The sequence below is a fragment of the Doryrhamphus excisus genome, chromosome 14 (assembly GCF_030265055.1).
Source record: "Doryrhamphus excisus isolate RoL2022-K1 chromosome 14, RoL_Dexc_1.0, whole genome shotgun sequence".
Taxonomy (NCBI): Eukaryota; Metazoa; Chordata; class Actinopteri; order Syngnathiformes; family Syngnathidae; genus Doryrhamphus; species Doryrhamphus excisus.
In genome coordinates, this window is record NC_080479.1 from 13390607 (window position 1) to 13622154 (window position 231548).

Sequence of the window (231548 nt, forward strand, 5' to 3'; positions counted from 1 at the left end):
ATAATACCAGTAAAAAACTGTTAACAATTAACAACAATACACCAATGAATCCTGTATGTGCAAATATACATGATAACGTGTGTAGGAGAGCCCCGGTGTATAAGATTAATTTCTGTCTAAGGATTAATTTTAAGTGGGAACATGCAGCCAAGAAAGCCAGTCAGCGTCTTGAAGTTTGGTGGTCATGATGGTTTGGCCTAAAGGAGGAAGACCGGTGTGTCAAAGGTGAAAGGTCAGTAGGTGGAATGTGACAACCTATAGTACTTTAATGATACAAAAAGTCCTGAATGTATGTGACTTGTTTGATAGGAAATGCATGCAGAATGGCCCCAAACTTGAAAATGTGCCTTGAAAAAAATGCATGATTCTGACCCACCATTGCTTTTACCTGATAGTACAAAACGGAGAAAAAGTGTAACCATTTGTCAAATGGCCTCAGTCACATCCTTGTGTGTGTTGCCTGTGGTGGCAGGGTGACACAATGCAGATTAGGGGTGACACTGCCTAAATGTTTGCAGATGAGGCACTGCAAAATGTAATCACCACGGTAACAAGGGTCACCAGGGTGGGCCGGTGGGCCAATTTCCCCAAGGCACTTTTAGTCGTTGAGTAGCAAGAGTTTACTTGGGCGTTTTGCTATGAGGTTAAACGTGTGTGTGTGTGTGTCAACTGTCAACTCATTCCACAGTGAGCACTTCCTGGTGCAAAACAAATGTCTCATTCTAATACCTTCTGTCACACATGCACAATGAAAAATATAACATTGCATTGCATTGCATATAACAGCTAACTTTATCAATATGACACTATAATTAGTAATAATCATTGTGGCCAAAACAGATATACCGATATTGTCCAACTCTCAATATCCTATACCGATATCAGCCGATACCGATATGTATCCACATATGGTGGTGGAATGAACACATATGTGTTGAATACAGCATTTTTAAAATATCGTTTTTCATGATCGGGAAGAATTCCGATACCGATATCAACCGATATTGCATTTTTTTTGCTCATATCAGACATCCCTAACTATAAAATATGACTGATTAATTTTGCTCAGCATTAATATTAACAGGACCAGTCCAGGGTGTACCTCGCCTCTTGCCCGAAGACAGCTGGGATAGGCTCCAGCACCCCCTGCAACCCTTGTGAAGATAAGTGGTAGATAATGAATGAATGAAAAAATGAATTAATGAATTAATTAAAATTAACAGTACTGCTATAGTATGCCAAACAAAATAATCTACTAATCTAACTAATTCCAGTACATGATACTTCAACTCAGTGAGCATATACTGGGTGAACCCCATGAATGTGTTTTGGCTGTTTTATGTTTTTGTAGTCCACTCGAAAAGAAGGACAAATATGATGATGACCATAGAATCAGACATTCAAAGTTTTTATATCGGGTAATATGAATGTAAAGGTGACTGTAGGGGTGTTATTTAATGTCTAGAGGGCTCTAATAAACTTTTATTCATTCATTTTCTACCACTTTTTCCTCACGAGGGTAGCGAGGGGTGCTGGAGCCTATCCCAGCTGTCTTCAAGCAAGAGGCGGGGTTCACCCTGAACTGGTCGCCAGCCAATCACAGGGCACATATAGACAAACAACCATTCACACTCACATTCATACCTATGGACAATTTGGAGTCGCCAATTAACCTAGCATGTTTTTGGAATGTGGGAGGAAACCGGAGTACCCGGAGAAAACCCACGCATGCACGGGGAGAACATGCAAACTCCACACAGAGACAGCCGAGGGTGGAATTGAATCCTGGTCTCCTAGCTGTGAGGTCTGCGCGCTAACCACTCAACCGCCGTGCCGCCCACATTCGAAGTTAAGATACATTTATTTTTATATTCTTATTAGTAAATTGTGCTTTTTTTGTCTGTCCTGGCTGCTCAGTACAACATGGCTGTGTCAACAATAAACCTACAACATGGAATGGTATATGTTATGTACTAACCAGCTAACCAGCTAATCGTCCTAAATTTGTGTCATTCACAAAACACTATTTGCTTTTATAAGCCATTTCAGTTGTAGAATTAATCGAAATAACTAGAATTAATTTGCTCTCTAATTGTCTCTAGCTTATATTTGTGGCCATCTTTGAAACCAAACACAGCTCACAGAGAAGCTACACAAAATACCTCATTTTATACCGTTGCGTTTGCACAGTAAAATAATACAGCCGTGCAGCGATAAGGAAGATCAATGTTTCACTTTTCAAAACTGTTCAAATAAACCTGCTTTTCCTTCTCTTTAGAAATTCCACCCTAAAAACATTATGGGGATACTGTGGGCAGGACTATACCGCAGGTCTCTCGGGAATGGTGCAAGAAAATATTTCCTGGAATTTGGGGGCCTACTCCACCTCAGCCGGCCGCAGCTCATTTTTTGACTTTAAATGTTAACTCATTTTGAGATAACACAGGTAACTTTTTTTTTTCTTTCTTGGGATTTGATGACAGTGTCTCTCTGGAGGACCTGAAAGGAAAACAATAAATGGAGAGCGAGATGACAAGGGCTGAGTTGGGAGGGAAGAGAAAATATGGGGAGCAATTTTCAAACGGTGAGTTATTTGTCTGCTTTGACGTGATGATGCGCAGGGCCACTTCCTGTGGGCTCGGGTTTCAGTGGACCAGTTTGCGCTACAGGGGGTGCAGGGGGGCCAAATCCTGATGATGGGGACCCTTGGATTTGTTAGTAGTAAAAAGCATGAAGTATAGGCAAAGGCAGACCCTTTAAATAGGTTTGTTTTTACTCCACAAGACCACTTGATGCGGGTGCTACTCTGTATGCAACGTTGAGAGTAACAACAACATAACAAAGTTGTTACTGACAATGAAATGTGGTGATATTCACCATTGTTCAATTGCTTCATTGGATTCCTTATTTCTAAACTGAATATTTCCATGGTTTAAGTTGATTAGTGCGGCTGCACGGTGGTCTAGTGGTTAGCGCATAGGCCATACAGCTAGAAGACCCGAGTTCAATTCCTCTGTGTGGAGTTTGCATGTTCTCCCCGTGTTCTCCGGGTACTTCGGTTTCCTCCCACATTCCAAAAACATGCTAGGTTAATTGGCGACTCCAAATTGTCCATAGGTATGAATGTGAGTGTGAATGGTTGTTTGTCTATATGTGCCCTGTGATTGGCTGGCTGGCGACCAGTCCAGGGTGTACCCCGCCTCTCGCCCCGAAGACAGGAAGACAGCTGGGATAGGCTCCAGCACCCCCGCGACCCTCGTGACGATAAGCGGTAGAAAATGAATGAATGAAAGTTGATTAGAGCCCTCTAGACATGAAATAACACCCCTACAGTCACCGTTACACTCATATTACCTGATATAATAAGTGTGTTGCTTTAAATGTGTCTGGTGCTAAGGGAGCTGAGTGAAGCATGGCTACAAATTTGAGTTTTTGTGTTTGTTGTGCCAGGAATCAAGTCTGAGGGGATTTTAGTTCATTTTGCACTATTGATGCTTGACAATACTTACTTACAACAAATGTGTAAAATGTGCTTACATATGTTTTAAATAAAGCTGCAAAATTTGAAGCACGAAGTGGCAAGATATTACTGTACTACTACAGAGGAAGCTAAATAGCTAGTTCAGTAGAGAATTGTGAGTCACAAGCTCGGCCCTTAAACTTTATTAGTAATTACAACAGCCATAGTTGTTCATAAGCATGTCCACATTAGAACATTATAATGGAATTTTTACATTTCATTTTTAAAATGACCTTCCCACTTGTAAGTGTTCGCCTTAAAACCTGTATGACACACACACACACCATCACCATCTCAGTGTTTATGTGTCCCTCTGTGCATTTATATGTGGGCGTGGTCTCAGGGGACCTTTTTCTTAGTTTAGATGGTGTTACTTTACACTTTTCCTGTTTTGTTTCCACTTTGTGCATATGTGTGTGTGTGTGTGGATGTTTGGCACTTACTTACTTAAAAAAAAATTAAAAAACTGTCCAGTCTATATCACTGAATCAGCAATACTGTGTGGTTTTCTTTGTTTTTCGAAGCCCTTTCACCCACTAAGTAAACATTGAGACACTTTTTGTATTTGTGTGCAGAAGTAAACATGGAGGAGATTGTAAAAGCGGAGGAAATGAGAGTAGAAAGAATATGACAGATATATGCAGGATAGTAAGTGGAGGGGGGATTTGAAGCTGGGGGAAAAGAAAGATGGCAACACATTAAAGATGGATTAAGGAAGGAGAAGTAAAGAGTGTGGTTAAAGAGAGAAAGAAGAGAGAGAGAGAGAGAGACCACCCTAGAGTGAAGGCTCTCTCAGCATCACTCCCCCTTTGGGCCGACATCGAACCGCTGTGACTGCCAAGTCGTCTCTCCCTCACTCCTCAAATGTGTACTCGCACTCGTAAACTGTTATTGGATTCAACAGAGAAAAGCCCCAAAACTTTACATAACACCGGATGATGCAAGTGGAAACATCCAACCCCCCCCCCCACTATCAGAACAAGAAAAAACATTTTCAGTATCAATGGAGCAGAATAATCGCACGAAAAAAAATCATGATATGGTGTTCCCACATCGACAGGAGCCCGAATACGGTTTCATAAGATAAACACAGAAATAAAACCCCAAAGCGCCGTCACTGGACGCCCTTTGCCCCCCCGCCTGTTTTATAAAGCCCCTTAAGCAATCATGGCTCTTAAGACCCCTCTGAAAACGTTTAATATTAACATTAACTTACAATTGGACAAGTTATATGTAGTATTCTAGTCACTAGACATGTTAACACTGCATGTAGTCAACCTCCCATTCCGTGTGGAAGTGGTATGTTTATGGCTTCTTTCTTTGTCCTTCTTTCCCACCCTGTTTGAAATCCTTTACAATAAATACATTGGTAACTAACTAGTTAGCTCACTAGCATCCTATGCTTAAATGCGTAGGAAATGCGTGCGTGAGTTCCCATTATGGTGTTGTGCTAATTGGGAATGTGTGTTAACTTTTGCTGTGTCACTTCCCTGTTCCCTTTCCCCTTATATGTAGTATTCTAGTCACTACACCTCAGTAATGACACAGACATGTTAAGACTGCATATAGTCAACCTCCCATTCCGTGTGGAAGTGGTATGTTTATGGCTTCTTTGTCCTTTTTTCCCCACCCTGTTTGAAATCCTTTACAAAAAATACATTGGAAACTAACTAGTTAGCTCACTAGCATCCTATGCTTAACGCCATGGCCGTCACTTTTCTAAACCTTCAGAGCCATTTGATTTTAGAGGCTACTACAAATTTCCCCACTGAGGGACGAATAAAGGCATATCTTAATCTTAAAATTCCCCATTTTCAGGCAGAATTAGATATTCAAACAGCATAAATCCAATAAAGAGCCGTTGTTTAGGACACGGTAAATGAAGTTAGGAGAAAGAGTCTATGTGTTTTTTTAAAGAGACATGTCCGCCTTTGATGAAGCTTGTATGTTTATATTCCTAAAGCTGAGCCACTGTGATATTGTCTGGTATGTGGAGGGTTAGACTCGGCTCGTGTTTAACTCAATCTGCAAGACAAACAGCCCCGAGCCCGAGCCCGAGCACGGCAACCGAGACGCTTCACATACTATATACGTTCATTCCACGTTTTACTTCATTCATCTCATTCATTTTCCTTCACTAGTCTCCATTTTTCTTACAGAGGTGTGCCTGTCCACTGAATGGTCATATTGTGGAAGTGGATGGCCGTCACTCCAAGTACGGCTGGGGGTGGTGGGGACAGTGGTGTGGGCGACAGGGTTCGTTTCAGAGGTCACAGGTCAGCAATGATGGACGCAGTTGGCACCGCCCTCAGGAAATGCGTGCGTGAGTTCCCATTATGGTGTTGGGCTAATTGGGAATGTGTGTTAACTTTTGCTGTGTCACTTCCCTGTTCCCTTTGCCCCCCCCCCCTTCCCCTGCCTGTTTTATAAAGCCCCTAAAGCAGGGGTCTCAAACATGCGGCCCGCGGGCCAAATGTGGCCCGCAGGACACTAGTTTGAGGCCCCCGCCTTGATATGAAAGTTTAATGTTAGTGCGGCCCGCGCAAGTTTGATATGGATGCTGTATGGTATCATGTACCCAGAAAAAATTATTACGTTTGATTAATGTTCATGTTAAAGGTTAAATAACTGTTAATAGTTATCCTCCCAATCCGTGTGGAAGTGGTAAGGTTTTGGCTATTTAAGTTTAAAGGAAATAACTTGAAGGCTACCGTTTAGGTCGCTAGCGCTCTAGTTTGCGAGTTAGCATGTGTCTCAAGACCCTGCAGTTGCGCAACATGTTGTAAATAAAAAGAGTATAAATGTGACTATAGTCGTGTTTTGTCATGTCTACAGGGCTCTAATAATGCTTTGTTCATTTTAATCTGAAAAAAATAATTTGTCTACCCACCAACTATATGTGGTTTCTTAAGTTTTTATTATTTGCCGTTTTAATATTATTATTATATTTATTTATTACTGATTGATTGATTTTCTTTATTCTTGAATTTATTTTGTGAAGAAAAATGAAAAGTAAGATATTTGAGAACAGTGGAATGTTTTATCAGAGCTTTTCTTGTAGAAAATTGGAACCAAAGCGAAGTTTTTAAATTTTTTTGTTTTTAATAAATGCGTTTTTTTTTTTGTTTTTTTTTTGGGAAAACCTGATGCGGCCCAGTCTCACCCAGACCCTAGCTCCAGTGGCCCCCAAGTAAATTGAGTTTGAGACCCCTGGCAATCATGGCTCTTAAGACCCCTCTGAAAACATTTAATATTAACATTAACTTACAATTAGACAAGTTATATGTAGTATTCTAGTCACTAGACATCAGGAATGACACAGACATGTTAACACTGCATGTAGTCAACCTCCCATTCCGTGTGGAAGTGGTATGTTTATGGCTTCTTTCTTTGTCCTTCTTTCCCACCCTGTTTGAAATCCTTTACAATAAATACATTGCAAACTAACTAGTTAGCTCACTAGCATCCTATGCCGTCACTTTTCTAAACCTTCAGGTCCATTTGACTTTAGAGGCTGCTACATCCATCCTGATCATATTTAAGCCTCGAAACGTCAATCCACACTCATCTGCATGTTTAGCAAGCTTCAAAGTGTACCCTGAAACAAATCCGGTTGTGTGTTAAAAATAACTAAAATAACTATGGAACCTTCTTTTCCTGTGCACATAATTGCCATATCCATGCTGTTGCTATATCACAGGGTACCCGGAGCCCTGAGGTATGAGCGTGCTGATGTGAGATGGGAAACAAAAGCCACAGAACACAAATTTTTAAAAAAAGACCGCGTGCAAACAAATACACACACATACACATACATACACACACATACACTGCTTCGGGTTGAGATGAAACACAGATAATTATCTGTAATGGAGACCAGTCCTGCATGCAAAATAAGTTTGTGTGTGTCTATGTACATGTGTGTGTGTGTGTATAAGCCCTACCCCCCTTCCCCTGTCTTCTTGTGGTGTTGAGGGTTAATGTAAACCAGGGCTTGTTACCGTGTTATGGGAAACTTCAAAAAAGGAGGTGGAAGTGAGGGAGACCTAAAGCTAAAGGAAGTCAAAGGGAGATAAGACAGGTAAAGCCACAGCCATGAAAGCGTCCGGCAAACAGTAGAGTGAGAAATCCTTAAGATTCACAACTTGTCATTTTAAAAAACAAACTCCAAAGCTGTAACCTTTGACTTTCAGAACAGTTTAAGGACGGCAAATCCAAAGCAGACCAATTGAAATGGTGATTAATGGCCGTCCGGGAGAGAGTGTGTGTTTCAGCCATCAAAGAGCTCGTAAATCATTGCACGGTTGAATCCAGATAGCCAGATGCCCACACGCTGATAACAAGCACTCATCCTTTTACCTTCAAATGCCAAAGAGAAGGCCGGAGCTAAAACGCAGAGCCTTTCGCTCTCTTTTGTAGGTGTGAGAAATCTTCCTCTTTGTGTGCCGAACCTATATAAAGTGTGTAATGCCCTTATGTGTGTGTGTGTGTCTGGAATCCTCAGAGGTGACATTCCTGTATGTCAGAGCAACAGCCTCAAGTTTAAGATAACACAGCCACGCTGATCTAAGGGTGGGAATTGATTCCTCCCAGTGGCTGGCAAAAGGGCTCCAGGTCAGAGCTGATGGCTTTACCTTCTGCACGCAAACCCACAATGCAAAAACACACTAATGCCCCCCCTCCCCCCCCCTTCATCATGCCTAAACTATCCTAGCCGTATATCAAAAACTCAACTTTTACAATGTTAAACATCTTAAAACCCTACTCATTGAACACTGAATATTATCTTTAAAAAGGCATCTTTTCTATGGAACTTTTGCATTGGATTTGTGTCCCATGACTTTGTGTTCCATAGTTTACTTCATTTGTGGAGCACATGGTACATGGATATGAAATACGTCAAAAAACTGAACAAATATCGAAGCCTGCAAGGAAATAAAAGACACAACTTACAAAAATTTGATAAAAGTCAACCACAATGGTCGATACCGACTCCACAATAACATGGATTATGCCAAATTCAACACCAAGACACACATTGAGTTATTTATCAATAAACTAGTGATCATCCAACCAGGGTTCAATTCCACCCTCGGCCATCTCTGTGTGGAGTTTGCATGTTCTCCCCGTGCATGCGTGGGTTTTCTCCGGGTACTCCGGTTTCCTCCCACATTCCAAAAACATGCTAGGTTAATTTGCGACTCCAAATTGTCCATAGGTATGAATGTGAGTGTGAATGGTTGTTTGTCTATATGTGCCCTGTGATTGGCTGGCAACCAGTTCAGGGTGTACCCTGCCTCTTGCCCCAAGACAGCTGGGATAGGCTCCATTAACCCCCGCGAAAAAGCGGTAGAAAATGAATGAATAAAAGTTAATTAGAGCCCTCTAGACATTAAATAACAACCCTACAGTCACCTTTACACTCATATTACCCGATATAAAAACTTCGAATGTCTGATTCTATGGTCATCATCATATTTGTCCTTCTTTTTGAGTGGACTAAAAAAAACATAAAACAGCCAAAACACATTCATGGGGTTCACCCAGTATATGCTCACTGAGTTGAAGTATAATGTACTGGAATTAGTTAGATTAGTAGATTAATTTTTTTTTTGGCATACTATAGCAGGACTGTTAATATTAATTAATTAATTTTGTCATTCATTCATTTTCTACCGCTTATCCTCACGAGGGTTGCAGGGGGTGCTGGAGCCTGTACCCCGCCTCTCGCCCGAAGACAGCTGGGATAGGCTCCAGCACCCCCGTGACCCTCGTGAGGAAAAGCGGTAGAAAATGAATGAATGAATGAACATCTTAAAACCCTACTCATTGAACACTGAATATTATCTTTAAAAAGGCATTTTTTCTATGGAACTCTTGCATTGGATTTGTGTCCCATGACTTTGTGTTCCATAGTTTATTTCATTTCAGCTCAATACACAGAAGGTTTGTATAACCACACCGCATCATAAAGTTCGAGAAAGCACGTGACTTAAGGAAGCAAGGGAAAACTCAAGGTACATGGACATGAAAGACGTCAAAAAACTGAACAAATATTGAAACCTGCAAGGAAATAAAAGACACAAAAAGTCAACCACAATGGTCGATACCGACTACACAATAACATGGATTATGCCAAATTCAACACCAAGACACACATTGAGTTATTTATCAATAAACTAGTGATAATCCATACATTCATCCTCCTCACAAGACTTCCTGTTCCACCGGGAGGACACCAGGGAGGTGTCTGTGAGGCATCTGGACTAGATGCCCCAGTCACCTCAACTGGCTCCTCTCCATGTCAAGGAACAGAGAGTCTACTCTGAGTTCCTCATCATATCTACCCTAAGGTGAGTCCAGCCACACTATGGAGGAAACTAATCACCATTGGTGAGAGTTGGAACAAAGATCGACGGGTAAATTGAGAACTTTGCCTTCTTTGCCTTCTGACACTCCAAACTTCAGCTCACTGGGGAATACTTGAACTTGCAATCCAATTTCTACGAACCATTATGTCATAAAAATAAACCAAACCATATCATCTTAAACCTGTACTTCCACAAAGCTGGAAAGTACACAAGTAAAATCCAAATCCCCACAAGAAGCATTGTTTACGTTCCTAGCTAGCCATCTTCTTCAATCGTAACGACAGGTATGTAATCGCGGTCCAGTTGGCACCCTGACCCGTATCCACCCCCTTTTATCTGTGAAAGCTCTTGAGGAAGAACCGTGGCAGCACCTGCAGGAGTCTCCCCTTCATCGACCTGTGACATCGGGAAGACATCTGGGAATATCGTGCATGCTTCCCACTGTTCCACATTCACACTGTTCAAACGATCCACCGGCTAATTATGGCTTTCCCAGATCCCGGAGTGCAAGAAAACACTGCGGAATAATCCAAAGGTATGAGCTGTTTTCTTTCACCCTCCCTCCACTGTGTTTTAGTTAACTTGGGGAGAAAGGGGGTGGGGGTGGGGGGGGGCTCAGCTACAACAAAAGTAAATAAACTCTCTTGATTAACTGGGAGAGGCTAAAGCTATAGGAAATGACTTTGTTGCACATACTTTGGGTTTATTATTATTGAGGAACAACTGAATGATGAACAATATACCCAGAAAGATACTTTCATTTGTTTATTACCAAATATTTACAACTCTCAGAATGTGCAGACCACAAATCCACTCAGCATTCTGTAATACCCCCCAAAATAAATAACTTTTATTTGACAGGGGGTGCGGGGAGGTGGATTTGGCACCAGTAAAAAAAAAATAAAAAAATAAATACAAATAGTCCATTTGCTGTGAAACATTGTCACGAGGAATGTGGAAGGAATTGTGTTGTTGTTGTTTTTTTTTGTCTCTCTCGTGTTTCAAAACAGAGCAAGTTCATCCAGTCCGAGCTGTTTTTGTTTTTTTTTACAACATTCATATAGTCGCAGTGGTCTTTCTTCATATCCGTCTTGTCATATAAGTGCTCCCTTTGCAAACATAACAGTCCCTGCAACGGGAAATATCGCACATCCTCGCTCTCCTTGGAGGAATGAAGCTCAAGCAGCTGGGGCCTCAGCTGCACTTTGTGGTTCAGTCTTGTCAGAAGAGTTTGGACTGATGCGTTGGTTCTTCAAAGTGGATGATCTGTGGAAGAAATAGAGTTGTTATTAAGATGGAAATGTTAAGTATAGTTTTATATATATATATGTATAGTACATGAACATTTTAGCAGTTATAGTTTTTCTAACTCAGATATGATCAGAAAAAGACTAAAAAACGAATTGGTAATTAATTCCAATGTGAACTTAAGTGGATCACACCAGTGCGTAAAAGGTAAACAAACCAATTTAGCACCATTCCTAGCTACTTGTAAAAGGTATAAGCAACTCGGGGCTTACCGTGTTGTCCCGTCTGGAGCATCCCCACTAGTGAGATGTAGTGGACACGGACCAGGAGCCCCCCATCCGCCACACCGAGAAAGCATAACTGAGGCGTTCGTGCGCCACGTAGCTGCAGCTGGACCCCCGCGCGTCCGACTCGTCGTCGCTCTGCAGAACTTCACACAGGAAGTCGATGTAACGGGCGGCGAGCTTGAGCGTCTGTATTTTGCTGAGTTTGTCCGAAGGCAGCGTGGGGATGATCTTTCGTAGCGACGTGAAGGCCTCGTTGAGCGATTGCGTCCGTTGACGCTCTCGGATGTTGGCCATGACGCGCTGGGTCTGCAAGTCGTCGATGGAGCGGGACGGGCTGCTGCTGGCTTCGCTGCTTCCGGCGCTTCCACCGACACGCTCACAGCTCTTCCTGCATCTCTTCTTCGCCACGCTTTGACTCTCCGCGTCCAAGTCTTCTTCTTCTTCTTCTAGCTCGTCCGTGTTTCTCCGCGCCGCAGCTCGCCGCTTCCTGGCACCCCTCCTCGGTAGCTGACGCTCGGTCTCCTCCTCACTGTTCCCTGCGCTGTCCATTGGGGAGGAGTCGTCTTCCCGCATTCTTCAGAACCTTTCAATAAAGTCCTAATCCGAGCCCCTCCAGTTAGAACATCACCCAAACACCACAGGTGGACAAGAAAAGTGCAGCCTGTGTGTTGATATGAACGTAAAACGTGGTGTACCGTGGAGAGGCAGAGGTGTCTCCCACTCTCTTATAGCGGGGAGCTTGGATGGAGGATTTTGGGGAGCGCTGTGATTGGGCGAGGAGGGACGTAACATAATACCACAGCAGAAGAATAACTTGTGTTCATATCAGACAGAGTAGGAACTGGAAGGCACACAAAAAAAAGATGGGAAAAAAGGGGCTTTGGTGGTTTTTGTGCACAAGATATTTTGGTTGGCGGCGTCTTATATCTGGTATTTCTGCACTTCTACTATACAGAAGCTTTGGCGTGCAAACGTGAAAGTGGGAAAAGGGGGTGTGTTTTTCCACACAAGGCAAATCTCAAAAGGATGAGCCATTTGGAAATTCACTATGCTAAGAATTTATGTACAATATTTGGCTTTGGGGTGAAATTTCAGGATGAAGCTACAATGCTTCAAACTTGATTTGACCTTGTGTGTACTTTGAATGCACTGTGCTGTGTTGCAGTACTTGCTGTTCTCCAACGATGAGCTAAAGGCCATAAATCCAAAACTGCTGTCCTGGTTTAATTAGAGTTGGTATTAAAAGCCGTTTATGTTTTGACTTAACAATTAATCAGCAGTCAGAGTAGAAACGTCACAGAAAGCCATACTGGATGCAGTTGTGTATAAACGTAAACATTGAACTTTTACAGGTACTGTATGTTCCAACACTATTATACCCCTAAATATGCATTTTTGAGTACTTAATTAACATGGAATGAAAAAAGTGACCCCCAGAAATAACCACCATTATATTATACAAGGTCAGGCAAAAATGATCTGACACATTTGTAGGTTAAATAAAAGGCAAATAAAGTAAAGAAACCAAAAAAAATTATATTCAAAAAATACATATAATGCCATTTTGTTTCATTATGTTTTAAAAATTCATTCATTTTCTACCGCTTATCCTCACAAGGGTGGCAGAGGGTGCTGGAGCCTATCCCAGCTGTCTTCGGGCAAGAGGCGGGATACACCCTGGACTGGTCGCCAGCCAATCACAGGGCACATATAGACAAACAACCATTCACACTCACATTCATACCTATGGACAATTTGGAGTCGCTAATTAATTAACCTAGCATGTTTTTGGAATGTGGGAGGAAACCGGAGTACCCGGAGAAAACCCACGCATGCACAGGGAGAACATGCAAACTCCACACAGAGATGGCCGAGGGTGGGATTGAACTCGAGTCTCCTAGCTGTGAGGTCTGCGTGCTAACGACTAGACCGCCTGTTTTAAAAATTAAATCAGTCAAATAGGATCCATTATTGTCCACATACTGATTTTCGTTTCAATGCAGACCCAGTAGCTCTGAAATTGGCAATCAAGAACAAAATGGTGTTTTGAGCTGGTATACGGGATCATGTCTACCAAGATTGAAGAGCAAATGGAACGCTTGTTGTGTTGCAGTTACAGATTCCTTTGTTTTGATAAACGTTTCCACAATGAAGAATAAACAAAAAACAATGAGATTATAAAGAAACAAAGCAAAATGGCATTAGATGTACTTTTCAAAAATAAAAACACTTTGATGTTTTACTTGGCGGCATGGTGGTCGAGTGGTTAGCGCGCAGACCTCACAGCTAGGAGACCAGAGTTCAATTCCACCCGTGGCCATCTCTGTGTGGAGTTTGCATGTTCTCCCTGTGCATGCGTGCGTTTTCTCCGGGTACTCCGGTTTCCTCCCACATTCCAAAAACATGCTAGGTTAATTGCTGACTCCAAATTGTCCATAGGTATGAATGTGAGTGTGAATGGTTGTTTGTCTATATGTGTCCTGTGATTGGCTGGCCACCAGTCCAGGGTGTACCCCGCCTCTCGCCCAAAGACAGCTGGGACAGGCTCCAACACCCCCGCGACCCTCGTGAGAAAAAAGCGGTAGAAAATGAATGAATGATGTTTTACTTTATTTGCCTTTTATTTAACCTAAAAATGTGTCAGATTATTTTGCCTGACCATGTATAGTGAGGATCCAGTTCCATAAAGGATTATGGTACATCATACAGTACAATCATGACTCCAGTAGCCTTTTCAAAGTGTACGAGTCCAAGGGTATAAACCCCAACCAAACCCCTAAAAGGTACAAAGTGTACTAAAATGGTCCAAAATAGGATCCCAGCAGGGATCAGTGCCTCAGCATCCATTCTACCATAATGCATCCACCATACGACTAATGATTAGACTCCAAGGTAACCGTTTAATCCTTTTCCCAGGTGTCAGTTTAGCGAGTGATAATGATATACTTTTGTCTGCCGTAAAGACTTTCAACGTAGCAGCACCACTATCGACTCTTCCAGTCTAGACGCTGCCATGTGGAAGAGTGGTGGCGGCTAAAAAATAAACCCAGTGAAACACAGGAGGTTAGAACAGCAGGAGGCCTCTGCTCCATCGTAACCAGACCGACGTGTTTATTTTCCCGTCAGCGGGCCCCGAGTTGAGGTATGCGCTTAAATGGGTCTGACCCCCGCGGGGGGACCTCGACACCGCGGCTCAGGTTTAAAAGACGGCCCCGTCCCAGGGAGCTCTCAGGGCGGATCCGTGCTCGCAGCGGGGTCGCCGAGGAGGTGTACGGGCCATGGGCGTAAAGCAAACACTGGAGGTGATGAAGAGACTTGTGGAGGGCCAAAAAACAAGTCAGCTTTTTTTTTTTTCTCTCCAGGCCAGAAAATAAAATCCAATGAAGCTGAAGTCGTCTGGAAGTGGCTTTGTGAAATAAAGCCATGGATCACCCACGGAGGCCCTGCGTGATGCATCAACCCATTTACACCTCAGTGTCAAAGATAATATCCAGCGTCACGGTGAGCCTCGGATTTGGGGTTGAAATCCTCATTTGCACTTGGCAGAGATAATAAGGTCTTTCGCTGACAGTGTCAACAAACTTGTTGGTTTTAGCGTTCTTCGCACTTGGTTGGAGGCCAGACAGGTGAGATGTTTTCGCTCTCCGTGGTGCTGAAAAGAAACTCACCTGCCTGATGCCCCATATGCTATGTTTTAATAACATACAGCGAAGGCAAGACGCCATAAATGTATTATTAGAATCAATCCACTAGCAGACACTTCATTAGGTACACATGCACAATTGAATGAAATAAGGGGATTGTGCTTCCATATATGGGGGGGGGGGGGGGGGGGGTAAATATACCTCTCAGTATGATGCAGTTCATAAAATACTACATTTTCCAACTTGTCTACTCTTTAGAACACACACAATAATATTAAAGCATCCATTTATATTATTTATGTATGCTGCCAGGCGGCACGGCGGTCGAGTGGTTTGCACGCAGACCTCACAGCTACGAGACCAGGGTTCAATTCCACCCTCGGCCATCTCTGTGTGGAGTTTGCATGTTCTCCCCGTGCATGTGTGGGTTTTCTCCGGGTACTCCGGTTTCCTCCCACATTCCAAAAACATGCTAGGTTAATTGGCCACTCCAAATTGTCCATAGGTATGAATGTGAGTGTGAATGGTTGTTTGTCTATATGTGCCCTGTGATTGGCTGGCAACCAGTCCAGGGTGTACCCCGCCTCTTGCCTGAAGACAGCTGGGATAGGCTCCAGCAACCCTCGCGACCCTCGTGAGGAAAAAGCGGTAGAAAATGAATGAATGAATGAATGAATGCTGCCATTTTCGGTAGAGTCAAATAACACTGAATACTTTCTACTTGTAATATCCAGAGGTACAAAATATGCAACGTACCACTACAAAATTCTTCCACACACAAAAAATGACCTCTATGTGCATGTGTACCTAATATTGGTCTCAACTGCAGCGTATACAGAGATATGACTTTTTAAATGACTTCCATTTCAATAACAAACACGGCTTACTTTGAAGTATTTGAAGTATTTTGCAACTTCTAAGGATGTTTTCTCAAAGTGTTTCAGCATCTCCAGTTGCTATTGTCATCACGTGACACGTGATGTCGCGGTCAAGTGTTCTCCAGTAGGTCCTTCATGAAGGAGATATAGACGATGGCCAGCCGTAGCGTCTCAATACGGGACAATCTCTTCTCATAGGCGAAGGTTGGCACTTTCTTCCTGAGTGCATCGAACGCCTCATTCAGACTAAACATACGCTTCCTTTCCCGCACGTTGGCCGCCTGCCGCTGGACCATCGTGATGATCCTCCTTCGTCTGGACCTGCCCGGGCCGGTGACGAGATGGGCGGATGTCCTGTGCTCCGGGCTCCAGGAGGAGTCACTCTCATTGTGGCTCGATGGACTGTCGTCCACCTGCTCCGTGGCGCACACCGGAGGGAAATGCATCAGGTTGACGTTATTCACAAAATGGATCAAGGTCGAGTCCAATAGGTGACTTTGCATCTGCATTCTGGGTCCAAAGCCGCCGGTCCTGCAATCCTTTAATATGCTCTCTCTATCACCAGCAGCAGGGGAGCATCTCTTACAAGTGAAACCAGCTTTTGTCCGAATCCGGATGGAACACGACAGGGTGAGATCCTCTTTGGCTGAAGTCCAAAGTCCTTTCCTGCTGTTTCAATAAGTGGCCCGCATGCGGCACACAAAACATGTCCACAAGTGGCTTAAAAAAAGGGGCCGAGAAGAACCTCCAGGACCTCTTCTCCAAGTCATGCGATGTCCTCTTGGAGGCCCTTAATGAGCTTCTGAAGAACAGGAGGCTCTTGACAGGAGGGTCATGCAGTCTTATTTGCACTTTCCCTTCTTCTTCACAGGCTAAATAAGCACACTTCTATCACTTAAACACTCCGGGGGAAGACCAAATAGAACATTCCCTAACAGTCACTACACAGCAAAAATCTTTTCTGTTGCAAATTAGAGCAAATAACTGTCAGTTTCCATGGCAGAGGAGAGTCCACAAGGGGCGCTTAGTGTGGATCTGAATCCCCAGAAGACAATACTTGGCTATAAAGACCTCCTAAATGCACACGGTGACTTTGCAAAATGTTTCTTAAAGGGGTCTTGGAATATGAACATATTGGAAAATTTAATTACATGGACTCTAAATGGAGAGAAATTCAATCTCCCCCCCCAGGTCACTCTTGTAGTTAAGATCAGTTGTAATGAGCCAGGAAGACGTAAAAACACAAAGTGATCTTGCTATTACGGGAACACACACACACACACACACCAGATAAAATCAGTCCCCTTCTGGGTCTCCATGAGTTTCTTGCAGTTGAATAACTCTTAAGAATCAAAAGAATGAACGTGTATGCGCTTAAGTTACTGCAGGCACATTCCAACTGTTACCAATATAGTTTTCTAATTTACAGAATTAAATAGAACCATTTAAGTCATCTGCTATACAGGTGTAAAAAGAATCTAAGCACCGTCTGATATCAATTGTGTACTCACCCTTTGAGAAGCCAGGATGTAGATGTGTTCAGGTTTCCTACATCGCAATAAGCGCCAATGCCGGTTCAAAGGTCATCGTCACATCGTTTTTTCTTCGTAGTTATTGCCGCTTGCCTGTGGTGATCAAAGAGCAAATTCATGTTTACATATTGTTATTTTTTTGTCATAGAATACATTATGATGTAATGGTAATGGTTTTTATTTCATTTGAACATGCATCTGATTACAATTGAATGCATCACATAATCAGTTCACAGTTCCACATGTCCAAAAAGGAGTAGGAAGAAGCAAAGCTTATTAAATCCTACCCCTCCATCTGGTACTTTTACAATCAGTAACTGTTACATTTGTTCACTTCCTGCTTTCCATAATACAGTTGAAGTTTTTTTTTGTTTTTTTTTTTAATAATGTACCTTGTACCGAAGTACGAGGTGATATGACCATCCGATGACATAATGGGTACCATAGTAAGTGTCAATATAGTGATACATATAGCACATCATGACTGGTTCAAGACTCTTCATCCTTGTATTTAGCAAACATCAACTGCTTGTATTGTTTCTTGAATTGGCTCATCGTTGTCATCATAGTTTGATTCCACATACTGAAATGATATGGCTTTTTAACGTAGTCCTAGCATATAAGTGTTTCCTATCTTATATCAAATTGTATATACATTCATGTTATTAATACAAGACAACACAATAAAGATCTAGAAGCGGTGTATATATATATACACCCTGTTAAAAAGGAACAAATATAACAATAAATCCTAAAGATTGTAAGTATTACAGTTAAATAGTGTCATATATTTACGACCTGTCGACACTTTATGGTTATTTGGAGATTTTATCCTGATTATGAATGGCTCGGTTTAAGCAAAGCATAATGCGGGGTCATCAAAAGCGATGATTCTGTATACTAAAGCGCATGTGAGAGTGTTTATCTTGAACACACAACTGGATCTTTGTCATCGCTCTCTCTTTCTGTTTTTCCGTCAGGCAGATAAACATGATGGGACATTCCGTCGGTCGTCCTGGAAACGCTGAGAAAGCGCAGCTGGGCGGGAGAATATGAGGTAATCTCACCCTGAGGCTGCTGGGTAAATATTGGTCTTAAATAAGGAGTAAAGCAGCACCCCCCCACACCCACCCCCCCAAAAAAGAGGCGCACAAACACACCTCACCTATCCCAGTTTTGTCTTAGTGGAAACACACAGGACGGGCCTTCAAACACGCCGTAATGAGCCGTTTCCTGCCTGCTCGCCGCTATTATTTATTGGGTTGCTCAGTGTGAAATTAATGATGACTTCTTGGCGTGACTAAATGTTTGTGGAAGTAAACATTGACGATCCGGCACATACAAACAAAAGTGCGGAATTGCAAAGCTTGTGATGACATCTGGACTGCGTGCAAAAGGACAAACTACACATTTGCACACAGGTTTTGGAGATTGCTCATAAATACAACACACATGCCTTGTAGCTTTACACTACATCCATTACAGGAGAAGTACGTTGTTACATTTATCCAGTTATTGAGGCGGTAACTGAGACTCCATCCATCCATTTTATGTGCCGCTATCCTGGAGCCTATCCCAGCTAACTTAGGGCGAGAAATAGGACAAGAATATAAAGACACTGCTGGAGTCTTACCGCTTTGAATTAACTCAATGTCTTCTGTTTCTTCTTCTCTTATCACATCCCTCCCATGTTAATGGTCATCCCTTTGGAATAAGATGTGGTCCTCTCACGTCCTTCTTAACAACCTTTATGGAGGTTGAGCCTTCATTTGGACGACAAAAAACAATGAAAAGCAAAAAGTACATACTTAAAGTTAAAATGCAATGTCATATATGTCTTGTACATGCTAGGAATGGAATATTTTCCACTCTGTAGTAGACAAGCAAATATGTTGCTGTACTTATCAAAAACAAAGCGACATATACTATATCTAATACAGTGACCAGTCCAGGGTGTCAGCTGGGATAGGCTCCAGCATACACCTGCGACCCTAGTGAGGATAAGCAGCATAGAAAAAGCATGGAAAATATTCCATTCCTAATTAACATTCATTCATTCATTCTCGACCGCGTATCCTCACAAGGGTCGCAGAGGGTGCTGGAGCCTACCCCAGTTGTCTTCGGGCAAGAGGCGTGGTGCACCCTGGACTGGTCGCCAGCCAATCACAGGCCACATATAGACAAACAACCATTCACACTCACATTCATACCTATGGACAATTTGGAGTCGCCAATTAACCTAGCATGTTTTTGGAATGTGGGAGGAAACCGGAGTACCCGGAGAAAACCCACACATGCACGGGGAGAACATGCAAACTCCACACAGAGATGGCGGTGGAATTGAACTCGGGTCTCCTAGCTGTGAGGCCTGTGTGCTAACCACTCACCCACCATGCAGTATCCTAATGTACATTTTTTTTTTTTAAAGGGGGGGCAAGGGGTGGCCTCCAAAGTGTGGTCACGGGGCCATTTCCTGTCATTGGCTTTTATTTTTTTAGCCATTACACATCACCATGCATCATTCCACTGCAGGAAGGCACCCCTGGCACCCAAGCAATGGTGTCATCTTGGTACCGGAGCTTGTTGTTGTATGTTTCAGTTTGTTTGCACACTATTAAACCTCACATAGAGTTGAAAATGAGATCAGGCGAGGGGAGAGTCAAGAATGTGACTAAGTCCTGACCGATTCACGATGTCAGCCTTTCTTCCCTTTGCTCTGCACACCCACATGCTGACTCATTGGCTTGCTGGTCTCACCTTCCAGCAGCATCCCCGCTTGTAATTGGCTTAAGGCGTCAACCAATCGGCAATCACGGGATGTTTACACAGCTGGGTGGCCAAGTTAAAAGGTGGGGCTTGTGCAAAGTGTGTGCGGTTCATGGAAGTCACTGGGTAAAAGCCAACAGCATTATACTGCACTGTATATCTCCACGACTAAAATCCCTCCTTCGGACTTCCTTCCACGCCACAACTCCTCCCTTCTGAAGGAGCCCACCCCTGAACTCACCCTCGTCACACATAAAATCTCACCGCTACCCCACCCTTTATGTGCCATGTCAACACCTTTCTTTCTCTCTCTCTCCCCTTAGTGTTTATTTTCACAAAGGAAGGTCACACACTCTGTACCCATGTTTTCTAAAGGTGCTATGGTTCATTGTATTCTCAATTCTTTTTCAGTAATGCAATTTTTATACCACATGTTCATAATACTGATGATGGATTGTACTAACGGCATAATTGCTTTGTCTTCATGCTGCTTGACGATTTTGAAACCTGTTCAAATTTGAATCTCCATTGTTATTTTAAGTGAGATTCAATATGGCACGTGATTACATTGTCTTCCATTTGTAAGATAACCATGTCAATTGGGTGACGGGTTAAGAAATCACCCATACATACTCAATTATGCTCATTTTTGGCCTTTTGTACTGAGTTGTGTGCTCTTATAGAGCAGTTACACACAATAACCCGAACAGAAAGCTTTCTAGATCTTCCAGAATCTGCACCCATTCCAGCTGGCTTGTCTGTTTTAATTCATTCCACCCACTCCGCTTTGATTGGTCCCACTCAGCTTGTACAACTGATACCCTGGCATGCCCATATAAGGAAGTCTGGATCACTGTGACATCACAGTGAGTCAGTGTTAGAAAAAAGTATTTGAAACCAAGCGTTCAGAGCCATCCCAAACTCTCAGGGCTCCCTTCCAAATGCAGAAACTTCATTATTTCAGACTTTGGCATCATTTAACACAATAATACAACATTCTAAACAACATTTATAGGTCAGAAAAGTGGAAAAAGCATAATAGAGCCCTTTTAAAAAACACAAATTCACACCATCCAATAACTATCGTAATTTCCTTTGCATAGGGTACACTGGTCTTTCAGCCGTATTTACTAAATCTGGAGGAAAAACAGATTTGAAGCTCCACCAGACTACAAGCCACACAAGCCCATGAGGACCAAGCAGCTCTTCATTTGACAGGGGCCAATCATGACCTATGAGAAAACTCACAAGAAAATCCCAGGTTATCAGTACTCAATATTACACAACAGCCTGACTCTGCTGGCCCGGCAGTCATTAAGGAAAGAAGCTAAATCAGTTGTTGAGTGTTAAGTTGCTGTGTGATAACTTTAGCTAGTTGTTGAGTGTTAAGTTGCTGTGTGATAACTTTAGCTAGTTGAGTGTTAAGTTGCTGTGTGATAACTTTAGGGAGTTGTTTAGTGTTAAGTTGCTGTGTGATAACTTTAGCTAGTTGTTGAGTGTTAAGTTGCTGTGTGATAACTTTAGCCTTCTACATAAGATGACACAGTGTGACTGTTATATATTGAGTAATGAATTGAACTGAGATTTCTTCATAAACTTGTGAGTTTTCGTGCATGCCACAAATGTGTTTTTTATGATGAGACATGTGCGGCTTGCATATGTACGAGTCTAAATTCGCCCCGCTTTTACTCATGTTTTAACTGTGTATTAACCAATGAATGTTGTATTTTGGTGTGTCTTCTACTCTATTTACTTGCTTTATTCAACTCCATTCTTCTGTAAAGTGTCTTTGAGTATTTTGAAAAGCGCTATATATGTATTATTATTATTAAATTGAGAGACAAATTATGTCATTCTTTTTATAAATGGATAAATTAATAAATGGATCTCAATGTTCTTAATATGGATTATATAATACAATATGATTGTGGCTTTCTACCATAAGGTTAACATTGAAATAAGGCAATTGTGTGTATACCTTTGTCCTTTCCTGTGTGTTTTGTGCCATTGGAGTTATGAACAGCGTCTAGACAGCCGTGCTTACCTTGTAATTATGTCAGACTTTTATTAATCTCAGTGGGCTGCATAGTTGTGAGGACATTTAAACAACTTCCTGTGTGCCTATGTTCTTTTTTTTTGTGAGAACAAAAATCAAACAATGAAATGAGCTTTAAGATGTGTTGACAAGGTGCTGTTTTCCTTTAATAAAACCCGTCTAAAAGGAATGCAGAAGGGTCTAAAACGACTCAACTTCAATCTGCGTTGATAAGGCATATAATGGATGACACGATGAGCCAAAAAGAGTGTAATCTTGCTTAGATCCGAAGAATGGTAATCACGGCTGCATTAGGGAGGCGCTTGAGAGTTTGGCTATCATTCTTTTAAACAATGTGGGCCTCAAACAGAAAATGTTTGTGGAACTCAGCAGGGAAGCCGCCTGGTCCAGACTCTTTTTAGTTATTGGCCATGCCATTGAGTGCACTGCAATACCTCAGGGGAATAAGGGAGTATTTGCTTTTTCTTGTATAACGTGTGGTAATTTAATGGCACCCAGGAATTTATGGATGACGTCAATATTTGTGTTAAAATCTGAAGCGCATATTTGCTCTCAAAAGTTCAGAACTGCATCATTTATAATTGCTGGCGGGTCATTTAGGAGCTTATTAACGGCTTTTAGCTCTGTTTGGTTTAATTTAAGATGTGCCAGATATTTCCTGAGCATGTTATCATATTCAAGATTGTTATATCTGGCGTCCGCCGTGAGAGGTTACTCTGCTCGATTTTATATTTTCTTAATTCAAATATCTTTTCGAGATATGGGTTCAAGTAATATTTGTCTTGTGAAATGAAACTTTTCCTTCCTTAGACTGGTCTAGTTGCAAAAACGTGGAGAGTCACTGGACTTCAGAGGTCAAAATGAGCTGTTCACCTTCACCCCCTTGGAACGTGAATGTGGGAACATCTAAGACAGGTACAATTAGTCCTCGTAGGATATTGAAATCAATCAGTTACCATCATAATCTTTACTAACTGTATAATAATCTCTCATTTTTCACGAGTGAATGGATTTCCTATTTATAGTAAATAGAATATAGAAAGACTGATTACAACCATCTAAATTTAAGAGCCCTCTTGATATAAAATAACACCCCTATAGTCACCTTTACCCAATGTAGTTAACATAATACGACATATTGAGCCATAAATAAGACTTGTACAGGATATTAAAAGCTATAACCAAACTGTTTGCTCACCCTGAATGTTGACGGACACATGCAGAGGACTTGTCTCCGTTTATGACTGAAGTCAACTCCTTGTCCACTTAGCCATATTGTACTGAACAGCCAGGACAGAGGTGTGTGTACTCTTTTTCTACTTCCACATTTGCCATCACCAGTACTGTTCTGCAGCGGCATCACAAACAAAATAAAATAAAAACACAGCAAAGCAAAATAGCATTTCAGCATTTAATTCCTCTACAGTGGATTAATTTTCCAGGAACTTTTTGGTTGTTTAAAATGTTGACTAGACATAAACTGCAATTATGCTGCGTGCACAAAGTCAAGTCAATCAATGCATGGTTACTGAGAGGCAGCCGTGAGGTGTCGGCTGCCAGGGAACCCAGCTCAACAACCAAAAAGTAACGTTTACTTTCAGGGTTAATTGTGTGTGTTTATACTAGTACATGGACATTGAACCCTTGGGAAAGAGCTGAAAACTTGAACCCTGTGTGTGAATATCTACCTACCTGAAGGGCTGATCTGAACATTAAAAACCGATGCCAAGAATCTCTCCGAAATACCTTTGAAGGGACCATAAAGGGATTTCATGGATGTCAATACAACAGCGAGAGAGGAGCTTTGATGCAATTCAACTCTTGCCTGGGTCGTGTTGGACGATTAATGGCCGCAGTTGCACAGCACTGACTGGTGGAACACTTAAGTTTTATGACCTGCTGCCATTTGGGGCTCTGGGACGGGTCTGAAGGCCGACCACGTAACTAATTATTTGGGCCAAAGCGGGGTGTGTGAGGATGGAGGTTTGCGGATTGTGGTTTGGGGATGAGGTGTGTATGCGTGGGCGAGCGGGCCAAGTGAATGTGTGGCAGGACTCGTTTCCGTCTATGTGTGTGTGTTCTCAACCAGGGAACCGTTTGTTCTGCTAGAAGACGCCATGGTTCTGCAGGAACCTGCCAACATAGAAATGCACTTTAAACACACACACATACAACAGAGAGAGACAGAGGTGTAAAAGAAAGATTGCCTGGCCTACTCAACAAAAACAACACGCTTCCCTTCTTCTTCTTCTTCTGGCCATCATAGGATGATGAAGACAAACGAGCATGCCTAGATATGAGGGTCCAGTGGCAAGAGGGGAGTCTGTGGAGGAATGTGTGTGAACTGCACTCCGCCTCCAATAAATCAGTGGAACAAGTAGGGGGGGAGAGAGAGAGAGAGAGAGAGAGAGAAAAAGCTGGGTGTGGAGAGAGAAAGGGGGAGTGTGCGTTGGGGAGAGATTGCAAGAATGACAAGATAAATGTGAGGCGATGGAGAGGTGCTCAAGTGCAGGTGCACGCAGGTCAGGAGTTGACGTCAGGAAAAAGGCAGACAGAGGTCACCTTGGGGCAAATGAATTAAATATTCAGCAATTATCGAACATCTCTAAATATTACACCGTGTGTGATCATTCCGCAACACAATAACCCGCCATGGGGGCCAGAGAAATTTTATCAATTTAAAAAAAATAAGGCAGGAGAATCCAATACCAATCAACCAATCTCATTTTTAAGCTGATATCGGGCTAATAATCTGTAACAATAATTATAGGACAATGTATTTTCCTACAATAATGAGTATGATTTGAAATACTGCACTAAAATGACTGCTTAGCTGTCCGTTTGTTTAGATTTAGAATTTAAAAGGAACACAGTAAATAAGCAGTAATGGGTCGGCCCATAAGCGATAACGGAATGATCAGGTGTGACGGATAAAGAGGCGGCAGATTTAACTGCGTCTCCTTATCTCTCCTCTTTAGGCGGCTCCTGATAAGCTCTCCAGCTCTTTGCACCTCGCCACTAATTAGACTCCCTGCTGAAAGGCAGGATTTGTGTATGTGTGTGTGTGTGTGTGTGAGTGTGAGGAGGGAGGTAGGAGGTAAAGAAAACATCGGATCTTAAAGCTTCATCACCTGACACTCACATGGTCGACATGAAAGGGAACCTAATGAAAAATATCTTGTCACAAGAATGGTTACAGTGTTTTTAAACCCAATTAATGAGGGGGGAAAAAAAGTTTTATCAATAGCAGTATATATATTTATTTTGCATATTCTTTGGGATCTGTCCTTGCAAGACTAATAAAATAAACTGCAGTCACTTTGTTGGCTATTTGACATGTAAAATTGTCTTTAACTGCAGGTGATCACATGAGACTTTTGTTTAAGTCAAGAATTAGGCGGGAGTTGGAGGCACAATGGGAAAGAAATACACATGGTATTTTTCTCACTTGCATTTTTCCGCCCCCATCAGGTCAAAGTCAGGAATTGCAATCCTCAGAGCCCTGAAAACCTGAAAGTTGGTGTTTTGCTGGCGTGTAAATCATGTGACGTCATTAAGGCATTTCATAAGTTTCCTGAATGTGTTTTTTTTTCACACAATTTCACTTTTCCTCTTCTTCCTGGTTTTTGGTGCTTCTTGACTAAAACCTGATGGGACTTCTTCGCTCGCCGTTTCACGTTTCCTCTTCTTGTTGGGCTTGTCACTATGGTAACCGCTGGAGTCACTGGCATGGATCTCGATGGGAGACAGGTGGACCTGCTCCTCCTCTTCTTTGATCCTCTTCTTTTTCTTCTTTTTCTTCGTCTTCTCAGCGGGTTCGTTGCTGTTGGCATCACTCTCGGTTCCATTCTTTAGTGCGGCATTGTTGTTATCCTGCATTATTTCCTCTTCCACCGCTTCCTCCTTGGTTTTATCTTTTTTCTTCTTCTTCTTCTTCTCAGCGGGTTCGTTGCTGTTGACATCACTCTCGGTTCCATTCTTCTCTAGTGTGGCATTGTTGTTATCCTGCCCTATTTCCTCTTCCACTGCTTCCTCCTTGGTTTTATCTTTTTTCTTCTTTTTCTTCTTCTTGGAGGAATCCTCCATGACAGACTCCTCGGTGGGTTCTGCTGCTGGTTCTGTTACTTGTAGCTCGGGTTGATTAACAGAGATGTCCGTTTCTGAGGTCTCAGCAATGGCCAGGAGTTCCTGAACCCTGAGATAAACCACACATTCATTCGCAAATAAAACCAAGCTCGGGGGAAAACACACACACAGAATAAACAAAAAAAAAAAATCACACATACTTGGTTCTGTCCAGTTTTCCTCTTATCAGAAGCACTCCTGCAGTGTCGGCATCAAGCGTAGTCACCTCAAACTCCAACTCGGCTCCAATACTTGGCCCCGCTTCCCGCCACGTATCCACAGAAAGCAGGTTTGGTTTGGGAATGCTGGCATTAAAGCAGCCGTGCACCAGACATCCCACGTGACTCACACCGAGTTTATTCACCTTTCCCTGGAGGCAGAAACAACCCGATGCTAATGTCCTTGCTCTTTATATACTAGTGTAAAACGAGGGTATACTACTCACCAGCAGTCTTTGTCCCTTTGTAGGTTGAAATATAATAAAGTTGGCCTCTATGTCCATGTGGATGTATCCGCTGTCATCATAAATGCCTCCATGGTGGCCCACAATCCGGATGTCGTCATAAGCTACGGGTACACCTTTAAGGCTGAAATACATTTTATCACTTATACAGTTTTGTTTTTGTTCACTCTACGCTTTTAAAATAAGTACAGGTAGGCGGTGGTCGATTACTGCGTTTACTACTGCGTTTTGCTCACCTATTGAACTGTTAATTGGTTAAATATGGCAAATTAATCATTATCTACCCGTACTGTATAATGATTAATTATACAGTACAGTAAAATGCTACGTCCAGGTATGGAAGTGCGAATTGAGACGGAGCATACGTCACTAACAAATAGGCAAATAAAGTTGTGTTACCTCGTTGAGTACTTCAACAGTTCGGCATCCAACTCCTCTCGCAAACCAGTCCTCTTCTTGTTCAGGTACAAGGGCGGCATGGCGACGTGTCTCCGGTGAGTGTTCATGACCAGACATGAGTACGGCGCCGACACCAGTTCGGAAGCGGCGGCAAAGGACGGCACTGAACACGTAACCTCGCTTACGTACCCACCCACCACAGAGGAGAGTTCTGTCCCCGTGTTTTGAGAACAAGTCCCTGGAATTTCACCAGGCATTTTCACGTGTTTTGGTTCGTCTTCGGCATGCTTTAAATTCGCCATGTTGTTTCCCGGGACACCGGAAAAGGAACATGAACTACTTCCGCTTTCCGAAAGGATGCACTTACCGACACTTGTTTTGTAATGGCGTGCCCTCTAACGGTCAGGAGGTGAAACTGCATCTTTTGAGTCTTTTAAAAAATATATGTAAAACAAATATATATTTTCATGTAAAATATGGATGCTTTAGAATATGTAAGCGTAAATTAGACCATGATATTAATTCAAGGTGAGCACCCAGTTGAGAATACATCAACAGATATGCTCATTGATTATGTATCCTGTTCTCACCTGCAATGAATACCACATTAAGATCATTAGGGTGACCTGAAGTGTATGTCTCTCTCTCTCTCACACACACACACACACACACACACACACAATATATGCAAACCTAGAAGGACTTCACACTGCCGTCATATTCAGTGTATTAGACTTTATTGGCATAAGAAGCACTTATGTACTTATTATAAAAATATGTTTTACTGATAGATTAATCTATATGCCGGACATAGACTCACAGATTGTGCAGTGTACCTAATGTAATGGCAAGTATGTACATATATCCACGCAATACATTGTGCATCACTGAACTGTTTTTTAAAAGCATACTGTTATCTCATTACAATACAAACAAATGCAAACATTTACAGAGGGGCTATAAGACACATCAAGTCAGGTCCAGTTGTGCTTTTCACTTTGAGGCACTGGAATCCATCTATTCTGTTAATTTAAAGGTTTGATGATGTCACATTCTCTTTGGTTTGGTTTAAACTCCATTAAAAAAAAAAAAACAATCTCACTTGACCGGCTGCACGCAGAGTCCGCCTCCTGATAAAGTTAGATTATATGTCTAAGCATTTGTAGCCTCAAGTGCAGCCATGCTTTTACTTAGTTGTCGACAGCAAGCGATTCAAGTTCCGGTTCACATCGTCATGGCGACGCACTAGCGTGTCCATTGTAGGAGATCTGAGGGACGCCACTACTGGAGTTGTCCAGGACGTCCTGTCGAACACATACGCAATTAAATTCTTATTTCACGGCATGTAAAAATAGAGAACAGTACCTTCTCGCTCATCTCGTGTGAATGATGCAGGGAATGTTCTCTCTCCAAGAACATCCTCTGTTGCTCAGAGCTGGCGAGACGACATGTCAGCCATGTGGATAATGTACATGAGGAGATGCCTTATAGACGAGACAGGAAAGTACAAGCTCATTCGGTGTAGTGTTGTGTTTTTGTTAATTTGTTTTTTTTTTTTTTTTTACCCAGACAGGCCAGAGTCATGGCAGCCAGATGAATGGATTGCATGGAATCTGGCCGTTTACTCAGCGCCCGGACAAACTGGAAGTTGAGGATGCCGGCGATCAGACCACAGATGCAACAGGCTGAGAATAAAATCATCTGTGAAACCAAGATGCAGTCAAACCTCTGTTTTTGTATACGCTCCAGCTTTAGTATAGTTCATTGTTTTCATACAATATTACTAGGGATATCCCATATTGGCTTTATTGCTGAAAACCGATATGCCGATATTATCCAACTCTCAATTTCCGATACCGATATGTGTAACATGACATATCTCCAGTGGTGGAATGAACACATATGTGTTGTATAAAGCATTTTTTAAATATTGTTGTTATGGACCGATATCACATTTTTATACTGATATCATGCCGCTAATTATGGGTTCCAATAACTATCATTCATTCATTCATTTTCTACCGCTTTTTCCTCACAAGGGTCGCAGGGGTGCTGGAGCCTATCCCAGCTGTCTTCAGGCGATAGGTGGGGTACACCCTGGACTGGTGGCCAGCCAATCACAGGGCACATATAGACAAACAACCATTCACACTCACATTCATACCTATGGACAATTTGGAGTCGCCAATTAACCTAGCATGTTTTTGGAATGTGGGAGGAAACCGGAGTACCCGGAGAAAACCCACGCATGCACAGGGAGAACATGCAAACTCCACACAGAGATGGCCGAGGGTGGAATTGAACCCTGGTCTCCTAGCTGTGAGGTCTGCGCGCTAACCACTCGACCGCCGTGCCGCTCCAATAACTATCATCCCTAAATATTACACATAACACACTAGTCTGTTTCTCTTTACTGTACTATCATTCCGCAACACCATAACCCGCCATGGGGGCCAAATAAAGTATCATCAATTTAAAAAAGAAGGTGAGGAACACTATTGAATTCCATCAACAGTAAGGTCCATCCATTATTTATCCATTGTTTCCTGCATATAAAATGACAATTATTCTCAAAAAACATATTTTTGTTAATATTTGTAGGTGTCTGGATTGGATTTATTGGATTTACATGATTTCCTGTATGTAGGGATCTGTCATACCATACTATACTGTCATTTGGAAGCTACCCTTGTTCTCAAGAGGTATTTTATTACATGCTTTGTACTGACAGCAAATTTCAATCCCATCATTTTTGCAGTAGGATATGAGGATCCAATGAATGGCAGATCCTTCGTTTTGCAAGTAAAATAACCAACAATGGATTTATTATGAATGCACAAGTGTATTATCGCTCATTATTTTGAGCCGAGGTGCCTTGGCGGCCTTTAACCGCATTGAAAAAGGACATCTCCAATTTCATTTAGGAGCCCTGATCCAAAACCGAGCTAATGCGATCATCGCGCCACAGGAGACTGAAGGAGTGCGTGACAGTTAGAATATGGAAAGGAAAAAGGATCGCGCCAATGAAATGCATAAAGGTAAAATGACGTGGAAAGAGGCGATACGTGGGTTAGAGTTCTTCATTAGGGAGACAAGTGTAGACGCAGAGTGGAAGAGAAGGACGAGGGCTTGAGATGCAGAGGAGAGGTGACTGCTTGCCACCTCTGCTTTGCTCACATGTCTCTTTCGGAACACACGGTACACAATACATACACACACACACACGTGTATAGTACCTTTATATATGGATGGGATCGTGCTTTGCTTAGGAATGTTACAGTACAGCACAATTTCCCTTAATGAACCGCAACTCCTGCAGTGTCAGCAGCACTCGTGCGGCCCAAAACCATGACATTACATTTACACAATAATTGCTGTGTTTTGACTCATTTCATATATATTGCTATTCAAGCTGGACACTGGGCAGCATGGCGGTCTAGTGGTTAGCGCGCAGACCTCACAGCGAGGAGACTAGGGTTCAATTCCACCCTCAGCCATCTCTGTGTGGAGTTTGCATGTTCTCCCCGTGCATGCGTGGGTTTTCTTTCCAAAAACATGCTAGGTTAATTGGCGACTCCAAATTGTCCATAGGTATGAATGTGAGTGTGAATGGTTGTTTGTCTATATGTGCCCTGTGATTGGCTGGCGACCAGTCCAGGGTGTACCCCGCCTCTCGCCCAAAGACAGCTGGGTGTCCAGCTCCCCCCGCGACCCTCGTGAGGAAAAAGCGGTAGTGAATGAATGAAGCTGGATACTGAGTACTACTATTAAGTATATCCAAGTATTGTTAATGCAGTGAGTGAGACTTTATTTGGCCCCCATGGCGGGTTATGGTGTTGTGGAATGATAGTACGGTAAAGAGAAACAGACTAGTTTGTTATGTGTAATATTTAGGGATGTCCGATAGTTATCAGAAGCCATAATTAGCGGCATGATATATCAGTATAAAAATGTGATATCGGTCGATAACGGCAATATTAAAAAAAAATGCTTTATACAACAGATACGTGTTCATTCCACCACATCACAGTTTATGATGATAATTAATACATAAAGACACAACTCATGAATAAAAATCTTTCTTACTGAACAAAAGGCATTTTAAACCCACCAAAGATTGATGAATCATGCTTTTGATGTCAAAAGTAAGCTATTAATATGATATTCATTTAAAAAGGCTTATACTGTATATGTTTCTTTCTAATAAAGGCAATGTTAAGGATGTATAATCGGGTGATAGTGGCAAAAATCAACACTAAAATCTTACCCGTTTAAAAAAAACAAAGGACACAAGTGGGTTAAAAAGCATGAAATAATAATAAAGACTCCCCATGTGTCAAGCTGCTGGAGTCCTCTTCCTGTTTGCCGTAGCACAAACAGACTCTATAAAAAGACACATCATTCGAAGAACATTCCGGAAGACAAAAAAGAAAAACTTACAGTAAGGCCGGTCCTCTTTCGAGCACACAACACTCCACACATGCCACATAGCAGAAACTGAAAGAGACAATAAAAAATGGTCAAGTTTGAGTATTGGAGTATTGATATCAGTGCCAATGCTGAAGATAGCAGCATCTACATGTATAGTACTTTATGGGGGGAGGGGTGGGGGTCTTTATTGTGAAGGTTGAGTCCTGTTCATTAAGAAGCAGGAATTCTGTAATTCAAAGCTGTAAGCAGTCGTTCTGAGCAGGTTGTATTTGCCGTTGAGCACCGAAAAGTCACCCCTCGCCCTTACACACAAGCAAAGTGACCTGTAGCCAGTCATGTGACACCACCCTCACCAATCAACAGCAGGTGGCTTCTTGGCTTGTGCAGAACCAACACTGTGATAGCAATAAACATTTCAATAATGTAAATAGAGATGAATAATAACACTTTTGTAGATAGAGCATAGAAAACCTGTGTATGGTTTGTAACATTATTAGAGCCCTCCACACATAAACTAACACCCCTATAGTCACTTGTATACGGTCATTACCCAACAGGAAGTGACGTTGGGGGTTCAGAGATGAGTTAGCCGTGGGTTATGGTAGGAACAGTAGCCTGTGTTTTTCATTCATTCATTTTCTACCGCTTTTCCTCATGAGGGTCGCGGGGGGTGCTGGAGCCTATCCCAGCTGTCTTCGGGCGAGAGGCGGGGTACACCCCGGACTGGTGGCCAGCCAATCACAGGGCACATATAGACAAACAACCATTCACACTCACATTCATACCTATGGACAATTTGGAGTCACCAATTAACCTAGCATGTTTTTGGAATGTGGGAGGAAACCGGAGTACCCGGAGAAAACCCACGCATGCACGGGGAGAACATGCAAACTCCACACAGAGATGGCCGAGGGTGGAATTGAACCCTGGTCTCCTAGCTGTGAGGTCTACGCGCTAACCACTCGACCGCCGTGCCGCTCGCCTGTGTTTTTATTGAAGATTATTTATTAAAGTAGCTATTGTGAGATCATTCAAATATCCAATAAAAGCCTGTTGCTCCGACAATCAAGTCTGGTGCTTGTGTGTCTTGCAGAACTTTACAGTAACATTACTGACATCCTGTGGATAATGTAGCATATTATATGGCAATATATATGGCATATTTATATACATATATATGGCAACATCTTTGAATGCCTTATATTTGTATTTTACATAATTTTGCTATTTTTATGCTTGAAAATGCTTTTTAGGCAATTTAGGGAGTGCGGGTGGTGCCTGGTGGGAGGACTGTACCTCTTCAAGGTTGGAAGGTCGTGTCTTTGTTTATGCTTGAACATGCCAGTAACTCCAATAGTGGTTTGTAGAGATTAATAAATTAATTACAGGTTCTCAAAAGTATTTCAAATCAGAGAGAGCGTGAAAAAAATTGTATAAAGAACAAATAAGGATCACTGGTTTGGTAATTGGGGGCAATTTATTATTTTGTTTACATTACTTTATCATAAGTCACCAAAATCCTTATTTTTGTCGCAATGTAAACCTCATTAAAGTGTACAAAAGTGGGCAAATAACAAGACGCTCATACTTTTAGTGAGTTAAAAGTAAAAAGTGAAGAAGTCACCTACGCAAAGTCCGCTCCACACCGGCGAAGCGTCGCCCTGTTGCGGATTGTGCTCCCCACGTATCCAGCTGATGCGAACGGCTCCCAGCACGATGCTCGCCACGCCCAGGCCCACCTCCACCACGGACAGAAGGAGAAGGCTCCACAAGATCTTGCGGCTGGAGCACATTCTGCCCCGGGCATGTCTCCACCTCCAGCTGGAGAAGTCTGCCTCTCGGTGCTCGGGGTTGGGGGGGGGTGGGGGGCTGTTACGGTCGGTAAAGACGGGTAGATCCAAACAACTTAAATCAGAGCGAATCCCATTGGAAGAAAACTAGCAACGGGGGTTGCAAAGTTGACAAAAAAAGAACTGCTGCGCTTTAAATGAAGCGCTCCACTTCTTGGAGTCAATGATGCGCTGTCCACGGTACTTAAAGAGCCATGGCACGCGCACACTAAGCAGGCGCGTGCACGTGAGTGGCTGAACACGGAGAATACACTTCAAATAATAATTTGCACATTTAATCAATGACATAAGTTGTACAGTCATGGGTTTACCATAAAACCAAAGCAACAATGAAACCATACAACTAAAATGTGATTTACAATAGAGATTTATCATTTTTAACTCTTTTTGACCATCAAAGGACACCATAGTCCAGCAATTTGGGTCGCAGGAGCTAACAGCCGCTAGCTAACTAGCTACACAAGTTAGAGAATGGACAAAACACTGAATTGTGTTATCAAACCACCTCTACTACTACTACTACTACTACTAATGATAATAATAGCCAGTAGCTTTAACCAGTAGAAGAAGGCCTAGCTGTTACAATGCATTCTGGGTAGTAGTTAATGAGGAACTAATGACTAAGGCACATACATTTAGAGTTGTCACTGAGGAACTAATCACCAAGGCACATACATTTAGAGTAGTTACTGAGGAACTAATGTCTAAGAATGACTAAGACACATGCATTTAGAGTAGTTACTGACAAACTAATGACTGAGGCACATACATTTAGAGTTGTTATTGGTGAGCTAATGAGGAACTAATGACCAGGACACATACATTTAGTGTAGTTACTGAGGAACTAATGACTGAGGCACATACATTTAGAGTTGTTATTGGTGAGCTAATGAACTCATCACCAAGGCACATACATTTAGAGTAGTTAGTGAGGAACTAATGACTAAGAATGACTAAGACTCATGCATTTAGAGTCGTTACTGAGGAACTAATGGCTAAGGCACATACATTTAGAGTAGTTACTGATGAAGTAATGACTGGAGCCCATAGTACATTTAGAGTAGTTACTGAGGAACTAATGACTAAGAATGACTAAGACACATGCATTTAGAGTCGTTACTGAAGAACTAATGACTGAGACATTTAGAGTTGTTATTGGTGAGCTAATGAGGAACTAGTGACTGGGGCATATGCATTTAGAGTGGTTACCAAGGAACTAATGGCTGAGGCATATGCATTTAGAGTGGTTACCAAGGAACTAATGACTGAGGCACATATGTACATTTTGAGTGGTTACTGAGGAACTAATGACTAAGGCACATACATTTAGAGTTGTTATTGAAGAACAAGTGACTGAGGCACATGCATTTAGAGTTGTTACCAAGGAACCAATGCCTAAGGCACATATGTACATTTAGAGTGGTTACTGAGGAACTAATGACTAAGGCACATACATTTAGAATTGTTATTGAAGAACAAATGACTGAGGCACATGCATTTAGAGTTGTTACCAAGGAACCAATGCCTAAGGCACATATGTACATTTAGAGTGGTTACTGAGGAACTAATGACTAAGGCACATACATTTAGAATTGTTATTGAAGAACAAATGACTGAGGCACATGCATTTAGAGTTGTTACCAAGGAACCAATGCCTAAGGCACATATGTACATTTAGAGTGGTTACTGAGGAACTAGTAGAGTAGTAGTCAGGGTTAGGTAGGTTGATTCCTCATTGAGTACTGTCAGTTTATAAAGTGTTACCCAGGAGGCTGTTTCCAGCCTTTCCTCGAGTGTCTTTTTATACGAGTGTTCCCATTTTTCCTCTTATTCACTGGGAACCTCATCATTTTCATCTTTGGCTGCATTGAATGAGCAGCTTTTTCCCGGCAAAAATCCCACAGCTACAGTTTAGTGACTCCCTGCTGTGTATAATCAATTCATGGTCAGAGTGAAGTTTGCACCATTTTTTTTATTGTGTAACTGCTGGCTTTTTAACTGATCAATCTACTATTGACTGGCTTGAGAGTAAAAGCAGCTTGTAGAAGAAACACGGAGGGTGGTGTCTTTACTGTATACCGACTCGGTGAGCTTAGCACTACAATCCTGAAAGTCAATGGAATGTGTGAAAAACGATGTTTGTACATCAGATTAAAGCCCGCAGGAGCGTCCTCATGCATGTTTTATCACTGTGCTGCTTGGGCCATTTTGATTCCCATGCTAATAGAAAACATTAAAAGGTGTATGAATTCATTTCAAAGCGGAAATTATAGGAATGTTTGGTGAGTTGAATATTTAGAACGCATCTGAAGATTAGGAATGATTTTCCGAGAAGTGCGTCACTTTTCTCTATACATCAACTCTCTTATGAGTCAGCCAAAGGCAGCACGGAGCGATGGGAGATATATATAAAGTTCTCTCTTGCTACAGTAAGTGGATAAAGAGAGGAGTTAGCAGGAGGTGGCTAGAACTCTGCTATCCCTTGAGGCCCATTATAAGCTTCCCAGTCGCCATCCGCTGGAAGAGCGGCTCAAAATCATTACGCGATATAAGGGAGACTGGCCTGTAATGAGTAGAGCAGCAGGAGGAAAATGAAAATCTGTCATCATTCCCTGTAGGCCAGTGAGGGGAAGGAATCAAAGGAGCCGCGGGCCACTTGGAGATTGACTTGAGTGTGTTTCCGTTGTGACAGTGGAGGTGTGATGTTATCGCATCAGAGAGCTGTTGACTGAATCCTCCTTAAAAATGATATATATATCTATTTCAAGACAACGCTTTGTGTTATTATTAGTATCAATATTTCAGCATTTCCTTGCCACAGTCCACCTTTTTGCTCTATTTTTCCTATTTTTTGGTTTAATTTCATTTCTACGTTGTGCCGCGGGCCAATAAAAAACAAGCCACGGGCCGCAAATGGCTCCCAAGGCACACTTTGGACAGCCCTGAGCTACAGTATATGACAGAATGAACACCTCCCAAACAGTGTCAATCAAACCTGAGCAGATGTTTTGAAGCTCTGGTGTATGATCTCATGAAATTATATCAACTACTCTAAATTAATAATTAGTTCCTCAGTAACTCCTGTATTTTTGTGTACCTACTTGTAAAGAGTGACCTGCTCCTGCATTTAGGCGATACTTCAAACCTGCCTGCGTAGCTTTGCGTGGCCATCCTTGGATTTCAGATCAACAGTTGCAATAAACACATATTTAAGCACATTTCATGTTGTTGTTTTTTGTCTAAAATAAGCATTCCTTGCATAAAAATGTCAAAATAAACTAAAATCCAAACATAAGGCATTCAGAAGATGGATGTTGGGACATGTGGTATTCTACACTGAGCACTAGGGGTCAGTAATGTTCCTCTAATCTTCAGTGATACACATATTTTCTCTGATTATGTTTATTATATTGGGTAATACGAGAGTAAAGATGGCTGTAGGGGTGTATGTTCATGACTAGAGGGCCCTGATATTGTTAAAAACTGAATTTAGAAGGTCGTAAACAGATTTTTTAATGCTCTAACTACAAAAATATTAAATTCATAAATAAAGAATCCTACTTTAGAAATGTTAGTTCGGTCAATGCATGGTTTTCTACTCACGTATGAGAGAAAGAAATGCCAAAGCCAACAACTTTCCTGTTGCAAGAAAAAAAGGGGGCTAAAATCCTACCTTCTCAACATCTGCAACATCCATTGTCTTGTCTGGAAACCCTGGATAACGACATTTGCCTTCCCAGTGGACACGTTCACTTACAGCGTATGCTAACAATACACAATGAAGAAATGGTAGACGGCGTCATTACAGCAGGAATCAATGTCATTACAGTACACTCGCACATACTCGGGTCATTTGTCAACGTAAAGGTGCTTGTTAAGTGTATGTTTAAAAGTCAAGGGTGCTGACTAATGATGCCACAGCCTATGTGCGCGTTCCTGTGCACTCAATACGGCTGCAAGACTATTGAATAAAAACTATAACTGTATGCATTGTCTTAAATCTTAATGTGTTCAAATATCAATAAAGTTAGCCAATCTATGTTTTATATATTGTACTAAAATGGCATTCATTTTGATAGTACAATATCCTGCTTGGGATCTATTGCCTGTATTTCCTGAGTTGTATCTCTCAGCATCTGAGCCACATATGCTGTGCTGGCAGCAGCTCTGCCAAGTTCTTATAAAGTATTAATCACTTCGCAGCAGGAGCCACTATGACACACTCTCTCTCTCTCACACACACACACACACACACACACACACACACACACACACACACACACACACACACAGTACGTTTGAAGCCAGTCCCAGTGCAGAGGCAGTGGCCTCTAAATTTCCTCCAGTCTCAGTGAAATTGGATCCGGGCCTCCATCCTGTGTGAGGAGCTAGTACACTAAACCACCAGGCTTTGCCTCATCTTTTTTGGCCTCCGTGTGTGGATAGAATGACAACGTAAGCACATTCCGGCGTCATCATTCACTACCACATTGATGAATCGACTTTTGTTATTCATTTGTGAGAATATTATTATAGAATTCTACCTCCTGTATATTTGCGTCTCCTTTCCAGCGGTCTCACAGCAATGCCTTGACAATAGAGGCCACTAGAGGGAGCCATGTCATAGTGTGAATCACGAAGAGACTCCTTGCAAGGTGGTTTTCTAATGTGGTAGAAATAAATACAATAATCACACGACATACATAATATTATATTCAAGAAATACATTTTGGGGAATTTATATTGAAGTATCAGGTAAAACACACGTATGTATGGTCGAATTAAGGGTACATATTACACAGTTAGCTTACCAAAAATGCTCTGCTTTCACACTTCTTCACTGTTACCGACACGCCGTGTGCTCTGGAGCTCCCCTAGTGGTGACAATCAGACACACAACAATAGTTAGCTTACCGAAAATTCGCTGCGTTTACACTTCTTCACTATTACCGACACTCCCCTTTAGCACGCGAGGCATTGTGGGACTTGGTTTGATGTTCAATGTTTGCACTTTAGTAGTTTCATTATAGTAATGGATTATTTTACACAAGTACATTTCTGTGTGAAATTAATTTCGTCGCTACTGCTTATGTTTCGTTTTATTCGGCAGCCAATGGCTACAAGAAGTGCTATGATTCAGAGCGCCAATCAAGGCAAAGAAGAAGAAGAAGACGCTGTTTGATTGGTTCTTTGCGTCAATGTAAACAGGAAGTAACTGCCTGGCTTGCAGCATTGCACATGTACACTTTTTTTAAAACCTGTACTTTCACTTTATACATTTACGTACATTTGTAATCATTATACGTTACAATGGTGATTCAAAAAGTAATGGAACTAAAAACAAAAAAAATAAATAGATAAATTGAAAAAAAATAACTTACCGACACACTGCGTGCTCTGGAGCTCCCCTAGTGGTGAAAATCACATACAACAATAGTTAGCTTACCGAAAATTCGCTGCTTTCACACTTCTTCATACATACAACAATAGTTAGCTTACCGAAAATTCGCTGCTTTCACACTGTTACCGAGGCACACACCGCGTGCTCTGGAGCTCCCTTAGCGGTGAGGATCAGAAATACAACAATAGTTAGCTTTCTGAAAATGCTCTGCTTTCACACTTCTTCACTGTCACTGAGGCACACAAAACACACCGCGTGCTCTGGAGCACCTCTAGTGGTGAAGATCAGACATACAGCAATCATGAATGTTTATAGTTATCGAACTGTGGCCATACGGTTTAAATCTCCAATGAACGAGAGGTGTTTCTGATATTTTTCTTACCTCATTTAGCTACAAGTGAGACTCCATATACTATAGTTAAATAAATATATCTCTAGTAGTACAAAAACTAATTACATATGTACACAGCTCTTGTATATTGTAGCTACTGAGTGGCACTGGTTTTTACTGTAGCTTTATTATAATCAGCCAGGTGTACCACTACACTACCTAACCAGTCACATGAGACGCACGCTAACAGAGAAAGGATGTTCGTGTTTCCAACATGTCATCTGCTTCATGTGACCTGACCTTAACAACAGGGGAAGCCCACTACATGACAGAGTAACCAACATAACCAGGAAGAAAAACTCCCTACTTTCCAAAGAACGGTGGTCTAAAGTCCACAGTGGGGAAATGGAAATGGAGGGGAAAGGAGGCAAGATGGGGACCAATACTGACGCCTTCAAGTACACTGCGGCGAATCAGTTCCTGTTGAAAGATGACAGAATGCAGAATGACGCATAGGGAGTGGGAGAACCACACAACATCAACCATACAAATAAATCGTACACACACACACACAGTTATGAAGGTGATGTAATAGCTTACTGGACATGCTATGTTTCCCAGAGTGACTGAGTGAGTGAATCGGCTTTCTGTATGACATATAAAAGATACAGTGCAATAAAACACACATCACTGATGTTTACACCACACCCTTTTTTCTCACAGCCATGATACAAAAATGACTGTGGGACCTTATGCAGACATTTCCCATGAGATGTCCATATCTTCTACTTTACCTCAACATATCCACTATCACTATCATCATTAGCAGCTAGAGCAGGGGTCTCAAACTCAATTTACCTGGGGGCCACTGGAGCTAGGGTCTGGTCAAGGCTGGTTTTCAAAAAAAAAAAAAAAACGCATTTATTAAAAACAGAAAAATATACAAACTTTTTCAGTGCTTTGGTTCCGATTTTCTACAATAAAAGCTCTGATAAAACATTCCACTGTTCTCAAATATCTTAATTTTCATTTTTCTACACAAAATAAGATGAAAAATAAATAAACAAATCAAGAATAAAGAAAATCAATCAATCAGTAATAAATAAATATAATAATAATAATAAAACGGCAAATAATAAAAACTTAAGAAACCACATATAGTTGGTGGGCAGACAAATTATTTTTTTCAGATTAAAATTAACAAAGCATTATTAGAGCCCTGTAGACATGACAAAACACGACTATAGTCACATTTATACTTTATGGCTTGTGAAAAATGGCTGGGATTGAATGAGTTGATATAGAGAATAATTTTCCCAATATTAGTAACAAAAGCCAGTCCAGGTTCGCCCAAAATCAGCCGGGATAGGCTCCAGCATATCTGTGAAAAAACAGAACTATAGTCACATTTATACTTTTTTTATTTACAACATATTGCGCAACTGCAGGGTCTTGAGACACATGCTAACTCACAAACTAGAGAGCTAGCGACCTAAACGGTAGCCTCCAAGTTATTTTTTTTAAACTTAAATAGCCAAAAACGTACCACTTTCCACACGGATAGGGAGGATAACTATTAACAGTTATTTAACCTTTAGCATGAACATTAATCAAACGTAATAATTTTTTCTGGGTACATGATACCATACAGCATCCATATCATAACATTAAACTTTCATATCAAGGCGGGGGCCTCAAACTAGTGTCCTGCGGGCCACATTTGGCCCGCGGGCCGCGTGTTTGAGACCCCTGAGCTAGAGCAACTTGACCTCACCTTGTATAATATCATAAAGAAAATACAGTGAGTGCTTACTTATCTTGGTGGCCTAACCATAAACTGAAGAGGAAAATGATTGTGAACATACTACAACAACAACAGCAATACATACACCTCAGTCCTGGCTGCTCAGTACAAAAAAGGCAAACAGAGTCACCACCTGACAGCAAACCCTTGACGTCCAACTTTCAGAAGTGTCTTCCAGAAATTAGTTGCACAGTTGGTGCGATGTACTATGCAAATGAGTCATTTGGTCACAATGTTGACGTTGTAACAGGTTTATTTGTATTTGCATGATTTCCCTTGTATTTGCATGATTTCCCATGGGGGGAAAACGGTGTGTTACGTTGTATAACTGACTCGGCTGCACAGTCCTTATTGGTACAAGTCCACCCAGCTGCCTGACTGCAAAAAAGGAAAGAGTGTCTCCGCTGCTACACCATATTAGTCTTCTGTTATCAGTAAGAACGTCAGTGGAAACAATGAGTTTATATGAGAATCAGAGCCGATTTCCGCATAACTGCCAGGTCATGTTAAAACACACAATCACAGTGCGTTTGAGTGCGCTTGTTTTTTGTGTACACTATAGCCCAAACCACTAACCACATGATGGTATATCAGTGTTACTCCTCCCTGCTGTAGTCCAACTGTATTTCCCCCCCTGATTACAGACATTTATTTAGGCCTTAGAACCACAGACTGGTGACCTTTCGGTCTCACTTTCATTTTCTTTCACACAGCCGCACAGCTCTGTTTGGCCTTGACAGAATTACACTTCACAGCAGCTGGCACCCAGGATGTGGCTGAGAATTTCAGGGACTCTCCAATGCTCCCTGGTGAGTGAAAATGGGCATGAGGAGGGTTATGGGAGCCATCTCTTCAGGGATTCCATGCTTTCATTTCATGCTGAACTGTTCAAGGACAGGAATTACTTGTCAGTGCTTGCATCATCTCAAAGCAAGTCTCACAGGAAAGTGCGTAAAAACTATTACTGTAAAGCTGGGGTGGCTGGGGGTAGTAGCAATCAACTCATTCGCTATCAAAGATGTATTTATTCAACCCGACTGCTCGTTCCAAAAGATGTGTTTATACATATTTGATGTTTTTTTTTGCATGGGAGGTGCAACTCTACAATAGATGCAGTTTTAAGCAAAAAAAATGACCACAAGGTGGCAGAGATGCATTTTATAAGAACTCGGCTTGAGCTGCAGAGCAACCAGGAAGTGAAAAGGCATCTCGCTATGTTGAACAAAGGAGGTTACGCATTGAGGGGAAATTTCAACGCATGCACACACGCATGCAAATGCGTGCACGCACATAGTTTGGCTGCAAATGTGGAAATTGTGAATAGTTATGGTGTGATATTTGTTTAAAAAAGGCTATTTTTATGTAAAACAAGCATTGTTGGGCGGCACGGCAGCCGAGTGGTTAGCGCGCAGACCTCACAGCTAGGAGACCAGGGTTCAATTCCACCCTCGGCCATCTCTGTGTGGAGTTTGCATGTTCTCCCCGTGCATGCGTGGGTTTTCTCCGGGTACTCCGGTTTCCTCCCACATTCCAAAAACATGCTAGGTTAATTGGCGACTCCAAATTGTCCATAGGTATGAATGTGAATGGTTGTTTGTCTATATGTGCCCTGTGATTGGCTGGCGACCAGTCCAGGGTGTACCCCGCCTCTCGCCCGAAGACAGCTGGGATAGGCTCCAGCACCCCCGCGACCCTCATGAGGAAAAGCGGCAGAAAATGAATGAATGAACGAACAAGCATTGTTTGTATTATGACATTGTATATGACATTTTGACTACATCCTGTATATATGGCTAAATTTGTGTTAAAGTGAAAGTTATGCTTTTCACAAAAAGCCATTGTTGAGAACCGATATTTTGCTGAAACGTGCCTATGTTCTACTGCTGATTACTAAAAAACGGAAATGGTAAAAACATTTTTTCCTGATAAAAGATGTCTACGTAGCCCAAGATCACAATATTCTTTGTGCCTTGAAAAATCAGTCAAAATCATCAAAAAAGGCCGGTAGCAAAAGGGATGGCTTGAGAAAAATGGCTGGGATTGAATGAGTTGATATAGAGAATAATTTTCCCAATATTAGTAACAAAACCCAGTCCAGGGTCGCCCAAAATCAGCCGGGATAGGCTCCAGCATATCTGTGAAAAAACACGACTATAGTCACATTTATACTCTTTTTATTTACAACATATTGCGCAACTGCAGGGTCTTGAGACACATGCTAACTCGCAAACTAGAGATCTAGCGACCTAAATGGTAGCCTTCAAGTTATTTCCTTTAAACTAAAATAGCCAAAAACTTACCACTTCCACGCGTATAGGGAGGATAACTATTAACAGTTATTTAACCTTTAACATGAACATTAATCAAACGTAATAATTTTTCTGGGTACATGATACCATACAGCATCCATATCAACATTAATTCTTTAATTCTTTATAGTAACAATATAAAGAATAAAGAATGAAGTTGCAATTATTGTTATATGCGGACTGAAATTACATTCCCTATGGGCTAAAAGTTTGTAAAAACAAAAAAAAAACACTGGTAACTGTGGTATTGCAGCATCTTAAAGTCATGATCGTGGTTGCATGAAGTGCAGGATTGTTTTTTTTTTGCCGTGAATACTTTTGGCCGCAACACCACAGATAGCGAACACACAAGTCAGCCCTGACTTGGCAGCAGACGCTGGGTTTTCCTCGGTTGTGTACACGGAGCGGATGTTTATGGACATTTAAATGGCCATTTCAACCACACAAAAAAAACACAAATGTGTTTTTTCCCTGTTGTGAACTACATTTAAAGTCACCTTAACATCATTCCATGGCACCACAGAATGAGCCGGTGAAATAATAATGTATCATATTCCTGTATTAACCTTGACACTTGACTGCTGTCTACAGGGAAGAGAAAGATTCAGGAAGTTGAGGAGGTAGCCTGGACTATTTTTTGCTATAGTAAACACGTGGCTTTTAAAGTGGAAAAAAACACTTGTATAAACAATATCAAGACAGTCGGTGCAAAATAACCATGAAAACTCTTCAAGAGCGGACGTACTACTCTATTTTATTGGGGTTTAAATGTAGTTAAAGAGGAACAGGGGTGTGACAAATTGGAATTTTAGAGGAACAGGTGGACACTTTTTATGAGTATTAATGCAGAACTAAACAGCAATAACACCCTGAGGTATTTACGGTGCATTTTAGTTCTCCGTTGCTCGGAAAAGAGCAATGATTTTCACCTAGCAGCTGTGGATTTTATTGCACATATATATATATATATTCACCTTAATGGTATTTTGTGCACATTTCTGTATTGACACAATGTGCAGATACAGAGCATACATTCAGGGGGCCAATAAAGTGTGCAAATGAAGCCTTCAGGAACTCGCGTCAGATTCGAGCTGCCTTTTAACACCTTCTGCAGTTGATAGACCACACATTAACTGCTATCAACTCAACTTGTTTGAGTCAGTCAAAAAGGTACCAGGTCTTGAAAACATCAGCGAGAATCTACAGTGAGAATGCAGACAAAATTCAAACGAATAAGTTATTCTGAGATGACCTTCATTTGGTTTCAAGTTCACAAAATGTTCCCACAGTGACATTCAAAATAATGAAGTGACTGTAAGCCAAACACTCGACAATGTGCTTGTGTGTGTGTGTGCACGACAACAACAATACGGTTCCCAGGATCACTTAAAAAAAAATCCCCCTCGTGCATTGAGATTTTTTACATAAGGACTGCATTGAAATGGGATTTTTACGTCAACGTGCTATGCAGAAGTTGAACCACAGCTGGATATGTTGTTTTAGCAGTACTTCCAACATACAAAACCGCTATATAATAATGAGTGGCGTTACAAAATACCATTGTTAGTAAAGCAACAAATCCACTTAACCCTTAAACTTCCAATACAACAACTACAAAAGGCTACACTACAACATTAATATTTATAGCAACATGACCAAAACATCCAAAATTATTATTATTACACTCACTCATAAGCACTGGTCTGCAAGACTTCCAGTATACTGGAAGTGGCAAAACAGGCTAAAATATTTATAAAGTACCGATATCAATCGATAATCTATTATTATGGCAAACGTGAAATCTCTACTGAGTAAGATGGACAAGCTAGCAGCAACACTAAAATTGGTTTTCATTGTCATCAAAAAAAACAATGTCGATATCTACCGATATCATATTTGTACACCAATATCAGGCCAATAATATTGGATATTCCTCCTAAAAATATAAGCTCACTTATTTGTTCATATAACACACATAGAACGATAAACAACTCTGTGTTTGTCTTCTTTCTTTGCGTCGGAACAGAACTGTTGTTTTCATCTAATGATGTGTTCAAGCACACTGGTAACTTTGAATGTTAGGGAATAGGCCTTCAAACATCAACCAGCTGAGGTGAATCTGAAATCTGAGTGTTTGACGGACATGGGCCTGCACGTCTGATTCTGAAGGCCCCGGGGCAGATTACATGAACATAGCAACACATCAAAGATAAAATCTGATTGGACAAAAACAATACATGAAACACAACAAAATGCTGATGGGCATAAAAAAAATTAGATTTTAAATATAGATCAGTGCTGCTGATCGTCTTTAGGCCAGCAGAGAAGGTTTTGCTGGCCCTGACACTTCAGTTCAGACCTCAACTAAATTAAACTAAATTAAACACAAGTAATTACAGATTGTATTTGTGTTTGTTCGTCAGCAATAGAGGTGGGCAACACTACAAATTTTGGTATCAATCCCATATAGGGGTGGTACGGCGGACGAGTGGTTAGCGCGCAGACCTCACAGCTAGGAGACCAGGGTTCAATTCCTACCCTCGGCCATCTCTTGCATGCGTGGGTTTTCTCCGGGTACTCCGGTTTCCTCCCACATTCCAAAAACATGCTAGGTTAAATGGCGACTCCAAATTGTCCATAGGTATGAATGTGAGTGTGAATGGTTGTTTGTCTATATGTGTCCTGTGATTGGCTGGCGAACAGCCAGTCGAAGACAGCTGGGATAGGCTCCAGCACCCCCGCGACCCTCGTGAGGAAAAGCGGTAGAAAATGAATGAATGAATGAATCCCATTTAGGGGCAGTATCGCCGAAACCGATATACGGGTGCCGTATAATGACTCAGGGTGTGGATGGTTCCAGATTGGTGGAAATCTGTAATGTCTTGTGTTGGTTCACTCTTCCTGGTAAAAACCACTCACCATGCTCATCTTGTGTTGGGTTTGCTGGTATTCTCTGCGCTTGATCGGGGCAACCCTGATAAGCTCCCGTTTCACCTCTGACCTCCTCCCATCACTGGATCCACTTTGCTGCTGAAAGGAGAGCGTGGGAGATAGTTGAGAGAGAAAATCAGTGAGGAGTCAACTCTGAATGGGGGATTTGGAAGAGAAAAGGCGGGCAGGTGTTAGCAGGGGGAGCAGTGCGTCAAAATGTGGACGCTTCCTCCCGTGTGTGTGTGTGTGTGTGTGTATGTGATTGGAGAGTGATGAGACCAGACCAGCGTGAGCGAAAGCTTAGCCGACTGCTAACACAAACAAACCCGGGGGAAGTCGACGACATCGGAGGGGGGTTGGGAAGCTAGAGAAGGAGGAGGCGGGGGGGATTTAAAAGGGAAGAGTGTTTTGTGTCATCATTATGACAAGGACCAACCTCTAACTCGCTGATGTTGGCCAGTATTGACAAGGCCAGGGGTGTGTTTACACAAGAACCCATTATCAAGTTTGTGGAGCGGAGAACAGATCCATATTTTCAGTAAGGACAAACACCATCAGGCTGCAGAAGAGGTTTATGAGTGGGGCTTGGAATCTGGGATTTGTTTTTTTAAACTTAACTTGAAACAGTTGAAATGATGTCGTTTTGCAAACATTATTGTTTCCGACAACCAACACGACAAGGGATGCAAGAGATGTGCGATAATTATCGGCCCGATATCCGCATAAAATGCGATATCGGTTGATATTGGTATCAGATTCTTTTCCCGATCATGACAACCAATATTTAAAAAAATATCGTCCCGATATACGCATAAAATGCGATATCGGTTGATATTGGTATCAGATTCTTTTCTTGATCATGACAACCAATATTTAAAAAATTATCTTCCCGATATACGCATAAAATGCGATATATGCATAAAATGCGATATCGGTTGATATTGGTATCAGATTCTTTTCTTGATCATGACAACCAATATTTAAAAAATTATCGTCCCGATATATGCATAAAATGCGATATCAGTTGATATTGGTATCAGATTATTTTTCCAATCATGGCAACCAATATTTAAAAAATTATCGCCCCGATATACGCATAAAAGGCGATATCGGTTGATATTGGTATCAGATTCTTTTCCTGATCATGACAACCAATATTTCAAAAATTATCGTCCCGATATACGCATAAAATGCGATATCGGTTGATATTGGTATCAGATTCTTTTCCCGATCATGACAACCGATATTTTAAAAATGCTGTATACAACACATAAGTGTTCAGTCCATCACAGAAGATATGCAGTGTTACACATATCGGTATCAGTATCGGAAATTGAGAGTTGGACAATATCGGCATATCTGTTTTCGGGCAAAAATGCCAATATCAGACATCGCTAATATATATATGTATTTTAAAAAGAAAACAGGCTCCATCTGAAGCTTTGTGTTATAGGTTATAGATGACAATGTGTACTATCATTACATTGTACTTTTTCCTTTTTTTTTTTTAAATAAAAAACTTATAAAACTTATACAAAATAAATAATTTTGCTTTCATTAAAATATTTTAAACACATTTTTCAGCTATAGTCCTGTGAATTTTTTCCCTCAGAATATTATGACTTTATCCCATACTATTTTTATTTCATTCTCATAATAGCTATGATCTTTTTCCTGCCTAATTTTCCAAATGTTATGTACATTATATTCTTTTCTTTTACAAAAAGGCTTTGATATTTTAACTTTATGCTTCTTAAATATATATTTTTTGTTTATTTTATGACTTTATTGTTGTAAAGTAACTTTTTTTCAGCATATTATCTTCTAATATTTAGACTATTCTTCTAAGATTGTGCTACTTTCTCCCCATTTTTGCTGTATATTTCATTTTCCTGTTTAACCTCTATTTTTAGAATGTGCTCAGGGCCATTTAAAAAAGTCTAAATAAATATTTGCAAATATACTTGCTTGTACCAAAGTGACATCGCCAACTAGTGGCCCGGCATGCACATCCCTGCAAAAATCCCATCTTTTACTATAGGCTGTTATCAAATAATGGCACCGTTAGAAAGCAGTGTGGAATGTGTTTAGCATCATTACCATAATTGAGAGTGACTGCAAGGAGAGCGAGTAGAGGGGGGATGTACGTATGACACCCCCACCCTGAAATTCCTGTTTGACAAATTATGCTAATGAATGAATGAATATGCGCAAAGCTTCTGCCGTGTGAACAGCACACTGGGTCAAACAGATCAGATAAGGTTCTTGTGAAAGCCGAGTATTGATCAGCAGCGTTGGCACACTCGCAAACACAGTTTGGGTTGAGAGCCAATCCCAACATGGTTGTTTTATCTGGTGGGCTTCAATGGAATACATGCATCCCATCATGCCAAAGACGGGGGGGACTGGGGTTTGTGTCTTTTTGTCCGTGCACAGCTGCTGTTCTCCTGCTTGTTTAGGACATTTTTGGCTCAGCGGAGCAGCCGGTGAAGGTTACTCCATGTCATTGGAATCTGTGCACAATAGACCCAAAAATACTCCTCCTCCTCCTCCTGCCTCAGCACCAGCATGTGAACTCCTTCACAAGAGCTCTGCTATTATTGACCCCCACCCACTCCACTCTGCAACCCCAACATCCACACACATCCTCACACACACAGGAGCGCTCAGTGCTGTTAAATGGCTCCCAGAAGAAGCAATATAAACATCAGTGTTTAATTCAAGGCCATAGTTCAACTGAAGTGCACCCCACTACAACTGGGCTTAACACAGACAAGTACATGTATTCTCACTTAGAAGTCAGTTTGGCAAGTTCATGGCCTCATTTCGTACAAAAAATGTTAAGAAAAATTAACAATACATTATTTAAATACGGGCCACCCAACCAGGAAATCGGGTTCGAATCAGGTTTGCATGTTCTTCCCATACGTGTGTGAGTTTTCGCCGGGTATTCCAGTTTCCTCCTACATTCCAAAAACATGCTAGGTTAATTGGCGACTCCAAATTGTCCATAGGTATGAATGTGAGTGTGAATGGTTGTTTGTCTATATGTGCCCTGTGATTGGCTGGCGACCAGTCCAGGGTGTACCCCGCCTCTTGTCCAAAGACAGCTGGGATAGGCTCCAGCATACCCCGAGGACCCTCATGAGGATGAGCGGTATAGAAAATGAATAAATGAATGAATCCACAATGCTTATGCTTCTCCTTTCTGTACATTCTAGAGATATAAAAACATTCATTCATTCATTCATTCATTTTCCACCATTTTTTCCTCACGAGGGTCGTGGGGGTGCTGGAGCCTATCCCAGCTGTCTTCGGGCGAGAGGCGGGGTACACCCTGGACTGGTCACCAGCCAATCACAGGGCACATATAGACAAACAACCATTCACACTCACATTCATACCTATGGACAATTTGGAGTCGCCAATTAACCTAGCATGTTTTTGGAATGTGGGAGGAAACCGGAGTACCCGGAGAAAACCCACGCATGCACGGGGAGAACATGCAAACTCCACACAGAGATGGCCGAGGGTGGAATTGAACCCTGGTCTCCTAGCTGTGAGGTCTGTGTGCTAACCACTAGATCGCCGTGCCGCCTGATATAAAAAAAGCAAAAAAAAAAAAAAAATATATATATATATATATATACATACACACACATAACGGGGCACATTTATTCTGTGTATCAAAAAAGGGCAACATTTTATTTAATTTATATTTAAATAATACTACTGTTTTGAATCTACTTTCGCACTGAAAACATATTGAGACCAAAGTATATTTGAAATGGCTGAATATATTCAGAAACAACAATAAGAGAGCAATATTAAAGCTACAATTAATTTGAAAAGTGACTATTTTAGTTCTTGTGTATACATAGTTTTTTTTTATACTAGTAACCCTCGCTCTCTCTTTCTCTCCCTCTTTCTCTCTCTCTCTGGTTGCCATGGCACCGCCTACCTGAGTCGGTCTATAACTCCCTGACTGTGCAGCCTGTTCAGTCACCATGCTGGTGCACAGAGACGGACACTTCCTTGGGTCAGTGGATCTCAGGCTCGGCTCGGTCCAGACTATTGAGTGAGTCAGACTGCGTGGAACTCGATGGGGAGGGGGTGGGGGCATAAAACACATTTCTTCACCTGCCCTCCCGGTGGTGGTGCAGGGGGAGCGCGCCTCTAAGCTGATTGGAACCGGAGGGATGTGAATGCCTCCCCGGGATTAGAGGGTTATTGGGTGAGGGAACAATGCTCCGCGGATCGGTGCGCCATTACCGGCTTTTGTTGGCGAGTCGGCGGACGCACGGTCCCCGGACTCTGAGCTTCCCTCAGCGGCTGCAGCAGTGACTCCGGCACAGCCTCCTCGCTCGGTCCGGTCTCCCACCCGGCGTGGATAATATGACTTCCTGCCCATTAACATATGGCAGCGTCCCTCTGTGTCTCCTGCTCTGCTTCCTAGCGACTCTCAACGCAGAAGCCTCTCGTCCGGGTGAGTGCAGCCTCATTAGGGGACAATTATATCATATCCTTGCAATTAACCTACATTATGTTTGGCGTTGTTCCTGGATAGCATCACTTTGACCCACATGGGGGAAGGGGGGGGGGGGGGTCTTTAACGATGACGATGGGGTAGTACAGTATAGAAACTCTTCCATCTTATAATGCATTTCCTTACCATTTTTTACACTATCACCATATTATTATAACATTTTAATGTGATAATATTATTCATTCATTCATTTTCTACCGCTTTTCCTCATGAGGGTCGCGGGGGTTGCTGGAGCCTATCCCAGCTGTCTTTGGGCGAGAGGCGGGGTACACCCTGGAGCCAATCACAGGGCACATATAGACAAACAACCATTCACACTCACATTCATACCTATGGACAATTTGGAGTCGCCAATTAACCTAGCATGTTTTTGGAATGTGGGAGGAAACCGGAGTACCCGGAGAAAACCCACACATGCACGGGGAGAACATGCAAACTCCACACAGAGATGGCCGAAGGTGGAATTGAACCCTGGTCTCCTCGCTGTGAGGTCTGCGCGCTAACCACTCAACCGCCGTGCCGCCCTTAGTTGTATTAGTTATGTATTATTCATATATCCATTATCCCCAAATAAACATTCATCAATTCAAACATTCAGCCGCTTATCGTCACTCGTACGGGTATGCTGGAGTCTATCCCAGCTGACTTTGGGCGAGAGGCACGGTACACCCTGGACTGGTGGCAAAATAATCATAGCAATTTAAATAAAAATAAAAAGTACAACTGGGCTGCACGGCTGACTAGTGGTTAGCGCACAGGCCTCACAGCTAGGAGACCCGAGTTCAATTCCACCCTCGGCCATCTCTGTGTGGAGTTTGCAAAAATTACAACTTTATTCATTGTTTGATTGTTTCTCGTAATATTACTTTTAGAAAAATAATTATTTTTTCATGAATTCTTTTAACTTTTTAAATGCACGGTGGTGAGTGGTTAGCATGTAGGCCACACAGTCAGGAGATTGAGAGGACATGGGGTCAAATCTACGCTTGGGAATCTGTACATGGAGTCTACTCATGAGTGCGTGTGTTTTCTCTGTGTGTTCCGGTTTCCTCCCACATTCCAAAAACATGCTAGGTTAATTGGCGACTCCAAATTGTCCATAGGTATGAATTATTAGTGTGAATGGTTGTTTGTCTATATGTACCCTGTGATTGGCTGGCGATCAGTCCAGGGTGTACCCTGCCTCTCGCCCGAAGACAGCTGGGATAGGCTCCAGCACCCCCCACGACACTCGTGAGGATAAGCTGTAGAAAATGAATGAATGAATGAATAAAGTACAACCCTGACACACATAAAAAGTAATTGATCGTGGTTATTGTTTGTTTAAAAGTTTCATAAAAAGAGCTAATTGGACTAGAAAGGCATTTCAGTGGCATCCAGAACCTGCAGCAATTCTCTGGCCTACATTTTTCACTCTCAGCCTGGAGGCCCACTGCAAAACTACCCCTTGAAATATGTGATTTCAGCAGATAAATCATCTCCATGAATCATTAATGCCACCTTTAGTCAGCCGTGATATATTACGACTGCATAAATAGTTCTTGTGAGACTCAGCGATCGCAGAATCTGCTCCTTCAATACGTGAGTGCGCATAGCATTCACTGATTGACTCATGCCATGGGTGTGTGTGTGAGTGAGTGAGTGAGTGTGTGAGTGTGTACTCGTGGGGCAAGCACCTGTTCCCACAATTTAACTGCTTTTCCACACCCTGACGCATACTGGAGTGGATGCAAAGGTGTGCTGTCATCATCCAAATGCTGCTTTAATTGACTCGCTGTAGCTATACTGTAAGTGTTGACAGTCGCTATAATATATGCTTCGCCTTCTTTTGTCACCGTCTGTCCCTCTAGGCGACAGCGTGTGCTCATCTCCTATGATTACATCTTGCGCAGAGTGTCTCAGACGTGGACCGCAGTGTTCCTGGTGCTTCAAGGAGGTATGGAATGTGTCCACTTATAAGAAATATGACAGACATTCAGCAGCATTCCTTAAATGATATACACTTTATTGCTGCTTTTATACCATCCACACATGTGAGCATGATGTGGAGGTGTGAATGTTTCCATTCCGGTTTCTATTCTTTCCCCAAGCAGCAGCAAAGGGCAAAGGCAAAGCCACAGTTGACCCATATGTTTAGTCTAGTCACCGCTGCCTGACATTCTGTGCATCCGCTTGGGAGTTCGTTCTTATAAATGATCCACCCAGGATCACTGCCCGGCTGAGAGGAAGTATTAAACCGCCAAACACACACAGCGGACTATTTGGGAACTAACACATCGACACGCACGCTATAGACTAAACTGTCAACATGTGGCTGTTTTAAGGTTTCAGGTGCTTTCCTGTCACGTGAATCTTCATCATTGTACACAGGTACAACTTGTTTGTACAGAGTAGGCACATTTCCAGTGACTGAGCCGGAAAGTCACTCTGTCATTGGGATGCGGTTTGGCTTGCGGTCATAAATAACATTCATTCATTTTCTACCGCTTTTTCCTCACGAGGGTCGCGGGGGTGCTGGAGCCTATCCCAGCTGTCTTTGGGTGAGAGGCGGGGTACACCCTGGACTGGTGGCCAGCCAATCACAGGGCACATATAGACAAACAACCATTCACACTCACATTCATACCTATGGACAATTTGGAGTCGCCAATTAACCTAGCATGTTTTTGGAATGTGGGAGGAAACCGGAGTACCCGGAGAAAACCCACGCATGCACGGGGAGAACATGCAAACTCCACACAAAGATGGCAAAGGGTGGAATTGAACCCTGGTCTCCTGGCTGTGAGGTCTGTGCGCTAACCACTCGACCGCCGTGACGTCCGTTTTGACATTGATTCATTCATTTTCTACCGCTTTTTCCTCACGAGGGTCGGGGGAGGTGCTGGAGCCTATCCCAGCTGTCTTTGGAATTGAACCCTGGTCTCCTAGCTGTGAGGTCTGCGCGCTATAATTAACAATAGATAATAAATAGCAATAAATGACAAGCCATGTTAATATTCACTGGAAAGCATTGCGCTGGATTTTTTTTTTTATATGAGTCTCTTACTGACGGAAGGAGCAAAGGTCACTAATCCACTCGAAAGCTACATGGCATGACGCTGCAGCTTTGTAAGGTCAGATGACTGTTGTGGTGGACACAATTATATTCCAAGAAATTATGTAGAAGTTAAAACCCACTCCGGTTGCCTCCCACATTCCAAAAACATGCTAGGTTAATTAATTAGCGACTCCAAATTGTCCATAGGTATGAATGTGAGTGTGAATGGTTGTTTGTCTATATGTGCCCTGTGATTGGCTGGCCACCAGTCCAGGGTGTACCCCGCCTCTCGCCAAAAGACAGCTGGGGTAGGCTCCAGCGACCCCCCCCCCCCGCGACGCTCGTGAGGAAAAAGCAGTAGAAAATGAATGAATGAAGTTAAAACCCATGAACCCATAAATATCATGTTTTTTTATTAAGTGGTTGTGAGATTAACTGTAATTGCGTCCTGTAAAATGGTTTCATGATTGAAGTGCTGTTTAATCTCTGCTGCACGGATAATATTGACAAAGTACAGGAAGTTTGGAAATGATTGTTTCCGTTTGTGTCCTTTGCCATCACACACGTTAATTAGCGTGGGAAGCGCCTCAAATCTTAAACACCAGCTGCAAGGAGAAGCTAGACTATTGTTTGGGGGGGCAAATTACTCCCAAGTGATTTAAACATTATGATGTTGATATCTGAAAATCACATGGTGTCCAATCATCATGATTGTTATCACCGGTATGAATGCTTTGTTTATTTGTCACTATATTTAACTTGTTTGCTACCAAAGATGTATTTATACATCTTTTACGCTCTTTTGCACGAGAGGTGATGATGCAACTCCACAATAGAAGAGAGCACATTTGATGCTTCTTTAAGCCAAAAAAATGACCACAAGGTTGCAGAAGTGCATTTTATAAGAACTCGGCCTGCATCTCTTGCATTGAAATACAGCAACCAGGCATCTTGCCGTGTTTTACGAAGGTTATGCAATGAAAGGACATTTTAACTCTCGAAAAAACGGGTTAGTTGCAAATGTGAAAATTGTAAATGGTTCATGGTGTTATACTTATTTATACACGTTATGGCATCATTGTTTAGACATTTTGGGGAAATATATACGGCTAAAATTGTGTCAAAGTTATGCTTCCAATGTATAGTATTTGGGGTTTTTTTGCTGAAACTTACCTATGTTCTACTGCTGATTACTATAGAATGGAAAAAGGTAGAAACTAATTTTTTTACTGATGAAAGTTGAATCTTAGTGAGGGGGGGGTGCTGTCGGGTGAGCGTTTCACGTTCAGTGTCATGAATAAATATTATCAGTTTTTCTAGTATTTCAAATCTGCCCCCTTACCTATCAGATATTGGTTAGAGGTTAGAGGTTAGACTTTCTTTATTGTCATTGCACAATAACACAGCAGTGAAATTGCCAACGATATATATATATATATATATTATTATATTATATATTATAATAATTGTTGACAAATCTGTGCTAGTGAGCATTTATGATTCATCCACCTCACAGTAGACAGCATGACTATTGCATAGGTTGACCACAATAACAGTCTATAACTGTAATATACAGTATATATACAGTATATATAATATCCTACTTGTGTGTGACCTTCAGGATTTTCTGGATGGTGCGGCTTCGAGCCACCGCTGCGACCTCCAAGTGAACTTGCTCAGAAAAGGCTGCGGGCCCGAGTTCACAGAACGCTCAAAGGTCAAAGTGGAGGTCAACGCCACCACCAGTAGCACACAAGTGTCGCCGCAAGACATCAGCATCACGCTCACAGCAGGTATTTGGCGACATCTCCGTGAAATAACGGATAACGGATAAGTGGTTTGAAGCTTAAAAAGGTGAACGGTGTGTGCGGCAGGTTCGGAGGCCAGCTTTATTGTGGCTGTGAAGCAGCTGCCACGTTATCCAGTGGATCTTTACTATCTGGTGGATGTATCCGCATCTATGCAAGAAAACCTGGATCATGTAAGTGGACTTAGGAATACACGGCAGGGGTGAGGCAAGTGATTAAGAATAATTAGTGCCTCCATATAAGAACTCCTAATTGCTTTGCTAAAAGATGTCTGATCCTTTCAGCATGAATATTTTTTACATCTTTGATCAATTCAAAGGCCTCACTTATACATTCAGTGTTGCTGGGACTTAAACTAAGGCGGGTAATGATTAAACCGAATGGCTTATGAAGCGACGTAAGTGTTAAAGGACGTAAATAAATCTTTACGTATGCATTTCTTTACTCACATTTTCCTCATCCAGCTGAAGACGGTGGGCGTAGCGCTGTCTCTGCGTATGAAGGAGCACTCCTCAGACCTTTGGCTCGGGTTCGGTTCCTTTGTGGACAAGCCGGTGTCGCCTTACATCAACGTGCATCCCACCAAGATCAACAACCCCTGCAGGTTGGAAACAGAAGCATGATAAAATAACATTACAACATCAGAACAGACAATGCAAGTCCATTAAATGTTGTTCTGATTCGCTGATAATAAGAAATATAAAGACAAGCTGGTATCATATAAAATGAATGTGCTGCGATGGAGATGGAGGGAGGGGGGGGGGGGAATTGATGCCTCGTGGGAAATCCCCCACGCAGCAGTCTAAAATAACTAAGGGATGATTCAGGACAAGCCTGTGTTAACCCTGACTGGGAGTTTAATCAAGAAGAAAGGCGTTAAATCTGCACTTAAAAGAAATATCTGCATGATGAGAAGACGCTGAGAAGTGTGGGAAGCACAATTAAGACGTGAACTCATGAGAGGAGTGATCATCCAGCATTTTGCTTTCATTCTTATCCATTCACTTAATTACATTTTTGGATGAGATGATACAGAATTTGTTGGATGAGATGATACAGAATTTGGGCGGCACGGCGGTCGAGTGGTTAGCACGCAGACCTCACAGCTAGGAGACCAGGGTTCGATTCCACCCTCGGCCATCTCTGTGTGGAGTTTGCATGTTCTCCCCGTGCATGCGTGGGTTTTCTCCGGGTACTCCGGTTTCCCCCCACATTCCAAAAACATGCTAGGTTAATTGGCGACTCCAAATTGTCCATAGGTATGAATGTGAGTGTGAATGGTTGTTTGTCTATATGTGCCCTGTGATTGGCTACCCCGCCTCTCGCCCAAAGACAGCTGGGATAGGCTCCAGCATACCCGCAACCAGAGTGAGGATAAGCGGTGTAGAAAATAGACGAATGGATTTCAAGTTCATGCTACTAAAATTATCATTGTAGTCATACAGCTGGAATAGGTGTAGATTCTGGAAGATCTCAGAAGCTTTCTGTGCAATAATAGCTCTGTGAATGGTTGTTTGTCTATATGAACCCTGTGATTGGCTGGCGACCAGTCCAGGGTGTACCCCGCCTCTCGCCCGAAGACAGCTGGGATAGGCTCCAGCACCCCCGCGACCCTCGTGAGGAACAGCGGTAGAAAATGAATGAATGAATGAATGATCCAGAATTTGCTGTGTGTTACTCAGAATGACTTTCTAATGGAGCCTTTTTAATATGAACGCAGCAATCAATAACTGTGGTTTTTTTTGGGGCCTTTCTCACCAGTGATTATGAGATCCGCTGCCGTCCCGCCCATGGGTTCCACCACGTCTTGAGCATGACCGGGAATATGAGCGAGTTCACACGCGTGATCAAGCGCCAGCGCATCTCCGGTAACATGGATACACCCGAGGGAGGGCTGGATGCGATGCTGCAAGCTGCTGAGTGCCAGGTAGGTCAAATACGAAAAAGGAGCAATGTATTCTTGCAAGGATATTTTCATGAAATGTTAAAGGGGTTGAAATCCTGATGTTTAGCATTGCCAGGATGAAGTTTTTAAACAGGACAGCTTCCACTCAGAACACTCGAGTGCACATGCTCAGTGTCATTTCCAGAGGTTGTTTGGAATATAGACGCATCAGTGCTGCCAGTATTGCGGCAGAGGTTGAAGTGGTGAAGGGGGTCAGCCGGTCAGACCACATACTCGACATGCGTTCACTTTTGTGACGTACTATTTTTGCAGTTCAGAGAGTATGACTTGGGACCTACCATATCACTGGTTAGGGAGGCTTTTATTGTGGGACAATAGTGGCATTCTGACTCAGCGTTGGATAGTTCCACTGGAATCCCACTTAGTAATAATACCCCAGCTTGGCTCACCGCACACACACACAGACACACACACACAGACGCAGTGGCAGTAGCTCATACGATGACTGCAGGAGGGCTGTGAGTCATGCCATGCAGGGGTCCTTGAGTAACCAGACTGCAAGGAAACACCGCGCAGCGCTGACGGCTCCAGAAATAGACTCTCCATTATGTCATGCCTATCTTATTAGCTCGCTGACTTTCCTTAAATATAAACACACAGACCCCCTTTTTCTCCCACAGTCGATGACACAGACATAAATGGGTGAGCTTTGTGACTCGTGGCAGAACTTGTTTTCCTTGAGAGTCTATGGGAAAATTGCCTCAGTTTCTGTGTAATGATAAAAACTGCATTACGACCAGATCATATAGAAGTAGAAACCATTATCTTCATTCATTCATTCATTCATTTTCTACCGGGTGCTGGAGCCTATCCCAGCTGTCTTTGGGCGAGAGGCGGGGTACACCCTGGACTGGTGGCCAGCCAATCACAGGGCACATATAGACAAACAACCATTCACACTCACATTCATACCTATGGACAATTTGGAGTCGCCAATTAACCTAGCATGTTTTTGGAATGTGGGAGGAAACCGGAGAAAACCCACGCATGCAAACTCCACAGAGAGATGGCCGAGGGTGGAATCGAAACCTGGTCCTCCTAGCTGTGAGGTCTGCGCGCTAACCACTCGACCGCGTGCTAATTATGATAATTTGTTTTCATGGCTGTATCTCCTTAGTGATGGGTAGAAAAACTTAGACTTTCTTAGGGAGACCGCTTGATGATTCGCCTGTATAATTCTCAAGACCCCAAACATAAAGTCAGAGGTTTGGACACACCTTCTCATCCAATTGCATGGGAACATGTGTCCAAACTGTGACTTAGTCACTAATCAAGACCTAACATTTCGGATATCTGCTTCTATTAGTCACTGAGAAATTTTCTAGTCCAGCATTAACAAAGTTGTAAAAAAAAAAAACGTCAGATCCTGACCTGAAATGTCCATGTGTTCTTTCACTCCCAAGGCCTCCACAAAGTTCCATTAGTCGTTCTGTTCCAGTCCTGTAAACACCAACAACTGTGTCCCTCTCTCAGAAAGCCGTGGGTTGGCGTCCAGAGGCCAAACGTTTGTTGCTCCTGATGACCGACCAGCCGTCACACCTCGCTTTGGACAGCCGACTGGCGGGTATCGTCGTTCCCCATGACGGCTTGTGTCACCTGGAAAACAACATATACACTGGAAGCACCAGGATGGCGAGTGCTGGGGGGGAGGAGGGGGCAAACAGGAACAACACTAAATATTTTGTACACAAGACAATGCAATCTGATGCGGCTCTCTTGGTGTTTATTCATAGGACCATCCAAGTCTGGGACAGTTGTCTGAAAAACTGCTGGAAAACCATATTCACTCCATATTTGCTGTGGAGAAACAACAGTTCCAGTGGTATGAGGTAATGTCTTCAACACCAATCAAGATGTATTGATCCGTCCTTATGACAGACAGTGGCCTGTTTTTGCAATACAGAAATTCTTAATGGAACACCTTCTTGTTGTCCTTACATCTTACATTCAGTGTCGTCTTATATTTGTGTCAATACAGTACCATGCTTACAGCTTGGGACCATATATACCTGTACCTCATTGGCCCTGAAGAATGTACAAAGAGCTCCCTTCACAATCCAATTATTAGCCCTACGGGGTACATTTCCAACTCTACACTCAATATAGTGTCCTCAAACATACCGATACCGGACCCCTTACTGTTGCATCATTGTATGGCTGCTTGTATGGTCGCCTTCACCATCATTAGTCAATAGGTGAATGAGTGCAAAGTGCTTACCTCTAAGGGGGGGAAAATGCTATGTAAGTTTACAACAGTACAGACTGTTCATGTGTCCCTTGCCTCATAAAAACAACTCACATAATACTTTCCAAGCTCTTGCTTTCATAATGCAATGTCACTTTGCATATGGTATGGTACATACAGTATATTCATAGAAAATAAGCGTTTTGTTGTTGTTTTTTTTAGGAGTTGGTGCATTTGCTGCCAGCTTCCTACTTGGGGAAGATCGGCTTCTTCCAGTCTCCAAACCTTATTGACCTCGTGGTGGATGCATATAAGGTATCAGGGGTATTCTCCGTGTCCAAATGTGCAATCATAACAGAAGGATAGGGAAGCTGGAAAAGAGTGTGCGGTGTGTGAGCATGTGTGACTATAGAGGTTTGTTCATTCGCTTGGCTGCAGTCTACGGCTATAATCTTGCATGCAGCACAGCGCTCCATTGTTTGCTTCTAGAAGCGTCCGAATCTACAGATCTGGGTGCACACACACACACACACACACATAGCTGAGTCTGAACAGAAGCTCGTATTGTAACAGCCATCAGACCCCCTTCTTGTAAACTAGGTGTCCCGACCATGTAGGAAAACAAAGATTCTATTTTTGGCTCCACCTCCAATTTCCCATAAACCTCCTGCATTTGGGGGAGAAACACACACACACACACACACACACAACAATGAGGGCATTCTGAGGACATATTGCAACTTTATAGTGACAATTCTTTCACTTTCTGGATTCCCATGAACACAACGCAGTCAGAACTCACTTTCATGGTCTACTTCAGGGGTCTGGAATCAACTTTACCCATTCTAAAACTGCATGTGTCCACGTCATAAAGTGGCACAGGAGTCCATGAGGACCAATCAGCTGTTTATTTGTCAGGAACCAATCATGAGCTATGAATAAACTCATGACGGCCTTGTCAAGCCATTGGAAATTGCAGGAGCTCATGATTTCTTCTTGCAAACAACATTAAACTCATCACACAGCAACTAACACTCAAATGTTATACCTCAGAAATATAGAAACATGTACCAATACGAGTTTTATGTGGGAAAAAAACATTTAAAAGGAGTCCATGAGGACCAATCAGCTATTTACGTATTTGTCAGGAACCAATCATGAGCTATGAATAAAGTGATGACGGGCTTGTCAAACCATTGGAAATTGCAGGAGCTCATGATTTCTTCTTGCAAACAACATTAAACTCATCACACAGCAACTAACACTCAAATGTTATACCTCAGAAATATAGAAACATGTACCAATACGAGTTTTATGTGGAAAAAAACATTTAAAAGGTGGTCCCTTAATGCAGGGCCCAAATCAAAAAGGAAGCTGATGTCACTGCAGCACCCCAATGAATGTCATATTGTGACATGTTTGAATATTTGTATACAGTATACACATTTTGAGTTTTAAGTCGCTGTGTGATGAATTAAGTTCTGTTAGTAAAATGTTCTTTGAAAGATGACACCACTGGTCTAAATCCAAGGTCTCTATTTATAGAGCTTTTTGGCAGAGGTGGCATTGTCTGTGTCAGTGGACGACAAGGCATTCAGCAGGTACTGGACGTCTGTCTCCCCCATCTGTCCCAACGGGTCCACTGCTACAAACCAGAGCTGCTCAGGGGTGCAGCCCAACCAGACGGTAACGTCTCTAACAAATAAACCATTGAAGTAGAATGGAGCCACACAATTTTGTCAGCCTTATTTACTTGTATTGGATTAGTTTGGCCACCACAAACACATGCACACACACACACACACGCGCGCACATCATGAAAGATTGGGAAAATAATCTGAGTTGAGCGGATTAGGCTAAAGGCTGTGTTTCATGCAAAAGACTCCCATGTGATTCCATGACTTCTTTGTTGTAAACTCATTACTTCTTGTAATATGGAGCATTTATTTTCGGAAATAGGCTGTCATTTTTCTACCTCCTCCTACAGCATTTTGTTGTATTTATAACACACACACACACACAAATATTTGCATTCCTTTAGCCTAAGCAAGGACTTTTTATCCTTTCGCTTTCCACGCCTCTCACTTCATCACTGAAGTTTAGCCCTTTAATCTACGCTTGGATGAAACGAATCTTTATCTGCATCAAGATAAAGATGAAATAAACACATTTCCATACAATTTAATGTCAACAATTCAAAGTTTCGGGCGGCACGGCGGTCTAGTGGTTAGCGCGCAGACCTCACGGCTAGGAGACCAGGGTTCAATTCCACCCTCGGGCATCTCTGTGTGGAGTTTACATGTTCTCCCCGTGCATGTGTGGGCTTTCTCCGGGTACTCCGGTTTCCTCCCACATTCCAAAAACATGCTAGGTTAATTGACGACTCCAAATTGTCCATAGGTATGAATGTGAGTGTGAATGGTTGTTTGTCTATATGTGCCCTGTGATTGGCTACCCCGCCTCTCGCCCAAAGACAGCTGGGATAGGCTCCAGCATACCTGCAACCCTAGTGAGGATAAGCAGTGTAGAAAATAGACGAATGGATTTCAAGTTCATGCAACTAAAATTATCATTGTAGCTGGAATAGGTGTGGATTCTGGAAGATCTCGGAAGCTTTCTGTGCAATAATAGCTCTGTGAATGGTTGTTTGTCGATATGAATTATATAATGTAAATATATGATTGCCTGGCGACCAGTCCAGGGTGTACCCCGCCTCTCGCCCAAAGACAGCTGGCATAGGCTCCAGCACCCCCCGCGACCCTCGTAAAAAAAAAAAGTGGTAGAAAATGAATGAATGAATTCAAAGTTTCCTTTTGAGGGATATGAGCATCACTGCCAAATACTCCAGAGTCCAAATCCTTTTTCTCGCACCACATAAATTCTAATTGTCCTTTTAACTTCCTGTTTTTTTGCAGGTCTACTTCAACGTTACGGTTGGCCTGCGCTCCTGTCCTGATCACGTTGCAGACGAAGAGATTAAAGTGATGATTCGCCCTGTGGGCTACAATGAATCCACCACTGTCAGCGTCCACTCTAAATGTCACTGCAGTTGTGGGTCAACAGGAAGATGTCATGACAGCGACGAGTCGGCGTGTACAGGAGGGACTGCAGATGGCGCCGGTCTGGAGCGGAGGCCGCATCAGGGGCTTGTTATCAATGAATCAAAGTGGAACTGTCGAGCGGATGGCTCCGATGTGGACTGTAGTGGCCGTGGAGTGTGTGAATGTGGGAGGTGTGTGTGTGAGCAGGGTAGACTTGGCACCGTTTACGGGAAATACTGCCAGATGGATGACTTCTCCTGCTCTTATAATGGCGGACTGCTGTGTGGGGGTACGTTTTTTAAAAAGGTACTATGCTTATTAATAGGATGAAGAATATAAAACGTTTTCTTTCTTTGTGTTCCTGTCAGGAAGGGGTGTGTGTGTCTCGGGCGAGTGTGTGTGTGAGGATGGCTGGACAGGGGATAGCTGCAGTTGTGGCGTCTCCACAGCAACCTGCCAGTCTCCTGATGGCTCGCTGTGCAGTGGGCGGGGCAAGTGTGTGTGCGGCCAGTGTGTGTGTGACGACCAGGGATACTCCGGAGACTTCTGTGAGAGATGTCCTGCCTGTCAAAGCAGCTGTCAATCAAACTGGTAACTGTCCGTTTAATTTTTTTTGTAAACATTATATTTTTCATTAAACTTTTGTTTTTTTTTAATGTCTCGTTCAGGAAGTGTGTGGACTGTCACGTGTCTCGTGGTCTCAAAGAAAATGAGGCGAGGCATTGCAACCACACTTGTGAATCAGAGGTCATCTACATCAATGCTATGCTATCAGGTACGGACCAACCTCATTCCCTATCAGTGGGGGGGGGGGATATTACCAGCAAGTCCACCCTGTTGGTAGCAGGAGAATGGGGACCCATTATGCTCATTTTTCAGCCCTTTGTATTGAGTTGTAGCCTCCTAGAGCTATATTGCACAGAAAGCTTCCGAGAGCTTCCAGAATCCGCACCTATTCCAGCTGTATGACTACAATGATAATTTTAGTAGCATAAACTTGAAATCCATTTGTCTATTTTCTACGCCGCTTATCCTCAATACGGTTGCGGGTATGCTGGAGCCTATCCCAGCTGTCTTTGGGAAGAGAGGTGGGGTACACCCTGGACTGGTCGCCAGCCAATCACAGGGCACATATAGACAAACAACCATTCACACTCACATTCATACCTATGGACAATTTGGAGTCGCCAATTAACCTAGCATGTTTTTGGAATGTGGGAGGAAACCCACGGATGCACGGGGGGAACATGCAAACTCTACACAGAGATGGCCGACGGTGGAATTGAACTCTGGTCTCCTAGCTGTGAAGCCTGCGCGCTAACCACTCTCCGCCATGCAGCCCTCAGTCCTTCTTAATACTTTGATACCATTCATTCATTCATTCATTCATTTTCTGCCGCTTATCCTCACGAGGGTCGCGGGGGTGCTGGAGCCTATCCCAGCTGTCTTCGGGCGAGAGGCGGGGTACAGCCTGGACTGGTGGCCAGCCAATTACAGGGCACATATAGACAATTAGGAGTCGCCAATTAAGCAAACATTTTTTTGGAATGTGGGAGGAAACCGGAGAACGCGGAAAAAACACACACACACACGGGTAGACTCCACGTACAGATTCCCAAGCGGAGATTTGAACCCAAAATTATTTTTCTAAAAGTAATATTACGGGAAACAAACAATGAATAAAGTTGTATTTTTTCTGAAAATTACGTTGTGGAAAAGGTTATGTTGAGTTATGTTATTTTAAGTCAAAATATTATGGGAATTAAGTTATAATCTTTTCTCTTAAGCAGGACGGAAGTGGCTTCACTGTATGTACATCAGTGGTGACAACTGTCGCTATTGGTTTCAAACAAGCTCAGAGCCCGGACTGGACCAGCTCCACATCAGCACCAGAGCAGGTACGGTGGTCATCCAGGACAACAGACACCATCCTCCCAGTACTGCTACCATTGCAGGTCAACTGCACCCTGGTGTATTTGAGTCAGCAAGACCGCTGTCAGTGTCGCAGCTGCATTTTTCATTTCCCCCCCAAGTTCTCCTTCTCCACTTTACACACACACACAGTTAGAAATACACACACTCAAAGTTACACTTTCACACACGCTGCACATCACAAGTGTTACAGTTCATCCCCCATCTGAGTTTTGGAACAAAACTGCTCATTGTGCATTTTCTCCAACCCCCCCCATCGCCCCTTATCCCGTCAACCCGACGGGACACTCTCTTCCTGCTGACGCCTACTCCTCCCGGGTGCCACAGGAGCCAGGTCTCCATGGCAACACTGTTACGAAATGTCTTTGGGCTCTTTGTTTTGAGCCATGAGGCTGTCATGTACACATGGTCCCGTCAGCAGATACGCAGCTAACCATTGGGATCGCTGTGTCTTAGCATTTCTTACTTAGCTATAGTGTCTTAACATTACATGTGTGTGTGTGTCCACAGAGTGTGCCAGTAGAGGCCGGGTGATTGGGACCTTCCTAAGCGTGTGTGCACTGACTGTTCTGTGCGGACTGGTGGTGGTTGCAGTGTCCAGGCTGCTGCTCCAGAAAAGAGGCTGGTCACCAGAGGGCGCCACTAAGGATGGAGACTATCTCTGCACCAGCAAGGTTAACACTAAAAATGACCCATAACACACAAACAGACATACAGATGTGTTTTACATTTCCCTACTTTAGTCAACAGTGATGGGATGTAGTGGAATTTACAGAACCGCAGAGACTAATGGCGGGGGAGGGGATCTGTTTTGTTTGGGTAAGAGCTTTGACTCCCAATATGGTTCGCAATTTCGTTATCCGGTGCTTCTCAAATAGCAGGCAATAACTGGACTAGACTGGTTTCGTCAAAAAGAGTCTTGAAAACAGGGGTCAAAATTGGGGTCATGAGGTTGACTTTTGCATGACTGCTTATTCCCATCACTCTTCAGGAGTTATCCTACATCCCTACGAGCAATGAGAAGACGGTAACCTACAGGAGAGACCGACCACCCGACCATTCAGTGGAGATGACCGTTCACGTCAAGATGCCCCTCGGTGACCCCTGGCAGTGATATGTAGGTGGGATCAGATGCAAGGACACTCTAATTTAGAGTTGAGCTCTATTTTATGTGGCGAGTCTGATGCTTCCAACACTTCCACAGAATCATAAAACCATGACTTGGGACTGAAAAGGCCAGTATTGTGGAAACGGGTTTGAAACAAAGAGCACAAGCAGCACAAGTGCAGTCATTTCCACTCGAATGTTTGGATGAGTGTTTGAACTGGGAGTCTGCTCATAATGTTATTGTAGTCTATTTAGGTTTAATCAGGGGTGTCTAAAGTGCGGCCCGGGGTCCATTTGCTGTATTTTTTTTTTTTTAATCGGCCTGCAGCCCATTCTAAAAATATAATTTAAAAGGAAAGGAGAGAAAAATCAGCAGTAATTTTCCAAGAATAAAGACAAAATATTAAGAGAAAAAAGTTTGTGAAAAATGTGAATTTCAGGAGAATAATGCCATAATATATATGTAATATAATAAATAAATATATATAATAATAAATATGGGCGGCACGGTGCTCTAGGGGTTAGCGCACAGACCTCACAGCTAGGAAACCAGGGTTCAATTCCACCCTCGGGCATCTCTGTGTGGAGTTTGCATGTTCTCCCCGTGCATGCGTGGGTTTTCTCCGGGTACTCCGGCTTCCTCCCACATTCCAAAAACATGCTAGGTTAATTGGCGACTCCAAATTATCCATAGGTATGAATGTGAGTGTGAATGGTTGTTTGTCTATATGTGCCCTGTGATTGGCTGGCGACCAGTCCAGGGTGTACCCCGCCTTACGCCCGAAGACAGCTGGGATATGCTCCAGCACCCCCCGCGACCCTCGTGAGGAAAAGCGGTAGAAAATGAATGAATGAATAATAAATATAATATATTATACATTTTTTAAAGTCATAATATTATGAGAGACAAAACAACAAATAAAGCTGTACATTTTGGAAAATTAGTTTCATTGAAAATTATGAGAATAAACAATAAAATTTAGAAAATAAAGTCAAAATGACAAGAAATAGATTTAAAAGTGGAAAAGTTGAAGTGACCAGAAATGCAAAAAAACATGCTAGGTTAATTGGTGACTCCAAATTGTCCATAGGTATGAATGTGAGTGTGAATGGTTGTTTGTCTATATGTGCCCTGTGATTGGCTGTCGACCAGTCCAGGGTGTACCCCGCCTCTCGCCCGAAGACAGCTGGGATAGGCTCCAGCACCTCCCGTGAGGATAAGCGGTATAGAAAACGAATGAATCAACTCTATCATATTATCACTTTTTTAAAATAATATATTTCAATGCAATTTTTTGCATTGAAATATCCATATCTACATAACGAGATATTAAAGTGGCCCCTTGCATCCTTTCATTTTTTAGTATGTGGCCCTCGGTGGATAAAGTTTAGACACCCTTGGTTTATGTGATTGATACACTCCAAATATCATGTCTCAGGCTTAGGCTGCCCTCTTGCGGTCAGCTTAGGTACGACTTTTTTTTCTTCCATGTAGTGCCTGGGCTTTATCACTTTTGGATTAATTTATGATTAATTTGTTTTTGTTAGTGTTGCTTCGGGATATTTTTTATGATCATTGTAGATTTTAGTCTTATTTTTTAAAAATTTCCATCATGTTGTGTTCCTGGGAAGTGTCATTTCATGTGATTTGAAGTCGTCAGCCTGTTTCGACTTGCACTTGTGTTGCATTATACTACTGAAGTGTCCCTTCATGACAGGACGGTGGGATTGAAATGACATTTTAGTGATTAATCGGGCATTAACGGTGCAGTAACAAATCCACTGGAATTCCAATGCAAATGGGGCAGCATTCCTTTGAAGAGCGTTATACCATGTGACCTCAGAAGAGAAGCACGCTTTTGCTGTATGTTGACCATCTGCTACAACTTTAGATTCCTCGGTACAAGCTAAGCTCTAAAAGGTACTGAGATCCAAGGCGGACTTATAGCAACCCCTCTTGCACTATTCGACCTCCTGGATGACTTTCTGGTTCCTGTCCTTGTGATTTTTTTTGAAGCAATGACGTTTACAGCAATAGCTGCTTTATTATTTCTGTTAAGTCAGGAACACTATTTATTTTATACGGTATTTTATTTTGACATGATGCCAATTGTCCTTCGTTGTATAACAGTATAAGGAGTAAAATCACATACATTTACACTACTATTTATTTTGGATTGTATTTTATTTTTACTTGAGCTTATTTGTCTTATCGGTACAAAAAAAAAAATCAGCAATAAAGTAAATCATCTCATTGAAGTAACAACGGCACTTCTGTGTAGTTTTGATGTCAACTGTGATTGTTTCTTTTCACAATAAAAGAGTTTTCAAACTGTCTTGTCGGGGTTTCACGCAGACACAACACAAGCACACGCACTAGTTAAGTTTTCTGGTCAGCTAATGATAGCAATTTGGCCTAGTTTTGCTGCTAATGTTAGCTCTCATTGACCACATCATGCAGCACTTTGAACACTAGATGGAGACGCCAACTAAACTAACAATACCCAACTAACATAATAGATGTTATAAAAGCTAACTTCAATGATGGCGTTCTGCATGGCAAACATTTTCTATATAAATAATGATAAATAAACAAATGCTTTAGGATGCAAGATTAGTCTTACAACATACAAATTACAATTTCACTCCTTATATCAGTATAAGGAGGGAAATCACATCACATTTTACTCCTCGTATCTTGATATGCCTCATACATCCATAAGGGATATCCGATAATTATCGGTATTGATAATATCAGCATAAAAATGTGACATCGGTATCGAATTAACACATATTTACAACACATATGTGTTCATTCCACCACAGGAGATATGTCATGTTACATATATCGGTATTGGAAATTGAGAGTTGGACAATATCGGCATATCGGCCATCCATAAGATCCATATATGCAGATAATCCACACCATGTGACTCTATTCCATACGTGTCCTGTCAATGCAAGGATCTTGTATCTTATATCTATATTTTATATACATAGTAAAATCACATGATTATATGTTAATATAAGGAGTACTCCATATAAGGAGTGTACTCCTTATATGTTAATATAAGGAGTACAATCATATGATTTTACTCCTTGGCGTTCTCATATTGAGACATAAGGAGTACAATCATATGATTTTACTCCTTGGCGTTATATTAACATATAAGGAGTACTCCTTATATGTTAATATAAGTAGTACACCTTATATGTTAATATAAGGAGTACTCCTTATATGTTAATATAAGGAGTACTCCTTATATGTTAATATAAGTAGTACAATCACATCACGTGATTCTACACCCACGGTTATATAAAGTATGAGTTGTAGGCCTAACACATGAAAGTTTGATCTGCTTTTATTGACACCAGTGAAGATACCAGAAATATAAAATTCAAGTTTCAACAGTCAAAAAGCACTAGAAGATAACCCCCCTCTATATATACACCTAATTTGTCATTATTTAAAAAAAATGTAGTGTTGAATAAATTAAGCAGTTAACAGGCAAGATGAAATTAAAAGAGTATGTGTTTATTATTTAGGAAGGCTACAATTAAAGGGATGAGGTAAGTGTGTTCAACCGCTGCTGACATTCATCATAAAGTGCCATTTCTCAGTTCCGTATACAGTATGTACTATATGCAGTATGCAGTTTATTTCACCTTGTTAGCGTGGACAGTCCCTTGTATCTCCGGGGACTGGCTAGGACTTCCCGCGACACTGTTGTCCGTGTCACTGTTAGATTTACCGACTCCCGCTTCGTCGCCGTGCGTCCGGCTGTGTTTTCCCAGGTGGTCGGAGCGCATGAAGCGCTTGTGGCAGACGCCGCACTCGAAGCGCTTCTCTCCGGTGTGAGTGCGCAGGTGCCGCTGGAGCTCGTCGGACCGCGTGAAGCGTTTCCCGCAGAAGAGCCAGTTGCAGACGAAGGGTCTCTCCCCGGTGTGCCAGCGGAGGTGAGCCTTGAGGTGGGACGTCTTTCCGTAAATCTTTCCGCATCCCGGAATGTGGCAGTTGTGCAGGGCCCTTCGTCGGGGGCTCGCAGCGCCGTGACCGAGCCTCTCCGCTTCCTGGCAGTTGGGGCAGTCGCAGGTGGCTCTTCCGGTGTATCGTCGAGAGGAGGAGCGGGAAGTTGCCGGCACAGGTACGATCGGGCTCCCCGCGGAGGCTACGGGAGTGCCGGACTCCGAGGAGGAGGCGGCGGCGGCGAGTGGCCTGAAGCCGTCAAACAAGTGCTGCGTGCCGGGGAGGACATGCTGTTGAGCGGCACCGGAGCTGAAGGTGGAGCTGTGCTCAGAGTAGCCACCCAGAGACGAGGGCACCACTGCTGGGTTCTGAGCGTCCACCCAAGTGGTCCCCACGTCCCACCAGGAAGATGCCCCGTTCCCGACTTCTCCCATGGGCTTAAACCACGACTCATACGGATGGGTGGGGAGCCGTGGGTAGATCCCATGTGGAATACCTTCCACTGATGATGGCAGCTTGGTGAAGAGCATGGGTCGCTGTGAATGGGTCGGATCAAAAACACCGGTGTCACCCCGCCCTGAGTTCTGGAACGTCGGAACATCATTCCCAAATAGATTGGTGTTGGTCACCGAGAAGGCACTTGAAGACTCGGAAAATCCCACCCCGTTACTCCTGGAGGTCACAGGGGGCACCCCGAGGGAGGTGAGGCAAGTGGACAAGTTGCTGGAGCCCGGGACGCTTCTTTTCCATGGGTGGAAGCCCTTGGTGAGTCCAGTAGGCCCGTCGGAGAGTGCAGGGGAGCAGGAGGGACTTGACTCGCCTATTCTGCTGCAAGTGGCTGCTAGCATGGCCAGAGGAGTGCTGCTCAACCGGGATTCCTCCTAGGAAGAAGACATTTACAACTTTGGCTCATTTTATACACATATAGCTTTATTTATAGAACTAAAAATGGAAGATTACTGCAGTTTATACCATCAATACTACAATAAATAAGAATAAGGAAGTAATGAATGAAGAAAAATAAATGTAAAACTTACCCCCAGCAGTGTTGCAGCCATGGTTTGAGCCGTCATGCCAATATCCGTACGTCTATATATGTGTGTGTGTGTGTATGTGTGTGTCACACAGTGCTTGTTGGTTGTCTGCTCTTTTGTACTTGATGCTTCCTCCTGCCTTTGAATCCCGGAGGCCCGAGAACCAATCAGAGGCCAGAACAGTTTTTGTCTCTGCAGTTTGCCGCTCCAGGCAGAAAAGTCGTAAATTTCACACACAACAAAAGTGTGTAGTGCAACCAGTGGGACGTTCGGGTCCAAGGTAGTAAATACTTGGCAGCTATATGTGACAGGAGGAGTGATCCATTGCGAGTCAAATGATTGATAAAGCTAGTTTGAGTGCTTTTATATTATGCTCGGTCGTTTATTTAAGAAAAGTGCTTTTTTTTTTTTTTTTTACTTTAAAATTGCCTCGCAATGCCATTGTGTAACATTTCAGTAATATTCTTAAAATTTGCTCTTGTTGCTAGGCAGACTTGCTGAGGCAATCCTAATTCACTTTGGTGCAAAATCAGAACAAGGAGAACCGAAATTTTGGATTATTATTTATGCATTATATACATTATTTTGAATAAACATACATGTGCAATTAAAAGATTGCTCTGTATCAAATATAAAATGAAATCACAGAGATTGTAGTGCTTTTCCCCCCATAAATGCAAACAGCGTTTTTTTTCCACCAAGGGCCACATACTGAAAAATACAGAATGTTGGGTGCCCACTTTTTTTTTTTTTTTTTTAACAAAGTTGTGCGCCATTTTTACTGTCATTTCCATTTTTTCCCCTTTTTGTAGTGTTTTTTTTTGCAATATTTTTCCCATTTTAAATGTTTTATGGTTTTAATTGTAGTGTCTACAATGTGCCGCGGGCCGCAAATGCGTCACACTTAGGGGGTATCTGAAGTAGATCGTACTTTGGAGAACACAAACACACCGCATATCATGTGCTCATTTGTGATTTACAAGTGTTGTGCGAAGATTGTCAGAGTAGAGACTACTGCTTGTAAAGATGTATGAATACAGAGGGAATGTTTAAAGGCCTGCAAGCGTAGGGAGAGGCCGGACCGGTCCATCCCATCCTGTCCCTGGGGCGGATCCAGTCGGCCCCGGGGGAGGGAAGGGAGGACACCAACTGAACTGCCTCTGCAATTTCAAGTCATACAACAAAACAAATGTTGGATTCCCCCCCACCTGAAAAAAACTCCTCTTCCTGTGCTTTTCCTAAACTTATCCATCATGTATATCAACCAATCATGACTCTAACCTCGGGCTACAACAACATCAGAACTAATACAATTATTATAATTATGGCTATTATTATTATTATTATTATTTTCTAGATGCTGTAAGACCATAAGAATAAATTATGTGTACATAATGGAATAAATAAAGTGCAATAGCAACCCATCGTAATAATCTTCACTCGCTAAATGTACTGCAAAAAAGGTCAGTAAGGATAATTCATAATGCCGCCTAAAGAGAACATACTAACTCCTTATTTCTAAAATCACAAATACTTCAACTTGCTGATATAGTTCATCTTCAAACAGCTAAAATAATGCATAAGGCTAAAAATAACCAATTACCTAAAAATGTCATCCAATACTTCTCTACAAGAGAGGAGAAATATGATCTCAGGGAAGAACTACATTTGAAACACTTATATGCTAGGACTACGTTAAAAAGCCATAGCATTTCAGTATGTGGAATCAAACTATGGAATGGATTGAGTAAGGAACTCAAACAATGCACAACGATGAGCCAATTCAAGAAACAATACAAGCAGTTGATGTTTGCTAAATACAAGGATGAAGAGTCTTGAACCAGTCATGATGTGCTATTTATATCACTATATTGACACTTACTATGGTACACATTATGTCATTGGATGGTCATATCACTTGTACTTCGGTACGTGACAAAAAAAACAACTAAAAAAAAATACTTAAACTATATTCGGAAAGCAGGAAGTGAACAAATGTAACAGTTACTGATTGCAAAAGTACCAGATGGAGGGGTAGGATTTAATAAGCTTTGCTTCTTCCTACTCCTTTTGGACATGTGGAACTGTGAACTGATTATGTGATGCATTCAATTGTAATCTGATGCATGTTCAATTGAAATTAAACCATTACCTTTACCATACACTAATAATAGCTGTATTTAATATTTAACACAGAAATGTCTCATTATTTTCTTAGTGTTGTTCTGTATTTGTTATGCTGCAGAAGTACACATTCAATGACCAGGTGGTATGTACACATCCATGCTACAATTACAGTCTTATAAAGGTCAAACTCTAGCATTGAAAAGTAGTGCCTGTATATGTGCTGCTAATGCGTTTTTGTGCTGTAAATGTTGGTCTATTTGGGTCATTAGAGGGAGACTTCCCCGCCTTAAAACACCTCCTTCAGTGGACATGACAAAAATCACTACCCCCCCTCCACCACCACCACACACATTCCCCCCCAGGCGTAGCTTAAATCACAGGTGGACTTTACAGTAGGCCATCTTTCCTCTAACCTGTTCCTCATCCTGGTGAGCCACCCAAACAGCTGTCCCCCCCTTTACTCGCATTCTTTTCCCACACTGAAAGTGTGTGTGTGCGCTCCTGCTTGAAAGGCCCCTAATGAAAGCCTGTCTGAGGCCCAACCTGTTCCTTTAGCTGTGATAATGACCACATTAACACGCGCCATCAGACATCAACAAAAAAAAGATTGTCGTGTGCGCTCCACTCACTTTGTGGGCACTGAGACAGAAGAAGCAGAGAAGAAAAGAGTGAAATAAAGATCTAGCACATCTTTTGGGGGCAGGGGGTGGTTTTCACGACTGATGGCTTGAGTATTTTATTTCTCCTTGGTGTTTTGCTTACCTCCTCTTTTGTCCGCGTCTGCTTGCAATGGGAGGGGAGCCATAATAGTCAGCTGTCCTGCTGGGACAATTAGATGGAGAATGTCCGAGTCAAAAGAGGAGCAAAAAATATAGTCCCTACAACCATGGGGGTTATGGGATCAATTAGTAGAAAAGCAAAACACAAAGCAAAAAGTCTGTCTAGTCCTGTGGTGCATTTGTGATGATGTTGCTGCTTGGTGGAGGTTTTCATTAAAACTTGTCTTATAGACTAGCCATTACATTCACTCATTCATTCATTTTCTACCACTTTTCCTCACGAGGGTCGCGGGGGTGCTGGAGCCTATCCCAGCTGTCTTTGGGCGAGAGGCGGGGTACACCCTGGACTGGTCGAAAAGAGAAAACCCACGCATGCACAGGGAGAACATGCAAACTCCACACAGAGGGTGGAATTGAACCCTGGTCTCCTAGCTGTGAGGTCTGCGTGCTAACCACTCGACTGCCGTGCCGCCCACCTAGCCATTACAAAAAAACAAAAAACTATTGTAGGTGAAATGGCTAATATGAATTACACTCAGTTGACTGCAGACCTCAAAGCTGAACTTTAAGCAGCCAAATTAAAACAATAACATCTTACCAAATCTTAAAAAGACTGCAAAAATCAAGGGAATCGTGTCTAAACCAGATTTAGAGAGACTAATCCATGCCTTTGTCTCCAGCAGGCTGGACTAGAACTAGTCTTCTCACTGGGCTCACTAATCAAGCTGTAAAACAACAGCAGTACATCCAGAATGCTGCTGCTCGAGTCCTGACTAGAACCAGGAAACAGGGCCTGTCACTCAGAATAGACTTTAAAGTTTGTTTGACGATGGAAAATGAAAAAGATGAAACTGTTCAGTGATGCTGAATCAGATCATAGATGGATGTTCATCAGCTCCTTCTGCCTATTGTTGTAGACTGTAGACACTGGGCATGCACCTGAAGACCACCGCTATACTTTTCAGTTTTATAGGTCTCATGACTGATGTGAATTTATCTTTGGAGCCCCACCCCCCCAAGCAAATTGAGTCGGTTTTAAGAAGTGAGCTGTGTGCCAGGATATGCCTGGAGCTTCTCCTCTTTGGCTTCCTGTCATTATCGTGTGGGCATGTCTGTCGTTTGTCAGCGCCAAGCTGATAGATGACATGTCAGGCTGCCATGATGAAAACATTCACACGGACAAGATTCACTTTCTTCCGCATTTGCAGTTAACAGCCATTGTTGTCAGGTAATACACACACACACACGCACAATTAGCCTTATTTGGTAATTATGTGTTAACAAAAGGTAGAGACATAAATGGCCTAGAAACCCTAACAAACAAACGCATGGGTTTTCCCTTGGTTTTGGCATGCAAATGCATATTTCATATCGTTGAATCATGAGAGTGGTTGCGCTGAGCTGTACCGCACGCAATCATATTCGAGAATTCTGCTTCATTATACAGGAATTTAATTTTTAGGGAGACTTCCGTAAGGGTTAGAGGGGCCGTCAAATCTGTCTATGCAGCACAATGAGGAGATTCTCCAACGTGTAATTACACTGATAAAAAAGTGCCTGCTTCACATTCATGTATACAGTGCATTTACATACTACGAACAGATATGTACATTCATGAAATGAAGACAGAGAGGATGTTAAGTCACACACACACACACACACACACACAAAAGTCCAGGTTCATGCCTCACAAATCATCTACCTTTCCACCATATTGGCCTTCTGAAAGCTCCAGAAAGTTTGCATTCTGTGACTATATCAGCCATTTACACTTGCACACACTCACTAGCAGGGGTTTCATCTTGGTATTGGTTTGGAATCAACAAAAAAAAAAATATGGCATTAATTCGGCCTGCATGGAAGACCTTTTGGAGCCCACGTGATCACAACAACTCTGCTAACAGGGAAGATGAGGACTGATGTCAACACCCCTGCCTATAGCCCCAAAAATCTGTCGCACCTGAGTGTAAAACCCACTATGAACCCACAGAGAACCAGGAAAGTTTAACACGACCAACCCTGTCATGTATCCGAAGCAGCATCACAAAACACAGCATGAGGATCATCGCAAGACCACACAAGACAGTTGGCCTGAAGACAATATTGACAATCTTTAGCATTGTAGTTAGACGCCACGGTAATAAACTGTTAGATTTGACAAGACCGGTTGTCTTGGACATGTAGGACACATTCATTCACACCCTTGAGCGACACAAGCTGGAATAAGTTAAATGCTAACAAAAAAAAATCCACCCAGGAAGGAGTAACACCCCAGCGTGGGCGGGACTCCTCAAGGATTGCATATCAGTAGGCACTTCCTGACAATTGATCACTAAATCTGCCTGAAACTTGGATGTTTCAAAATATAATTATCATTGTGGTAATATTGTTGTGTAACAATGTCACAATAAGATGGCAGCAGCACACATAAACAAGTTAATTTATGCTATTTTATTTTACTAAATGTATTTGAATGCTTTTATTAGAGACGCATGCTACACACCCAACTACCTACCGACTACGCAACTACACAGTATTGTGTAGGACAACAAAGTGATGTACTAATATTCAACATTATCACATACTACAGTATTAATTGACCCTGTACTCTAGAAACCGCCCATGAATGATACGGAAAAGGCCGAAATGATACTGTGTCAAAGCCCAGGGCAGTGATACTGATAAAATATAGAGTTTAACCATGTCCAGTATCAGCCCCCGTTAGCTGTCCACTCAGAGCGCGCTGCTCTGGTATCGTGCCTGTGAAACAACCAATCAGAGAACAGCGAACAAGCGTGAACACACAGCGTTTGTTTTGCTGCCGTCTGTGCTCTGTCAACATGTCAGCGTTTGACACTCCCGGCGAAAGACAAATAGGGAAAATAGCAAACAGAATATTACAAATGGAACGTTTTATCACCATTAATGAGGAGGACACTCTTGAAATGATGGAAAAAACTAAAAATGCAAATACAAGTCGGGCTTAACTTTCTAAACTCCGCGCATGTGACAGGAAATGTCACTATAACTATAAATATTCCTAGTGCTTCTCCAGTCACCAAAAAAAACCCAAACTTGATTAATGGAACTTTAATTGTCAGACATTGATAAAATAAGACTGTTGATAAAATATTATTGTTGAAATATTTTTGCAATTACTGTGTTTACACTGTTTAGATATAATACATGTAATAAACTGAACATTTTCTGGAAACAAAATGGTCTTTTGATTAAATAGTATGTGATAATAAGCTCATGATTAAATAGTGTGTGATAATAAGATCATCACATGGTTTGTCTGGTATCAGGCCCAGTATCATGATACCTGGCCTGATACCAGACAAACCATGTGATAACCTATAAGTATCATGTATCTAAGTTGCATAAATGAGAAATCTCTTGTCAAAGTGCACAAAGAGGCAAAGCAGTCAAAGCTGAAGAAGCATGGAACATTCTGTTTGGAATTCTGTTGGGAAAATGTATAACATTAACTCTGTGGCGCTTCTTCAGAGGCAGTGATTCAAAGTGACAAAATAATGAAAGGGGGCGGTTGACCTGTGTGGTCAAAGTTTTTTGGGGGAAAAACACCCACTAAAGACATGTTAGAAGGTTACTGTGATTAAGTTGGACTGTTTATGCAGTACCTATTTAAAAAAAACTGCCATTAAGTAATATTCAGCTGGATGTGCATACTTAAAGATGTATTTAGATAAGAGTGGATCATGATGAAGAAGGCCGGATGTGGAATTCCAAGCCTGTTATTATTAAGGTCTGTTTCACCCAGCTGGCTATCACACACATTCAATCGATTCCATGTTTAACACAACATGGAGGAAGTGGGATGAAAGGGAGAGAGGATAATGATGAGCTTGGGGTGAAAGGCAGAAGAAGGGCAGGAAGGTCTTGTGACTTAGTTTTAGCTTATGTCATTTATTTTTCCCCTCAAGTAAAGCTGATGATGATGTTCCAGCACTGAGGAAGAAGCTCTTCTCTCTCTCTCTCTCAGCCTCGCTAACTTGCCCTCTCACTTCTTGATTAAATCCTGCATGCTCTGACCGTGATCTCTGTTCTCCTCACCAATAACGCTCTTCATCCCTCAATACAACACACACACACACACAGAGGCGGTGAGATTAATTTGTTCCTCTTCATTTTTCTGTGTCTTCTCTGGGTTAATGTGTGGTCAAGTGTGTGTGTGTGTGTGTGTGTCCACGGTGTCTCTTGATTGATGCGTACAAGCCCAGGAGCATAATCATACACTTCCAGACGTCATTTTTCACTTTCAGTCTTGATGGATGAATTTCATGTATCTGATCGGTGCTGCCTCAGCATTTGGGGGTGGGGGTGGAGTCTATGTGCACATGTGTGATGCCCAGCTGTACATCTGTGCATTGATTCTCTCTTTTTGAATAAAAAAAAAACCAAAAAGATCATTGCATGTATATACTGTAACTTATACACATTATGCTTATAGAATATGGCAATATTTTAAGTGATCATTTTCTATGTAATGTAATGCTGAGTTAATGTAAAAATATGTTTTTAATGCCTATGCTGTGATGCTATTGTGCTATTTTTTTAATTAACTCTAAGTTTGTAATAAACATTCATTCATTCATTCATTTTCTACCGCTTTTCCTCACAAGGGTCGCGGGGGTGCTGGAGCCTATCCCAGCCGTCTTTGTGCGAGAGGCGGGGTACACCCTGGACTGGTCGCCAGCCAATCACAGGGCACATATAGACAAACAACCATTCACACTCACATTCATACCTATGGACAATTTGGAGTCGCCAATTAACCTAGCATGTTTTTGGAATGTGGGAGGAAACCGGAGTACCCGGAGAAAACCCACGCATGCACGGGGAGAACATGCAAACTCCACACAGAGGGTGGAATTGAACCCTGGTCTCCTAGCAGTGAGGTCTGCGTGCTAACCACTAGACCGCCGCCGTATATTTTTTGTGTTGGTTTTATTGATGAATAATAGTTAGTATGTCCATTTAATATAAACCAATTTAATGGGGGGAAAGTTATATTCATAGATTTATTGTTTTATTTGTTCATTTTATTATGGGTCTTATTTAAATGGATGGATGGATTTATTTTATTTTAGAATATTAAATATTTTTATTCTATTTTGGGGTGGCAGTGGCTCAGGAGGTAGAGCAGATCATCCAGAAACTCCACCCAGTTACTGTCATCGTGTCCCTGGACAAGACACTTCACCCAACATGGTGCAAATTATCAGCCACGACTACCCCAAGGCAGCTGTGTCTACGGATGTAGTAACCCACCACCAGTGTGTGACTTAGTAGTGAAGGTATAATGGGTTGCATCTTCATTGCAAAGTAGTCCGGGTGCCTTGAAAAGCCCTATAAAATGTAATTATTGTTTTAATTGCTGGGTAAAGCAAAAAAAAAAAATTAGCGCACACAACTTAAACTGCGCCTGCTAATTGAGCACAGTATTGCACAACACAAAAGGGATACTATGAACAGGTGATGGATTAGCATTAAACAAACACTCACATTTGTTAGGAAAACACAGCAAATATATCCTATAATTACCATTAACATTTTAAAACAACTTTAAGGTCATTAACCTAACAGAGATCATTTAGTTGACATGAGCAGGTATGGTTACCAGCCCATCAAACCAGCTGAGCGCAATGTGGACACACATTAATAGCCTGCATGCATGCATGCAAACACACCCACACTTGCTCTTCCCACACATTGCGCTTCACCTCGCCACAATGCCCGCCTTTACATTTAAAGGCTAAGGGTTGGTGTGTGTGTGTGTGTGTGTGAAGGGGTGGAGAGGTTGAGAGATGGCTTCAATGTTAAATTGACTGGAAACAGCCGGCTTGCTTTTTTCATGCAAATTGTGGTGCAACAAACTGTTAATTTATTCCCCTCAAAGACAGCCAGTATTAGGGCCCAAAAAAAATGGCTGCACATCATCGTCACATGTTTGTAAAACAGTGCGAGGTCAACACAGGGCAGGAAGAGTTGAGTCGTGAAAAAGATAAGAGCAAAGAACATAGGTCAGTACTTATGCTCTCTCTCTCTCTCGCTCTCTTTCACGCACAAACGTTCCCACACCTTTTCTGGGACCAGCTTCAGGTGGTTGAGCCACCGCTGTTTTATTGATGTTTCCCGTCAAACATGAAACGCTTCTTTTCCCACCTTAACCACACTAACGCACATGCACTGCCTTTGGGGCCGTCATTCAGGACATACATAGACGACGGGCCCCAAACGAGGGGGGTTGGCGTCAGGCTCTGCCAGGCTGGCAAGTTGTGTCAGGTCCTGCACTCAAGTCCTCACGAGCTCATATGCACGCTAACGCACAACTTACACACTTATCTAGGATCTTTATGGTGTGCTGCACCCTCCACTTAGCGCCTCTGTAAAGGTCTTCCTGAACTCGTACTAGAGCATCATCTTCAAAGAGGCCGAGCACACAAACACACACACACAGAAACGACACATCACTACACATTTAGCTTCAAAGGGACTCACCTTCTGAAAGCACCGCATGGCTCTTGTTGTCTTTTTCTTTGTTTTGATTGAGCTGTCTTTGGCCTGTGACAGACAATGGAGAACATCATGTATTTAATTGCCACTTATTTTCATAATTTATGTACAAAAAGTGTACTTTTTGAGAGAAATTTGATGCCTCGGAATGTTTATTTTCTCCATTTCTTTGAATGAGTTTGGTGTGGAAGACTGAGTGGTCTGAAAAGTCTCCAATATCTTGAATATCTTGGATGAATAAAGTATCAACAGCAGGGGTCTCAAACTCAATTTACCTGGGGGCCACTGGAGCTAGGGTCTGGGCAAGGCTGGGCCGCATCAGGTTTTCCAAAAAAAAAACAAAAAAAACGCATTTATTAAAAACAGAAAAATATACAAACTTTTTCAGTGCTTTGGTTCCGATTTTCTACAATAAAAGCTCTGATAAAACATTCCACTGTTCTCAAATATCTTAATTTTTATTTTTCTGCACAAAATAAGATGAAAAATAAATAAACAAATCAAGAATAAAGAAAATTAATCAATCAGTAATAAATAAATATAAAAATAATAATAAAATGGCAAATAATAAAAACTTAAGAAACCACATATAGTTGGTGGGTAGACAAATTATTTTTTCACATTAAAATGAACAAAGCATTATTAGAGCCCTGTGGACATGACAAAACACGACTATAGTCACATTTATACTCTTTTTATTTACAACATATTGCGCAACTGCAGGGTCTTGAGACACATGCTAACTCGCAAACTAGAGATCTAGCGACCTAAACGGTAGCCTTCAAGTTATTTCCTTTAAACTTAAATAGCCAAAAACTTACCACTTCCACATGGATAGGGAGGATAACTATAAACAGTTATTTAACCTTTAACATGAACATTAATTAAACGTAATATTTTTTTCTGGGTACATGATACCATTCAGCATACATATCAAACTTGTGTGGGCCGCACTAACATTAAACTTTCATATCAAGGCGGGGGCCTCAAACTAGTGTCCTGCGGGCCACATTTGCGACATTTGTCGCGTGTTTGAGACCCCTGATCAACAGTATCGATCTAAGCATGTTAGCTCATAGCAGGCCAGTGTGGAATTATTTACAAGTTTCACCTTCAGGTTGTAAACATGCACTTTGCAATGACTCTAAAGTGTTATGTTTTGCCGTTTGCTCCACCTAAATGGCAGGGCCGATTATCACAAAACAGGTATTGCTGCACGTGATTTGCAGTGGCTGCAAAGGCGCTGCATCACACCAAAAAGGAAACAGGAAGCCAAACGTGCATATTGTAGTATTTGTGAGAGTGTAGTATTGGTGATGGGAGTGCTGGATAATATTGAATATCGGTATTTCTTTGGAGTGACTAACAATTTTGCTAAGTTGTGTAATAAAAGTGCTGTCAATCTTGATGAGCATTTCAAACCAAAGAGTTCTAAACGATGTCTACCATTCCTGGGTTCACTCTCAGGTCAAGTTTCGCCACTCCTGTAATGACATTATATCTTCAGGCATCTATGCCTCTTGTGACCTGTAACCTTTAAGGGGGGATGCGGTGGGGGTCAAGGTATTCTCATGCATCACAAGGTGACTTTTGGTCATGTTTGTTGCATCTAAACTCGTTGCGTGTGCACATGTATACAGTCTTCCACGACGGCACATTGTAAATACCTGTCCTTGTCGCCACGGGAGGCATTCTCCAAATTCTCAGTCAGTGAAGATCTTCGTCGACGCAGATGACTCATGTGGCGCTCTCAATGCTGCATTGCTGTGGATTTCAAAGAAATAAATGTGTAATAAATATTGAGACTTGGATTTGTACAGTGACTTGAAGGAGAAAAATACACACGCGACAAGGAGGACATGGAATGCAAAATCATCAGTCTGAGTTATGTGTCAGTGAGATAAGGGAAAGCTTAAAACTTGACTTTATTTATTGTAATGATTTGACCTCTTACAAAGTACAGTACGATACAGTATACTATAAAAATGTATAAAAATGTAACGCCACTATGAGATATATTGTTTTGGCAATTCCTAATAACCGCATGCAACTAGGAAGTTCCTTATTAGTTCAGACCTTTACCAAGAAACCTCCTGGTTCCAGGAAGACAATCAGATGGGGCGTGCCAGTATGATTCTGCATGATGGACTTTCATTGACTTTCATCTCAAAATGTAATAACAAATCTGCATGTATCACTTAAGGTCACACACACACAATCCTCACCAACATTTAATCAATTTTTCCTTGGTCTAGGTGCCATCCTTGTACAAAGTTTGGTGAAAATTGGTTTTGCAGGGTTGTTTGTGTGTAATCCTTCTAATTGTCTGCCCTGTTGTGTACTTATTTACTGCGTCAAAGTGATCGCAGTGGTAAAAAAAAAAAACTCAAAATGAACGGCACGTTAAAGGGCACCTATTAAATGTAGTTAGAATGTTGTATTCTTGTGTTAAACAATGCCACAGTTTCAGATAATGAGGTTTGCGCATTTGGAAGTGGAAGTTTGGGATGGCTCAAAACGCTCGGTAACAGAGAAGTGGGCTTTCCTTATGGGCGTGGCTGAAGGCGCAATACACCCTCCGCCTTCCCCCAAGCTCTGCTTCTCTGTTTACGAAACAAGCTCAGGCGGAACTTACTGTAGTTGGTGAACATATTTTCATCTGTCAGCAGCGTGCTGTCCCCGGGAAAGGTGCTTTAATGTCGGACACGCTGTGCGTCCATGGAGGTGGAGACAACCGCAGTGCTCATCGATATCTGGAACAGGGTAGTGCTGCAAAAAATGTGTAATGACCACATTTATTGATGCGCCAACATTGTCTGAGCTCCACAGCACTAGCGATGCCTCTGACAAAGTGTGTCCGACAATGAGTGCTCCTCTTCAGGCAGCGGAGGTTGGAGGAGCACCAGCGGTGTCTACTCTTTGAGTCTATAGACGATAAGGGGGACTCCTAAACACTTTTCAATTAGCTCTCAAAAGGCTTTATCCATTTATTATAACTACTACACCCAGTAAAGTAGAAAGTGTTGTTCGCAGTAGTCAGGAAGTAGTTTGGGAGTGTGACTAATCACACTGGGTGGGATAAATTAGAACAGACCGTTTTGGTGGGAAGCACAAATCCAAGGAAATTGGTGCAGATTCTGAAAGATCTAGAAAGTCTTCTGAGCGGGTTATTGTGTGTAGCTGCTCTATAGGAGTCAACAACTCAATACAAAGGGTCAAAAAATGAGTATAATAGGTCTCCTTGAAGACTTTTTTCACAATTGAAGGTGATCCAACACAAGGATATGAGTACCAAAAAGTTTTCCTGTTTTCTATTAAAGACATAAAAGTTTCTACTCATCTTTGTAAAGGCGGAATTTAAGGTTTCTCATATTGTGAAGCATATGTGTCCACTGCTCCCACTTTCCCACAAAGTATGTTGTAATTGACCGTTAGGTTGTTTAACATAATTGTGTCATTTGTTGCAGATTAAAGTTAATATTATATTTGTGGGAATGACTAAGGACTCCACATTTGGCTTTTTTATTACCGTGCTTCACCAATTACCATAATATGGTTCAGGTACCAATTTTAGCTGTTAAAGTTGATTACAATTTAATTACCTTAAAAATGCTTCTTGGGCTGTCTGGTACAACTCTCACACGCTCACACAAGTTCTTCCTCTACTATGTTGTGATTTACGTCACGGACTTTAAGGCTCAAATTTATTTTTTTCAAAAAAGGAAGTAACATGTGCGTGTCAGCATTATGTCAATACTTTGTCGGCGCACCTTTAGGCGTCAATTACAGCCTCAATTCTTTATGAATATAATGCCACTCGAGGACATTCACGGAGCTGTCCTGAAGCCACTCCTTCGATATTTTTGAACGTTGTCCTGCTGAAAGATGAACCCCGGTCTGAGGTGACTCTGGTTGTTTCCTACAAATATGATGCCAAAGAAATTGGATAATTTTGTTTCTCATGCTCTGAGAGTCCTGCCATGTGCTTTTTAGGAAGCAGTGGCTTCCGTCTGATCCTTCTGCCGTGCAGGAATGATTGGTGCATTGCTGCAGGGATGGTTGTAATTCTGGAAGGTTGCCCTCGGTACAAAGTAAGCTGGAGCTACGCCAAAGTGACTATAGGTTTCTTCTCCCCCGTTCGCTCAGTTATAGGAAGAGCACTGGCGGCTCAGAGTGTCTTTCATTTACGGATGATGGAGACCATTGTGTTCATTGGGACCTTCAATACTACACTTCCCCAGATTTCTGACAATACTGTGGATCCATACTATATCCATGCTATATAGCACTGACTCATACATTTTCAGCTTCATGGCAAAGGCTGTGAATACTCAGTACATGTGAATTTTTTAAGATAAATGTCATTATGTCAAAAGGTCATTATGGGGCATTGCGTGAACAATTTTGAGGGACAACATGTGCACTAACACACCAACTGATACTCACAATCATATTCCTTGTGCGGACTTTTTCCAACAGTGTGGATGTCATCAAAAATGATGGACCTGTAAGAGTCGGCACAAGAGTAATAGTTAATTGCTTCCATTTCAGGATAAATGTATGTGATGGAAAAATGTATATATGTTAACACATTTATTCTCTAGCTATTGTATAATCTATTGCGCAAACACACCAAGATACTCTCCTCACACACACACACGGCCTTGAAATACTAACTCACTGAAACACACACAAACACCAATTAATAAGACAACTTCTTATATGGGTGGCACAGCGATCGAGTGGTTAGCGCGCAGACCTCACAGCTAGGAGACCAGGGTTCAAGTCCACCCTCGGCCATCTCTGTGTGGAGTTTGCATGTTCTCCCTGTGCATGCGTGGGTTTTCTCCGGGTACTCCGGTTTCCTCCCACATTCCAAAAACATGCTAGGTTAATTGGCGACTCCAAATTGTCCATAGGTATGAATGTGAGTGTGAATGGTTGTTTGTCTATATGTGCCCTGTGATTTGCTGGTGACCAGTCCAGGGTGTACCCCGCCTCTCGCCCGAAGACAGCTGGGATAGGCTCCAGCACCCCCCGCGATCCTCGTGAGGAAAAAGCGGTAGAAAATGAATGAATGAATGAATGAACTTCTTATCTGGTTTGCAGAGATGTGAAGCCGAAACTTTAAACTGAGTGGAGCCTGTTTCCCATTTTGTAAAAAACGAATGTCTGCCTATGCTTGCTTTTTTTTTAAGTCCTTCCTTCCTGTTGATGAGTGTCCTATTGGAATTTTAACTAACATCATGCACAGTACATCTGGAATATAGCCATTATTGTACTAAAATGCACATTATTTTGTGGCTCATATCTCAAATGATGATGAAAATGATGGATATTAAAACCGGGCGGTGGGTAATCTGTTGCTGCTGGTGCTGAACAGAAAGACGCCACGCCCACTCTCTGAGACTTTTGTTTTTCCACTTCATCCAGACATCTGGTTAGTCAACTCATTAAAAGTGCCAGCCTGCCAACTCTCTCAACTTGAAGCGAGTCCAACTCGGTGTCATGCGATGAGGTGTTTTCATTGTGCTCATGCAGTGGTTCCTAAACTTTTCACAATCTCCTACCCATTCAGATATTTAAGCCCCACGCCACGTACCCCCCGTCCCCACACACTTTAAAACATAAGCTTGTACCATCACCTGTTTGCTATATTTATTTCATTATCATATAATTATATAATTGGGGATTTTTGGAAATCTTTCCTTTCATGAATGTACGCACATACACCATTTGTTGACTCACCCAGTTGGATTACGTAAAATCCCCTGGCTCGTATGCACTGTTTTAAAACAAGTGCTGAGAAAGTGTTTTTTTTTATGAAGGCATTGTGTGTGGAGTTTTTATGGCCTTAATCCTTCCATCTTTGATCAGTGCATCCAATCGAGAAACAAATTCATTCAGTACATCAGCTCTCGTTTAGCACACAATATAAATAAACACCAAATTCATTCAAGCGCACTGCGTAACGGAGTGTAGTCACGCTGTCTGCATGTTACTGTATAAAGGAATGTTACAACAGGCATGACTATATCTCTCTCTCACTCTCGCTCTCTCTCTCTCTCTCTCACTCACTCACTCACTCACAAATTGAACACCAGAGGCATCTGCCAAATCTCATGTCACAAGTCATAAATCACTTTGTCTTTACAGCCTTACCTTTCAGAGGAGACACACTGACGCCACAGCAACTTCCAGTGACAAATGCACACCCACGCATGTGTCTTCACAAAGATTGAGGACACAAGCACAACACGCTGCACGCAAACATGCACTGACTCATACATGCCAATGGGACTGCATTCAGGATATGTACGTATATCTATGTACATCTATGTACTATGTACATCTGTGCAATACTTTGTTTTTATACTCAGTATAGTTACTCCAGACTCCATTCACTGTGCAATATCAAGGCTCTAAATACAATATATTAAGTTCTATGTGAAGTACTTCTATAATGCCTCATATTAACTCTCTAACAAGATCTCATAGTGTATAGACCGGTCATATATTTCATCTCGTTTCATATTATCTGCATACTGTAGTTGTATATAACTATATATACTATATATAAAACTATTGATTTGTTAATACTTGGGTTGTTTATTTTTTTATATTGTGTATTTTTGTACTGCTCAACTGATTATGTACTGTTGCTGCTGTGCAAAGCAAATTTCCCCACTGAGGGACGAATAAAGGCATATCTTATCTTATCTTATCTTATGCTGTTTCATTGACATTTCTGCACACACTGATGAATTTGTAGTGAAATCACCTGATATAACCTGTTCAAGCAATCACAACTGGGGTTGTATTGTGCATTCAAGTTGAATTATTGCAGCCTTGGAGGGGTTTTATTCTGCTAATCAACAAAACTTGTTGCAGCAAAAGTTGTTGCAGCAATGCTTGGAAGTCTTTGGTAGTGTTATTTATTCTGAAGAAACTACTTAAACTTTACACACTCATCACTGATTATACTGAGCAACTAGACAAATACGTGTAAGAATATATACATTTAGGTATATCACTATTTTTTTTATTTACTCCTTAAAAATGTGATCAATGCTGACAACTTTGTATATGGCGCCATCTGGTGGTCTACAGCTTGAACATCGCCTAGTCACTGACGTTGCTCCATGGTGGCAATATTAACTCGAGTTTGCAAAGAAAACAATTATATTTTCTTTGAAAACTTGGTAGTACTTCTAAATGATTTTTTCACATTCGTTGTGATTGTTGAAGCGATGCAACAAAAACAGAGAAGTGAAAATTTTGGCCAAGGCAACCCCCCCTCTTCTGAAGGCCAACCCCCGTTGCCTGGCAACGCCCTGTATTGTAGCCCAGGAGGTGGGACACTTGGCTGCTCAGTGTGTGCTTGAGGGAGTGTTCTTGTGTAGTGAAGAGAAAAAGTAAATCATACAAGTAGAAAATGAGAAAATGCTTTGTTTTTTGTTTTGTTTTTGTTTTTTTAAAAAAAGCTTTGAACCTGGTGGGGAAAAAAATAGAAAATTAACCTTTTGGAAAAGCGGTGTTTCTACCTTTTGACCTGTGATAGGTTTCCTCCACCTCCTGGACCGGAAAGCTGTAGTTTCGACAACTTGAAAAAGTGCAATTTTGGAACAGCCGCAGACCTGAAAAAAAGGCAGAAAATTGTTAAGTCACGTTTCTTGCTATTTTCAGGGCCTCAAAACATATATTTTTGTTCCATTTTTCCACATTTTTTGTTTTATTTCATGTTTACAATGTGCCACAGAACGACCTGAAAATTCCCCCGGGCTGCACTTTGGACACCACTGTTATATAAAATAGTTTTTATGATCAAAACAGGCTGTGTCACACTGATGGGAGTCTTATAACCTTAAACTCATCTGTGGTTCATTATCCGTATTTATTATATTGTCATTGCACTAAGCTTTCTACAGTTTAAAGTGAAAGCGAATTATGACTGATAAGAGAACCAAAATCAATAATTTGGAATTATTCTGATAACTGCAACATATCAGGTGTAGTGGAGTAATACTACTGTACAGTGCAGAGTTGAAACACACGCCATACACGCCTCCCACCCTCATTTAATGCCCAATAACATAATAGTCACCGCCCTTTCCTCTCTCTCACACCAACATGACTACCAGTACTACAGCAAAGACAACGAGGCATCATGGGAAATGAAGTCTCAAACACCCAATAGCGTTAGAGGAGGCGAGGCCTCAGCAAAATACAACTCCCATATCGACCCTCGCACGCCAAACCCCGTCGTCCAATCTGAATAAGTGGGAGGAGCACGTCCGCCCACAAAAGCCACAGCTATTCCAGTCTATCTGCTTTTTTTGTGTGAATTAAAACTGTAAACGAACAATAAAAGGAAACAGGATAATAATACAAGCGGTGGTTTGTTTTCGAAGACAAACGGACGGCGACGACGACGTGTCCCTGGCGTCGCGCGGTAGAAGAAGCGGAGGCAAGAGCAGCGGAGGAGGGTGTTGTCCTGATGCTTAAATGGAAGTGGGAGGGCCTCTACGGTGACACACTGCCAACGCCGCTGTGGATACCATCCTGACAAGCGCTAATTTGTTCGTCTATGGACGGTTTACCCGGTCAAAGAGACATACGACGTGGCTGCTGTGGGGCTCAACTGCCGTGGGGGAACGGCTGTTGTGCTCTCCGTTATTTCTGTTAACCCGGGGCTTGCTAGGCTGTGTCTCCCGCTTGGCACCGCCCTTCCTGGACGGTGGGTGGTTTCGAGAAAACGGGCAGATCCGCCACGGCCCAGAGCCCAACATATAGGCCGTCCTCCGCCTCCGTACCCGGCCGGCCTTCTACCGTGAACTACACCCTCTCCCTCTTGGTATATTAATGCGTTATGAGTGGTAGGTACCCACCTCCTTCTCTCCCCGTCTCCTCCCCCCTTGTCTGACAGATAGGACGCCTGTGATTAGTTTACCGGTAATGATCACCATTGTTGTGCTAGATTTGCTATATGATTACATTTGACTATAAAGGTCACACATGATTCTTGGAAATTGCACCGTTTTATAAAAAGGCGCACACCTGATGATATCGTGACAACTTTTGTCTGTTTGCAGACTCCAAGAAGGAATCATCTGGAACTGAAGGAGGGAAAGCACCAAAAAAGGGGAAAAATTCTGCATCACAGGTATTAAAAAAAAAAAAAAAAAAAAAAGAACTTCATGGCTACTTTTGCTTTACCCATATAGCCAGCTAGACACCTCTGGGGGCGTTCCTCTTGGTGAATTGTACTTCCTGCTTGAGAGCCAGCCCCAAAGCCTCATGAGTAGCTTTATACGGCTGTCACACTTCAGCCACTGTACGTTGGAACTGTCACTTTGAATTAGGATCACTATTTTTAATTCTGCTTATGGATTCCTCTTAAAAAGACTTGCAGCTTTGGGTATGATACTTCCATTTTCAGATTTTTTTTTTTTTGGTATTCTACCTGCACCTTTTGTTTTGTGCGTGCATTGCTCCCATGTCGCTTTACAAGCTATTGTATTCGCTTAAAAAAAATCAAGGTTGCCTTTCGTGCTATGTTTTTGGGAGATGTTGTGCCGACGACCTAGTTCCTTTGAGGAGAGTGAGAGAAGGCGGCATTTTCTTCCAGTGTTCTGAGAAAAAGAGAAATGTGGTTCTCACACGCCCACCCACTCGCTTCCTGTAATACCGCCCACTTCTACTGACAGCTCGCTCTTTCTGTCAGCTTTTTGTTTCTTTCCTCAACACCATCTTTTCTCCACCCATCCGCGAGCCTTCGATATCTTGCTAGTTTTACACCCGATTTGCGTGTAGAATAATTCAAGCCCATCCCTTCCCTTTGGCTTTTTGTACTTAGAGGAGGTGCTTGTTTGTTTTATGTATATAAGCCCTGAGTTTTCCCTCCTCCTTTGCTGCTGCTGCCTCTTATTCTCCTACTTTTTCCTTCCCAGGATTCCTCTCAGCCCTCTCCATTGGCTCTGCTCGCGGCCACCTGCAGTAAGATCGGAGGGCAGGGGGGAGCGGAGGGGACCCAGGCTCAGACAGGGCCCCAGCAGATCCAGCTCCAGGCTGGTCAGATCCAGCTGCAAGCAGGTCAGCTGCAGGGTCAGATTGTTGTGGATACATCTGGGGGCCAGGCCTTAGTGCCACAGCAGTTGGAACTGGTCCCGGCTCAGTTCACAGGGAACAGCTGGCAGATCATCGCAGCGGCGCCGACTATGGCCAAGGAGAACACCAATCAGCCTGTTGCTGTCACGGTGGCCACCAGCCTTCCCAATGACACCTCACCTGGACGCAAGGTGGGGGGATGAGTTTGAGTCAATATTTATCAAGCGTCAGCCTTCTTCTTCTTCTAACTGCTTTTCCTGGTGTGCAGGTGAAGGCTGTAGCAGGGACCAACAGTGTTACTGCCAACCAGCAACAGCAGTTCCAGATAATCCAGGTCCAGAACCTGCCCAGTGCCGGAGGTGGGGTCCAGTATCAAGTGATCCCTCATCTGCAGACTGCAGATGGACAGCAGATCCATATCAACCCAACTCAGACACCCTCCATCGGGGCCCTACCCGACCAGGTTCAGCTTATCCAGAGTCCGAGTCCAGGCCAGGCAATTCTCCAGCCGACCAATCAGCAGACTATCCTGTCAAGTACAACCAATCAGACGGTTCCACTGCAGATCCGCCCTGCTCAGTCTTTCCCCCTGCAGCTGCAGACCCTTCAGGGCTCTCAGACTCCTGTCATGACCACAGTGCCCATAAACCTCGGTGGTATGACCCTGGCCTTGCCTGTGATCAATAATGTCGGAGGGGGCGGCGCTGTGCAGCTTATCCAATCAGCAGATGGCACTTTCTCAGTTGCCAATGGCAACCAATTGGTGACAACAGCAGCAGTACCGGCTTCAGCATCCGCCGGATCAACGACGCCACTGGCCGAAGGTGACGGCACGGCAGACGGGACACAAGTGGTCTCCGCTGGTACCGAGGCTATGACGACTGACAACCAAGCACAAAGTGCCGAGGCGGATTCACAAAGTCAGAACGGGGTCCAAAGCCAGGCGGACGCACCGGGCACCATTCAGCAGGTGATCGTAGGGCAAGTAGGACATCAGTTAGTGCAGCAGATCCAGCTGCAGCCACAGGCTCCAGGTCAAAGCCAAGCCCAGCAGCCTCAGCACATTCAGACTCTCCAGCTGGCACCTGGTCAAACCCTGCAGCCCATTCAAGCCTTCCAGAATCCAGCCCAGGTCCTTATTCGCACACCCACCTTGTCTCCTTCCGGACAGATCACCTGGCAGACGCTGCAGCTACCCGGTGGCGTGTCCCTGCAGGGCAGCCTGGGAACAGCGGTGCCACAGCAGCTCACACTGGCCCCGGTGGCTGGTGGGACAACAGTGGGAGGTGGAGGGTTGGTGTCCCTGGGCGGAGCACCCCTGACGCTAAGTGCGGCTCAGATCAACCCAGGATCTGGTGTACAGACTGTCAGCATCGCTGGGCTGGGCAGTGCCGGGGTTCAGGTGCAGGGTGTACCCCTCACTATTACAGGTCTACAGGGTAAGGATCACGAATGGAACCCTCCCACAGAACTTTTTTTTTTTAAACTTACTTTTGAATGTTGTCTCAGCACTCTTTGTCTTTCTCGTTGTCAGGTCAACCACAGGGGCAGGATGGGGTCAAAGTTCAGTCGTCCCCTGTGACTGTCACAGTGGGTAACGTGGCATCCGGCTCCTCGATGAGTCCAGACCAGTTAGGATCGGTGCAGAGCTCCTCAGACCAGGAGGGGCCACCAAGCAAGAGGCTCCGTCGAGTCGCCTGCTCCTGCCCAAACTGCAGAGATGGAGAGGCAAGGTAGGAACACGTCAGTTAACACCATATTGCCCCTCAATGTGACATCTGATTAGCTTTTCATCGCAGTAATGGAGGTGCTATTATGCACCATCAAGCACAGTTCATTTTACAGTTAAACAAAAAATGAACAAGTTAAAATTTAAGCTTGAGGTTATTATGCAAAACACAAGACTAGAACAACCAGCTTGGCATTAATCTACAGCTCTGAAAACAAAGGATTTGTGAAATCATGTGCGCATATTAACGACTATGCCGGAATTACAAATGACTGATAATCATGAAACAAACTGCTCTGACAGATGGAAGGCAACATTTCACCAACCAGAACCACCACGTTAATAAGTGTAATCACGTTTTAGCACCATGCTGCTGCTGTTGTTAAAAACCTTGCAAGTGCTGCAGTAAAAAGGCATCTGCCCTCTGGCGCAGGAACAGTGGGGACCCCTCCAAGAAGAAGCAACACATCTGCCACATGGAAGGCTGCGGGAAGGTGTACGGAAAGACATCCCATCTGAGGGCCCACCTGCGCTGGCACACGGGTGAGAGGCCGTTTGTCTGCAACTGGATCTTCTGTGGCAAGAGGTTCACCAGGAGCGACGAGCTGCAGAGACACCGGAGAACGCACACAGGTATTTTTTTTTTTTTTACCAAAATGTGCGTTTGACTTATAGTATCTTATAGTATACAGAAATACTTATTAGAACTGCATTGCATTAGAAGAACTACGTGATTTCCCCCAGCCTATTAAAATATTCCAATTACTGTATGTTCTGTAATGGTGTTAAAAGATTAAGCCTGGAGTACCACCATCAATCGACAGGGGGCAGTATTTCATCATCGCATTCAGGCGTTTATCAGTTAGCTCCAGAAATGTATTGAAGTAATATAAACGACTATAGTAACTGATTCTATGCTGTTATTACATTTCCACTTGCGTTTAAGTTGTCACATATGGTTTCCTTATGAAGATTTACTCAGTCTTATGTAGTCAGGACTAGCAAGGACCAGGACTTTCCGTCATCACTCACCCTGTGGTTTTTATCTTCAAAACAGGAGAGAAGCGCTTCGAGTGCCCGGAGTGCTCAAAACGCTTCATGCGCAGCGACCACCTCTCCAAGCACATCAAGACTCATCAGAACAAAAAAGGCGGTGGCGCCGCCGTAGCCATCATCACAACAGAAGACATGGAGGAAGACCCCCCCGAGGGCCTGGGCTCTTCCCCTCAAATTGTGGCAGTGGCGGCCCTCTCCCGTGACTCTGAGCCCGCAACACCTACCACCGCCAATCACCTGGAGGAAGAAGAAGAAGAGGAGGAGTTTGAATAGGCAATGGATTGGGATTTATTTTCAACCAAGCTGACTTCCTGATTTGTGGAGGTCGTGGCAGGGACTGCGGGAATGGCACATTTTTAACTTCATTCGTAACACAGTCATCAGCGAATAACAAGAGTTCAATATACACTTAGGAAAGATTCTTATTTATACAACTGATCTGTAAGAAGCCCCATAAAGTACATTGTAGGGAAAGGAATGGCGTCAACATTAAGTCCCCCCCCCCTTCCTCCTCCCCAAATTGTGATACCATCTATCTCTATGCACAAAGTTATGTTCCTGTTTCCAACCTGTAAGACAGGGCTGAGGGTCAATCAAGGTACAGGACTGTTGCAGAGCAGAGGCAGTCTTGGGAAAGTGTGTATGATCAGTTTGTGTGTGTGTGTGTGTGTGTGTCATGCCCCAACGCTATCATGAAGAGGATTTACCGAATGTGAGTTTAGGTCCTCAGAACTAATTCAGGTGTGGACACTTTGTGAACGCTCAAACTGTCACTGAAGATACGAGGGAAATTCTTTCAAAAAAAACAAACAAGCACATATAGAAAGATTTATACAATAAAGCATTCCTATTGAGGCACAGTGGCCGTTAGAAAAAAGGTTTCTATTAAGAAAAAAAAAAAAAACAATCTAGCTTTCTACAACTATGTTTGTGAGGTGAAAGCAATACTGTAATGACAATCCTAGTGGATCATGTTTACATTGTCAGGGAGGGGAGATAAATGAGAGCACACATGCAGACGTTTTTGGTAATTTCCCGCATTTTATCGTTATTGTGCGTTCGAATCCCGGCAACCGTCGGTTTGGGTTTCAATGCTCCTCTGCTGCCCACCCCCTCCTTACATCCATCCCACCTGCTCTGTGACCTACAACTGCCTTAACACAAGCTGAGGGACGGTCAGAGCCAGCAAGGTGGGTGGAAGAAAACGGGGCAGTGTCTGGTGGGATGGCGCACAGGCCACTGCAGAGACGTTGAAGTGGTGGGAGCTGGGCGGGGGAAGTGGTTCAGGGTGTTTAGCTATGTGGTGATGTTTCTGGTGGTGTTGCTCAGTGTTAGTCCGGTGCGTACATTGTTATTTAAAAAAAAAAAAAAGTCTATTTTATAGAAATTGTTCTGGAAAAAACCATCCCCCTCCCAGTCTAACACACAGCAGCCCACTGTGTAAAGCTAATTTATTATCTTGATTTGTAATGTTTGCCTTCTTGCTGGACTTTGTATTTGTGTGTGTGTGGATTCTAAAGTTGTGTACAGCATGTTTCAGTTTTTTGCTGTAGTATTGCTTCTTTTTTTTTTAATGTTCATGGCAGATTTGTTTTTCCTCCACGCACCATAATGTGTGTTTTTTTTTCCTTTTTGGGAGAAAATAAAAAGAAAGCAAAAAAAAAAGAAGTTGATACCAAACAAATGTAGATGTTATGGGGAATATTTTGTGTGACGACCAACATTTTTCTTTGATATTTTGTAGTGACATCTCATTTGTAAATCTTTTTCTACAGTCTGTTCTTTGCCATGACATTTGATATTGGGTTTTTTGCCAGGTTAGCCTCAAAGGCTCCGGTTTGTTGAGATTTCTAAAACTGGTTTGTACAAATGTGTTATGTCAGTAAAAAGAATGAAAAAAAAAAAGCTAACTTCAAGCAGAAAAGATGCTTCGCCTGCATAACACGTGACAATAAAGTGATTTTAAACAGCCTTACCTTTTTGTAGTGAATTCCACAAACAAGCACCCAAAATAACAGAAAATGCTATTAGAAATGATTCTTTATTAGAACCGTAATATGACAGTAACCTGACAACAATGTTTACAAAAACGGTAGTATAAAATGATCCTATTGCAGAAGTAACTAGGATGTTAATGTTTTTTTTTTCTGGTGAGAAACAGCCAACTTAAAAACGTAAAGCTAAAAATATATTTAGAAACTATAACAGTGATTGTGCTACAACATAGAAATATGTATTTAAAAAAGGAGTTCTACAGTACTGAGCAGGTATCAAGTGTGATGGAAGTTCAGCCTGGACTTTACTGTAGCTCCTTCTGAATGCTGCCATGGAGACAAAACATGACATCAGTTCATTGACATAAGAAACATCTATACTAGAATAATTCGAAGTCTAGAATGAAACCATGTCTGTGATTATTTTCCTCCATGCAGGCCAATGCATTCATTTGATTCATGTTAAGATGATCCTATGGGAGAAAAAGGGGTGGGGGGGGACATACCTCTCCAGGTACTCATGGACATTGTCATGGCCGTTGTAGCGGGCCAGTCCTACCAAGAGGCCAGTTGCACAGCGACCCTCCTTTTTCCGACACAGGCTGCAGTTACACACCCCTCTGCAGATGGGACATGACCATGTCTGCAGGAGTAGGGGGGGAAAAAAGGGTTATTTTCTTGACAACACAACAATTAGAGCCCAAAAAGCTGGACTGTGGTTTCACTTATGATAGGAAATAGATGGCATGGTAGTGCCATCACCTTGAAGTTTAGTTGCCGTGTGATCCCGTTGACTAACACAGTACCGCCCTCCGTTGTCACATCATATTAACTCTTAACGTTAATAGTCTTAACTATTAACGTCATAACTAAATGAACTAAAACAACAGACATTCAGAATAGCCATCACAGGAAGGTTTTTTTTTTTGAACGGTCTAACAATGTTTTACGGTGTTACCTCCATGCTCCATTCATGATATGTAATACTTACAGTATTTTGCCGTACTTTGGTCCTTTTAAGCATTTCCAGAAGTGCCTGTGTGCATTGATTTCACATAGCAACATAGAAACTACAGCTACACCTGGTGTTATCTTTTTAAAACTCATTGTTGTAACTACAGGCGGCACTAGTGGTTAGCACGCAGACCTCACAGCTAGGAGACCCGAGTTCAATTCCACTCTCGGCCATCTGTGTGGAGTTTGCATGTTCTCCCCGTGCATGCGTGGGTTTTCTCCGGGTACTCCGGTTTCCTCCCACATTCCAAAAACATGCTAGGTTAATTGGCGACTCCAAATTGTCCATAGGTATGAATGTGAGTGTGAATGGTTGTTTGTCTATATGTGCCCTGTGATTGGCTGGCCACCAGTCCAGGGTGTACCCTGCCTCTCGCCCGAAGACAGCTGGGATAGGCTCCAGCACCCCCCGCGACCCTCGTGAGGATAAGCAGTAGAAAATGAATGAATGAATGAATGAATGAATGAATTTTTTAACTACGTAACATAGCATGTTGCTACTGACCGGGTCGAGCAATACGGTGCGCACGTCCTCGCCGTAGCGGTTCTTGAGACACGGCCCGCAGAACTGCCCTTTGCCTGCCGAACAGAACCCGCTGCGGCACACGGTCTTGGTGTCGAGTGTTTTTTGTCTGCATTGGTGGCACGAACTTCCCTGAGGGAACAAACACGACATAGACACATGCTAAATGAAGACACGCCCCCCCCCCCATCTGCACATAAACCAACAAAGTTGCTCTGGTACCCACGTTCTCTTTGTCCCAGATTTTGTCTTTGCTACGGTATGCTATGTTGTCCAGGTCTTCCTTGGTGACGTCATCGACAGTCTTGAAATCAAATTGACTGCGTCTGTGGCGCTTCTTTTTGATTTTCTCACCAGCGAGCTCCTCATCCACCTGTCAAGCAGTGAAAGCAGACATTTTGGTTTTTGGTCAGTGAAGCCGACCGCAAGTGATCAAGCATTAGCAGCTTCCTGTGTTTTCTCCCGGAGTGTAACACAACGTGGCGTGACCCCAACTTACCTCCACAAGTCTCCTGAGGTCTATCGTCTTGGGGCCCCTACGAGGCAGTGGCTCACACACTTGCTCCACGGCAAAGTTCTCAGGAGGACGAGCCTTACGGGACGGGTTCCTCCTTTCTGACCCGTTGTCCAGTTCCAATTTGCGTTTGCGTGGTGTTGTTTTCACGGGGGAGCGCTTCTTCTTCTGCACATATGAGATGACGACAACCATCGGAACAACACATGTAAACTAAACTGCAGCAGGGACACACGGGTTTTGCGAAGTGCAAACGCGACTGCTCACGTGAGGAGTGGCGGGAAGAGTCAGATCAGCCATGGTGGTGAGATCTGCAAACAGCTTAGCCAGCTGTAAGACAAGTGAAGAACTATGAATGTATGTTATATCCTTACTGAATAGTACACGGTAACACACGGTAAAAAGTTCAATAGTCACGCTCGAAGCCAACCAACCATGGCCTTGTTCTCCTGGATGTTTTTATCCCGTTTCCTTAGGCTCTGGTACAAGACCTCATCTTCGCCCTGCTCCTGCTCTTCTTCTTCTTCTTCTTTCTCTTGTCTGTGTGGTTCCTGCTTCTTCATCTTCTGTCTCATCCTCTGTGCCAGGGTTTCTTGGACCGGCTTTTTCACGCTTTTCTTTTTGGGCTCCTGCTTGGGGGTGGACGGCTGTTTGACTGGAAATCTGAGAATGCAAATTGATACAAAATGTGATCATTGAACAACCACATGTACTGTATTTCAAGGGTGGCATGAGACTTAACATCCATATCAATGCTGGTCACTATACTGGCAACACACACACACACACATATATTGTGCATGAATATGTACCACACTTTTACAATTACAAAACATTGGCACACTCCATTTACACTGAAAATAGCTTTCCTGTCACAGCAGCTCTGCGGTTATCGTCACACTTTTCATCTTTGCCATAACTTGCGGCCTTCTGTGGGGGCGTCACAAAACAGCAAAACAGATAGTGAGGGGAGCTGCTAAGTGGCGTGTCAAAAGATAATGAATTTGAAGGAAAATGGTGGTTCAACTCGAAATTGGATGGCTTGTGGGTGTGCGTATGATGTATTCACTGCAGCAGTTTACCGGGATGCTCATGATGTATCAAAAATGCTTGATAATGTTATATAACACTCTGTTTAGTTTGACATATCAAGTGAGGTATACAATGTAAACATTGTATTGTGGTTATTTGACAAATGGATGGACAGATAGATGGATATTTATTTGGGATGTCCAATAATTATCGGCCTGATATGACCATTAAAATGCGATATTGGTTTATATCAGTATCACATTTTTCCTGATCATGAAAAACAATATTTAATGGAATGGAATGGCCTTTATTGTCATTATACAAGATGTACAACGAGATTGGAGAGCTTCTCCTTCCAGTGCAGTAGTCAAGTTAAAAAAAGTATATAAAAGTAGAGTAAAAAAGACAATTTAACTAGATATATACAAGATATCCAAAATATACACATAGTATTGCACAGGAGCATATGCAGGAGCAGACATATTGCAGATATATTAATTTTAGTGCAATGGTAAATGGGTCATAGTGCAAGTAATGACTGGTGTATACAGATGAGTAAAGTCACATACAAGTGTATTGTATAGCTAGCGTGTAAAAACTGTTGTATACAAAACATATGTGTTCATTCCATCACAGAAGATATGTCATATTACACATATCAGTATTGGAAATGGAGAGTTGGAAAATATCAGTTTTCTGCAAAAAAAGTAAATATATAGAAAAATATTGGTACAAAGCAGCTGATGAAATCAGTAAACCAGTCGGCTGCGTCAGCTATTTGTTCACGTACCTCAGCGCCACTAAGAGACTTCTCCTCTTGGGCACCGGTGTCTCTTCACCATCAGAGTAGAAACCTGTGTCCACATCACTCTCATCATCCGACTCCACTCTCTGAAAAAACGAATACATGCATAAAATTAAACCAAGTATACAACAGTGTTAAGTTTGCGCTACTTTAGCAACAGTTTGACCCTGATCAGATTATTTACATTTACATTATTGTCAATGTGAATTGTGCAACCGGTTGTGTCCCACCTTATGAGGTTCCACTGTACTAACAACTTTGATGCTACCAGCACAGCAGTTAGTAGAATCATACCTTTGTCTTAAATTGCTTGTTAAAATGTCTTCTGTCCACTCTTTCCTCTTCTTCACTGAAGCCTTCAAACTCCTCCTCACTATCCGACTGGCTGAAGAGACGAGCCAGCTCAGCGGTTATGAATTTGGACTTGAATCGCAGTGCCTGGGGGAAAACATACCCAGTTCATCACCAATTGGTTATAAAATGGTCAGCAAAAACAACACAATTCATGCATGTACAATGTTGTACTTATTGGGGCCTGTGCTGATTCTCAGGCATGGAGGGCCACAAAGTGTTTTTAGAGGAAAGGGGCCTAAAAAAGTGTTATTTACAAAGAACATTCCAGATTTGGTGTATTTTTACAGCATAGTACGGATGATTATCATTGTCATAATGTTGTCATTGTCGTAATATTATACACTCAAAGCCAGGACACTTTATTAGGTACACCTATACATTTGACTTCATTACACCACACAAGTGTACCGAATGAAGTAGCCGGCGAGGCCTAACAAAGCCTCTGGAAAACACGTCACAGGTATTAACCTTTCCTTCAGATGTTGCTCTTTCCACGTCACCCCGAAATACTGATAAATATTCTAAAAATACACACTTTAGCAACAGGGACAACAAATGTAGCTAACTAGCTAGTTCGAAAGTGGTATTTACCGGCGAGGTTTCAATGGATTCAAGCTGTTCATTCTGTGACTCACAAGATAGTTGTTTCTGATACAAACAACACATTTAAAATAAATTACCTTCGATTTGATACGTCTGGCCATTGTATCTCCGTTTCAAAACGAACATTCAAACTACAACAACACCTTTCTCTATGGGAAACTCTACCCACTGAGTCGGAAAGCATTTAAACATTAACATTGGTAAGTGGATTGACTGTAAACGCAGGGGGGTTGTCTCCATTTAGAACTTTGTGTTTTGTGTAAAAATACCTTGACGCCCGTTGTAGTCCAACCTTGTTCATAATTTGAAGTTTTTATCTCAAATTAAACCTAACTGTTTGGAAAACAATACGAAAAATACGAATTTCTAGGTTGTCGGTCAACAAAACAACCCCTCCTCTTTGCTCGGTTGGTACAGTCTGAGATTTCGCGCGAAATGCGGATGTGGGCGTGGCCACTGTTAGTAGCTAGCATTAATACCTAACTGTACTGGTATTTAAATACACATATACAGTACATTATGTACCAGTAAAAACACATTAAAAATAATTTTAGAAGTTATTGTACATCACGTTTAGTCACTCGGGTGTGGATAAAACTAGCACACTAATGGTTTCGTTCATCAAAACAAAAATGACATTGAAGTACATGCAAGTGTGCACGTGCAGGATTCAACATGTCCGATAGGAAGAAGCAGATCTTATTCAACCCTACTCTTTGTCTTAAAAGCTACTGATAGTCTGATTAAGTTTGTCTGTGTATTACATTCTTCTAATAGAGGAAAAAACTGCAATCGTGGTTCAAATTAGTTCATGTTATCAATGCAAATGCTGTGTTATTAATATATATTGCAATGCAGTGTGGTCTTCATTTAAACACAATGTGACAGCAAACAGGATAATGACGCATAAATTCACAGTACACACAGAGCTGTTTATTTTGGAAGTCATCTGTATGTAAGAAGACCAATTTAAAGACACGCTACAATTGATGCGCAAACAAAAGCAAACTTGTTATTAGTACAGTGACCGTCGTTCCATTTGCGATCAATATAGTAGTTGGTGACGACACAGTCCTCATAACCGTTGTAGTTGTCCGGTTGGTTGGGAGACCACAAGCCAAAGTTGACCCTTGACCCATCAGACCACATCCACCTCCCCTCCTTATGGACGTCACTGAGCCCGATCCATGTGTCTTTCTCCGAGGGGTCGAAGTTCTTGATAAGAACCTTAACAAAGTTATCCTCCTCCAGACTGTGGATGGACACCAAGTGGGCCTGCTGGGACATGCAGTGGAGCTCGGCATCGGCCCAGTTCATCCCCGTGCTGATGTACTTATAGCAGCGGCCGTTGAAACTGAACCAGAAGAGAGGACAGTCTCCACGTTGTAGCTTCACCTCGGGGCCACCTGAAGGAGGCTCAGCTGCTAGAGTCGACCCAAACAAGAATATAGCGAGGAGCGTGGCGTGCGTCTTCATGGCAGTTTTGACGGATTGACCAAAAAAATTGGCATGCGGGGGCGGGAGCCGTTTAAAGACGTGCACCTGCTTTGCTGGCATGATATCATTGGTGAAAAACACCACAGCCCACCATGTGCACACATTCACACCACAACTGCTGAGTTGACATAAAAGCTATAATTTATTCATTTCAGTTCAAATGTTCCACATAGTAAAACAGCTCTATAGAAAAGACATTGAGTGGACATGAACATATTGCTTAGTGGTTTTCTTTTCTTTTTCCTCCTGCCCCGCAACAAATAAATAAGAACAGCACACGGGCGTATATATTTACACATATTACATAAGTACAAAGCCTTCAACATGCCCTCTTGCATTGTCCTTTTTTTTAATATCATGCAAACAGTCATGACTCTTAAAAACACTAAATACAGTACAACCTCAAAGGTCTCCAAGAGATGAGCATCACTTGTAAATTTGTTCCTTAAGACTACCTGGCAACATCTCTCAGAAGAATTTATTTTCCGCATTATTTTCCGAACCTTATTTTGACCGCTCCATTAAAACAGACAACAAACTCCCTTGGTTCATGTTTTCCCCTATCATGCTGCATGGTTTATCTACACTTAACAGTGTTGGCAACACGACTTCCTCCTCCTTCACAGCATCCCAGTTAAGTCAAGTCGCTTCTGGCAACTATTTATTTGGCACTAACATTCTTCTTAAAGGACATTTCCCACATGAAAGATTGCATAACAGCGGCCCTCCCATGTGTTTTAATCTTTTTTTTTTTTTTTTTACAAGTACAGAATCACATTCTAAGTGGTATCTTTTCAATCAGAGAGGTATTCATTCAAAACAAAATCGTTATATATCCAATATAGATTACAAAATGTGCATTATTATCATTGTAATGGCAGTAAATGTTTCAATACTGTTCTTGTATTGGAGCTCATTAAATATTCCCAACAATATGTCTGAAATTGAATCTATTTAACAAAGATGTGCTAAGGTCTGAATAGAACTGTCTTGCAACTCCAAGATGACAAATAAAAGGCCGGGGAAATGTTGTTATAATGAGGCTGTGAAATGACTGATTTTTTTTTTTTTTTTTTTAGCTGCTCATGGAAAGAAAACGATCAACACCTTTGGAGTGCTGCAGACCTGATGTATAGTGTCCATACATGGTAAATCTACACTTAAATGTCCGGATCTAGTCACACAAACCCATCATCAGTAAGTGCATGATGAACAAAGCAGCATTGTTGCGCACTCTGGACTTCAAAAATCAGTCAAAAAGGGTCTCTTAATTCTTTCAGTACGTTATTCAAAGTGGCACTGGTTGTGTTTGTTAGTCGTGACAAAAAGGATAAAAGTGGAGGTATGTGTCAAGAACGCCTTTGTCTTTGTGTTACACAAGAAATGACAACAAATAAACACGGTTTACCTGTAGCAGCTGTGACAAGTGCGGAATCAGTCCGGCTTGTATTATGTAGTAAAATATATAACGACGACATCAAAATCTTCAATAGGCATTTTTTTTTCTCCCCTTGTAACTGAAATGACGAGGCCATCACAAATAAAAAAAGGAACATTCCACCTGCTTGACAGGCTGATAAATAACCAAAAGCTCATCACAAAAAGCAAACAAGGTCGTATTTAGTCCGATAGATACTGTACAACATCCTTACACCCTTCTGTGTGTCCTTTAGAGGCGAGCGTTGTTTCTACACACTCCCCCTCCAAAAAAAAAAAATGGCACCTTGTGCTAGACTTGGCACCCCCCGCTGCTTGTTCGTTGCCGTTTGCGTCCACACGATAATCAGTGCTTGTGATACCGCAGCAGTTCCGTGCTCCTGGTTATTAGGCCCGAGGCTCCAGTTTGTGGGACAGCTCGAAGAGCGTCTGCTGATTGTCGATGATGTGCAGGTAGTGAACGCTCGTCCTCAACTCTGCGCTGTCCACCCCGATGACCTCGTTGCCTGCGACATGGACACATGGAACATGTATTTGAGCCCGATAGTGAAAAAAGAGACCTGATTGAAAATTATTATTTTGTTTTTTTTTAACAGTACAATTAGAGCAGGGTAATTTTATATGGCATTTGCCTATATTGCATGGTAGGCCCATTTAGCTCTGAGTACTGTAGCTCTATCTACAGCAGGGGTCTCAAACACCGTGGGACTAGTTTGAGGCCCCCGCCTTGATGTGAAAGTTTAATGTTAGTGCGGCCCGCGCAAGTTTGATATGGATGCTGTATGGTATCATGTACCCAGAAAAAATTATTACATTTGATTAATGTTCATGTTAAAGGTTAAATAACTGTTAATAGTTATCCTCCCTATCTGTGTGGAAGTGGTAAGTTTTTGGCTATTTAAGTTTAAAGGAAATAACTTGAAGGCTAGCGTTTAGGTCGCTAGCTCTCTAGTTTGCGAGTTAGCATGTGTCTCAAGACCCTGCTGTTGCGCAATAAGTTGTAAATAAAAAAGGAGTAAAAATGTGACTATAGTGGTGTTTTGTCATGTCTACAGGGCTCTAATAATGCTTTGTTCATTTTAATCTGAAAAAAATAATTTGTCTACCCACCAACTATATGTGGTTTCTTAAGTTTTTATTATTTGCTGTTTTATTATTATTATTATGTTTATTTATTTATTTCTGATTGATTGATTTTCTTTATTCTTGATTTGTTTATTTATTTTTCATCTTACTTTGTGTAGAAAAATAAAAAGTAAGATATTTGAGAACAGTGGAATGTTTTATCAGAGCTTTTCTTGGAGAAAATTGGAACCAAAGCGAAGTTTTAAAAAAAATTTTGTTTTTAATAAATGCGTTTTTTTTTTTTTTTTTTGGAAAACCTGATGCGGCCCAGTCTCACCCAGACCCGAGCTCCAGTGGCCCCCAAGTAAATTGAGTTTGAGACCCCTGATCTACAGTAATTGCAGATTGACTGAGATGTAATACAATAAAAACGACAGCAGAGGACAGTATATTTCTCTTACTGAAGCCACAGCTACTGTAGTTGAAACCAATGCAGGCACATACAGTACAGTAGAGAGACACACACTTTCATCACTTAATTAACCAATCAGAGCACACTCAAGACCCTTTAGTATACCAAGACTATTTCATGCTTTGGACTTGTGGACAGACAGCATGTTGGCCACACAGTCAGGAGATCAGGAAGGTTTTCGAAAAAGGTTAACTGGCGATTGTCCATAGGTGAGTGTGAATGGTTGTTTGTCTATATGTGCCCTGTGATTGGTTGGCGACCAGTCCAGGGTGTACCCCGCCAGCATAGCATAGTGACCCTAGTGAGGATAAGCGGCATCGAAAATAGATGGATTGACGGCCCCTGCTCCCTGTCCTGAACTCCATTATAGAAATGTGTGTTTTCTACATTTTTGTTTGTGAAACTATTATTTCATAATTCATTGGAAAATGTGGCCATTGTTGACACCTTTTTAATACGTGGCCTTGAGTTCTGCTGCATAATCAGTTTCATATCTTGTATATATCAGTAATAATGAATATGAACGCTCTGTAGCTATTTTGACTGGCATACTATTCAGATTATGTTGTCGTATCAAAATGATATCAAAGCTATATTTGAATATTGTAAAGAAGTGTGTGCACCCCTGATATATACATACACATACATAAGTCCATGTGATGAAGACTCACCAGGTTGGTCGCTCTGGCAGTGTCGAATCATTCGAACCGTGTCCGCGATCATATGCTGCCAAAACGTTAGCGTTAAATTAAAATTTGCATTAAACAGCAAAATGCTACTTGAACTTACCAACTTCTCAAAGTTAACCAGGTTATCATGGAAGGTCTTGTTGCCCTCGTGGATAAAGGTGATATCTGGAGGAGCAGATTAGAAGTGAATGAAAAAGGTTAGCCGAGTGTGGATGAATCGGTTTATAAAAGAGACCTCACCTTTCAGGAGAAGAGGAATGAAAGGGATCTTTGGAGGCTTCATTCTCTTAAAAGCTTCTCTGTAGGCTTTGTGGTTCAGCGATGGATCCTGAGACAATTGAAAGCAAGAAAACAATAATAAATACGAAAGAGCGGGAAAAAAATCCCAAACATCCGGTAGTAATCGACTTCTAATCCTCACCGTGATTAGCTCCAGCTCTGAGAAAAGCTTCTTAAACTTGCCGGGACATTTCTTCAACAAAAAAAGGTGTTTGGATTTGAGTTGGATTTGAAAACAAACAGAGAAAAAAAAAGGCATCAGCGTCGATACGCACTCACCTCCCAGGTTTGGTTGAGCCGACTGACTGCCGCTGTGTTGAGACCCATGATGATGGCGAAAGCGGAGTTCAAATTCCTTTGAGCTTTGCAGCTTTTGGTAAACAAAAAACACGGAATGCGTCATCGCGGTTTAAAACCTCGCTCATTTAGCATGCGGGGAAGTGTGTGTTCTTACTGCGCTGCGATCTTGATGAACTTCTTGAGCAGCTGCACTCTCTTGTTGAGCGACACGCACATGAGAACCTCGGACATGACCCACTGCTGGACCTCGTTGCAGCGCTGCAGCAAGACTGAGAGGGCGGCGGTGTGGCCGCCGCCGGGAATGCGGCTGAGGGTGTAGTACACCAGCTCTTGCTGCAAGGACATCAGCACAGTTGGTAGGTAGAATGCAATGTGGACAAAGACATCTGCCCGTCTAGTTTGGGTGAGGACAAAAGTCTTGGGACATTACACTCTCCGTGTCTCTACAGGTCACTTGTGCGCATCCAAGGGTCAAAAAGCATGCTGCATATGTGTGTGTGTGTGTGTGTTCATACCTCATGGATGGATTTGAAGAGGCTCCAGTCTAGGTGTGTGAGAGCTGCCGCCACGTCCCACGTGTTGATTCCTAAAAGGCGCACAGGCCTCCTGCTGAGCTCAGCGCCGTCTGTTAAAGGAGGCTGCGTACAGGAAAGGAAGTCAGTAAGTAGTCATATATTTATAAATATTGTATGGATTTAAAACGCTGCAAAAGCAATAATTTCGAGTTGTATTGACACTGAAACTACTGAACTGAACAATACAATATAGACATTAAATAATCAATTTAATTAAATAATAAATAATATAAATATATATTAATAATATTACACAATCAATTAAATAATAATAAATTAAATAATACATTATTTATATAAATAAATAAATAACTATATATATAATTAATTTATATATAGTGATCAGTCCAGGGTGTACCCCACCTCTCGCCCGAAGACAGCTGGGATAGACTCCAGCACCCCCCGCGACCCTCGTGAGGATAAGCGGTAGAAAATGAATGAATGAATGAATTTATATATATATATATATATATATATATATATATATATACACACTTTTTTTGTGTTCAGTTTCAGGCTGCAAGGCGAACAAGTGGTTAGTGCACATGCCTCACAGCTAGGAGACCCGAGTTCAATTCCACCCTCGGCCATCCCTGTGTGGAGTTTGCATGTTCTCCCCGTGCATGCGTGGGTTTTCTCCGGGTACTCCGGTTTCCTCCCACATTCCAAAAACATTGTCCATAGGTATGAATGTGAGTTTGAATGGTTGTTTGTCTATATGTGCCCTGTGATTGGCTGGTGACCACCAGTCCAGGGTGTACCTCGCCTCTCGCCTCTCGCCCGAAGACAGCTGGGATAGGCTCCAGCACCCCCGCGACCCTCGTGAGGATAAGCGGTAGAAAATGAATGATGGAATGAATATTCAGTTTTGGCGTGGAGGGGATGGGAGGGGGGCTTGGGAAGCCATTTGTGTTTTTTTTTTGTTTTGTGTTTTTAATGCGAGCTGCTTTGTGGCTCCACAGTGGATCAAACCATTTACTAGGGCTTTACAGCCTTCAGAAAGATCATACTTAGGCTTGATTGATGCATGGCAAAATGATGATTTGATTTGCAATCACATGTTTAACCTCCATTTGCCATTTGAAAGAATGATGATGTAATTTGAAGAATTCATTTCCATACCAGCATCTCAGTGAGGTCCCTGCGACAGGCGACAAGCTTGCCCTGTGGGGTCAGCGACTCTGAATACACACAGTCGCTAGGCTGCAGCATCCTCCGCTCTGAGGCACAAACAGAAGATAGTCATTAGTGTAGTCGTTAGATAGTATTTTCTGTATTGTGTGTTTACCTCCTGTGTGAGACACCACGGCGAGCACCATGTCCTCTTCTGACTTGTCCATCTTCAGTCCGACTATTCTTAGCAGCTCATGAGCCTCCAGCGAGGGATGCGTGTGGACGCTCAGGTAGGAGTCGGTGGTCACGTACACGCAGCAAATAACTAAAAGATGCAGGGAAGATGGCAAAGAGATGTGAGTTGCTACACATATGCCGCAATTTAGTGCAGAAAAGTACAGATAATGGCGCTGTCATTATCACCTTCTCTCGTCTCAGATTGCGGACTTCGAAGCTGCAAACAGTTCTCCTTCAGACTCAACTGCGGGTGCATTTGCTTGCTCTGTGAGAGTGAACACAGCAATCGCAGAGGTCACACCTCAACTGAGTGACAGCTGACAAAAATCGTACATAAGAGTATTATTTGTAATACCTTTTGGTTGGGAGGACAGTCATCCACGGTGCTGTGATATTAGAACACACAGCAAGCAATGAGGATCGGCACACGTTTGCAGAACGCCACATTTAAACGCAAATGCACTTACTGTCTGCGACGCAGAAGCTTCTGGAACTCTTTCAGGTCTTTCTCCAGTGTAGGGAACTCGTACAGATCCTCTAATACACACCTGTAAAGAGTCTGACAGTGCAAGGCGATACTGTAAGTCAACCATGAATATAAGACAACCCGATCGTGTTTTCAATTAGTTGTAGCCTCCAATACAAAAAAAATCATATTATGATAGTGAATGGCTGTGAAGTAGCCTTATTTATAATTCTAATATTATTATTGTATTTAGAGCATTGCCTGTTTACAATTTTCTAAATGTGTTTTTAACGTTAGAGCCTTCTAGACATAAAATAACACTACTATGGTGACCTCTACATTCGTATGAGCCATCATAGTAGACACAATAAGAGAAAATAAGACTCACACAGGTTAGTGTGGGTCCTTTTTTACTTTCAGGACTTCCTGTGGTGGCTATTGTCTCATCAATGTAACATTATTGACACCTAGTGGCCAGTGTATAACATTACACACCACAACATGTCTTTCAATGCATCTTCTGAATGCCTTATATTCGTATTTTAGTTCATTTAGCCATTTGTATGCTTGGAATTTTTTTTATTTAGGCTAAAAATTAATAACATTTATTAACTATTAAAGTTATCGTAGTCAACCATGAAATAGCAATGATTTATTAAATAATATTTTGACTAATATTTTGAAGGAATGTATGTGCCCTCAACAGAGGCATGAAAGCTTTTATTATGACGTGAACTGAACAATCCAAACTATCATTTATTTATAAAATTGATCCATCAGTGTTGACATACTGTTCATGTGAACTAACAAGACCTCTAACGATATTACTACTACGTATATTACTACAATATTACTACAGCGCCACTGCTATGCAAAGTAATTATGCAAATGAGGCAGGTTTCATTACACGTACCTTCGTGATGTTCTGTGAGTCTAATTGTGTCTGTCTCGAGAGGCAAAATCTCAAGAGGCAGAAAGACGCATACACACGTACACACACACACGTACACACACCTGCTTGTCATTGTCATTGACCCACCATAGCCCCCCTATCCCGAGTTTGGTCTCATTCCTCTGTTACTAAGCAACTATCGCCTTGGTTGCACACTCCATACGAGATTATACCCATGCCAACCCTCGCATGTTGGTTTCCATAGCAACCCCACGATGAAGCCATCAGGTTACACAGGGACGTAGACAATTCTCTACAACCCTAGGTGATATGCAGGATGAGTCTGGTTGGTGTCGTACCTTCATGAAGCCCCGAACATGCTCTTCTTCTTTGAGAAAGTCCTTGTAGAGTCGGCTCCAGTGGGAAACCAGCTGCAGGACCTTGCGCTTCCTGAAGAGGGTGTCCTTGCCCTCTTCCTGGCCCCTGCTGCGTGCGCTGCTATAGGTGGGAGCAGTCAAGGAGACAGCATAATAGAGGCGGGGGAATGTTTTTGTTCCTGCAAAAGATAATGTGTGCCTCTGTTTGTGTGTGTGTGTGTGTTGGGGGGGGGGGGTTATTAAGGATATTGTCCCAGCAGAGCTTGGCAGAGGTCGTGGGTGGACATGAACACCAGGTAGGTCAACAGGAAGTCATCCAACAGCACTTCTGAAGCAGAAGAAACACCTCATTAGCCACATATTGTGAATACTCTCTTTGGAGAATTAGCATTTCAAATGGTCCTTGGTTAGCATCATGAATTTGTTCCCGGAAGGTCCGACTCCAAGCACAATAATACAAAGTTACAAATTGCCGGCATTTTGATAAGGGTGACAAACACAACTCACAGCAAAAAAAGGAAGATGGTGTCCGTGTGGTGCTTCACTGTCACATTGTGTCTTTGGGAACAGTACTCTTCAAAGAAGCTAAATACAATCTTAAATGTTCATTTAGCCTTTTCATTTGAGGTTCATGCAAGTGTAAAACTACACAAATGTGTTTTGTGTTAACATTTTTGAGAGTCAACCGCAATAAAACGTCCGGTTACCACTTTGTTGGCAAGCTAATAGGATGCTAACAAGGAAGCTAATCGGATGCTAACAAGGAAGGATTAATAATACAGAGGTACAGTAACCGGAGAATTCATTCATACAAAATAAATTTTCCATGTTAACCAAAAAACACACTCACCGGGGCGGACATTAACTGAGGTTCCACCTTATTTACAGTAAACTACAAACCCAATTAGAAATACACTTACAGCAGTGTGGACCGGCAGCCATTTTCTTTTGCTATTGGCCCGCCACATATTTCATTTTCTGCATCTTTAACATTCAAAATGCATCACCACCATGGCTATTACATTTAGTTTTGTTTGTAAACATATAAACAAAGTAAATAAGTAATCCCTCGTGTTAAGCAGTTAAAAATACAGCAGACTTCGGGTTATAGGTTACAGTTATTGATATACTGTAGGCTACAGCACTACACGTGTGCTATTGGAAAAGTGTCAAAATACTGCAAATTCTGAGGTGTGATATTAGATAAGAAGTATTGGAGGAAGACGCCAGGACTTTATGTCATGAACGTTTGAAGCTTTTTGTTCTGTTTTGTGCTCTTATTTTGGCTGCTTCCTGTCTGGCGTTGCTTTGCGGTAGCTGGAAAGTGCGTACCTGTTTCCTCATTCCTCACACATTACAGCTACCGCGTTATTATCATAAAAAAAAACCAAACATGATCCAATATTATATTTTATAAGAATATTGGTTGGCCGCTATTATCAGACATTCATAGTTGTAGGTGGTTGTGAAAATAGATGAAAGAACAGTATATAGCATTCATATGTTTCTCATGTGTTTTGCTTTCAGTTTGTAACAATTCCTTCTTTGTATTGCAGGCTAATTAAAAAAAACGTTGGACACACCTGATCTAAAACAATAAAGTTACAATCTTGATTGACATTGCCAGTTTGCTGCTAATCCCTAAAGGATTTACAGTCTATTTTTATTTCTGGGTTTACCATCCTAAGGACAAGCAGGCAAAGGAGAAATGTCAAGAGTGAGGCGATAAAAACACCATCACATTAAAGGAGCTAATTACCTTGGCTTTCTAGTTGGTTTGTTTTTAATCATGAGCCTCTAAGTCACGTTATGCAAGTAAAAAAAAAAACAGGCTTGGCTTCAGAATGTGTGTTTATGGTGGACCTGGAGGAGTTAAAGACTTCCTTGCAAGGATATTTTGTGCTTGACAGAAATCCTGAGGGGGTTCAAAGCAAGATGTTTTATAAAACCAATAAAAACAAATCATCTGTGCCTGAAACAGTCAAGGAGAAATGGTTAACGAGCCGTCGCTGGTTGTGGTGTATTGAGGGTGACGTGAGGGTGTGTATGTGCGTCAGAATTTTATGCCTGGGAAACTGTATGACCCAAATATTGTTCTGTCAGGCAGGCACACAGCACAGAAATCAATAATAAACGAGAGAGCAGAGGCCAGGACATTAAGAATTGATGTAGCTCGTTTTATATATAAGTACAGCATACCAAAAGTACTGGGAATCTATAGAGGGTAAAAATACAAGACGATGAAACCCGGTTATTTCAACGCCCCGCAGACTGACTCACAGACATAGTCCAAAACCGAAATCATTGTTTTATGCTTGTGTACGGCCTATTATTAGTAGTATTTTGTGGCTAAATTAAGCATTTTCACGCATAATAATGTCTAAATTAACTAAAATACAGATATAAGCAATTCAAAAAATGCCTTCATAGGCATTGATATGTAGTACTACACCCTGGTCAGTAGGTTTCAGACACAAAGCTGATCCACGACGTCACTTCCTGTCCGCATGTCATTCCGCTCACATATGCTGTAACACTTTTACAGTAACACACACTTGCACAAGTCTTATTTATGTCTTCAATAGCTTATTTACTCTTATTATATCTACTATATTGGGTAATATGACTGTAAAAGGTGACTATAGGGCTGTTAGTTCATGTCTTGAGAGCTCTAAAAATGCTAAAAACTGTATTTAGAAGGTCCTGAAACACACACATGCACAAGTCTTATTTATGTCTTCGATAGCTTATTTAGTCTTATTATGTCTGCTATATTGGGTAATATGACTGTAAAAGGTGACTATAGGGCTGTTAGATCATGTCTTGAGAGCTCTAAAAATGCTAAAAACTGTATTTAGAAGGTTCTAAAACACACACTAAAACACACACATGCAAAAGTCTTATTTATGTCTTCAATAGCTTATTTAGTCTTATTATGTCTGCTATATTGGGTAATATGACTGTAAAAGGTGACTATACGGCTGTTAGTTCATGTCTTGAGAGCTCTAAAAATGCTAAAAACTGTATTTAGAAGGTCCTAAAACACACACATGCACAAGTCTTATTTATGTTTTCAATAGCTTATTTCATCTTATTATATCTACTATATTGGGTAATATGACTGTAAAAGGTGACTATAGGGCTGTTAGTTCATGTCTTGAGAGCTCTAAAAATGCTAAAAACTATTTAGAAGGTCCTAAAACATATACACATGCACAAGTCTTATTTATGTCTTCAATAGCTTATTTAGTCTTATTATATGTACTATATTGGGTAATATGATTGTAAAAGGTGACTCTAGGGCTGTTAGTTCATATATTGAGAGCTCTAAAAATGATTAAAAAAACTGTAGTTGGAAGTTCATAAACAGGATTTTTTAGGCTATAACTATGAAAATACTCAATTTAGAAACAAGGAATCCTACTTTGCTGAAATGTACTTATCACGGTCGGGTCCGAAACCAATGTAACACAATAAACACGACATTACTGTATATGTGTTTCTATACCTTTGTCCAATACATTTTATTAGTCATGACTGACATTTTATTTCACTTTTTTATGTTGTTCTCTATCTCCTTCCATCCTAAACAATCTCCATCCACTGCAATATTTCATTTTCTCCTTCTGGGCAGTTTCATCCCCTGCCTGTCTACTATTCTCCTGCTACACTTGTCCGCACTACCCTCTCTGTGATGATAAATATCCATTTTCTTCCACAACATATGCCCTCCACATTTGCCTGCTGGCACACACACAAAGTCAAACACATGCACTCATCGACACAACACCCACCCACCCACACAAACAGCACCCTGATGAATAACTCATCCAGCTCTGACCTTGGGGGGACTTTATCTCTCGTGAGAGGCATAAGGAAAGAGAGTCTGCATGCTGAACTAATCGCACTAATCCGTTAGTGTACTTTGTTGTGCGAGTGTTGTTGTTATGTGCATACATGGGGAAGGCTTGGTCCCGCCATAGAAGCGTGTTGAAGCCTGTTCAACATGCTGCAGTGCTATAGTGCATCGTTTATAAATGCACACCGGGAACCACCCCAGAGGGTCTATACAGGGTTGCTCAATCCGACTAGTGAAGGATATGAGGCCACAAATAAATCATTATCTACCTCTGTGTGTGCTTTAAAATGTTGGCTTTCACTTCTCATGCATGTTGGAATCAAACAAAAACAATAAAGCTCTGTTGCGTTGCTGCTGTTTTGTGCAATATAACAGATCTGACACAGTGGCAGCCAACAGTGCGTCCTCGGCATCACAGCCAAAATGGAGGCAGTTCAGAAAACTACTTTCTTCTTCTAACATTTTTTGGGCGTCATGAGCACTTTGAGTACCGTAATTTACCCCCCCTTCCAATAATTGCATCATTGATGTGTTGCAAGCACCCACATTGTAGTAAGCTTTTGAATGATCAGATGATGATCATCGATGTCATTTAAGATGACCTCACCGGTCACTTTGTTACAAATGTAGTGTAACCCTTAAACGCATCACATCACTTTCCCCTTATTGCACTTGCAGCTCAATTCAAGAGTACAGTACCGCAGCTTTTACTGACAAATTTGACATCCGATATACCATTTGAACTCACAAAAAAAAGTCCACGCCGATCCAGCAAAAATGTCAAAAGAAGGAAAGGAAGTCAATTTTGTTCATCGGGACAGATTCCTCACGGAAATGTTCCTGAAAGCGGAAAAGTCTGTCAAACCGCATACGACGTTTCAAGTCAACCCGTTCAAGAAAACGCATATCCTACCAGACACGCCCACCCACATGGACCCATCAAAAGTCATAGCCAAAATCAAGTCGGCTGACATTAAAGATACGGCGAAACCCAAGACTGACCCGGACTCGAAGAACAAGCAGCAAGGCCTGTGGGATCCCAACGAGGAGGAAGAGCTGCACAAATTGCGTTTAGCCAAGCTTATGAAAGAAGGTCTTGATGAACAATTGCAGGAGAGGCGAAAGATTAAAGAAGAAGAGAAACGACTGAAGAAGGAAGAACAGGGGATGCTCAAGTGTATGGATGAATTATACGAGCAGGAGCTGGAACAGTTCGCACAGGAGCAGGCGGAAGCCAAGAAGATATTGTTTCAACAAATCCTGGATGATATCGCCGACCACAAGCTGCAGAGAGACAGAGAGGCCCACCGAGAAAAGATGGAAGAGAAAAGAACGGCACAAATACAACTTGACCTGCTGGAAACTTATTGGAAAAGAAAAATGGCCAAGAAAAAAGTATCCAAGAGCAGTAAGAACTTATAAACCTGTCAAAAAAAAACCCTGTTAGGGTCCTATTACAGCGGCAGCGGGGCAGCCTCTTCATCTCAGCAACGGGGTCAAATGAAGCAAGCGGATGGCATTCCATCATGGTTCCAACTAGCTCTACAAACCTGATGAAAGCATCAAACAGCGAGATGTGGGAGCCAAACCAGCTACAAAGACACTCGAAGGTTACACCTACAGGACAATACTGACTCCAACTGTGATAGATGATCCTGTGATAGATGATCCGACAGGGTACACAAGAAGCCATAATAAAAATGTGTGGATAACAAGAGAATGTGTGAGGTTAATCTTCATAAACACACGTGTATCTTAGTAATAGGGCAATGAGGGCACCAACTATTTCCGATACTGATATCAACCGATACCGATATGTGGTATAATGAACACACAGCATAATAATAATAATATCGGTTTTCATTCATTCATTTTGTACCGCTATTCCTCACAAGAGTCGCAGGGGGTGCTGGAGCCTATCCCAGCTGTCTTCGGGCGAGAGGCGGGGTACACCCTGGACTGGTCGCCAGCCAATCACAGGGCACATATAGACAAACAACCATTCACACTCACATTCATACCTATGGATGATTTGGAGTCGCCAATTAACCTAGCATTGTTTGTCTATATGTGCGCTGTGATTGGCTGGCGACCAGTCCAGGGTGTACCCCGCCTCTCGCCCAAAGACAGCTGGGATAGGCTCCAGCACCCCCCGCGTCCCTCGTGAGGAAAAGCGGTAGAAAATGAATGAATTAATGAATTAACCTAGCATGTTTTTGGAATGTGGTAGGAAACCGCAGTCCCAGGAGAAAGCCCACGCATGCACATAGAGATGGCCGAAGGTGGAATTGAACCCTGGTCTCCTAGCTGTGAGGTCTGCGCTCGGTTTTCATGATCAGGAAAAATATCCAATATCGATATTGACCATTATCACATATTACAGTATTAATTGTCCCTGTACCCTAGAAACCGCCCATGAATGATACGGGAAAAGGCCGAAATGATACTGTGTCAAAGCCCAGGGCAGTGATACTGATAAAATATAGAGTTTAACCATGTCCAGTATCAGCCCCCGTAGCTGTCCACTCAGAGCGCGCTGCTCTGGTATCGTGCCTGTGAAACAACCAATCAGAGAACAGCGCACAAGCGTGAACACACAGTTTACAGTGTTTAGATATAATACATGTAATAAACTGAAAATTTTCTGGAAACAAAATGGTCTTTTGATTAAATAGTACGTGATAATAAGCTCATGATTAAATAGTATGTGATAATCAGATCATCACATGGTTTGTCTGGTATCAGGCCCAGTATCATGCCCCCAAGTGTCAGTATCAGCCCGAGACCGGAGGTCGAGTGCTATAAATATCACATTTTGATACTGACATCCCTAACCATAATTTCCAATGTATAAGCCGCTATTTTTTTCATGAACTTTGACATCTCCCTTACTCCAGAACTACTACCTGTAGCTTAAATATTGTGCTGTTCGCGAGTCAGTGAGGAAACGGTAGTTCTTTCTTTAGCAGGAGCCAATCACAAGCTGTGAATGAACTCACGACCGACCCATTGGAAATCGCAGGAGATCATCACTGTTAGCATCATCAACAGTCTGACTCACAGTGTTATCTTAGAAAGAACACTAAAATCATCACGCAGCACCTTAACACTTAAAAAAAACTATTTCAACAACTTCCCAACATGCATTTCATTCTGGCGCGATGCAATAATACATTCAAGCTCCCTCTCCCAATGGGAGAAATGTACATATATGAACGTCTTACGTGTAATAATGTGCATATGTTTACATATAAAAGCTCAGCTGAAAGTGTTTTTTTCTGCAAAGTCTGCACTTCTACCCTCGGGGGAGTCATTTCACAGAGCCATTAGAGCATTTAACCTCTTGAATACTACTCATTTCAACAGGCGGTGACATGGCTGAATGGTTGCACACAAGCAGCAGAATGCGGTGTGAGTGCTGAATAATGCAGACACACACACACACACACACACACACATTTGGTTTTGTTATAACTTGTTGCTTGTCAAAGATTCATTGGAATGAGCGGGAAGTTTGGTTGGTATTTTGTGTGCTGTGGTTTTTAAAAAAAGATGGACAAAAAAAGTACACACAAGTACACAAACTTACCACTCTCCTTGCACTCCGGCGCCCCTCTTTGGTCATCTAGTCGCAGGTCACTTAGCAGATGCTCCAGGATCTTCAAGGGCGTTCCAGACACCACCACATACCTGTAAGATTGACAACAATCTTCCTCACTGGAGCACCAGCCACCTCCATTGTCTCACCCCTGCTCTTCGTCCATCTCGTTCTCATCTTCATCAATATAGCGAAAATAAGGAACATCGAATGCAAGCGTGTTTTTATCGTGTTGGCTATCCTCATCCTCGTTATCATCCTCAAAGTCTTCCTCTGCCTTGGCGAGCGTAGCTAGCTTAGTGGTCATCCTCATGGCTGAACTCTGGAGGAGGTCATGCTCTCATCTGCATGCGGTACGCCCAGGGAGAGTGCTCTCCTGCGGGCTCAACGGCTGGCCGCCTGCCTCTCGTGAGCGACGAGCTCCAACAATAAAAACCTTCCTCGGTGGTACAGGGAGGGAACTGTAGCTAAAGACACTGTATGCACACGCCCACGCACTCAACCTCAACTGACACTCCCTCGGTTTTGACACCGCTAACAAAGACAAGGGTACATTGCATTACTTTGTGTTTAACCTGCAGGGCATGCCGGGTAACTTCCTGTTGGGATTCCCAGCATAATGTCAAGCTGATTTTTATTTATATGGTGGCAGCAAAACGCCAAAGATGTCAGGCAATGCCTGTAATGTAGTTAATGTAGTGTTTCTTTGTAAATTTATGACTTGATTCTTGTAAATTATGACTTATTTCTGGTGAATTCACGATCGTAAAGTCGGAAATTGACTTTATACTCAAAATCTGAGGTTATTTTAATGCTTCGTCATGACAGGCACTGCCTGAAACAGCTATGAAACAGCCTTTATTTCACTTTCTTAACTATTTTTGTTGTTGTATAAATGAGATGGGTTGAAGAAGAACCCAATTACGGAGAATAGATGGACAAAATGGCCACTGTACTCGTTACATATTGACAACGCGGAGGAGGAGGGACTGACCTTTTGTCTTCCTCTCTGGACCCGCCCCCTGAAGATGTCGGCGAGGGCCGTTCTGACGGAGATGTCAGCGACGACGTCACTCTCTGCAACACCAGCACGTCTCGCCCTCGCTCCTTCAGACAAACCCTCCCGACAACCTCCTGATAAAGGATTCGGACAAAACAGCGTTAAATAGGCCACCGATAACACAACATATTTAAATATAGAATTTCCAAAATCTCGGCGGAACGGTGGTCTAGTGGTTAGTGCGCAGACCTCACAGCTAGGAGACCAATTTCAATTCCACCCTCGGCCATCTCTGTATGGAGTTTGCATGTTCTCCCCGTGCATGCGTGGGTTTTCTCCGGGTACTCCGGTTTCCTCCCACATTCCAAAAACATGCTAGGTTAATTGGCGACTCCAAATTGTCCATAGGTTTGAATGTGAGTGTGAATGGTTGTTTGTCTATATGTGCCCTGTGATTGGCTGGCCACCAGTCCAGGGTGTACCCTGCCTCTTGCCCAAAGACAGCTGGGATAGGCTCCAGCACCCCCCGCGACCCTCGTGAGGAAAAGCGGTAGAAAATTAATGAATGAATGGATGAATTTCCAAAATCTCATCAAATTAGGTTTTATCATGTTGTAGTTGTTGTTTTGTAGCTTTAATTACATTTATCTCAAATGAATCCAGAAATAAATATGGATCTACATGTTGTAGAACTGATTATTAGCAATTGTGGCAAAATGGAGTGCAGTACTACACTTTCACCAGCACGGCGCTGTTGTGTCAATTTGAAGTAGTTTGTGGCTGCATCCATTCTATGGCAAATTATCTGGCCAGCATTATTGCTTGTTTGTTCATTCATTCATTCATTTTCTACAGCTTTTTTCCTCACGAGGGTCGCGGGGGTGCTGGAGCCTATCCCAGCTGTCTTGTTTATTTAATTAATGCAGTACAAATTAATCAACATGTGAGCAAAAGTATCACCATAACTATGCCAGAATTAGCTGCAGTTTTATTACATAACATTCAGGCAGCGATTATCCAGATACTTTCTCCTACACTTTTTGGATTTTTTGGTACCAAGCAGACCAATTGTGGCAGAGTCTCTGTTCCGAACGCACGAACCGCAACTTGATCTGTGACTGCGGATGACACCTGCGCTGACAATGCACAGGGAGTACAATAGCACGTGCACAAAAAGAAGCACCATAAGAAAAAAACGGGAGCAGCAGCGAGATCAAAAGAAGATGTCAGAGGCAGGAGAAGAGCTCAAGAAGCAATTGTGTCTCCTCCAGCTGCGTTCTCTGTCATCGCCGAAGGGAACGAGAGACAACCACAACTGCTGCACGCCGCAGTCAGTCAGTCAGTCAATCTGTTGCTTGCGTCACACACCACAAACGCATCATGATATATTTTAAGGCAATCAAACTAAAAATCATGAGCTGTCGAGCAATGCATTCAATGTCATCAGTAGGCATCGATGTCATCATGGTACTAGGCGTCCAATCAGACTGCGCTGCTGATGCTGATAGCCTCTTGGGGGCACATTTGCATGGTAACCGGGGATTGCTATGAATTTACACAAATTCCAAAGAGCGAGTTATACAGATTCCCCCTGGCTGATGTCAACATAGGCGGCCATACATTTGAGTGAGAGCGCAACATCAAAATATAAGCACTGAATAAATACAAACCAACATCCATACCAGCGTGTTTGTTTCCAGCGAGAAGATAAAAATTGTTGTTGTATGGTGGGACAAATATAACGTCATCAAATATTACCTTTATGCATCCCCACACAGTATCAGCACGTGGGAGTCAATATAAGGAGGGCAAAATACAGTGCAAGTCCCATCTGTGCAGCATCAGAGAACACAGCTGTGGTGCGTTCAAGGACCTTTGCACACTGTGTATTATTTTTTAATAAAGAAATAGCCTCTACCTCTGCATATTGCTATGTATGTATATGGTTTTTTTGTTTGTGTTGTATGTGTTTTTTGTCTGTTCCCTTATTTTTTAAGTGTCAGAAAAGCACAGTTTTTGGCTGCTTGGCCTCTGTAACACTCGGTAAACGTCGTCTTAACACACAAAATGCCCGGCCTTCAGAATAAAAGTGTACCACTAAAACACTGTTTGTTGCACAGTGCAACTTTATAACTACAGTGAGGTAAGTTTAGCAATTAGCTGGGAAATTTCCCATACTTTCAAAAGGCAAATGTTGACAGGTATGGCGCACAGTCATCCTGCTTCATCGTAATTTCACCACATCACAATACAGTATTTTATATTATCACATATTACAGTATTAATTGGCCCTGTACCCTAGAAACCGCCCATGAATGATACGGGAAAAGGCCGAAATGATACTGTGTCAAAGCCCAGGGCAGTGATACTGATAAAATATAGAGTTTAACCATGTCCAGTATCAGCCCCCGTAGCTGTCCACTCAGAGCGCGCTGTTCTGGTATCGTGCCTGTGAAACAACCAATCAGAGAACAGCGCACGAGCGTGAACACACAGCGTTTGTTTTTCTGCCGTCTGTGCTCTGTCAACATGTCAGCGGTTAAATAGTAAATAGTATAGTAAATATTAGTATAATAGTAAATATTAAATAGTACGTGATAATAAGCTCATGATTAAATAGTATGTGATAATAAGATCATCACATGGTTTGTCTGGTATCAGGCCCAGTATCATGCCCCCAAGTGTCAGTATCACTGATACTGGCTGATGAGTACTTTCTATAAACGTATTGGGCTCCTAAGCTTTGTTGCCTTGCTCAAAAGCACAACACCTCCATGCCATTGATTCTATTTTGGACTATGTGGCTAAAACAGGGATGTGAAGCTAACACATTCCATCCACTTTAGCTTATTATCTTGCAGAAAAAAAACACCTTAACTGAGATTACGTAAGTCATTATATACACAACATGAGCAAGAGTGATGAATATGTGCTGCAGCCGTGTAGCCAAAGTGGAGGACTGTTGATATTTCCGATTGGACACAGTCTTTAGACAGAAGCCAAGAACAACAACAAGCAGCACCGAGCCCAAAGTGGGGAGGGATGTAATGCACACAAAAACACACACCATCAAAAGGATGTCGTGGCTACAAAGAAAAAAAACACACAAATAATTAGTGGGGGGCGCCGGATAAGAACATGAATTTAGCCCAAGAGAGTATCAATGGCACAGGAAGTACACATTTTAAAAAGTACACACAAACTATGGAGGAGGGCAAGGGGGGTCGGAGTCTTATGTAATGGAGATTAAAGCACAGAGAGGATGGAAAGTAAGAAAGGCAAAAAGAAACTAGGAGGATTTGCTTGAGTGAATGTCACAGAAAAGGATGTCTTTCCATTGGGATCAGCTTACTATTACGCCAACAATTCTTTAAAGCAGGGGTCTCAAACTCAAGTCACTTGGGGGCCACTGGAGCTCGGGTCTGGGTGAGACTGGGCCGCATCAGGTTTTCCAAAAAAAAACAAAAAAAAACGCACTTATTAAAAACAAAAAAATAAAAAAAAACTTCGCTTTGGTTCCGATTTTCTACAAGAAAAGCTCTCAAATATCTTACTTTTTTATTTTTCTACACAAAATAAGATGAAAAATAAATAAACAAATCAAGAATAAAGAAAATCAATCAGTAATAAATAAATAAATAAATATAATAATAATAATAAAACGGCAAATAATAAAAACTCAAGAAACCACATATAGTTGGTGGGTAGACAAATTATTTTTTTCAGATTAAAATGAACAAAGCATTATTAGAGCCCTGTAGACATGACAAAACACGACTATAGTCACATTTATACTTTTTTTTATTTACAACATATTGCGCAACTGGTCTTGAGACACATGCTAACTGGCAAACTAGAGAGATAGCGACCTAAACGGTAGCCTTCAAGTTATTTCCTTTAAACTTAAATAGCCAAAAACTTACCACTTCCACACGGATAGGGAGGATAACTATTAACAGTTATTTAACCTTTAACATGAACATTAATCAAACGTAATAATTTTTTCTGGGTACATGATACCATACAGCATCCATATCAAACTTGCGCGGGCCGCACTAACATTAAACTTTCATATCAAGGCGGGGGCCTCAAACTAGTGTCCTGCGGGCCACATTTGGCCCGCGGGCCGCGTGTTTGAGACCCCTGCTTTAAAGGCTTCTTAGACAAAAAAAGGCAAAGCAATACTATTGTTGAAATAGTCAGAAATGCTAAATTACTGTTCAATTCCATGAACAGGAAAGCTTGTTTTCAGCTAACAGGTGTGTCAGTCACTTTCCTTCCATTTCCTACCCAATCCCTTCCTTCAATTCAACCATTGTGCACTCCCCCACCCTTCCTCGCTGTCTCCTTTCGTCAGTCCCCAAAAACTCATTTTCTTTTTCCTCTCTCTTCAGCAGGTTCAGAGGCGGTCTGCACCTGCATCTGTCTTTTCACTCCAGGGATTTGGATTTGGGAACAAGCGGACGGCGAGGAGAGGGCACATAAATATACACACAGCGACGCAGTGCATGACGTGTCGTACAGAGGAAAAAGGCGGGTACCCGTGGAAAGCCAAAAAGGAAGTAGTGCATGTGTTGTGATAGCTCCAGGCCTAATTCCTGGAAATATTAGATAGGAAAATGCCCCCCCCCCCCCACACACACAGCACATCCCTCCACTATTTGAAAGACAAGCCGCATAGATTTTACTGCAGCGTGATGTCTCACTAAGCAGTGTAAAGCGAAATGAGTGTTGAGTGAAGAGAAGGCAGCGATGCACACAATCCACTAGACATACACATGAATCATATCGCTATGGCAACAGACCGTGGTGCTTTCGTCAGCTCGTTGGCCGTCATGGAAAAAAGAAAAGTAAAAATGAAGTCACCATGACAACCCAGTAAAAGGAGAGCGGTCTTTGTCGTGAAAACCAAGGTCTGACAACTCTTGATGATGTCCCTGCGCTTATTTCATTAATATTTCAAAACCCAGTGAGCATACCATACCCGCCTTACCCGAGTCTAAATTTATGGCACTTGCTATTTCCAAAGAGACTACAAGAACTCTTGTACTGTAAAAATAACAGATAATCCATCCATCCATGTTTTTTGGATATAACCTGCACACTTTTGAGTGTGTAATCATGAAAAATCACATGAGTGATGGAATAAAAAGAATTAAAAATCACATTTTTAGATGAAGACCTATTAAAAATTAGGCCCAAACTGATAAGAAAATATATATGATAATGTTAGATCTTCTTTCTCTTGGGGCTTTTCCCTTCAGACGTCGCCACAGCAAATCAATCTCCTCCATCCAACCCTGTCTTTTAACTACCATCATGTCCTCCTTCACTACATCCATAAACCTCCTCTTTGGTCTTCCCTACCTGGCAGCATCCTTCTACCAATATATTCACTATCTCTCTTCTGGACATGTCCCAACCATCTCAGTCTGGCCTTTCTGACTTTATCTCCAAGGCCTCTAACATGTAATATCCCTCTGATGTACTCCTTCCTGATCCTATCTATCCTGGTCACTCTCAATGAGAACCTCAGCATCGGGCGAGAGGCGGGGTACACCCTGGACTGGTCGCAAGCCAATTCATATCTATGGAAAATTTGGAGTCGCCAATTAACCTAGCATGTTTTTGGAATGTGGGAGGAAACCGGAGTACCCGGAGAAAACCCACGCATGCACGGGGAGAACATGCACACTCCACACAGAGATGGCCGAGGGTGGAATTGAACCCTGATCTCCTAGCTGTGAGGTCTGCGCGCTAACCACTAGACCGCCGCCCCTTGTATGATGTTTTTCATTTTAAATATATATATATTTTTTTTAGCACATATTGACCTACATTACAGATGAAACAATGCATTTATTTTGCTATTAAGATTGTTTTACTGTCAGTTTCTTTCAAGGCAATACTTTTTTTTTTTTTTTTGCATCTAACCCAAACTTGCAGTCTGCTTGCCATTTTTGGCCATCAAAGATGAGTGTGCTGCAAAGCCTGGGTAAGTTCAGAGGCACTTGCAAGCACAAGCACGGTCGGTGAGTTTGTTACACAGTGAAATGTAATGGAAGGGGGTCACTGGACAGAAACCCATAGGACTAAACTAAACTAAACAACTAAACTTAACACATAACTTGAGCATCTTTTCACAAGGAAGTACAGCAAAGCATGCTGGGGAGCCAGAAGCACTCCCAAGCAGTGCAAATGCTCCCAGCATGTCTTTCAAGCTTTCAAGTACCAGCAGGACTTAAGTGCCTTGCTCAGGGGAAATTGGGGGAATCAAACATGGCTTCCTTAGGTCACATGCCGCAAGTTCATTCAAAGGCTCACGGCTGGACTTTAATCGAATCGGGCATGCTGATGAGACATGAGACAGATGTCATAAACACATCTTGAAAGAGGGTGGAAGCCTTTTCACGTCATTTCTTGCCCTCAGGTGAGGCGAATTATACAGTGCCGGGCCTCATCGACACCCTTGCTCATGACGTGCGCACACACACACACACACACACACACCGACATGCAGCGGTGCATGAATATACGTTACGTATAAGCTCCCCGCCGACCGTATGTACGTGAGTGTGAAGCATGAAATCACACGGTAATGCTCTTACGAACATTGACACTCGCTGGTGAAGTCGTGGTTATCTAACACGACCCAAGTTAATCATGCACATGTGTGGGGGATTAATGAGGTTATGTTAAGATGCATGAAAGTGTCAAGTCTTTTCTAGTTGTTGCCACATTGTGTGTGTGTGTCTTTGCAAACGGCGGTATTTGGTACAGATCTGCATAAAAAGGTACGTAATCCTTAACAATAAAGCTTATTTTCTGTGAATAATCCATCCTTTGGACCCTAGTTCCGAGGTAGAACCTAAGCTTTATGTGTGGCTGTCATTTTATGCCTGCCCAGAAATACTGTTAGACAGGGGTCTCAAACACGCGGCCCGCGGGCCAAATGGGGCCCGCAGGACACTAGTTTGATTGTGCAGGACACCCGCGCAAGTTTGATATGGATGCTGTATGGTATCATGTACCCAGAAAAAAATCTTACATTTGATTAATGTTCATATTAAAGGTTAAATAACTGTTAATAGTTATCCTCCCTATCCGTGTGGAAGTGGTACGTTTTGGGCTATTTAAGTTTAAAGGAAATAACTTGAAGGCTACCGTTTAGGTCGCTAGCTCTCCAGTTTGTGAGTTAGCATGTGTCTCAAGACCCTGCAGTTGCGCAATATGTTGTAAATAAAAAAGTATAAATGTGACTATAGTCGTGTTTTGTCATGTCTACAGGGCTCTAATAATGCTTTGTTCATTTTAATCTGAAAAAAGTTATTTGTCTAACCACCAACTATATGTGGTTTCTTAAGTTTTTATTATTTGCCGTTATTATATTTATTTATTACTGATTGATTGATTTTCTTTATTCTTGATTTGTTTATTTATTTTTCATCTTATTTTGTGTAGAAAAATAAAAATTAAGATATTTGAGAACAGTGGAATGTTTTATCAGAGCTTTTATTGTAGAAAATCGGAACCAAAGCACTGAAAAAGTTTGTATATTTTTCCGTTTTTAATAAATGCGTTTTTTTTTGTTTTTTTTTGGAAAACCTGATGCGGCCCAGCCTTGCCCAGACCCTAGCTCCAGTGGCCCCCAGGTAAATTGAGTTTGAGACCCCTGCTGTAAGACCTTCACGTAATATGATGACAATACATCGTGCTTCATTTTGAAGTTGTGGAGCTGGCAACTTGGAGACAGATAGTACTTTTTCATGGAAAGTGCAATTTTTTACACTCAAATAATGACTAAGGCTAATGAATGTGGGGGCTTGGCTCTCATATAGAGTAATTCCAACCATGACTGGCCCTGATAAGAATTCCAAAAAAGGTTTTTTTATGTTATTTTCTGGCTCCAGCTTTGGCCCCATGTGTGGTTATAGATGCAACACCCCGCAAGACTTGCATGGGTCGGGCCTGCACCCTCGGTGATGTGGGTTAATGACAACAATGACACCAAGTTTGACAAGTCATACGCCACGTGACACTTGACTTACCGCCTGGTTCCTCTCAGGAAGCCGGTAGTTGTGGTTCTGCAGCAGCCGGCAGCCATCCTTGGCAAGACGCTGAACGGCCTCAAAGCCCAGTCGGCTGGTCAGTTCTTCACGGCCGCACACATTCCCTGTACTCCCGCCGCCACCGCCTCCTCCTCCTCCTCCACCGACTCCGCCGCCGCCGTCCCGCAGAGCACACACACTGCCCAGCTGCAACACGGGAGGCATGAACACGTATCTCAGCCCGCAGTCCCAAGACATGATTGAAACCGTCACAATGCAGCTGCTTAGCGGGCGTTCAGAGAGACGCTTTACAATTGGGCCTGATCCAGAAGCATATGATAAGTTTCACTAAGTCAATTGGAGAGGAAAAAAAGGGGGAAAAAAAAGTAATCCGGGGAATCTTTATCTACGGTATTCTTCTCTAAATCCTCATTATTCCAAATCTTATTCATTCTACATTACAGTCTGTAATTCCTTCTATCTGTTGCACTTGTGCCTTTGTCTCCATGTCAGCAGATCTGGCGGAGAAAGAGTGAGTGTGAGTGATTATCAGCCTAAGTGGGCGGGAGTGTGGGAAGTGTGTGTGTGTGTGTGTGTGTTGTGCATCCCCTCCTCTCTTATAATCAGGACTTTGAATGTTTGAGGCACGCTAGCCCGGCTGAATTAAGAGCAAAAGTGTGGCATTATGAATATATAATGATGTTAACTAAAAAGACGTGGGAGACGGAGATAGACAGTAATTAAAAGCTGCAGGATGCTGAGGAAACTAATGCCCTCAGATGATGATGATGATGAGGAGGAGGAACGTGTGAATGTGAGTGTGTGTGTTCCCTGGTGTGTATCATTATCACCAGTGGCGGGTAGCCTATTCTATTTATTTTTTATAGGGAAAGAAGGGAGGGGATATTTAATTTCCTTAAGACCCTCCCTGTGTGCTTAACTGTCCCACGGTGCCATGTTGTAGTGGCGAGTAACAGCAGCACTCCCACACTATGTTTACTAGGAAAACACCCCCAACCGCAACTCTTATCTGGGGGGGGGGGGCTGATAGCACATATAAACAAAGCCCTGAAAGTGTTTGTTTGCATTGTGTGACACGGTTCCTTCATCCTACTGGCGATTTTTTTTCATTGGAAACATACGCCAATGATGTTAGACATATATATATATATATTCATTCATTCATTTTCTCCCGCTTTTTCCTCACAAGGGTCGCGGGGGTGCTGGAGCCTATCCCAGCTGTCTTCATGCGAGAGGCAGGATACACCCTGGACTGGTGGCCAGCCAATCACAGGGCACATATAGACAAACAACCATTCACACTCACATTCATACCTATGGACAATTTGGAGTCGCCAATTAACCTAGCATGTTTTTGGAATGTGGGAGGAAACCGGAGTACCCGGAGAAAACCCACGCATGCACGGGGAGAACATGCAAACTCCACACGGAGATGGCCGAGGTTGGAATTGAACCCCGGTCTCCTAGCTGTGAGGTCTGCGCGCTAACCACTCGACCGCCGTGCCGCCCCGGCTGCAGATCATATCAATTCTATTAATAGCTGTGGCTGTAGGCAACCATCCGGATTTAGTTTGTAGTATTAACTCCACAAGATGGCAGCATATGAAGTAGCACGAGTGGTCAGGATCCAGCTGCTTTATCTAGCTCTGCATGCACTGTAATTACAATGAAGTCATCAGCGGTACTAATGCTGTACTGTTTCATTGGGGTGGCCAAGGTGAGGCCATTACTCACATAGGGGTGGCAATAAGTTGATTGCTGAATTGTCTACATGGTCGGTGGGATGGCGATGGCCACCAAAGTGGAAAGGACTTTTAGTGTAAGTCTATACTCAGTGGCAAGCAAAGTTACAGGGTTACCGGGGTGGCCATGGCCACCCTAGTGGTCACCCCCACAGGTGGGGGATTTTTGACAAATGTGTCAAAGAGCATTAGTTCAGCCTAACTGTCGTTTCACTGCAGCACACAACAACAGAGATGCATATTTTATGTTTAGGTATGTCAAAATTCATGTATGAGGATTTGGGCAAACTTGTGGACATCGGGTCCTTAATGAATTACCGGGCTGGTCTCAGCGCTGGGCGAGCGTATCTCCTGCTGCCTCGTCTCCGTCATTTCAGAGTCCTGCTCTGATACTGCGAGCAATCACACACACATGACTTTCACGTTAGCGTTGGCTCGTAGTCAAGAAACACAATGACTGGTGTTTACTCACAAGCTTTGCGTGTCTTCCGGGCAAGAGCTGCTGCCAGCTCATTTTGCACCTGGTGGAGATTACATGTGTTACATGCGTTACATGTACATGTGTTACAGTGACACCCGAAAACCCACATAGGAACCACAGGCGTTGCACACTTACTGTGGATGTGAGCCTTTCCAGTGCTTTCATCTGTAGAATCTCACTGCAGACATCCCTGTTTCCTTCAGAGTCTTCCTCTGACCTTGGGAGGGGGAAGGAGGGGGGGGGGGGGGGGGGGGGCGACACACACAGACAAAAACACAACAAATTACTTAACGGTATTCTCATCAAGGCGGCACGGTGGTCGAGTGGTTCGCGTGCAGACCTCACAGCTAGGAGACCAGGGTTCAATTCCACCCTCGGCCATCTCTGTGTGGAGTTTGCATGTTCTGCCCGTGCATGTGTGGGTTTTTCTCCGGGTACTCCGGTTTCCTCCCACATTCCAAAAACATGCTAGGTTAATTGGCCACTCCAAATTGTCCATAGGTATGAATGTGAGTGTGAATGGTTGTTTGTCTATATGTGCCCTGTGATTGGCTGGCGACCAGTCCAGGGTGTACCCCGCCTCACGCCCGAAGACAGCTGGGATAGGCTCCAGCACCCCCCGCGACCCTCGTGAGGAAAAAAGCGGTAGAAAATGAACTAATCATATTCTCATCAAGCACTTGCCTCTATGGTCATAACTCTCTCCACAGCGCCCCCTGTTACACTAACAGTAGTACTACAACCTTCATACATAATTTGAATGCTAAATAAAGTGACTCATTTTTGTTTCAGGCTTTCACTAAATTAAATATACGACTTTTACAGTGGAAGGCGAGTTCTCTTAGACATTTGCTGTTTTTAAGAGTTAATTTAAATGATTTCCCACCCCCTCGCCTTGGTAAATACGTACATAGATTATATTCCGAGTGTTGTGGAAAACAGAGCGCATTATTCCCGCAGCAATAATACAAGGTTGAAGGTTTGTGTCTCCCAACACGGGTAGACTGCACCCAAGGGCCACTCTTCTTCTATGTTCGCTTAGAAAAGCATTTGGATTGCTTTTCCTCACACGGTCTCTCGCAGATTTGCACACAGAGTACATTTGCATCTAATTCTGATGGCAGCAACTGATCCCAGAGGAACTTGCCATAGTATGAGTGCTGTGTGTGTGCTTTTTCTATCATTGTACCAACAGTTCACGGGGCCGCACAGTTCGGCAAATTACATTAATGGAAGACTTATTAGTTTCATTTGGATGAGCAAACTGTTTATGATGATATGCAATCATGCTTAACAACACCCGAGTGTTTTAAATCGAAATGTAAATCTGTTTTTCGAGTCATTTGATAGCGGGGCGGCATGGCGGACGAGTGGTTAGCACGCAGACCTCACAGCTAGGAGGACCAGGGTTCGATTCCACCCTCGGCTATCTCTGTGTGGAGTTTGCATGTTCTCCCTGTGCATGCGTGGGTTTTCTCCGGGTACTCCGGTTTCCTCCCACATTCCAAAAACATGCTAGGTTAATTGGCGACTCCAAATTGTCCATAGGTATGAATGTGAGTGTGAATGGTTGTTTGTCTATATGTGCCCTGTGATTGGCGGTAGAAAATGAATGAATGAGTCATTTGATAGCTGGCTATGGGAGTGCTACCAAACAGAAACAAGCACAGAGCAGCATTGATGGAGGATTAGCATGAATGCCTCTCGTGACGCCTCCATGTTGGTCATAAAAGATGCATGCCGCAAGGTGCAGTCATATTCCACGTTGGAGCACATGGAGCTCAATCGAAGGACAACCGGTAGCATTCCATCTCAGACAATACTGCGTCATCAAATACATAATGATTAAGCAGTAAGAGTACACTGATAATTGTATATGCAGAAATAATTTGATTCCGCCACGACGACTGAATGACATATTAAATCGGAATGCAATTCTAGCTTCAGAATAAAATATCTACATGATGATTTAACATTCGCCTCAGGGTATTCTTTCATAATTCATCCACCGTGCCATGAAGCATGAAGATGGCAAAGGGAACAAGAGGACTAAACATACATTAAGAAATAATTTAGTTTTACACGCTATGACAGTAAATTATCCTACTTCGGACATTATTGTTCAGACAGGCTGAAATTTAACAGATGTTATCAACGTTAAGGAGGGTTGGTTAGGCGTTAAATATATATCAAATATTGATACATCGGGCTGCGATTAGCGCGCTGGCCTCACAGCTAGGAGATCCGAGTTCAATTCCACCCTCGGCCATGTCTGTGTGGAGTTTGCACGTTCTCTCTGTGCATGTGTGGGTTTTCTCCGGGTACTCCGGTTTCCTCCCACATTATGTCATTGTATTCATATCACCTCGTACTTCAATACGTGACAAAAAATATATATATATATATATATTAGGAAAGCAGGAAGTGAACAAATGTAACAGTTACTGATTGTAAAAGTACCAAATGGAGGGGTAGGATTTAATAAGCTTTGCTTCTTCCTACTCCTTTTGGACATGTGGAACTGTGAACTGATTATGTGATGCATTCAATTGTAATCTGATGCATGTTCAAATGAAATAAAACCATTACCAATACATGTTTTACCAAAAACATGCTAGGTTAATCGGTGACTCCAAATTGTCCATAGGTATGAATGTGAGTGTGAATGGTTGTTTGTCTATATGTGCCCTGTGATTGGCTCTCGCACCGAAGACAGCTGGGATAGGCTCCAGCACCCCCGCCACCCTCGTGAGGAAAAAGCGGTAGAAAATGAATGAATGAATGAATGAATGGTCATATCACCTCGTACTTCGGTACGTGCCAAAAAAAAATAATTAAACTATATTAGGAAAGCAGGAAGTGAACAAATGTAACAGTTACTGATTGTAAAAGTACCAGATGGAGGGGTAGGATTTAATAAGCTTTGCTTCTTCCTACTCCTTTTGGACATGTGGAACTGTGAACTGATTATGTGATGCATTCAATTGTAATCTGATGCATGTTCAAATGAAATAAAACCATTACCAATACATGTTTTACCAAAAACATGCTAGGTTAATTGGCGACTCCAAATTGTCCATAGGTATGAATGTGAGTGTGAATGGTTGTTTGTCTATATGTGCCCTGTGATTGGCTCTCACCCCGAAGACAGCTAGGATAGGCTCCAGCACCCTCGTGAGGATAAGCGGTAGAAAATGAATGAATATTGATCCACGTTAGAAAGTTGCCATAGTAATCAGTTAGCGCCAGTCTTGTAATACACTAAAGTGGCGCTAAAGTGTTTGTTGTTATTGTATATTCAAACTACTACAGTATCACCATTATATACATGGGCAATATTTATCAAAAAGGATGCCTCTGCAGGTGTTTTCCACCACAGTTACAGATGTCCTCCTGTACAGCAACGTTTTTTTTTTTTAAAAAGAGACAGACGGAGGAGCAAGGGAGCGTGCGAGGTGACGAGACAGCAGGTGCCGACAGAGTAACAATGCAGCAATCAAGGAGAGACAGCGGGCACGGTCGAAGCGCCAGACGGCAGTGAGAATGTTGAATACATAATCTCATTTGTACGGAGGACACAAATTATTTGGGCCAGTAGTTATAGTATAAAAAGAAATACCTCAGATACTGTATATATGCGTTTGTATGTGTACTCCGAGGATGACGCAGATGAAAAAGCTGGTGTGCGATGTTGAGTGTGTTATATTAACGCCATATACACGACTTTTCTTCATTTATCTGAGTGACAGATTGAGTTCAGTGGCAGCCTCAGCAGGAATCGTGCACACGGTAGAGGAGAAGCAGGGAACTTTAGCTGACATCTTGTGGATGTGGAGGTGTATGTGTATGTGTGTGTGTGTGTGTGTGTGTGTCTCACACACACACAAGCACACTGAGGATTTAGAACTTTGAAAAGGGATTTGGATTTTCGCTGGGATTTGAGGAAGATATTGGAGAGCGTGTGAGGGAATATATGATACGTCTTGCACTTTCCTGGGTGAGTCGACTGTACTAAGTCAAGCGTGGATGCTTGTTTTTTTTACACAGATGGACAAATGTCATCGAACATTACAAGAAAAATGGTTAATTAATACCAAGCCCAACCTTTGATTCACGCATCCACATTATTCTGCCCACCAACCATCCATTCATCGTACAAACAAGTCTTGCTTCAAACTTACGGGCTGTTGGTTCTGTCGCCAGTGCGAAATTGAACATATGGTGCAAGTTGTAGGAGGAGCCTAACAGCCTCTGGCCACTCCCCTTCATTGGTGCGAAACTCGCAGGAAGTTGAGTCACACTCTTCGAAACTGAACTGGTAATAAGTGTTGGAGTCGGAGAAAACCACTCGCTGGTCCACTGGAAATAAAAACACACACATACACTTTCAAATACCGTATTTTCCGGACTGTAAGTCGCACTTTTTTTCATAGGTTGGCTGTTCCTGCGACTTATACTCCAGAGCGACTTATAAATGAAAAAACTGTTATGTTATATAAACACTGGATACCTTTTCTGTTCATGTTTATTTTTTGTGTAGCTTAATAACCATTGTGTTAGCATATCTTACACCTATTTCGCCTGTTCTCTATTCTTTTATTAATGTAAATATTAATGTAATTAATGTAATGTAAATTAATATTAACTTGCCTTCCAAGAGGACGTAATGTCTGGTTTGGTCAAGTAGTAAATTAAATTACCCGCAAAAAATGTGACTTATACTCCAGTGCGACTTATGTATGTTTTTTTTCTACCTAATTATGCATTTTTGACCTTGTGCGACTCCAGAAAATACGGTAACTTGACAAAAGCACAATATTCATGGGTAACTTCATGTATTAGCATTATATTTATAAATATTTATAAATATATTAGCAAATAAATATATATATATATAATAATAAATATATAACTACATATTTAAATATAAATAATACATGAATACATATATATTATATACACATATTTTTAGTAAATATATATATAATAAATATATTAGCATTATACCATGCTACCAGGCTAATTTATTTTACATTTAAGAAGGGGTTTCAAACAGAGTGGGAAAGAATGCCAAAGAAAGAAGCCAACACCTTACCACTTCCACACCGAGTTGGAGGATAACTATGTTGTGTCGGACATGCGGTGTGAAGGTAATCTAATGTTATGTAACATTATTGACGCCTATGCCAGAATACTACCAGGAAAAAATGGTCATTTTTGTTCATTAATTTTAAAAACTACAATAATGAGGGAGCCATGTTTGAACCTGCAATGTAGCAAGGGACGGCTGTAATTGTCTTGCTGTCCACAAACAGTGTTTATTTGTGAAATCACAGCACATTAGCTTGAGGGAAGAGCTAATATCGTAAGGGTTACCGGACAGAAGGACTCCCAGCTCCAGCAGCACCTGCCAGACCCGCACGGCGGTGGTCCGACAGCGCACGTACACACACTGCTCACACAGCCACTGCACCAGCTCCACGCCCACATAGCTGCGTCTGTCAAAAAAAAAAACACACACATATCAGCACACAAACGCAGCTCGTAAAGCCCATGATCGGTTTTAGTGCTGTAGGAAAATGACAGGAAGGAGATTCCATTGTCTGATGAGCTCGAACCCGACTCTTTATGCTTGATTACACACATTGATTCATCCCTTGAGAGACAGCACACAGACAGACAGGCGTACCGTATGATTCTGGCTAGGTGGATCTTATCCTTAGCTGGGTACGGTCCGTGGGAGAGGAAGGCATTTCTCACAGCTCTGCCTGCGCATGGAAAACTCTGGGAGCACGACTGACAAAAAAAAAAAAAAAAAAAAACACATTGTGAAGCATATTTACATTGTTGTTTTAACAGTACAGTATCAATACACCAGCATCAGATACCGGTACCGTCTCTATCCAAGAAGGTGCATGCTTGTGAATATAAAGCCAATCTCAGTGTTCTCTTCTGTGTACTGTCAACACAACCCATGTTTTCACGATTTCACGGTTTACAGTCAACACTGTAAACAATGTAAGGGATCATAGTTGACTATTATGTTTGTGAATGTGAGTGTGAATGGATGGTTGTCTATATGCGCCCTGCGATTGGCTGAAAACCAGCCCAACCTGTCAACTATATTGGGTACTATGAGTGTAAAGGTGACTATAGGGGTGTTATTTCATGTCTAGTGGTCTCTAATAATGTTAAAAACCATATTTATGCTCGAACTACAGAAATATTCCATTTATTCTTAGCAGAGAGATTACCGTATCGTATCATATTACTGTATTTCATAAGTTACTCTAAATAATTAATCAAGAAATGATAATAAATGTAATAATAAATAATAATAAATAATAATAATACATTTGCATTACTGTTAATGGGATACTTAGATTTTTTTTTTTTTAGACATCAACTCAGATTTTGGTGATGAAAAACAGAGTTTAGTCACCGGGTATGGCTTCGCACAATAATCACATCAAACATTTTTGTGATGCTAATGTAACCCGAGCGGCTACCTGGAGCTATGTTCTTCATCACCGAAATCCGACCAGAACTGGACTGAGACGACCAAGGGAAATGTCAGAATATCAGAACTATCCCTTTAATTTAAGTATATTTTACATTGGGTGGTACATTGGAGGATGTTGCGGTTCTCATTGGGAGTGACCAAGATGGATAGGATCAGGAAGGAGTACATCAGAGGGACATTACATGTTAGAGGACTTGGAGATAAAGTCAGAGAGGCCTTGGAGATGGTTGGGACATGTCCAGAGGAGAGATCGTGAATATATTGGTAGAAGAATGCTGAGGTTCTCATTGGGAGTGACCAGGATGGATAGGATCAGGAACTGGACATTTCATGTTAGAGGCCTTGGAGATAAAGTCAGAGAGGCCAGACTGAGATGGTTTGGACGTGTCCAGAGGAGAGATAGCGAATATATTGGTAGAAGGATGCTGCCAGGTAGGAGGCGTAGAGGAAGACCAAAGAGGAGGTTTATGGATGTAGTGAAGGAGGACATGAGGGTAAGTTGGTGTGAGAGAGACAGATGCAGAAGACAGGGTTGGATGGTGGTGCAATCCATCTGTTGCAGCAGAACATCTAGTTGACCGATATCTAAAAAAAAAAAAAACCTAACAAGATGTTGAGCAAATGTAGCAATTTAGTGATTAATCAGGTTATTTCGATTAAGGTTCTTATAGCGGTAGCTCTTAAATTGACGTCGTGTTTTTTTTTTAGCTTCGCACAGCAGAGCTTAAAAGCTTTCTTCTGTAAAAACGGAATCCCTGATACTGCTTGGCACAGCAAAGTGCGATGCATGGATTCCGTCAAAGTCACACGAGCGGACGTCACGCGCTGACCGGGTCTGCAGCGGCGCCACACACGCCAATACGGCAAATTAGTTGAGTGCGTGTCCAGTTGACAAACAGCGACAGTTCACGGCTTCATCTTTGCTGAAGTGAGTATTTTCCAAGAGTAATATGAAGACACTCTCATCTTGCAGGGTTCCTCTTGGCCATCATTGTGTGTGTGTGTGTGTGTGTGTGTGTTTGTGTGAAAGTGTCCGGGAGAATGCCCAAGGTGAAAATCAGCACTGAGCTCATTTGTATTGAGGCTAAACAAACACACAGCAGAACTAAAGTGATGACATCATGTGTGTGCGTGCACACCCTCACCTTGTGTACCGTAGGTCCAGCACTTGGTCCGGGGATTGTGTCGGGTGATTGCTGTTGAAACACACACACACACACAACCATCAGAGTTCATACACATTAACACTCACACACACACACGTGAGTAAATACACTGAATAAACAACAAACCCTGGGAAGAGAAAGACCAGTTTTTCCATGCCAAACTTATTAGTCACAGTGTGTACAATTCAAAAAAGTATTATCAAGCCTCCATTATTGTGGAGTTACACCTGTGATACACATTGTGTGTGTGTGTGTGTGTGTGTACAATGACTATCTGACCTGAAATCAGTGAAATATGACACTCTCTCTCTACTGAATACTGTCTCATAAAAAGGTGCAGTAACACTTTTTTTTTTTGTATTTTTTAACAGTTATACCGCCATGTAGCCTTTGCCCCGGGCGCACCTCCTCCGCTATTAATCTTTATGCGGCATTATGGCACCCATGGAACATATTCACTCGTTAAAGTCATAAACGCTTTTGTTTTCCTGTCCAGTGACATCTTTTTTTATTCTTTGGGTACCCATTTCTGGTGTAAAATACAATAACATGACAAGAATTGAGTCCAAACATATACCTGTAATACTGTAATATGAATTAATAATTGTATGATCATTTTAAGGTGAGTGAGTAAAGGTCTGTGTGCTACTGTATTACAAAATGTTGCTTTTAGGTTCATTTGGGAATTTTGACACTCACTTTTATTTGTGTGAGATGACTAGGGGTGTGATGAGATCTTGTGTTCTGTTATTGTTGTTGAAGTTCAACAGTGGGGGGGGGGGGTAATAGTAATTACTAATTACTATTATTACATTTGATCAAAGTTACTTAAGATTTGGCAGATCAAACCACAACCACTTACATATTCTTAAAGCAAAACCTCTTGTAATATTCTGATTTATATTATCAAAATGTTAAGTTCAAAATGATTTTTTCCCTCGTAATTATATATATATTATCATTCATAATTATATATATATATATATATATATATATATATATATATATATATATATATATATATATATATATATATATATTTTTTTTTCACAGGTTATTTTGATATTCACCTTGAAATTACAAATGTCATCTAGGTATTATTTATAAGGTCATTTTGACAATTATTAAAACTACAACTTTATTATTCTTATTTACATTTTTTCTGGAATTTTTCACATTTTGCTGTTGAAAAAAATACATATAGGTCACATTGCAAGTTTTTTTCCCCAATGGCTGCCAAGCTAACAAAGATTGAGCAAGCTCTCCCCATCATTCTAATTAATTATTATTCTAGTGCTTCTACAGCAAACTGTAATGGATATTATATTCTCTGTATTCAAAAGCTTGCTACACCAACACAGATATTGCAAGTCGTGTATTACTTTAAATGGCATCATGTTTTAAACATGGTGGACATCATGCAAGGTTTGTGGCCTCTGCGGAGCATCTAACATACTGAGTCGGAATGGGATTTTAGTGTTTCGCTTCTTTGTTAGCTGATGTGATGCACATACATTTAACAGTGGGTGATCAAATACAGAATAAAACATATCCTCTGCTTTTGCACAGATGATTTTTTTTTAACGTTGCCATTAAAAACTACAAGGTCGTACAATGTACAATAGGAGAGACACAGGAGTGCAGGCAGTAAAGCAGGATGGCTGATAAAGTCGTGGGTTGGAATACCATCAGATATAATGAACGCCCAGAGGATGATAAATGGAGGGATTCGGAGATGATCAAATGATGGAACAAATGAAAAAGTACCTCAACAGCGGTGGAAGATGAATGTGTGTGTGTGTGTGTGTGTGTGTAAGGCGAGATAGAGAGAAAGAGAAGCATTGACAAAAGTCGATCAATAGACATGACACGGATATGAGCGTGACAGATGGAGAGGGAGAGAGATGAGCTGAGGAGGGACCTTTTTAATTGTGCTCACGAAAAGGCGAGAACGTGGAGCGAGATGGAGAGAGGGAGGGAGAAAAGAGAGAGAGAAATGTACTGTGGAGGCAAAAAGAGACTAGAAAGAGGAATAGGACACTGAACTGTACAACCAAGCTATTCTGTCTACATAAAAAACACAACTAGCAACTCAGGGTACACAAAAAATGCACAATGCACTACACTCAGTATAAAAAAAAAATTATCTTGAAAAGGAATTAGGCACCTTGATATCATGACACACACCGCACATTGTATATAATAAAATAATGCACAAAACAGACAGGCTTCACTACACATCTTAAAATACAGCCTGAAGCTCTGCCAGTATTGTTTTATTGTACACCCTGGACTGGTGGCCAGCCAATCACAGGGCACATATAGACAAACAACCATTCACACTCACATTCATACCTATGGACAATTTGGAGTCGCTAATTAACCTAGCATGTTTTTGGAATGTGGGAGGAAACCGCAAACAAAGACAGGCTTCACTACACATCTTAAAATACAGCCTGAAGCTCTGCCAGTATTGTTTTTTTCTTCAGGAAGTCAGCAAAGCTAGCATCATATGGCTGTTATGTTAGCGCTTACGCTCACTTAGCTAGGCTAGTGATGCTAACTCCCTCCTTAAGAAAAAAAATGTATACGGAAAAAATTGCGGGAATGCTGGAGCCTATCCCAGCTGTCTTCGGGCGAGAGGTGGGGTACACCCTGGACTGGTCGCCAGCCAATCACATGGCACATATAGACAAACAACCATTCACACTCACATTCATACCTATGGACAATTTGGAGTCGCTAATTAACCTAGCATGTTTTTGGAATGTGGGAGGAAACCGGAGTATATAATAAAATAACCCCAAATCAAGACAGGCTTCACTACACATCTCAAAATACAGCCTGAAGCTCTGCCAGTATTGTTTTTTTCTTCAGGAAGTCGGCAAAGCTAGCATCATATGGCTGTTATGTTAGCGCTTAAGCTCACTTAGCTAGGCTAGTGTTGCTAACACTCTCCTTAAGAAAAAACACACACTCTAAAAATGTATACGGAAAAATTTGCGGGAATGCTGGAGCCTATCCCCGCTGTCTTTGGGCGAGGGGCGGGGTACACCCTGGATTGGTGGCCAGCCAATCACAGGGCACATATAGACAAACAACCATTCACACTCACATTCATACCTATGGACAATTAACAGAATTTGAATGTTTTTTGGGATGTGGGAGGAAAGTGGAATACCCGGAGAACATGCAAACTCCACACCAAGCGAACCCAAGTATCCCAATCTCCTGACTGTGTGGCCTACATGCCAAACACTCATCCACTGTGCGGCCCACACTATTGTATCTGTGTCCAGCCTGAGTGACTTAGGTGTGAATTGAGTTGCCAGACTAAAAATGTTGTAGCTAACGGCTTCTTCTGAAGACCCGTAGTGATGGTACTGAGGGTGAAGGGAGTAAGTGGAGCATATTAGACCGAGTACATTTCTCCTGACTTTCACTTCCTTCTCATCTTGTTCACTCACCCTTCTATTTCTCCATGTCTTTGTTTTCTGTCTGCTGCACATTGATCTCTCCTAAAGTCTGCACAGGCACTCCACTGGCGGTGACTCATTTCTACTGTACCGCACACTCAAGTCTTTTAGTTTAGTGCTTTGATTCTTTCCCCTCACAAAAACACGCATCACGAGATTGGGGGTTGCACATTTGTTGTCGGCCGACAAGAGGAATGAGGGCTATAAAGCGTGAGCGCATGCTGACACGCTTATCTGTGCGATGACTTCAAAGTGTGTCTGGGTGGGCGATAGAACAAGAGCGAGGCAGGAGAGCGTGAGGTCATTATCTTGAGAAGAACCAATTGCTCTCAGATTAGATCGGCGAGGGAGCCGAGGGGCTGCGGCATGCCATGTTTGGCAAGCCCTATGTTCTCACTTGGTGTTGACGAATGTTCTGAGGTCCTATTACAATGCCGGGGTTGCACTCCTACGCTGGAAGTCTCCATGCTAGTAGCTGAACTTTAGTGATCAGTGATTCCAGAATGGGGGGTGCACGGCGGTCGAGTGGCTAGCGTACAGACCTCACAGCGAGGAGATCCGGGTTCAATTCCAATCTCGGCTATCTCTGTGTGGAGTGTGCATGTTCTCCCCGTGCATGCGTGGGTTTTCTCCGGGTACTCCGGTTTCCTCCCACATTCCAAAAACATGCTAGGTTAATTGGCCACTCCAAATTGTCCATAGGTATGAATGTGAGTGTGAATGGTTGTTTGTCTATATGTGCCCTGTGATTGGCTGGCAACCAGTCCAGGGTGTACCCCGCCTCCCGCCCCGAAGACAGCTGGGATAGGCTCCAGCACCCCCGCGACCCTCGTGAGGATAAGCGGTAGAAAATGAATGAAGGAATGAATGAATGAATCCTGACCAGGTACCGAAAGTAAGGGCGGCAGAGGAAGAACCAGCGCCACTGCCCAGCAGCAGCAGGTGGCCAGCAACCGCCCACGCCAACCCCTGGGACGACCAAAACCACCCAACCCCAGATCCGGACAACCCACTAGAACCATCAGGGGGGCAGTCCAGTAAACAGGGTCAGGGACACCCACCCCCGACTCTTCCCACCCCTGAGACACCAGAGCTACCCGGCTCTCAGTTAAGGCACACTCCATTTAGATTTGATTTTGATGCGTCCAAAACATAATTCGTCACCAATAAATCCCACCAATGTTATGGATTGGTTTGTTATTGTGCCCGAACATCTGTTTATGTCAGCCTTCAGCTGTGAGTGTTGGGAATCGGAGAATGTAGCACTTCCTTGTTGAGTGTTAACATGACAACAATCACTATGATGCAAAAAAAACAAAACAAACAAATTAGCCAACAGCCTTGCTCAGCACTCTGACTGGACACACCAATAATAGGATTAGCCCCAGTATATTGATTTCTTTTTTATTTAGAAAGAACTGAGTTATTTTTTCATTATTTTAAATATACATGTTCCACTTTTGGCGGCACGGCGGTCCAGTGATTAGCGCACAGACCTCACAGCTAAGAGACCAGTGTTCAATTCCACCCTCGGCCATCTCTGTGTGGAGTTTGCATGTTCTCCCCGTGCATGCGTGGGTTTTCTCCGGGTACTCCGGTTTCCTCCCACATTCCAAAAACATGCTAGGTTAATTGGCGACTCCAAATTGTCCATAGGTATGAATGTGAGTGTGAATGGTTGTTTGTCTATATGTGCCCTGTGATTGGCTGGCGACCAGTCCAGGGTGTACCCCGGCTCTTGCCCGAAGACAGCTGGGATAGGCTCCAGCACCCCCCGTTGCTAGAAAATGAATGAATAAATGAATGAATGTTCCACTTTCATTGTGTTATATTATATGGTTTATAAATGACTTCCATTCGATTTGCCATTCAATAAAGTTATTTCAAAATATCCCATTTTAGAGCTGTAGTTATGTCCTCCACCACCGCTTTTTACTGCATTTTATTGGCGTGTGGGCATCTGAAGACTTTATGGGCTAAAAGAACAGATTCATTGGTTTGCTCTGTTTAATGTGACTTTTCCTTTCATCCAGCCTTTTTTTTCTCCCTTGTGGGTTTCCTCATGGGATGAACCTAACATGAAAGGCATCTCGGAGTTTTGAACTTTCCCACTGAGTTGTGAACACATCGCTTGGCACCGCCTGCTAAATGCTGGCATCCACATGCTAACATATTTGCATACATATTGCTTACATGCTAATGCTTTAGCGCGTCATGGTTGCCAATTCGGCAAAGTTAATTTGCAAATATTTGCAAATATTCATGATAACCGATGCTCCTTTGTTTGTTTGCCCCCCCCTTTCTAAGTGTATGTCTCTCACCAACCCCTCCTAAATGAATGTATAATACTGTTATGGCTGTGCAATATGGCTGGCAGATATGAAACGATATCAAAGCAGCTGCTCTGCAACATGACGAAAGGAGACATTTTAAAATATAATCACTGAAAATGTGGATTTCATGAGCAAAACAACCCCAAGAATATTTTAATATACGGTACATTTCTAACTAGGGATTGGCCGGTATCGGTTCCAATACCAGCATAATTCATGTACCGGAAATTTTTGATGCATGAGCTATGCCTGTGCTTTAATGTTGTCCGCAAATTTAGCTAAAAGATTAAAATTAGGGAAAAAATAAAAAATTAGGGATGTCCAATATTGGTCAATATGCCAATATCCGATACCAATATGTGTAACATGACACATATGTGTTGTATACAGCATTTTTTTAAACATCGGTTTTCATGATTGGGAAAAAAAATCTGATATAAATATCAACTGATATCACATTTTTATGCTGATATCTGGCCGATAATTATCGGACATCCCTAAAAAAAAAATTGTATCTGTCGCCACACATACATCAAGTTAAGTACTTATTTTCTGATATTCTTTAGGTGTGGTTGCATATGAAATCAAACGTTAAGTACTTATTTTCTGATATTCTTTAGGCGTGGTTGCATAGGAAATCCAACGATTTCTTATATCAAAAAACCAAAAAACTTATTTCCCAGAGATCATAATGAGATGTAAAGAACCTTTTGTCCTGTTGCTGATGATTTAATGACATCATGCCTACCCTAAGTCTTAAACGCGTAGCAAGGACTGCTGACCACAGTGGACCCATCTCACATGCCATAAAAACATGAATCATGTATTAATAATGGTCACTACACAATTCGGCCTGACTGACAGACAGAGATATAAATTGCGACACATGACCTAAGAAGTCAAGTGTGCTCATCAGTGAAGTCCGACAGAGCACCGTGATGCCAAGTTAGTTGGGAACTAGGTTAAGTGTTCCTTCGAGCAGGCGTCCCTCCTGTAGCCAATAAAGAACTAATTGACTACCATAAGAGGTCACCATAGAGATCGTCATAAGAATGGACACTGAAGGATTATCAATCCCCTAATAGGTTGAAGAAAAAAACTGTTTTCTCTTATTAGACAAGAAAGCTGTGAGTGTGCATATGCATGTGGCCTGTGTCAAACAGTCATGTGGATTATTGGTTTTTACATCTTTACAATTAGTTTGTTGGGCTATTGTACTGTAGCTCAGCAAACAACAAATCAATAGACGTTTCTCTGTGTTATGTTTCTGGAAAAAGCATTCATGGATTAGAAGTAGAAGATAAATATACAGCTACACCTGCAGAATCTTATGACAGACTGTATTCAAAATCCATGGGCTGCAGATGGCCAGCACTATGTAGACACAGATGTATCTATACGGAAGTCCTCAGGAGTGTGTGAGAGTGTGACCAATCACATCAGATTAAATTAAACAGACCATTTGGTGTCGGAAGCATGATTTCCATGGAAACACTGCACAAAGAGGCGCAGTATCTGGAAGATTTAGAAAGCCTTATGTGCGGGTTATTGTGTGTAGCTGCTCTATAGGAGTCCACAACTCAATACATTCATTCATTCATTCATTTTCTACCGCTTATCCCAGCTGTCTTCGGGCGAGAGGCAGGGTCCACCCTGGACTGGTGGTCAGCCAATCACAGGGCACATATAGACAAACAACCATTCACATTCACATTCATACCTATGGACAATTTGGAGTCGCCAATTAACCTAGCATGTTTTTGGAATGTTTTTGGAATGTGGGAGGAAACCGGAGAAAACCCACGCATGCATGGGGAGAACATGCAAACTCCACACAGAGATGGCCGAGGGTGGAATTGAACCCTGGTCTCCTAGCTGTGAGGTCTGTGCGCTAACCACTCGACCGCCGTGCAATAATTCAACTCAATATAAGTCACATAGCAAAACAAAAACCCACCAGAACTCGACTCACAGAACGAAGACAACACATTCCAAACTGTTCCCTATGTTTATCACACATAAAAAAACGGAATATCTCCGTGAAAGCGTCATCGCTGAATCCCCACAGTGAGAGTAGACTTTAGTATCTTTCCTAACATTCGGAGCCAATGGGAAAAGAAGCCCTGCAAGTCATCCGTCTTACGTTGGCACGGAGGGAATGTTTCTCCTCTGGCTGTTAGCGATAATGAAGACAAGTAGAGCTGACACTTGTGCACTCATCTGGATTGTCAGGTGTGTTCTTACCATGTCGGGATCAGGGGGGGTCATACATATTTACCGCTTTGGCGACGATTCTTCACCAAAGAGAGGCACTCACAATAGTAAACAACAATAGTAGACCCCCACATGTGCCACCTATAAAATAATGGAGCCTCCTCGTCGTCCTCCTAACCACTAGACCACCATTTGCCCCCCAAAAATCATACAAAATTTTAGCACAATATGATATATTAGCATCTACACAAATGGGTGAACTGTAAACAGGAAGTAGTACACACAAACACTAATTTGCTTGAACATTGGGGGCGTTTAATTTGTGTTTGTGACGTGAAGAGTTAAGCTGGAGCCTACTCCACTGCCAAGGGTCAATGACAGACATATATGAGAGGTCGATTTCATCTTCAAACAATTATTAAAATAAATTAATAAAGGGGCGGCACGGCGGTCCAGTGGTTAGCGCACAGACCTCACAGCTAGGAGACCAGGGTTCAATTCCACCCTCGGCTATCTCTGTGTGGAGTTTTGCATGTTCTCCACGTGCATGTGTGGGTTTTCTCCGGGTAATCCGGTTTATTCCCACATTCCAAAAAAACATGCTAGGGCTTCTCGCCCGAAGACAGCTGGGATAGGCTCCAGCACCCCCCGCAACCCTCGTGAGGAAAAAGCGGTAGAAAATGAATGAATGAATGAAATGAATAAAGCAAAGGTGCAGCAAAGATTTATCATTCTATCTCTATGATGTCATTTTAAATGTAACACTGTGGCTGGGAATGATGGATAAAGCAGATGGTGGAAGAAATTGACATAGGAGGGGGGAAAAAACATGTATGTTGGGTGAATTGGACTCTCATAGGTGTGAATGTGAGGGTAAAGTGACCCTAATGAGAATAAGCAGAGTACGAAAGAAAATGAAAGTTCCCCTCAAAGGAACCCATACATATGTGCTGCACACATGATCATTAACAGAAACGCGTGTGTAGTATATCCTGAAGGTGGTTGCCTTGACTACCAGAGTGTGAAGGTATGGTGTTTAACAGCAGGTTATTATGGACACACACACACACACACACACACACACCTCTGCGACAGTCACGGTCAGGACAAAAACACCTGAGTCGTGACGTCAAGCCTCCACCAAGTTGCTTTAGCGGTTTAAAACGTCTACCGTTTAGCCCTAGCATCAAAAACATGAAAGGCGGAAGGAGACACACACACACACACAAGGGGGGGTACTCACGCTCTTCTTCCGCAGGTGCAGCCCGTGCTTAAGTAGTCCCGGCAGGTCCCGGATTTTGTGCTTGAGCTGAGCTTGGTCCCGTGCGCTCCGGTTCCACCGTAAGCCCGCGAGCAAGCCGTCCTCTGCGGGCTCCGAGTCCTCCATGATTGACGTTCTGTTTAAAAAAAAAAAAAAAAAGTCCACGTTTGTCTTCGAGTGTGGCGAGTGTGTCCTCAACGTCCGCGCCACTTCGACATTCCCCCTCTCATCCTTCCTCCCTCCTTCTGCTGCTCCTCTTCCTCCTTTTCTGCCTCGCTGTCTCACGGAGCGACCTGCATCTGCAACACACACACACAAACACACACACACACACACACACACGGAGGCGTACACGACGTTTAACGACCTACTTGTGTTCCGCAGCACGCCACGCTGCTGCTGCTGTTGCTGCTGCTGCTACTCCACCCTCAGGCTGGCGCCCACACCCCGGGGTGAGCAGGTTGACGAGACGTGCGCGTGCGTGTGATTGAGAGAGAGGGGGTGGGGGGGGGTGTACCACTCCTAAAGTGTGGCCCAGGGGCCAATTGAATTGTTTTTGCTGGCCCACCACTACGGTGGCTTGACAGGTGCAATTGCAAATGCTCGTTTTGTTTTCTAAAAAAAAAAGTTTAATTTAATGAGAATAAAGTCAAAATATGTTTACATGAGGGGCATGGGTTTGATTCCCATTCGGGGTCGCGTCAGGAAGGGCATCCGACGTGAAAACTTAAATGGGTCTTATTATGCTTTTCCACTTTTTCTGACCTATAAATGTAGTTTGAATGTTTTATACTCTTGGTAAACGATGTTTAAAAAGTTTCAGATAATTTTCAAGGTTTGCAAATTAAGGTTTGCGCACTTCAAAGTGAACTCTTAAAGAAATTTGAGATGGATCAAAACGCTCAGTTTCAGAGGGCGTTGCAAAAACTGTTACTTTGTGATGTCACAGAGGAGAGGACTTCCTTATATGGGCGTGTCTGTAGAACAGAAACGCTCTCCACCCTCCCCCTAGCTCTGCTTCTGTGTTTACGTTGCTCAAAAGTGGTTGTTTGGTTATTTGGTTGTAAGGGAAGGCCACATTTGTTTACAATTTCAATGGCGCCACCTTCAGGCACAAGTGGTTGGAGTTCCTGATTCCCTACCATCAAAAGAAATGCATTTTAATCGTTTGAATCAATTTAATCGCAATTTAAACGACATTTCACACTGGACTATTTTGTGAACACGGGCCAGTATGTAGCTGGAATAGCCGACAAAGTCCGACTCCTTTCCAACTTTACTTGGTCGTCAGGAAGAGAATCTCCTAACTGTCTTTATTTTGTGTAAGTCATGGAACTAAAGCACTTGTCTGTGTAGCATTATAGAGTGTGCATACAGGAAGTGGGGTTGCTAATAGCCATTTCCCACTTCAATTTAGTGGCTCTACCCGACTTTTTTTTACACACTGGTAGTCCCGCAAAACACATTAGATGTTAGCAATGCTATAGAAAACTTTAAAATGCTAAAGCTACTTACCATTGAGAGATGTCTTGAAGTAACCTCTTTTCTTCAGAAACTTCAGACTGTCCAGTCTCTACTTCCGGATCGGATTCGGGTTCCAACAAATATGGCTGAATGTTAAATGTGGACAGTTTAAAAAGATACATCACCGTTTATTATCAACTCCTATAGAGTTGGGTTAGCAGCTAGCGGCACAAACCGAAAGTCCTTCTAAGCAGTTGTGAATGTGATCAACCACAGCGCAATGGGCGTGTGTCCACCTGGAGGTGGACCATGGGTGGAATACATTAAAACTTAGAAACTTAGAAATCCAAAGAAATACAGCCGAATAGGTGCAGATTCTGGACGATCTAGAAAGCTTTCTGTGCTGGTTATGTATGTAGCTGCTCTATAGGAGTCCACCACTCAATACAAAGGGCCAAAAAGGAGTACAATAGATCCAATTATGGGGGTGTTATAAGATTCAGAGAAAAAAGTTGAAATATTTATAACATTTAAGAAACATGGAAAAAAAGAAGAGATACATTTTACACAAAGAGATGCAGCCTGTTTTTTCTTTAAATAGATGCAAATATCTTACAAAATGTGAGTTTTCAGTATTAAGGCCCTCGGTGGAAAAGGTTTCATGAACACCTTCCACCCCTAAAATGATAGTATTTTTTCATTTTGGGGTTAGGGGCTCTCATTGGTACGACGTTACCTGTCTCCCATTTCCATAGGTAAACAGAACAAGCCTACAGCTTATCTGTGTGTGTGCGTGTGGTGGGGGATGCTGCCATACATTCCAGTTTAACCTGAAGGAGAAGGCAGGTGAGTTGCAACATGAGAGGGCTGTTGTGCGGTTCAGACACAGAGACTCCACTTCTGGGCAGGTAGTAGTGTGGGTTCAGTCCCCACTGGGACGGTGTGAATTAGTGAATGTGAACCATTGTCTGACTCACTGTGATTGACTGGAAACCAGTCCAGGGTGTACCCTGCCTCTAACCTGAAGTCAGCTGGGATAGACTCCATTTTCATCTAAATTATTAGACATGTGCATAAGCCAAGGAAGAAAGCATTACATTTTGTTGCAGATGCTATATATAGTGTATTCTAAAGGGATTTCCACTTTGTAATGTTTTTACTGCCACCTACAGGACTGGGGTGGAAAAAGCACATTATCTATACTATTCATTCACGAGGGTCACGGGGGGAGCCTATCCCAGCTGTCTTCGGGCGAGAGGCGGGGTACACCCTGGACTGGTGGCCAGCCAATCACAGGGCACATATAGACAAACAACCATTCACACTCACATTCATACCTATGGACAATTTGGAGTCGCCAATTAACCTAGCATGTTTTTGGAATGTGGGAGGAAACCGGAGTACCCGGAGAAAACCCACGCATGCACGGGGAGAACATGCAAACTCCACACAAAGATGGCCGAGGGTGGAATTGAACCCTGGTCTCCTAGGTCTGCGTGCTAACCACTCGTCCGCCGTGCCGCCCACATCTATACCATACATCTAGTAATTTTCTATTGGCCAGCCAATCACAGGGCACATATAGGCAAACAACCATTCACACTCTCATTCATACATATGGACAATTTGGAGTCGCCAATTAAGCTAACATGTTTTTGGAATGTGGGAGGAAAGCAGCCTACATGCTAACCACCGCAGGTGACACTCAATATGTGTGACCTTGCCGTGGAAGAGGGTGGAAAAAACTTGACATTTAATTGAAGATTTCATGTGAGCAGGAGTTGAAAGATAATTTATTTGAAGCGTCGAGATGCGAGGGGGAGCCGAGCTTGCCTCTGTGGATGACATGAAGCCGTGCAGGGTTCATCTCCAGTGCACTTGTATAACTCGGGATGTCGGGTCTACTTTTTCTGATAGGATTTGTAATCTGGGATAATTAGCCCAGATTATGCCGACAACGTCGCCGTCAGAGGTTAGATGCCAGCAGACGTGCTGTATCGGTGTCTTACTTTGGAAATGGTAATGGTTTTATTTCATTTGAACATGCATCAGATTACAATTGAATGCATCACATAATCAGTTCACACTTCCACAAGTCCAAAAGGAGTAGGAAGAAGCAAAGCTTATTAAATCCTACCCCTCCATATGGTACTTTTACAATCAGTAACTGTTACATTTGTTCACTTCCTGCTTTCCTAATATAGTTTAAGTTGTTTTTTTGTTTGTTATTTGTTTTATTTTTTTATTTTTTTATTTTTTAAGTTTTTTTATTACTATTTTTATTTATTTTTATTTACTTCCTGCTTTCCTAATATATTTAAAAAAAAAATTTTGACATGTTTTACTGTATGCCCACGACAGCATAAATGCAAAAGAAGCTCCCTGAGCATTGACGGTGAAACAGAACAGATAAATTCCCTGCTGACACCAAGCACACACATCCTTGTCAAGTTTCCCAATTCCAATTCTTTTGCAAAAAGAACAGAGCATGCAAGAGAAAAGCCACTGAGGGTGAACAATGACTATGTCTACATTTACACCCCATTTTGTGCTCTCCACCACAATTTGGAACAGTCTGGATAAAAAGCCCTTGGGATGAAATATATTATAGTGCTGACTTCACTTAGAAATATAACAGCTGAGCTGCCAGTTTGGCTGGGCTTTGTGCGCTGAGCGCGCACACACATAGTGTTGTCATTTAACATATCCACTTCCAGAGGCTACAACATTACCTGCAAATTCAGAGAAAACAGACAAAGACAAAGGACCACCGCCAATGCTGAAACATTGCACATAATGGTTCACCCACCTTCAAGTGATGGAGGTCTGTTTGCTTAATATGCATCCTTGTGTCCGACCCCAGCTGTGTTATTAAGTTTGTTATTTAAGAAAGAAAAAACATGACACTTGAACAGAGTTTTGACTGAGCATGCACTCTGCATATGGCTCTGCACGCATGGGGCGCATTTTCTGCAAATGCACAAAAAATGGGCATTGCTGCCATGAGGCGCGCATGGAGCACCAAGTTGGCCTGAGGCAGAAGGGGGGAAAAAAGCAAAGTCATCTGACACGGTGCATGTTGCCACAATAATTGATGGTGCACAGCGTCTGACCAAAATGGGGGTGCATTCACAGTAAATGCGCAAAGAACATGCATTGCTGCCATAAGGCTTGCATAGAGCACCAAGTTGGCCTGAGGCAGAAGGGGTGGAAAGCTGAGTAATCTGACACAGTGCATGATGCCACAATAATTGACGGTACACGGCATCTGACCAAAGTGGGGGTGCATTCACAGTAAATGCACAAATAACCTGCTTCGCTGCCACAAGACGCACATAGAGCACTACGTTGGCCTGAGGCAGAAAAGGAGGGGAAAAAACCTGACTAATCTGACACGGGTATGTTACCACCTTAATTGACGGTGCACAGCATCTGACCAAAATGGGGGCGCGTTGTTGGTAAATGCACAAAGAACATGCATCGCTGCCACAAGGTGCGCATAGAGCACTATGTTGGCCTGAGGCAGAAAAAGAAGAAAAAAGCAGATTCATCTGACACAGTGCATGTTGCCACAATAATTGACGGTGCACAGCGTCTGACCAAAATGGGGCCGCATTGTTGGTAAATGCACAAAGAACACGCAAAACTGCCACAAGGTGCGCATAGAGCACTATGTTGCTGACTAATCTGACACGGTGCATGTTACTGCATTAATTGACGGTGCACAGCGTCTGACCAAAATGGGGGCGCATTGTTGGTAAATGCACAAAGAACATGCATCGGTGCCATAAGGTGTGCAGAGAGCACTATTGTTGGCCTGAAAAAAATCAAAAGTAAAAAAAATAATCTGACACAGTGCATGTTGCCACAAAATCTGTCTGAACAAAATGGGTGCGCATTCACGGTAAATGCGCAAATACTGTGCATCACTGCCATAAGCCGTGCATAGAGCACCAAGATGGCCTCAGGCGGAAGGGGTAAAAAATCTTCGTAATCTGACAAGGTGCATGTTGCCACAATAATTGACAGTGCACAACATCTCAACAAAATGGGGGCCGCATTCCCAGTAAATGCGCCCATTTTAAAACATAAAATCGAGCACTACTGTTTGTTGGCTTTGAAACAAAACAAAACCACTTTAGCATCAATCCAGCAAAGGCTCATTTATTTCTTGTTGTGTTGTAGCTAAATTGCTGAGAAGGAGATTTTTTTTTTGGTGCCTTTTCTTTAGAGAATGATAAAATAAGCTGCCTTGGTACCCCCCCGGGGACTCCACTACACCGACACCCGCCACCAGTACCTGCTCATACAGAGCGCCCCAGATGCACACACAGCAAATAAAGCTGATAATATGGCATGTTGAATGGATGATTCCAGCATAATACCTGCAGGTTGCACAGGGATTATTATTATTGGGTAGAGAGAGGCGAGAAGAGATGAGGAACACAAGGAACGTGAGGGACAAGCGGGAGAGAGAGAGAGTGAAGCAATTACCATAGGACTTGGCAAAGCCTTTCATCCCAAAACTGTCACCTACACACAATTGTATGCACCCCCCCCCCAACCCCCCCAAGCCTGCGTCCTGCATATAAACTCAACATCTGCACACATACATACATGGTCAGACATCTTCATCACACACACAGACACACTGAGAGCTCTCTTCAAACAAATGCACTCTTGATTAAATATTGAAGAGTGCCTGCATGCGCTTTAACCAAGTGAAGATACATAATGGAACTCCACATCCACAGAAGAAGAGGGAAGAGAAAACGCCAATGCGACGAGGTGAACTCAACCATTGTGATGCTTGACATTTCATTTAGCAAATTCAAATATATATTTTGTGTATATGGTGTAGGATTAACAATCTTTTCTCAAGGATGCTTGAAGACAGCGCTGGCATTTGGACAGAAAGAACATTACTCAGCATTAACTCAGCATTAACTCAGCATTAACTCAGCATTATCCTCACAAATATTTCAATTTTAGAAACATTCATTCATTTTCTACCGCTTTTCCTCACGAGGGTCGCGGGAGGTGCTGGAGCCTATCCCAGCTGTCTTCAGGCGAGAGGCGGGGTACACCCTGGACTGGTCGCCAGCCAATCACAGGGCACATATAGCAGGATTTCCATGGAAACACTGCACAAAGAGGTGCAGTATCTGGAAGATCTAGAAAACCTTAAGTGTGGGTTTATTGTGTGTAGCTGCTCTATAGGAGTCCACAACTCAATACATTCATTCATTCATTCATTTTCTACCGCTTATCCCAGCTGTCTTCGGGCGAGAGGCGGGGTCCACCCTGGACTGGTGGCCAGCCAATCACAGGGCACATATAGACAAACAACCATTCACACTCACATTCATACCTATGGACAATTTGGAGTCGCCAATTAACCTAGCATGTTTTTGGAATGTGGGAGGAAACCGGAGTACCCGGAGAAAACCCACGCATGCACGGGGAGAACATGCAAACTCCACACGGAGATGGCCGAGGGTGGAATTGAACCCTGGTCTCCTGAGCTGTGAGGTCTGTGCGCTAACCACTAGACCGAATTTTAGAAACATCTTAAATAATTATGTATATATTTTATACACATATATAATTATATTATGTCGCATTACATCATAACTACCGTTTGACGCCCCTGTGCAACCTGAAGCTCCATTGTTCCAGATCATGATGATCAGCACAGTCAAGGTTCCATTTTTTTAGATAATACAATTATACAATTATACTTTATTGTTGACATTAAATTTATTATTTTATAGTTTTTATCATGGACAGGAAATATCCTACATGTGTTTACAGTGTCTAAACATGTATAAAATATATATTATGATATATTTAATTTATTGTATTAATAAAATTAACACAATATGTCATATTTAATATGATATTATGTTATAATCTACATTAAACAATGTTTGTGATATTTGTACTGTTTACATTTTTATTAAAGGTGTGCAATAAAATATTGATGTCTGGGTTTTTTTTCTTGCAAATTTTAAAAAACAAAACAAAAGTTGGGAATGATAATAATAACACAAAGCATTTTATAAAATAAAAAAATATAGATGCAACTATAAGAGTGCAGCAAGAAGGGTGTTGTAGCTGTTGCAACATCGCCATCTAGCCGTTAGACGAGTCAACTGCAGTTTACAGTCAAATCAATGGTGTCAAAACGTATGACTTTTAGGCTTACATTTGATTCTGGAAACATTGATATCATATTGTCAAACGAGCATCTTCAAATGCATTATTTTATGAGTAAAATACCTCTACTAAAAAAACAAACTTTGAGAGTATTTTTGAGAGTATTTCTAATTATAGGCAGGTGTCTAACCTCCCATTTGCTGAATCTGCCCTTTCTAAAGTGACATTATTATTATTTATGGTTGTGACACCTCCTCAATATTATTATTATTATTATTATTATTATTATTATTATTATTATTATTATTATTATTATTATTATTATTATTATTATTATTATTATTATTACTCAGTGGTGCCTAAGATACCGTCGATGACACTATTTTACTGGAACGCTGTGTATTTAATGACACTGTGTATTTAGTTCCACAAGGATCAGTGCTTGGTCCTCTTCTGTTTAACATTTACATGCTGCCGCTCGGCGACATCATTCACAAACATAAGATTAGCTTTCTCTGTTATGCCAACAACACTCAGCTGTACAGCACGGGACTGCTCTAATCTGGAGGCATGTCTCAATAATATTAAATAAATAAACCCTGACAAAACTCAAATGTTGAATTTTTTAACGGTTAAATCAAACCTGGTTGTACACACACCCCTCCAGTAAATGTAGGAAAATAGAACCAAATCTATACAGTGATGATGACACTTTCATTTTCCCCATGTATTCAAAGAACAAGTTACACAAAAACAAAAATGAACAGAACTTCCCTGATTGTGTCTTTCATTGATAAGGAAAGACACAAATGAGGAACAGTCACATGCTGATACTAAATTTGGTCAAATTTAATAATAATTTAAGCCATGCCGTGAATGATGAGACAGGAATTTTATGCTATATTATATTGCATAATGATTAAATCATAAAAATTCAAACAAAGCCAAAGGGGGAAAAAATATGAACTTTACACTATTTTTATGTGTCTCACCAACTGCAGCGAATTTCAATAGAAGCGTAAGAGGAAGTGAAATGGAAAAAAAAAGGTGATGATGAGGAAGTCTGAGTAGATGTCGGAGAATACAAAGAATGCTGATTAATTAAACGTACTGTGGTGGTAAAAAAAAAAGAGTTCCCATGTTTGTCACACTTCAATGTTTCATAATGACCAATGACAGCACAACTGAACACAAAATGCAGTTTTTCAATGAAATTTTTTTTATGATTAAAAAAATCCAAACTGTGTGAAAAAGTGATTGTCCCTTCCATTAAAACATAACTTAAGTGAGATTAGTTAAGATTTAGCAGTCTGGAAAAAGGTTCTAAAGCAGTGGGACTCCAGCCAAGCACAGTGAGAGCCATTGTTCACAAATAGTGAAAACATGGAACACTGGTGACCCTACCCAGGACTGGCAGGCCAACCAAAATGAGCAAAACTAATCTAATCCAAGAGATCACAAAAGACCTCACAACAACATTTGAAGAACCGCAGGCCTCACTTGCCTCAGTTAATGTTCATGACTCCACCATAAGAACAACAAACGGCCAAGAGTTGTGCAACACCAAAGCCAGACCAAGACCTTTGGGAAAATACTTTGCAATACTTTGTACGGTGTTCTGGTGCTAAAGTAATGGCCCGTTACAGAAAAAGAACATCATACCAACAGTAAAATATGGTGGTGGTAGTGTGATGGTCTGGAGCTGTTTTTACTGCTTCAGGACCTGGAAGACTTTCTGTGATAAATGGAACCATGAACTGCTATCTCGAAGTCCACCTCTGAACATGAAGACTTTGGAGTAACCTAGTCTAAGTCCTGACCTGAATCCTATTGAGATGCTGTGGCATGACCTTCAAAATACTGTAATGACCCTTAGGGGTAATTTGTGTTATGTGTTGTATTTGCGCATGTGTTGCCATGGCGAGATATGTTCTGGGGTTGGGAAGGAAAAACGGTGACGGACAGGAAGTGAGGCAGAAGCCGCATGTTAGGGAGTTGTCGGCATGGGTTACGGTCGCGTCAGTTGCCCTTGATAGGAAGCATTGTTCTTGGGACCTTAATAAAAAAAATGTTCCGCCCGTCTGGTCTGATGTTAGGCTGAGCTTAAAGTGTTACAATACGCTTCATACTGGAATTATTGTATCATTTTCATACATTTATTTCAATCTATGTGGATTATTGTACAATCATTTTAATCCAGTGTATTTAACAGGCAATGCAAGTGTATTTTTGTGAGTGTTTTCAACAATAAAAGTCACTTTTCTTAAAAAAAAAGACAGAAAAAAACAAGATTTCCACAGATGAAATGCCAGCATTCCTTTCTTACAACATCCCCAAGAGAGCAGATCTGGTATCAACACTGTGGAAGTTCTCACACTTTCACTGAAGACTAGTTTGAGTGACCTCGAGTTAGTATCACGATGAAATGACTACTTTTATCTTGAACCACTCCTATTGGTTTGTGAGACGAGTCACGTCTCCGACTTTAGACGTAAAAGAGGTTATTATTTAGTTGATAGATGAGCCAAGTAAGCCAAGTCACATGTGACTCAGAAGTCTCCAACAAATTACCGCAGTATTCCTTTTTATCGGTGACTAAACCCTGAGAGGAAATGAGTGTAATGGATCTGTCTTGACTCTCTGACTCTCTGACCCTGACTCTCTCAGGGTACACCCTGGACTGGTGGCCAGCCAATCACAGGGCACATATAGACAAACAACCATTCACACTCACATTCATACCTACGTATAGACAAACAACCATTCACACTCACATTCATACCTATGGACAATTTGGAGTCGCTAATTAACCTAGCATGTTTTTGGAATGTGGGAGGAAACCAGAGTACCCGGAGAAAACCCACGCATGCACGGGGAGAACATGCAAACGCCACACAGAGACGGCCGAGGGTGGAATTGAACCCTGGGCTCCTAGCTGTGAGGTCTGCGCGCTAACCACTCGACCGCCGTGCCACCCTGTAGTATAATAAGATAAGATAGATAAGATATAGATTATAGATAAGAGGAAATAAGCAATTCATGATATAACGACTGCTCGTGTGTGTCGCCGTAAATGTGGTCCCTCGGGGTGCTGAGTGGCGGGCAGACAGGAGTTTTAGCTTTAGCATGTTTTTGACATAAACGTTCCAGCGATCTAGTCTGGTGCTTGTGTGTCTCACCGAACAATACAGTAATATTACTGACACCTAGTGGTCAGTGTAGAATACTAAGCATCCTAATTAGAGAGAGATAGAGAGATAGAGATAGATAGAGATAGATAGAGAGATAATAATAATAATAATAATAATAATAATAATAATAATAATAATAATAATAATAATAATAATAATAATAATAATAATAATAATAATAATGTGGAGAATAAAAAGATTACATCAAATATGAACAACAGTATACAGCGTAAACAGTAAATTGCACACATAATTTCAATAATTTTGAATAAATAATATTCAGTCATCATTTTCAGTGACATCATCATGACATTGAACTGATGCAGTCCTGTTTGTCACTGTTGTTGTTATGGGAATTGTTGTTGCTGCTGTTTTATTCTGTTTCTCTCTACTGTCCACCCCACAACCACACCCCAGTTTCTCTTCTTCTTCTTATCTGTGTGTCGTCTTGCTCCGGTTCGGCCACTCCAAATTCGCATAACAAAAACATCAAATAACGTCAAATAAAATTTCATAGTCCAGGGAAGTTGTAGCTTACATCTTTCCTGACACAGAGCAAATCTGTTTAGCATGTAAGGGCATGTAGATCAACTATACTATCTGCCCCAATAGCTGGACAGGACACACAAAAAAATCCTTGCGTCTTTGAATGAGTCTTCAGATTTGTATTTTAGTTCATTTAGCTATTTTTTGGGGGGTTTGAAAATGCTTCAGTTAAGCAAAAACATATGTAAAAGTGGATTCAATATGGATTATTATTTGGACTAATAAAATGCTGGGGCATCTCTGTGTGGAGTTTGCATGTTCTTCCCATGTGTTTTCTCCGGGTACTCCGGTTTCCTCACACATTCCAAAAACATGCATGTGATATAAGTGGTTATTTGTCTATTTGTGCTCTGCGATTGGGATTGGCCGGCAGCTGGGTTAGGCTCCAGCATACCCCCCCCCACACACACACACCCCGTGACCCTATTGAGGATAAGCAATATCGGGTCTGCTGAGGGGGTGCCATCCCTGGGTCTCTTCGACCCGGCCGGCTGGGGGTTCCTCCCTTTGATGTGGGGGTCCGCCCATCTGTCGGGGTCGGGGGGCCCGGGTGCTGGTCCACCTGCGGCTCCTCCCAGTGTGGACGGCCCCAAAGGTGGCGTTTCCTTTATCCTCAGCGCCATGCCATGTCTCCCTACTGTGTGTGATTGTGTGTGTGTGTGTGTATGTGTATGTGTCTAGTATGGAGTGTGGGAGGGAGGGGCTTCCTTAGTATTTGTTTTTCCTTTTAATTGTGGTAATTGTTTTTAATTCTGTAAAACACTTTGTGTTGCATGTCTTTGCAGGAAAAGTGCTATACAAATAAAGTTTATTTGATTTGATAAGCTGCACAGAAAATGGATGGATGCAAGAATCCTATATAACCAGGATAAATTTGACTGGGCATCCATGATACTGTATACAGGCGGTGGTTTTGTGGTTATGTACGCACTCCCATAAATTAATTACTTATTTCTGGTCGCTGGAGAACCAGTTTTGATCATCCCATGCAGTAGTAGTCTTACTATTTATTTTCTATAACTTTATACAGTATAGTGTGTATTAGTGTTCTTCATGTGTTCTGTGTAGATAAACTTTTGGTGTAAGATCAGACTAACACTAAAACTCAACTCATATCACAGTCTAGGGATAGAACTTACACAATAAAGTGTGTATTAATACAATATTGAATGAATACAAATAGGCGGAGGAGTATGATGTCAAAGGAGGAACCCCAACAAAGAATTACTATCGTCATGTTTGAGGGAGGAAGGTATTAGGAAATCCCTGCCGTCAGAGGAATATATAATGCCCGGCCAATGTCAAGATGAGACAAGCTCCACGGGACCCGGGCGGTCAGCAACAAGAGGAAGCTCAACCCAACCAGCGACGCAATATGTCCACTGAAGCCCGTAAGTGAAACTGTGAATGGTGCACGTTTCCTGTCCTCTACTTCCTCTTTCCATTCATTCATGCTTTTTGAATGCATTCACAGACATACACGCACTCGCTGCGTGGACGCTGGCCGCTCTGATGCTGTGCGGCACAGGGGCTCCTCTGACAGAGGCCCCCAGTGCCCTTCCATTGGGTGTGGAGGAGATGGAGCACTCGGACCCAACCAGCTCATCCCCAGTTTGGGATTCTGTTATTCGCGCAGCAAAACACCACAAGGAAACAGTAAGTGGAACCTTTTTTTGGTCAAATACATTCCTGATTGGGTGGCACGGTGGATGAGTGGTTAGCGTGCAGACCTCACAGCTAGGAGACCAGGGTTCAATTCCACCCTCGGCCATCTCTGTGTGGAGTTTGCATGTTCTCCCCGTGCATGCGTGGGTTTTCTCCGGGTACTCCGGTTTCCTCCCACATTCTAAAAAACATGCTAGGTTAATTAGCGACTCCAAATTGTCCATAGGTATGAATGTGAGTGTGAATGGTTGTTTGTCTATATGTGCCCTGTGATTGGCTGGCGACCAGTCCAGGGTGTACCCCGCCTCTCGCCCGAAGACAGCTGGGATAGGCTCCAGCATTCCCGCAATTTTTTCCGTATACATTTTTAGAGTGCGTGGAGCTTCAGGCTGTATTTTAAGATGTGTAGTGAAGCCTGTCTTGATTTGGGGTTATTTTATTATATACTCCGGTTTCCACCCACATTCCAAAAACATGCTAGGTTAATTAGCGACTCCAAATTGTCTATAGGTATGAATGTGAGTGTGAATGGTTGTTTGTCTATATGTGCCCTGTGATTGGCTGGCTGGCGACCAGTCCAGGGTGTGCCTCATTCCTGATTGTCATTTTTTCTGCATTGTCAGTTTGAAGATGAATTCCCAAATAAAGACTGGTATCCTCATGTACTGGAGAACTACAGAGTGACATCGCTTCCGGCAAAATGCCCTAACGTCAACTTCAGCAAGGTAAAGAAGGAGAAAAATCTCCAAATATTTCACCCCCCTCCCAGTATACGGAATACTACAGTATTACACTTTTGAGTATCATCATGACAATTTTTTTATCCTTCCTCTCACCAGGAGGCTTGTCTTCACCGCATGGCCCAAGGTTTGTCCTTCTACACAAGTCTTCTGAAACACGTGGAGAAGGCGTATCCCAGCAGTGTAATGCTGTTTGAGGCCAAACGCAACACCGGACTCATACTCAGTTTCATTAGACAAAAGGTACGTGTGAAATATTGTCATTTTTTTTTAAAAATCATCTGAATATAATATCTTCACCAAAAACATTTAATAGAAAAACACATTTCGCGATTTATTACTGTACTTCAGTGGGGGAATCTGCTGTAAAAACCAACTAAACAATATATATTGACTAATTTAGCACAATTGTATAGTATTTGCATAGTATTTCCATTAGATTAGTAGTACACATTAAAGTAGAAGTCGCACTAAATTTATGGTAGTATTCTCAATACTACTATATACTGATACTGAATGATTGCCTGTCTTTTGTATGACCTGTAAAGCTGTCTTTCTAGTATACAATGCTATCATGGAATATTTTACACATAAAAAAAACAAAACACCAGCAAAAATTTAAAAAAGAATGCATTTCTGCTTTTATTTTAGTCTTTTTACCTAATTAAACATACCGTATAACATCCCTGGCTTATTTGATCATAATAAATATATTAATGCCTTATAGTACTCTCATGATAATCCCCAATAATAACCTGCACATGAGTTTATTCTACTTGATTCTAGGAAGTAAGTACCTTGCCTTCGACATCATTGAAAATTCCTTGCTCTATACAGAACAGGGGTGGGCAAATATTTTGACTCGTGGGCCAAATTGAGTTAACAAAATTGTCGACGGGGGTCAGAACATATATATCACACACACAATATTTTATAATGATAATTTTCCTTGAATTATTTGTCTAATTGTATCTGTAAAAGTGTTATACTATCAGCTATATGTTCTCATGTTCCTTTTTTCAGGAGCACTTTAAACATCAGACTATGTAATTTAATTTTAAACTTTTACTTTTTACTGAATAAAACAGTTTCTATGTTAAAAAGTTGAAATAGGGCCCGATTCAAATGCTTGGTGGGCCGCATTTGGCCCCCAGGCCGTAGTTTGCCCACCCTGGATATCGAAGAATACCCCAACGTGCGTCAACCGTTGCCCGATTTCAGATGATTTAGAATTGCTCCAGTCACATGACAATTAAGATGTCACATGACAATAACATGACATTCCACCCTGTCCCCGCAGATGAAGAAACCAGACCAGGTCACAAGTCTGAGCAGTAGCGAGGAAGAAACCCTGCTGAGTCTGCTGCGTAACGATGATACTTTCCACAGTAAAATGACGGCGCACAGCATCCTGCGGGAGCTCTACATTTTTCTGATGGATGGAAAGCGGGCGCTGGCCCGTAAAGAGAGGCGGAGGGGAAGCGCTGCCATCAATGGCGGGGTGTCCCTGCTTGTCTAGATCCTTTGGTCTAATGCACTCCGGTCATGATACCAGCTGTGAAGGGAAGTTGTGCAAAAAAAAAAAAAATTGAATTGAATGAGGTCAATTTGAGGAAGTTCTTCCCGAGGTTTCGTAATTCATTGACTGAATGATGATGACATGACTTTCTCAATGACGCACTAAGACACGTCTTTTTTTTGTATTATTTATTCTTCGGAAAAATATTTATTGCTCAAATGTGGGCAATTTATTTATTACAGTTAATTTAAATTATTTATTTTTAAGACCTATTTAATGTCCCTTTATACCTGGTTGCCTGTATTTATAAATATATTTATTTTACACTGAATGTAATGGCTTAAAATGAATGTATTTTTGTAAATATGTATTAATAAAAACATTTGTCCGCATCAGTGATTCTCAATTATTTTCTATTTTCTCTCCCAAGTGAACAGAAAGGCCCTGCCCCGCATTGTTCAAGGATGTACTTTGTGTGCAAAAATACAAAACGTAACCCTAAACATCACATACTCATGAGTGCCAATAATGGTGCTTGACTAACGGGATTTTAGTGATATTTCGGTTTATTTTTTACAATTGTAAGTAGAATTTGATAAAATCAACATGCACTGAAATGATGCCTTGGTAGACATTTCACTACGAAGCAGGACATGGTGGTCTGCAGACGGGAATTATCGACGGTGGCGTTCATGTTCCTCATCCCCATAGTAAACTAGAGAGACACACAAAAACAAAATCAACCAAAATCTGCGTTTCATTTGTCAATCCCACGCATTTCTGTAGGAAATTGAAGGTCAATCCTTTCAAGGATAACCTTTTGTTTGTCCATATGCCCCCTAGTGACTGATGTAGAATACTACGTTCACAAGTTGAATGCTAGTCTTAATAACGCTTAATTTCTGTATTGGAATTTTTGTTCATTTAGCCATTTTTATGCTTGAAAAATTTCATTTGCACAAAAAAAATCTGTACATTGTGTTGAAATATGCATTTTTTTTTACAAATAACAGGCCACGGTCAACCACAAAACAGCAATCATATACTAATTGTTGAAAAACTGCAATAGAGGAAGGGAGAGATTTTCGAACAGCAATGTAGCGAAAGATGACTGTATTCTATTCCAATGAATATTAATCTTTGTAAAGGAAGATTTTATGGTTCATTTCTTTCCAACACCAAATTTTGGCTGCAAATTTGTATTGCATGTACCACTCATTGAGGAAATACAAAACAATACAAAAAACATACTTGGGATACTTGACCAACAGCTCTCATATTTAATGGTCACTGTGTCGAATTTATACCTCAAGACTGTGGGATCTGGCATTCCTGGATCTGCTCCTCGTTTGAAACCTGTTGTAGGAAATTAAGAAAAGCATATTAGAATGTTTGTTAATTATTTTCAATGATGATGCAGTTGATGGAGGCTTCGACTTCAAGCAAAGGTCTAAACGGGAACCATTTTTATGCAACCGTTGAAGACGTTGCCTGTCCTATTGTAGAAATGAGGAGAAAGGTTATCTACAACCGGGTGAACAAAAACAAAACATTCTCTTTGACGTATCCAAAATGAATTTGGCAATGGGCGTATTTCCCACCGGAGGTGATTTCACAAACGTAACCTTCTCAACTTCCCAATCGGACACATTATACTTCCGTTCAAACATTGCTTTAAGTTCTTTTAATTTTGAGCGCCGTGGTGATACCTTCTAAATCACTAATTTACTTCCGGTGTGACCCTCAACTCGTCATTCAAACATTAACTAACACAATTTAACTCAAATTAAAAGCTGTTATTACATGTTTTTATTATGTTATTATACAATAGAGTACCCACCTGCTCAGAACCACTTTTATAGCGAAACAAGGCTACAAAACGTAGAGAGTCAACTTGCTAGCGAGCGAGGCTAACACGAGAGTAGCATGTTTTATCTAACCTCTTCCACATCGTCATACTCACCCAAGTATAGCACAGTGGGAATAAAACCCCATCGGATGACGAACTGGCCGCATTGAAAAAGCTGCTGTAGCCGTTGCTTGGTCTCTTTGCTTATTTTAGCCATTTTTTCTTAACCTGTGTAGCGAAGACGCCGCTACTTGCTACAAAAGGACACCGGAAGAGGAAACACTTGATGACAACCACAGGGAAAACCAGGTGTCGGCGCTTGTCGCCATCTTGTGGGCGGAATATGAAACTGCAACAAATGGATGTTTAGTTAAAGCTAATCACGCTTGAAAGAAATGTGCATATTTTTTAATTTTCAAGAGAGACAAAGTGGAATCAAAAACGATTTTATTTCCAGGACTTCCACCAGTGAGTTGCACATCTTCAGACATTTAAAAAAAAAGGCCAATAAAAACATCTTTAGTACAACAGTGTGATGTACAACAAGAGCAGAACCACTCACGTTTTTTGTAAAGCAACATACCGAAACACAAAGATTGTCCCACCAAAATATGTACATCAACCGTTAATAGCACACAGACAACAGCAGTATTAGTGTTTGAATTAGGATGTCACGTAAAAGCAGATGAATTGTAGAAGAGAAAACCACATGGGGACACGAGAAATGAAAATAATCTCACTGATACAACAAATATACTGTACTTTTTGGATTGGTTATAAATACCACAGCTGACAAACCTCTTTAGCTCTTCATTGGAAAAATATATTTAACTCTTCTTTCCATGTGCAATACTTCAATGTGCCACTTCTTTTGTCCAGGGAATGGTGTTAAAGAGATGCTAATATTGCTTGCACATTATAATAATACTGTGCGATTGTAAACATTAAGAAATGATTTGTATCTTATTGGCTATCCTATATTTGTTGGGGAAGAATGTGGATATCTGGATATTATAAGTGCAAACATACCAGTATAATCTATCCAAAAGGAGGGAAACACTGTAGGTAAGATTTGTATTGCTATGAGAAAAGAAGCAATCTTTAAAAAGTAGTACAGTATAAACATTTTACATCAGGGAAATTTCTACCTCATTCATTCACATGAGCAGCCTTTAGGCTGAAAAATCCTTTCAAAAATTAAACGCACACATTTAAATCCGCCCAACGAAACTGAGGGAGGGTAAAGGTGAGCGTATGGAAAAAAGGCATGCAAAAGGCAACACACGCCTGTTAGAAATACATGTCCAAATACTTTTCCACACAGTGTATTTGATGAGCTTTAAGTGCCGTTTTGCTGAGGAGTACAGTTTTTTTTTTTTTCCTGACATCGTACAACTAAACAAGTCAAAGAAAGCTGCAAGGTGGCTTCTTGTCTCCGTGGGGTTCAGAGAACACACTGCTGGGATGGGAACTGAGGAGCGGCTTGCTTTACGGCACACACAAACCAGAACGCCACAGTATAGAGTATCATTGAGAAGGCGGGGGGTTGGGGTTGTGGTCCTTTGTAGGTGGCATGGCTTACAGTTCCAGGTAAAACGGGGGTCACAGGATCAGATCCGTAGGTTCATATTTCATTATTTCAAAGGTCCGAGCCAAGGTGAACGCTGATGCTTGGAGAGCGTTGCGTGTGGTTCTGCCCTGGATTTAAATACCCCATGCCTTCTTCTTGAAGACTGCATGAATAGTGGCCAGCTTCTGAGGCGGTGTGGTTAGTGGAGGGTGAGGTGGGCCCACCGGGTACCTGCTCAAAGGAGCGGGAGAATACAGCGCTGGCAGTGCGTGTCAGGCTGGTGAGAGCGCCCGCTTTGGGTACGGACTGGCTCGAAGTGAGCGTGAGCCGCTTGACGGACACCTCCGCGTTCTCGCTCGCGGCACGACCTGTTGTCAGGGGGCTCACCTCTTTGTCCTTGCTGCCCCGCCCGCCGAGACGACACTTTTTCATGGCCTTAGCCCCCAGGTTTAACGTGGTCACGCTGTTGCTGATAGTGATGGTGGGTGGGTTCACATCGGGACCCACCCCGCCTGGCCACACACCCTCATCTGCCTCCGAAATATCCATCAGCTCATCCGGGGAACCCAGATCCACTGCGTCTGTGAGAAGGACACACAAGCCAAGCATTAACATTAACAACACGGATATATGCAGACAATGGGAATAACTCCCGTCATCCAGCCCATGTAATTCTGCCAATAGCAAAAACGTCACCGTTAACCATCAAATATTTGGACTACATGATGGGCTGCATGACAAAAAGAGTTGTAGTTACAGTCTTCCAGCAGGTGGCGCTTACACACCAGCACCACAGCTAAAAAAATGTGGGTTTCTCGCCACCTGCTGTGAGACAAATGTTCAGGTTGAGCACAAAAGGTCAGCTTAGCCAGACAACAGTTAGTGGTTCATTAGCAAACACACACGTTCTGTTCCGTAGGCGAGGAAGGACAGTGGCTAAGGGCGTAAGCCAAGGAAATGCCGAAGGAAAGGTGAAGAAGGCAACACACATGATCAATTAGTCACAATAAAAAACACACAAATTCTCATTTCAAAAAGGCATGCATTCACTCCCTAACAGAGCCCTCGATAAACACACAATTCAGGTGTAAGAGAACACCAGTGAAAAGCTGGTAAACAGACATGCAGGCCTTGTCGGTGTCCACAATGTTTTCATGAAATCCATTCAGAAAAATACTTTAACAGTAAAATAAAGACCTGCATATCTTTGCCCAGCGTCTAGCTAATTAACTAAAGGAAGTCTCCATGTGCAACCCAGGAGTGCTGTGTCGAGGCGCATCAAAATTTTGGCGGAGGAGACCACCACCCTTCACCCCCCAAACCTAGCTGAGACCACAAGGATTTGGAATAATGTCATAATCGAGAGTAATTGTTGCTTTTTTGCTCAACAGGTAGCGTAACTGAGCAAAGCTGATTTGTTAAATGTGAAGTTATGCTTGTAAAGGATTTTTTTACGAGGAGCTTCATTAAGAGAACGCTTGAGCCGCAGAGGACAGAGTGAGTGAATGCTGTTGGACTGACATGAGGAATAGTGTCATTAGGTGGAGAATAAAAGGGTGATTGAGCGCAGAATAAAAGGTAAAAAAAAAAGGGGGGGAATCATCATGCAGCTTTTCAGACAACGCCCCCACAGACAGTTACCTAGGTTACCCCAGGAGTGGGGCAAAGGGGAGGAGGGGCAGGACCTTAGTACTGACCCCTCCCTATGGAGGCTGACCCAGAACTCTCATTTTCCATCATTCGCCTCACAGACTTCTGCCTCCTGACCTCCTGCCCCCGAGTGCCGAAGTCATGACCTCGGGGGTCCTGGCCGGCATCGGTAGCACCTCCCAAAGTTTCGCCATCAGACTGGATGCGGCCGTCAGAGCGTGGCCGCAGGGAGTCTCCATTGGGCATTCGCTCACTGCTCACGCCTGTCACACTGATCTCGGGGACGGCCACGCCCCCTGGCACGGCCTCATTGTCTACACTCACCTCCTGGGACTCTGCTGGTGTGGCATGGTTGGAGGAGGGGGGGGGTTGTAGGACAACAAACATGCACAGACACACACACACACACAAACACACACACAGCCATACCATGCACACATGTGGAAAACAAAAAGACGGCAATGTGCACAGGCACACATGGCCACAAGAAGACACACAAAAGTAATTAATGCAATGGCAGAAAAATAACAAGACATAAATTATAGTGATAAGAAGACAACATATGGTCGAAGTCATATTCCTATAACAAGCCCCAATGAGCAGAATCCGGCAGATAAAAAGCTAATATGATGAGGTCTGTTTGTGATGATAATGAAGGCTATAATTTACCACATCTAAAATGCTACACATGCAGACAAAAGAGGTTTGTTATTGACTGCATGGCCAAGTAAGCCGTAAAAAGTCCATCTACACCCGCAGCTTAAAGGCTCATGAGTGGCACCACTAGAAAGATGAGAGATATGATGATGGACAATGAAGAGAGAGTAACCTCATCCTCCGCTGTAGACTTGCATACTTTGTACTCATTGTACACCACACACCACTACTACTACTACTACTACTACTACTACACACTAACCATGTCTTTTCCAGCGATGCCCCCTTATAGAGAGGGACGTGACAGCATTTCGAGAGATCCTGGAGGCGGTGGGTGTTATCTCCACCTGGATACTTCGTGCGCCCTCCTTTGTGTTGCTCTTCAGTGCTGCGCCCCGCAGCGACGACTTTATGGCGTTACCCACCTGATGGATGGGATAAGCACACGCTGTTAGCCAAGGGCTGCTCCAGAGCTGTCAGGAAGATCGTTGTAGTTACTTTGGCTTAATTTGCAGTTGTACAGCCTGTGGCCAAGCGTGGGGGATGACAAAATAACGTCTCACTCTTGTGCTTGTGCACATGTGTGGGGGATATTATATCGTCTAAATCAGGGGTGTCTAAACTATTTCCACCAGGGGGCACATTTTTTCCTTAATATTTCCACTCATTGGTACTGAAATGACAGTTTTTCCTCACAATGTTGTGAGTTTATTCTCATAAAATTGAGACTCGGCGACCGAGTGGTTAGCGTGCAGGCCTCACAGCTAGGAGACCGGGGTTCAATTCCATACTCGGCCATCTCTGTGTGGAGTTTGCATGTTCTCCTCGTGCATGCGTGGGTTTTCTCCGGGTACTCCGGTTTCCTCCCACATTCCAAAAACATGCTAGGTTAATTGGCGACTCCAAATTGTCCATAGGTATGAATGTGAGTGTGAATGGTTGTTTGTTTATATGTGCCCTGTGATTGGCTGGCAACCAGTCCAGGGTGTACTCTTGCTTGAAGACAGCTGTGATAGGCTCCAGCACCCCCGCAACCCTCGTTTATTGTTTATTACAGATCCCCATTAGTCCTTATTGCAGTGAAGACTATTCTTCCTGGGGTCCAAAAAATTACATTTCAAACTTCAAACATACCTCGTGGGGGGTGCTTTTTTGTTGTAAATTTTCTTCATATAATCAGGACTTTATTCTCATAACATGATAACTGGTTCCACAAATATAATTAACCAAATATGTCAACTTTATTCATTGCTTTCATCATATGACTTTCCCCCCCGTTAGTATTGTCACTTTATTTACTGCCCCATTAATGTTTCTGTTGAGTTTTCTTGTTAAATTATATTTTAAGAATGTGCCGTGGGCCAATAGAAAACACACACTTTGGACACTACAAATCTAAATACAGATTCTCCATAGGAGAAAGTGTCCATCCACCCATTTTCTATGACACTTATCCTCACTAGGGTTACAAGGGTATCCTGGAGCCTATCCCAGCTGGCCCCATGGTGAGAGGCTAGGTACACCCTGGACTGGTGGCCGGCCAATCACAGGGCACATATAGACAAACAACCATTCACACTCACATTCATATCCAATTAACCTAGCATATTTTTGGATTGTGGGAGGAAACCGGAGAACCCGGAGAAAGTGTCATTTATGTCAACAGTGATACCACTATGACTAGGGTTCCAAACAATGTAACCATGTGACTTAACCAAATAAAAGCTGATCTATAATCCAATCTCTTTCAGATTTATGTACAAGAGAAAGCGTTTAATCTTCAAAAGGTCCCTGCCCTAATGCCACCAAGTTAAGACTACTTACAAGTCTTTGCAGTGTGGGCATTCTTAAAATGAACGTGAGTGGAATCATAAACCCGGGGACAACACGTCTTTTGTCCCTGCCGCAGCAACGCCTCATTCAAATGCTACATCAATCAGGTACACAGCCAATCATACCAATGTGATTACGTACAAGAGCTGCTGTTCTTGTTGATTACCAATTCAATCAGCGAGGGAGGTGTAGAACTATGCCGCATCATAATCAGAGGTATTTCTAATAATATTGCGGTTGTCCCTTTTAGCAATGTGAGAGGCGCAAAATATTAGAAACACTTAGTCTGCAAACTCCAAGTGTAAAACTATGCATTTGTCAAGGCAGATTCTTTCAGATCTTGTTATACATGACCTCTGTGCACAAGTAAACATTCCGGGCAAGTGCTTTTAAACTATGTTATATATAAGATCCTATTAATGCAGATCCATAAATCATGTGTTTTGACTGTTGTGGAGGAATGCACCTTGACTGGTGTAGTAATACTGCAGGCTTAGGCTCAATCTGCTTCCCCCACAAGGATTTACAGCTAAACAGAGCAGAGTGGAAAGCATGTAAATAATCTAGTGGGATTACACACAGCTTGCAGACTGACACACCAGACCGACACAATACAGCATAGTGTGCTGTGTACAAAGGCAAATACGCCCGGCGAGCATGTGTGTCTACTTCACATGATTCCCCTCACACAGCTAAACATAATGCACACGATTATCGCACTCACCAACAGTGCTTCGGGGAACAACTCCAGCTGGGCCCGATACAGAACATCGTCCAAGGCTTTGGATCCCAGTTCCGCTTCGCCGTTACACCTACACACAATTGATGTCAAATAATCATGATCGGATTTCTCCTGAAATGTTCTATATATACACACACAGCGACTGTATACTAAAAAAAATAAAACATAAGATGTAGAATGTGCACAAAGAGAAAAATACACTCACAATGCATAGTGTATCCCTGTCAGGAGTTGAACCAAGAACTCTGATGTGACCGTCATCCGTGCACTGATACCTTTATAGCGCCGTATCTGTTGCCGCGGGTAACCACATATACACACTCTGGAGGATAAGCAAACAAGAAAAGACATCATACACATACAAGCAGCGGCTAATAAATGAGAATGATACATCAGTCTGTGTGTGTTTTTTTATACCTGGAGCTGAGTTGGCAGAGGGACTGGAGGGAAGTGGCGCTCATGTAGCTGAGAGCAGCATTGTAGCACAGCAACAGGAAGGTCAGCACATCAAATCTAGATGAACACACGATGCGGTACTTTCAAATAACAAAATCTTGACAGAAATACAACCTGTTGAAAAATATAAACATGGAAGACCAAAAAGTATTTCTTATATCAGAAGTTCCATTTGCACAAATCTCTCCAAGCACCCTGCAGTAGTGTCAGACAGTAGATGACTTTCATGTGATCTCATCTAGATCTGGTTAGAAGTGCCAAAACAGATCCGGAGGCCAAACTGACAAGTCGGACAAACAACCTTGTGAGTTTGGAAGCCTCTAGGCTCATTAAATTACGAAAGAGAACGCCTCAAAGCAACACAACAACTTTAAAACTGACATGGGTGAACATCTTATATGGGCCATCGCTGGATTGGGTGCTGGACTGAGATGGTAACAGTTCATGAATGTCATAATAACATACAGTATTATACATGTGTAAATAATCAATTTAGTCACCTGTTCTGTGCTGTGAAGTTTTCCCTCTGGAGATGCGGCCCACTATACACCACCCTGCTCAGCCCGTGATTGGCGAGGGCCCCTTCTGTCAGGGCCATGGAGCCGATGGCAGATGGCTGGAAGGTGAAGATGACATTTTGAGAAGAGACATCATTTCTTACATTTCACAGTAAGACAGTCTCATACCTCGTGATACACTGAAGGTTTGGAAAGCGAAGGGACGGTGAAGGACAATACTTTACTCTGTCCATCCTTATCAACTATTTCCTGAAGACAAAGAAACATATCAGTGGGTGAGGAAAAACAGACGTTTTTTTCACTGTGTATGTGAAATAAAACACAAGTGAGGAAGAGTCTGCACTTATCTCTTCCCGAAAACACTCATCTGTAATGTGTGGGTGTTTTTGTGAGGTTCTACATGTCCATTCTCTCCATTGGTGTTGTGTGTACATCCACACAAACGCCATCAACACCCCAGGGATGGAGTGTCCCCTGAGTGCATGTTAATGTCAGTTCAATTATTAGAAGTAAGCCAGTGTGCTGAATGACACATGACCTATTCTATTATGCAGACACGAAGAGAGCCAACGCTGTGCTCACGGCAACACATCACAAAAAGGATTAAAATGGGACTAAAATGAGCTCTGTACAAACATTAAAAAGGAACTGGGATGTGATATTTGCAAGGCACGGTCTGTCAAATATCGTTCTATTTCTAGCTCATTCCTCCTGACACTGCTTTCTAACCAGGAACAAAAGGCTATAAATTCATCTTTCTGAAAACAAAAATATATTTAAATATATCCCCACGCTGTTTCAGAGATTAATCTACCAGTTTAAGGCAAAACTGCATGTAAACACAGGCTCATCCTCTTCCCTACCAGGTTGTAAATGCCCAGCAGCAGGGCCTCGATACAGCCGGAGGTGTGTGGGTCTCTAGCTGCGCTCACAGAGAGAAGGCTCCACAGGAGTTCTGGCAGGAACTGGAGAGTGAAACGTTGCAGATGTGGCTCACCGCTCCGGTAAAACTCAAACAACTGGTGACAAACTGGCTCCAGCAGCTGAGGATGATAGAAAACATAGTATGTACAGTAGATGGTCACAATGCAATTAATCAGTGCAGCACACTGTTGTTAAAATGATGGTTAACACATAAAGCATCTCAGGAAAGTAAGTACACGGCTCACATTTCGACACCCATTTTTGTTACAAGATATCTTCTCAAGGGAACTTAACTTGCATATACTTTAGAGTAACCAGTGTACAGCTTGTATAGCAGAATGGATGAAATTGCCATTATTGCAAATGAATGAATACCAAGATAGTTAAGCATGGTGATGGTTGCATATGGTCTGGGGCTGCATGAGTGCTGTGGAGCTGTGGTTCAGTCAGCCAGCAAAGCATTCTCTGTTGACCTACTTATTTATTCCAAACAGTCTATTACCTACATCAGTCAGATTTGAGCTTCTGTTATATCAATGTAATCTAACCTACCCAGGGCTTTAAGGATCAAATTCCCGGACATCCTGGTGAGGTTGCTGTCACATTCACAGTAACAATGGGGCTTAACCCCTGTCCTGATTGGCTCATCACAGCAAAAATGTTCTGCGTGATAAGTTAGTAGATGTATTTTACTTTAAAGGTTTTATATTTGTGTCATGTTATGAGATAAATATGGATAGTAAATTGTGGATCTTCTGCTGCGGAGAGGAGCATCACAGCAGCAGCTGACAGGAAGAAGCTGGACAAACTGATAACGAAAGCCAGCTCTGTCCTGGGATGTCCTTTAGAACAGGTGGAGGAGGTGGGCAAGAGGAAGACTGCCACCCCCTCCCCAACATACACCCACTGCAATAAGGAGCTCCAATGGTGACAGGATGATACAGCCAAAGTGTGTGAAGGAGACATATCGCAGGTCTTTCCTTCCTGCAGCTGTCCGACTCTAATATAAACAGCCCCCAAAATCCTGTACAATAACCATGCAATAAACAATACTATAAACATTGCAATAACCGTGCAATAAAACCTGTAACCGTATAAAAATGTAAAAAAGTTAGTTCCATACTTCACTGTAGTTCTCTCGGATGACCTTGTAAAGTACGGGTATGAGGGCACCTTTGTCTTTTAGCCTAATATAAACAGCCCCCAAAATCCTGTACAATAACCATGCAATAAACAATACTATAAACATTGCAATAACCGTGCAATAAAACCTGTAACGCGTATAAAAATGTAAAAAAAAGTTAGTTCCATACTTCACTGTAGTTCTCTCAGATGACCTTGTAGAGTGCGGGTACGAGGGCACCTTTGTCTTTTAGCCTAATATAAACAGCCCCCAAAAATCCCGTACAATAACCATGCAATAAACAATACTATAAACATTGCAATAAAACCTGTAACCCGTATAAAAATGTAAAAAGAGTTAGTTCCATACTTCACTGTAGTTCTCTTGGATTACCTCATAGAGTACGGGTACAAGGGCACCTTTGTCTTTTAGCCTAATATAAACAGCCCCCAAAGTCCTGTACAATAACCATGCATTAAACAATACTATAAACATTGCAATAACCGTGCAATAAAACCGGCAACTCTTATAAAAATGTAAAAAAGTTAGTTCCATACTTCACTGTAGTTCTCTCGGATGACCTTGTAGAGTGCGGGTACGAGGGCACCTTTGTCTTTTAGCGATGTGGCATAAGCAGACACGGCACTGTCCGGCAGGGTCTAAAACATACAAAGTTTGTTTACATTTGAGCCTTGTTGTGCAGTTTTGAGAATAAAACTGCTTTTCTGCCAAGGAGGAGATCCCTGGTAATGTACATATATACACAACAGCTACTTTCTACATGGGTTCAAATGCCATTTCATACTGTTTTACAGTACCTTATATTCTGAAAGCCATTCCTCCACCACTCCTTGGTCCATAGCCAACATGTTCCCACATCTGAAGAGGCTTCACCTCTACCTAGACAAATAAATAAACAAACATAAGTCAATTCAGTGGCTACAAGACAGAAAGTAAGCTACTATTGACTCCATATGTAACTTCAATTTGTGCCTTTTTTAAAGGGCAATACATTTTTATTGTTACAAGGTTAGTTAAAAAAATCACAGCTATTTTTTTTACATTAAAAAAGGGAAGCCACAATGGGAGTTTACGGACTATATAAGGCTCATGTGTGTTTTCTTCCAGAGATGGTCACTAGCTTCACTTGTGGATCAATTTACGTATTGCAATAAGACATCACACTTAGTGGAGAGACGAAAAAATAACGTGGTATTAACCGGTAAACAAAACAACCGTGGTTAAATGAGCTGTTGGAATGCACAACTGGCATCCATGTTTGGCATGTCTTTTCATAAAGGATGATTAAATAAGAAAGAGTTCCTCAGGGAAGCAGAAATTGTATTTGCTCAATTGTAATGCAGAAGCATGCTCGGATTTGGGCTGAAGGCACATAAATCTTCAGTGAATTCTATTTGCCTCCCATGTGAATCACACACATATTAAAGTGTATTAACACTTCAGCTGATGGAGGCCAGCAGTGACATCTCATGTCCCCAACACTCTCTCTCTTCCGTCCATGGAACACATCTGTCCCCAGTTTCCATGCTGTGCTTTCCTTCCACAAATCTAATAGCTGTATTTGGTATTATTTTGGCGTCCAGTCCCTAAAAGGCAGCCAGGTGTCCATTTCTGGACTGTGCCAGTGATGAAAATGACAAGAGGGGGAGGGGAGTCAGTGACTCATGAAATGGGGAAGGATTATGAGACAGGACAGCTTCCATTTTGTGAAATTAGTGCATTGTGACAGTTTGTTCTTTCACATGTAATGAGGGTGCTGAATTCTTACTGGACTGTTTGTGTGCTTTAATAGCAAGCAGGCAAGCAAACTAAAGGTTGTGATTAGCACATGAGTCAGTCAAAAAAAAAAAAAAAAAAAAAAGTTTCCTTCCTGGGATCTTTTTGTATCGAGTGCAGTTAGGGTGTAGACTCTTTTATCCATCCATACACATCAGCTGTAAAAGGGAGAAAGATACAAAAAAGCAGCCATCAGCTATGCCGCCGACCTTTGTGGTACCGTTGTCACAGCAGTAAAAGGAGAAAACACGCAAGGCTAGATGTATAGGTTCTGCTTATGGAGGAGTATTAAGGCCTCAATGAAAATATATATATTCAATTGACAACCCCTTTCCTCCTCACTCTTGATGTAAAAAAATAATAATTAAACTAAATTATTATAAATAGATATGATCAGTTTCTCAATAGTATTTCAAATTGGGGGTGGGGAGCAGCACTGCTCTCTAAATGCTGGCCAAACGCTATCCACATGACGATGCGTTCATGGGCAATACGTAACTCTTAATGTGGAAGTATAATTTGCTCTACAGTACATACACTCAAAACATGGCAACTGAACTTAAATGTCTTTGAACGCAACCCCACACTGGTCTTCATAATACATTCATTCATTCATTTTGGACCGCTTTTTCTCACAAGGATCGCGGGGGGGTTGCTGGAGCCTATCCCAGTTGTCTTTGGGCGAGAGGCAGGGTACACCCTGGACTGGTCGCCAGACAAACAACCATTCACACTCACATTCATACCTGACAATTTGGAGTCACCAATTAACCTAGCATGTTTTGTAATGTACTCGGAGAAAACCCACGCATGCACGGGGAGAACATGCAAACTCCACACAGAGATGGTCGAGGGTGGATTTGAACCCTGGTCTCCTAGCTGTGAGGTCTGCGCACTAACCACTAGTCCGCCGTGCCGCCCCTTCATAATACAGTGTCATGCAAATAGATTTTCAGACATCTGTGGTATCTTTCAGTTTGATCTAAATTAGCTTGATCAAAATTTAATTAATACAAATGTAATTTATCTTTAAATATTCGATTTTTTTTGGGGGGGGGGGTCAAGTTTCGAACATATTTTCAAATGGTGATTAATCATGATTAATCTGATTAAATTTTTAAAAAATCATTTGACAACCCTAATTTAAACTCTAATGTATATTTTTTACATTTTTGTACATATGCCAGCGTATATATTTGACAGTAATGGCTGCAACGTTACCATACTTGAAAACATGACTGAAAATGCAATGTATCCTGATGAAATGTGTCAACCCACACAATAAAAGTGAGGCATAAAGAATAATGAAGGACATAAATTATTGCCTACAAATCAGCTAAATGCTAAGACTGAAGAGAGGTTTTTTATTTGCATGGCTGTCTGACAGCCACAAGCACCAAACAGAAAATAAACTGCCAAGACATTACAGAGTAATTATTTCATCAGGAAGGTATTTGTCTTCTAGTCTTAGTCTGATGTACTCATTAGGCATGTTGATATTAATAAGAAGACAAGGATCTTGACTGGATCAGGAAGGAATTATGCTTGCACGCTTCACACACACACACACACACACGTGAATAATTAGCTTTTCAACAAGTCATTGCACAACAGCAAAAATCGCTACAAGTCACATAACACCGGAGCGATGAACAACTTGATGCAAGCAATGTGGGTGAGAAAGGCACAGGCTGTGCGAGACGGCGAATAGAGCGCAGATCAATGGCAACGGCTAAAAGAGAAAGAGATAATTGGATGTATTCTGAGAAAAGGGATAAAAGGAATTTATAACAACCCAGGGGATCCATAATGCAATTGAATTGAGGCAGATAGGTCAATAAAAAGAACTTCATTAGGTTCTCCACTGCTTGTGGCAACCAGCCAGGCTAATGGAAAGGGATGAGAGACTAACGGATACTGATACATACAATAATCTTGACCAATTCAACAAATATTGATACTCCGAGTCTGCATTATTACCCATGATTTGTGAGTTGGATGGTTCGGGTTTGGAGACGGTCGAATGGAAAACAGCTTCCTACAAAGAAGTATGTGTACAAAAGTGTGTTTATTCAGTGTGTGGTTTGACCAAACCTGTTCCTATGAGTGAACAAGCCATACCCATGCCTTTGTCCTCAACATTTTACACACATGTACATGCACACATGCATGACTAGCATGTGTGATCAGGGAATTGGGTACAGTACCGGAATACGGTACAGTACTAGAAAGTACGGTAAATTGGTAATGGTTTTATTTCATTTGAACATGCATCAGATTACAATTGAATGCATCACATAATCAGTTCACAGTTCCACATGTCCAAAAGGAGTAGGAAGAAGCAAAGCTTATTAAATCCTACCCCTCCATCTGGTACTTTTACAATCAGTAACTTATATTTGTTCACTTCCTGCTTTCCTAATATAGTTAAGGTTTTTCTTATCACGTACTGAAGTATGAGGTGATATGACCATACAATGACATAACGGGTACCATAGTAACTGTCAATTTAGTGATATATATATATATATATATATATATATATAAATTGCCTTGAACAACTAAACCGGGAAAAAAAAACTACAATTACTCAATTGTTATTTAGTTCACATTAACAAAATAATACTAGCAAGATGAGTTGGTCAGCAATGATGTAGCTCAACTTCCCACACTGGACAACATGAGAGTGAATCAACAGCGCCTCTGCTGGTTGCAACCATGTAGCGCACTCTATTATGCCTCAATGACTTTACGAAGCAATTAACTGATTTCTCACAATTGATTACTTGTTAACAATTATCATGGGCATCATGAGGCGGCACTTCGCCGAAAGCGAATAAGAACGCCTACATTCCCCTTTGAAGATTAGGTGGCTTTTGTAAAAAAAAAAAAATGAGTGGGCCACTGTGACAGAAAGCTTGAAATGAGGGATTAAAGGAAATAGAAAGAAAACACAAAAAGTGGGTGGTGTTAAGAGTAGCAGAGCTGCCCCAGCAGCTTTTTCCTGTGGTGCAGGGTGCAACTGACAGTCCAACGTTGGATGATCACAAGAAAAAAAAAGCTTTCAGTGGCAAAACCGCAGTGATTAAAAGTAAACAAAAAATAATGATCATTACTTAAACTGATGGGGAAGTTTAAGACAACTGAACATGTTTTCCTTATAAGGTCCAGGAAGTAAAAAGTCAAACTCTCACCACCCAGGCACGTGCAACAGTTCTCCTTGTGCGTGTGTGTGTTTTTTTATTTTTTTTCGGGAACTCCGGCTTCCTAACACATTACAAAAATATACATGTTCGGTTAACTTGGCACTCTAACTTAACCATAAGTGTGAATGCATGTTTGTCTATATGACCCCTGCGATTGGCTGGCGACCCAATACAGGGTTTACCTGCCTCTCGACCGAAGTCAGCTGGGATAGGCTCTTTTTTTTACCTGAGGACTGAAGCATACGTCTTGTGCTGGAAGACACAGCCATCCCAATGAGCGTGAGTATCGGAAGTGTGCATCAATGCGCCTTGAAAATAAGTTTCGGTAGTGTTAAGGATGGTGAATGATGGGTAAAATCCCCCCCCAAAAATTGCAGTTCCCCTTTAAATTGGTGCATGGCATGTGTCACATTCAGGTGCAACATCTTTTTCGGACTTTAACAAAATCACATATTCACTGATCTTTTCTTTGGGAAAATATGAACGCAATATAAACAAACAATGTCCACCAGTATCTGGTAATAATAGCCCATGTTTGACATTTAAGGTTGCACTGTGTAGGAAGTTTTCTGGGGACGTGCAGGGTATCCAAGCAAACGCCGGTGTCTCACTTCCTCTTCCTTCTTTTTTGCTGTCTTATTGATTTGGATTATCTATTGCCTAATTTTAACCCTGTCGGTTCACAAAGGTTTTGTCTAAACAGGAGGTTTCTTGTTGCTTGTCAGGAGTGAAAGCTGTACACACACACAACCGAGCCATCCACCCACTAAAACACACACACACATGCACACAGGAGGATGTGTTCAGCTAAGTAGACAAGATTGCTGTTACTGTGTGTGTGTGGTTTTGCTGTTAAGGGAGATGGATGGAAAGCTGCAACAGACAGGAAATCTCTTGCATCAGCCTACGCTCTCTTCTCCACAGCCTCGACGCTCACACATCGTCACCTAACTCTCTTCCATCTCTAGTCAGTCTTCCTGCTAGAAAGGACTTCTAACCATGCATGACATACATGGTCAATATGACATTTGGTCTTCTATTTTAGTTCCTATTCTGTATTGCCTTTATAGATCCACACCATGGCATGAACCTGAGTGAATAAAAACATTGCAGAAATTGTCACAAAGCATCACGGATGACCACAAAAGCAGTGTGCACAATTTCCTCTGGCTAAAGACCCTAGCTTGGCTTTACTGTCAAACGACATTAGCAAAATAAATTGCACATGTTTACACAAGTTTCCCTAAAGCTGTATGTGTTTGGGCAAACACAGAACAACAGACACTAATTTACAAAAAAAGCCTACTAATGTTTCGCCCTACTATTATATTAGGGGATGACTCCAAGTAAGGCAATGTCACAATTTTTCTGACTGTGTGGACTCTTTTGGGGTCGTACCATTTTTGTCCGCTGTGAAATGCAGAGATTATTAAATATATTCTAACTGGATAAGCGATACAGAAATGGATGGATGTCTAGGAGCACTAACAATGCAGCTACGCTGCCTACATGTCTCACTCGGTGCTGAAGTCCACTGGCAGGAGACTCGAAACCCACCTCACTGGTGTTTGAGCTGGTCCTTTTGGTCCTGGACTGCGTTCACACACACACCAAATGAACCCTACTGGCACAGCAAACAAACTGTAGTCCGTTTTAACCTGACCAAAAACTACAAATGTGAACGCGCCCTTTCCTCTTCATGCAACAAACTTCTCATTCATTCATTCATTTTCTACCGCTTTTTCCTCACGAGGGTCGCGGGGGGTGCTGGAGCCTATCCCAGCTGTCTTCGGGCGTGAGGCGGGGTACACCCTGGACTGATCGCCAGCCAATCACAGGGCACATATAGACAAACAACCATTCACACTCACATTCATACCTATGGACAATTTGGAGTCGCCAATTAACCTAGCATGTTTTTGGAATGTGGGAGGAAACCGGAGTACCCGGAGAAAACCCGCAACAAACTTCTATAATAGACAATTCAAATAATATATCTATAATTGAAAACAGAGCATACTTTGAGAGGTAATTAATATAATTTAATATACTTCAATGCAGTAAACATCTATTTTGTTTAATGAGGGACACATCAGGTTTACCCCAATAAGGATGCTCGGACATATATAATAACACTTTAACGCAGCGCTGTGCAGTGTTTTATTTCTGCTGAACGCAAAACCTAAAAATAAAGTGCGGTGCAAAGTGAAACCGTTGCTATATTAAAATGTTGCCGAGCTCATCAACTCCCAAGGAAACACATCTCATTGAAACAGACAGGTACTGGTAACCCAGGTGGCGTTTTCAATTACCCCCACTTTATCGGTAGCTCTGCTGGAACAATTACCCCGGTCGGGCTTTCCTGTACCGGGGTAAAAGTGTTAAGGTTTAAGGAGTGTCAAGCCAACCAATGGACGTTAATCTGACTCACATCTTATCTTCCCGAATGACTTCCAACTGTCATGACGGTCGCTTACAGGTTAGCCAGTTAAGCTAGCTCTGGTAAGGAACGACAGCAAGTAAACCCGGCAAGTTGTTATTTACTTACTGGCATGCTATCGGCGAATCTCCTGGGATCCTTGCCCTATTCTCTTCCGGCAACGGGCAAAGAAGAATCACTTCTCTACTCCGTGCATTTCTTCAATAACACAATAACACCCGCGCCTTCATTTTGGTTACTTTCCTCAGTCAAACCATCTTTAAGTGAGCGATCTCAGACTGAACGGAAAGAAACGCACACCGACCAATGGGAAACGGGTGAGAAGACCTCACAGCCCCGCCTATTAAATTCATTAACCAATCAAATTAGCCGTATGGCATAAGGGCGGGAATCTCCGTGGTCATGGTAGGTTGTAGCTGTCAGCCGCGCTCCCTTGACTACAGAGTGAGCTGTCAAAGATGCTTTTCAATGAAATCACTTTGGAAATAATTGTGTGTGCACTTTCTCACTATTACATCATTAAAGAGGGAGCATTTAAGCGGTATTAGAATGCTATTTTTTTGTTACTGCACAACACATGTTAAATCTCAATCTATCAATATTAAAGCTGGTAAATGATGCATGATCAATTTACTTAAGCACAATATAATCTGTAAAATGGCTTTTAAGGATTTGCTGGGAGGCTTTCACAGTAATGAAAGCTTTAGTTCGTTATATCATTTTTGCTGTGACTTACTGTGAAGCAGAACATTTATTTTTCCAGCCTAAAATAATACACCAATATAATCTATAGTAGTCTTAGAGTGCTAAAGTCCAATTATATTTAGTACACAGTGACACTAAAAATAACCCCAACGTGACCATTCCTTTCTCATGACCCAGGGAGTGTATGTTTACAGCTCCCCCAGCGGTGACTCAAGGAAGTGCAAAAACTACCAGGCAATTCATCAACACAAATTAAAAGCCAGATTTATCAATACTTGAGTTAAAAAGACAGAAAGTAGTTATTGTAGAAAAAATTAGACAATCACAGCACAGAGGAATACCCACTGTCATATAAGTAAAGTATAACAATACATTATTTGTGCCTATGTGATTATTATATATTAGTTTAGTGAGTGAAGTCAGTTAAGAAACGAGCATAAACTACAACGGCGCACCAGCAATCTGAGCCGCCTCAGTAATGACCTCTCCAGCACGCTGTCTGTATTTCAGGGACAAGTCCTTCGCCTTTCTCACTTGCTTTACGTTCTCCTCCAGATTCTCATTTAGTCTTCCCTGCTCCTGGTAAGTCTCCGCGACCTTCTTCACCTGCTCGGCCATTTGTACCTTGCTGCGGAGCAGCCATCCAATTAACTCTTGAAGAGTCGTACCCTTGGATATGACGGCCTTGGTGTTCTCGGAAGTGCACTTCACCTCTTCTTGAGCTAATCGCAGAGCCGGTGACACTGAATGTTCATTAATTTGCCCCGGGGACCCCACAGGAACCACGGAAAGGGTAAAGTCATAGCCCTTCATCCTTAGGGAGACTGTGTATTTGTCCCCTTTAAGACCAGTGACAAAAAAAGGACAAGTAAGATATCACTTTGACACAATTTGACCTCTCGTATAACGTCACTCACTGTGTTCTTCACAGATCTTCCCCACACAATGAGATATAGTTAAATGATCGTCACTCGAAGCGCAGCCGCAATTCTTTTGCAGGTTTCCGATGTGTCGAATCACAGATTCGTAGCGTTCTTGCAGCTCATTGAAGGTCTCGGCCACATCCGAAAACCTCTGATCCAGTTCCTGCACGCCTACCCGCCTCATCACCACTCTCCCCATTTGCTTCGCAGGGTGTGCATCTAGCAAAGAGTCACAAAATAACACAGACTGTTCATTATGCCTTCAATAGAGAAGAGCTAACAAGTAAAAGGGAGGGTGTACCATTGTTTACAGGCCTTGATAGCCTGGCTGATTCGGCTCCATTTGGCTGAGATGGGCATGGGGGCTGCAGGAGAGGCTGCCTCTGGTAATGGAGCAACAATTTACTTAGCCATGCAATCTTATACACTCAAAAAAAGAAATGTTTAGCCTCAACAAAAAAAATCAACGCAACAATTTCCATTAGTCTTTCTTAGTTATGACAACTTAATTTGAAATTGCTTTGAACCAACAAACAATATTGCATTGCACGAATTAGCTTTTCCTATTCACTCAAAGTTTATTTTAAGTAATGCTTACTGAATAATTATTTTTAAATAAAAAAGAATAATAAGAATAATAAAGTTTTTAAGTTCGTAACTCCAAAAAATATGTTAAGTCAACTGACTTAATCATTTTATTCAAAGTAGTTTAATTTGTTGTCTACTTAATTATAATAATGCACACAGCTTTTTAAGTAGCAGTAACTCAATATATATATAACATTTGCTAAATAAAATAACTAAATAAAATTGGAGTGTATATGACATGCTAAATAAAGTTCATGTAATAGCCAACATTATTTGAACATTACTTAAAAAATAAAGTTAGCAACTTAGAAAGTTTATCTAAATCAATTAATTACATTTTTTTACATTGTATTTATGTATTAAATCAAGTGGTGTCAACAGATACTCTGAATTACTTTTTAGAGTGTAGTAAAGCAGTGGCGTTATAATCAAGACAAAACCAATCTAAGTTTGTTCTGCTATGCTTTATAATTATGGGAAAAAAAATACAATTTATTTGCATTCATGGTCATAATAAAGCACACACCATTAATTATTAGGCTAAACTATTTCAATGGAAGCTGAAATAAATTCATTTATCAACACAGGACACATACCTCGTTGTTTTCATGGAAGGGGCAGCAACTGCACAGACAACGGAGCATTTTCTGCAAGTCTGATGTACAGTATCCCCAAAGTGTTTTCGGTTCAGTTATTTCGGACAATGGAGTCCACATTCCGAGATGACGTCAGCGTCATGCGACTCCTGAAAACAATTCTGCCTGTTATCTTTTTATGACTGCACCAGGTTAGGTGTGCACACAAAGTGCAAATACAGACGCAGTGACGATTCAGAATGATTTCAAGAATGACTTAATTCTACTAAACACCACTGTGATATATTCATATATCAACTAAAATAAGCAAAAAAGAAAGTTATCTCTTGTTTTTGTGGCCCTATATTAAAGCAGACATTTGAACTCTAGCATAGCGACACACGCGCCTCCATACTACACATTAGTGCCATCTAGCGGCATTGAGATGTAACAACACGTCAAACACACTGCCAGTGAAGGTAAAGAAATCAGTTTAGATCAATCACGTATCGATATCAGGTCGATACGTAATCGGATATCAGTTACCGTATGTTTCTTTTGTTGCGATGTTCATATTGTTACATTGTCGATATTGTTATATATCTATTGTTTATTGGTTTGTTTTTACAATAAGTTATTTTTTGACTTTGTTTTGCTCTAACAATTGTAATAAAAAAAGATTTATTATTGTATTTACAGTGCACTTTTACAGTGCGTTTCAGCCTTTGTTTTTATAAATAAAATCGTGATCAATGTAAAAAAAAAATCAAAGTTAAAAAGCTTTATTTGCAAAATAAACCATGGATTATACAAAGTTGCAGTGATTCTAATTACATAAGCTGCTGATTAAAATGGAATATATGAATACAATGCATTACACATGTATATAATTAAAAATAGGATGTACCTGCTGTTGCTATTTGCGTTGTTTAGAGTGTCAGCGTTAGCAAAGCTGCAACTATACTGTCCATATGATACAATAGGTTTTTTCATAGCATCTATACAACGTCCCCATTTGGTCACATGATTTATCATTAAGTCAGGCTTACTCATTGATGTCTAAAACAGCAAACCTGTTGCTGATCCCTTCATTCCCTCTCCTTCCCGCTCCTCTTCCTCTCCTTACTCCGGATGCCCCTCTTCCTCTCCGTCCCTGCTCTCTGCCTCTCCCCTTACCTCGTCCCGCTGAAGAAGGGTGCGCTTTGGAGTTGCAATTCCTCACGGCATGCAAGAGTGTCGAGTACAAGTGCCTGGAAAATGACGACTCGGGCAAGAGGCTCTCCGTTGCTCCGCCCTCTTTCAGATAGCTGACAAGGCCGTGCACGATGGTACCGCTGAACAAACTGATAGAAATGTACAGAAAACAGAAGGAGTATTTTAAAACAGGGTGTAAAAACGTTCCGACCAAAGGCAGCATACAGAAAAATTTAAGGATGCGGGGCCACTTCTATAAAAGATGCTATGTTTGTGTTTTTGGTGTTGTTGGTTTCATGGTTGACTACGGCACATTACTCGTACAAAATATTGAAACACAAGTTATATGTAGTATTCTGACTACTAGGTGTCAGTAATGACATGACATTACATCGCATTACCGTCACACTGCATGGAGTCAGCCATGGTGTGACTGAGTTCTCCTATCCCATGTGGAAGTGGTACGTTTTTGACTTTTTATTTTAATCTTTCTTTCCAACTGCATTTGAAACATATCAAGTTGAGAATAAATAAGCTGGAGCAATAATGACCTGCAAGTTTAAAATGGCCCCCGGTGCCGCACTTTGGACACCCCTGGTCTAAACAGTAGGTGAAATGAACTTACCATGAGAGGTGGACTTCAGGCAATGGTAGCAATAATAACTGATTGCTACCATAAAAAAAAAAAACTGAAGGATGCGGGGCCACTTATATTTTGTCCTATAAAAGATGCTACGCTTGTGTTTTTGATTGACTATGGAATATTACTCATACAAAATATTGAAATACAAGTTTTATGTACTATTCTGACTACTAGGCGCCAGTAATGACACAACATTACCGTCACACTGCATGGAGTCAGCCATGGTGTGACTGAGTCAAAGGTTCTCCTATCCCATGTGGAAGTGCTACGTTTTTTACTTTTTATTTTATCTTTATCTTTCTTTCCCTCTGCATTTGAAACATATCAAGTTGAGAATAAATAATTTGAGCAATAATGACCTGTGGGTTTAAAATGGCCCCTGTGCCACACTTTGGACACCCCTGGTCTAAACAGTATGTGAAATGAACTTACCATGAGAGGTGGACTTCAGGCAATGGTAGCAATAATAACTGATTCAGACACAGTGCACTCCAGAGGCAGGCCTGCCATTGGCTGAAACTGTGAGCCGCCCCGATGTGCATGCCTTGTCTCGGGGACCTTACACGTTGCCGATCCAGCCAACGGAGAAAACTGCGCTCCACTGACCAGTTAAGCTGTGGGACTACAATTGTGCACAACATGGATACCGTCAGGGACAGATATATTTCTTCCGATATTTTTATGCTGAACATAAAATGTTCCATTTACGGCCCGGCATTACTTACAGGAACTTTGGGAGAAAATGGCTCCACCCTGCTCCATTAACACCAGCTGTCCATACACCATTCCGAGGATCAGCGCTTGGAGCTGGGGCTGCGAAGGCGTGGGTACGGCCTCCTGCAGCCAGAAGCCTGTTACAGCTACAGCCAGCCTCAAGTGGGGGGGGACAGCAGCCATTGCAGACTGACTGACCCGTAAGACTTCGAAAAGGGCATTCAGACGAACTTTTGCAGGTGCCTGGAAAGTTGGAACGGGGAAGCAGAAGTTAAACCGTACCAATCCTGTAGAAATAGAGACCATCTTTTGGAGCCAAGACCTAAACCCCAACTGAAATTGTGCATATTTTCTCATATTTACCTGTTCGATTGTATCCAGGTGTACGTGCGATTTCAGCAGCAGCGCCTCCACTTGGTTGTTCTTCAAGTTGAGATGAAGTCGATCCAACTCCTCCACGTATACGTGAGTGCCGGAGACTTGCGTCTGCAGGCCCGTTACGCGGGCAGCTTGATCGGGGCTAAATCTTCCATTTCCGGTGTGCTGAGTGCCTTGAACAGAACCCCCTTGCTTCCCCTTGAGGAGTAATATCCCATATACGGCCTGACGTATAGCTGTAGCGCTACAATGGCTGCTTAGTTGCTTGCTGTTCTCTACCTGCGGGTGGAGCAGCACTTTGCGCATTAACAAAGCATCCACCACTAAGGGAGCTAAAAGCCCCTGTGCCGCAGCGTTTAATAAGCACTCGGGTAACGGTAATTCATGTCTTCCTGGTGGTGTCCTACATTCAGAGAACCAACGAGCCAGGGGGCTGTCGGGGGCGATATGGTACTCCTGCATACCGGCCTGCAGTTGTAAACGCAGCGATCCTTTCCCTTTTTTCTTGCCTCCGCTGCTATCCGCTCCCATTAGGCGGCTCACTTCCGCTAAGGCGTCGACTGAACTTGGAAACGAGGACAACCAGCAAAGCAGGAGATTGATGCGGGAAGAGTGTGCATTACGTTTACCCCTGCCGCCATTCCTACTTAACATACTCGCATCAATTAGAGCGAGAAGGGTGTCTGCCTCTTTTGGAGTGCCGTAGTCGTTACCGGTCAGAACAGCACAAAGCGGTAGTAACTCCTGATTCAGTCCACTGTACCAACGGCACAGAGCATTTGTGGTGTAGCGCCGAGCTGAAATGTAGCGGTGGGATGCTTTACCGTTAAGGTGGGTCCAGTGGAAATAATTGAGTGGGAGGTATCCACCTTGGAAAGGCACAGAAAACACACATCATCAAGTTCATGTCATTTGCATGCAAATCAGAACTGATGCTGTATTTCCTCATACCTGGCAGGTCAAAAATAAAAAAATCGCTGTCATTGCTCAGAACCGGGCACCTCCACTGGTGAGCCAAACATGCAATCTCCCAGTCAGCCTCAGCGGGACACTGGACCAGAGGGATCCCCTTCTGAATAAGGACCTGAATAAAGACCTGCCTCGTCAGGATGGGGAGAACAGAGCCATTGCGGCCGTGGGCCATGTTCTCTGCTTCCTGGATCCTGGACTGCAGACGCTGCTTCAGAGTGCTCATTTTCTTGTTGCTGGGGTCGATCCCTGAGAGAATACAACAACTTTTTTACTGCTTTAGACTCCATTAATAAACAAGCACCTCAAACTAAATGTGTAAATCCACTATCTGAACTTAATTGTCTTTATTTCAAACATGACAAACATCCAAAGCACAACAAACCAACCAGAATCATTCATTCATTCATTCATTTTCTACCGCTTTTTCCTCACGAGGGTCGCGGGGGTGCTGGAGCCTATCCCAGCTGTCTTCGGGCGAGAGGCGGGCTACACCCTGGACTGGTCGCCAGCCAATCACAGGGCACATATAGACAAACAACCATTCACACTCACATTCATACCTATGGACAATTTGGAGTCGCCAATTAACCTAGCATGTTTTTGGAATGTGGGAGGAAACCGGAGTACCCGGAGAAAACCCACGCACACTCCACAGACAGATGGCAGAGGGTGGAATTGAACCCTGGTCTCCTAGCTGTGAGGTTTGCGCGCTAAGCATTTGACCGCCGTGCCGCCACCTTTCCAATTTACTTATTCTAAACTTTAAAACGTGTTTCAAACGGAGTGGGGGAGAAGAACAAAGAAGCCAATAACTTACCACTTCCACACTGAATGAGAGGATAACTTGAGTTAATCAGTGGTGTGTTGTCCTATGCTGTGTGTTGCATTAAAAAGACGGGACCGAGTCTGTCGGGATGGATAGACCCCGCCCTCCCAGACCCATGTCTCGCCTACCCTAGTTCTCTTATTTAGTGTAAATGGGGATAGCAGTGACAGTGGTTACAAGCAGTAATTAACTTGTCAACAAAACAAAATCCAATCACTAACCAAGCCTACCAAAAAGAAAAAAAACATTGTAGATGCTTGACTAGCAAAAGTAAAGTAACAGTAATTGAGTCATATAAAATATTTAAATGTGTCTTTTGGTAGCTTTTACCTCCATCCAGAACCACATATGGCTGGATGTTACAGGCCTCCAGGGCTGAGAGGAATTGATAGACTATGGATGCAAAGGCATCATAGTCTCCTCCGTGCTGGCGATCCAAACCGTGTTTCAGGTAGAGATTGAAATAGAGACTGTTGCCGTCGATAACCAGGCGGCTGTCTCTGAATCGCACATCCAAAAGGAAAAGATTGTTTCCCTCTATGAAGGTCGTAAGGCCATGGACGCCCATGACGGCTCAGGTTCTGGAAAGAGAAGGATTTGACATTTTTGTAAAGATATTGTTGGATACAAAGGTCTACAAAATGTATACATATAGTTATGCTGTCGATTGTTAAGCTTATAGGTAGATAATACTATATATTTCGGTATCCATCAAAATACTGGGTCAGACAGTACCAACACTATTTACTTGGACATTTTGTGCTTTTTGCCTTTAAATTTGTTGCTTGTGATTTTAACCGAAATAACAATAACACGATGGTCGAGTGGTTAGCGCGCAGACCTCACAGCTAGGAGACAAGGGTTCAATTCCACCCTAGGCCATCTCTGTGTGGAGTTTGCATGTTCCCCCCGTGCATGCGTGGGTTTTCTCCGGGTACTCCGGTTTCCTCCCACATTCCAAAAACATGCTAGGTTAATTGGCGACTCCAAATTGTCCATAGGTATGAATGTGAGTGTGAATGGTTGTTTGTCTATATGTGCCCTGTGATTGGCTGGCTACCGGTCCAGCACCCCCGCAACCGGTAGAAAATGAATGAATGAATAACAATAACAGAACAAAAAAACAAAATATCGACCTCATCACGTGTGTATCGATCGTATTCTGATACTACCCTATTGTCGATAATGTCAGATCTATCGGTCCATTGAATCGGACAAAGTTAACTACATGTTCCTATAGTGGCTATAGCTATGCACGTCTACATTAAAAAAAACATCTTATAATAATTTCGAACCCAACTGATGGAATGCTGTGCACTATAACGGTCTGGCCACCCTTATTATCATACTCGGAATGTTATCTTGTTACATTCTAAAGCTGAATAACTTCCACTGCTAATGCTGGGGAGCTCCTGGAATGTTACTTTTGAGACATAATTCCTTGTGACTTTTTTTTAATCTTTATCATACATAAACGTTCTTACCTTTACCAGAGTGTGTCTGCACAAAAGTGACTCACACGTCTCTTAAGCATCTCTTGAAAACAATGACAACTCCAGCGTTCTTCATCTCATGTACTTTTAAAGTAGTGATTTTGCTTATTTTAGACCTTTAGTTTGGGGCGTTGTATTTTCGTGGCTGGATTCTATTTCCTGTTTATTCTACTTCTCGGTTTCGGTTAGGGGTGTGCACTACCGCCATCTACTGAATGAATTTAGACAGTATAATAATAGAGGTCCTAGCCATTTATTGTTGACGATATTTGTGTTTAAGATGCATGTCACTCTTTTTAAGTTTCATTGTTAGGTATCAATATTAAAAAACTACACACAAATTAGAAATTATGGAAAAAAAATAATATCCAAATCCACTCGAAGTTTGCATGGCATGTTTGTGTGGTGTGTTCAAACTGACTCGTGATTCTGACATCTCGCACATTCTCACGAGATCACAAAAGCTAGCATGCGCCGCGCTAGCCAGTTTTGTTCTTCTGTTTTACATTGATCGGGATTTATTATCGCTATGTCCGGAGGAACAAACCTCGAGTTTCCAGGGACAAGTCAGACCAGCTCCGGGTTCTCCGCACATCGGAAAAAAGACAGCAGTCCTTCAGCCTGGTTCTGGGAGAGTGCTGATACTTTAGCCCAGCTGGAGCCAGTGCGTCAGTGGATCGGGAAGCACTACAAAAAGGTAGTTAGCTTATCGGCAAGCTAGCCACCTCCTTCCAGCTAGCCCTGTGTAAACATACATCTCACAGAAGCATTATTTGCGTTGTATAGATGCATTTAAAAGTCAAAATACCCACTAAAATGAAACATAGCAGTTCATAACGAGACCAATTTAAACAGCCCTAGTGAATAATATTGTAGATAATGCATGCATCAGTATTAAAAGTGAAGGATAACAGTCCCAAATGAGCAGTTTTTTAACTTGAAATCTGTATTTGTGTGCTTGTGTAGTTTGTGTTGTTGGACGCTCCATCATGTCAGACTCTGGCTGCTGTGACGCTGCAGCTGCTCCAGTTTCAAGAGGATGCATTTGGCAAACGAGTTCCAAATCCTGCTCGCACCAAACTACCAGTAAGTTCATCAATTCTTTCTCGTTAATTATATAATAATACATTGTGATAACTAAGATTTTACGTTTTTATAGCATAATGTTTACAGATGACATCTTAAGTAGAAAGATGTAAATAATATCAATGACACTTATTTCCTTTAGAGTATAAGTTAGAATTACAGTGCAGGGCAAAAGCACATCGTTTCAAACACAGAAATGATCCATAACCCAACAGAAAATGAAAACCAAATGATGCCCAAAACACACACAAAAACCCCAAAGACAAGTGCATGAGAGAAATACTGCAGACTACCAAGGGAGCCAGACTTTGCTCTATGTAATATTTTACATTATCCAACTATAACTGAGTTACATAGTTAATGTTAGCATTAGAGTGTAATGAAACAAAGGGCTCTAGTTTTGGGGCGCACCGGGGGGGAGATGGGGGTCCACATTTTCAGCTTGTCGCGGTGAAAATTTCGTGACAAAACAGCTCGCCAAAGTTCGCCGGAGAAAGTTTGTCAGCTCCAACCTTGTCTATTCGGGGCGCAGGCGAAGTGCAGCTGGCATAATGGTAAATTGGTGGAAATGGAGATAGTGACCTATTAGACAACTAAGAATTAACAATGGAGGCAAGGGCATCGCGCTGCTCACAAAATTTGAAAAGTGCGCTGCCCATACATGGAGGAGGCGTGGCGCAAGAAGGTGCGCCGTGCCTGCGCCAGGTCTACGAAATTAGAGCCCGAAAGTGTTTAACAAAGACAGAGAAACTTGTACCTTGAGTCAACCATCTCCCATTTAGCCCCCCCCCACCACCACCACAGGTAGTCTGTTTTCCAACAACCTTCTCATGCACTCATTTTGCATATTTATTTTTGATCTTGCAGCATTTTGCCATCCCCATGCACTTGTTTTTACATAGTGTTTGTTTGGGGTTTTTGATTTGATTTAAGACGCCATTTTTCTGTATAGACGCAGTGTTTCCTGGACCTGCGACCAGGGGGTGGACTGTGTCACATCCTCGGCTCTGCTTACAAATTTAAAGTTGAACAGGGCTGGTAAGTATCCTCGCAAACGTGATAATGAATTATTGAACCTTTTCTCTAACATTTGTACTTTCACAGGCGAAGATTTGACTTGCAGAATCCATCAAGAATGGACCGGAATGTTGAAATGTTTGCTATGATTGAAAGAGCTCTAATACAAGTAACGAACACACACACTTAAAATAACATTTGTAATCAATGAATCAAAATCTACTAATTAATGTTGTTTTGACAGCACAACTGTATGTCACATCCTGTGGTTTATCTGGACCCTTCACTGGATCAGGCGTTGGCTAGCAGAATTACTGGTGTCGTCACAAAGCATCAGGTAAAGAGATGTGTTATCTATTAGGATTTCTCCTTTTTACACAGTAAAACAGTCAAGATATGATTCAAGAGTATCCCTACATTTGAAATGAAGTAGTGAACTGGACAAATTAACCTCATCATGCCTTTATGGTTTGCTTTTATCCATGCAGAGCACACTTACAATGGATAGAGTCCTGGCCAGTCACCACATATATCCATTCCCTGAATCCACAGATGAAGGTGAGTAAAAGCATGTGTTCAAAAGGTGGATAAATGCAGTAAGGACTGAGGGTTTTTTTTGCATTTCAGATGAATGGATGCGTCCTGTCATGCAAAAACAAAGCCATGTCCTAGTCCATTGGGGCATGCACCCTGATAGGTATTATTATTATACACTCATACACATGCAAACACCAATGCCCGAACACTCAAGTTACCAATTTCTCTTTCGTCTTAACAATAGTTACGACAGCTGGTTGTCCTCGAGTGAAGTCGACGGCGAGGTTGAAGAGCCTCCACATACAGAAAAACCATGGAGGGTGAGCAAAACATGCAATTTGTTAAAAAAAATGTCTTCAAAACTACCCCCCCCCCCAACAAAAAAGGACCACACTAATAACCTGACTAAACAATCATGTGAGGCTTGGCTAATAAAGTGAGGATTCATCACCATCGTAAAGCATAGGCCTAATAAAAGGCTGCATCACAAAGGGAATCATCGGTTAAACAGTGAAAGTATCAATACTTGATACCATAATGGCACAGAGCACCAACCGAAAAACAGAGTAGATATATCGTTCCTATTCATTTAGTGGCATCAAAAAATGCAGACTCACCTGCAACAAGTACATAAAGGTGATATTGTGCAAGTCAAGTCTCGTAAGTAACTTTATTTTGCTCAATTAATACACAACTCTACAGAGAACATACCAACTCCTTATTTCTAAAATCACAAATACTTATACTTGCTGATATAGGTAATCTTCAAACAGCTAAAATAATGCATAAGGCTAAAAATAACTAATTACCTAAAAATGTCATCCAATACTTCACTACAGGAGAGGAGAAATATGATCTCAGGGAAGAACTACATTTGAAACACTTATATGCTAGGACTACATTAAAAAGCCATAGCATTTCAGTATGTGGAATCAAACTATGGAATGGATTGAGTAAGGACCTCAAACAATGCACAACGATGAGCCAATTCAAGAAACAATACAAGCAGTTGATGTTTGCTAAATACAAGGATGAAGAGTCTTGAACCAGTCATGATGTGCTATATATATCACTATATTGACACTTACTATGGTACCCATTATGTCATTGGATGGTCATATCACCTCGTACTTCGGTATGTGACAAAAATAAAATTAAAAAAAATAAAAATATATATTAGGAAAGCAGGAAGTGAACAAATGTAACAGTTACTGATTGTAAAAGTACCAGATGGAGGGGTAGGATTTAATAAGCTTTGCTTCTTCCTACTCCTTTTGGACATGTGGAACTGTGAACTGATTATGTGATGCGTTCAATTGTAATCTGATGCATGTTCAAATGAAATAAAACCATTACCATTACTCTTGTACAAAACTGCATGTGTTCCAATGAAAATCCTTCAGAACGAGGCAGCTAACAATGCACCTAATGGGATTCACCTAGTCAGCCTATACAGCCGTCTATTCAAAGTTTTTTATACTAGATGCTATGACCATTTAGTAACAGGCATTTTAAGCATTACCGGTGCTTTCTTCTTATAGCAATAGTCTGACATCACTATAACTGTGTATCAATTATCTGTTTTTGCTCAGTGTGTGGTGTAAAATCTTGTCATTTTGCACATACCTTATACCCCTTTCTGTGTGCTCCAGGTGCACGCTGGCTGGGTTTTGGACACCGACGATTTCAATGAGTGGATGAATGAGGAAGATTATTGTGTCGACGAGAGGAATTTACCTGTTGTTCTCCGGCAGCGCATTCATCAACGAGACGAGCAGGTTTGCGTTCAAGCTGACGAGTTTCCTGGCGGAATACAAATAAAAAAAAATGTTTTGATTTCTTTTTCCAATTTTCCACTTGTCAGTGTCAGGACACTAAATCCACTCCCTTTAAAAAGAGACGACGCTCTCCATCTCCCCTGTCCTCTGAAGCTCGGAAGAAAGGCAAAAAAGGGTGCGTTCAATTCCAGTTTGTTCCTCTATTGCAAGGGTATCATGACTGGCCGAGACACTGCAGGTTATCTTTCCAGCTGGTCACTATAGCAGGTGATTTTAATGATCAACACCTTCAGGTTGAGGGAAGGAGCTCATCAATGAAATCACCTGCTGGAGCATCTGGTTGGAGAGACAACGTGTGCTCTATAGTGTTACAAAGATGATTAATTCACACGTATGTGTGTGCAGGAGACGACGTGGACAGCAGGAAGAGGAGCCAGAGGAGGACTTGACCAAAGATATGGAGGACCCCACTCCTGTTCCTAACATGGAGGAGGTCATATTACCCAAAATTGGTATAATACATCAAATTGTCCACTTTCGTCATGGTGGCATTTGAACCGACGCCTCAGTTAATTGTCTTATTTAATTGTACTTGCAGTCAACCTTAAAAAGGACAGTGAGAATACTCCTGTCAAAGGAGGCATTATGGCCGACTTGGGTAAATATGAATCTGACATCATTTAATATATTTTCCTCCACCTTGCAGTCTCATCCTTTCTTCTTAAATTTATCTTGCAGATGATCAGGAAGACGATTTCCCTGGGAGGGTAAATACATTTACCATTATAGTTGTCCCTCGTTTATCGGAATTGGTTTCAGAATCGACCGCGATAAGTCTGACATTAGAGCCTCCTCGGCATGAAACAACACCCCTATAGTCACCTTTACATTTGTATTACTCAATATACTGTATTTTCTGGACTATAAGTCACTCCGGAGTATAAGTCGCACAAGGCCAAAAATGCATAATTAAGTAGAAAAAAAACATACATAAGTCACATTTTTTGCAGGTAATTTATTTTACAAACTACTTAACTAAAACAGACATTGCATCCTCTTGGAAGGCAAGTTCTAACATTAATAAAAGAATAGAGAACAGGCTGAATAGGTGTAAGATATGCTAACACAATGGTTATTCAGCTACACAAAATATAGACATGAACAAAAAAGGTGTCCAGTGTTTATGTAACATAACAGTTTTTTAATTTATAAGTCGCTCTGGAGTATAAGTCACAGGAACAGCCAACTTGTGAAAAAAAGTGCGACTTATAGTCCGGAAAATACGGTAATAGATATACTTAGAGAAAATTAGACAAAAATAAGATAACAGACTCACCCATTAGCAGGTTTTTTTTTCTGGCAGCGTACTTCCTGTGGTGGCTATTGTCTCAAAGTATTCTATTGGCGACTTTAAATGTTATAGCCCCATCAGTAGCCCTTGTTGTTATTATTATTATAATTATGTTATTATGAGAGCGCAATATTCAAAGTGAAATGTAGCGAGGGCCGACTGTATAATAAATTTATTAATCCAAGTGTGTGTGTAACTGTAGTACTTGATTGTGGGTGTGGTGGTCACTCTGTGTGCATGGATGTCCAAACAGGAGGATGAGGAGGGAAGAGGGGAGATTCCTCGCCTATTAGAAGGAGAAGAGAACATCATTGAACAAACCCATCACATCATCATACCAAGTTTTACATCCTGGTTCAACAACAATTGGTGAGGAAGCGTACAAAAATGCATACAAGTCCGCTATGAGAATCCTCACCTCTGATGACCACCTTTTGATGTCTTGTTAGCATCCACTCAATAGAGAAGCGCGCCCTGCCGGAATTCTTCAATGGAAAGAACAAGTCAAAATCACCGGAAGTGTGAGTGATGCTTTATGACAATGAAAATCCACAAAATGCATTTTGCTAATTTGTATGACTTTGATTTTGTGCGTCACAGATACCTGGCCTACCGTAATTTCATGATTGACACGTACAGACTCAACCCCCAAGAATACCTCAGTTCAACATCCTGCAGGCGGAATCTCACTGGAGACGTCTGTTCTATCACAAGGTCTACATTTGTAATTATACATATTTACATATTAATGTACATGTGGAGTAAAGTGCTAACATATTTTGTGTTTAGGCTGCATGCATTTTTAGAGCAGTGGGGTTTGATCAACTACCAGGTGGATGCAGAGAGCAGACCACTCCCTATGGGACCCCCACCCACACCTCATTTTAATGTACTGGCTGACACACCCACCGGGCTGGCCCCCTTACAGCACAGACCACTGCAGGTAGAGCACACAAACAGTGTGTATAAGTATACAGTAATCCCTCATCACCACTGTCTTGTCGTCCCGTGGGAGTTTTTCCCGTGTAACGCCGCATCAAATGCACGATGAGTTTGGTCGTATGAAACTTCTTTTGAGAACACATTAACAGCAACATACCTTATTTTCTCTTACTTTGTCTACTATAATGAGTGTAAAGGTGACTATAGGGGTGTTATTTTATGTATCAAGGGTTCTAATAAGGTTCAAAACTGTATTAAGGTCAGAAACAAGGAATCAATGAGGAATTACTGTATGCTGTACACTTGATTGGCTAAATTACAGCATTGACTACAACCTACATTCACTGTTGCAGGTGACAGCCTCACAGCACATGTTGACCTTCCCAGAAAAAAGCCGAGAGAAGCCTTCAGATTGCCAAAACTTTGGCTTACGCATGGATGTTTATGCCAGGAAACACCCAAAGGTCTCAGCAATAGCAGAAAACTAATTAAAATGTGTCTTTTAATGACTTATCTAAAATGTTTATGTATTCTGCCTCTTATTGGGAAACAAAACATCCGGGACTGGCTGAAGACTAAAGGAGCGTGTGCAGGGCGGGAATGGACTGAGCAAGAGACACTTTTGTTATTAGAGGTGGGATTTTGTACTATTCTGAGCTGAGCTATTAATCTTTTCTTACAATGCACCTACATGCCGTAGTTGCAGTTTTATGCTGTTAAGCTAACCTTCCTGACTCTTTCAGGCCTTGGAAGTCTACAGAGATGACTGGAACAAAGTATCTGAGCACGTGGGCTCCAGAACGCAGGATGACTGTATCCTCCACTTCCTCCGTCTGCCTATAGAAGACCCGTATCTTGAAGACTCATCTGCATCTCTCGGCCCCCTGGCCTACCAGCCCGTTCCCTTCAGCCAATCCGAGAACCCCGTTATGAGCACCGTGGCCTTCTTGGCCTCTGTGGTGGATCCGCGTGTGGCTTCGGCTGCTGCTAAGGCTGCACTGGGTGAATGAATTTCTTAAAATATCATTGGACTCACTGTGCCGTGTCTAAAGACATCTGTTTGTGTACAGAGGAGTTTTCTCAAGTCCATGAAGAATCTTTAAATGGAATAACCTGCAACCAGCTCAAACAAACTGGTGAGATTTTTTATTATTTTTTAAAATCTACATTCACACACAAATAATGTCTGTGTGGATTAAATATGGTTTTTACTTACCCGTCAGACTCAGACGCATCACAAATGGAGATGAACACCAGTTCCCATCAGGTGGAAGACTAATGATGTCACATTTTTGGATGGTTTTATGACCACCTTTTGTTTATTGACCATGGATTGTTTCTTGTCCTGAATCAGGTTTCTGTCAATGCTGATGGACTTTTGGTTGAAACGAGAGACCCAATAATGGAAGGAGAACGAGTCAAAAGAGAGAACACGGAGAACATGCATGCAGAGGAGAGAGACATTATGCATATAGGTGCAGTAACTGGGCTTCATCCTGTTTTTTTTTATATATATAACATATTTCTATGCACTAAACAATATACCTTTATTTACCAGGTAGAGCAAATGACGATGATGTCGTGCACGGACAGGATGCAGAAGCAGATGAGGCGAGAGCAGTGATGGAGCTGGATCTGGTGGAAGGCACCGTTGCCACGGCAGCAGCAGCCGCTCTGGCCTCTGCTGCTACAAAGGCCAAGGCAAGCCCCGCCCTCTCACTTGGAAACCTACCAATCATAGGAAAACAAAGGCTTTTCAGTTTCTTAGCAACTCTGACATTTTGGAGACCGTGTTGCCCTTCTGAACTGTATTAATTATAATAATAAGACAGTGTGGAGGACTGCTTGGAAATTTCAATGCAGACTTAGATTTTCTTTGTAAGACGAGCAGAAAAAAATCTCAAAAACAAAGTAGAATAATTAAATATCAAATAAGTTTTTACTTTGTATGCCCTTCCTGATGCAACACTCCCATCTATCTTGGGACGTCGGGAATCAAATGTAGCAGCATCACCTGGGCAACTACAAGAATAATAATACAGTCAGTGAAAGCATCATTGCCTTAATTTCCCACACTGAATTAATTAAGTTTATCTATTTTTATTTGTTAACCCCTTGCCATCTTTTCCACGCTCTGTCACACCCAATTTCATCTTATCTCCACTTCATTTTCATTTCCTCGTCACACATCGGTAGCGTCAGTGCTTTGTTCTCTTCTCCCTCTTGGGCTCACAGCATTTGGCGGCAGTGGAGGAGCGAAAGATCAAGTCTCTGGTGGCTCTGCTGGTGGAGACCCAGATGAAAAAGCTGGAGATCAAACTGAGGCACTTTGAAGAGCTGGAGACCATCATGGACCGCGAGAAAGAGGCTGTGCGTTGATTTACGGAAGCCCCTTTTCCAATTAGCTCTTTTTCCATACGCTTCCTCATGCATGTTTGTGTTTTTTGTGTAGTTGGAGCAACAGCGGCAACAGCTTCTGACAGAGAGACAGACCTTCCACACTGAGCAGCTCAAGCAGGCTGAGATGAAGATTCGCCAGCAGAGGGAGCAACAAGGTCAGCCAGGCTTCACAATGCATTCAGGTTAGGTCATGCAGACAATTCAAATGCCTGCTTAACAGAACTCTTAAGTCAAGCTCAGCTCTCACACGCAAGTCTCTTTCCCATCAGGTCAGTCCGTATCTAACCGCGTCACTCCCAGTGGAGGGCATATTCAAGCAATGGCCCCACGACACCCCGGAGCACCCAATGGCATGTGTGAGCATTCTTTAATGTGTGCCGTGGGTTCTCAGGGCCGTCTCCATGAACGCATTTCTAACTGCTTATTTCCTTATGCCAGATCCGTCCTCTCAGACTGATGGTATGACTGCAGCTCAGCCTGGTCTTCCGGCATCAAGTCACAGCTGAACCCACAGTTGCTTCAAGTTTCTATTAAACAGGACTCAGCTAGTGTGTGTGTGTGTGTGTGTGTGTGTGTGTGTGTGTGTGTGTATATAGATAAAAAACGACAGCATTGATGGTCAGAACCTTCCCGATTCCCCATTCGTAGACTGGATGCTTTGTGTGTGTGTGTGTGTGTGTGTGTGTGTGTGTGTGTGTGTGTGTGTGTGTGTGTGTGTGTGTGTGTGTTTGTATTTACTCAATGGCTCAGTCCATTAAAAGTCTGTGACGTTTGTGTTGTCAGAGTTGAGGAATCTTCAGATTCAACCCGACTCATTAAACTTGTTTTTTTTATAAGTAACAATCTCGTCCTCCAGTCTAATTCATGCAAGGATGCTAAAATTGTACATGCCCATTTGGCCCACTATTGCTGTCCCTCGTTTATGGCGGTTAATTGGTTCCACAACCGACTGCGAAAAATGAATTCAATGTTAATAAATTGATTACTTTTGTAGTTAGAGCATAGAAAACCTGTTTTGATTTTTCGAAATGCGGGCATTAACATTATTAGAGGCATTCAGATATGAAACAGCATGCTTATAGTCACATTTATACACATTGTTTAAGTCACATTGGGGGGACTGGAGTCGGCCGCTAGCTAATGAGCTAACAAGATAGCAAGCTAACGAGCTAACTGATTTGCCTCAAATTTTTCATTACAATTCAATAACACAAAACACTTACCATTTATACGTGGAGTTGGAGGTGAACTTTTGGTCACTTTTATCGTGTCGGACATGCCATGGTTGAATTGCAGTGAAAGGTAATTGTACATGCCCTTTTTGCCCACTATTGTCGTCCCTCGTTTATGGCGCTTAATTGGTTCCACAACCGACTGCGAAAAATGAATTCAATGTTAATAAATTGATTACTTTTGTAATTAGAGCATAGAAAACCTGTTTTGAGTTTTCTAAATACGGGCGTTAACATTATTAGAGGCCTCCAGATATGAAATAGCATGCTTATAGTCACCTTTATACATATTGTTTAAGTCACATTGGGGGGACTGGAGTCGGCCGCTAGCTAATGAGCTAACAAGATAGCGAGCTAACTGATTTGCCTCGAATTTTTCATTACAATTCAATAACACAAAACACTTACCACTTATACGTGGAGTTGGAGGTGAACTTTTGGTCACTCTTATCATGTCGGACACGCCATGGTTGACTTTCAGTGAAAGGTAATCGAATGTGGTAATGTCTCATCAATGTTTTGTCATTACTGCCATCTAGTGGCCAGAATACTACAATGGACGACTTGTAGTCCTCTTTTCCCTCCTTTGAGGTGTGGAACCATGGTGACCAAATACAAGAAACATCTGACATCCTTCCAATCAGGATTTACAAAATCAGCGTGTCAAATAATATTGACACAGAAAAGTGAAATCTGACTATTGTGATAAGGGCAGTTTCTGTAATGGGCTGTACGTGTCCACACATTAGCAATGGAAGAATGGCCTTTATTGTGAATAAAGATTCAAATAAATGAATAAAGGTTCTCCTTAAGGTGCAAAACTGTGTACAAAACTGTTACAGAAACCAATTTTAAAAATCTAATCTTTGCACTTTGTACACAAATAAGGTCCATACACACGTGTGTAGTGTTTAAAAATACAGTACACATAATAAAAACACAAATATTTTCATGCATGCAGCAGTTAATACAATAGGATTCCAACCTGAAACAAACCCGATGGAAAAACGGGGGAAAAAACTCATTTTCTGGAATGTTGAATTATGTTAATGTACACATTGAACTTGAAATCATGAAACCCAAACATACACCCAATCATTTGTCAATTTTCTTTACATAATTACATATTCTTCAAATAGATGCCGAGTGATTTGCAGTGATTTCTGTGGGGAGGGTGGAAAAAAAATATCTTGAATGAAACGAAACCAAAAAAAAGTGTGAACGTCCAATACTCACCGTGTTTACAGTATCATTGCCACTTAGTCGGATCATTGTCTTTCTGAAACAAAAAGAGCAACTAGTTGAATCAAACTGGTTTACATAATGGGTCATAGCACCAGTTAAGGAGAATCACTTACTTCTATGATAAAAGTATGTTCCCAAGACCACTGCTACAGTCGCTGCAGTAGCTACAATAGCAACAGACGGGACAGATATCACCACACCTTCAACCACCAACTTAAGGCCGAACTTCGCCCAATAAAGAGCTGCATATTTCCTGAAAGGTAACAAAAAGATTGGCGTTTTATCGCAGTATGGGGTTGCTCCACTAGCACTAGCACTCCCACCAAAGACAACATAGTCAAATGAGTTATTTACTCACACATGGATGGTCATTTTTGTTGTATTTTGTTAGTTCTCTCCGACAGCTGTATATTTTGGAACTTTCGGTTTACTGGAATGGCTATGTATATCCATTAAAGCCACACCCTTGTTGTTAAGGGGGGCATGTCACTGCTTGAGTTGCACTACCCATTATTCAACAGGAGACATTTTTTTTATTTAAAGATACAGGACTTTTAAAGTGATCAAAATATGACTAGAGGTGAGGGGGGTCATAATTAAATAGCCACGTGGGTACAAGCCTTGAATAAATTCTATAATCATACAATAAATTAATTTGTTTGTTCCGCAGAACGGCATGAATGGAGTGAGCCCTTTTGTTAGCCATACATTCCTCTCTTTGTGTCAGTGGGTGGAGACGGGGTCGCGGTAGCATACACACACAGAGTACAGACAAGTGTACCACAGTAGAAATCATATGAGTAGATTACAATATATTATACTTTTAATTGTACTTTTCTTAAAAGTAAAGTTAAAATTGCGTCTAAGCTCCTTCTCGGGAGACACAATCTCGTGTTTCATGAGACTTCTATTCAGTGTCTTTGATGACACTAAGTAGTGCAGGGAAAAGGTACTGTGTTCGAGCACAATATCAAACGGAGAAAAGATTAATTCAGATCATTTTCTTTCCACAGTAATTATGACGTTAACAAGTAGTGACGTCATCTTCTAATACAGCCACTGCAGACTTACCTTTGCTCAACTGCAGGGGGCGTCCAAACGTCTTCCAGTGAGGACCACATACTTAATTTAATTTATGCTGTTCTTTTCCAAATTTCTTATAGTAATATGACTTTATTCCCATATTTATTACTTTTGTTTTTTCACAAAGATTTGCCTAGATTATTTTGTCCTGTTTTGATTATAATCCTGATTTAAAAAATGCTTGAAATGTTTCATGTGATGCTTGAAGATGGCATTTAGTGATGATAAATACAAGACAGAGCAGATACTGACGTGAACTGTTATTTATTTCTGGATTAATGCTTCAAGGATTGCCAGGAAGCGCTCCTCCCTAGCAGCAGTGTCTCTCCTATCATCTCTCTCCCTCATCTCTCTGAAGAATCGTTCTTCCCTCTCCACGGCCTCACGGTGCCTCCTCTCCTCCCTCTCCATAGCCTCACGGTGCCTGGTCTCCTCTCTCTCTAAAGCCTCACGGTGCCTCCTCTCCTCTCTCTCAGCTGCCTCCCTCGCCCTGGCCTCTTCTCTCTCTATGGCCTTGGCTTCCATCTCTCTCAGCTCCAGTTCAAACCTCTCATCTTTTTCCATCGTTTCCTTCAACATGTCCCCGAGATCCACCCGGCGTCTTTTGGGGATGGATCCTGTGGGTGCGTCCCGTTCTGGGGTGAGCACAGACGGGGATTCGCCTGCCACATCATCCTGGGAAGATGAAGCGATGAAGACGGGCGGCGTCATGGATAACCTGCCCCCAATTGCTTCATCCATCAAATTGTACCACTTCCAAGACGCGCCAGGGGTCTCACTGCCATCTAGGCTGACCCCAGATTTGTTGTACTTATGCCCCTACAAAGAAAAAAACAGCAAAAAACTCAAATGTACACAGTATTCACCTATGTATTTTCATATGTTTAACACAAATAGCCAATCAACCTTATACTGATGCTTCAGGTTCTCCCATTTCTTTTTTAAGAAGGCTGGTGTCACCTTTCCCTCCAGTCCTCGACTAGCGATGTAGATCCTAAAAAAAAAAAAAAAAGTAAATTATAACCAGACACTCCATATAGTTACAGCACATCATTGGATAAAAACTATTAAAGATGGAGATATGAGTACAGCTGAATGTAGGCCTTATCGGTAACAGAGCCATAATTCTCCTGGATCAATAACACCCCGGTCTTCTTTAATTAACTTCTCACACATATATACATTATTTTATTATACATCATACTTCCTGTCTCCTAGGCTGGGACGCTGTGATATAAAATTTTACAGTCAAAAGGATCATTACTAGGAAAAATCAGTCCGTTTATGTGGATGTGCTGCAAACGAACCTGTACTGACAACATGTAACAACCACAGGTAAATGTGCAAGCATTTGTCAGCCACTATGAAGGATGACAGATGTTTGTTTGCATTTACTTACTCATATCCATTGACAGCTGCATTGCGTCTCCCTGTGAACAAGGCGGCGTTGGCAGTCCTCCACAAAATAAGGGACCTGGTGTCCTCATCATGCCCTAAAAAGATTACAATACACAGACGTGAGAAACTGAATTCTATATTGATTTGTATTTAATGACACCTAACAAATAAACGTCAGTTGATTTGTGATACTTACAATTAGTTAAACAATATACAAAGACACATATTGACAGCGTACACTGTACGGCAAACGCACATTTAATAAGTGCTTATTATTATTATTATATTTAATCCGAGGGTAGCGCAACATGAACATGACCTCCCAGATTCAATCAATTTTAACCCCTACAGCCAGCTGATTATTATATTTATGTCATCGTTACCTGAATATAACACAAAATGTGTTTTACGCGTATTTAATATTGTCGCGTCAAATGCCGCAGCTAGCTTTAGCTGGGCCGTAAGAGACGGCGTATCCTCATCTGTCGTTAATAAGACCCACTAACAACCCACTCAACAAACTACTGACACATACTGGCTTCTAAGAAACTACAATATATGTGTATTGTTTTGGATAAAATACGTAAAACCTACATTGTTGTTCACCAATTTCCACCGCAACGATTTGGTCATCATCCGCCATTATTTCAAGTTGGGGAGGGTTTGATAGTCCCGCCCCTTCCGCTACGTAAGCAAGATGGCGACTGTTGAGGGTGGTACGGGGTGATAAAGTGTACATCAGCATTGCTCACTCGGCTTTATCTTGAGCCGCGCTTAACGGCATTAAATAGAAAAGAGAACAAGAGAAACCAGATTAGCACTGTTGCCAACTCCTTAGTAAAAAATGTAGAGGGAAAAGGAGAAGTCGCCTGATGACGTCATATGCTAATATGCTAATAACATTTAACACATAAATTATAAAGTAATACAATAACTTTACTGACACCTAGTGGTCAGTGTACAATACTACACATCACATCTGCTTTGAATGCATTTCTTAATGCGTTATTTGTATTTTAGTTCATTATTATGCTTGACAATACTTAAATTAGGTGAAAAAATATAACATTTGTTTAAATATGCATTTTCTTACCAATAATAGGTCATATTCAACCACAAGACAGCATCATATATTAATAAATATATTTTTTATATACACTCATGCCCATGATAAGTGTATTTAAACCTGTGACTGTAACATTAGTATTATTTTTTTTACATATTGGAGTATTGTTTAAATATGCATTTTCTTACCAATAATAGGTCATATTCAACCACAAGACAGCATGATATATTAATAAATCTATTTTTTATATACACTCATGCCCATGATGAGTGTATTTAAACCTGTGACTGTAACATTATCTTTTTTTTTTACATATTTGAGTATTAAAAATGTCTCCACAGGCGGACACACATAGAGAGAAGACACTGGGGTAGATCTGGACATCCTGTCCACCACTCACTGTTCAACGCAGGCACAGGATGGAGTGACCAACATAGCCTGGCATCACATCAGGTACATTATGGTTCCATTCTTAGTAGCCTCCATCTGTTCAACCTGCATGACAAAACAGTCCTTCCAGTTAGGCCATGAATAGCGTATAAAAATAATGAGTGGAAAACCGAGTTGAAATATTGTAGTAATATGTGTTTATCACAGATAGGTCTGTGTGTGTGTGTGTAGAAATGTGTATGTGTTATATGTGCATGTGTGTGTTGCAGAAGCAATTTCGTTCTGCTCTGTTTGGCAGCAAATCAGTGAACATTTCTCGCTTTTACAGTTCCCACCGCTCTGCAGCTCTCTGCCACTGCTTGTCCCTATCTGAATCCCATCTCGGTCGCTCTCATGTCGCCATGTTCTTGTCATAGAAAACACCATTGAGTCCAAATTTGAGCTTAGCCTTGAGTTTCCATGTAAGTGTGTTTGGTTGGGGATTGATGGGGAAAAGTAGGGCACTCCGCATTGGAGGGCTTTGGGATCAATAGGCTCTCGATTAAAGATTGGATTTCAATTTGTTGGTTTTGAAGAGGGAACACATGCTGATAATCTCATATGGTAATGGTAATGGTTTTATTTCACTTGAACATGCATCAGATTACAATTGAATGCATCACATAATCAGTTCACAGTTCCACATGTCCAAAAGGAGTAGGAAGAAACAAAGCTTATTAAATCCTACCCCTCCATCTGGTACTTTTACAATCACTAACTGTTACATTTGTTCACTTCCTGCTTTCCTAATATAGTTTAAGTTGTTTTTTTTATTTTATTTTATTTTTTGTCACATACCGAAATACGAGGTGATATGACCATCCAATGACATAATGTGTACCATAGTAAGTGTCAATATAGTGATATATATAGCACATCATGACTGGTTCAAGACTCTTCATCCTTGTATTTAGCAAACATCAACTGCTTGTATTGTTTCTTGAATTGGCTCATCGTTGTGCATTGTTTGAGGTCCTTACTCAATCCATTCCATAGTTTGATTCCACATACTGAAATGCTATGGCTTTTTAACGTAGTCCTATATAATAATATAAGTGTTTCAAATGTAGTTCTTCCCTGAGATCATATTTTGACATTTTTAGGTAATTGGTTATTTTTAGCCTTATGCATTATTTTAGCTGTTTGAAGATTAACTATATCAGCAAGTTTAATATACATACATACATAACCGCAAAAGATGAATAGTAAGAAATAAAGACAATATTCTGTATGTAGGCAATAGAATGATGAAAATAAACGACGACACACAGGGAGAACATGCAAATCTGCTGACTACATGCTAGCCAACACGCCACCCGCTAGACCACCATGCCGACTGTTTGAAACGCAACATGAGCTGCAGAGGTATGGTGTGCTGTTCTCCAGCAGCTATCTGCAGCTGTGTGTCGGAAGGACGTAATGTTAAAAAGCGACCTATTACGCTCATTTTTCGATTCTTTGTATTGAGTTGTGGACTATACAAAGCAGCTACACACAATAACTTATGTGTAGCTTTCCAGATCTTCCAGAATCTGCACCTCTCCCTGCAGTATTTCCTTCCTTCTGCTGAGGAGGTCCGGACTGAAACTACTGAAAACTGGCTCCACGAACCACATTTGGGTCACACGCCACCAATTGAGAATCCTATTTTATAGTTCCCTGTGATTGGTAGGCCACTGGAGGTCAGCAGATTGATCCAAATATGTATACCAAGGGGAGTATCAATATCGGGTCAGCGCTAGCGTGATGAGATTGATATTTTCAACTCTATCCAGTAGTCCCCATTGGGTCATTCAAAAAGCAGATGCTATTGTCTTGTATTGTGCAAGTAAGAGGATTATCGCGCGCGCACGCGCACGCACACGCACACATCTTATTGATTGTTAGTGGCCGACAGACGCAGTTCTCACCAGTGCGTGACGGGCACGCACACACGCACACGCACCGGTGGTTCTGTGCGCACTACACCGGCCGGCTCATTAAAGTGTCGTCTGTTCTGCAGAGACTCCATCCACCCACCGGCGGCGCGCATTACTACTACAGTACTACACACCACAAGACGCGCTACTGGCTGGCTGTGACTGTGAGTGCGCGCCAACGTCGTGGAGTATCGCGGACCCCCGCCACTCGGCACACAATGGACCAGAGCTGCTGAATGACGCCAGAGGATTGTGGTCCACTCTGTGAAGAAAAGGATCTAAATCAAAGCCGAGCAGAGGAAGAAGAAGAAGACCGTGCGTGTCGTCTGTGGCCGGCATGGCGTGCTCCGGTAATAGCCGCTTGTGGACTTGGCAGGTGCTCTTCACCGTCTCCATGGTTCTAATTCCCATGTCCACTCACGGTAAGACCCACGACATGCATGCACTGTACCGAGTCACACCCTGTGCTGTATATGCGTGGTGAATATGCATTGCGTCTTCAGCATGCCTTTGACAGGCATTGTCAGTGTAGAACAAGGGGGTGTCCAAACTTTTCCCACCATGCAGAAAATTGGAAGGATATGTAATTTGACACATTATGTGCATTAAAGATGCTAAAAACTATGAAATATAGGGCATTCTATTGAATATTTCTGTTAAAGGCGACAAAGCAAATTACTGTATAATCACATTAATAATAAATTCAGTTTCTTGTCAAATATTCCAACAAAAAATGCAGTTTTCATTTTATTCTATGTAGTTCTTGGCTTTATTGCATACATTTTTGCATATGCATAACAGCCATTATGATATGGGGCGACCCGATGAAGCTAAATCTGAATGACAAAATGATGAAGTGATGTTAGACATCCAACAGCAATCAAGTGTTGCAGCTACACCCTACACAGACAAAAGGCGGGATTACACCCGCCAAGCTAATAGGTACAATCGGATTCCTGCAGACCATCATGGAGGCAACTTCTCATTTGCATCTCTTGAGACATCTGCTTATAGTAGTAGTGGCGATGAAGGTGTTAATAATGGGAGGGGTGGGTGGGGTGAATGAGCGTTGCAGCCGCTGCCCAGCAACAGGCTGCTCGTGCACGTTGAGGGTCGCAGGGGTTCACGGGCACGCGCTGCGATTTTTGCACCCCTCCATCCTTTTTCACACCCCCATGTGTAGTGTTAACCCTGCAGCATATTGACCGATGAACACATATGTGTGGCTGCAGAATCAAAATAATGCCAACGCTTGGCATGTCATGTTTAATGGTTACGTCTATGGCGGCGATCCAGACTGCCATGTTGTGCGTGAAAGCGTACGGCGAGGTCCATCTCCATTTGTATCTCCACAAAGCAATGCAAAAATGTCACAAAAGATCATCAGCATCTTTTTTTCCCCCTCGCTTGCATGCACGCACATATAGCAGAAACGGGTAAAACTGGCTTTTTTTTTTAACACTGGCTTTTTCTATGCTTCATTTCCAATCTTATATCAAAGCTGGATAAAAACGGAAACGGCAAATGTACAGGAATAGCAACATAGTTGCTTTGATTCTTCGCTCCTGGTCATGTCAGGGCTCAATTATAAGCTCCCAATAGACCACTTCAATTTGCCACGCCCACTAGGCTTTAGAAATGACAATCTATGTCCCGGATTTATTCCATTATTGTATTTGAATAGACTTTAACTGTGAAATGACTTTACAACTGACACCAAAACAGTTCTTATGACCCATATTCCCAGGTTCCATTTATAGGGACTTCATTAAAAATTATTCATTCATTTTTTACCCCTTATCCTCACAAGGGTCGCCGGGGGTGCTGGAGCCTATCCCAGCTGTCTTCGGGCGAGCGGCACAGTACACCTTAGACTGGTCGCCAGCCAATCACAGGGCACATATAGACAAACAACCATTCACACTCACATTCATACCTATGGACAATTTGGAGTCGCCAATTAACCTAGCATGTTTTTGGAATGTGGGAGGAAACCGGAGTACCCGGAGAAAACCCACGCATGCACGGGGAGAACATGCAAACTCCACACAGGAAATGGGATTGAACTCGGGTCTCCTAGCTGTGTGGCCTGCGTGCTAACCACTCGACTACCATGCAAAAACTAATAACCTGTTATTTAGGTAGAAAATACACTAAACATGTGTAACACAACTACACTAACTACTGTGGTTGTGGCTGACTCCACAGTGCCCCTGCTGGTTACAGACATGTATTGCACTCCATTTTGCTTCAATGTACATTAAATCAAGGCAATTTGTCAAAAATAGTTACTATTATTAAGAATATTCCAGTTTTGGTGTTCAGACTGTGATAAGAGGAAGCGATCATCAACAACAACAATAAAAAAAGCACATAGCAGGATAGGATAGCGTCCTGCTGGCTAAGCGATGGCTTAGTGGAGTGTGTATAAGGACAGCCACCTCCAGTCACACTTGTTACCATGGTGACAAACGAAGGTGAGCACCGAGTGGCAGTTAAAGGCACAAATCACACCATTTGAAAAGGGAGAAATCCATTCCAAGCAGGGTGTTGGGTTTGGGGGGAGGGTGTGGTGGGGTGTGTGTGTGGGGGGGGGGGGGTTGTATTCAATTTGCTCCTCTTGCCGGTGTAATCTCTCCGTGTTTGATTTCGCTGTGGTAAATGGCTAAGGCTGCCAGCTGCTAACAGGATGCCACATTTGAGTCTCGACAAGGGACAAGATTGGCAGATTCCATCTTCAAAAGAAATAGTTGAAGTCAGGCGTAATCAAGTTTTGGTGGAACATGTCTTTCAAAGACCTTCACCCCCCCACCTTTACAGAGCTGGAGTTGGCAGACATCACATTAGTGAGAGGTTGGCGCTGACTGATTAAAAAACAAGAGCAGCAGCAGCGGCGGCAAACACTGGATTCTCTGTTTTCCACCACAGCACCCTCGCTTCTCTCCTCCTTTCAACCTGCCATCTCTTTGCATCTCACCATGGCAACTGCACCATGTGTGTGTGTTTGAGATGAATCTCACGGTTCCTCGGCCACCGCTAAGGTTCCGTGACTGCAGGCACGTTCGGATGGTTTAAAAATCGCAATGGACAAAGGAGATGAGACATCTAGCCAGAGCGCTCAATTGAGTTTGAAAGTACAGTAAACCTCGGATATATCGGATTCGGATATATCGGAAATTCACTCACAACGGACAGATAAAAAAGAACCAATTTTTCTGTAATGCATTTCCAATAAAAATTCATTGCATATATCGAATTTTTTATAATGGATTTCGCCTATTTCGGACAAAATCTCCAGTCCCGTTCCAATGCATTTCCATTAAATTTCCCTCGCATATATCGGATGGCCGCATCGTGGCGCTCCGATTCGCCGAATCGTGACAGGCCGCTATACGACGTCATTTGCAGCGTTTGCAGCGTTGCCTGCGCGTCCAAGTACATTGGAAACATAGTCAAGGAAGTGCCTTTTTATAACGGATAAAATCCGATTCACGCATATACCGGATATAAATCCGATATATGCGTAAAACGGACATTTTCCGGTATACGCATATAACGGATTTCGCTTATATCGGACAAAACCAGTGGGAACAATTGAATCCGATATATCCGATGTTTACTGTATTCATGAAGGAGATTATGTACAAGTACCTCCTCGGATGTCAATCAACTCTCGGAATAACCAAACTAAACACCAGTTCCTGACTCGAATTGCTAATTGAATTCATAAATATCCCAGGACGGCGTATTTATTTCATTTATTTTTACCAAGTTTACCCGAGCATACAGCCTCTAACCTCTAGCCTCCTAATCCTAATCTAATCTAATCCTCAAGCAGTCTTGGTCACCAGAGCACTTTGAGAACGCCTAATCCCACATGGTCACACTTTGATTGCACTGCACTCTTTCAACTCTTGTTCAAATGCCTTTTAAAAGCAAATCACTCAAACCTTTGACCTTATAAACCGCAGGGATTTGTTTGTTGAGTCAACGTTTTCACAAATCTGCTTCATCATGACTGTGGAACATGTGTGTCACATGTTTTAACAGATAAATATATCAATTTGTTGTCTAATTTGCTTTGGTTTTGATTGACAGGGAGGCATTCAATGAGCAGGCGTCACCACCATCGTAACCAGTCATTCGTCAACCAAGAGGCCTTGAATACAAGGATGGTTCTAAGCGACGACTCAGCAGAAAGGGAGCACCTGATAGAAGCAGGGATCCCCCGTTTGGTCAAACACCATCATTCCCATAAACACGCCCGTGTACGCCCAGTAGAGGAGGAGCCTCCTGTTGGGGAGGAGCTCACCGGCGGCGGAGGAGGTGGACCAGATCAAGGCGGGAACCCCTTATCTGACGACATCATCACCGTGGAGTTCCACAGCCCAGCACCGGAAGTCGTACATTCCGATGTTGAATCTCACGTCGCCAAGCTTCCGAAACCCCAGAAACAAAAAGGCAGCGGCCCCACAGCTTGGACACTCTCAGACTTTTATGACTACCTATCACCAGATGATGACCTCTCTGCATCAGACCCCACCCCAGAACCTGAACCCACCCTTTCACCACCGGTCTACATGGAGGATGAGAATCCACTCTTGGCTGGTTCTCCCGCTCGTCCCATTAATGTGAAACCCGCAGTGGTTAAGAAGCCCGTCTCACCTGAAATGTCCCAACCGGGACCAGATTTGAGTCTGGGTGGCGCCTTAGGGGGTGACGGATGCAGGCTGGGCTTTGTGCGGTCTGGACCCGGGATGTGTGTATCTCAGTGTGATGCTGAACCCAATTTCTGCTTCAATGAAGGAGTGTGTACTGTGGTGGCGGGAGTGGGAGCCTTTTGCAGGTAAGAAATACACACTTGTTTATACATTTGTTCCTAATAGAAAGTGGAAGTAAATCATGTATTTGGTCAGGGTGTAAGAAAATATCGTTTCGGCGATATATCGCGATATTTCGTTCCACGATACTGTATTGATATTAAAAAGTATGATATGGATATTTTTAGACATTTATCATAGACTCTATATCAGGGGTCTCAAACTCAATTTACTTGGGGGCCACTGGAGCTAGGGTCTGGGTGAGACTGGGCCGCATCAGGTTTTCCAAAAAAAACCAAAACGCATTTATTAAAAAACAGAAAAATATACAAACTTTTTCAGTGCTTTGGTTCCGATTTTCTACAATAAAAGCTCTGATAAAACATTCCACTGTTCTCAAATATCTTAATTTTTATTTTTCTGCACAAAATAAGATGAAAAATAAACAAATCAAGAATAAAGAATCAATCAATCAGTAATAAATAAATATAATAATAATAATAATAAAACGGCAAATAATAAAAACTTAAGAAACCACATATAGTTGGTGGGTAGACAAATTATTTTTTTCAGATTAAAATGAACAAAGCATTATTAGAGCCCTGTAGACATGACAAAACACGACTATAGTCACATTTATACTCTTTATTTACAACATATTGCGCAACTGCACGGTCTTGAGACACATGCTAACTCGCAAACTCGAGAGCTAGCGACCTAAACGGTAGCCTCCAAGTTATTTCCTTTAAACTTAAAAAAGCCAAATATTTACCACTTCCACACGGATAGGGAGGATAACTATTAACAGTTATTAACCTTTAACATGAACATTAATCAAACGTAATAATTTTTTCTGGGTACATGATACCATACAGCATCTATATCAAACTTGCGCGGACCGCACTAACATTAAACTTTCATATCAAGGCGGGGGGCCTCAAACTAGTGTCATGCGGGCCACATTTGGCCCGCGGGCCGCGTGTTTGAGAACCCTGCTTTATATTGTATTTATTCAAGTGCAGACACGGCAAAGGTTCATTTCTAATTTTAATTTAAACCTACGATCGTTAGGTGGTACCACTTATGTAGTCAATTAGGCAAGGACGTTGAACGAGATTCACGAGTGAAACATCCTCACACATAAACACAGATCAACAAGGCAGAATGCCAGCACATAACAGCGGCCCCCCTGCGGCGTACGAGGCTGAAGTGTGAACACATTTTGGATTTCTACACAAAGTAGGGTGTGCAGAAATTGACAAAATTTGCCATGCCGTTTGGAAAATGTGTCATGCCCGAATAAAGTATTCGGGAAACACGACAAATCTGCGAGTCCACTTAGCGAGACACCATGAGGACCTGCCGCTAGCAAGCAATGCAAAAGTAGTACTGTGATATTGCAGGTATTTTGTTTTTCAAATTGATATCACTATTTTGTTAAATAACGGTTATTTCAAGCATCATAAAAGGACTTTTTACTGATGTTAGTAACTTTGTTCCACAAAAATACTTTTCTGATGGTGGATAAGTCAGGTACTGTATACTCTGCATTTTTTCACAGCTAATAGAATGTGAGCAGGATCTTGAGACATAATTTAATTTATTTGTTTTTTTATGGTTTTTTTTTGTAAATTTAAAGCTTTATTTATCCAAATGCTACACTTTAAGTTTTTACAGAAGAAAGTTTGTGATACAGCGTAACATACTGTTCTAATCTAATAAAAATGTGTTTAAGTAAGTGCATATTGCAAAATATTGGTGTAATTCAGTTTTTCCAGGAAATAATCTTTAACTACAAAAAAAAAAACAAAAAAAATATCGTCTTGTTAACAGTATCGTGATATATTGTATCGTGAGCCTAGTATCATGATACATATCGTATCGCCAGATTCTTGCCAATACACACCCCTAATATTTTGGTAACTTCACAGAATCACAGAATGATAACCGCCTCAATCACACCCACAAGATAACAGGGATGTGTCTCCTCCAGACATCTGTGATGTCATCACGGAGGAGTAACAACCTCTACAGCTGTGATGACTTCCACACCCAAGATGATTAAGGCACTTTTGGGTTCTAAAAATATAGCGGAGGGGCCATCTATAGATCAAAATGACATACTTGCTCACGGTGCAACACATCACATAAATCATATATGAATGCGTTGACGTGTTGTGTTGTTCGGACACTACATACAAACAATGTAATCATAAGTAAGTACATGTAAATATAGGGAAAAAGCATTAAATATGACTATAAATGATGTAAACAAATTAAGTGTGTGATACAGTGTGGCATTTGGTAAAATTGGGGTATTGGCGGGTGCCAGACAGTGATGGCGGGGGGGCTTATAGTGTACTTATTCCCAATTTTCATTTCTAGTCCGTAGACTGATGCAAGGGGAGGGGGGGGGTGTGGGGGTGTCCAATATGTTCACCCACCAAAACAAAAGAAAAGATTGAGGACACCTCAGAACGCACACTGCAAATATAAACACACTCACACTGACAGAAGGCCCGGCTTAATGTGTCATGACGATCACAGCAGGATCACCATAAGGATCAGCATGGGTTTTTTTTTTTTTTGGAGTAGACCCACTCATCCACCGCACAGTCAGCATAAAATGAGACGAGGTGACGATATGGCGTGATCACAAATAATGCAATGTCATATATGTACATACATATGGTATATATGTGTGGATTGCACCATGTGTGGGGGGGGGGGTATGTTTCTGCTGAGTAACGCACACACAGACATACGTAGGTTGATGAAAGGCATGGAATCTGTCACACGCGTACACTGATCCTTTGAGCTCATTAAGGGCTAGGCTGCGGGGAGAATCCCGGCTTGGGCAGACAGACCTCAGGTCAGTATCAGCCTCTCATGCTAAAAAAAAATGTATGTACACAAACCGCTGTATGAGTTACTGGTGCCAGCATTCTATATACATAGCACAAGTTAAGCTTGTTTGAGTGACAGGGAGTCATATCTAAGTGTTGCACAACTCTAACCTATTAGACTGCCAAATGCCAACCTAAATTGTGTTTTTTTTTTCACGTGCATTCAGGTGTAATGTGCAGGACTATATCTGGAACAAAGGAACGCGCTGTGACTGGGCCGTTACAGAGTTCCAGGTCATGAGTGCGGTGGTGGGCGTGGCCTCTGTGGCGCTCCTCCTCCTTTTTATGATCATCGTATTCTTTGCCAAGAGGCTGCACCATCTCAAGAACGAAAACAAGCGGCTCCGCAAACGCAGGTGTGTGTTTGTTGTGAACGACACCCAGTTCAATTCCACCCTCGGCCATCTCTGTGTGGAGTTTGCATGTTCTCCCCGTGCATGCGTGGGTTTTTTTCCGGGTACTCCAGTTTCCTCCCACATTCCAAAAACATGCTAGGTTAATTGGCGACTCCAAATTGTCCATAGGTATGAATGTGAGTGTGAATGGTTGTTTGTCTATATGTGCCCTGTGATTGGCTGGCGACCAGTCCAGGGTGTACCCCGCCTCTCGCCCGAAGACAGCTGGGATAGGCTCCAGCACCCCCGCAACCCTTGTGAGGATAAGTGGCAGAAAATGAATGAATGAATGAATAGTATCAGAGTATTAAACAGAACTGAGGGCTACACGGTGGTCGAGTGGTTAGCGTGCAGGCCTCACAGCTAGGAGACCTAAGTTCAATTCCACCCTCGGCCATCTCTGTGTGGAGTTTGCATGTTCTCTCCGTGGGTTTTCTCCGGGTACTCCGGTTTCCTCCCACATTCCAAAAACATGCTAGGTTAATTGGCGACTCCAAATTGTCCATAGGTATGAATGTGAGTGTGAATGGTTGTTTGTCTATATGTGCCCTGTGATTGGCTGGCTACCAGTCCAGGGTGTACCCCGCCTCTCGCCCGAAGACAGCTGGGATAAGCGGTAGAAAATGAATGAATGAACAAAAATAACCGAACTGAGAATTATTATTAGGCATGTCCGATATAGTATATTGGTTCCACATATCGGAAATTTGAGGTCAAAAAAGCCAATATCGGACATCCCTAATTATTAATGGATCCAATGAAATATTCATACATGTGATCCATATAATATGTTTTCCACTCTCATATAATATAGTAACCATAATGCTCCACAATAACAAACCTACAGAGCAAAGTAACAACATTCTACTTTCTATATCTCCTCTCTCGTTCCAGTAAATACCGTCCACAGAGCAGCGAGCCTCAGACGGACGGCCTCTCCGTATCAACCACCGCCGACGGCTCGCAGCCAAACGTAAGGAAACTGTGCGACTCACCTCCGCCCGCCCCCCAAGCTCACACTCACAACCTGGCGTACTATGACAACATTATCTGTCAGGTATGCCCCACCTCTCCTGGTGTACCACGCTCCACTCTCTCTCCTCTCATTAGTCACCGTCTGTCCTCCACTCTTACTGCTCTGTCGTTTATCTCTTGTCTCTTCGCCTCATTTGTTCATTTCGTTTTACCCGATGATGTCCTTGCTTTCCGCGCCTTCGCTTCCAAAGCTTTTGAGTTTTGTCGATATATGCAGTATATGTGTGTGTCTTTATTGCTTTTTGCACTCACTGATCCCCTCAGAGACCATCATCTACCACCTTTACCTGGGAATTTAAACCCAGAAACTCTTATAACCACTTCCAGGTAAGCGTCCACATGGTTGCAGCACCCCCCCTACACACCCCTTCCTCTCCTATGCTGGCTTTGCTTTGACCCGTTCAACTTAATTACTAACAGTAAACCTCAAAACAATCCCCTGCATTTGATTCTACTGCTTCCATATTTTTACCATAGAGGTAGAATGATTAATCACCTGCTGCAAGGCTCTCTGCAACCAATTGCTCAGCGAGGTCCCTCACCGTACCTTTTTACGCCTTTTTTTTTTTGCTGCTTTCCAGCTACAATTCCCTGCACATGGCTTGTTGCGCATGCATTGCTTCGCCCAGCTGCATAATGTAGAGGAATATTTATGCTGTGATTCGATTGGTAAACTAGAAATGCATGGTCGTGGATCACCACAAAGTACCCGACTGGACAGCTTGATTATGGTGTGTATGCTGGGGGAAGTGGTCATTATCGTGGTAGGGGTGTCACCAGAGATGAGATTTTAACATGACTCTTAAGAAAATAATTGTAAATATAACAATATATTGCAATTTACTAATTTAATATGGGCTGCACAGCGGAAGAGTGGTTAGCGTGCAGGCCACACAGCGAGGAGACCCAAGTTCAATTCCACCCTCGGCCATCTCTGTGTGGAGTTTGCATGTTCTCCCCGTGCATGCGTGGGTTTTCTCCGGGTACTCCGGTTTCCTCCCACATTCCAAAAACATGCTAGGTTAATTGGCGACTCCAAATTGTCCATAGGTATGAATGTGAGTGGGAATGGTTATTAGCTGGGATAGGCTCCAGCACCCACGTGACCCTCATGAGGATAAGCAGTAGAAAATGAATGAATAATTAATTAATAATGTAATATAATAATAATTTAATAATGATTTACACCACAAATATTATTCCTACATTTATTTTATGTACATATTTAGACCTATTGACTATGAAAACTTACCATGGAACACTTAAAGAATGCTAACAATGCTAACATTAGCATGCTAACACCTAGCATAATAGCGCGTAGTTTCCTATTCATGAAAATCGCAAAGAATGCTGATGTGCTCAAATTAGCATGCCAACATTAGCATGTTCACACCTAGCATAATAGTATCTACCTATGAAAGTTGCTAAAAAGGCTACAATGCTAATGTTAGCATGATACCCATGAAAATTACAAAAAAATGCTCATGTATGCTAAAGAATACTAACATTAGCATGCTAGCAATGCTAATACCTACCATGATAGCACAATGCACTGGGAAGGAATGTAAGTGTAATATAATAACATATTGAAATATAATTTAATATAGGCTGCACAGCATCCGAGTGGTTAGCGCGCAGGCCACACAGCTAGGAGACCAGAGTTTGATTCCAGAGTTTGCATGTTCTCCCCGTGCATGCGTGGGTTTTCTCCGGGTACTCCGGTTTCCTCCCACATTCCAAAAACATGCTAGGTTAATTGGCGACTCCAAATTGTCCATAGGTATGAATGTGAGTGTGAATGGTTGTTTGTCTATATGTGCCCTGTGATTGGCTGGCGACCAGTCCAGGGTGTACCCCGCCTCTCGCCCGAAGACAGCTGGGATAGGCTGGGATAAGCGGTAGAAAATGAATGAATGAATGAATGATTTAATATGGACTATGTTACACTCTACTGCATGCTGTGTGTACGCTACCGGCCCCGCCTCCACCCACCGAGACAAAGAGTGACTGACAAAAGGGCTCACTCTGTTCATACAATTGCTCTCTTCCCGCCTCTTCCTTCCTTCCCAAATGTAGTCATAAATATAAAATATCATGCATCGTTAGTACATTTCTCCGTTAATAGGTTTGTCTTAGTATAATTGCTCACTTGTAAATACTCCTTAGTGGTCATATACTTCCCGTATTTTGTGCCTAATGATGCAAATGAGATGACAATGATAGCAGCCCACGTCGGTCATTATGCTTCAAACGTGTGGATGTGACAGTGAGAGGGGACATTTGTGTCCAACCAGTCGATGGTGGCCCACTTCACGCCTGCTGTGACTGTGACCTTCAGCTGTCTGTGACACGGCGATCAATGCCTGGCCCGAACAAGCTGACACGCGACACAAGTGGACAGGTTACATTTAGGAAGACTCTTATAATGACGCCGTGGCTCATAGCGTGGATTCTAAGTGCAATACGCCGCCCCCCCCCACACACACACAGTTTGGCCGGGATAACTGATGTGAAGCGATTGTGCTTTGTTGGCATTTCAGTGCAGTTCCACAGATGAGTTCTGGGGGTGTTCGAAATGTCAGGTGCAGAGGCTAAAAAGCCCCCGCAGGCATATGGACTGCTCTGCAGTATATGTCGAAATGTCACGGGTCGGATTTGATTCCGGAAAGGACTCAAGCGTAATTAGATGGTCTGACAATTTACACATTCACGGTTGTGCAAATTGTCAGATTTTTTGGTCAAAGATCTAATTTAATTTGGGTGTTTTTCCTCTGAAAATAGGCTATTTGTTCATGTCACTCACCCTATTTCTGTCATAATTCATATTAGAGTTTTTTTTTTTTCAGTTAAATATGTTAGGACTGGATGCTGACTCAGTCGGCATCCAGAGAAGCAATAAATCTCAGCTTATTATTATTGTTCAGGCCCGAGCACAGCGCTTCATGGGCCCTCTTGGAATTCACTTATTATGACTAGGACTTGACCACCTATTGGCGCGGTGATGATTTTATTATTTATGTAATAAATAACATGCTCAGTAGCGCACCACACAGGGTTAGCGGATATTAGCATCTTGACACCAAATCCCGTACACGTCAACACACCTCTCTGTATAGATATATTAGGCTTCCATACTATGATGTTATCAAGGCCAGCTCTTGTATTGGATCTCATTAGATTGTGTACATGTAATTATAGTGTTTAGCATGTTTTAGCATTTGTGGGGTACATACTGAACAGTTGTGTGAAAAGGGTTTGCCCCCTTAATTATATTTTTGTCTTGCTTAAATGTTTCAGATCAATAAGTTTATAATAATTATTAAGGGAGAAAAACTAATCCAAACCTACATGGCTCTGTGTAAAAACATGGTGTGTTCATGGTTCCATTTATCACGGAAAGTCCAGACCATTACACTACCTCCACTATATTTTACTGTTGGTGTGATTTCCTGAAACGTTTTTCATGAACACTGACATTAACTGAGGCAATTGAGGTCTGCGGTTCTTTAGATGTTGTTGTGGGGTCTTTTGTGACCTTTTGGATGAGTCGCTGCTGCCCTCTTGTGGCAAGTTTTTGACCATTTGTGGATAATGGCTCTCATTGTGGTTGGCTGGAGTCCCAAAGTTTTAGAAAATGGCTTTATAATGTTTTATATACTAATAGATTTCAATTAATCTCACCTTTTTCCACACAGGACAATGTAGGTTTGGATTTTTCGTCACAGCTAGGAGACCAGGGTTCAATTCCACTCTCGGCCATCTCTGTGTGGAGTTTGCATGTTCTCCCCGTGCATGTGTGGGTTTTCTCCGGGTACTCCGGTTTCCTCCCACATTCCAAAAACATGCTAGGTTAATTGGCGACTCCAAATTGTCCATAGGTATGAATGCGAGTGTGAATGGTTGTTTGTCTATATGTGCCTTGTGATTGGCTGGCAACCAGTCCAGGGTGTACCCCGCCTCTCGTCCGAAGACAGCTGGGATAGGCTCCAGCACCCCCGCGACCCTCGTTAGGATAAGTGGTAGAAAATGAATGAATGAATGAAATTGTCCATAGGTATGAATATGAGTGTGAATGGTTGTTTGTCTATATGTGCCCTGTGATTGGCTGGCAACCAGTCCAGGGTGTACCTCATCTGAAGACAGCTGGGATAGGCTCCAGCACCCCCGCGACCCTCGTTAGGATAAGCGGTAGAAAATGAATGAATGAATGAAATTGTCCATAGGTATGAATGTGAGTGTGAATGGTTGTTTGTCTATATGTGCCCTGTGATTGGCTGGCAACCAGTCCAGGGTGTACCTCATCTGAAGACAGCTGGGATAGGCTGCAGCACCCCCCACGACTCTTGTGAGGATAAGCGGTAGAAAATGAATGAATGAATATTTCAATATGTCTGATGATGTGAAACATTTAAGTGCGCAAAAAAAAAAAAGAAATCAGAAAGGAGGCAAACACTTTTCCCACGTCTTCCTTTCTATTTTGAGTTCTGTGTCCAAGTGTACAACATTTCTCAAAACACAGTCACCTTCCCGACAGGATGACCCCCAGAAGCAGGAGGACCCGGCAAAGTCGCCTCCTCCCAAAGAAGAGGGCGCCATGAACATCCTCAACTCTCATTCGCCCAAACACGAGAACAACCGTCCCACTTCTGTGGTCCATGACCACGCCCCCAACAACACAGACGACAACACCGAGGTAAACATGCTCCACAACAACTTGGTATAATATCCGAAAAAAAAAAAACATGGGCTGGCCCGGAGCACCCAAGAAGAGCACACACAGCAGTAAAGCACACGGTGTGTTTCTATCGCACTGCGGTCCCAGTAAGGTCCCAGTAAGCACACATCGAATTGAAGGGTCCCAGTAACATGTTTACAATGATTGCATAGTGGCGCCGCCTGCTTTCTTTCCTCCATCAACTAATGACTTGACTTTTCCTTGCTTTGACGCTCTACCTTGGTCTTTCACGGCCAATGAACGCTCCCATTTGTCTCCCATTCTGTCTTACCCCCCCCCTTCCTAGATCCCGTTACCCTGCCCCGCCTTACTGTCCCTTTCGCTCTCTCTCTGCTCGCATGCATCGGTGTTATCAAAGTGTCTGAAAATATTTGCAAAAGATAACGAAACATGTGCAAATGAAGTGGACGTGTACGTACAACTTTTCATGTTCGGCGTTGCTAAAAAAAAAAATAAGTGTCAATAGATTACATAATGTATTTGCTTGGGTATTGGAATCGATATATTAAAACACGCTGTGTCTTGGTTTTCAATGTGATTTATAATACTTTTATGTACTTGAGCTTCTTTTCTACTTTTCTGGCTATAAATGGAGGATTCTAGTGAACACTTGTGGGAATAAACCTTTTTTTTTTCCATTTTCTCCAACTCGTCCCTGTGTTGTTGTTGCTGAGAGCTGGACTTTCCCCTCCGGTGTGTCTCTTTTTGTCTGCATGTCTTCTACTGTTGCTGCTGCTGCTGCTCACGAAGCTAACGGCCGCCCAGCTGCTCCCTCGCTAATAATAACTCAACACTCCACTGACCCCGCTTTTGTGCCACAGTAGTTTGCTCGCACGCATACACACACACACAAACACAAAAGTGTCCATTCAGCACCACGGACAGCCCCTCTAAGCGCTTTAGAACGCCACAAGAGCCTGAAATATACACAGAGTGGGTTCCAATACCTGTGCAATCTAATGAGATCCAATACCAGAAGGGGGAAGCATGTAGGAAAAAAAGGCATAAATTACACATAATGGTAGAAAGTATCCTCAAAATGTGTTTATTATGGAGTTATCATTGGTGTTGACCTGCTTCTCATTATTTATTATAGGAAAAACACTATAATAGGCTGCACGGCGGTCGAGTGGTTAGCGCGCAGACCTCACAGCTAGGAGACCAGGGTTCAATTCCACCCTCGGTCATCTCTGTGTGGAGTTTGCATGTTCTCCCACGTGCATGCATGTTTTTTTTTTCCGGGTACTCCGGTTTCCTCCCACATTCCAAAAACATGCTAGGTTAATTGGCGACTCCAAATTGTCCATAGGTATGAATGTGAGTGTGAATGGTTGTTTGTCTATATGTGCCCTGTGATTGGCTGGCGACCGGTCCAGGGTGTACCCCGCCTCTCACCCGAAGACAGCTGGGATAGGCTCCAGCACTCCCTTGTGGGGATACGCGGTAGAAAATAAATGAATGAATAGTATCAGAGTATTAAACAGAATTGAGGGATGCACGGTTATGCAGTGGTTAGCGTGCAGGCCTCACAGCTAGGAGACCCAAATTCAATTCCACCCTCGGCCATCTCTGTATGGAGTTTGCATGTTCTCTCTGTGGGTTTTCTCCGGGTACTCCGGTTTCCTCCCACATTCCAAAAACATGCTAGGTTAATTGGCGACTCCAAATTGTCCATAGGTATGAATGTGAGTGTGAATGGTTGTTTGTCTATATGTGCCCTGTGATTGGCTGGCGACCGGTTCAGGGTGTACCCCGCCTCTCACCCGAAGACAGCTGGGATAGGCTCCAGCACCCCCTGCGACCCTCGGTAAAAAATGAATGAATGAATGAAAACAAACCTAAACTATAATAGGAAAGCAGGAAGTGAACAAATGTAACAGTTACTGATTGTAAAAGTACCAGATGGAGGGGTAGGATTTAATAAGCTTTGCTTCTTCCTACTCCTTTTTGGACATGCGGAACTGTGAACTGATTATGTGATGCATTCAATTGTAATCTGATGCATGTTCAAATAAAATAAAACCATTACCGTTAAAATATTTCACTACATTAGAGGAGTGATTGGTCACTTTGTTTTCCAATCCACTCTTTTGCATAAACTGTAACAGTAATGTTTACTATTGCAGTAATACAATAGTAATGAGATTTATTGATGTTTCCAAAGTGAGTGTTACTATTGTGCAGGTGTACCTAATGCAATGTTTTTATGGTCTCCTTTAATTTTCATATACACACATACTAGCTTAACCCCCCCACCCCCCCAAAAAAGGTACATATTTGCATCCTTCTCTACTTGCCATATCCCCACACCAGGATGGAGTCACTATTGGTCTGGAGGTGCTCCTCCCCAAAGAAGCAAAGCTCCACCCGGAGAAGAGCTCCCCCCTCCAGTATGACGTCTTCCTCTACAAGGTCGCAAACAATGGAGACTCATCTTCTCCCAACTCTCACTCCTGCACCTCCCATCACGTAACAAAATCACCCAAGAAATCCAAGACATCCAAACTCCCAAAATCACCCAACCAGGATCACTGTCACGGTAGCCGTGAGCCACTCTCCGGGAGGCACTCCTCACCGTTCCTGCAGCCCTCCCCTGCAGGGACACACCCGTCAGTCAGTCGTCACTCAGCACCGGGGTGCTACTCGGCACCCGTGAGGCACGCACCCGCAGGTCGGCCTTCCAGTTCTTATTATTCTGGAATGGAAAAAGAAGAGGGACATATTCGTCCGTCTCCATCCTCTCCTCATCTCACTCAGCCTCCATCATCACCATCCTCCAGAGTCAAGTGCAGCCCGGTCAGCACACGATCCCTTCCACCACTCTCATGACTTTTACACGCTAATGTACATAATGCATCCATCATTTCCCATTAGGACTCTAACCTTCATTAGAAGCGCATAGAATTCTCCTTAAAGGGGCAAGAAAACTGGAACGGTTATATTATGGAATATGGATGCACAATAAGAAGCACAACATCATCCATCATCACATGTCAATAAGGTGCCAATGTTTAACGCTGAAGATTTTGCAGCTCTTATTAAAAGCAATCTTAGGTTCATTTGTAGTTTTTACATATTTTTTTGTAAGCCTATATGACGATTTCATGTTTTATTTTTTTTTGATACATTTGACATGTTTCTTTTCCCAATAAATGAATGATAAAAAACATCAAGCTGAAGAAACTACCACGTTTATTGTTCAATATCGGGTTGGGGAGTACACATAAAATGATGTGAGGTTATTATAATTATATGATAGTCGTATCCTATATTTATTTTCCTAATAAATGGATGATGGTACAACATAAAGTTGACAAAACCACTGCATTTATTGTCCTATAGGTTTGCGTTTCTAGTAGTTATTATAGTATTTAACATTTATAGAAAATGTCAGCATTTTATCTTTGGATTGTGTATTTTTTACTTTATTTTTTATTCCACGTTGTGGCCCACAGTCTGTATTTTATACTGTATGGAGATGAGGAGCTCTGCCACCACCCAGTGGACGGTACGTGTATTGCAGTCATAATAATTTATGAAATAGATGTGTTTTTAGAAGGGCGGCACGGTTAGCACGTAGACCTCACAGCTAGGAGACCAGGGTTCAATTCCACCCTCGGCCATCTCTGTGTGGAGTTTTCATGTTCTCCCCGTGCATGCGTGGGTTTTCTCCGGGTACTCCGGTTTCCTCCCACATTCCAAAAACATGCTAGGTTAATTGGCGACTCCAAATTGTCCATAGGTATGAATGTGAGTGTCAATGGTTGTTTGTCTATATGTGCCCTGTGATTGGCTGGCCACCAGTCCACCCCGCCTCTCGCCCGAAGACAGCTGGGATAGGCTCCAGCACCCCCCGCGACCCTCGTGAGGAAAAGCAGTAGAAAATGAATGAATGAATGTGTTTTTAGAGTCATCAGTCCCGTTGGTGATTTAGAATATCATATGAGGTCAATTTCTATTGAAATGATATTAGAAATTGATAATCGATCAACAATTCATCGTTTTCTGTTTGATTCGAATTAAAACACACCCCACCCGTGGAGACTAACTCCACACTCCAATCACACAACCGAAGCGATAAAATTCTTAGAGCCGCTGTTGTCAAGTGTTGAGTCAATTATTTATACAGCCATGCTTCTGATTAATTAATTAATTCATTCAGGATGTGAACGTGCCATGGCGAGTCGCAGTCACGTGACTTTTTAAAAACACACACTTTCAATGCAGGAGCTGACATAGTGTATTTGCCAGGGCCACCATATTAGCAAACATCCTCCTGTTCTTTGACCTCTCCAAGGAGATTCCCTCGTATTCCCAAATGGGGCGAGTAAAGGTGAACGTATCCTTCCCGCCACTCCCGTCTTTATAAATAGGTCGGCTTCTGTTGATGTGGAGTTTGTGTCACTCTGGGTGGTACTCAACGCGTCCTAAAAGCACTCGGACCCATCCTCTACCTCCTCATCATCCTCCTCCACCACCTTCAAGGCGCTCCATGTGTCTCCTCACTTGACCTCACATGGCAGTTTGCTTTTTTTTTTTTTTTTAATCCTCGACAAGGACATGGATGGAAGATGTGACCCTATGAAACTTTAATGTTGGTCTATTTATAAGCATCGCAGTCTAATTCTGGATCACATTTAACACACTTTTACATTTAAGGTTGGACCCATACAACAGAGTACGGAGGCCGCATAAAAAAAAATATAAACAAATGGAGATTTTGAGAATAAAGTTGTGAATTTACGCCGAAAAATTTTGTGATGTTACAAGAATTAATAATATATATTTACGAGAAAAACGTTGTAAATTTACAAGAAAAAAAGCTGCAATGTTACAACAAAAAAGTTGTAAATTAGCATGTAGAAGTAAATTCGTAAATTTATGAGAAGAAAGTTGTAAATTTACGAGGAAAAAGTTGCTATGTTACCACAAAGTTATAATTTATGAGTAAACATCATAAATTTGAGAATAAAGTTGTAAACTCAAAAAAAGTCATCACGACAGTCGAAATTTATGAAAAAAAAGTCGTACATTGACGAGAATACAGTTGTAAATTTACGAGGAAAAAGTTGCAAATTTACAAGAATAAAGTTGTAATTTATGAAAGATATATATATGTATATAAGAATAAATTAGGAATTGTTTTTACAAGAATAAAGTCATAATCTACAAGAAAAAAGTCACACGTGTGAGAATAAATTTGTAAATCTACACGAAAAAAAACAGCACGGTATTCCGAGAATAAAGTCATGATTCACAAGAAAAAAAATCAGAGTATAATGACAAAAAAGTCGTACATTTACGCCAATAAAGTTGTACGAGAAAAAAGTCATAAATTTACAAGAATAAAGTTGTAATTTACGAAAAAAAAAAATATATATATAAGAATAAATTTTGATTTTTTTTACATGAATAAAGTCATAATTTACAAGAAAAAAGTCACACGTGTGAGAATAAATTTCTAAATCTACAAGAAAAAAACAGCACGATATTCCAAGAATAAAGTCGTAATTCACAAGAAAAAAAATCAGAGTATAACGAGAATAAAGTCGCACATTTACGCCAATAAAGTTGTACAAGAAAAAAAGTCGGAAATTTACAAGAATAAAGTCATCAATATATGAGAATAAAGCTGTACATTTATGAGAAAATATCTTAATATTACAAGAATAAAGTCATAAATTAACAGAAAAAAGTCATAAATGCATGAGAATAAAGTCGTACATTTACGAGAAAAAATATCACAATATCAAAAGAATAAAGTTGTAATTTACAAGAAAAAAGTCATACATTTATGAGTATAAAGTCGTAAATTTACATTAAAAACATGTCTCTAAAGTGGTACTTTACATTAAAAAAATGATGCATTCAAGTGCACTGAGTTTTAGGCTTTCAGATACGAATGCAGTCATGCCGTTTTTTGAAAATTGTCACAAATCACAGTTGAGCTTTTTTTTCAAATATTGATAATATTGATTTTAAAACAAATATGATTTTAATGCTCCGGAGAGTTTGACCTGAATGGTAAAACAACACACTTGCTTTTCCAACGTGATGTTCTCCTCTGAGATGTTACCTTGCCCAACCCTGCAATCCAGTCTGGCCCACTTCTCTCACTTGCAGCGTCAGTGACCACCACTAGGAGGCGGTGTTGTCTCGCAAGAGCCCCTTGACGCGCGGCACTTTTTGAGAGCATGTGGCACTTAGAAACCAAAGCCCTCATCTGAATCCTCATTTAAATTCACTCGTTGTCGACAGCGGAATTTGGCTGCTGATGGCTGCTGGTGCATGTATGAGTGAGTCGTGTGGATCGTTAAGAGACTTTGTTTGCATTCTTCTGTTGACCCAAAAGAAAGCATTTCGATTTCACACACACACACACACACACACACATTGCATGAATGGAGCTCAGTCGAGCATTTAGTCATGTGCATTTAGCACCAAGGACAGCTCTTCTGCTCTTGTAACCGAAAATATTGTATATAAAGTACTTTATATACTGTATGTATATATATATATATATGTATGTATAAATGAAGTTATACATTTACGAGAATAAAGTTGTACATTTACGAGAAAAAACTTGCTAGGTTGTGAGAAATAAAGTCGTAGTGTTACGAGAATGGTGTCAGACATTTATGGAAAAAAAAGTAGCAAATGTACAAGAAATGAAGTCGTAATATTGCAAGAATAAAGTCGGAAATGTATGAGAGTAAAGGTAAGAAAATAAGCCATAATATTACAAAAATAAAGTTGTAACTTTACAAGACAAGAAAAGTTGTAAATCTATGAGAATAAAGTCATAAATCTACAAAAAAAAATTGGTAATACTATAAGAATAAAGTCCTAAATCTACGAGAAACAAAGTCGTAATATTATAAGAATAAAGTCTGACATTTATGAGGAAAAAAGTCGCAAATGTACGAGAAATAAAATTACGAAAACGGAAAACCTAATATTACAAAAATAAAGTTGTAGATTTTATGAGAATAAAGTCGTAATTTTACTAGAGTAAAATCGTACATTTATGACAATAAAGTTGTACATTTACGACAATAAAGTGGTACATTTATGAAAGCCAAGTTGTACATTTACGTGAGTAAAGTCGTCAATTCACGAGAAAACAAGCTGTAATATTTGAAGAATAAAGTCGTAAATTTACAAGAGTAAAATCATACATTTACCAGAGGAAAGTCGTACATTTATGACAATAAAGTCGTACATTTATGACAATAAAGTCGTACATTTATGACAATAAAGTCGTACATTTATGACAATAAAGTCGTACATTTACGAAAGCGAGGTTGTACATTTACGTGAATAAAGTCGTCAATTTACGAGAAAACAAGCTGTAATATTTCACAAATAAAGTCGTAACTTTACTAGAGTAAAATCGTAAATTACGAGAGTATAATCGTACATTTACGACAACAGTCATACATTTACGACAATAAAGTTGTACATTTACGACAATAAAGTCGTACATTTTTGAAAGCGAAGTTGCACATTTACGTGAATAAAGTCGTCAATTTGCGAGAAAGCAAGCTGAAATATTTGAAGAACAAAGTCGTGAATTTACGAGAGTAAAATCATATATTTACGACAACAAAGTCGTACATTTACGACAATAAAGCCGTACATTTATGACAGCGAAGTTGCATATTTACATGAATAAAGTCGGCAATTTACGAGAAAGCAGGCTGTAATATTTAAGAACAAAGTCGTACGTTTATGACAACAAAGTCGTACATTTACGACAATAAAGCCGTACATTTATGACAGCGAAGTTGCATATTTACATGAATAAAGTCGGCAATTTACGAGAAAGCAGGCTGTAATATTTAAGAACAAAGTCGTACGTTTATGACAACAAAGTCGTACATTTACGACAAAAAAGTTGTACATTTACGACAACAAAGTTTACAAGAGTAAAACCATATATTTACGACAACAGAGTCGTACATTTACAACAATAAAGCCGTACATTTATGAAAGCGAAGTTGCATATTTACATGAATAAAGTCGTCAATTTACGAGAAAGCAGGCTGTAATATTTAAGAACAAAGTCGTACATTTACGACAAAAAAGTCGTACATTTACGACAAAAAAGTCCTACATTTATGAAAGCGAAGTTGTACATTTACGAAAATAAAGACATAAACCTACGAGAAAAAATGAGAAATGTTGTATTATTATAACCATGAAATTGAATATCACAAGAAAACAAGCTGTACATTTATGAGAAAAAAGTTGTTGCAGAACGAGAGATAGAATCGTAATATTACAAGAATAAAGTCATAAATTTACACCTTTCACACCCCCCTCCCCCCATGTGGCCTGAATAGTCAACCAACACTGAAGTGACTGTTATGCTAATCTTGTTAGAAGATATACTGCAGTTGTTGTGACGTATGCAAGATATTCCAAGATGTAGTATGAAGATATATATGAAAGTATATTGCAAGATAAGTGTTATACAAAGTACTTTCACACCACAGCAAAACACAGCGGTAATGCGATTACTGATATTAGTCGTCCCTACACAATAACACACAGTTGCTTATTCAGGTACTTTTTTCCCCCCATTGACAACATTGTTAGGAAAAGCCTCCTTTCAAAATGCCCCCCCACTTCCCCGGTCCTTCCTTTGTGTCGTTGCTTTTGTGTTCATGTCTCCCTGTGAGCCAGACCCAAGGGCTTTCTATTGAGGAAGGAAATGTCACCACGTTTTGTGTGTGTGTGCGCGTGTGTGTGTAGAAAAAGAAAATGTGTTATGTTGTGCAGACACCCCAACTTTAAGGGTCGCTTCACCCAAATCTACCAAATGACAAACTGTCACATCGCATCGCCTTGCGGACCACAGCTCTTTCAAACTTAGTTTTGATGTTGTCCAAGATGTGTTCGTGTGTCATTTTGAACAACACAAACTACAGTCAATAACAACAGCTGTAACCTATTCAAGTGGTGGTGGAGGGGGGGTTGTACATGAATTCTAGCCAGCTAAAATGACCCCAAGAGCATGGGGACGACTCATTCAAGAGGTCACAAAAGGCCCCACAACAACATCTGTAGAACTGCAGGCCTTACTAAGGTGAGTGTTCATGACTCCACAAGAAAGACACAGACCAAAACCATTCATTCATTCATTCATTCATTTTCTACCGCTTTTTCCTCACGAGGGTCGCGTGGGGTGCTGGAGCCTATCCCAGCTGTCTTCGTGCGAGAGGCGGGGTACACCCTGGACTGGTGGCCAGCCAATCACAGGGCACATATAGACAAACAACCATTCACACTCACATTCATACCTATGGACAATTTGGAGTCGCCAATTAACCTAGCATGTTTTTGGAATGTGGGAGGAAACCGGAGTACCCGGAGAAAACCCACGCATGCACGGGGAGAACATGCAAACTCCACACAGAGATGGCAGAGGGTGGAATTGAACCCTGGTCTCCTAGCTGTGAGGTCTGCGCGCTAACCACTAGACCGCCGTGCTGCCCAGACCAAAACCAATGCTGACCAAAAAAAAAATTAAGGCTGGTTTCAATTCTACCAAAAAATACGACCTTCGGGAAAATCAGACCTGTGGTCTGACGAGACAAAATCTGATATAAAAGTAACAGAAAAAGAACATTATCCCAATAGTAAAATATGGTGGTGGTAGTGTGATGGTCTGAGCTGTTTTGCTGCTTCAGGACCTGGAAGACTTGCTGTGATAAATGGAACCATGAGCTAGTATCTACCAAAAATATCCGCCCATCTGTTCCTGACCTCAACCTGAAACCAACTTGTGTTACGTAGCACGACAATAATCCAAAACACACCAGAAAGTCCACCTTTCATTTAAAAACTACATTTTGCTCTTCTGCTCCTTCTTTGCCTCCTTCACAGCCTCCTGGCTTGGTTTCAGTATTGATCTACTCCGTACCCCGCGGTTACATTCTTGCGGTGAAGATTTCCGGCTTGAAAAAAAAAAAAAAACCCTCAGTGACATTTCCCCTCCTGATCACAACACGGCTCATTTAACCCCCCCCCCTTCCCTAGGAAGAACTGAAAGGTTATATAGTCAGCTTAATGGATCATCAGCAACTACTACACATCTAAAACACTGAATCCTGACACATTTAAGTCACGTGAGGAAGTGTGTGTGTGTCTGTGTGTGTGTGTGTGACCTTGCTTGAAGAATTTCCTCAATTAAATGTCGGATAAAGCAGATCAGGTGAAGAGCAAGTACAAGCGTCTCGCTGTGTTGCCATGGTGATACCGCATAGAGTCTCCCTTTAATTGTTAGCGAGCCAATGGAATAATGACAGAAAGTAGGAGAGAGTGCTTCTGGAAGCCCACCAGCCCCCCCGCCCCCGTACCCCCCTTCCCCATATATTATAGCAACACCTGCGGTGAAGGAAGGCACCTGCAGGTTTTGCACCCTGCTCTGCACCGAGTGTTGCTGCGAGGAAGCAGCCAAAATTTACTGAGGCGGGGGGGGGGGATAACACTCCCTCCCCACCAAGGGATTTAGGTGTGCACACATGGGAGGGGCTGCGCACAGCAAGGCCACCGGTAGTGAAGGTTATTCTAGCATGTGCTACAGGGCTTCTTCTTGCTTGGATGAAATGACAAAAAATGGCATTTCGCCATTTTGCAGCTTCACTCTATTATGTTTTTTCAAAAATATATTAAATAGGACCTATTATGCTGTACTCAAAGTGGAAAATGTTCCATCATGTCTACTATATTGGGTAATATGAGTGTAAATGTAACTATAGGGGTGTTATTTTATGTCTAGGGGGCTCTAATAATGTATTTAGAAGGTTGTAAACAAGGCTTTCTGTGCTCATAAATAAGGAATCCTACTTTGCAGACACTCACTTGTCATAGTTAGATCTGGAAGCAATCAAGTGTAATAAATAATGGATTACTGTTCGTTCATAATACATAATCGTCCATACGAGTGGTACAGATGATTTATATTTGGGCACATTTGGTCAAAGTACCGCAAAGAAGTTCATCTAAGTACGACTCATTGTTTTTTCAACCCTAAAACAACTGGTCCAAAGAGTTTCAGGATTTTTTTTTTGTCATGCATGTTAAAGCCCAGACCCGGGTTCGATCCCACCCTCGGCCGTCTCTGTGTGGAATTTGCATGTTCTCCCCGTGCATGCGTGGGTTTTCTCCGGGTACTCCGGTTTCCTCCCACATTCCAAAAACATGCTAGGTTAATTGGCGACTCCAAATTGTCCATAGGTATGAATGGGAGTGTGAATGGTTGTTTGTCTATATATGTGCCCTGTGATTGGCTGGCGACCAGTCCAGGGTGTACCCCGCCTCTCGCCCAAAGACAGCCGGGGTAGGCTCCAGCACCCCCTGCAACCCTCGTGGGGATAAGCGGTAAAAAATGAATGAATGAATTAATTAATTAAATGAGTTAAAGCCTCCAAAAATGTGCTTAATTATTTCATCAATCGGGACTTTGCATCGCTATGGCTCGGTGCTCGGGCCCTAATGACGAAGGAAGGCTTGAATGATCAATCCATATGAGGCTGCGTTATAAATGTCATTTAGACTTCCAATTGAGCAAAAGTAATGGTACCTCAACTGTTGAAAGCATTCATTACTTGCAGCCCTCAGGAGAGCTCATGCAAACACGCTCAATGATAGCTGACGGATACAAGTCAGTGTGAAATTGCATGAACAATTCCCTAATTTGAATCTTCTCTCGCAGCTTAAGTTAATGTGCTCCGGAGCCAGCTGTCCCTCAAATAACACACTCAATAATTCATATTGCACACACGCACAGATCTGTGTGTGTGTGTGTGTGTGTGTGTGTGTGTGTGTGTGTATGTGTGT

General features: G+C 42.0%; 17 protein-coding genes across 39 annotated transcripts; 5 read left to right on the forward strand and 12 right to left on the reverse strand.

Annotated features, from left to right (window-relative positions):
- Positions 1–10639: 10639 nt before the first annotated feature.
- On the reverse strand, positions 10640–25391 carry twist1a (twist family bHLH transcription factor 1a). 4 transcript variants are annotated; one of them, XM_058047380.1, is made up of 6 exons: positions 23501–25391; positions 19114–19243; positions 17460–17573; positions 12122–12189; positions 11412–12023; positions 10640–11157 (listed from the first exon to the last, which is right to left on the reverse strand). In XM_058047380.1, exon 5 carries the CDS (start codon positions 11997–11999, stop codon positions 11439–11441), a length of 561 nt encoding a protein of 186 aa, XP_057903363.1. In that variant the 5' UTR covers positions 12000–12023; positions 12122–12189; positions 17460–17573; positions 19114–19243; positions 23501–25391; the 3' UTR covers positions 10640–11157; positions 11412–11438. The 4 variants fall into 4 exon arrangements, with proteins under 4 accessions (XP_057903363.1, XP_057903361.1, XP_057903362.1 ...); XM_058047378.1 differs by having other exon boundaries at positions 11412–12189; XM_058047379.1 differs by lacking the exon at positions 23501–25391 and having other exon boundaries at positions 11412–12189; positions 19114–19386.
- LOC131101963 (fer3-like protein) lies at positions 15319–16648 on the reverse strand. Its single transcript, XM_058047382.1, has one exon. It carries the CDS (start codon positions 16455–16457, stop codon positions 16059–16061), a length of 399 nt encoding a protein of 132 aa, XP_057903365.1. The 5' UTR covers positions 16458–16648; the 3' UTR covers positions 15319–16058.
- A 146-nt stretch (positions 25392–25537) lies between the features above and the next one.
- On the reverse strand, positions 25538–27649 carry polr1f (RNA polymerase I subunit F). Its single transcript, XM_058047377.1, has 4 exons — positions 27290–27649; positions 26873–27014; positions 26589–26797; positions 25538–26497 (listed from the first exon to the last, which is right to left on the reverse strand). Exons 1-4 carry the CDS (start codon positions 27589–27591, stop codon positions 25894–25896), a joined length of 1257 nt encoding a protein of 418 aa, XP_057903360.1. The 5' UTR covers positions 27592–27649; the 3' UTR covers positions 25538–25893.
- A 389-nt stretch (positions 27650–28038) lies between these two features.
- LOC131101618 (transmembrane protein 196) lies at positions 28039–82117 on the reverse strand. Of its 2 annotated transcripts, XM_058046920.1 has the most exons (16): positions 82083–82117; positions 80401–80463; positions 59075–59299; positions 56187–56335; positions 46335–46445; positions 39670–39782; positions 39070–39127; positions 38952–38978; positions 38382–38444; positions 38115–38233; positions 37244–37335; positions 33349–33564; positions 31730–31786; positions 28855–28990; positions 28655–28773; positions 28039–28593 (listed from the first exon to the last, which is right to left on the reverse strand). In XM_058046920.1, exons 10-16 carry the CDS (start codon positions 38188–38190, stop codon positions 28522–28524), a joined length of 768 nt encoding a protein of 255 aa, XP_057902903.1. In that variant the 5' UTR covers positions 38191–38233; positions 38382–38444; positions 38952–38978; positions 39070–39127; positions 39670–39782; positions 46335–46445; positions 56187–56335; positions 59075–59299; positions 80401–80463; positions 82083–82117; the 3' UTR covers positions 28039–28521. The 2 variants fall into 2 exon arrangements, with proteins under 2 accessions (XP_057902903.1, XP_057902902.1); XM_058046919.1 differs by lacking the exons at positions 39070–39127; positions 39670–39782; positions 46335–46445; ... (2 more) ...; positions 80401–80463; positions 82083–82117 and adding an exon at positions 39017–39037 and having other exon boundaries at positions 28855–28974; positions 33349–33589.
- itgb8 (integrin, beta 8) lies at positions 41862–68273 on the forward strand. Of its 2 annotated transcripts, XM_058046911.1 has the most exons (17): positions 41862–41915; positions 50313–50424; positions 52743–52828; positions 55551–55722; positions 55804–55910; positions 56202–56341; positions 57499–57664; positions 59177–59335; positions 59437–59532; positions 60111–60203; positions 61434–61574; positions 62804–63218; positions 63298–63520; positions 63598–63704; positions 64720–64827; positions 65372–65535; positions 65853–68273. In XM_058046911.1, exons 1-17 carry the CDS (start codon positions 41877–41879, stop codon positions 65973–65975), a joined length of 2451 nt encoding a protein of 816 aa, XP_057902894.1. In that variant the 5' UTR covers positions 41862–41876; the 3' UTR covers positions 65976–68273. The 2 variants fall into 2 exon arrangements, with proteins under 2 accessions (XP_057902894.1, XP_057902895.1); XM_058046912.1 differs by lacking the exon at positions 41862–41915 and having other exon boundaries at positions 50348–50832.
- On the reverse strand, positions 69302–82131 carry sp8a (sp8 transcription factor a). 2 transcript variants are annotated; one of them, XM_058046917.1, is made up of 4 exons: positions 82083–82131; positions 80401–80463; positions 73859–73915; positions 69302–70816 (listed from the first exon to the last, which is right to left on the reverse strand). In XM_058046917.1, the coding sequence occupies exon 4, from the start codon at positions 70781–70783 to the stop codon at positions 69626–69628; it is 1158 nt and encodes a 385-aa protein (XP_057902900.1). In that variant the 5' UTR covers positions 70784–70816; positions 73859–73915; positions 80401–80463; positions 82083–82131; the 3' UTR covers positions 69302–69625. The 2 variants fall into 2 exon arrangements, with proteins under 2 accessions (XP_057902900.1, XP_057902901.1); XM_058046918.1 differs by lacking the exon at positions 82083–82131 and having other exon boundaries at positions 73859–73918; positions 80401–80454.
- Positions 82132–88653: 6522 nt separating this feature from the next.
- Positions 88654–95297, forward strand: sp4 (sp4 transcription factor). Of its 2 annotated transcripts, none has more exons than XM_058046913.1 (7): positions 88654–89291; positions 89508–89578; positions 90366–90713; positions 90791–91961; positions 92057–92255; positions 92685–92884; positions 93309–95297. In XM_058046913.1, the coding sequence occupies exons 1-7, from the start codon at positions 89285–89287 to the stop codon at positions 93578–93580; spliced, it is 2268 nt and encodes a 755-aa protein (XP_057902896.1). In that variant the 5' UTR covers positions 88654–89284; the 3' UTR covers positions 93581–95297. The 2 variants fall into 2 exon arrangements, with proteins under 2 accessions (XP_057902896.1, XP_057902897.1); XM_058046914.1 differs by having other exon boundaries at positions 92691–92884.
- A 37-nt stretch (positions 95298–95334) lies between these two features.
- Positions 95335–100347, reverse strand: cdca7b (cell division cycle associated 7b). The gene is made up of 10 exons (XM_058046915.1): positions 100224–100347; positions 99484–99627; positions 99175–99275; positions 97787–98015; positions 97620–97682; positions 97338–97520; positions 97065–97211; positions 96821–96970; positions 95808–95944; positions 95335–95628 (listed from the first exon to the last, which is right to left on the reverse strand). The coding sequence occupies exons 1-10, from the start codon at positions 100245–100247 to the stop codon at positions 95607–95609; spliced, it is 1200 nt and encodes a 399-aa protein (XP_057902898.1). The 5' UTR covers positions 100248–100347; the 3' UTR covers positions 95335–95606.
- Positions 100348–101079: 732 nt separating this feature from the next.
- On the reverse strand, positions 101080–101703 carry LOC131101670 (lactose-binding lectin l-2-like). The gene has a single exon (XM_058046996.1). The coding sequence runs from the start codon at positions 101701–101703 to the stop codon at positions 101116–101118; it is 588 nt and encodes a 195-aa protein (XP_057902979.1). The 3' UTR covers positions 101080–101115.
- A 63-nt stretch (positions 101704–101766) lies between these two features.
- rapgef5a (Rap guanine nucleotide exchange factor (GEF) 5a) lies at positions 101767–145780 on the reverse strand. 2 transcript variants are annotated; one of them, XM_058046995.1, is made up of 27 exons: positions 145639–145780; positions 145250–145403; positions 135963–136013; positions 133984–134090; positions 133671–133792; positions 132476–132653; positions 128430–128511; positions 128286–128334; positions 128132–128205; positions 126051–126257; positions 117997–118136; positions 116994–117094; positions 109795–109873; positions 109528–109672; positions 108278–108369; positions 108166–108196; positions 107997–108075; positions 107749–107898; positions 107583–107680; positions 106401–106523; positions 106040–106218; positions 105865–105955; positions 105728–105778; positions 105547–105634; positions 105407–105471; positions 105289–105343; positions 101767–103586 (listed from the first exon to the last, which is right to left on the reverse strand). In XM_058046995.1, the coding sequence occupies exons 2-27, from the start codon at positions 145391–145393 to the stop codon at positions 103468–103470; spliced, it is 2700 nt and encodes an 899-aa protein (XP_057902978.1). In that variant the 5' UTR covers positions 145394–145403; positions 145639–145780; the 3' UTR covers positions 101767–103467. The 2 variants fall into 2 exon arrangements, with proteins under 2 accessions (XP_057902978.1, XP_057902976.1); XM_058046993.1 differs by lacking the exon at positions 145639–145780 and having other exon boundaries at positions 145250–145622.
- A 12153-nt stretch (positions 145781–157933) lies between these two features.
- On the forward strand, positions 157934–160726 carry LOC131102180 (interleukin-6-like). Its single transcript, XM_058047684.1, has 5 exons — positions 157934–158018; positions 158102–158283; positions 158916–159017; positions 159132–159275; positions 160333–160726. Exons 1-5 carry the CDS (start codon positions 157934–157936, stop codon positions 160549–160551), a joined length of 732 nt encoding a protein of 243 aa, XP_057903667.1. The 3' UTR covers positions 160552–160726.
- A 373-nt stretch (positions 160727–161099) lies between these two features.
- On the reverse strand, positions 161100–162705 carry tomm7 (translocase of outer mitochondrial membrane 7 homolog (yeast)). The gene is made up of 3 exons (XM_058046355.1): positions 162515–162705; positions 161859–161907; positions 161100–161266 (listed from the first exon to the last, which is right to left on the reverse strand). The coding sequence occupies exons 1-3, from the start codon at positions 162615–162617 to the stop codon at positions 161251–161253; spliced, it is 168 nt and encodes a 55-aa protein (XP_057902338.1). The 5' UTR covers positions 162618–162705; the 3' UTR covers positions 161100–161250.
- A 125-nt stretch (positions 162706–162830) lies between these two features.
- hycc1 (hyccin PI4KA lipid kinase complex subunit 1) lies at positions 162831–182259 on the reverse strand. 6 transcript variants are annotated; one of them, XM_058046353.1, is made up of 15 exons: positions 182129–182259; positions 181246–181327; positions 180939–181163; positions 179425–180860; positions 172692–172773; positions 172431–172532; positions 170690–170869; positions 169995–170075; positions 169809–169924; positions 169270–169365; positions 169058–169174; positions 168835–168922; positions 166540–166702; positions 165738–165958; positions 164360–164551 (listed from the first exon to the last, which is right to left on the reverse strand). In XM_058046353.1, the coding sequence occupies exons 5-15, from the start codon at positions 172740–172742 to the stop codon at positions 164519–164521; spliced, it is 1248 nt and encodes a 415-aa protein (XP_057902336.1). In that variant the 5' UTR covers positions 172743–172773; positions 179425–180860; positions 180939–181163; positions 181246–181327; positions 182129–182259; the 3' UTR covers positions 164360–164518. The 6 variants fall into 6 exon arrangements, with proteins under 6 accessions (XP_057902331.1, XP_057902330.1, XP_057902332.1 ...); XM_058046351.1 differs by having other exon boundaries at positions 164403–164551; positions 165612–165955; XM_058046350.1 differs by having other exon boundaries at positions 164403–164551; positions 165612–165958.
- A 633-nt stretch (positions 182260–182892) lies between these two features.
- aste1b (asteroid homolog 1b) lies at positions 182893–193107 on the reverse strand. 2 transcript variants are annotated; one of them, XM_058046341.1, is made up of 8 exons: positions 192594–193107; positions 188875–189014; positions 187165–187415; positions 185988–186254; positions 185022–185905; positions 184670–184901; positions 184377–184566; positions 182893–183450 (listed from the first exon to the last, which is right to left on the reverse strand). In XM_058046341.1, exons 3-8 carry the CDS (start codon positions 187400–187402, stop codon positions 183153–183155), a joined length of 2109 nt encoding a protein of 702 aa, XP_057902324.1. In that variant the 5' UTR covers positions 187403–187415; positions 188875–189014; positions 192594–193107; the 3' UTR covers positions 182893–183152. The 2 variants fall into 2 exon arrangements, with proteins under 2 accessions (XP_057902324.1, XP_057902323.1); XM_058046340.1 differs by lacking the exons at positions 188875–189014; positions 192594–193107 and adding an exon at positions 188319–188528.
- smarcc1b (SWI/SNF related, matrix associated, actin dependent regulator of chromatin, subfamily c, member 1b) lies at positions 188765–198187 on the forward strand. 6 transcript variants are annotated; one of them, XM_058046335.1, is made up of 28 exons: positions 188765–189024; positions 189294–189413; positions 190366–190451; positions 190518–190599; positions 190675–190767; positions 190919–190988; positions 191058–191127; positions 191212–191287; positions 192620–192745; positions 192832–192920; positions 193151–193257; positions 193344–193403; positions 193484–193512; positions 194350–194465; positions 194546–194617; positions 194697–194810; positions 194886–195039; positions 195392–195502; positions 195613–195672; positions 195782–196040; positions 196109–196174; positions 196262–196305; positions 196393–196513; positions 196597–196739; positions 197274–197408; positions 197491–197620; positions 197708–197788; positions 197877–198187. In XM_058046335.1, the coding sequence occupies exons 1-28, from the start codon at positions 188857–188859 to the stop codon at positions 197942–197944; spliced, it is 2850 nt and encodes a 949-aa protein (XP_057902318.1). In that variant the 5' UTR covers positions 188765–188856; the 3' UTR covers positions 197945–198187. The 6 variants fall into 6 exon arrangements, with proteins under 6 accessions (XP_057902318.1, XP_057902319.1, XP_057902320.1 ...); XM_058046336.1 differs by having other exon boundaries at positions 197491–197593; positions 197708–197794; XM_058046337.1 differs by having other exon boundaries at positions 197491–197593.
- A 1228-nt stretch (positions 198188–199415) lies between these two features.
- On the reverse strand, positions 199416–203153 carry si:ch73-193c12.2 (uncharacterized). Its single transcript, XM_058046354.1, has 7 exons — positions 202991–203153; positions 202398–202491; positions 201905–201992; positions 200274–201817; positions 200029–200168; positions 199907–199949; positions 199416–199833 (listed from the first exon to the last, which is right to left on the reverse strand). Exons 1-4 carry the CDS (start codon positions 203139–203141, stop codon positions 201263–201265), a joined length of 888 nt encoding a protein of 295 aa, XP_057902337.1. The 5' UTR covers positions 203142–203153; the 3' UTR covers positions 199416–199833; positions 199907–199949; positions 200029–200168; positions 200274–201262.
- A 719-nt stretch (positions 203154–203872) lies between these two features.
- On the forward strand, positions 203873–222914 carry LOC131101344 (chondroitin sulfate proteoglycan 5-like). 4 transcript variants are annotated; one of them, XM_058046344.1, is made up of 8 exons: positions 203873–203915; positions 205894–206232; positions 209909–210656; positions 213704–213892; positions 214826–214904; positions 215231–215293; positions 219501–219659; positions 222015–222914. In XM_058046344.1, the coding sequence occupies exons 2-8, from the start codon at positions 206148–206150 to the stop codon at positions 222528–222530; spliced, it is 1839 nt and encodes a 612-aa protein (XP_057902327.1). In that variant the 5' UTR covers positions 203873–203915; positions 205894–206147; the 3' UTR covers positions 222531–222914. The 4 variants fall into 4 exon arrangements, with proteins under 4 accessions (XP_057902327.1, XP_057902326.1, XP_057902328.1 ...); XM_058046343.1 differs by lacking the exon at positions 215231–215293 and having other exon boundaries at positions 203876–203915; positions 214826–214988; positions 222015–222912; XM_058046345.1 differs by lacking the exon at positions 215231–215293 and having other exon boundaries at positions 203877–203915; positions 222015–222912.
- The last annotated feature ends 8634 nt before the right edge of the window (positions 222915–231548 follow it).

Bases quoted from the DNA above. Each gene is read 5' to 3' on its own strand.
- twist1a (XM_058047380.1), bottom strand. From the start codon at position 11,999: ATGCGGGAAGACGACTCCTCCCCAATGGACAGCGCAGGGAACAGTGAG.
- sp8a (XM_058046917.1), bottom strand. From the start codon at position 70,783: ATGCTAGCAGCCACTTGCAGCAGAATAGGCGAGTCAAGTCCCTCCTGC.
- aste1b (XM_058046341.1), bottom strand. From the start codon at position 187,402: ATGGGCGTCCATGGCCTTACGACCTTCATAGAGGGAAACAATCTTTTC. The intron at 185,906-185,987 runs GTATGAGGAAAT...TGCCTTTCCAAG, and splicing joins TTTTATTTTTGACCTGCCAG to GTGGATACCTCCCACTCAAT. The intron at 183,451-184,376 runs GTAAGTTCATTT...CATTTCTATCAG, and splicing joins CCTGAAGTCCACCTCTCATG to TTTGTTCAGCGGTACCATCG.
- si:ch73-193c12.2 (XM_058046354.1), bottom strand. From the start codon at position 203,141: ATGCTGATGTACACTTTATCACCCCGTACCACCCTCAACAGTCGCCAT. The intron at 201,993-202,397 runs GTAAGTAAATGC...TTTTTTTTTTAG, and splicing joins GCAGCTGTCAATGGATATGA to GATCTACATCGCTAGTCGAG. The intron at 201,818-201,904 runs GTTGATTGGCTA...TTTTCTTTGTAG, and splicing joins ACCTGAAGCATCAGTATAAG to GGGCATAAGTACAACAAATC.
- LOC131102180 (XM_058047684.1), top strand. From the start codon at position 157,934: ATGAGACAAGCTCCACGGGACCCGGGCGGTCAGCAACAAGAGGAAGCT. The intron at 158,019-158,101 runs GTAAGTGAAACT...ATGCATTCACAG, and splicing joins CAATATGTCCACTGAAGCCC to ACATACACGCACTCGCTGCG. The intron at 159,018-159,131 runs GTAAAGAAGGAG...TCCTCTCACCAG, and splicing joins CTAACGTCAACTTCAGCAAG to GAGGCTTGTCTTCACCGCAT.
- rapgef5a (XM_058046995.1), bottom strand. From the start codon at position 145,393: ATGGAGGACTCGGAGCCCGCAGAGGACGGCTTGCTCGCGGGCTTACGG. The intron at 108,197-108,277 runs GTAAGTGCATTT...CTAATATCACAG, and splicing joins AAGCTTCTGCGTCGCAGACA to CACCGTGGATGACTGTCCTC. The intron at 105,344-105,406 runs GTAAGTTCAAGT...ACGTTTTGGCAG, and splicing joins TGGTTAACTTTGAGAAGTTG to CATATGATCGCGGACACGGT.
- cdca7b (XM_058046915.1), bottom strand. From the start codon at position 100,247: ATGGCCAGACGTATCAAATCGAAG. The intron at 97,683-97,786 runs GTTGGTTGGCTT...CTTGTCTTACAG, and splicing joins TCCAGGAGAACAAGGCCATG to CTGGCTAAGCTGTTTGCAGA. The intron at 95,945-96,820 runs GTCAGTAGCAAC...CTACTCCTGCAG, and splicing joins GCACCGTATTGCTCGACCCG to ACATGGTCATGTCCCATCTG.
- LOC131101963 (XM_058047382.1), bottom strand. From the start codon at position 16,457: ATGCAGATGCAAAGTCACCTATTGGACTCGACCTTGATCCATTTTGTG.
- LOC131101618 (XM_058046919.1), bottom strand. From the start codon at position 38,190: ATGGCTCCCTCTAGTGGCCTCTATTGTCAAGGCATTGCTGTGAGACCG. The intron at 31,787-33,348 runs GTAGGTGACTTC...TGTCTCTTTCAG, and splicing joins CGGTGTGGAGCGGACTTTGC to TTTCTGCTATGTGGCATGTG. The intron at 28,594-28,654 runs GTACTGTTCTCT...TGTGTTCGACAG, and splicing joins CACACGAGATGAGCGAGAAG to GACGTCCTGGACAACTCCAG.
- itgb8 (XM_058046911.1), top strand. From the start codon at position 41,877: ATGTGGCTGAGAATTTCAGGGACTCTCCAATGCTCCCTG. The intron at 57,665-59,176 runs GTAGGTCAAATA...TCCCTCTCTCAG, and splicing joins TGCAAGCTGCTGAGTGCCAG to AAAGCCGTGGGTTGGCGTCC. The intron at 63,705-64,719 runs GTACGGACCAAC...TCTCTTAAGCAG, and splicing joins CATCAATGCTATGCTATCAG to GACGGAAGTGGCTTCACTGT.
- polr1f (XM_058047377.1), bottom strand. From the start codon at position 27,591: ATGGCGAATTTAAAGCATGCCGAAGACGAACCAAAACACGTGAAAATG. The intron at 26,798-26,872 runs GTGAGTAGTATA...TTCTGCCTCCAG, and splicing joins CAAAGGGACAAAGACTGCTG to GGAAAGGTGAATAAACTCGG. The intron at 26,498-26,588 runs GTATGTGTGATT...GGTTTATCTCAG, and splicing joins GGAAAACTGGACAGAACCAA to GGTTCAGGAACTCCTGGCCA.
- LOC131101344 (XM_058046343.1), top strand. From the start codon at position 206,148: ATGGCGTGCTCCGGTAATAGCCGCTTGTGGACTTGGCAGGTGCTCTTC. The intron at 213,893-214,825 runs GTGTGTGTTTGT...CTCTCGTTCCAG, and splicing joins AAGCGGCTCCGCAAACGCAG to TAAATACCGTCCACAGAGCA. The intron at 214,989-219,500 runs GTATGCCCCACC...CCTTCCCGACAG, and splicing joins ATGACAACATTATCTGTCAG to GATGACCCCCAGAAGCAGGA.
- LOC131101670 (XM_058046996.1), bottom strand. From the start codon at position 101,703: ATGCCAGCAAAGCAGGTGCACGTCTTTAAACGGCTCCCGCCCCCGCAT.
- smarcc1b (XM_058046334.1), top strand. From the start codon at position 188,857: ATGTCCGGAGGAACAAACCTCGAGTTTCCAGGGACAAGTCAGACCAGC. The intron at 194,466-194,545 runs GTGAGGAAGCGT...ATGTCTTGTTAG, and splicing joins TCCTGGTTCAACAACAATTG to CATCCACTCAATAGAGAAGC. The intron at 197,409-197,490 runs GTGCGTTGATTT...TTTTTTGTGTAG, and splicing joins TGGACCGCGAGAAAGAGGCT to TTGGAGCAACAGCGGCAACA.
- tomm7 (XM_058046355.1), bottom strand. From the start codon at position 162,617: ATGGCTAAAATAAGCAAAGAGACCAAGCAACGGCTACAGCAGCTTTTT. The intron at 161,908-162,514 runs GTGAGTATGACG...TTCCTACAACAG, and splicing joins TCCCACTGTGCTATACTTGG to GTTTCAAACGAGGAGCAGAT.
- hycc1 (XM_058046348.1), bottom strand. From the start codon at position 172,742: ATGTTGGCTATGGACCAAGGAGTGGTGGAGGAATGGCTTTCAGAATAT. The intron at 168,923-169,057 runs GTGAGTGTATTT...AATTGTGTGTAG, and splicing joins ACAGGGATACACTATGCATT to GTGTAACGGCGAAGCGGAAC. The intron at 164,552-166,539 runs GTTAGTGTGTAG...TCCTTCTCACAG, and splicing joins GCATCGCTGGAAAAGACATG to ACGCAGTGGATCTGGGTTCC.
- sp4 (XM_058046913.1), top strand. The intron at 90,714-90,790 runs GTGGGGGGATGA...CCTGGTGTGCAG, and splicing joins ACACCTCACCTGGACGCAAG to GTGAAGGCTGTAGCAGGGAC. The intron at 92,885-93,308 runs GTATTTTTTTTT...TCTTCAAAACAG, and splicing joins ACACCGGAGAACGCACACAG to GAGAGAAGCGCTTCGAGTGC.